This window comes from Seriola aureovittata, chromosome 8 (assembly GCF_021018895.1).
Source record: "Seriola aureovittata isolate HTS-2021-v1 ecotype China chromosome 8, ASM2101889v1, whole genome shotgun sequence".
Taxonomy (NCBI): Eukaryota; Metazoa; Chordata; class Actinopteri; order Carangiformes; family Carangidae; genus Seriola; species Seriola aureovittata.
In genome coordinates, this window is record NC_079371.1 from 17,335,093 (window position 1) to 17,557,635 (window position 222,543).

Consider the following 222,543-nt stretch of genomic DNA (forward strand, 5'->3'; position numbering starts at 1 on the left):
GCCCAGAAACAAAAGAATCACAGGAAGTGTATAAATGTTAATTTATAAAGTACATATCAGGACATATCAGGGTGAGTAATGTCCTATTCCACAATTCCCATATCATTTTACTTTTAGAGACATTGTTTTACACCAGCTACACCCAAATATTGTTGCAAAACTACGATGCTTATTCTTACAGGTAATTGAAAGAGAAATACATCTTAAAAACTTAATCAACTTAAGCCAATTTACCAGTGTTTGTCCGCCATGTAGATTCCTGTATTTATTGTTAGCCAGTTTTCACTGAGTTTAAGAGGCAGGCTGGTATCTTGTTCCAAAACAAGTGCAACTCTCTTTCTGCCAGTACAAACTGAAATAGAATCACTTTATTAGCCAAGTACATTTTATACACATCAAGGGACTGAAACTCTGCATCTCAGTGTAACTATTGCATGTTGGTCAGTCGTTTACTGGCTCCTGAGAACCAGATTAAAGGCCAAGGCCTTGGCCAAGAGTGACGTCCGCTGACTCAACAGTATCTGAAGCAAATTCAAGAGCTTTCAGTGGCGGAAATGACAGAACTAAACTTGCTCACCACCAAATTCAAATAGTTGGTTCTCAATCAAAATTACCCAAAAAACACCCCATCTTTTCTCACCTCTAATGGCATCCAACCACGCAGATATTTCTGTTTCTTAGATGCCTGCTTTCATCCCAGTAAAATAGAGATGAAGTGAATTTTGTTTGTGGTGCTCACAGGACTGAAACATTACATTAACAAAAAAAAAACTCAACATGTTTACCTTCCAGAGTCAGAGTCAGTCCTTGTTATCTTCACTGTGAACAGATGCACTTGAGTTACTTTCTACCAAAGACTTAGTTAAGAGTATCTGGAGGACTGCTGATCATTATTAAAATGATGCACCACAAATTAAATTTCAGTCACCTCCATTGTACTGGGATGAAAGCACGAATATTAGAGACTGGTATCTTAAAAACTGGGAAAATTAAACCAGCTATAGAATCAGCATGGCTAGCACTATTGATAAAATATTCAGCAAGTCAGTCCCAAGGTGGCAAATGATTTATTAGATCCTCAAAAGAAGGTATACCGAGGTTTACTGCATTAGGTTTGAGTGGCTGAGTCATGTTTTAAACATATAGATACATATATAGATCATGCAATGGAAACACACAGTACCAACTCTACCGCACAAATACATCTTTATAAGGATAGTTTTGTTCAATTTGTAAACAAAACCCACTTAGAAAAGCACAGAGACATAGCAGGCTGCCATTATACTTCAAACCAGTGGAATTATGCTGTGGAGAAATTGCTTGTATTCAACTGAGATGTGTTTTGTACAAAGGCTACAGTTATTATAGTATTTTGCTATTTTCTCCCAGCCACCATAAGCTCGATGAGATGGAGGCCTGTATGAACAAGATTTATGCATTGATGTGAAACACTTCTGCTAAGACTCTCAAGAAGTCAGAGATCAAATTCAAGTGGTAGCAGCTTTAAACACAAAGCTGTCAGCCCATGAGTTACTATTTAAGATCCTTAGCTTTATGGGAGAGTAGGGTCTAATATGAATTGCAATTCAGCTTTATAACTCCTCTGGGTAATAAACTGTGAGAAAAACTATTTATATATATAAAGATTTAAAGAACGTATTCAAGTGTTAATATAATGCCCCTAACATTATATTTGTTTTTTAATCAAAGCGATCATCATTAAATAATGTTATATATTTCATGTGGTCTTTTTCTGAGAAGCTCACAAAGCACGTGACTCTCCTCTCCATTAGTTAAACTGTAACATAGTAACCTCGTATACAAGCAGGAGAAATTAGTGATAAGTGGGATAGCGTATGTTATGGTCTTCCAAAACAAATCAGTTGTTCTTTCTGACTGCTGCAGCATGGATCCGACGGGTCAGTGCTGCATTCTCTATAAGCTGGCTGTTTACACAGGCCTGCATGTTTCTGTGGGTTTATGGCCCACATTAATCACTCCTTATGTACTTCCAGGGCCTCTGGTGACCTTACATTGTTGGAGTGAGGAGGAGTAGAGGCCAGAAAACAAAAAGGCCTCCGGCTGTACTTTGTCCTGATTTCACACAGCCAGCGCCGGTGCTTAAAGGGTAATTCCAGTAGGGAGTCAGTGATGGTCACCTTTTAGTGCCCTAGTTCACGTCCAACCACAAAACTACACCGAAGGGGACTCAGTGGAGATTAAAATCCCTGTTGTTCAGCTGCCTTTGTTGTTCAGTCCTGAGTGACCAACAATGAAATGAAGAGTCACAGTTTATCATTCATATTTATCACTTTATAATGAACCATTCCTCATAAAGAGTAAATAGTTGACAATAATGAACTTTATTCATGTGGCTCCATCTAGTTTAGTCCATCTAGGATCTGTGAATAAAACTCCATAGTCCATGTTCTTCATTTCAACTGTTTGCTGAAAACTGTCTTAATCATACAAAATATGAAGTTAAGAATAACTTTTGGTTGCCAGGTTGTTAAAAACCTCTTTCACTGGTGTTTGGCCCCCTCCAGCATGCCTTTGGCTTTGTCCTCTTATAATGGCTGCAGAGGTCTATCTAATGAATTAAAGAGTGAGTAAAAAGACAAAGTGCCATGCTTTCTGTTAAAAAGCTGCAGTCTCGGGGTGCCCTGCTGGCCTTGGGGTTAAGTTGCTACTTCCCCAGTTCACGTCCGGGCAAAGACTACTGTTGTCTGTCATTTCCCATCTCTCTTTCTCCTCATTTCCTGTCATCGCTCCACTGTCTTCTGTCTAGTGAAGGCATAAAATGCCCTGGAAAACATACTTAAAAAAATGTGCGATCAAGCCCAGACTGAGACATGAGACACACACTGATGACATCATCAGGGTTGATCATGACAAATAAACTGAGTGTGTCCCTTTAATGGCATAAAACTGATTTTATAAACCACTAAGAAAGGAATTTCAGACCAAGTCTTTAATCAGATTTTGTAAAGCCTTTATCGTTAGCCTTATTATAAATTCTTACCGACCTACCTCACATGAAGAAACAGGGAACAGGAGCAAAAACGTGGAGCTGAGCCATGGCCTTTTTGGCAAGCCCAGTCAGTTTTCACATGGGAAGTTGGCCACAGCAGCCTCTTGTTGGGACTCATGAAGAAGACAGGGAGAGACAGGAAGCCACAAATGAGAACAGAAGCTGTTTATATGGCCTTGTGCATACCAGACTGTCCATGTACATGTTTGGTTTACCCCCTGGGCAAATGGTCAGATGCCCCAGAGCCATGGACCACTGCTGTGCATGTAAACAAATTCCCACATAATTTAATGTCAGTGCCTCTGTGCACACACACTCTCTGCAGGTGAAATCAAACTAAAGGAGCCCAGGGTACAGTTTTGCCCTGGGGCTTTCTGCAGTTTATGTAGCAGTGAAGAAGACATTGCTCCTGAGTGACTTTCTTGCTTTAAAAAAAGAAATTTGTGGGTTAAGGGTTGAACAGGCTCGTGCAGTAGCTGGCTTATTTTCTTCAAGCATCATGCTGAGGAAACATTATAGTGAAGCATTTGAAGTCACACTGTCATCCACAGGGGTAGAGTGTAATCTTCCCACTCTAAAGCAACATTTTTACATGAAGAGATTGATGCTGGAGAGTTCAGTCAAAGCCAAAGAGCATCTTTTACAGCTTGAAGCGGTGCAGAGAGGAAGTCATAGTGCATGTTATCTGAAGTTTTAAGTACAAGGATGAATTTCCAAACAAACTAGAACTTGGTTAGCCTCGTCAAGTTGTTAAAAACATCAGTTTCATAACATGAACACAAGATGCTTAACGAGCTTAAGAATTTCCGTAGTTTAGGGCCGGATGCTATTCTAGTATCTCTTGCTCCCAAAGGAAACTAAGCTGATATACCCCTAGGGGTTGTGTTTTTTATCATTATAACGACAGCCAGAACGGTTTAAAGGGTATTGTAAAGTATATCAGTAAAATACACCTCTTGATGCAGGGAGTATAAAGTTTAGCCCCAAAACTAAAAGACAATGTTCACAACTGTCTTAAAACTGTCAAAGATGAGGTGACATAAGAGCCTCCTTTGAGGGATCAAGGCCAAAGACATGGCCGAGATAAAGATCAAGCTGGCCAACGACCGAATTTACTAAGACAAGCAGAGGAGGAAAACCTCCAACAACGATCTGCAGTGCAGCAGCTGCCCTGGGTCTGGTGAGTTCAGTCAACCACAGTGTCTGTGGTCTGGAAGCAATTACTGCTGGCTCACAGTGACTCTGAAATTATGTCTATTACCACACTTTGGTCTAGAAGAGGAGATCCTGGTAGATTTTGAAGATTGTAATTAAGTTTGCCCCCTCTCATGAATTTTGAACAGTTAGAGAAAGACAAATCTCAAAGTGACAGAAGAAGTATGAGAATAGACATACACTTATTTTTACTTATAATATTTGTGCTAAAATACGTTTACAAAGCCATGCACATTAGAAATTATTATTATTATTAATGATGTTTGGCATCATGGAAGCCATTGAGGGTTCTACAGTGTGTACAAAACCTATTTTATACACTCTACAGATGGGTGACAATTTACTGCAACAAAATAAATAAATAAATAAATAAATAAAAGTTTCCTGATGAGTTGGTCCAGCTTCAGTGCTTCTCGTCATGGACAGCACGTCTGTGGAAATCTACTGTATGAAAGAACAACATTCAGATGTCCCTTAAACACCTCACATGCAGACTATCAGTCGTCATCACTACAGTTTACAGATGTTCCCTGTGAAGGCCATAGCATGTTTCACATCATCATCACACTCATCAAACTATTCAGTGAGCCCTCATGCCCTGTATGGATGGAAACATCTGCCTTCAGCCCACCTCATCATTTATTCATTTTTTACCTTTAATTTGTCACCTGTCTGTGTGTGTGTGTGTGTGTGTGTGTGTGTGTGTGTGTGTGTGTGTGTGTGAGAGTTAATTATGGTCTTGAACAATAGAATATAAGAGCAAGTTTATCCAGGTTTCCCAGTAAGCCGTGACATTAGTGAGTTTTCCATCTAGATCTGCAAAACAAAATGCAAATTGACGCACTTTTCCATTCACCACTGTTGCAAATATTAGGACTTGGCTCATCATTGGTGGTAGATTGGTCATTGGTCGACTCGTCGAAACGAGATGACATGATTAAACAGAGTCCGTAGTCAAATGGTGAAAAACAATGTAACAAATATGTTTGTTTTACACATTACTTTGAATTTGGAACTCTGTGTGCTTGTTGCTATGCACAGATAATGATTACGTGATATGCTTTTTGTGAACATAATGATTTATTCGGCAAGTTTGTTTGTTGTGATGTTTTGTTTTTATAAATACACCAGTGCAAAAACATATTTATGATTTATTTTTTTCAAATCTTTACTCAAAAAAGTTGGATGGAAACCCCCCAAGTGCGACAGTGAGCAAGAATCTGTGATACTAGGACCCTGAAGCTGAGGCAGCAAAAAGGTCACTTTTAGATTCTGAGCTGTTGCCATGGCACTATCCGTGTGAAATATACTGCCAAACCTTTCAGTGTAGTTTGAGAGTTTATCTGTTCAAGTTGGGATTTTTTTTTTTTAGCTTGCATCCAAAAGGAGTTCAGAGGTCAGAGGTCAGGGTCACCTACAGATCAGTGTTTAGCTTCTCAACACAGGTGTTTCAACCCCGAATCTCCCGTCTGCTCTTTCACTAAGCCAATGATTATCTGCTTCCTTGGTGAATTAAGTATATTTGTCTTTGTCTGGTGAGTCAAATCTAGAAACGGCCAATTTTATTTCAAGTGGTATTAATCAAACGGACAGTCTCGCCAATGAATCTCATTGCAATATTTCAAGACTTTTCCACAAAGTTTAAAACAAGCAATATGTGATTAATTCTTTTTCACTCAAAATTTCATCACTAACATGCTGTTAATGAAAATGAATTTCCAGTTATTCAAGTTCATGCTGCCGGCTCTCCAAAAACCAATGTTGCTTGAAATGAGCTGTTTCTCATCGCTATCATCCAGGGCATTGATCCATTACCCGAGCTCAAATTGAACGGCACCTTTTTCGCTCTAATTAAGAAAATAGCTTCATAAGCGCACATCTGGCAAAAGGTGGAAACAGAAAAGAGAGGAAGGTGTGGTAGGAGCTACAGAGACGGGCCAGAACAAAGAGCCAGGGCAAAAATGAAAATGAATCTGTCTGAAAGCTCTTTTGTCCTTCTCATTATTTGGAAGTGAAGCAAATGATATGAATTGTTTTTCTGCATCAATAACCCTTTTAAAGATATCTTAGACAGGCTGTCAGTCATTGTTTCCAATATGCAAAGCTTATGAGGACTGACCACAGCACTCTCTGAATACATCAGTGTTTTGAAAATTAAATTGATTAAATTGAAGGTAGGACTGATTAAGAAACTCATCAAATCAGATAGATGTTATGCCAAAGTGGTAACAATGGAATAGGCAGTACAGCAGAGAGTTAACTGGTTAAAGTAAATGCTGGAAGACATAACAAACTGTTCCACAAAGCAGAATTCATTAAAGCAACACTTTGACATTTTGGAAAATACCCTTATTCACTTTCTTGCCAAGATGAGAGGATTGATACCACTCACATGGCTGTACAGTAAATATGAAACTACAGCCACCAGCTGGTTAGCTGGGCTTAGCATAAAGACTGGAAACAGGGGGGAATGGCTAGCTTGGCTGTGTCCCAAAAAAAAAAAAACTACCAACAACTCTGAAGCTCACCAATCAACAGTGTAGTGCAAGTTCATACTGGCTAGTTCAGTAAAACCTCCTCCTACCCATCCATCCCCACCCCCCAATCATTGCCACTTCACTAACTACTGTAAATTAATTCCCATATACTAGAGTCACACAGAGTTTACTTTTAATAGCCAAGAAAAAAACCAATGGGAGTATATGTTTTATGTGTTTGCTGTGAGTTTGACTCAGGTAAAGGAACTTTGCAGCTGTTGGCTCATGTCTTAACTTTTCTTGATTTCTTATGATCATCATTCACTTACAAATATTTTAAAAGACTGGTCGGATGCTTCAACTCAATGTGTCATTTCAGATTTGTTGCTTCTGAAATTTGTGGCTGAAGTTCAGACTTTTTCAGACCCGGCAGACACTTTGTCTGTACTGATTTGTTCATAAAGTCCTTCAAACGTTCAGACTGACCTCAGAAGTACCAGTAGCTGCATTGTTTGAATTGCCAGCACTAGACACACGACAGGTGCCGTAAATCCTCTGGCGCCGCCATAAAAAAAAAAAAAAAAAAAAACACGTCAGTTCTTCTTCTTCTGATGTTTTTTGGTGGTTGGAAAACAGCTTTTTTGGTGAATTATCACCACCTTCTGGTGTGTGAGCAACGCTCACGTTCACAGCCTTTAGTTGCAAAAGGATGCATTCAGTTCACCGTTCACCAAAAAATTAGCATGTTCAATGAATTAACAAATTAAATCTTGTTTGTTTAATCTGAAGCTGTGTTACAGGAGGTTACGCTTTGGACTTTTTCTTGGTCTGTAGTTTCAATGTCCAGTTGTACACACGTATACTGTACACATGCACATATCACACACATGCAGGCTTAAATAAATAAAACATGCGTGTGCAAACACATTGTCTGATATCGCCCCCCACATTAACTGCATCCATGTGTTCCCAACATGGAAGAATCTGAGCCCTCCCTAAATATTTGTGCTCAAAGTGGCTAGTCTCACACAGTTTCACAACATCCAAAACCCCAACTAAGATTTGTTTTTATTGGGTTACACAGCTGATAATGTCCTCAAAGGGAAAATACACTGATTTCTATGATCAGATATTAATGCCGGCGCTACTCCTGAACTGGGAACAAAGAATAACTTTATCCTGGCTGTAGCACTTTTCTTCACCCCTCACTCCTGGGATGAGGCATAAATAACCAAAGTGATGAATGACACTAAACAGAAGTGATTCTGATATCTGTGTTTGATCACTGGCAAGGAAAAGCGCCTGAAATTAGTTTCCAGCGGGAGCTGTATTGAGAAACTTTGCTGCATGTCTGACAATTTGGAATTCAGCAAATGCTGGTCATCCATCTCGCTCTCACTGGCTGTGAATGTGTCCGGACCTATTTTTCGATCATATACAGAAATACTCCAAGTCCCTGGTCCTCCACGCTGCCTGAGGATCTCATGGTCCACAACAATTCTCAGGATGAAAATATCTCCCTCCTCACAGAGGTTTGGCCATGCTCAATGTCAAGAGAGCTATCTGTTAGGCCTTATTTTGGGACTTATTTACAAACTTCCACACAAAGTTTATTTTGACTCATGTGCTTTTTCCCTTTTAGCAAATCATGTGAAAAGATTCAGAGATTATCACAATGCCTCCAACAAACTTTTTTTGCCGTTCATGTTGTGTGATCACATGTTCCTTTTTGCATATTATATCAACCTCTCAAACTGGAGCACAGGAGGGATATTTTCCACAGTTTGTTGGAACGGCAACAAATCACTCACGTATCATCTCTGCTCATGATTACTCACATCAGCAAATCCACATTATCTGTTGCCAGTTATCGACTCTGCTGAGCGGATGCACCTGATGTCCACGCACTGTGAAGGATCCTGGGAGCTGAGATTTATGATAGCAGCAAGAACATATGGTCCTATAAATACACCGTCTACCTTTGGGAAGGATAACTCTGCCCAGCGAGGAAAGCATCTCTCTTCTCGGACTCGATATGATGAGACCTTTCAGCTCGTGTTAGGGACCATCACTAAAAGGTGTAGCCTCTTTGCAGCTCTCCCAGCCTCAAAAACACTTTCAAAAGGTGAATCAATAATGAGCTTGTGCGATACATTTCGGTAATAGTAAAGTATATTATCATATATAAGTTATATATAAGTCTAAGGGTTATTAAATCAACATCCAGTCACACTTTACAAACTAGATAATCAGTTAAACACTTATCGTGTTATATTTTACAAATACAAAGATGAATGCACATCTGAGAGTTCAGTGGTGTAAAACCATCAGCACTACAGAGATGTGGAAAATGGTCTGATCATTCATCCTTCACCATATTCTCGAACAGTGGGTGAGTGCATGTGTGGCGACACCAAGAGAACATCACAGGCCTGAATACTTGTCCCCTACAGTGAGGAGATCCAGTAGCTCTGTCATACTGTGGGGGGCATTTTGCTGGCACGGTTTGGGTCCACTTGGCCCCTTTGAGAGAAGGGTCACTTCCAATCAATACAAAGTGTTCTGAGTGATCAGCTTTATCCTATGATGAAACATTTCTATCCTGATGGGAGTGCTCTCCTCCAGGAGGACAGTGCCCCCATCCACAGGGCAGGAGGGGTCACTGAATGGTTTGATGACTGTGGAAATGATCAGTGAATCACATACTATGGCTTTCACAGTCACCAACTCAACCCAGTTGAACACTGATGGGAGATTTTGATTTTCATCAAAACACCAAATGAGGGAATGTCTTTTGGAGGAATGGTGATCATCCCTCCGGTAGAGTTCAGAGACTTGGGGAATCAATGCCAATGATCACTGAAGTTGTTCTGGCAGCACGTGGAGGCCCATGACCTTACTAAGACACTTAATGTTGTTTTTTCCTTTAAACTGTCACACGTCTGTGATATGTGTGTGTAGTATATTTCTACTTTGAGAGGTAATTGGACATTACAGAAGTGTCCAGCATGGGTTATAGCAACAACCACAACAGTCAGAGAATAAGACCCAGGTTGAAAAATGCCAAAAATTTTCCCTTACAGAATACAAGATGTTATTCTGAACAGTCACTAATTTAAGACTGAACTCATACAGTATGTTCATGTTTCTTGGGATGTGACGGAAAACTGCTGAAGGGCAACGACCTTCAACTCAAGCACATACCAGCTTAACCGCAGCTGTGTTCATGAGGAAAAGCCAGTTTTATATACTGACAACTTTCCTTTCTCTACGGGGGGTCTAGTGTGACTTCAGTGAGTCCAGGGCTGTGGTCACATCATCAGAAACCTCTTGCTGCCTTCAAAGACCCTTTCCAATGTCAGATGTCCAACTAAAGGCTAACCAAACAGACCTATACTTTAAGAAAGAGCTATGTTTATTCCCATAGCAAATGTCTCATTACTTTATATAAGTATGTCTTTTTTTCTTGTAGATTCAAAAGATCTTGTTTTTTTTCTTGTTGTTTTTTTGCTTTTAACTATGATGTGTACATTCCTTTTAAAAAAAATATAACATTTTCCAAACACTAGAAAGCCTCTGATGGGTTTAACAGCTCAGAATGAACCGATCCACATGGGAAAATGAGTGCGGGATGAGCACAGTGCACCTGGATCTGAAGGAGAACAACATGTCCCTTCTCTTCAATGAAGTAAATCGATTTGAACAGACAGCTCCAGCAGGTCATTGCTCATCTGTCTTAACCTTCCTGCCTGTTTCCCGAGGAGCAGTTGTAACATTTGTTTGTTATGTTTGTTGGGCTACGTATAACACCCGAGACCCAGGTACGTATTTGCTGGTTTTCACAGGATATTCTGAGAAACAGAGAGACATTGACACAGTCAGACTCACCATCTCTTCACCCAAACTCAATAGGTTTTCATTAACACTTCAGAGCTGAGGTCACGTGACCTATCTGGCTCTGTGTTCTTTCAGATCAATGAGCAGAAATGCTGGTCTGCTCGCTTTACTTTGCTAAAGAAACAAGCAACAAGTCACAGCAACTGACGTGTCCTGACTGTCTGCTACAATTGAGATTTCATGCGTTAATAAAAAAAAACAATGCGAAGGCAAAACTTTCTGGAGGGATTTAGGGGAACTTGGGTCACTCTTACTGGGTAAAACAACTGATTGAAACAGTTCAGTTTGCTAAATATTATTTTGAATAATGCCCATTGTAGTCGATTGAAACAGAATGACAGATTATAGAATAAAATAACTGGGAAAACATGGCAGGGAAGTGTTGTGATTTTGTTTTTTGTTTTTTTACAAAATCAAAAAAACGTCATCATCCAAGTTTTATCAAAAAGCATGGCACACATCAGAGAACAGAGACAGACTGACAATTTTGGCTCTCTCAGTGTACAATACACGCAGTTCACTCCAATCCACAACAAATATTCTAAAACACATGATGAAAACTGAAAGTCAGATGAAAACCTACAAACAAACTCCAGTCCTGTTATTTACAAATATGAAAGTTTTGTGAATGAAACTATATGAATGTCATCAGTAATGAAGGTATTTTGGTCATGTATCAAAGTTTGGGACTTTTTTCTTTCCTGAGGATGGTGGTATATGAAATGTCAGGGGACCAGCAAGGTCATTATGATGAATCATCTTGGGGTCATGACTGTTTTACCGTCCACTAGTTACTGAGATGTTTCCGTCTGTGTTGGGAAGGACCGACCGGCATTGTCATTGTTAAACCCACGCTGCAGGTGTGGCTAAAAATGCTCATGATGAGTGATCCATTATGTGTTTCATGCAGTTTGTGTATAACTTAGCAAGAACGTGTCACTTTCTCTTCGTCTCTTGTCTTCCTTTCTCAACAACAAGCTTATTCATGCTACTTTGCCTAAACGAGACAGGACAACTTAAACATTTCCTTGATATATTGTGAGAGCATAATTTGAATGAGTGGCTTTTTTACTGACAGTAATTCATTTAACTCTGAAGGCACAGTGCCAAGTTTAAATTTAGCTTTGGCACAACATTGATTAACATACAGAGATGTGATTATCATTCACCCATTGATTCACAATGGTCCCCATTTCCTGTTTTTCTCTTTTAATTTCCTTGATGGGCTGAGACACAGGCTGGAACCAGATATAAGCACTAGAAGTGAGTGTAAGTGTGTTAGTCGTAATAAAGTGTGTGACTGTTGTAACTCTGACTTCATTCACATCGGATTTGGTGTCGAAGGAAGATGAACAAAGACAGCTGAAACACTATATTTATCTGATCTGTTCTCATTGTCGTGTCAATATTAGTTTGTCAGCTCCATTTGTTCCACAGAGTACACTACGCACTCTTAGACACATACGCACAGGCTTACATTTACACGCTGCACACTCTTTAATCACAACCTGTGCCAAAGTGACAATCAATCTGAAGTTATAAAGACACAATGATGCACACGCGCGCGCACAAATACACACACATATACACACACATTCCTTTGAATGCGGCCAAAACATCTCCCGGAGTACAAATTGCTAGTTACTTTCAGGTGGACTAAGATGGTATTCAAATAGATTGCTGGTATTCAAATGAAATGATGTTGTGCAGCTCAGAGGCCTGAATGTGGAGCAAAATTACGACATTATTCATTTTTTAGATGACGGAAAGCCTGAGGTTGCAACTAACATGCTATTTGAAGGAGCCAATCATCACATCTTTGCAGGGCTAACAACCTGTCACTGGAGATGAAATGGTAAGCTTTTAGACTGGAAACTCTTTTCTCTGATTTTATAGGGAAATAACGTTGCAATTTCACCTAGAAATCACCTGAAGAGCGCCATATCCGCGAGCATTTCTTCCGCACCGGTGAGAAAACATGCAGGAGGACAGTTTTATGAAGTTCCGAGGATGTTGCAGTGGATCAGAGACCTCATCATCATGATCCTGCAGGGGAAACGCTGAAGACATAACAAGTCTCATTCTCTTCACAAAACCTCAGAGGCAATCTTCTAATGGTTGGGGCTCACCGCACTGCTAAAGTGTCCACTCAGCAGCACTCTGTGTATGTACAGCCTGGGCTCCTGCCAGGCCATTTCCAGCCACAAGCATCATCGGCCAAGAATCCCCTCTGATGAACACACCTTCCTACAACCCCAACTACAGCACGGCCCATCAGTCTCACACACACACACACACACACACACACACACACACACACACACACACACACACACACACACACACACACACACACACACACACACACACACACACACACACACACACACACACACACACACACACACACACACACACACACACACACAAACACACACTCCTGCCCTGGCCCTGTTTTTGTCTTTGTCAAACAACCTGCGCTAACACACTGATTTTGCAGCCATGAGCATTTCTGATGGGGTCAGCCAGGAATCATACCAGAGCTTTATCAAATTTAAGTGGTGTGTCCCGAACTCCACTGCTTCCGATTCCCTTTTGTCAAATATAAATAGTGGTTAGGAAAGTGTTGGTCTTGCAGTTTCTCCACTGAGGGAGGAAATCACCTCTTTGCCAGCTGTTCATTTCCAGCAGGGCAGGTACCATATCGATGAGCGGCAGTAAATGCCCCGTTGCATGGTGTATATAACAGGACGGCCAGGCACTGTGACTGTGTGGGCAGGTATGATAACTTATCCTGGATGGCCAGTAATGTGGAGAGAAAGAAAGAGGGAGGGAGGGAGAAGGACGGGCAGACAAAGTGAAAGCCAGAGAGAGAGCCTGAGCTAGAAGATAGTGTTTCAGGGTATCTTCCAACATATAAGCTCAATCATGCCCCAGGCTCTTTACAAGCAAGAGAAAGGCTATTCATTTGCTCTTTTGTGCAGCCAAAATAGTTTGGTCCCCTCTGGCACTCTGGAGAGCTGAGCGGCATTGATGAAATCCATTTTGTTCTCTTTTCATTACTCTTTACTGACTGATGCCTGCTGCTGAGCCGTCCCCAAGCTGTGATGTAACCACCAGGATCTTGTTGTCTTTGAATTATTGTACCACTCTGGTCCAAGATCCACAAATACAAGAGCAATTTTCAAATAGTTTAAACTCCTCCGATTCAAATTAGACAAAAACAAATGAACCGATCCGATCAGACAGATAACAGTCACTGTGTCAACAACACTGTTGCTGTAGATTTTAAAGTTGAGCAAGGCATTTGGAGAGGAAGACCATATTACAATGTAATCAACACATAAGAAAAACCTACAACTGCCAGCAATAATAGCACAAACATGAACACTTTATTCTAGTAATAACACATCATTATTAAAACTAAAACTGGTAAAATACTGTGAAAAGAAAAGAAAAATAAAACACAGGAAAAAATGAAAACGAGAAAGAGAGGAATCTCCTCCCACTGTGGTTCAGAGCAGTTAATGTAACAAACACTACTCATGTAAGTATGGTTTGTTCACCAAAAGCGAGCGTACACTGTTCAGCTCATTAGTATGATCACAAAACTGTGACTGACGAGAAAGATCTCTCCCTGATATTTAAAATCAAATCCATTCTGATCCTCACCACCACCTCACCCGCTGCCTGTAACTCCGCTGTGATGCAGCCTACGAAAACCAGCAACTAGATAAGGAAGTGTGAAATGTAAGAAAATTGTCTGGTAGCTGTTCACACACAAATTCCAATCTGACACGGGATAAAGGAGCAGAGAAGGTAATGTGTAGTGCACACACTGTAAAGTATATTAAATGATCAGCTGGTCACGGCCGTCCACATGATATCCGCCGCCTCTGCAGGTGTTTCCATTTGCAGCAGAGGGCATTTGCAGAGCAGTATGAGCAGATCGGTATTCATGAAATATTAACAAAACGCTAAAATCAGCGGTTTGAATTATGTGGAGCAAGGGGAAATGGTTTCTATTCGTCTCGTATACATTTCAGCTGAAAGGCTTTGGGCTTCTTCCACAGCAATTTAGCATTGCAATAATCAGTCCAATGCTGTGGACAGCCGGGAAGAATCATATTCATATATTTTACAGCTGCCAGATGAAGACAACTATGTCCATTGGAATATCAACTCTAACATTTAAGGTTGTTTTATTTAATACAAAGACACTAATAAAGCAGACTTGGTAACTGGGCAGTTTTTCTGAATCATTTTCAGAAATGTTGAATTTGCCCGTCACTGCCCGTCAGATTCATTCCCAGCATGGTCCCAAAGGACAGTTTAACTTCACTTCCCATTTTCAGTGGCAATTCTTTGGAGACGTGGACCGATATGTGGATTTCTTGTCCAAAATATTTCATGTTATCCCAAACAAGAAAAATTCAGCAGGAGCCCCAGATGTCTGTTGTCAGGGAAACAAAATTATAAAGTCAGCTTCTGCTGGCCTGGGTCTGGTTCCTGCTTTGTGGTTACTGGGAAATGTGCTACCAGGTGGCCATGTCTCTCACATTCATGAGTTGAAGTATGAATCCTGTGCTCCTTTGAAGAGACCAGATGGGTCCTCCCTTGTTTTTCCAAGGGAGTGTCAGGCATTTAAGGACTCAGGGGAATATTATTCTTTCAGTGACCTGCGCTTTATCAAATTACGAAAACAAAATTATGATGGCAATTAGTTGCAATCATTAAATGATGTTTTGGCCACTTGGAGCCAGAACAAACTGTAAAAATAACACCAAGCTGTTATCACATCATAAAGCTAAAATGTCAATTATTTAACAAACAGTGGTTTATTTACACTTCCACCAGACACAGAGCCACACTAGCCTTAGGTTGGAGTTGTGTGGTCACCTAATGAATGTAAGTCCTATATTCCCTCTCTTTTTAGCTCTTTCTTTGGTCTCTACCATCTCCTGAGGGAAATATCAGGCTCTTTAGCTGCTAATCTCTCAATATGCTCACCAGCTATTCGCTAACATTGTCTGTCTGCCGTTTAGTGCTTGGCAGGTAGCTCACAGTGGGATTATCAGAGAAAAAGCAAGTGCTGGAAAAGCTTATAAAGACACTAAACAGCTGCATAGAGCCGAGGAGAACTGCAGAGTTGACTAATAATTCGCTACAAGCTACCCTTCTCACGTTACATGTCATCTTTCCATCTATTGTCAATATAAACACACTGATTAGTGCAACTTTAAGGGGAATTACTTTTCACAAAATATCTGCTTTAACTTCCAACCGACGGTCCTGTGGCCACAACTAGTTAAAACAAACCACAGCAAAGCTTATCATTAGTTCCAACCCAACTCCCAGCTTGGCACAATCATGAAGTCATGCTTCAAAGATACCACTCCCTCTCCCTCTTTTGGTTCGCCCATTAACCAGGGAGGTGAGCAGGAATACCAGCGGGGCGGGTGAAACCAGAGCTTGAGCCGAGGTCATCCGGGAGGAGGCTGGTCTCTGTCTGACAGATCACCTGGTCCTCGGTCAGTTAAGGAGACAGATGGCGTGTGCGATGCTGACTGAGGGAGAGAGTGTGCTAATGCCTTCATCTAATGGGGATTTCCTGAAATCACTGTCTTTTAGCTCTTCTCTCTCTTGTCTGTTTTTCCCTCTGTTTTTCTCATTTTCTCTGCCTCATGCGTTCTCCACTCAATACTACATATAATATGCAAGTCAAAATCTCCGATACTTAACACACCAGCCCTGAAGATGAGAATCCAGATGACGCTCATGAAGAGCAGTACAGTTTAAACTGTTTAAATGTCAAGATTGCTTTCAGGGCTTTTGTTTTCAGGCCTAAATCAAGAGGAAGCTTACCAAAATGTAAAGCCCAGCTGGTTCCCTACATATGTTTCTCACCATTATACTGGTGTTTTAGAGAATGTTAAAAGGTCCATGGGACTGCTGCAACAAAGGCATTATTCACCTTGCTGGTGACAGATTTGTTCTCTTACATAATTGCAGGTACACGCATAGGGTTATTTTTACAGACATTACTCTGAACTTGCTGAAAATTAAGCTTCCTCTGAGTGATGGATACAAAATGTGCAAGCCTAAAACCTTTTGTGGTACAGCATGATGCAATGTATCCTGTTATTCTCTCCAAGACAAGTGCCTGAACATATCAAGAGTAACAAACCTGGAAGAGCTAATCGTGTTCTCTATCTTTGTATCTTGGCTCTTTGAGTCTATTTATGGTCGTTCCAAAATCATATTACCAATCCCAAAAAACAGTTATACAACAAAAAACTATTTTCTGGGTCTCAGCATATTACACAACATCGTCCATATATGGTGTGGGAGAGACTGCACGACCAGGCAGTAGGAGCCCACTCATCCAGGTGGGCCGCTATAGATTGGGTTTGTGTGGGCTTCACCACCAGCTGGCATCTCTCTGCCTATTGATGGGATAAAAACATCAGAACTACTTTTAGGAGTTTCACCCTAAAATGAGAAGGTTTATGTAATGTAGATACTGACTGTGAACTGCTTATGTGTTTCAGAGGTGCAGGACCTGTTGTCAGAGTCACTGCCAATCAGGTCAAAAGCCAATGGAAGGTGATTGTATGTCTCAGATATTTGATCTGAGTTATCCATTCCAAAAAAAAAAAATGTTACAGTGATTTGAATGAACTAAATACATTTACTCAAGTACTGCACTTAAGTACAGTGTGGAGGTACTCGTACTTTGAGTAATTGTATTTTATGCTACTTAACACATGACCAGCTCATAAAGTAAAACACATTGTAAGGTTAAACCAGTGGTTCTGAACTCACTTCATACTTCAGATGTCTACGAGTTGTAAGCAGTTCAACCATGGAGAGAAACTTCTCAGATGGTTTGATTAAAATAACTGTTCGTTGCTCAAATGGGTGACATTATTTCACCAGGAGGCAAAGATTAGAGAAAAGTCTAAAATATGAATACAAGTTTGTGTAACAGAACTTTATTTTGGCTTCTTTTCTCCCCCATTAATCATTTCACAACCTCTCAGATTTATCTTGTGACCCTTTGGAAAAGGCTGAACGAAACTACAGAACAGTACATAACTTGGTTAAAAGTAACTCCTCTTCAACCATCTACAATAATAAAATGCTACTCATGGATTAATAGAGTACTTTTATTTTGATACATTTTGCTTTTACTTAATCTAAGGATCTGAATACAACACTGATTTTTCCTCATCTGCTAAAGACCTGACAAGCAGCAAACCCATCATATAGCTCGGTTAAAACACTTATTCTGCACAGTTTACCACCGTTTACCACTCTGCTCCTAATTCAGGCCTGTATGTTCAGATAAATGAATTAGTCTCTCTTGTTGAACCGAATGATGCTGAGCATATGATAACAATGGGCAGAGCACTGCCGTGACCAAACCAGTCTGAGACTATGGGCCTTAAACAGGAGCACAAGGTCAAAGGGAGACTCTAACCTCTCACCTCTTAACTCTTCACAGCAGGAAAAACATTTAACCCAGACAGTTTAATGCAGAAGATCTGGAAACCGGCCAAATGAAACAAAATGAACCATAGTTTTAAACCATGTTTTAAATACATGTCTGACAGAAACAAAACCTCCTCCCTCTTTTCCAGTTTGATAAACAAATCTTAAAATACTGTTTAAAACTGAATTGTACAAAGACTGAATAAATCTTTGGCTTTACAAAACAAAATACTCTAAATGTGGAAATGTCTTTATCTACAGTCTAGAAAAAACAACTTCTTTCTTAATCTCAGATTTATGTTAAATGGATTAAAATAATGACAAATGACTCTGCAAAGCTGAGCTATGTCTTTAAAAAGAAATCACTTTGCTCCATGTCTTATGTAATTCAAGATTTATATCGTTTGCCCGGCCGAGAAGAAAAGTTGATCCTCTTGAACTTAAAGCAAATCCCCAGCACTGAAGCACACAGAGAGACGGAGGACGCTCCTGTTCAAGTCGAATTTCCAGTGAAAGATATGAAGCTTTTGTCTCACCGGGAGCACTTGGCAGCACGCTGAGCAGCAGGAGCTTTTATGTTATTTGAATGCCCAGTGTATTCAATCAAGTGAAATGGGCAGTGAAATGTACTTTATCCCAGCACTAAAATCGGGACTTCGATATGAACTTACATAATTCCAGGTGATGCATCATCTAGGAAAGATGTTCATAATACCTGAGTCCTCTGGTGCCTGTTGAAGGACTGAGAGACAGCGTGGGCGTCTAATGCTTAATCCACTCTGAAGGAATGCGGCCCACACTGTAAAATTTTAGGGGGTTATTGATTTACAGCTGGTGGTCTTACCGAGCTCTGAAGAACCTAAAGGTGCATGTATGAATCTTACATTTATTCATTCTGGTTGGTTGAGTTGTTCAATTCACTCTGATGTTTTAAGCTGACCTTCAAAGATCTTTTGGCGACAGTGAAATGGTGATGAGGCGGTTTAAATACGACTGGTTCACTAGTGTTCACACTGCAGGGGGATGAGCTTCATGGCTTTTCTTACAGTTAATAAACAAAATGATGCAAAATGAAACTCATGATTAAAACCATGTTTACCAGGACCTGACTACAGGAGGATCTACTAGAACTTTACTGGCATCCGTTTGGAGGATTTCTGAACATTCAAGTAATAACACAATCTATCTAAACTCTCATGGTTACAACATCAGCACCGAGATAAAACACGCACAAAAAAACAAGTCACGAAGAGGTACTGCGCTGAAAAACATTTAGAAACTTAAGGGAAGGACATAGATGAGAAGAAAGTGAACACGATATGAAGAGAAGTCCATTTAAATTCACTCTCTATTCATGTTTAAGTGAACTTTTTGTTAGATTCACATTGTTTATTTATTTACTTATTTCAGAATTTAAGAATCGACCTCTTAAGATGAGCCAATCATTTTTACAGGAATCCTTAGAATAAGCAAAATAAATCTGTCTGCGACTGTTTTACTTAGAATCCATTTTGTCGATTCAAATCGTCCAAAACCATTAAGTGCTTTTACTTTCCCCTTTGTTCTTGACTTTTCTTTGAGTTTCTGTGCAGATGGATGCTGTTAAGTCTCATGAATATGCAGGAGCGGTCAATTTACAGTTTTGCTGCTGTGCTGTTAAATGTTTATGAAAAATGCTACTTTTATTAGGTACATCAACAACAAACACATCTGAAAGAGCAGCACATTTAGTTACTGCATAATTTTTTAGAAAGTGTTTGTCAACTTCTACACACCATAGATTACAGTAAACATATACTGTATAAGTGATTGTTGTGACCTGAAAGAATAAAAAGGTTAAGGCTTAATAAGAGATACAAAGTAAAGACTGAGGTTTTGGTTTGATAAAAAAAAAATTAAAAAGTGTGAAAAAAGTATCATCTTTTCAACCAATATGATTGTCTTCATAGAGTGGCTATGTATTTATTCATTTATTTATTTATTCATTTATTTATTAACATTCAGAATAAACACACAAGGTATTCTGATGTCAAATACGCTAATTCAAATTTTAACAACATCACAGACCTTCATGATAAGTTGGTTCAAAAGATAACCTGAAGCTAAAAACATTCCAGGGCAAAAGACAATCAGGTGAATGTAGATCAAGAATTCATTATGTTTCCAACAAACATGGAAGGATAACAAATGAAAAAGCCTGGAGGGGAATAAATCTCAAAAGCGCAATCTAGTGGGTGAATAAAATCCACCTTCAAAGAGCTTTGGAGACTGCTTATAAAAAGGAATGTGTTCTTTGTTTCTACATGACTCATAAAAGTTGTAATTCTCTGACAGACTATCACAGGATGTTTTTTACTTGCATTTGTCCTCCATCAATGTTACATCACGAGAAGCCAAAAGGCTCTTAAACAGGAGGAACCACAGTTTTAGGAATGTGGATGTGTCTGAACTCAGCCCAATAAATCAGTCTCTCCTCACTAACTGAGCTCACATCCAAAATGAGATTACTTTGAGGAACTCCTGCGCTTTACCAAAATAGGAATCTATTCCACCAGAAATACCTGAGAGGGGACTGTACGTGATTGTGTTACCTGCTTTTAACCTTAATCAATTTGACCTTTTTGGCTTAACCTTTTAAGCTGCCTGCCTGAACATATTATTTATACTGTTAAATATTTTCAGGGACCACTCAGAGACGAAACGGAGTAGATCTTATTTCAAAGGTTATTTACACTGGAAAATGAAGCATACCTTGAATCAAAGTTTTTGTATTAAATATATATTTTTTCCACTGCCATTAAAGCATGTTGCCCCTTTTAGGAACCTCAAACTAAAAACCAACAACAAAGTTAAGGTGCTTTTGGCACAAAAGTCTCTTATTTAGCACAGAATTGTCCAGTTAAGCACCCTCCCACAGCGAGGACAAGCAAATACAATTCACCAAAGAGGCGCTTCTCCCAAAACGCGCAATTTTCCACCTAATCCCGGAAAGTTGTGTAAAATGACACAAACATATTTTATGGATTTTCTGTGGAGTCTGGGCTCTTCGTGTAATGACGCGTCATGTGCTCTTCACAGACTGGCGTTTAGGTATGTTTGGTCAATGTATGGCAGAGCTGTGTGTGGTGGAGAGGAGGCAGGGGATAACTGCTGCCCCCCTCACTTCTCCACTGAGCCCTCAGGAGAGTGGAGGGAGGACTGCATGGGGACTGTTCGGCTGCTCAGTGAACGCTTTTCTCTGATAAAGCATCTCAGCACCGATTTGGAAACGAAACTGCAAACGCGCGGTTAAACCATGCAGACTTGGGCCATGTAGACGAAGTTTATTTGTGTTTGGTAAAGCTCTTTCGTGAGTTGCAGTCACACGTCATCTGAAGCCTGCTATGGAGGACCTCTTGAGTCAAAATGAGTCTGAGCACTGACAATGTCACGAAATTTTGGAAAAATGGTTCCTCGGAACTCGACGGGACTCCGGGTGCATCTTCCCAGGTCAACTTCACCAACAGCTCCAGGGGAAACCACACGGAGCACAGCGAGGTGGACCTCACCCGAGCCATCCCGCTCGGCTTGGTGCTGGGGGTTTTCATCGTGTTCGCCATCGCGGGCAACATTCTCGTCATCCTGTCCGTTGTGTGCAACAGGCACCTGCGGACCCCGACGAACTACTTCATCATCAACCTGGCCATCGCTGACCTGCTGCTGGGCACCACGGTGCTGCCGGTGTCCGCCACTCTGGAGATCCTAGACTACTGGGTATTCGGAAGGATCTTCTGTGACATCTGGGCAGCGGTGGACGTGCTGTGCTGCACCGCGTCCATCATGAGTCTGTGCGTAATATCCATCGACCGCTACATCGGAGTGAGCCACCCGCTGCAGTACCCGGGCATCGTGACGGAGAAGCGGGCTCTGCTGGCCATGCTCGGGGTGTGGGTGCTGTCGGTGGTCATCTCCATCGGTCCTCTGTTCGGGTGGAAGCAGCCGCCGTCGCCGGACGACACGGAGTGCCCCATCACCGAGGAGCCGTTTTACGCGCTCTTCTCGTCCCTCGGCTCCTTTTACATCCCTCTTGTCGTTATACTGGCCATGTACTGCCGCGTGTACATAGTCGCCAAACGAACCACTAAGAACCTGGAGGCAGGTGTGATGCGCGAGAGGATGAACTCCAGCGAGCTGACCCTCAGGATCCACAAGGGTTCTCAGGTGCAGGAGGAGTCCGCCAGTTCAGGCACGGGCAAGGGCCGCGCGCACCAAGCGAGAAGTTCCCTCACGGTGAAACTTCTGAAATTCTCCCGGGAGAAGAAAGCAGCTAAAACTTTGGGAGTTGTGGTCGGCATGTTTACGCTTTGTTGGCTGCCCTTCTTTCTCGCCTTACCAATAGGTAGGTTCAGTAGGTCAGTTCATTCCGTGCTCTGTTACACTGTTGTCATATACAAAAATACAACCCACACCTCTTTCCTGCACAGCACACTCCAATTAAAAAACCTCATAATATTCAATTAGTTAATGAGACTTGCAGAAAGGATATTACAGTCACCTAAATGTCTGAAGTTAAACGGTGGCTGTTAGAGCCTGCTGCAGGCCTTGTAAATCATATCTAGAGCTGGCAGTGGGAGTCTCCTGGGTGGCATTTTCTACCTTGAATTGCCACCAAACCTATGAGTGGGCTTTGATATACTGGAGTGGTCATTTCATACAGCAGGAATAAAAAATAACATCACTCATATATTATTGCCGCATTTAATCTATATTACGCAGTAGGAGTGGAGCTATATTATTTCTCTGAATTCACAGTCACTGTATGTGAAATTAAGTTAGTTTGCATCATATTTTTATCATAGAGACAGTTCTGCGCCATTTACTGGGTAAACCCAAAGCGATACTAACTTCGAAGTCTTTAAGTTCTGGGCCCATTATAAGGGATAAAAACATGTTTTTAGGAGTCTGAGGAGGAATTCTTCACAAGCTTATCCAAACATTATCAGTGTTATCTTTGCATTATTCCCTGGGACTCAGCTAATCTCTCTTGATATAACAAGTACACTCCTTGTGTGTGTCAAGTGGAGAATATGTGGCCTCCCTCTGCTCTGGTCAGTTAAGTCAGAGGCCCGTGGGGCCTGTCCAGGCTCCCTGATGCCACTGAGGCTGGCAAGCATTCAACACCCAACTGACATGGCCGTTTAAAAAACTGTAGAGGAAATGTAACAATATATTCTGTGGTGAAATGCACATGTCGTGCTGTGTTGTAGTGGGCAGGTTAAGAAAACATTAGATGAAGTTTGGGCAAAAGGGCTCACTGTGCAGAGTCTGAACTACAAGCATGGCTGCCGTGTTTCAGATCATGGTTTGCCTGATTCCCTGATTGCCAGGATCCCATGTGGCACTTTGGGCTGTGACTGTAAATTAATGTGAGCGTGTGTTTGTCCCTGCGTGTGCATGTATTTACGGTGGTCACATGGGAAATGTGTTTATGCCCCTGGCTTTAAGCTAAAGCTCATCACATCCTCACATGGACACACTCACATCAGTACCTGGGGCAGGATCACTATGCAGTGTCACATAGCAGGGATTATTTGCCTTGAGGTATTGTCAGTGAGATACCAAAAGCACGTAACAAATGCAATTTTCCAAAGTCCAGATTTACAGAGACTTCGGAGAGCAGAGTTGGGGGAGGGGGTTCAGAGGGGGTCTGTTTATGTAACACTAATCAACAAACTGCCAAGAAACCTCCCGAGGGTGCGTTTCTCTGCAGAATCTCTGGTGCAGCATACTGATACATTGTGACAAAGCACCAGTGCAACCTTACAACTGGCCTCAGAGGCACATGAAAGAAAAGCATACAAACATGTTTAACGGTCGTCTGACGGGGAATTCCACATAATGCCACCACTATACCTCCACTAAGTCAAAGCAGGACAATGAAACCGCTCTCTTCTCCAACTCTAAAGCCTCTTCTGCTTCCGAATGGGGATTTGTGGGGAAACATTGCTGTTTCTCACTGTGAGTTTGGGGCCCTGCTCACTGGTGTGAATCACGTCTGAACTTAAATACTACAAGTCTGATAGGGCAGTGGCACCCGCCTAATTTTACTCCCTTAGTATTCATTAGCCTCCACCCACAGAGTGGGATTTCCTGTCTCACACTTGTTATTACCCTGCTACTTCCTCTGGATACTGTCACTAATATATAATGTATGTGGGAGTTTCTGCTTGGCGCGGTGTGCGAGCGCTGGTGGCAGCGGATGGCACATATTTATGTCTTTAACTGCGTGAATGTATGTTAGTATGTTCATGTATCGTGTCAGTGTGGCTGCAGCTGCTTCTCTCTCTACTCTGTCACCACTAGATGATCCCAGCAAGGGTCACTCTGACCTCTGACTCCAAGTTATGAAGCTTAAAGAAATATGTGAACTGGCTCCTCCACAATCATCCACCTCACCAAATCTGATTAAGATCCTGTAAATACCTTGTTTTTGTTTTTGTACATAAATGGCAAGCATGTGGCCACCACTCCCACAGTTTGGGTCATTCTTTTCCAGGTTGTGAATTATCGTGTCTCCTTTTACGCCTTTAACTTGGAGCAAAGTAAGGTATACAGACTCCAGCACTATAAACACGACATCAAAGTTTTTAAGTTAGTGTTATTCCAGGCAAGCTTCCTTGGAGAAAAAGCAGCCCAAAATTTCACACACACACTCACTGAGCGCTGTCTAACTTGGCTTGTTTGTCAGTACGAGTGACATATCTAAAGTTTAAGTTATTTCAGAACAAATTCTTGAAAAAAAATGACACTATAAAAACTTAATTACAGTAATAATCAGCGACTAGTACAGACATTGACCAAATAAGGCCTTTTAAGAAGCCAAACCTTCCAGCCAATCAAAGCAACCGAGGACCATGTTCTTTCTTTTCATTGACACTCTTATTAACCTCTCAAACTGCACTGTGTCACAAGTAGGTCTCACTGATTAAAACAGTATGTTGAGCAGTAGTGTGGGATACAAAAAATACACCAAAATACTGTAGATGACAAAAATGTCAAACATGAAATATTTTGAAACACCTTTTATACCTACTGTCTGTTGCTATTTTACTTATTTTTGTGTGTTGTAAGGTTTCCTAGTCTGCCTATAAATAAAATATATTATTATTATTATTATTATTATTATTTTTTTTTTTTATACCAATATAGGTATCCCTGAAACTGTTACCAGGTGTTTCTCAGCCACTGTACACAGTGTTGGATTTTACTCTTCCAAAAACACACACACAATTGGGTGTTAATTGTTTTCTCGATTACACAATGAATCGCTTGGTCTATAAAACGACTATTAAATCAGAAAATAGTGAAAAATACTCACTGCAATTTTCGAAAACTTAAAGTAACATCATCAGATAATTTTTCTTGTCTTTCCTTACAAAGAGTCCTTAACTCAAAATACTTTCGTTGTTAACTATCATGTAAGACAAGGACAGGCGCAGTGGAAGCAGTCAGTGTTTGGCTCTGTATGGAGAAACATGGAGACCACTGCAGATTCAGTGGAAGAATTTGTCTTCATGTAGGTGTTTGAATGAGCTGTTTTCTTTTGTTCTCATCTCCCAACTCAGCCGAAGAGAAATCATTAGTCCTCGGGGGGATACACGTGTTATTTCAATGCACGCATTTTCCTGCAGCTCTTTAACACGCAGCGCAGGCACTAATGTCCTGTGAAGGGCTCCCATTTAGCAACTGGTGCAAGCAGTGTGCTCAAATGTGAGAGAACACAACACTTGGAGGTGTTAAGCAATTGTTTCCATGTACACTATATGTGGTTTTGAAAGACATACTGTGTCTGTGTGCATCTGCGCATCTCACACATGTATGTGTATGGCGCATTTGCTTTCTTTGTTACATTGAGCTTGGCCGGCCCTTGTGCTCTGGGGGTAATTGAAATGGTTTTTGAAGGGGAAGAATAATGAGAGTGCTAAGTGTCAAAGCGATGGAGAAGAAAGGAAGTGGCAGAGCTGAGCTGGAGGGGCCACGGGGCAGCGGGGGTGACCACAAGGGTCCCTGGGATGTCAAACCAATTTTCCAAAAATAGCTTCATGCTATGGTTTCATTGAAAGCAATCTGCGAGGCCAATAACACTTCTGTCCTTTTAGATCAAGACATAGTAATCATATTTATGGGTGTGTTATGAAATGGGATGTGTGAGTTTTTGGAGAGCAAATTGTTTGTGCGTGTGTGTGTGTTCTTCATGGCACAGAATAGGCATCACTTCTTCCGATTAGCGAGAATAACAGGATGCCTTGTTTTGTTAAGATGTTCCTGTGTTCCATAGTGAGATGTGGGTGCATGTGCCTGTCCTGAGGAAGGAGGTGCAAACATTTCTCTGAGCAGAAGCAGTGAGACCACCAACAATAACCCTCCCACGGTTATCTATTGTCTTACAGCTAAGCTTCTTGCATCCTCTGCCGTTTATACTATAGCCTTTCAACATAAACACTCTTCAAAGGACAAAAATGGAACAAGTTCACTCCGAATTTAAACATATAAACATGAACATGTGCGCTGTGTGAGAGACAAAATAACAAAGAAATTCAGTTGCTTCTAACTTCTCTCTTACTGATCATTTTACAAGTACATACAGCCAAAATCACGGCACAGTCTTTGTCTTTAATTTGTGTGTTTAATGATTTTGTCATGGTTATGGTTGATGGTTATAAAATCAGGATTTTAGCAGGGGAGCAGCAGCTTGTAAATGGCTGGAAAGTTAACATGTAGTCTTAATGGGCCGTGTTTCAATCACTATTTAAAACTTGTTCGAATGTCTGACAACAGAAAATAAAAAAAACCTAGAATGAGAATTCACAGAGAGAAGCAAACAGATAAAGGTCTGAAACTGCCCGACACTAAGCTGAATGCAAATAGGACATGATGACGTCAGTTGTTTACAGCAGTTCCACTAAAGTTTTCAACCATCCATATACTAGGTTTTGTTTGTTACTAAGTCTTGTTTCTTAGGCCCCTCATCTCCTGACTAAACAAGGAGACTTCACTGTGAGAGAGCCAGTAAGTTCTGTCCTACACAAGATTTCCTCACTTGGAAAGACTAATAACAACAGTCTGTTATGTGAATAAAAAGATAGATTACTTATAAATTTGTCATGGCACAAAGCAGAGCTGAAATGATTACAGCAAAAATGACAAATATTCTCTAGTTTTGGTACCTTTCTCTGTTTTACATAATTGTAGAAAAAAAAGAAATGTTGGGTTTTTGACTGCTTGTTGGATAATTTAGGGCTAATTTTGATGGGCATTTTTCACTATTTTTTAACATTTTAATTGACAGAATAATCAACAAATGAATCTTACTATTGAAAATAATTGTTATGTTAATGTTAATAGTTAATGTTCCAGCCTTGCAGCACACAGCAAAGAAATATTCATTGATGTTTAAAGAAGCAGAACTTGGGATCTTGGTATCCCAACGTCACACAGCATTATCATTATATATATTTATCAGGTAAAAATACAAAACGCTTGATGGTTAATTCAGCCTCTTTGTTTCAATGGTTTGTTTTTTGTTTGTGATCAGTTTGATCAGAAGAATATATTGGACTTGTAGTGCAGGAAGTTATCATTATTTCCAACCAGTTACTAACAAAGAAAGACAGACAGACAAAAGGTGATGGACAGAGAGACAAAGAGAAATTAAAGAATGACCAAATTTTACCACCCACTACTCTGTATCCCAATCACAGGCATAACTCACACAGTTATGTAATCGCATTAAAGTGGCTGTTCAGAAGTGAAAATAGCATGTGAAAATACCAGCCTCTAAGAAGAGGCCCATTCATCTACAGTACAGGAGGCCAAGACACATTCAGACAGCATTCTCTAGTTTCATCTCACAGGCTCGCAGCCAGAGTGCGCGCACGCACGCACGCACGCACACACACACACACACACACACACACACACACACACACACACACACACAGCTGTATTGCTGTCATTTATGAGACACTGAGTTACATGAAAGTTGGAGGTGATATTTCTTCAAAAAACTTTAATTCAGGTTAACCAAATGACTGGACTACTGTATTCGTGTGTGTGTGCGTGTGTCTGCGTGTGTGTCGTTGCGTGCGAATGTGTTTTCTCCGAATCCTGAATGGTTTTCCATAGAGCCACTGTGATGTCATCTTTCCATAGTTGCAGGTATGCGGACAGTTTGTAGCATCAAACTGAAAAAGTGTGGGATGTTTTTGATTATTTTCAAGGAATAGAATGGAAGTGACTCCCTCTGCCTGCAACATTTCACACCAAGGCTATGTATAATATAAGGTATCATGTACCGCTTAAAATAATTGATAAAGCTGGTGATTTGATATTCGTGAAGAAGCCAGCTGAGGTGTCTTTCTGCCTATAATATCTTAGCAGAGGTAATTTCAAACTTGAAATCCTGAGATTATAGTGCATCCCCAGTCTCTCCAGGAATCTGATATTAATTTAAGAATGCGGGTTGGTGTAAATCATCACATCTGCCGGCTCATGCAAACACACAGTCTTTCTTTCTTTCACACTATTCTCACATTTGCTGTTCTTATTAATTCCCTGTTTTTTCCTCAGGCTTCCCCCCTCACCTCATTAGCTTGTAAGACATTCTTCCTCTATTTAAGCTTGGCCACAGTGGGAGAAGAACCACCGCAAGGGTAGATTAATGCAATTTAGCGAGAGCATGCTAAATACCCCCATTAGCATACGAGACAAACCTGCTTCAAAATCTTGCAATGTTGTTATTTCCATCATTAGGACTGTCACTAATTGTGAAAAAAAAGTCTTGCTGAATCTAACTAATACACACATTTGCACACACAACTTCAGCTATGTACCTATAGGCTAATTGTTTTGCACCAACAACACTACCTGACACTATCTGCAGGTGCAAAAACTGGAAAGCTTGTTTTGGATACGTAGCCTATAACCTTCATAGTCTCTCAGAGAAATGGCTGCCATTTCATTTCATCTGAAATGTCTAAGCTTTTCTCAAAGCAGTGCATCTCTCCCACAGTGTATTTATCTAAAATGGAATTTAGGGTCATCCCACTCTCTTGGTGTTGTTATGAAAGTGCTTTAAAAGAACTGTGAGAGGGCAGCAACAATACTTTTTGAAAAGGAAGCACTTTATTTGCTTATGAAGATCCTCCTAAGTACAAGGTCTTTCTTTAATGATAAACAATGTGTCAAACTATCTGCTCTGGTCTTTTATTCTGTTGCTTTTTTGTCTGCCTGCCCACAGTTGCAGACTGTAGGCTCTATGTTATTCTCAATCAATGCTGCCACCTACTGGGCAAAGTAGACAGCAACACAGCCTAACATTATACTCTCAGTCAATGTATTAGTAGCAGGGATGCACTGATACTGACACTGATTAAGCAGAACAGACATCCGATATGATGAAACCAGTCCATATTAAAAACATCATCTATGTAGTTTCAGTTTCCAGTATCAAATAGTCATCTCCAGGCTTTAGCTCTATGCTAGACACAACAGTGGTATTGATCTTCTCATTGGACTCTTGAGCTTTAACTTGAGATTTAAACAAATGCATGCTAATGACTGAATGAAATATTTCCATTTTCTCTCTCTATTCTGCTGTCTCCAGGGTCTTTTAATGCAAACCTGCGCCCACCTGATCTCCTCTTTAAAGTGATCTTCTGGCTGGGATACTTCAACAGCTGTCTGAACCCCATCATCTACCCCTGCTACAATCGTGAGTTCAAGCTAGCCTTCATTCGCATCCTGAGATGCCAGTGTCACCAGCGTAAACGTCCTGGTTGGAGCGCGTACAATTACCGCTCTTCCAACTTCAGCTCCTCTGGAAACTCACGCAAAGGCTCTGCGGATCACAACTCCAGCTGCTTGAACGGCAGCCAGCGTACCCTGCCGTCATCTGCCAGTCCGAGCCCTAGCTACCTGAGCAAGGGTCTCCCACCTTGCCCTGAGGGGGAAACATTATACATCTGGGGGGCAACCACCCCGACTCCCTCCACACCTAATCTGCTGCCTGGCAGCCCTGCAGACTACCAGCAGAGAGCTCTGAGAGGGGAGGTAAGAGGAGGGAAACCAGCTGAGGAGACTACCAGTGGTATTTTCTCTTTCTCCTTTGGGAAGAACAGAGACAAGGGAGGGGTCAACAAAGACAGCATCATGCCTGAGGACAAGGTGTGACTGTTGAGTCTTACTGAGCTGTGACTTGTTCATTCCTCATGGGGATGAAGTCACCTACAGAGTGTGGATGTAGGATTTCACACAGGTTTACTGCATTCACTGTACATGGTCCCATGATCATTCATCAGTCAGTGGATTGTCATTCTCATTAGTGGTCAATGTAAGGTGAAGTATTGACTATGCTGCTGTATCACAGGTAATTTGTCCTATTTTACTGTATCTGTGGTTGACAAAGACAGGAAGGTTTCTGTCAATGGACAGTATGGCTTTGAAGACAGCTAATCAAAAATCTCTGTTGGGACTGGAAAAGCACCAGTGCATGCATTTTGATTAAACAAAAATGAAATTCAAAGGAAAAAGGACATCATTTCAGTATCCGGCACCACCTGCCTTCAACCCTTTCAGTTGAAAATCTATGTCTGCCCTGTAAAAAGACTAAACATGACAAAAAATCTGACTCCTGTAAAATGTGTGATAAGACAAATGATCACCTTTCTGTTGCAGTCACTTGATATCTTCATGGTATGTTGTGGAAATAAAGTATAACCTGGTTTGTCTGCTGTGCGCACAATCCTCAGATATCTTATTTGTATGTTTGATGCTCAAAAAGTGCTGAATATTGATATCAGAAATGTGATTAATACCCAAATAAACTTAGAATATTGGATGTGAACTCTCTGGATGTGTAAAGAACTCGCATCACTAAAAATTATCATTGGTGTTATTGTCAGTAATGGTAAAAGACCAAGAACTGGAAGTTATTTATTTAAAGGAGACATGGGACATAGTTTTGTGTAACAATTAGAATTAAATATTATTAATTTAACCCCTCCCACCAGTGTTTAGTTTGTCAATGGTTTAGCAGACCAACTGGAAGACCTGAACAGATTCTCTGGTGCAATGGTGCATGAGACTCCAGATCAGAAGCTTGTGTGTTCAAATCATGTCAAGGTTTGCTTGGTCATCAGCAGCCTACCGAGTGTGTTGATGTCTGGGAACTATCCATTTAATGTCCACACTGTCTACTTATTTCATGATATAATATCTTTACTAAATTAGAATAATATATGCCCCCAACTGATCACAAACACAACGCTGCACCCTCAGTTTTCATGAACCTAACACTGGATTTGCAATAGATGTTTCGAAAGTGTTGTTAAGGTCTGAGCAGATTCATGGACCTGTTAAAAGTACTGTGTCAGAGTCTGTGGTGCGATGTATAGGTAACCCTTACCACCAGTGCTTGGTTTGTTGGTGGATTTGTTGACAATTTGGCAACTTTCAAACAGACTCTATGGCTTACGGTTGGGTGTATAACTCCAGCTCAGAAGGTTGGGTGTTCAAATCAAGTCTGGGTCAAATGTTCAGCTTGGTCATAAGCACTTCACACAGGTGTAATACTGTACTTTATATTTGTCCCAGTGACCCGTGGACGGCCCATTAGACGGTCCTGAACATGCTCTGAAGGAGTAAATGCTTCAACTTTTGTCAAAATAGTCAGGGTGTATCTCGTAGGATCGGCCAGAGTCTCTACGATTCTTATATGCGGCAAATTTTGCGCTAACCATAAGCACATGAATATGATTTAATATTTACAAGTATTATGTATCGGCAGAACCAGCTGGACGGTGTTGATCCTTACCTTTTAGGAGTCCTAGAAGTGCAATTGTGTCGATTCCTCCGTTATTTATATTCCTTCAGTCGGTAAGGGTCCACAGATCACAAGCATCCAAAGGGTTTTTTCAGAAAAGTAGTCAGAGTTATGAATATGGTCATGAGAATCCATAGCAGACTAAGGAACAATTCTTTATCCACTGCAGCTCTCTCAGCACTTCACTCGTCTCTTCTTCCTGCAACATGTGCGCCTGTGGCAGCGGGTACGATTGTTTTCGTTAGCTTTCTGGCTACAACGTGGAGGTCCCCCTGCAAATATCCGTTCAGATGTCACTCCAGGAGGCCTGGGTGAGGACATGGAGTGTACCTACGGAGGGCGGGATGACAAGCTGCTGTTTGTCACAGCCTTTGTGAAGACAGGCGTGTGCCGTGACCAATGAGAGCAGACAAGGGGGGTGGGCACTTCTGAACTGAGACAAATAGGATGTGAGAGGCTTCAGATAAGATTCCGCTCTGTTTGGTATAGTTTTAAAAGTTTTTTTAGGCATCAAAATGTTTCAGTATGTTTTCTATTGTTTCACATTAAAGAGTTAAAGCACATTTCGCCAGTTTCCTTTTAGAGAGGATTATGGGCGGCAGTGAGAAAGTTAACTATTAAGTCCCATGGTCCCATAACAATAGGCCTAGAGGCTTGAAACACAGAAGAATTTTTGAAAAGATATAAAAGAAATATGAAGCTTTTCATTGTTCTTGTATAAAGTATATCCTAGTATATCCTACTTTTTTATAGGCAAGGACTGAAAAATACAACAAAAAAAAAACATGTAGGAGCTGATGTATTTTATATTAACCATTTCTGTGAAATGTCATAATTGCTGTGTGAAGTTTCAAGTTCCCCCATCTTAGCCATCAGTCTTTTCATCATGGCTGCAGTGGCATGTTTCCAAAGCTACCAGACGTCCATCAGTGCTTTTGTGTTTTCACTGTCAGTGGTGGACTTCTTGGTTGCAGTGCTGGTGCATTCTGCCTATGGCCATCTCTTCCCTTTGCGTCTTCCTCGGCATGTACTCTGTGTTTAGCAGGAACACACAGCAAAATATTCAGAGCTGTATGGCCACATTTCATGTCCCCTATTCCTTTGCAACCATAACTATCTGCTCCTTTATTCCATTGGGAGATCCACACTATTTGCCTATGAGAAAACTTTCATGGCTGCCCTGAAACAAGCAAGGTGGATCCATACAATTGTGCACCATAATAGGTAGCTACAGGTGAACCTGAGCACCATGAGGACTGGCTCCTCCTGACGAGTCCATGCTCACTCTGCCCATTCTCTGAGGAAGAAGATAAACGCAACTAAAACAGTGGGTCTGATCGTGGGGGTCTTCCTGTTCTGTTGGCTTCCTTTCTTCTGTATGAACGTGGTCCATCTGTGCATTATTTGACAAGAATTATGTCACGTTTATAGCCATGTTAGACTGTGGGATTCAGAGTAGGCAGTTCAGAGCTGATTTGGATTCCTCACACAAATACATACTGTTGTTATCTTGGAGACAAGATGATCATTGTGTATTAGCCTGATAATCTGAGCCAATTTCTTTATTGGAAGGAGGGTTATTTTGTTTTGTCTTACCTTAACCAATCAGTAGCAAGTCATTCGTCAGTCCCGTCGATGAGAAATAGAACCAAAATTGGTGCATTAGAGACTGAGATATAGTGATTAGATAGCATCTTTCATTAGACTCTCCCATCCTGGAAGATACCAAAGTCTTTTAAACTACTACTTTCTGTTATTAATTTGCAGTCTCAGGCCAAAGCCAAGATAACCCTGATGACACACTTGGCAAGCTCATTTCAGAATCACATAATACAGCAGTTTCATATGTATTAGTACTCCTACTGTTGAGATCCTAATATAGGTGAAGTTGCCCTTTGACATTCTTCTTACAACTTCTAAATATATATTTGAGTTGAGGATCAACTCATTTTACGTCTTTTTCTTTCTCTTTCTTTCTTTCTTTCTTTCTTTCTTTGTAATGTCAATGATACCAGAAGAGATTAAAACATACTTTCATGTATGGCAAGAAAAGAAACATCCAGTTGTAATGAAATCTGTTTATAAAATGATGTTACTGCAAAAGAAGTGTAATTCAGGTAAATATCATAAAAAAAACAAATACATTGAACATATATAGTACATACATTAAAACTCCTTCTGTGTCTTACAGAAATATTTCACCAACAACAAAAACAAGTTTTTGTTTTGGAAAATTATTTTCATAACAGTGAAATAATAAAAGTCCAAGAAAATAGTCCACTATGCCCCACTATGTTCACTAGCGAGCTATTTACTTTGTTTGACATCTGATCTGAAGAGAGGAGTCATGGAAACCAAACCAACAAGCTGAAAGACATTAAGATCCTTTACATCGAGCTGAAGAGAACTGCAGTCGGGGGAAAATGCTGTCATCAAAACAAGTGATAATACTGACACATAGTTAGTGAAGAAATACTGAAGTACTGATTACAGCAGCTTTAATTAAATGCTCTGAGTCGAGTAAACATATTAACAATCAAAGTGTTGTTCTTGCTTTAGTCACAAAACTGTCGTGTTGACAAGGAGCGCTTAGCGGACACATTGAGTCACTCAGAAGCTGATAAAGAACATAGATGTAATCCAGGCAGCATTAAGTTTCCTTTAAGACGTATTTGCTAGTTGTACACATGTTGTATATAAACGTTTTTTGTATTACACATTTACAGAAAGCATCAGTATAGAATATGTACACTATATATAATATTACACTGTATACTTGTATATAAAATGTGACTTTAGGACAAGTGATTTTTATGTATGTATTTTGGTGCATTTGTAGTAAAACTGTTTTACGATGTTTGATACCTGATATAGACTCAAAGTAAATTAGCATCTTCATTCTTCATTTCCTCAGCCCACAATCTTCTTTGAACACTGAGGGAACACCAAAATACAGCATCACTATTCAAAATCTGATTTCTCTGAGTGATTGTTCCTCTCACTCACCTGTGTTAATAGTATGGCACTTTAAAACCTGGTGGCTACATTACCCACAATGCAACGTGACCACCAACAGGTCAGTTGGAGATTCGGGTGTGTTATGCTAGTAGCATCTATAAAGTAATGCAGAGATGAGGAGTGAACTACAGAGGGTTTGTAAGCTCACTTCTTTCTTACGCCACTTCCTGATTTTTTGGGGGTTTTTTTTCAGTCTAACAATGAAAGACTTTGTACGCTGTATGTGAAAGATCTATGGTATAAGATCGCATGACACTTCAAACAAGTGTAGTTCTCCTAAACACTAATCGTACAGTACAACAGTGTCTTATCTTGCATCACCTGTACATCACCAGCGTTTAGATAGTCAGCTGAAATAATATGCAGAAAAACAAAATATGAATATTTGGCTGATTTAGTGGTTTCACATCTTGCAACTTAAGACAGTAACAAGGCTTTTGAGCTAAATAAGAGTGATACATATGTAACATAAATAAACAATGTATAATATCCTTTTGTAACCAGTTACCGTTTCGAATCGCACATGTCCACACTGGTCCAGATTGATGAGGGTGAGCTTGAAGTGACTGTCTGGATGGTCAATGAACATTTCGTAGAAATTTGGGTTACTGCTTTCATATTTGAGTTTTAATGGCTGTGAAAAAAATATATTTAGAGAAAAGTAGCAGAATTAGAATTTGTGCCATGTGGGGTCAAACTTTAAAATGAATCCAACTAGGTAAATAAAATAAATACATATTCTAAATGAATCGAAGACATCTTCAGACAGGGAGCCAAAGTGAAATACAGGAGCTGCATTTTGCCAGATAAAATAAATTTACAGGTTGGGAATTATAATGTTAAAGATGAAACTCGACATTTTTGCCACTCTCATTTCTGTCCAGAACTCAGTTAACTTATCTTCACACAAAGACTGGAAGCAAGAGGAAACAGCTGGTCTGGCTCTGGCTCTGTCCAAGGAATAACCCTGGCTAGGCGCAGTGAAAAAAGACATGAGGTATTAATTACTGAGCTTTGGAGGTGCTGGCAGGTGGATGTTGTTACCCTTGGACAGAGCCAGACTAGCTGTTTGCCTAAGCTTAGCTAACCATCTACAGGCTGCAAAATTCATTTCTAAAAGACAGAGCCAGCTTTAGGCATAAGCCAACCAGGTGATCGCCTAAGGTGCTACCAGCTGGAATGGCACCAAAGACTAGGAAGATTTAATATTTTGTAATTGCTCCTAATCCACCTTTCAAAGCCCGTCACTGACGTCCTGTGCATGCCTTACATTGTAAAAAAAAAAACTAAAAAAAAAACCACTGCTCACACTACATTATACACCTTATACCGAGAGGAGACAACAGACAGACCGTTGAAGGACGCGCTGGCTGCCCATTTTTCCACTTTTAAAACCCTTTGGTTCATTCGCTCACTCGGCTATGTTGTTACTTGTGTTCCATGTCAGAGAAAGCCTATAATGGCAAACAATCAGGTTACTCTGAAGTTAACGTAATGTCACTAATATTGCAAGGCAGTGATATAGGTAACCTATCAGCCTTAAATCCAGATGCATGCTCCTGGAATGACAGCTGTCACAATCACCCCACTGTGCTCCATTAAAACACTCAAGACTTTGAAGGCGAGCGATCCGCTGAGCCACAAAATATATAAAAGTAGTTTCAGCTTCAGTTATGTAACAGCAGCAGTGAAGAAGCGAGCAAGCCGTTTTTTCGCATCTGTTTCAATTATATTTAGCAGGTGAACACACCTCTACAGTGCTGCTGTTAGTTTGGCATTTTGTTAACAAGTGTCTGTCTAAATCCTGTTCAGACTGCTACAAAATATTCACACTGACATTCTGTCAAACTACTGCTTTAACTGTAGACTGCTGAATTATAACTGCAGCCATGTTTGTTTGTTTTTATATTAATGTCCTCATGATCTGAAATAACTTAAAAGTGCTTATATCTATTTCTTTTTTTATCCTGAAGAAACCAATTTAGTGAGATAACAAATCTTGAAATAACAGGCTAAAAATAATTAACACCAACAACCTCTCTACGCAATATGGTCTTTGAAAAATAGATATTACAGAATATATTTCAACCACATCTTGAGACCCAAAGCCATTGGCTATATTATAATCATTTATATTTGTGATGGTGATTTTGTTTTTAACATTAATAACCTGAGCCTGTGTAAGTCACATACTTATAGTATTCTCATCCTGCATCAGCTGGACCACAGTTACCTGAGATTTAATAGGTGAAAGAAAGTTCAAACCATACCTGAGAGTAAACTGCTGCATTGTCCGGATCAACTGTCATTCATTTTCAGGGACTTCTCTGGGTATGGCTTTGGGATCATTGTGTATCCACTGGACAATGCCTTGTTTTTTATTTTCTGTAGGGAAAAATACATCGCCCCCAATGTTATAGTAGCCAACTTTATTTTCTGTGTTTTCAAATATGAATAAATATGGTGACAGTAGGACAAACAATAACCTCCTGTAGAGCAGGGTCACGAGGGATCAAATAGACATGTAGAGTGAGGAACTCTTTGTTGGTCTTAAATATTAACACGTTAAATTTCACAGGAAAATCCAATCTCATCAGGACTCCTCTTGGAGAGGAAACTGGCTCGGATAACTTGACATGGGTTGGTGTGACCTCAGACGGTTGTTCCACAACATCTCCACTGGTACCTACAGTATGTGTAGGACTGCAAACTTGCCTAAAATTGCGGGGTTGTCATCTGCACAAAAGATGAGTGCGACTTTCCTACTATTATACATTATTGTGAGGGAAACATGATATTCTAATGGAAATGTTGTGTTTTGTTTGCAAATTAAGAGTGCTATCAATCTGACATTTAAGAAAGAGAGAAGACTTGGTGAGGACTAGATTTCTTTGCTTTGATAAAGTAGATGAGTGAAGAGAGGATTTTCACCTCACTGTGTACATAGTTGTTTCATCTTTTTTTCATTATGATATTACGTCTGCTTACCTGTGTAGATCCAGTGTGGCACATACACTTCATCTACCTTTCCAGAAATAACAGTGATGTCCACTAGGGGACCTCCTGGCATGTATTGCACGGTTTGCACTCTCTCCTTGTGTTCTTCCCAAGAGCCAAACTGGTGCTTGAAGCTGACCTTCCCCTTACAGACCCAGCGCAGACCAGAGAGGCTGCATTCACAGTTACCTGCTTCAGACTGTAGACTGACTAATGGAAAGGAAAAAAAGTGCTGTAAGTTTGGGTCTCCATTGCACTTAAATACTGCAAGACAAACAGAAATGACAAAAAAAAAAATCTGCCTTGTTTTTATCTGCTGTAAAATGAGGCATTACGACAGTAAGTGGAATAATGCAATGTTATTAATGGTAACAGCACTGAAAAAGACCTTAGTTTTCCTTCAGTGAAAATCTTTAAGATCCACAGATTTTTTTCCCCATTATTCCTGATTGCTGTGACATGGTTTTGAGGATATTTTTTACCTGTAAGTTGGAGCTTCCTCAGCATCCACACACTTCATTCCAGGGTCAAGTTTAATCCGGTCACCCTTAACAGGACCACTCCCACTTGCCATTGGTAAATTCGAGGAATCAGGTGACATTTTCTGAAACTGGTTAAAAGTCTAATTTGCTATGGATTCACTATATACTATATTTTTAACAATAGTACAATATTTTTGTAGTGGCAGGATGAAAGAGTATTTAAAGTTCAAAAACAAGGTAAGTATTGCCAAATTATCTGCTGAGGTTTTTAAAGCTTGACTTGTATTTATTTTTAAAGAAAATCTCAAATTATTTCCACGTAAATATTGACTCTTGAATATAATCATCAATTCATAAGTCTCAAAATCAAGATAAGAGGCAATTCTCAATCCACAATTCACTAATAATGTTTCAAACAGCAAAGTATCTACTCACTTTCACGTCCATGCTGGAGATTTCAGAACCTTTCCAGAGAAACAACGCAGTGAGCAATCTGAAACCTTAAAGGACAGCTGTGATTTCTCACTCATGGTCAATGCAGTCTTATGGAAACACACATTTTGAAGTAGATAATTCTGCCTCACATTGAAAGGTATGCACTAAAAAGCAATTTGCACAAAAAGCCAAAAGTGAAACCCTATGTGTTTATGGGTGAGTTTCGATGTACTTGATAAGATGTGCTCATGTCTCTCCAGGATGTTGTAGAACATCACTTTGTCTGTGACCCGCCCAGCTCTCCGCAAATACTTTATGATCTCCCTCATCTTTTCCCGAGAGCTTTTGAAATCTCAGAAGAAGGGAAGATCTTTTGTATGGAATAAGCCTCTGCTCAAGGAGGTCATCCAAAATTGGGTTAATGTTCGTCACTATTTCAATCAGCTGATCTCTATATTCATCCAGAAAGTTCTCTTCTGAGGGAAGAAAGAAAGAAAAATACTCATTGATGATTAACTGCATTTGAAGAAGAGTTGCACAACAAAATACTACACATATTTCCTTCCACATTCAAAGTGTAGCCCATTCATTCATTCATCACACATTACATTAGGTATGTCATTTTGGTTGTTAAATTGGGTGTGTATCACATTAAATGACTGTGAACCCCAGACCAGGAAGACTTGCAGTAGCTGACGGAAATAAAATGAATGAATCAGTACAATAGTGTCAAAAAAATTAAATTGGATTTTGATTTTCTGAATATGATTCAAGAAACCACTGGAATTTTTTCAACTGGTTGACCAAAATTACACCAGAAGTGAGTCAAGATTTTTTTTCTTCCTTTTTTACTGGTATGAAAGGGAGAAAAAAGTATAATTTGCTTGTGTCCCAAAACTACCATAACCAGAGGAGGGAAACAACAACTCTGAGACACGGGGGTGTTACGGGTCAAATAAAGATAGAAGAATTCAAAACAGGTAGTAATAGTTGATAGCCTTTGAATTTCAGCAGAAGTGAATCAAGTCAATGTAACCTACTATTAACCCCCTTGTTTTTTTTTTTTTTACATGGAAATGTGTTTTTATGAGTAAGTATATGAAATTTAGCCAATAAAATTAATGGAGCAGTGAAATAGAGCTGATAATTCATCCATGAAGCCAAACGGTGCGTGCTTCCAAAATAAAACCGATTCTCACTAATTTCCTTATTTCTATTGAGCAAACAGACATTCATTATAATCAGTGAGGCTTGCAGTGACGTCACTGCTCGACAACGAAAGCTAGCAAAGCGACGTTCAAATATTTCTGTTTTTTACTCGAAACTTCAGCCGTGTAGGTCACATGCACTAAGTTTCATTAACTGTTCATCGTCGCCCATCATATGCAAGTAATCTTAAGGATTATGCCTAAATGTTCTGTTTAGGTTTTACAAAAATATGCGTCACATTCTGCATCAAATGGTGCGAAGACGTACCGAGCTCGTTTGCCTGGCCGTGGCGGTTCATCCGCTTCGATTTCACAACCGAGCTCACGGCTCCACGCGCGGTGTGAGCTGACATCAGCCAGTCTGTGGTCTCTCTCCACCAGCCACTAAACAGGCAGGCAATAGCTCTAAACCGTCCCCGTCCCTGACTGCTGCCGCAGGATGGAGCACAACTTCTTGAACGATTTCGGATTGAGGCTCTTCAGTGTCTTTTCTAAAGCAAGTTTTACGATTTCAGAGGCCTTTTCTCATCAATTAAGGTTTTCCAGAGTTTATAGTCCTAGTTGTGCTTGTCAAGAGTCTCTTTTTCAAAAGACCGCGGGAGGTAAGAGGAGGCCCGCCCCCCTTGGTCTACAGGCCGCATACAATTAAATAAATACGTGTTTTTAATAAATAAAAAAAGCTTTAATATTTCATTTTATGTTTTTCTTATGTTTATATTTTTGTTTATTTATGTTACCATTTCATGTATACCTCTTAAATCATCTTCTCACCATGATCCGTCTGATATTTCATTGACACTTGTAGTATGATTAGTCAACTTTGCTTAATTTGAACAGGGCACTTTTTTTTTCAAACTTTTAGTTATACCTCTCCAACATGTGCTACATAAACACTTTCTAAATCCTGAAGCTGGCAGCTGTACTGTCATGACTTACCAAATAATATATTAATCATAAAAATAATCATCAGAATAAGCAATGATAAAAAATAATCATTAGTTGCAGCCCTGCAAGACTGACAGACAGGAGAACTGTGTCAAATCACTCAAACATTAACTGCTCAGCACATGCTGTAATTTAACTCATGGTGGCCTGGTGTACTGGTTGAGGTTTGTTTTCTCCTCAGATAGTTTGGGTCTTTGTTCAGTTAGTTCAGGCAGTTCATTAAATACCATAACTTCAGTACATGGAAGGTTATTTTCTACTTTAAAGTTGGAAATCAGCGCCGAACCTTAGAGATAGAAAGAAAAAAGATTACAAAAAGCCGAAAATACCTAGATGACCTCCACTAAAAGGGTGTTGGTAACATGTACAAAGACAGCCTGTATTTTATCTTCTGAGCATCACTACACCATACATGTTCAAACTTGTGAACCGAACACATGGCAGAAGTGCTGGAAAAACTTGATACTGAAAGGAGCAGGGAAATATTTGTGATTTTAACACTGTAGCTTAAAACTATGTGACAAATTGTCTTGGAAAAACACGTCTGACATTTCTGACACGTGGGGAGGACACTTGGTGAAGTACAGTATGTGAGAGAGGAAAGGTAGAGGCAGGCTTGGCAGCATTTCAAAACTACCAGTAAGAGAGTGGCAGGCCACTCCTCTCTTTTTATTAGACTCCTTTCCTTAACTCTTCTCTTTCACCATCATGGCTTTCACTGGGAAATATGAGCTGGAGAGTCAAGAGAACTATGAAGAGTTCCTGGAAGAAATTGGTATTAGAATTTTTCTTAATGATACATAAGCTTCATCTGGATAAATGTGAGCTGTCATTCATTTGAACTTTGTTGTATGTCTTTATTCGGGAATTTCACCTTCTCTGTCACAGGGCTTCTCAATGCCAAGACAGACCACAAAGTGGTAACAGAGGTTCTTCAGGATGGGGACAGCGTCACCTGGACCCAAACCATCCCCAACTTCACCTGGTCCAATAAGTTCACCGTTGGCCAGGAATGTGAGCTGGCAACAATGATGGGCTCCAAATTCAAGGTAAGTTCATAACAGGCACCGGGAAATCTGCCGCAACTTGTCGTAGAGCTCAAGCTCGCTACACGTTTCCCTATGTGACCTTTTGTCCTTGTGACCCTCAGACCACTGTCACCATGGAGGGCGGCAAGATTTCAATACAATTTCCTCAGTACCACTTCACAGCAGAGATCGTTGAAGATAAGCTGATAATGGTGAGATAAGTAACCACTCAAACTGTGATCCCATAATACTTACTTAATATAACTTCAGTAACATTATATTAGTGGCAGTTTGTTACATTTTCATCTTTGTCTTTTCTCACTTTTCTCTGCAGAATTGCATAACTCCAGGAGAGAAGGGTGTGACCTTCAAAAGAGTTAGCAAACGGATCTAATGCTGCGAGACTCAACATGCTTCACTGGAAAAGAGACTGCGGGAGGTTAAACACATCATGAAAATGCTTCCCCCAGGCACTGAACCAAGGAGAATAACTTGACCATCTACAATGAGGAGCAAGCAGTGTTTTCCTGTTGATACTTTCAATTTTAACTGGAAAAACTAGACTGTGCTATGTACTGTATTTCTACATGGATGAAATAGTTCACCTGTAGCAGTTTTCATGCTTGAACAAATAAAAATGACATTGATTGATGATACATTTGTCTGTCTATCAACATTCACCCAGCCAGTTTCTACTGAACAAATGACAGGATCCTCCTGGTATTTAATGTGCCATCCTTCAGTCAAATGAGCAGAAAATTTCTTCCCATATGTTTTTCAGATTGCAATATAGTGGCAACTAGCAGGGTTTCGAAATGTCTTGGAAACAGTGTCTTTCCTCATTCTGTTGGCTAATAATGAGCCTTAAGGACATCTACAGCTAATAGATGCATCACAGCAGCTGCCTGTTAACACACTGCAGCTGCGTTCACTACAGGGCTAAAAGAAGAATGACGTAAACACATCTCAGAAGAACGACTTTTCAACCTTTATTATATTGTGCTGTTGAAAAAAAACTAATGAATTCACACAGAGATGCATTTTGAATGATTAATATAATTGAATTATTGTTGGAACTTTCATTTTTCAGGTGACCTGAAGTGAAGCAGTTTATTTTATCTTCTTGCTAATCATCTTGTTAGCAATTGCACCCATGGTGTTGACCTAAAAAGAGAGATTAAGTAAATAAGTTTAAAAAAGATGGATTCTTCATCACACCTGACTCACACATATTCACCAATACACCAGTGTAAGGTTGTATGTGCTCACCTCGACAAGCTTGTCTCCGACCACCTCAGCAGTGTAAAGGTATTTGGGGAACTGAATCTTGAGTTTACCTCCATCTGGAGTGACAGTGGTCTAAAAAGAAAACTGATGATCAAACTGCTGTAAGTAAAATAGTAAGTGAAATAAATGTGAAATGACCTTGAATATGTCACCATCCACAGTTTCTAGTTCTGCCTCCTTCCCATTGCAAATTTGTTGTTCCAGGTTTTGTCCATCAAAATTTTAGTCAACCTGAAATCATCATTCTGATAGATTCAGTATCTGTTATAATTTAATCATTGTTGGGGTCTTTGAGGTCTTTAATTCCTAAAGACAAAATAAGATATTGTTTGCACCAATCAACACATTCTAATCCGGTACATCTTATACATTTATTTAAAATAAGTAAGCGTAGGTCTCTTACCAAGAGCCTTCAAGAAGTCCTTGTAGTTCTCCTGGCTCTCCAGCACATATTTCCCTGTAAAAGCCATGATGAAGCAAACACTCTGCTGTCGACGGCTGACAGTGGAACTAAACAAAATCAGCAACTGGGACCATTTTATATGTTTTTTTGATCTGTCCCTTTCATGCTAATTTTTGGGTGGGGCTAATATCTGTTTTCACCACTTTAACCAAATTAACTGAAACATTTAAAGAAATGTGTCTCTTATTGTTGGTCTGCAGTCAATGTTTTCCTGGCACGCAGATGTAGCTACATAAGAAAATTAATAGCAGACTGTTTTCCATTTCCATTTCCATGTATGTTTACCCATTACTAAGCTTTCAGAACATAAACATTTTTTGTTTGGTAGTTTTTTTTTGTCTGAACACTAATATATTCCTCAAGACAGTTTTGTGCCACAACATTACGTCATACTCAGGAGATAGTCCAGGAAATAGTATAACGTTTTGATGAGTGAGCTTTAGAGATGCTGGTAGGTGGAATTTGTCACCTTTGGTCAGGGCCAGGCTAACTGTTTCCCCCTGTTTCCATCTTTGTGCTAAGCTACGCTAACTTCCTGATAGTTTTAGGACTGTGAGTGGTTTCATTCCTCTCATCAAACCGTCTGCAAGAAAGCAAAGCTTAAGCAGAATCATGCAAAAACAATAAGCTTACACATCAAGTGATTATAGAAAGGACCCACAGAAATCCATTCAGTAAGGGATCACCAAAATTAAGATAAGAGACCGTGTCTGTCTGTATCAAGCCTTTGGTTATCATTGCACACTCCCTGGAAGTCAACACAGAGTAAATACATGAGTCTGTCTGAAGTTTCTTGTAAAGTTCTTCCATATAAGAGTCACATGTTTCCTGCAGCCATGACACCAACATTCCCGTCTGTGTTACTGTAATACCAAAGCAGTTTGCCATTCAAAGACCAAATGCTGTAGGGAGAGACCAGGTGTGTCTCCACAGTGTCCAAGCATCCCAAACTTTTAGCGAAACAGAAACTGCGACTGAGAGTGACACTGCAATAAAATCTACTCAAAATCTACAGGAGCGAATGAATTAGTGAGCTCCAAAAATCAGATCCATAACAATCATATCACACTCCTTCTTATTGCAGCTTTGTCTTGTTCTTTAAAAATGCAAATAAACTAAATTAAAGCAAATTTCCGCTGGGGATGTCGGCCTTTTGTCAGAATTACTTAGCAAAAATGAATTTCTGCCGGCACAGGAGCTGTGCAGGGCTGTGCCTCAGCTCGGCCTGGGCGGTGAAATATATTTTAATAGATATTTGATTAATGTGAACTGTGCCTGGAGGTTTTCTGGTGGCACGAACATGATACAAACACCTGTGCAAACTATAAAAGTCCCACAGCCCTGCAAGAAAAATTACCACTGTGAAACATATTGTTTGTTGAGTGTGTCACATAGGTGTTCACTTTTTGATTATTCACTCAATTTCATGATGATGTTGCTCTGAATTGCAAACACTGCAGTATATCGTGAGGAGTCTATAATATTCATAGGCCTACATATTTATGATTTGTCAGCGATTAAATTAGTAATGATGAAATTATGATATGAAGAAAATTATGAAGTGAAATGAAATGGCTGAAGCTAACGTACATGAGCCTTTGAGACACTCAAGATTATTTAAGTGTGACCAAAGCCCTTAAAGGAGAACGTTGTTTTAAGTCTTTATTGGTTAGAAGAGAACACTTTACGAATAATATTCACATTTAGCTTTTTTCAAATATTTTAAATTTTTTAATCCTGATAACCTCTACTGCTGATCCTCTTTCTCTGACAGTTAAGTGAAGGTTTCCCCGGATAGCCAAAGTGGTTGCCATGGTTTCACAAACATACAGCCAGTCAAAACAAACAAACTGGTGTCATCAACTCTCAATGTGAAAACCCTCTGTTGGTACGCACATACAGTATAACCCGACCGATAGTGAAGTGAGCGACAAGAGTCACAATCAGTTAAATTCACAAATGTTACACTGTGCTGTCCACACCACTGTTGTGCAGGTTTTCCATTGTCTCTGCTCCTGGAAAAGAGCTGCAGGGAAAAACCGCACTTCTCCATTGTCACCACTAAGAGGCATCCTCATTCCTCCATAAAAAAAACCCCTCAACACATCCTTTGTTCATCTATTTAAATGCTTAAAGTGAATGGGTCTCTACTTATAGCAAAAGAAAATAAAATATTATCAGGTAAAAAACTGAAGCATCTTCACAAGTGGAAATCTGTTGATGATAATGAGTTGTTCCTCTGTCCTACTAGAATGAGATACAAATCTTCAACTTTATGTTCTAGTGAAAAGTCTTGACTTGCTTCTCCCTCTGTAACAGATCGTCCACTCGTCCTGCATATTTGACATGCTGCATTTCACCATGAAAAAGGGAAAGTGGAGAACTTGGGCTTTTTAAATGTGTCATATCATCACACATCACAAGGAAGGATTTTTGCATTTTCTGTCATGTGTTGTGATGGGGAATAAATCTGAATTTTCATGATACGGACTGGACTTTTTCAAAGGTGATAATCAGTGGCCTGCTTTTACTTTTGAATCACCGAATACAATACAGGGTGGGAAAAAAACCTGTGATGATGAGGAGAAAAACTTGATAATGTATTTAACTGAGAATACAGGAAACACCACTTTAACAGCAAGAAGAAAAAAAAAATCTAATTCCTCAAAGAGTTTGATAATGGCCCTTATTAATCATAGACCTCAACCAATATTAAAGAGACAGAATTGCATTTCTATTATTGATATTCATTGGATGCGATATAATTTCCATTATAATGGTTTATCATGAAAACTGACACAATGCTGTCATTTCATTACAAACAAGTACTATTTTACTTTCACGTGTTCTTCATGGCAACACAAAATACACATTATCAAATACTTAAACATATTTATTTTTATCAATATGATCATTTCAGTTGACAGTGATAATATATTGCCATAATTCTATCTATATAACCTGGTGAGAATAAGGGAGATTTATAAAAAAATACATGTATCATTATTTGAGTGTCAACTGAGCCGTAGTTAGCATAACAACCTTGAAGTATCACAGAAAAACCTTATTTATGTAGCAAGTGAATGTAAGAAAATGATATAAAAACATGGCCTAGTAAACCTGTTATGGGGCCCAAGGGCAAAAATAAGTTGCTGGGCCCTTTTTAACCCCCCCAGTCCTTTAACCCTTTGTGTATATTGTAGTAGTTTTTCTTGGTTGGCTACACCCTGCTGCAATGTTTGCTGTGTAGTCATTTGATTCAATTTAAATTAGTGCCACGTAAGCAAATAACTGAAATAATGAAGGTCTTGAAAATACATTTTGGACACAGATTCCGATAAACACAATCAAAATCATATGGTTATAAAGCAGGACGCACCTTAAGACCCTAATCGTATAATTTGTTGATATGGTGTTTTAATGTACATATTCCCAAACAAAATAAACCATTCTAATAAAAAAAAGCACAAAGCAGTTGACTAAGAGAAAAATCAAGCCATGTGTTAAAGTAATTACTGAGAATAAATGAAACCTTATATCTGTTTATATATTGATTTACGCTCAGCAGTCATGATGAGTGCCCTGACGTTGCAAGTTAAAAGCACATGTACCCCCACCAAAGACATAAATTGAGCAGCCCACTCTGCACTCTGCACCCCCAGTCACTCAACACTTCTCCAAATTCTTCCTTGAGGACACATTTAAAGGAAGCCAACAGCCTGCTTCTTCAGCTCCACATACAAAAGCTTACAGGAGGCTGTGAGAATGATCCATTATCAAACTGACAGCCCTGAGCACTGCCCTTCTCCCACCCCCTCCGCCTCCCTTTACAGATGGGCCATTGAACAGCGGAGATCTTGAAGAATCCCCCTCAAAAAACGCAAATCATGTAAATAGTGTGCATGAAAGCAGTGCCAAAATTCTGATTACTCTTTAATCTGTATGCCAAGTTAATTACGTTTTGATCTGGCTTATGTGGAGGAACATTGTGTTTTATGTCATTTTTTTTTAATTTAACTCATTGGTAATTAAAGATTTGGGAACTGATATGATTGGATTTGCACGTGGTTACACTACATATTCCCGACTCAGGAAAAAACTACCAAACAACTCTTCAATTTCATGATAGAAAAAATATTCTATTGCATTGGAGAGAACAGAACTATGGCTCTGCATTTTCTGAGAGTCGCTGTGCTGCGTCTAACACAAGGAGGGCGGCCTATTTGCAAGAATTATACAAGAGTATAATGTGTTGTGTGTGAGAGAGGGCCCCATCACTGAATATATTTCTATACATCAACATGCAACAAAACATAGAAAGCTTTGATTGAGCTGTGCAGGCGGAGTTAAGAAGCAGAAGAGACACTTGTTTCTCAAATGTTGAATAATAATTGTCTGCAGGCTGACAAATACCACCAATGGTTGTCATATTCCAGCCGTGGTTATGAGAGTGGGAATAAAAGATGAAATAGATATAGTAGTTACCATAGCATGTGGTCATGGCCGGAGGATTGTTTGTAAATATCTGCTGGGTTTATCTCTGGTCTGCTGCATAATCCTCCCTCTGAACAAACTGAAGCCATGCAGTGGGAACTGTCATTTCCCTAAAAGCTGCAGGCACCTCAGTCATGCCTCAGAACAAACGCACCCCGCAGAAACTCAGTTCACTTGTGTGTTTATTTTCCCATGACACATTATGATAAAAGAACCCCTTTTATCATTCAGTGTCACATTAAGCGAGACTACAGGTTGGTACAAAATAATATAAAAATATTAATTGAAAGTTTGTGGTGTCATTTCATTACCATCACATTAGACAAGTGTTGTTTGGTGTGAGTGACATCAGCACCTTTCACGGGACGGAAAAATGCACAGTAAAACTAGCTAAAAGACAAAAGCATTCAGTAATATCTATCAGTCAAAGGAAGTGGCTGCAATATGCAACATATTCATTGTGTTCAGAGCCCACTGTCCTCTAAGGAAACCAAGCTACAGCAAGTCAAATCACACAATTATCAAAAATAAGTTACAAAAAGATGAACCAGTGGTGTACACGAGACAGTGATGGCTGTGGTCAGTTTAAACTGAAAAAAAACAACATATTGCACCTCTGTGAGAAGTTGCTCATGAATTATGAGGAAAAGAGCAAGTTGAACTCTAACCACCAACCACCAACAGCATTCATCAACAGAATCACAAAAAGCTTTAACTAAAAATACAATGAAAACAAAGGGAATGTAAAAAAACCAATATATAACAAAACTGTACATCAACGTTAGCAAAACAAAGGCATAGTATCTTAGCTCATATTACTGAAAAACACATTAGCATGTCCTTTTCAGTGGTGGGAAAACAAACAGATGTCTAGCTGTAAAAGATGTGATGATTCATGATCATATCAGTCTGTCGTCAGTCGCCGAGTGTTGCAGTATTCAGAAAGCTTCATGTAGCATTATCTGAGAGATGCACGTCTAAGAATTCAAGGTTCACAGCTCAAGCATTGCAGCTGCTGAGGACAAGGCAGTGACATAGTAACATTTCATAGTTCCAGCTTCTCAAACGTGAAAATGTCGTGCTTTTCTTTGTCAAATATGATAGTTCATTGAATATCTTTGAGTTTTTGACTGCTGGGTTGGGTAAAGATATTTGAATTGATATATAATAATGGGTATGTTACACTACTTTGAGAAATGTTAAAGATGACAATTAATAAAGTTAATAGTCAACCGATACCGTTAGCTAAACCCCTAATTCACTCACAATCGGGTCAACGACATCTCAGAAGTTGGGGTCCGTGGTCATTTAAGGTATCGCCATAGTAACCAGTGGGCAACTGACACTGGGAATCTGGATGTGTTTATACTTAAACAGGAAGTGGGAGATTGGGGATTGCAGTTTTAGAAATCTTGGAAGCAATCACAGACGACTGGCGACAGATGTTTGTGTGTGAAACCAGTGACCACGAGGCTGTTCCACTGCGATGCAAACAGACTGTGTTGTGCATTCAGTTACTGAGTTGTAAGCAAAGTATGGTCCAGTGATGGAGGGGGGCATTTCAGACCCCACAGATGCTGCATTAGCATCCGATTTAAAGCATAATCGCACAGAATAATGAGAAGGCTTAAAGTTTAGTTTCAGCCTTAAAACCTGAGCCTGAATATACAGTTCCTATAAACGGGTACAAAGAAAACTAACTTCTAAGTTGATATTAAAAAAAAACTACACTACATATTAAAAAAAATAAAAATAAAAATTTAAATCAAGAACAAGAAAAAATGAGTCATCATAAATAAAAGCTATGGCATGTTTCAATGGCATCATATTCAAGTAATCTTGTTCAAGTCCCTGATACTTAGTGGTTCATGTAAACATTGGAGTCATTAACACAGACACAGAACCAACAGTTCATAAGAAGGCAGCAGCAATTCATATGTACAATAGACAACCAACATCCACGTCTCGTTCACCACACTGGTCCAGTCACATCAGTTTGTGTTCAGTTTCTTTGAGTAGTGGACGCTGGAGAAATTAAAACTTTAGTATGACAAAGCCTGCAGGTTCATGAGAGCCACATTTTCACCCGGGTGTTTGACGGCTCCGCCACAAGGCTCGACTTTGGAGGTGGGAGAGACGAGATGACAAGGACAAGAGAGAAGAGGAACGAAAAAAGAATAAAACTGAAACACTGCAGGTGTGTTCGAGCTGCGGACTTCACCTGCTGTGCGCAAAACAATGAATTCTTCGTCTCCTCTGAGGTCTTATGTGGTGAGGAATTCCCAGAGGGGCCCTTCAGCTCTAACAGAGCTTACAGGCGTTGAATCAATGTTCGCTGACATTAAGGACACACAACCAAAAATTTCACCGACATACATAGCCTTTTTAATTCTTGCCAAGCCTCTGTTTCTTCTATCTCTCAAATGGTGGCTAAGAAAAAATACCAGCCAATTTGTTCATTTTTTGGGATAAGAAATTAAAAAGAAAAAAAAGTCAAGCAGCAAGATATCCTTATCACACATACTTTGTGTTCTGTGCACTTCTAAAAATGGCTCAGCTATCACACAACTGAGAACAGGCACTGAATGAGGTGGGTGTTAGATCACACTGCTGCTTTCATCTCATTCACAGTGATGACAGTCTCATAATAGCACAGATTTATAAAACCAGTTCAAAATATGGCAATAACATTTTTGTAATGCCTCAGTATTTCAGCGGAGCACTTGTCACGTCAGTGTGATGACTTCCACCGGGTCTGTCTTGCCTTTGGACCTCTGCTTGCGTTTGAGGCGTCTCTGTGAGAGGGACAGGGGAGTTGGACATGATGAAGGTGTTGCGGTGCCGACGGAGAGAGAGAGGAGGTCTGTAAGTGGATGTTTCAGGGTAGGGAGCTGGGATGGAAGCATAGTAGTGCACTCCCGTGGGGGTTTGTGATCCCTCTCCGTCTCCTGGCGTCACCTGTCAAAGCAGCCGGCTGTGAAGGTGTGATGAGCCCCCAGGTAGCCCCCGCTGTAGGCCATACTCAGACAGTGGCGTGGCTCTCCAGTGAGGGCCATCTGCACAGAAATTGGGCCCTGGAGCGGCAGCGCACGAGCCCCCGGCTGAAGACCAGAGGTCAGGCTTGGGTAGGAGGGAAACCCACCCCCAGGAGTCAAGGAGGGAGCGCCAGTTAGAAGACCCATCCTGTGGCTCTGAAAGAAGTCCTGAGACATGTTCACCACAGGCCCAAGAGCCTGGGAGTCAGCTAGCGCTTGCAGCTGGGACAGGGACGGGGAATGCTGGGAAAGGTGTGGGAAGCCATCGGGCTGAAAGAGCAGCTGTGGTGTGGAGGAGGTGGAGGAGGAAGAGGAGGCCGGTCTCTGGATGGCCGACACTGGAGAGAGGTGAGAGGTCTGGGGCTGAGACTGGAGGGAGGATGGTCGGTGAGGAGGAGTGGATTTGGTTTTGTTGGCCTCCTTAACGTCGTTGTCATGAGCACTGTGGAAGGGCAAGGCACACATACTTCAGTCACTATGACATCAAAAAGAAGTAAATATGTAAAAATGTGTAGAATATTAGTAAAAAAAAAAATGTCAATACTATAGATGGTGTAGATAGATATGTAGAAAACAGTGGTGAATTAGAACTAAACTCATTGCTGTATTGTAGTGAGAAAGCTAAGTGTGTGAATACTTCAAGGAAAGATCCATGCAGAAAAATGACTCCTCAAATAAATCCATTAACCAGAGCACAGATGTGTCTAAAGCAACCATTTTTACTCCCACACAATTAGTCTGAACATGTGCAAACAATTATACTTACACAGATGCAGACAAACAAACACACACTGCCACCCACTGACCAAGAAATGTGCAACTTAATTACAGCTGTTAAATTACACACTATTATTGCACACAACATTAGAAGCCTCTACTGGTTAAAGCAACAGGCATCGTATTATCCAAAACCATGGCAACAAAAGTACAGAGAGACAGGGCCTTAATGTCATCCATCTTCATCTTTCTTCTATCTACAATTTGAGAGGCCCGCCTGCCTTTCGGTTTTGATTTTTTCTATAAATATATGCGTGTGTGTGTGTGCCTTGTGTGTCTCTTACAGCAGCATAAGTTCGATGCACTGGGTGAGGTGGTCCCAGGTGTAGCCTGTTAGCAGATGCAGAGCAGTCGTCCAGCTTGGGGAAATCTGAAGGCAAATGCGAGATGCTGCCACACACGCGGCAGCAACCTGAGATGGTCGGAAACTCAGGAAGGCATGATCTAGAAGGACCCCGAGACAAGAGTTTCATAAATGCTTTGATTGAACTTACATCACATGCTAATCAATGAATATAGAAACACCTATTGAACAAACTAAGCAAAGTCTAGTTCAACTACCTCTAAACCTACCTTGAAGTGAGACCTCCAGAAAGTAGTGAGTATATTTGTCCATGAAAGCCTTGGTTTTGGAGAGGGAGGACAGGGGCCAGCCGTTGTATAGGTCACCCTCCTGCACCGAGGCATGGAGGTAGTAGTCAATGAAGTGGGCGGGTGTGGGCATGCACAGATTCCAGCCAAAGGTCTCCAGCAGCAGAAGCTCCATTTTGATCAGATCCCTCTTGTTGAGAACCAGGTTCAGGCTACACATAAAACCCAGAGAGTTCAGCTGCTCCAGTTTGGGAACCCGGTCTTCTTTCTCCTCAAATTTACCTGGAAAGAAACAAACATATGCAGCAGGTTTTAGTGTTTTGGTTCAGTTCATTCTGCAGATACATATTTGATAAGTACTACATGCATGCTTTCTCTGTATTGGACTTGGCGTGCAAGACGTTAACAAGATGACATACTGTGTTTGGACATACTGTGTTTGGATCCTGGATGTGGTTATATCTTGGGTCAGAAGCCCTCAAGACTATGTAAACATTATTTTTGTTTTGCTCTTTTGGATCAAGATTTTGGAAAATAACCACGTGGTTATCCCATGAAAACACATTGTACTGCCAAAACAATGAATTCATTAGTTGACCACCAAAAAATTAAATCAGCATCAATTATGAGAATTAATTGTTCAGGAAATTGTGACATCTTTCACTATTTCCTGAGATATTAAAGACCAAACAACTAAATAAAAACCATATATATGTACCATGAATAGATGAATTGTTTATAACAATAATAATAGTTTAAATAATCATTAACTGCAGCTAATGTATTGTTATATGTTTTCTGTAAATCACAGCATCTCACTTATTAACAATTAAGTTAATGAGCATATTAGACAATTACCTGTACAGTTCAATTAGTTTGAAAGCTCACAATATCTGCATCCAACATTAAATGCCAAGTTAAAATTCTTAACCCAAAGATAAACCCAGTAATCTTCATATGGGTTGACGATGACGGACTGTGGTTATTAATTACTTTATTAATTTTTTTATGTAAGCCACATACAGCAGGTTTATGGTCAGCTCTATAGACCCTTACTGCAGCTCCACAGAACCTAACAAGTGCCTGCTAAGCACTGGCAGTTAAGTTAACTATTACTGAACATCTGGCTACAAAGCTAAGCCATTACACTAACAAGCCTGAGGAAGCATTACTATAGGCTTACAGTGTGGGGCACTTAGTATGGATTATACAAGCTTAACACTTTCTACGAAAAAAGTTCAGTTCGATTCCTGATATTTTCCTCTCACTTGCTCCAGATCCTTGCAGACATTACAGCAGTGCCATAATGGTGAGCCCCCCTCCCCATCCCAAGACATACTCCTTTCCATAGCAACAGCCCCGAGGCCTCAAGGGTCCATGTGGCCAATGAAGAGGGGTGATTCTGCTTTTAATCCACGGGTATAGCAGGCCTCTACTCAAACTTTAAGAATGAGGGCGAGGAGGTGGGTGTCAGGTTACACTGATACAGGCTTTGCTCTAAAGCATGTGCTTTGACTACACACAGCTTTCAGTAGGAAGGGGGCACATTGTAGACTTGCAATGGAACTAATTCACTCCCAAAAACTACAGTTTAACAGTTACTGAATTTTTAAGGGCAATTAAAATATTTGAGAAAGCTCAATAAATACACAAACAATAAATAAACATGCGTTGATAAAACACATCAGTTTAATAAGGTAAAACTTTACCTTAAGTGTCCCTATACAGCATCCATCGGCAGTATTTAAACATTTATAAATTGTTTATTCAAAAACTACAATATAGTTATAAGCAGATTTTGCATTTATAAATAATATATATCTCCAAGCGTAACGCCTCCTATGGACACCCATAAGTGGAGGCTTGTGTATAAACAGATAACGTATGACGATATAGTTCTATATATCTCTGCAAAAAATATATATATTTCTGCAAAAAGCTGATTTAATTAGCTATTGCTCTGTGATTTGTCTACCTCTACCCAGAACTACTCTTGATTCACCACCTTTATGGAAAGTGTGGTTATATAATAATAATGACAGGGAAAATAAACCTTATATAAACAAACCAACATATAAAGATGAAAATAAGCACCTACACACTGCTGCCTGCTGACAAAGTGCCACTCAGTGGCTGCTGTAGAATTACTTGGTATTATATCCACAGGCTAGGATTAAAAAGTTATGTATCGCCTTTGTGAACATAAATCCAGCTGGGAATAACAGCAACCCTCTGTTGGGGTAAATCTTGGCCTCTAATCTAAAACCATGGCAACCAAACATTAGAAATAGGGGCTTTATTGATGTTTCCAAGCTGCAGTTAGAAGTGCAAGCAACGATTGTCTGACATTGCACAGCTATTGTGGGTGTCTTTGCTGGACCCCTTTTACCTCTTCATGCTCACGTTTCAGTGAGCAGGGGCATCTTCCTACTGAGTGTGAGTTTTACCACTAATGTTGCGACCTGCCATTACGCATGGCAGGAGAGAGGAAGAAAGAGGGGATGGTTGAGAGAGCATGAGGGGAGGGCAGTGGGGGATCCGCAGCCCAACAGGCCAGAGGGGTAATTAGCAGACAGGCAGTAATGGCGTCTCTCCAGCAGAACAGGAAGCACAGTGAAACAGGGCTGTTTACACCCACAAGGGCTCGTTCCACGGCCCAGTCCACACTTGCCCCATTCTCTCACCCTCATATCCTCTGGATCAGGGCTCTGTCTGCTGCTAGACTGCTATGTCCACACAGACGCTGCCATAAAAAGTCATCAATGCCCCCAATCTCCACACAACCCCAGCCTCTTTGATCTTAAGAGGGACACAGCACAAGTCAATCTCCTCATTGTGCTCTGTGATTACTCTTTTGGTTTTATACGGTGGGTGACAGGACACATGAGAGCGAGGGAAGCCCAACAGCTTTGAAAATGAAAAACAAAGCAACTTCATAGGAACCTAAAGAAGTGCGGTATGAGTCTGAGCCGCAAACCAGTTTGACTTACTGCAAAAAGAACTGACTCCTGTGCACATCACAGCCTGTATAACAATACAGTGGTCTCATTCATTTCAATGAGTTGGCACAGTAGGAGAGGAGCCATAGGAGGGCTAAAGCGAAAAAAAAGGGACAAAGAAGTTTATCCTGCTTCTACCTTTTCTGCAGCACAATGCAACATCATCCAGTGTCAGGGCCAGGTATCATTTGAAATCTTACAGGGGGATGTCAACAAAGCATTATTTATATGTTGTATTTATCTGCTGATTATTTTCTTATTTAATCAATTAATTGTTTGATGAAAAAAATCCAGGGCACCTTCAAAAGGCTTGTTTTGTCTAAACCTCTAACATATTCAATTAACTATAATGGGGGGACTTATATTATTTAATTACTTTTAATTTCATTTATTACCAGAATTTTTTTCAGTCCACTAATTGTTTGATCTCTTGTGCTGATTTAAGTTACAATAACATTAAATGGATTAGGGTTAAACAACACTCTTTAGCAGACTATACCTGATACCCTGTAGCAACATGCAAACACTATCCCAGCCCTTTTTACTCTTTTGCTGTTGTCAGTCTGAATGTGGCCTGAGAGAGACGGTGCATTCCTCCCCTGTGAGTTCAGCCTACCTGGAATGCAGGCAGCTCAATGATCATATCTGAAGTCAGTGAGCAGGGAAGAGACACAGTGATGAAGGGAAAAAAACTGCCTTCCCCTTTATCTACAACAATTACCTTTCCATACACTGCAACTACAGGACACCTACTCTTTCTCACAGCACCCACAGGTGATGGTGATGATGAAAAAAGGTTGAGTAAACAGTGAGAGGTTACAGGTCAGGGGTTAGGAAGAGGTAAGGCTGGGATGCAGCTTCCTCCCAGGTGTGCTGTTTGGGGGAAAGGTGGGGTTGGGGAGGGGTTTACAGCGATAGGGTCTGTTAGGAAACCTGAGAACTGTTTTCTCACACAGAAAGAAAGGCCTTTGTTTCTGTTGCTCCCCATTTTACAAACATCATGTAATTATAGTTAATTTCACCCAGTACCTCAAAGAAATGAAAATCACTTCTGTGTTTTCAGACAGTTTTGATTGTCTTACAAAAAAGTATATCTGCCCAAAACACCCATAAACCATGAAAAGTAAACAGTCACATAGACATCAGATCTGTTGGAGAGAGTAGATAACTCACATGTTTTAGAAATATCAGAAAAGAGCTGTGTGTTATTAATAATTATTAGTTTCCTACAAATTGTGTAGTAAATTTTGTCTGTAATTTCTCTAAAAATGTAACGAAAAGTCAGATATTTGGTTCAATTCTATAAGAAAAATTAGGAAAATTAACATTATACAAACTCAAAACTGGGAGATTAGAGCTACTAATGAATCCCTCAAAAGGACAGCATGAACATATGTGAATTTGTTTTTCAAACTGTTTATATTTACTTTATCATTTAATGTTGATAAAAGATGCCAATAAAGATTTGAGAGGAAAAAAAAAACTATTAAGGCAATCTTCCCTTTCTTCCTCGTTCTCTCCTGCTTTTTCTTTTTGACTTGACAGCCGTGGAGGAATTTCCTCTGCTCTTTAAACTCCTTTTATTTGCTGGTTCATCTTTCATTGGTAGTGTGAAATTGATCGCAGCTCCATCACTGAATCTCCGTGTTGCCACCCCTGGCCCTGGCGGCTCACACATTGTAGACCTAGGCTGACCCTTGACCCCTGATACTAATGCCTGGGTGACCAGGGAGAATCCTAGAAACCCGGGCCTCTGTGTCTAGCTCTATGTATATGTATGTATGTGTGTGTGTGTGTTCTTGGGGGGATCCGTCAACAGAGTATTAAGCGCCTTGCCGTATGGGTGATGATGGCTGACACAGGGAATGTGTGGGCAAACAGAGCCTAAAGCATTACACAACAAAACACAAAATACGACGTAAAGTGTACTAGAGTTTATGTATTACAACTACACAACAGCTCTCAAACAAAAATATGAACTAGTGCATCTGATAATAATGAATAATAGTGACATTTTCACAACCATAGATACATCTCTACATAATTTCATTAATTATGAGGGCCCCACATTACAACAGCTCCATCAGAATTATTGTCAAACCTCTGAGAGGGGGATGAAGGGGGAAGTGGGTTCCCTATTAATCTACATTTCAGGGCACCCTGCTGGGTGGTTCAGTTCTAATATGTTCCATTTTGCAGGCCACCTCTTCTCCCTCCCTTTCCACCCTGTTTAACATCAACAGCCGACCTGCCTTTGAAGTACTGCTCCACTCATTTCCCAACCCCCCAGGGATGTGGAGCTGCTTTTACTGGCTGCCCAGTCCCAGGACTGGCTCACTCTGCCTGTCCCTGACAAGGTGAGAGAACGAAGAGGAAACAGAGCCGGCAGCTGAAGGTAAAAGGACACCACCAGAACCCAGTCAGTTAAGTGGCTGTGTAGCAGTAAAGCAACGCCCTTTGAATAGGAAAAGGATTCGACTTGAATGTGGATCTTAATTAGAGTGATCAGGAGAAAAAAAATCCATAGGTTTATCGCAAGGTTGCCACAGCAACCATCTCTTCATTTAGCAATGTTAGCTTACAGCAAGTCTCGACCATGAACACACAAACACACGCCTCCACTCCTCAGTATCCGCTCCCCTCCCCCTCTCTGGGAAGCGTCTGGCTGGCTGTCCTGCCTGCATTGACGGGCTTTTGTTTGAGGCCTGACTCGGAGAGCATATGGCAGGTGCCCCTCAGCACACAGTACCTCCCCACCCCCGGGCTCCATGGGCCTTGTAAGTGTACTGTGCAATACCAGAGCTTCTTGTGCATTTCACAGGATGCTCTTTTTTTGTTTTATAGTCCCTCCAGTGAATCAAGTTCACTGAACAAAATAAGTGAAATATAGCATGAACAATAAGAATAAAAATGCAGTGGCATCACAAAAAATAAATCACAAGAGCATCTAAAGATCATAATCAAGAGCCAGTTAACAAACTTCACAAAATACATAAAGCATGACAACAACAAAAAAACCCATAGGATTCTTGTGCTGGCAGCAGAGACATATCCGCAATATCATTTAAAATAACAAATAGCTGCAGTATGAAGATCTCTGACTTCAGGGAGCAAGATCTGTCAGGAAGACTGATGGGATCACTGCAGGACTTCATCGACTGAACACAATAGAAACTTAAGTTTGCAGACTTATTTTCAAATGGAAATATGCAGTGTATACATGAACAGGCTTAACTGAAGCTGACATAAAACTTTCCAGGATTTTGGTTTCTTTGAGTAATTGACTTCTCTGGAATAAAGAGAGGTCTCTAAATAAATGCCCAACAGTCAATAACACTCAGTCCCTGTGGGCTTAAAAAACTGGCCACAATCTTACTCCTGCAAATGAAAAGGAGCTCATCCATGAACAAACACATGCACACACAAGCATCCACAAAAACACACACACAATGGAATAACAGGATTAAGCAGTGTCTGCTGAGAGGCACAAAAGAGGTAGCGATTAATTAACCGAGTGCGGAAGCCAGAAAATATTTGAAGAAAGACAATGTATGTGCCTGTCAAAGGCAGGCAGAGGGACCTGGGGAGGCCGTTCAATAACTAGGCCAGATTCCAAAGCACCTCAGGACAGATAAAAACCAAAGACAACTTTGAATCAAACACCCTTTCAAGCCTTCATCAATCATGGCGGAGATTCCCTAGAGTCCTGGAGGAGTCAGAGGCAGGAAAGCAAAGAGGAGAGAGCCTGACTAACTGAGCGCCACAAATCAAAAGATTCAATAAAAAAAAAAAAATTAATCTAATACAAAATAGAAGAAAAACCTCTGTCCAGATTGGACTGAAAATATTTATATCACTCAATGAGCAAACTCTCAAAACTATTCTTGGATTCTCATGAGATGGCTTTTAAATAAAAACCTCTTTCAAGTCTCATATTCAAATTTATCCCACCACAGAGACTACTCTGATTGCAAAGATGGCCTGTATGCAACTACACATGCGCACACACATGCGCTGAGCCCTCCCAAGTGAGCGGGCCCTGTTCCAGACTCCCACTTTGACGTTATCATTAGTCTAATTACCCATGATGCCAAGGGCTGCATTAATGTACAGAAAACCTCTGTCTGTTAATCATGAAACAGACACAGAGACACTAATAACTACCACACAACCTGCGCCATGCATCAGCAGGAGGAGAATGATTAACGCACACGCTTTACACAAAACACACACACAAAGAAACACCTTTATATTTCACGTTGGTTACTGGTTTCTGGACTAAATAATTTCTTCACTCACTTCTACAGAAACACTGACAGCTTGAGAAAAACAGCAACTACAAGCAAAGAATAATATCAACAAATCATTGGTCTAGAGAAGTGGAGATATTCAGGACTTAAAATACAAAGTTTTAACTTGATTGTTTTATATCTGTAAAGTGCTTTTAGATTAGACTGATGTTTTTCTATATTTCTAGACAAATGAAAAGACCAAAAGGAATAATCCCTTTTTCCATCTCAATACTTTCTGACTTCACTGTCCTGTTCATGGCAATCAGCCCCAAGCCCATTCACTAGTGAAAATGTAAATCTTGAAAATGTCCCAAATTCAGATTCATTAGTTTTAAAAAGACTCAGTTACTTCCTAAACAGGCTGGCAGCTGTAGTTTTTAGCAAATATTACTACAGCTACAGTGACCATGTTAGTTGTAATGAAGGAGCCTGTCATTCAGGGCAGTGGTGTGGCACACTGATGTGTTTTTGAACAGTGGAGGTCTAAAAACATGATGATGTGATCACAGAGAAAAGTGCCATTAAAGAATTAACCCGAGGACAAAATGGATTTGTATGGGGTTTGTAGGCCGGCTGGGCTCTGTAACGAACCTAGTTTTCAATGACAGAGTAGAAAAAGTAGATGAAAAAAAAAAAACACACCTTGGAGTAGAGGACATTTTGGCCTTGGTAGGAAATCTAGTTCAACTCAAATAGACTGCATAGGACTAGAGTAACAGCAGCAGCCCGAGACATGTTATTACAGCTAGGATCAAAGACACAGATAAAGTTCTGCAGACACAAGCATAATCCCCAACAGTTTCTCCTAAAACAATGGTACAGTCATCCTACCACAATGGTAACCTTGTGTTTTTTTTAAACCAACATCGCAGCTGACAGTAAACTGTCATTACAGGCTATCAGATCAGTCTAAAAAGTGTAGCTAGAAAAGCAAAACGTTATGGTCTCTGAAGCATAACTCGAATTAGCCTTGTTACAGGCCTTGTGCCACCGGTGCATGAACCGGTCACAGTATGTTTTTTACCTCAGAATATTTACATTGCAGGCATCTACAGGTTAAGTCAAAATGCTCTTCAAAATGAAAACAAGTTACCTCAGTACCATATTTAAGTTTAGATTTAAGAAATCAAGAACGCAAAGCATCGATGTTAGCACATGCCTGATCCTAATAGGGAAAAATGAGCAATTAGTCTTTTAATAAATGTCCTGGTCAGGCAAAAACTACAGAAAACATAAAATAAACATGTTGGTGGATTTAGGGAAGAAGCTGTAAGGCTGTTCATAGACTTACTAGCTAGGAGCAGACAAGAGAGGGCAATCACATAGAGCTGCTTGACGGCCACATCATAGTGGTCCATGAACAAGTCCAGCAGGTAGACGGCCAGGTGACGTGCTGTAGGACATAGCTGGTAGCGATTACTGAGGATGGCCAACAAGTCTGCAAAGTACCGTCGCATGCCGATCTGCGGAGAGTGGGCCCGATAGACGGGTAACTTCAGCTCCTAGAGAGGGAGAAGAGAAGAGGGATGAGAGGGGACGTAACTCATGGGATTGGGGAGGGGGTGAGAAGAACTGGGTGGGCAGGAAGCAGCGGTGAAGAAACACAGGGGTTGTAAAGAATATGCATAATAATAGTGAGCCATGCATGTCTCCTGCTGACTGGGTTTAACTGCTGTCAGGAGAGCTGCTATGGGTCTGAAGTACTCATATTGAGAATAAAACATAATTTACCACAGAAAAATCTAGATTATGCTTCAGCCTCATTTCAATTTCCTTTAATTCTCCATCGCTGCAGAGAACAGGAGCTAATTTGGGTCATTGCAGGGGTCTTGGTGCAATGGGCTGAGGGTGGTGGTGGTGTGTGTAGGGGGGGCGCATGGAGGTTGGGTAGTAGATAGGATTAGGTTTCACCCCTTCCACATCTCCTATTCATGTTCAATTAGCTGCATGTGTTTCAAAGTGGAAGGAAGATACTTGGGGGCATTAGCATTGAATCGGCCCCGGGTATCTTCCCAATCAGCTCCAGAAAACAGGAGAGCACAAGGCTCCAATTTCAAAATCTGCCTCAGAGTAAGAAACAAACAACAACAAAAAAAATTCAGCGATGGATGTACAAACTTACTCTGCAGTTACTTTGTCAGTATTTAAGCTGCTTATCCTAGAAAACGTTTTTGTTTTCAAAAATGTTTTTTGGTCTCTGAGAATCTGAGTAAAAACAAGGGCTTTTCATTTGGATTTAATAAGAGATTGAGGATTGCTGGATTAATCTCCTTAAGATCAAACAGTCAGGGGTCCTTACATTAAAGGAGAAACACAGAAAATATCCACATCATGTTAGGACTGTTGTTTAGGAACATGCTTGCCTTCAGGCTGGCTCTAAAACTATTAGTTTAAAGCTCAGCGTTTCATAACATAGAAATACATGCTACAGTTAATACTTTGGGTAACATAAAATTCTGTGAGGGCAAAACTACAAACACTGTTGGGTTTACACAAACTGTCAACTATTTATTTTGAGCACAACTAAGACAACAATGATGTTCAGACTGACATTTGAATTAAAACCAAAAATAAACAGTAACCCCCCTCCTCCCAAATCCACATATAGCAGCTCCACCCCCGGTGCCACAACCAACCACACCACCCAATCCTCCCCAAACTCTCCTCTCCTCCCACTGCTTCAGATTCTGCCTCTGGTCCATCTGTCTGTCTGGGGGTACAAGGGCAGCAGGAGGAGGGGGCTGCTGGAGTCTGGAGGGGCTCCAGGGGGTGGGTGGGTGGAGAGGTGCCTTTGTGGGGGACCCGCACCATAATTAAGGATTCCACAGCTGCCTCCGCCTGATTTGCATGTCTGATAATTTGCCACATGCTACACACCACCGCTATCTCCCACATCAGGGCATTATCACGGCAGCAAACGTCATTAAGGCTGGATGAGACTGTGGGGGAGCAAACGCCACGCAGGAAATCTAAGCAAAGTGTGAAGGCCTCTCCACAAACAGCTTTGACATCTGATATCACCTTAAATTTTACTGCGCTTTCAGCTTATCCATTTGTGAAAACATTCACCTCTACTCATCATAAGTTTCTGAACAGCATACATTTGAACGGTTTTGGTAAAATATCATTAAAATTAGAAAACATTAGGCCTATCTGTTGATATTTCTTTTTTATATTAATTGTTTAGTCCAAAAAATGTCAGAAAAGGTGTGAAAATACCCATCACAGTTTCACAAAGCCCAAGGTGACCCTTCATATTTCTGTTTTTGTCTGACCAATAGACCAAATGTATTCAATGCATAATGGTGAAAAGAAAAGCAGCAAATTTTCACATTTGATAAGATAAATAAAAAGTAAATGTTTGGTATCTTTATAGACAATTGATTTGATTATTAAATTTAATTTTGGACTATTGATTCATATCAAGCAGTGCACTGTAGCTCTGCTGAAATCTATCATATTCCATTATATTTTATTTTTCCTCATTGTCCCGATTATTATCCTAATTATCAATCAACTAAACGATTAATTGATTAAGGGCATATAAAAATCCATGACCTTGACTTTTTCATTAAGTCCATAAATACAAATATTTCAGTCTTTAGTGTAACAATCATACACCCTGCTGTCACCACAAGGACATAAAAGTAAGCTTATGGCAGAAGAAAATCAAGCTGATATTTCTCTGCCATATGAAAAAAAATGTCTTCTTGGAAAAAAGCCAAAAACTCTTTTGGTATATTTTCACTTGATGTCTCACACTATCAAAAGATATCCATCAAGAAACTGGAAAAACTCAAAAAAGGCCTGGAAGAGTGACTGTAATTTAAAACACAGGCAGTTTTATTGTAGTCAACTTTAAGACAAATAGCATGTTGTTGTTTACTTCAGGTGCCTAAATAAAGTGATCCTATTTCTATAAAAAATTAGTCTCAAGCATTTTTCAATTCACCATATGTAGCATTTACGATGAGGACATTACATTATATAGTCTATACTGTGGTGAGCCTGTTACTTGGGATTTAACCAAAAATGCTGTTATAAGGAGATCAAAACCTAAAATTTAGACTGACAGTATCTCTCTCTTTCATTATAGTACACAAGGAAAGAGTGGGTGTGTTGTTTAGTTTCCAGCTCTGCGTACAGATTTTCTGTCTAATTGACAGCTCACTCTGAGTCAGACACTGTCCAGCACGAACAAACTGAATCAAACTGTGTGTAAGTGAATGACTCATTGTAAGGCTCACAAACATCTGATTCACTGCAGTCCTCATTTCCACCAATACAGATATAACCTCTCGCACATCCAGGCACCTGATGTCTCAAACCTGATCTGTATTCATCTCCCTCACTGTGAAGCTGGCAGAAGAGCCTTAGCTCAAAGATGCCAGTCAAGTGACAGATGTCTCCATTAAAGTGACACGTGGGATGAAATATGATCGCGCTTCGAGGTTAATTAAGACATTCTTAATTAATGAGCCTGAACTCCTCCATGTAATCTAATTTAGATCATGTTTAAATAGACAACAGGACTGTGTAATTATATTTTCCTCCCAACTTTCAATACATTGTGCAGTATATGTGGAATAATCAACACAGGCCTGCTGGTTCAGACTGTTTTGACTGTCTTATTTATTTTTTCTTGATTAATCATAAACAGCTAAAATGCCATTCACAATTTCTCTTAATTTTCTATTGCTCCATTAATTGTAAGGCCGCAATTAATGATTATTTTCAGTATCAACTAATTATGAGGCGATTATTTTCTCATCAGTTAAAATGACCATCATGATTTGAGTGATGGTCTTACAAATGTCTCATTTTGTCCAACCAACAGTCCAAAACCCAAAGATATTCATTTTACTTCAATAAAGAACAAGAAAACCAGAAAATATTCTCATTTGAGGGGATGGCAACAACCAATTTTAGCCATTTTTGCTTTAAAATTTACTTAAACGAATAACCAATAATTAAAATTGTTACCAATTAACTTTGTGTAGGTTGCCTAATTGATTAATAAATCTACAGTTGACTAACTGTAGTCAAGTGTAATTAATAAGAGCTGCATCATTGCAGCTCTTATTAATTGAATAATCAGCTAGCCATTTAGCTTTACTCATTTGTCTTTTGTTTTAGGTATACAGTAACATACAGTACAACACTGCGATTTTCAAGTTGCTGTTTGGTGATAGTAAAGCTGTACAGACATTTACTAATTCTTAATGTAAATCTTCAACACACACACTGAAAACATGTTTAGCTCATACTGTCAGCAAAACAATGAGTTTCCCATCAAAATAAAGCAGAGCTTAATGATGTCAGGCTCACCTTGATGCGGAGGGATTGATGGATATCTGCAGCTAGCTGTCCTTTCCACCATTGCAACTCCCTCTCCATCTTTCCCATCCAGAGGGGACTTCAAGAATCAAGTTTTACCTGCTGAGAGAGATGTGTCCAAAACAAGACAAAGTTCAAACTCTTCAACAGAGTGGCATGCTGGGCAAAGAAAGGTGAGCATAACTAGAAAATGTAGTATAGTTTTCAAACAGGCTGTTGACTGGCAGATATAGCAGTAGTATCAAGCTGAACTAAAGTTATCCTGTAAATTTGTTCATTAAAACCGATTTTAAGATTTGATCAACTAGAGGCTGGTGTTTGTATCGTCAATAAGAGCAAGGCGGTTATTTGGGAGAAATCTAGTCGTTTTGATAAAGTTTTTGAACATCTTGCTAATCACACAGCACAGGTCTCTCCCCCTGCATAGGCCATTTTCTCTGCTCGGGAATTTAAATGGCTCAGTTAAATGCCCGCTCGACCACGCTATAGGTCAAATGAATCAAAGCAGCCTTTCATTAATGCCACTTTTGGTCTGGTTGTTCACTGTAACGATAAATTACTAACAAATCCTACACTTTGGTTATCATCTAAAACGCGTCCGCACCACGAGACAGCGGCCAAACAGTGAGGCTACACAAGTTAACTGTCCACCGAGCCCAGAAACAGTCGCCTCGTTTAAAAACAAAAACAGCACACAGTGAATAAGCTAGACATCTCCGCACAAACACAACCCCTTCGTCCTACAGGACAGTAACCTTGTGAACTTTTCATCTCGGTGGTTATTACATGTGCCACTCACCGCTCCGACGGGAATGCCCCCCAGACCCCTTTGTCTCAGTCCGACATCCTGAATGAGAGAAGAACTCTTCGGCTCAACTTTGAGAAAGACCTCTTTTTTTCGGCCAAAAGACAAAGTTCAAATCCTCTGACAAGTTCGTAAAACAGCTGCCACCGCCAAATCCGGGCAACGGACGTTTGGTCGAGCCGTTTCCCCCAAACTGTTGACACTTTTTCCGAGAGATTTCGTTCAGCCGTTTCCTCTCCGGTGGCTCCGCGGTAACAAAGTCGCCTCCTCGGCTGCACCAGCTGCTGCTGCTGCTGCTGCGGTGCGAGGCTCGTGCGGCCGACGTGAAGGGCCCTCCTCCAGCCTGGGAGTTGTAGTCCTTCAGAGGTCAGCGACAGAACTACAAACGCTTGAGCAAAATATTAGCATTTTATTTATATACATGTGAATTATGTGCTATTTTCTTTACACCATTATCTTATTGTCCCGGTTTTTATCTTATTATTAGCGTTTAACACTTGCTAATTAGCATATTTATAAATTAGCCTAGTTTTAAAACCAAGCCTCTGCACCAAAAGCTTGATTGACTGAATGATTAATGCCAAGGGCCACCATTTACATTGACAAAGAAGTTATTTTTCTAGACAGGCTTTGAAATGATGCTAAAGAAAGACATACCATCAAAAGCTGCAGATAGGAAGGTAACAGCAATGAGCAGAATAAAACACAAAATTATCCAGCTGTTACAAATATTCAAAGAAAATAGTATTCCTTTTCTTATTTCATGCAATGCTTCCATATCCATCATAAATAACCACTATAAAAAAAATTTCAATATTTGATCTGGCTAATGAAAAAGCTAAGAGCTAATTTAAACATGTTTTCTTTATTCTTACTTGACTTTGATTTTTGAGTTTCGCTGTGTAAAATGATGGATGTGCAGAGTTTGACACAAGAAGGCTGTTTTCACATTCACAGTTTAAGTTTGTATGAGAATGATTTGGTGACATATCACAATTAGTTTGCAAACCAGTCTTGGTGCCAGAGCTTCACATCATAAGTGTGACGGATAAAGCATATAAATGATTAAATAAATCAGGTTACACAAACAGAACAACAACACAAGAGATGTAGTACATACAGTAGCTATTTCTATGTCTTCTCTCTCCATCCAGGCCTGTTATTGTTTTAAATGCATCAAATTAAAAATGGAGACATTAAACTATTTCTGGTCATGCAGGATATCTTCTCACAATCACCCAGTGGTAGTATTGTATTAATAATGCATGCTATGAATATGTTAGTTGCTATTAGTTAAAACAAAATTTTAATTCACCACTGTATGTCAAAAAGGAAGGGTAAAAATATTAATTGCTTAATTAATTCTAAAGTCCCCCCACCCCCCAAAATAATCAACCTGTCAAGCAATAAGTACTAAACTAAATAATTATTCTAATCTTATAGAGGCAGTTTCTTGGTTTCGTCAAGTTTAGAGAATCAGATAGTGTACACAAACCCATTAACTTGTATACTCAGGTGTCCATAATTCTGTAAATGTAATATACAATATTGTATTGATTTCAGTTGTGTTTTGTGAATAGAAATTTGATTGCATCACAGAAGATGGCTCTGTGCCACTAGTAAAACTCTCAAGCAATCTTAAGGCTCCTGTGAGCTGAATTAAAGAAGGGAAACAAAGGGAATTGAAAAGAATTCACTTATGTCTTGGACAATTTTTAAAAAGATTTCTATCAGAAAGTAAGTGATATAGCATTGTTGTTTCCCAAATGTAGTTGAATTACTTGTCTACTTGTGTGCCCCCTGGTGTCAGAACCTGTTCAACAACTGAACTTCAGTGAAGCCCTCAACTGTGGAGCTGGAGCAATCTTTTCATAACATTTTGATATTAATTAAAGTCAATGACAAAATCAAAACAAGGATATTTCAGGATTACAGTATTAACTGTCATCCTGGGAATTTGCTTTTCTATCAGCTTCATTGAGAAATTCCTGGTCAGCATAGATGAGGAAGCCAGTGAATGTGCTGTCTGTCCAGAAAGGGTCAAAGAAGAGACCATTCTGTTCTGAGTAGAAGATCTGCAGCCAGACCTGGTCTGCCCGCTGCAAGTGGAGAACAGTAGAGCCGGACGCCACATCATTGTTCCCTGTGTTTGCATCAAATGTCTTGATCTTGTACTGTCCATTTTGCACCAGCCCAATGGCCAGGTGCTTATTTGCAAGAGTGATATCATAGGTGAAATAATAGACTCCAGGTATAGCGCAGACAAACTTCCCACTGCTGGCATTGTAGTGATTCCCCTCATTCAGCAGGATCCGGCTGAAGCGGATGGGCATTCGCTCTTTAGGGTAGCTCTTTGTCACTGCCACAGAGAACGCTGAGCGGGCTGCACTGCCACAATTGCAGCGTCCAGGAGCTCCTTCCTGGCCCGTGTCACCCAGCTCCCCCTTTGGTCCCCGTTTTCCAGCCACCCCTGGTGTTCCACGTTGCCCCTTCAGTCCCCGAGGTCCAGCCTTCCCGATAACTCCTTCACGGCCTTTCACACCTGGCTTGCCAGGGTTCCCAGTCCTCCCTGGGTCACCTGACAACAGTGGTAAAATTATGACAATTCTTATAGCTTGACGCAGTAAATTCAGACATGCCTTACTGCTCACAAATGTTGAAAAAAAGTACAAAGAACAGCTCCTGAATCAGTTTATCATACCCTGATAGGACGCTGTTACCTATCATTAAACTTCATTTGTTCCCGAAGAACAATAGGTTGTCAGCAAAGGGTACGGAGCAGAGGCTATGAAAGAGTTTCTATATCTGTTAGTCTTGGCCAATGGGACTCTCACGTATAAGGGAACCAGAAGTTAAGATCTGACCCTGAGGATGTTGGAGATTGGAGCTCTGCTGGAGAAACAGACCAACAGATAAAGGGAAATGGAAGGACTGATTCAAATATGATGATAGATAAGAGTGAGTAGATAACCACCTTGATCTCCCTTTTCTCCCTTCTCCCCATCCTTCCCATCCGGGCCATCCTTCCCTGGGGGCCCCATGGGTCCCACAGCCCCCGGTGATCCAGGGACTCCTGGGTTCCCTGCAGGCCCTTCTGGACCTGGCACACTGCAGACCAGCTGGGAGGAGTGGATGGTGATGTTGCGACCTTTCTTGGATGAGGAATTTGTCGACTGGGAGACGACAACTGACAGCAAACAGAGCATCACACAGATCTGGACCATGTTGTTCACTGCAGAGTCACAAGAGGAACAGGGAAAATAATTGTTTACAATATATTTGATTTGGGTTTTGTGTGCCAGTCTCAGTCACATGATGCAAATATCTGTAAACATAAAACACGAAACTGTACATGCATACTATCTACAGCTGTAATCCAGTGTAAAAACTGTAGTTATCTTCATAGTGTAGTCTGTTTTGGGCTATGACTGCATGCACAAAGAAATATGATGCTACAATCATACGCAGGTTAAACACGAGCAAAGATTTCAGCTTACAGCGTGTTTTTGCAAAGGGAGTGTATCAGCCGTTTGGAAAACGTAGATAAACAACTCACCAGATGAGAAATTATGACCCATGGGCATTTTCACCTCTATCCAAGTCCTTTTTCTGCCTGTGAGCGCACACTTTCCTACACGATTTTCCAATAATCGGGTGAGATGGCATTCTCCAAGAGACGCACAGCAGAGAAATGTGCAGCCCAGTGAATCATGGTCCATAACATCCGCCCTGTATACCAAGTACACTGCCAAAAAATACTTTCACCATGATGTCATATTCAAGTCAGTGCAACAGTATTGCACAGCTGAAGTGGTGACGCTTAGCTTGTTCACGAACTCATGCTAAGGGGAAAACAGGATATTACATAACAGACTTCATGAAAAGTATAATCATGATAAAGTTCCAGCTTTGTGTGTTCTAAATAATAATAGTCCCAGGCAGGTTTTAAAGTTACAAGTGCAAAATTAATAGAACACGGTGGTCTGCAGCAGGGTATGAATGTGAATATTACCAGATGTGTTTGTGTTTATTGCTGTGCTGAGCAGAGCCAAGACCTGAGAGACCAATAAAAATGTTCCAGCTATTGGGTGAGACGGTGCTTTGTGTTTAGCAATCTACTGTATTCACCTTTAACTGGAAACATGTGAAGAGAAATTACATAACTTGTTTTTGTGCTGCAGGTTTCTAGGAGACAACATTACTAAATAAAGACAAATGATCACACAAAAGTCTTACCATCAGTTCCTATCTGACCTGCACATACAGTATGATTAGCTTTAACAATCAAAGAAGGCAGATTTGGAATGATAACATATCAAGCCGGTGAAAAAACTGAATGAGACCCTGAGCCCATCACTGTTCAATATGCAACTTATACACTAACATTTGAAATTACACATATTAGTATATTCACAGACACTGGATTTTTCAACAAGGGATAGGAAGTAGATATCATTTTAAGAACTTTTAACCAGGTAATTAAACTTTTTTGGGGGAAACTACATAAAGACACAAATTAAAACTCAAAGCAGAGTATTTTTAATGTCGTAAAACATTGCTGGAAGGACATCTTTAACTGTCAAAGGAAACCAGTCTAAAATGAACTGCATGCTAACACTAGCACATTTATAGTGGAGTTGTTGGTGTTATCTTGATGCATCTGATGAGTGTAAACATTGTTCCTGTAAAGCAAAACAATTTTAAACAAAAGTATATTCAGACAAATGTTTTATTTATAAAAATGCATTAATCCCAGTAAAAGTAGACTGACGGCGGCTCCATTTTGTATTTGACAAATAAATTTTAAAAATCTACAGAAATTTTCATTTTTACATTTTTCTTTCAGTGAAAATGGGTAAATACAAACTAAAGCACACATCATTATTGTCCTGTGGTAAGTTAACTGGTAGTGTGCAATCATTTGCAAAATGAAATTAACACTGCACACAGTTTCTGTAGCATTTGCAACTGAACAACAGGCTCCTGTTCCAAGTTTATAAGAGAAAGTCGAGTTTTCTTAGACATTTTTTTCACCGAACAACTGCTCTGGTAAAGTCCATGGGGAGAGTTTAAGGGAGTCAGCAGAGATAGGAGGAGGTCACTGTCCCAGGAAGGAAGCCATGGGATCATCTGGCCGGCAGCGCTTCATGCGGAAGGCCTCCATCTCCTCCTCGGTGGGTGCCTTCACTTCCTGCAGGCTGCTGTATGGCCTCTTCCTCTCATCCAACTGCATTATTGCTTCTATGTGCTTCACCCGTTTATCCTCTGCATCAAGGGCCTGGGAGGAACAAAAAGGTTGGAGGTCAGTCACAGAAATGAGCCAAACCAAAGATACACACAAGTGAACACAGTCTGCAATTTAAAAACAAAAGCATTTTTACCTTCTTCAGCTTCTCCTTCTTCTTCTCCTCATCCTCTGAGTCACTGCTGTCGGAGCCGCGCTTCTTATTCTTTTTGCTCTTCTTTTTCTTCTTCTTGTCTTTCATCATCTTATCTCGATGCATCTGATGATTGTAAACATTGGTATAACATACAATGAGAGCTCTCTTGACCACTGGCAATAAAAAAAAAAAAAAAAACCCAAAACATCTGTTTATAATCAGTAACGTCTTCGGTGTCACTTACCTCCAGCAGAGATTTTGGCTCTTCTTCTTCCTGTGGCTCAGTGAGTCCCTCTTCAAATGGAACACACTCTGAGTTGTTCTGCACGTTATTAAAAAGAACAAAAACAGTATAGAAGTTACAAAAATAAAATTATGGAAAAAAGATATATACTGTGTGTATCAAACCGAGCCTTTAAACACTGTTATTACATGTACTCACTATTCCAATTCCAGCCTCTCCTGTGCAGTAACTCTGTTTGACCATGGAGTGACAACACTTGTATCCCCAGCAGCCATCTTTCCAGTAAGAGCCCCAAACACACTAAAAACACACAAAATTTTTTTTAAAGAATGCACAGTGAATGAAATTAGCAAAATTAGCAACAGGTATAGTCTGTTCTGCCATCCTTACAGTGTGGTTGTTGATGAGGACGTCCTCCTCATACTTGGAGCGGGCGACGGCTTTCTCAAGTCCTTTCAGTACAGCACCATGACGAGAGTACTCCACGTAGTCCTCCGTCTGGGCCAACAGCAGCTCCCGCGGCGGAGCATCCAAGTGCTTTTGACCTCCATACTGAGTGTCACAAACAAAAGCACAAACATAGTCAGTAATGTCATCAGCCAGTATGAATACTTATTAAGCTCCTATACACCATTTACACTATCACCATCTTTGGCCGTTATGAAAAAATGAAAAGTGTAATTTTCTATTGGACGCTTGTCATGCAGCACAACATGCAATGAGCCTGCGAGATAGATATCTCATAGTGTGTATGAACCTTTAGTTAGCACCCTCCTGTTTTAAAACAAAAGATGTCACCTTCTCCAAGATGCTCTCCCGCTGTTCCTCTTTAAAGTCCTCTTTCTTGACCTTGAAGGACTTGTGGAGCAGCTCAAGCTTGGTGGGGTCAGCCTGCAGATGCACCTCTGAGCCTCTCTCATAGGCCTCCCAGGCAAACACTGTCATAACATGAAGCATTGACAATCATAACAGGACACTACGAATACATGCTGCATTCCTGCTTGTATTGTGAGTAAATGTTATTTTTGAGTATCCAGTGTGTGAAAACAAAGAAATTATCATTTCTGGCAAAACTGAATTAATCCTGCTTTTGGTGCCTGTCATATCTACCATTTTATATTAGATAGGTAGACATGTTTTATTGGGAAAATAATTGTCCTATAATTTAATGACCTTATATCATCAATATCATTTGATATCTCGAATTAATATGTGTACTTTGATAGCGAAATTTTCAATTTTAGCTTTGTCTGCTAGCTAAGCTAAGGTGACTTCAGGTAGCTTAAACTCACACTATTAAAGGTAATTACAGAAAATAAACATCAACAGTGAAAAACTACTAACCACTGATGTCAGCAGGCTTTACCTTCTGTAAAATATGGTTATGACCTTTAAATGCTACTTCTGTTCGCTCAGTTAATGTATGTCAATGATAACACTGAATTTGTTTACCCACTTGTGCTTAAATGTAATGAACACGTGACTAAAGCACACGCCAACAGACCAACTTCTTTTCCTCCCTTCCAAATTTTTGATGTGCTCTTTTAAAGACAACTTGTTTAATGTTGACGTCACATACACACTTGCAGTTGTTGTGTAAATGCCACATTGTTCAAGAACCTATTAAAATATAAGCACGATGGGTTTGGTGCCACCTGCAGTATTTTGATAGCACCAACATAACAATAATCCCAGGAAACATGACACAATTTTATCATTGAAGTAACAATAATATACTTGTAATATCAGGAAAATGCTCTTTCCACAACTGGGAGTGGAGGTGGAGAGTTGACATCCCGTGACTTACACTGTGTTTGAGCCATGGTGATTGTGTCCCCACTGTAACGAGCAAAGTTGTCTCCAGCATACCCCACTCTGTCAACAAACAAACAAAACAGTTCAAAAATGTTTACAACGTATGCCAGTGAGAATGGAGTTATCAGGAAATATAGTAGCGGTAACTTACTCGTCAGGGTTCATGCCAGTGTTGGAGTATGGGTTCTCTCTCATAGCTCGAGTCTTTGGATCGTAGTAGGCAGAGTTTGGATCGAGATTCCTCAAGTACTGTGAGAGACAGACATGAAAAGTTCAGATTATTGATTGTAATGACACTCCCTCCACTCTCACTTAAATCAGCTTTAACAGTGGACATTAGATGCAACCAAATGTCTCCTCCGTATTCATTTAATTCAGCAAACATTGTCCAGCACAGAATAATAATTAGCATCACAGATAGAAAAGCTAGGAGTAAATGATTGTTAAACGTAGGCAATAGGCCTGAACAGTCATGTGTCTCTTACTTTAGCTGTGTCTTCTCTGATACGCAGATTCCTGACAGTAATTCGTCTCTTGGAGTCGAAATTCTGACCGGGCATGTCGATGTCATCTGCATATTTATCTTCATCTTCATCCTCACTGTCATGTTCCCACTCCTGCAGACAAAGGATTCAGAGAATTCAATGTTAGTCTCCAGGACAAGAGACCGTCTTTCATCACAATATCTCAATACGATCCATTACTTATACAATCTTGACATTCCTGAATACTTACAGTTTGGTCCAGTTTTCCAGAGGCCAACTCATCCTGAAGTTTCTGAGCCTTCAGAGTCCTTTTGGCCTGAGAGACAGAAACAAATAGAAGGTCAGTTTCATGTAGTAGACTACAAATAGATCACACAGTTAAAATGCAATGTTTTGAATGTGATTGTACCATCACACCTGATTTGTGTCCCAGTACCTGCAATTGATTGGTTCTGACTTTCGCTTGCCCTCAGTACAGTTTGTTAAGCTTTGTAAGAATAAAGGATTTTTGGTTGTCAGATATCAATCTGTTTAATCAATATACCGATAAAAATGTTCAGTTTAAAGTTGTTTGTGTAGCTTGTTAAAATTTGGTCCTGATTCTTACAGGACCACAGGACTGTGCTTGGAAGAGAGCAGAGCTCTGTGGCCTTAACACAGTTATAAGGTACCATGGAAGTTCCTTTTTCTTCATTTTAACAAAAACAAACAAATGCCCCAAAGTTTAACCACACTGAATTTACCACTGGACTCACCAAGTCTACTTTGGCGTACTCTTCCACGATGCGCTCGTGTTCCTCAGGATCGTATCCATTCCAGCGATCCCGCTTCCCATCGTAGTCCAAGTCAAGCTGGACCTGAGAATGTTCATCTGGAGCTATGCCTGTGCCTGTGAACTTCGCCCCAACTTTTCTGGGTCGCTGATGGGACCACAGTAAAGGTCAGAGGTTATCATTTAAGTACAAGGATATAACATTCTATCAATGTACTGAAATACAAATTAGTAAAAGTTAATCTCTGCTGGAAGATGAAAGATTGCTTTATTAATTTTTACCTCCAAGCAGTCTTTCTTCTTGTGTGTCATGGCACCACAGTTTTCACAAGCTCCCTTACGATATTTAGTAGTAACAGTATTCTGTGTGGAGAAACAAAATGAAGCTATGAACTTTAAAGCTAATTTCTTACAGCCATATGAAAGTAACTCAATGATTCAGTCTCACCTCTTGCACTCCTCTCTTATACCACTCTCCGATTGCTGAGTATTGCGCTTCATTTTCAGACTGTGGTCTCTGATGCTTTAGTGTGGGCCGTTTGGATGGGTCGATATACCACGGCACTGATGAAATATACTGTGGGATGTGAGGATTTATGTCCCTGGAGATGAGAAGAAGCAGCACAAGTGGTCCGAATTACTGTCACAACACTAACTTGTAACATTGTAAATATTTTGGGGGAGTTTTGTCAAGTCTTAGAAAATGACATGAGTGATCAGGGTTTAAAGTTTGTGGGACTTGCACCACATTCATGTAATAAAAGAAGGACAGCAGAGATGTGATAGATTCCCTTGTTCACAGCGTGCCAGTGTTCACGTCACCAGACAGTTAGTTAGACGTGTTAAAAATACTGTGCATGGGTAATAAACCACTATGTCAATTAATTTTTGCATTTAGATACCTTGAAGAATTAACTGTGGCTGATGAGAGACCTCCATGCTTGTTTGGTTTTCAGGCACCACATTATCAAGTGCCAGTTCAGAACTATTAAAAATGTATTTACAATTTGGATGCTGACGTGAATGCCTTTTTACATTTATCACTGTTGCATCATAACAACATTTAACAGTCAGGGAGGGTCTGCTTGACCCATACTTGGTTATAAATAATGTACCCCTTTAATCAGTGGCATATCTACTTCAAATTTCCAGATGTGAACATGTAGCAAAGTAAGTTGGAGAATCTCTTCAGACACTTAACAGGCTCTGCTTTCTGTCCATACAAACTTACTTCCCCTCCTCGTCAACTTCAGCTGGAGCGTTTCCCAGCTTCCTCTGCTCCTCCAGCTCCTTCTTCTTCCTCCAGTCCTCCCTGGTCATCTTCTTGGGCTCATCCAGCCCAACGATGCCTTCCGTGCTGACACTGGTCTGCTCGGTCATGTCTGAACCTGCCACCACAAATACACCTTATTAAATGAACAACAGTCATCTAACACATCGAACTTCTTAGCAGAAACATTATCAGTGCGAGAAGTAGTTATTCTCCAGTCGTCTTCCACATATTCACCCAGCACCGAGTGCATGAAGTTCATGATTATAAATGTTAAACAGAAGCTCACCATCAGCGTTAGCTAACCTAGCTGTTGACTTCAACGTGTAAGAAATGTTTTTATCTTACTTTATTTTATAAACTGACTTAATCAACAGTTTGGTTACCTTGGTAAGATCCAACAAATAATACTTGGGTTGATCTTTCCTTTGAGAAAACGGTAATTCTCTATGTCTCTGTTACTGGACTCGTTACTTTTGTTTTGACTAACGCACTATAGTCGCCATTTTACATCAACCACAGCTACGTCACGTCCTGTCTTTCTCTGTGGTGTTGACGTCATGACGTTGGGAAACAGCGATATCTAGAGGACGGAGCTGTTTACACTATTCACCTCGATGTAGACAGAGCCTTAACCACAGCCACGGTTGTTTACATAATTGTGTTACTTAATCAGAACATTTTTCTTTTTGTGTGGAACATGACAGATGTGGTTATACTTTTTAACAACATATCTCAAATGTGAATGATGCTCATTTCATTCACACCAGTAAGTGTAATTGACTAAATACTTTTACATAAGTACTGGTAGTAACTATATGGATATGTTTATATCCATATAAACAAAAAATATAATATATTATTAATGATTAAGCAACCTAGCAATTAATAAAGTAGTTAATATTAGCTGCATTTTTAACAGCTGCCAAATTAAAGTGATGCTTGCACATTGATGCATAAACAATTATAATCCAGTAATATATAGCCTACATATATGTACCATTTTCAATAATGAGTGCTTTCATTTTTTGTCATTTTAAGTATATTTTTATGCCAATGCTTTTGCACTTGTACCCAAGTCAAGTTTTGAAGAGGCCTCATGGCTGAGAGGGGAAATGTCTATAAGCACCCACAACTAAGTCCAGTTGCCCTTGGATCAACTTTTCCTGGATAATCATGGACCTGGATGACTGGGAATCTTCACAGACATCAAATTTAAAATGTAGAACTTTTACTTGTAACAAAATATTTCTGCACAGTGGTACTTTTACTTTTACTTTAGTAAAATATCAGAGTACTTCTTCCACCACTGGGGGGCACAAGTACACCACTGGATTACCAAGCCCCGGAACTCCAAGGGCCACAAAAGCTTCAGGGTGTGTTTGTGTGTTTTTACCTGATCTTGAAGAGCGTAACTGCATCAAAATAAAGTCTTAACCTTTTTATTGAAATTTAGTGCAACAGACTACAGTTTGATTGAATCTTGTTTTATAGGCTGAACCATCATTAAAGTGTAATGCATAATGTGAAAGACAATAGGACTGATAAATAGAAAATATGGTTCACATGAAGCACCAGTCTATAAAAAACGGTTCATTTTTATTTCCTGCATTCAGACCTGGTAAATCTGTCTTGATGAACTGAGTATGAGATGCAAGAACTATGAGAAACGGTGTCTGAGATAAGCAGAAAACAGACTGCAGTTCAAAACCTTCAAGTCACATATGGTTACCAGCCATACTTAACGGACAAAAGTCAAGACTTCTAACACAATCTGTGGTGGAAACCTCAAGTAGAAAAATAATCAAACATGTTACAGGATACACAATGAGATAACCAAAGTACTATTTTTTACTCCCCATCTCCTGAATGCTGATACAGCTTGCTTACTTATCAAATATACTTACAAACTCACATGGCAGTTACAGCATTAGCTTAAAAGTATCCTTGTGATATATTGCTGACAAAAAAAGATTTCTTCTGCCATGTGTGACTGAGAAGAGAAAGAAATACTGGATACCATGAGAATAAGTAATTTGACTTTATTCTAATTTTGTTAATGGGACAGCAGTGATGGGTGTAAAACCAATGTTAAAGATATATGTGATGCATATTTTGGTTGTGCAATGTCACGGCATTCTTTTATTTCTGTGTGTGTCCGATCCTGAGCTCTGACCTACCTGTTTGGAGAGAAAACAGGATGCATTAACAGAAATAGTAAAATCAATGAAAAAAAACTACTGGCTGTTTTTTTTTTTTTTTTTTTTTATCTTGACAAGAATCATTTCAGTCTTGATGACTCCAGTGGGTTTATTTTGCATTCCTCAGAAGCATCAAGCAGGTATTGTTGTGCCTAACTGTAACATGGACCAGTGAGAACACTATTTTTTATCACTCTTGTAATTAGAAAGACAAGGTTAAGACAGTAACAACAACATAAGATGCCCTTATCGTGACAGTTTGGTCAGGTGAAACTTCTCAACTTTTTCTTATATTCCAAACATTTAAAAAAGGCCAAAAAATGTAAACAATAATGAGAGAAAGAACAAAAGAACATAACAGCACCAGACACAAATAAACATATTGACAGAAGTATAAAGAGATGGACTGAATCAGTCCTCGAGCCTTAGCACCAGTACACATCCGCACCGCCAGTCCAGCAGTGGATGAGAAGGCAACGTAGTACCAAAGTGAAGGCAGTGTTGCGTTCAAGTAGGTACCAAAATATCAAACTCTTTTTGTCCTTTGAATGTCTATTGAGAGTTTTTGTTGAGTATGTATAAAGGAATGGATGGGCCGAGTCATTTACCATCATCCTCCACTCTCCCCCATTCCTCCAAGTCCTCCACCTCTCCATCATCAGCATCTTCATCCACATAATCATCCCAAGTGTCATACACATCCCCCCCTTCGTCGTCGTTGTCGTCCTCATCCTCATCCTCGTCATCTTCCTCCAGCATGTCCCCTCCATACAGTGGCTCCTCCTCCTCTTCATCTTCCACTATCTCCATCTCCTCCATTTCATCCTCTTCCTCTTCTGCTTCCTCGTCGTCATCGTCGTCGTCGTCGTCTTCCACCTCCTCCACCTCTTCCACCTCTAACCCGCACACCTCCCCGTCCTCCACCTCACCATCCTCTCTCTCATCCTTGGAGGAGGTAGGAGTGGAGAACGCTTTCCCCTCAGTCCTGTCTCTGAGGTGAGACCTGCTGGAAGGGATGAAGCTCGAGGTAGCAGTCTTTGTGTTGATGTAGAGACGAGGAGGAGGCTCCTGCCTGCCCAGTGGAGCCTGACCAGCAGGGGAAGAGATGGGAGCAGCAGAGGAACTGGCTCTTCTGGAGTCTGGGACCAGCGAGGGAGTGATGGGCACAGACATTGCCCCAGGCCTCACAGAGGTCGTGTTGGGCACGTATTCACGAATCTCTCCTGGCTCCAGCGGGTCGGGCCCACAGGGGTCATGTTCACTGCAGGACAATTTGCCATCCAGCTTGGAAATGAAGAGCATGCCTTCACGATGCTCCTTACAGTAAGAGCTGGGACACATCTCGCAGAATGAAGCTGCCTCTTTTCCGCAGATGTCACACTGGTGCCACGGACACTCCCACCGCCCTGGGGACAAGACTAGTGTCAGTACTCAGTATAGCTTGTGTTTTTTTAGACTAAAAAGGCACAAACAGTGACATTTTTTGACCAAACTGAGGTTGATAAATGTAATAAGCCACTTAATATTATAAAAGTCATAGAAGTCTGATTAAAATCTGCTTAAAAAACTGAAATAATGAGACTATGAAAATGCCATTCGGCTGGGTGGGAGTTTGAAAACACTCAATACAATACCAACAATATCCAGAAATGGCATGTTAGCAGCAGATGATCAAGGGCAATGTTTTGTTAGATATATCTGGTCGTTCTGTCATCATTAGCACAAAACGAAGTTTAGTCCACTTTTACCCAAATTCAATTCACTGCCCAGTGATCATTCCTTAAAGCCATGAATGCTTGAGGATATTTGAAAGTTGAGTCAATTTTGAGAAACAATTTTGATTTAATTGAGCCCCTTTAAAAATATGATACGGGCTAAAAGTGATCCTTACATAAACAGTGACAGCCCTCAGTCCCTACTTGCCTGCGGGCCTCTTGGCCAGGTTGAGACAGTCAGCGTGATAGACCTTCGGGCAGCCTGGCTTCTTACAGGACACAATCTGTCCCCCATCACCGCAGCTGAAACACTCGTCTTCTCTTTCCTTGGTCACTTCTTGCTTGGTTTTCTTCTTCATGGGAACCTTTCTTTTTCCCTCCTTCAGTTTCAGTTTCTCTGCTGACGGTTGGTTCTGAACAAGAAGAAGGAAAAGGCAGCTTTTTGTTGTAAATTGTAAATTTAGGCAAGAACGGTCGGAGGATCATCTAAAGGGTGCCAAGTGTGCTCACGAAGCAATAAAACTGTTCAAATGTGTACTTTTACCTTTGGCCTGACACCAAGGAAACCGCTGCAGTTGGGTGCTCCACATTTACAGGCAGTTTTCCCATTCCCAAGACATTCCAGGTTGTAGTTGAAAGTCAGCTCCACACCTAAAGGACATGCTGGATTAGCTCTAATACTGCGCTCAGATTGTAGATGGTAAATTAATGAAATAATCTGCATTCTTAATCCTATACAATGCAAAACAACAAAAGTGAGTTGCAGGCTGTCACTCAAACCTTTTGGGATGTCTTGTAGAGCAAACAGCCCCACCCTGGTGTCCCCATTCACAGTCCACTTCTGGGTCTCACAGTTTGGCTGGCAACTGTGGTTCATGAAGCGAGCCTGGTTCCCTTTGGGCCCAGCATCAATGATCCGGTCCTGGAATTAAAAAGTAGAAGTAGGTTTGCACCAGGCATCTGATCTACATTATGAATCAAGTGGGTTGCTAAGCAGTACCATAAACAAATGATCGTGTTAGCAGGTATTTAGCCCAGATTCACCTTGTCCAGTGTAAGCATGTAGAAGTTACAGATGTCGTTCTCCTGGGCATGTCTGATCCTGGCTCGACATTCTTCTTCATCTATCACCTCTCCCACATATTCACTAACAAAGGCTCCCTGAGAAGCAACAGAGAAAAAAAAATAAGATAGAGGAATAAGTATAATGTGTTTACTACTTACAACTCAACAACCTTGTGTCAGATTTTTTTCCAACCTACCTTCTTGATGTCTGACACACCACGTAAACCCCAGCCGCAACCTAGTGTCCTGAAAATCTCCACAGTTGTGTACTGGCGCTTTGTGAAGGCCTGGTTCTGACATCGCTCCCCTGCCGCACACACCTGGGGGTGGCACTCATACATCAGCATGCGGTTAATGCACTCTGAATCGATGCCGCAGGGGTTCTCGTCAGAGGCTTTACAGTTGCAACGTGGGATCTCTGATAGGTCAGCTGTTATGATCTGGACTTTCCCAATTGGCCGGTTTACCTAAGAGACAGAGACGGCGGCGTGATTTTTACTGTACATCTAGGTGAACTGGTCTTAGGTCAGTCTAGATGAGCACAGATGCATATTTGGTGTCACACTATACCTTAATGTGCCTGTATGGAGGAGGTTTCTTGTCATTCTTTCTGTCCTCCTGAAGCTGCCTCATTTCCTTTTCTGCCTGGAGCTCTCTGAACCTCTCTGCTGCTTCAGTCAGGGCTATAAAGACAGACATGATCTTTACTCAGACTATTAACGCATAAACTTAAGCTAAGATTCAGTTGAGCACTTGCAAAAATACAGTCGCTGAATTAAAGCACATACCCTTTTTGTACACTGCATCTGCACCCTTCCCCATTTTCTCAATGTTGTGAGTGTCACCCTCCATGTAAGGGAAGACTCTGGCCTGGTATGTCCACACAAAATCTTTGGAGCCAAAGAATTGGACTGGGAACTCTCCCACCTCGTGTTTCATTCTCAAGATGTTATTTGGAACATCTTTGGCCAGACAGACTTCTGCAGGCCACCACCTAAAGAGTTAGGTCAGGTTTCATAAGAAGAAATATGGGTACTTTAGCTGTTGCTTAAAACCAGTGTGTGTATGTGAAGACAATGTTGTTGTGCACTTACCTGTAACGTCCCCATTTGACCCACAGTATGTCCTTAATACGAGGCTTCTTCCCAGCTTTACAGTCATTGCAGAACCAGCTGCCCTGAGGCATCTCCATATTCAAACATTCCCTATGGAAAGCAGCAGGACAGGCCTCACAGCACAGCAGACTGCCCCCTACAAAACCACAGCACAACACATTGATAAGGGCAATGAAAATATATTGAGTTTATTAACTAAATGAACAAGGCTATTTTATTATTTTGTCTACAAAATATAAAAAACAATGACAAATGGCCATTGCCAGTTACCAGAGCCCAAAGAATGTCTTAAAAGTGTATATTTGATCTCTTCAACAATCAATAAGCCCAAAGGATTTTGATTTACAACCATCTGCACGTTCTTAGGGATAAACAGTAACTAAATACCAAATGATCTGTTACGACTGCTGTCAGTCGTCTTCTAGTGTTTTGATCTCGTTGACTAATTATTTAAGCAGGGGACACATCGGTGGCTATACCAATTCATACCATCAGTGTTACTAATGATTGTGCTAAGCTCAAGCAGGTGTGGAAGTAAAGTCTTGACATATTCCTTTTGGGCACTATGGCCTTTTGAGATCCTGGTTTGAAGAGGCGGATGTGTGTGTAGGTACAGCATACAAATGGAAACAAAGACAGTTTTTACATCAATGATACATTCGCTAAGTGGGGGAAATTTAAGTGGTTATGCTCTCCTGAAGAATAAAGGACAGTGCATTTCCAAAGCAGGCACTTTTATGGATGTTATTAATATCTGAAACAAGATGACAGTTTGGAAAAATGTGCAAGAGAGTGATCAGGTCTGAGTCATTCAGCAGTTTCACATCTGAGCTCATATCAGGAAATGTATATGTGATCATAGTAGTAAAACTGTTTTGTTGGCAGATTAAAAATCACCATAGAACAAAACCAAACTCGCCTTCAGAGCAGACGAAGCACCAGCTAACATTGATGTGTTCGTGGTTCTTGCAGCCTTTGCGGGGAGTGAAGTGGTTCGGACAGAGGAAACTGTTGTTTGCCAGCACCAAACTGCCTGCTGCCATGCAGTTGTCATTGGCATGGTAAGCCACAGGGCAGCGCACACATCGAGCCAGCCGACCTAAAATTAAAATACAGAGGAACAAAGACATCTTAATCCACACACATCTGGACATTTCATTGAGGTTTTGTAACAATAACTCAACAACACACAGTGCTCTCAGTCAACTGAATGTCTTATGAAGCACTTTAAATGCCCTCCAAATGTCACGTCCCCTTACACCTTGATTGACACAAATTGATTAGATTTTACAGGATTATCTGGAGAGCTGGTACATCAAAGTCCAAGAAAGAAAAAAATTTTAATGTAAGTGTTCTGTGCCAAAAATATGTGCAGCAACTGTTTCAGATAGAGCAAGGTCAAATTGCCAAAACCCGAGATAACACACACTGTGTGTATTGTCAGCACCAGGAGCTGTTTCGAGGATATTGTATTAAGACATCAGACATCTCTCGCTACTGGCACGGTTTGTAGTGACACATGAGCAAAGACGCTAAAGGGGCTACTACTTACAGCCACTTTATTATGTATAATTCCTTTCTGTTTACATGTAAACAGTGAGTCGTTTATAGAGGAGATGGTCAATTTTGCAAATAACCAAATATAGTGTAGAGAATCTCTGAACAAAAAATTTCGCGCTAACTACCTCGTGTTTACCAGCAACGGACACACTGAGAGCAGGTTCAGAGTTTGGCACAACATGGATCAACAACAAGGTCCATTTTTCACTAAACATTCCAGGATGGTGCCGATGGTGAACCTCTAAGTGCATACACATTGCTGCTACGCAGGCAGAAAATGTGTAGTGATGGTTACAGTTTAATCTTTGCCAAAGGGACTCCAAAGCACCACTTTCAGTGTTGTAAGAAATATGACAGTGCCTTTACTCTGATGGGGTGCACAGTCCCGAGATCTTTGCTCATGAAATCAGGAAATGTATGAGGTCATGAAGTCAGCATGATTCAAGTCTGTGGGGACCTTTCTAACATGTAACAGTCATCACATTATATCCACAGGCAGACTGGAGCTTACCCTTAGAGCTACAGACGTTGAGAGGGTTGGTGATGTGGCAGGACAGACAAACATGCAGAGGGCAGCGGAAGCCTTTGTTATGTGGCTGGGTTGCAGAGTAGCCCAATATACAGTCTGTATGGTAGAATTTCCCACACAGTGGTATCATACAGCGCTTTACCCCATCACCAGACTTCTTACATACAAAGCATGTGTGGACACCTGGAAGGAACCAAAAGAAAGAAGTATTTCAAAACTCAAGTTTGTAAGACCACACATTTTATGATTATTGACAGATCAGCGCTGCCCCTGTCAGACACCGGCGTACTCACCAGTGTTGCATTCACGACAGAGGAATTTTCCCCTGGGAGCCACTGACAGGCCTATACACTGCGGGTGAAATGCTCCATAACAGTGGCCGTCGCACACCAGCAGGTCTCCTGTCCTCTCACATACCTGCACAAACATACACACAAATACACAGTAAAAGATGCTAGTGATCTACCTGCTGCAAATGAAGGATGTGTCCGAAACTGAGCCATACAAAGCAAAAAATATATACTTTCTAATAGATTGTCCCACCTGACAAACATTCTCCTTTAAGGATGTTGCTCCTATTTTCCCTTTTATATCCACATGGGAAGAGAGGCTGTCATTCAACCCCACAGACTGTACCTACGGATATTAAGAAAGAGCTATTGTTACCCATGGTCATGGATGCAAGACTACAGATCCCTCTTTGATGGATGACTAGTGATTTTTTCAGCTGAACAATACAACATGCACACCTCAGGTTTGGGAGTTAGTGTTCCAGTGTGTACATTTGTTTTTTCCTCAGTGCTGGAGGGCTCCATCTCTGTCTCCTGCTTGGGGGTCTTAGACTCCCGGGGGCTGGGAGGACTGTTTGGACTGGGTCCACCGAGAACGTCTTTGCTCTCCGAGTGCTGGGAGGCGACAGCAGGGGCTGAGGATGTGGTGGGTGTAGGCTTCTCTTTCTTCACAGATGCAACCTATCCAATATGAGATTGTTGAGGATGATTAAATAAGGTAGATTGATTTCAACATCAAATTGCTTGTTTGGATATAAGGAGAGCGATAGAATTTGCTTTTGAAGAACCTGAGTTTTCTTGACCAACACCTTCACCTCAGAGGTAACGGCACTGTGTCGCTTTAGCTCCTACAAAACAAAGATGACAAATTGTGAAAATATGTACATTTTCAGTACTAGTCCAAAATACTAACTGGAATAGTATACACACACTAGTACACTTGCCCACTGCCATCTCAGTCGTAACATACCTTCTTTTTTATAGGAGCTACAGACACTTCTTCTATGGGACATTCCAGCACCTTGTGTGACAGCTTCCTTGGCCTCTTTCTCTCTTGGATTAATAACCCTGTGTCTACGGCGAAAAAAATGATTAAATAATGCATTATTTATTCTAATGTAAAAATATCATCTCAGGGACATAATGGTTCATTCATAATAAGAGATTTTAAATATTCCACAGAGAAACACCAGTCTATTTTGTATCATACGGCCTGACAGTTGCCACCAGCTTAAACATGATATTCAGTGAGAAGACACTCTTAAAGTTATTTACCAGATTCAGGAGGTAGATCAGTTTCTTCTGCTGTCTCTGTGTCAAGGGGGGGTTGGGTCGCGGCTGGGGATACTGAGGATGCTACAGGAGAAAGCTCGTCCTGAGATGGACTCTGTTCAGGCTCAGTCAGAGCCTCTGTGGGCTCTAGAGAAGATGAGCATGAGGTAACAGATCCTGGTGTGGTACTGAGATCATGGAGTGCTGTCATCCCTGATGTCTGCTGTGTACACACATGCAAACAAAACACGATTGGGGTACATCAAATATATAGTTTCAAATTAAGAGCAGCATGTTCTAGTGATATTTTAAGATATTACAGAAATTAAAAGTCTATCAAATTTGTTTCTTCAATGATATCTTGATAACTCATCAATAAGGCGATAAATGATGGAATGATACACGTAACTGTACAGACACACGATCATACGAATGGAATGATTACTAAAGTATGTAATTATTCCATTATTCACAAAAAATCTATTTTGGAGCAATTTACATCCCATATACAGTATATACAGTATACAGTGTCTGTCTTTTGGAAACAGGTTGTGAAACAGGGAGTCTATATTACTGTAATTTATACAGTACATACACAATATAGAATATTCTCAAAGCCTCCACAGAAACACGTTATATGCTGTAGGTTGCAGAGTTAACCATTAAGGTGACATACAGGTGCCACAAGATGTTGAAAAATACTGTTAGAATATACACACCTGAATATGTAAAGTTTTTCTTAAACACAAAACAGTAAAACATTAAAGTAAACGATATTTCATATTTACATCAAGTGTAGTAATTTCAATTTGTAATTAACGGAAATTAAAAGAAAGATGAATTTCTTACCATTTTGGAAGATTCTGAGGTGTGTTTCTTTGATTTCTTTTTTGGGGCAAATATTTGTTCATACTCCTCAGTTGACTCCAGGAGCCTTTTAGTTGGTTTCCGCAAACGTTTGTTCTCTGAATGCCCTGTGTAAACATACATGACATACGTATCGCTTTGTTACTTATTTTACCATCTCAGTGGAAAAACTAAACAGCAGCAGTTTGTGTCTTACCGGCTGTGCTGCTTGTCTCTAGGAAGTGCGAGTCATTCTCTGCCTGCTTCTCAATTCCCAGATCAAGATCTGGTGACGGCCTTGTGGTGTAAGGCCCATTCATCTCAGCAGACGCCTCACTCATACCCCCTCCCTTACTCTCTGCAGCCCCCTCAACCACCTGCCAGCGCTTCTTTGGAGCCACTGTGGATTCTGAGTTCTTGTTGAGGTAGCTGGCCGAGGGATCAGCAGCGACGGGAGGACCAGATCCAGGATCAGCTAAGTCAGCGTGGCCACTAACAAACTCCCTGCCATAAGCCAAGTCAGCCAGGTCTGAGGAAAGGCCAGGTATGCTGAGTTTCAGTTTGGCCGGTAGTCTTTGTTTTCTGCGCTGCTTGTCTGAGCTCCCAGTCTGAGAGTGAACAGGAAAGTCTTCACAGTGGTAGGTGTCTGCTGTCATGATAGCTTTAGTCCTGTTCTTGGTTTTCGCTGCTGTGTTGTTGGGTATTGTGGATTTTCTCAAGTGGCCATTTTCTGTTTTAATCCCTTGAGTAAAACCTTCATTAGAACCCTTAAGTGGGTCACCCCCAGTAGCAGTAGGGATGACCAAGGGTTCCTCCTTGATCAGGACTGGTGATGGCGGGAGAGTCAGGGGTTTACCTTCTTTTTCTCTGATATCATGCATGTCTTTCAGCAGCATCAAAAAAGTACTGAATTTATAATTGGAATCAGGCCGAAATGCAGTGAGCTCAGAGTCACTGCTGTCCTCCTTCACAAGCGATTTAAACATTAGTTCCTTGACATCCTGAAAGGCTTCCATGGGAGACAGAGACAAGGACGGGGAAGAAGAAGTTGAAAGATCTGGGGCAACATTTTCCGTTTTGATCTTAACAGGTTGCACAGTGGTTACACTGGAGCCTGAACACTTAGACTTTATCAATGAGCCATTACGAATTAGTTTCTTATCAGGCTTCCTTGCACGCCTTTTTGGAGAGCTGTGATCGGTAGAGGAAGATGCATTGCTGGGGGATCCCCAGTTAGGAGACATTTCAGTTTTGATTGGTGCATTAGTAGATGTATTATTAGTACAATCATCATTATGAGTATCTGTTGAGATTTGGCTTGTGGCCAGTGCGTCTTTGAGATCTGTCTTTTCCTCTGCTTTCAGAGCCCTCGTCATCAGACGACTGCTGGCAGGAAGGTTCATAGAGTGCTTTTCAGTTGAACTGTACAACAGTTCATTACAGCTGCCCAAATTCTGTTCAGAATTTGTATCTTTAGATGTCAATTTATTTGTTAAAATGCTATCACAGGAATCTGTACATTGGTTCATCTTTTCAGTTAACTTTGTTTTAGCTTTTGATGAACCCTGTTTTCTGACCAGTCTGTCTACATCCTGTATTGGAGACATTGCTGTACGTTTAGGACGATGCAGCATTGGAACTGAGTCCAGGTCAGCATAGGGGGAGTCCTTTGGCTCTTCTTTCAGTGCACAAGTTGTTGTATGAAACTTGTCCGTTATGTTTGTGACGGTAGATGATTCCTTTGATCCACCAACTATATGGCCAAATATATCTGACAAACATTTCTTTTTCTTCTTGCAAGCTTTGCTCTTGTTGGATTGAACTGTAGAGTTTTTTATGAGATGGTGTTCATTTTCATTGGGGGGCATATTTGGAGATGGGGTTCGGCCAGAGTCCACAGTGGGAGAGGGGGCCTCCTCTGGCTTTTCAGTGGGGAGTGGGCTGGGTACACGCTCCTCTCCATTGATGGATACTGAAAGCACACTTTCAGTGTTCCTTTGTCGACCAGGAAGTAGATACTCAGCTTCTGTCACACTGACTTTCCACGCAGTCAGTAAACTTTTGGGTATCTGCCAAGAACACAATTAACATTCAAAATAATGTTCGCCGTAAATATGTAGATGAGATTTTAGTTAGTTATTTCATAAGTTACCGTATACTTGTAGTCTTTCTCCTTCTGCTTCCCTCTCCGTCTAAGCACAGGTAAGTCTTCAAACTGATGGCCTCCTTCAAAAGGAAGAATGACATTCCCTTGGACCCAGGCACATTCTATAATCTCTCCGATCGTCTCCAGGAAATACATCCGACAAGGACGGGGACTGGGAACTGAAGCAAAGTAGAATAATTGTCAATTTATCAACTAACTTACACACAAAAGAATTCCTGTGGTTGGTGTTAACCTCTCGGGTAAAGGTCAAGTTGTGGGAAACAATTTAATCATAAAATGCATATGCAAATCAAACCTCACCTTTCATCTTAGTGTGGCTCCCCTGGTCTGGATCGCAGGTGATTTGGCAGGGCCACCAGGGTCGTCTGTTGAACTTTGCCCACACCAAGTCCCCTTCCAAGTATTTTACTGCAGGAAGAGGCTTTTTCTTTGGGCTGTTGGACTAACCAGGACAATAAAAATACTTTAACATCTAATTTAGAAAACTGTGGCACTGTATATGAGATAATTAGAATCAAATCAAAATTTCTGTCATGATTTAAATGACATTCTGAGTAATAGAGTTAGAGACTTTAAAAAGATTTTGTATTATTTAACTTTTGCATCAAAATATTATGTTATCATTGCTAGGAACCTGTGTGATCTCTAAATACATGGTGTAATACCTTTCTAAAAGGTCGATAAAATTATAATTTGAGTGACACTGTAAAACGTCTACAGCTGGAAGCTGTACAGGTACAGTTATGTTTATCTATCATTTTGATGCATACGCAGTCCTACCTACTTTGTCCATGGAAATATATAACCAAGATAAACTTCATAAAGTAAGTATCCCAGGTATTTCAGACTCACATTAGAGTTGGTGCCAGTTGGTGAAATAAGTCCAGGGTCAACAGGAGAGCCAAGTTCACCATCACTGTCTGATTCCTCACCCAAACTCCACCCATCTCTCATAGTGATTTCTGGCAGTGCACTGGGGCTTAGTGTAGGGTTGAGTTCAGATATAGTTTTGGACATCAGATTAAAGACAGTAGGTTTGTATGTTCTTCTGTCCCCCCCTGAATCACATGTGGTCTTACTGTCAGTAACAGTTCGTTCCTGACTCAACTTTTGGGAGTTGTGAAAAGGCGCCAGGTCGTCGCTACTGTTGTGCTCCCCCTCCTCGTCCTCTTCCTTAACGTCATTGCTGTCAAACAGCGTAGACTCAAAATGCAGGTAGTCATTTGGGATGGGAGAGCAGCGCTCCAAGCTGTCAGAACTTTGGGGTGAGAAGCCATTTCTGTTTACGTCCTGCATAGTCTCAAAAGGCTCCATGTCATCATTGCCTGGAGAAGGAGGCAACTGGACTGACGGTGCCTCAAACTCATCATCATCACTAATTGGGCTTGCACACTGCAAGTGGTTCCTAGGATGGAGGTCCCTCTCTAGGTCAGGCCTGTTGACCACAGTGTTATGGTCCTGCAGCCTCCTCAGCGGGCTGTAGCAGTGAGTTCGGTCTGGCTGATTGTAGCCCAGTACAGCTGGCTGTTTGAGACTGGAGGATGGCAGTTGCACAGCTGACGGTTGGTCTGACACACGCTTCACAATGCCACATTGGTTTCCATAGGAAGTGCTCACAAGGCCATTGCGGGGCCTCAGCTCTGGCTGGCCAGTACCAAATGCTGAACCCTTAACAGCCTGTCTGTATGACTGATTCATGTTGTCATGGCTATATCCTGTCAAATAAAAAAAGAGGCAGGTTACACATGGCAAATGTGCCATTGAAGTTTCTCACTAACTATGATTTGAGGAGCTAGTAAGCCTTGTACACTGTACAATAAAATAAAGCATCCTGACAATCACATAAAAAAAACATTGCGGAAATAGAGCTGAAATCATATCCAGTCCGATAGAAATCTATGAGGGAGCATACCAGCAATGGACTGTGCGTACACATACACAAACACACACATACACACACACACTAATAAGCCGACATTGCATGGCCTCCATAGTAGAGGCCGGTCGGACAGCACAAGACAAAACACAGAACACAACCGCTGTCCCGCTCCGTTCATAATTCATTCACAAACTATCAGAAAATAGAACTGCTTTGTCTGGTGGTTGTGGGTCATGGCGATCGCTGACTACTACAGTCAATGGAGGAGCGCTGAGGCTGTAACAGAGGTAGTGACACTGAGCCATCACAGAAACACTGAGTGGCTCACACAAACAAGCTACAACCACACACCGACATAGGAAGCTACTATTAACTCACAAAAAGGTCTGATCGGCACTAAGTTCACAACACTATCAACACGTGGAAAAACGCGATAAACTCACCATTTAGAGGTCGGTCAGCGTGAAACCAACAATGGATGTTTGATAATGTGGCACAAAGCGAGTGTTTTTCTCGGTTTGTGAAAGCGGATCTGCACAATCCCAGCTGCAGCAGCACTAGCAGGCCAAGGCACCGCTCTCATTCTCTGCACTTCATCGCCTCATCAGCGGCGGCCCTCTAAAAACTGTCACCTTAAATACAAAATAACAAGTAAATCTCCATTACGCTGCAACATAATACAGCGGCGAAATTCAGTGTGCCATAACCGGTCCCCTAACAGCCACAGCAGCTTATTTACTACATGATTTTTGCCTGCTGTCGAAGTGCCCCCGGTTAATGTTAAAACAAGCCCAGACTGACTGTGTTGGTGAGCAGCAACCAATCGGCACTGCTACCCAACCCCCCGTCTGCAGAGGGCCGTGACACTCACCCTCCTAACACACGCGCACACTTACAAGCACGCACGTGCACGCACATCTACATCCAGGTGAAGTTTCTAATAGTCACTGGTATTTAATAACTGATATTTAACGTAATAATCACAATTTAATGAATTACCTGTTTTTAGAAAATTGCCACATTTCTGCGCGTCTGACCGGCTGTTTCTGACTTTAACTCTACTGAGTGGTATAGGCCTGTTTATCTCTTTGTGGCGACAGGGAGATCATGGAAACAAAATGATTGCAATGCGCAGACAGCTACACGGCCTCTCCGGTCAAACCAAACTCCGTGCGCCATATTGCCTTTCCACAGAGTCCTCTGACATGAGGAAACAGGCCGCTAGGCGCTGAGGAAAAGAACAGAAAGAAAGAAGGAGTCAGTGTGGCTGTAAGCGTGCATTACGACCGGGCTCTGCTCTGCTCCGATTAAAACACCAGTGATTGTCTTGTAGCTTGCTCTCACATAACATTAATAAGGATTTGGTGCGCGTGCTGTATAATCTTATTGATAAATATCCATAAACGCGCAAACGCAGAGTGCACAATAGGCTCGCTACAGTGGGCCAGTCCTTCAAGATCAAACAAAGACCATCCAGTTACACGCCGACTTGACAGCAGAGGATCTTACCTCTGCAATTTTTTTTAGCGCACTATCAGGGTTGTTGGGCTCACATCTTTACGTGCTTCATATCCATAACCTTTTAGGTGAATGGTACAGTAGAAAGACCAGACAGCTTCGAGGAGCAACTTATTCACCCACACCAACAGATAATATGCCTGGCGTTTATATAAAACAAGACCCTTACATAGTATCTTTAACCAGTTCTACTATCACACCGTGTAAGAATACGTCCTTAAAATAAGATCATGTATGACAGTGTCCCGCAATTTAATTTAGTTTAGAGGTTAATTTAAAGGTAATATTACAAGGTGATTACTATTATCTTGGGACATGAGCCCTCTTGTGTCTACAGGGAGGATTACATGCTTTCGATTTGGAAGAAGAGAAGTAATTTTGAAAAGACCATGTCGTTCTTTTATTTTGGTTTCACATACATCACATTAGCATTTATTACATATTCCACACAGCACTTTTCTGTTTTATGAAGTAATCTTTTTTCTAATGAACAGCATAACACCATACATGTAAATCTGGAAGTGCTTATCAAGTGAGTTTAGGGACGAAAACAGGCAATACAATACATAATCAAAACTAGATTCACAAAGTGAAGAATTAACAAATACTGTGTTCAAATGTTTATAATGCATTGAGTTTTACCAGTTCAAGCTAATTAAAATGTATTGCAGTGTCCCCTTGTTAGGTATGATGCAGGATAATATCACAAAATAAAATACATATTGAACTGGACAACACAGAAAGGACAATTACACATCCACATATTTATGGTAAGGAAAAAGCTGATTTCATAGGCTGTTTCAACTAAAATGCAATTTTTATAAATGTAGAAAATATCACAAGAAGCTGGCCATAGAAATGTTAAAGCAGAGTAAGAAAACGTGTTACAACTCAGAGGAACACAACGCTTGAGGGGAAAAAAGATCCACTCTCCAGTGAGGTTCGAACCACAAACTGATACATACATTTTTTGCCTATACTGATTGGTGTGATTAATTCATATGCATGCATCTCTTCCAAACTGGAGTAACATACTTCTGATTCAGTCATTTATTATGAGAGGATGAAGATAATGTCAACCACTGTACAGTGAAAACTCAGTCAGAGCCATTTCAAATGACACAGTTATTTTTGAAAACATTTGAAGGCAATGTTTTCCTCAGTGTCCTCTTACTGGATGCACTCAAATATTTTTCAAGCTAGCTGCAGAACTATTCTCTGGTTTCATCCACTTTGCTACTTGGCTCACAGAGGTCTCTTTTCTCCATCATGGTGTATGGAAAAGGTGGAACATCACAGGCAGTGAAGTCCAGTTTCTTGGGAACACTGCAGTTGCTAAAGTCAAGTTTCTTGCCGCTGTCACAACCAAACTCCAGCTTCTTGAGCCGGGCTAGACTCTTGATGCTGCCAGGGGGCCTGCCGGGGCTGACCTTATATCCTGCTGCTTTGGTGGTACCAAGGGGCCTCCCCGGGCTGGTTTTGAACCCAGCTGCTTTAGTTGTTCCAAGTGGACGTCCAGTACTTGTTCGGTAACCAGCAGACTTTGTGGTCCCTGATGGTCTCCCTCTCCGCCCTGACTTAACAATGCCCTTCTTCTTCTTAGAGCTATCGGGCCCTGCAGCTTCATTGCCCCTGATTCTTACTGTCTGAGTCTGGAAGTCGTTCTGGGTGTCTTGCATTTGGCATGCCATGGCTTTGTGCATGCCCTGTGGCAGAGGGGCTAGGCCAGCAAGAGACAGCTGCAAACCAGGGTTGGTTGGAGAGGGGTAGAATTTGTTGGACTGGGTGCTACATAAATCAAAGTGGCTGGCTGGATGACAGTCCTCTGCCAGTCCACTCATACAATAGTCATTGCTGCTACTGGTCACTTGATGCATCATTTTCTGTTGGGAGTGCAGAGAAATAAACATTAGGCAGAAAGGCACTACAAATGCACGTTTACCCTGACAAACACAAACCCAAAGAAGCATTTTTAATAGCTTGCTTTTGGTGGAGAAAACAGGCCTTGTAGCGTTGCAACACTAAACGTAAGTATTGTCACATGCAAACAGTAAAATGAATTGTTCGTACCTCATTTGTTGGTGGACGTTGGGCTGGAAAGGGTTAATTTCGAATCGCATACATTTTCTTTCTCTGACAGCCACATCTTCGTGAAGACGCTGCACAAACTACGCCCTGGCATCCATGGCTATTGTCTTGCAGCGTCCCTGTTTTTTCTGTTGCCTATTTTCTGTTCATTTAATCCTTTAGGCAGAGGTTTAGATGAGAGAGGCAGCCATTTTCGCCTGGAAAAAAAATTAATAAAACAGGATGCGCTGACCACGCATGCGCACTAAGGCTTTCAGGAAACGCAAGGCAGATTAGTGTCACCCAATGTGGCTCTACCAAAAAACTATATTAAATATAATCTTAATAGCAGAACGTGGGTTTCTACCAACAAAAAGTCACAAAAGATTATTATTTGATGCTATTGTAGCAACTACCAAGTGCTACATTATCTACCACTTATACAAATGCAAAAAACAAAAAAACAAAACAAAAAAAAAACATGTCTACATTATCACTGGTCATTGATAAAAATTTGAGCTCAAGTGTCATAACAACAACAATGACAACAAAGACCATTCTTCATTTTTTTGTAGTTTTTATTAACATCCATATGAACTTAAGCACAGACACTGGATTTATTTTCAGTGCTGGAACAGGTAGCAATATACATTTATCAGCGTTTCCTCCGATGGTCGTCTCTGATCTTTTGCAAAATTAAGTCCATGGGACTTAAGTTTCTCTGATGAGCTTGGTCAGCTTCTGAATCTTTGTTTTGGTGGACATGTCCACATACTTGTCGCCGATGCTGACAATCATGCCCCCAAGAATTGCAGGATCCGACTGTGAAGAAATGACAACAGTTGAAATTACAGATGATTTAAATTTACACTACGACTGATTCACTAAATTGGCATCAAAATGATTTGCTTCACCTTTACTTTTATCGTGATGAAGTAACACCAACTGCAATATGGTAATATGTATGTTTCTGATGTATTTACACAGTACCTTTGTCTCCAGCTTGATGGTTTCACCCTTCTGGAGAAAGCCCTTGAGAGCGACTTTCAGATCAGCAAGATTAACTTCATCCAAAGGCTGAAATGGATAAATACGCATTGCATGACTGTACAATATATATATAGCAAGCAAAAATCTAAATATTAAAGTTAGAGTGACTGATACATAATAGGGGCTGTTTTTATGAGGTGATTTGTTTTGCGGTGTAGATTTAACAAAGGTATGCAGGAACATATCCTACATGTCCACCCATGTCATACCTGAGCAGTAGTGACTGAGCAGATGACCTCTCCACGGTGAGCACTCATCATCTTGCCGAAAGCACTGATCACATCACCAGTTAGAGTAAGACGACCATTGTCAGCCAAAACATCTGCAAAACAAAAAGCAGAATACGTTTGGGTTTTTCTGCATTACCAATTGTCAGCCATCAGTTGAACCTTTACACAGTGAGCAAACATTACAGAGTACAGCTCATGTTTTGTATTACATTACTTCAAAATAAATATCGTCCTTCATTTTATCAAACTTGTCCTGCCATATACAATTTTTGCTAAAATGTGAAATTTTGGAAAATAAGCTCCAAACTTAATTTACAGCATGATCAATATCAACATAGTACTCCTATGCTGACTGAAACATGGGATTTGTGTAATGCAGCTGCGGAGAATGCATTGTGCAGTTTACAGTTGGCCTGTTTAAAAAGGCATTTTTATCTACAACATTTGCATTTGAGAATGTTTTTATTCGTTTACGATTTTCCCACTTAATTAAAACCTTGCACAACAAGTTTCATATCTGTGTTGCCTATTGTAGTTATTTGGTCTGACATCGCTTTAGGTCTCCATAGAGGTCACAGGAACAAGACATAAAAAAATATGTCCGTGGTGAGAGAATCAAACTTATTGCATTAAAAAATAAAATTGCATTTTTAAGTGTATTAGTTGTGATACAAATATTACATTACTTCTGAAAATAAACAAATATGTAAAATGTGAATGGTTTACATGTAGGATCCTGTGAGACCTCTTGATGATGATCTCTTTTGGGTACAAAAAGCAAATGTTCATGTTGTCTCATGTTGCTGGTTGACCATAACTCTTTTATTACTCACCATGTTCATCAATGTAAGTGAGAAACACTTCTGTTATTTCACATTTCTGTAATCCATATTGACCTGAATCCTCTTAAACTCATTTCGTTATAACTATTTGTATGACCCCTACGCTGCACTCACACACAGACTATACACCAACAAAACCTGCAATGGTCTTTTTGAACTATGATTAATATTATGCAATGCTAAGACAGAGGCCAGCACATAACAATAGGACCACTTAACCCCTGCTAGGGAACACTCACTAATGAGGTTGATGGTGATGGGTGAAACCTTTGCCTTTGCCAGAGCATCAGTGAAAGCCTTCTGCTTGATGTTGCGCTTTACATGAGGATTCATAACAATACCAGAAATCTTGGGATCCTTGATCATGGTCTGAAAAACAAGATGGCACAAAGCAAAAGGTGACTGAGTTAATGTAGTAGAGGAAAGGCAGATTGGGCTGAAGCTGCTTTTATTACCAAAGTTTGACACACAACAGACCATTATACAAATGGTTTATTATTCAATTATAAAGTACACTAATTTCATCAGTCATTGACCTACAATTCAGGGTTGACTTACAGACACTTTCCCCAGCTCCTGCTCCACTTGGTCCAGTTTGTTCTGCTTGCTGGCAGCTGAGAACAGAGCAGTGGCATAGCGGCCCTCCACTCCATACACCTGGATGGGAGGCTAGAAGGACATAAACACAGATAAAATAAACTGCCACCGTTTTATTAATCCTGGTACTGTCTGTAGACAAGTGGTTATGCTCGGTTTGACATTATTTACCTTGACCAGCTTTGCTGCAGGTCTGATCACAGACGTGCTGAACTGGCGGACCTAGAGGTGCAAAATTACATGGTCTCAACACAGAGAAACCAGAACTTCAACCGATGAACTTTTGGTGCGCTTCGTGTCATTTACGTTAAAGACAGCTAGCTGGTAGGCTAACACGTTAGCAGTCATTCAAGTGCAATGCCTCGCGTGAATTTGTTGGACATTTAGCCTTACTCCCTGGTTATCAGAAGGAATATAATACTTAAGACATGTTTTTAAGCTATAAAATTTTCCATCAGAAGTAACATAATAAGAAATAAAACCCCAAAATCATTGAATGTCTTACCTGCTGCCCTAGCATGTGTGCTGCCATTTTCTCCTACAGCTGTCTAGAGTAGAACAAATGACTGCGCATGTGCATTTGAGAGGAAGGCGTGTAGTTATGGGTAATGTAGTTTTCCAGCACAGCGCAGTCTGAGATGTTTTTAAATGATCAAAAATATCTCACTATAAACATTATGTTAAGTGTCGAAATGCTATGAAAGACTTGACAAAATGCTTTTGATAAACTTGATAAAATGTTTTATTAGTATAAAGCCCACTGGTTGTGTATTGTAACAGATAGTCCTAATTTTATATAAAGTGAATTTATGTAACCGGCAGTTCAGTAGCTATTTCCTACCTTACAGAAAGAGCAACATCTCTTTGAAGCAATTTTATGTCACTGTTTTACACAATGAGCTCACTCATTTGACATTGACCAAACTGCCTATTTGATAACCAGACTGGATAAGATACCTCACTTTTTGCCCCAAAAGAGTAAATCAAATTGACAATACTGGCATGTGTTTGTTTTGTTTTTGTTTTTTTCTTCTCTAAACGATGCCTATCTGCAACAGGCACCCATGTGTGTCTTCAGAAATTGTTTGTTTTTAACAAAATTACTTTTCAGTTTATTCATCTTTTGCACATTGCCATCATTTTGAGGTATGATACATAATGGAATACAAGATAATGACCCTTTTTTACAGTGTCCATGTTATTTAGTAAGCATGCAAATAAAACTTTTACAAAGTGCTTCTCAGACACAAAACATGATAAAACAATTGCATAACACAAGCAAAAAAAAATGTATAGGAACAAATCATGACAAAGAAGCAACAATAAAATTACTTTGAGAATAAATAGGTTTTGAAGCACTTTACAAATAAATCTTAAATGATACCAGTTCAAACGTCATCCAAGTCCTAAAAGATAATTGTGTCCAGACTGGCACAAAATTTGTTTTGGTAGCTGGTTAGAAGGACAAATAAGGCAGATCCTGGCTGCAAAAAACAGGCAATCTAACCATGTTTAAGCAACTAAATTAAGATAACTAGCTGGCAGCAAAGTTAATTTAAAATATCTATTTAAAGCTGCATTAGCTGATTTTTTACTGGCCACCTGGGGGAAGAAGAATTCACAACAAGCTGACAGACATACAACTTTGAAATATTATCACCTAATAAAATTATTATAGCTAATGGTTTTAGGTTTAAATAGACATGTTTACATTTTAGCTCTGATTTGGTCTCTACCAACTCCTGTTTAGCTTGCTTTCTTCATAAGCTAGTTATTGTTTGCTGTGTGGGGCAGGGCAGGTGTACAGTCAGTTTACCTGAACTTTTTTGCTGAATACATTTGCTTGCTGCTGCTGAAAACAGTCCACAACTGTGTTAACACTAAATCATAGAGTAAATCTGTGGTGTGTAAAAACCAAGACAATCATCTGTGGCTTAAACGCTCGGCAGGTCTGCCAGGTTGTTTGATAATTCTTTGTGGGTTTGTCACACTCAGTGACACCATACTTATATTTTAGCTGGCTTTTCCTGTTATCTTAACTTTTAAGATACAAACCTACTACATCTGATTTAACATCAGTGGAAGCTTGTTAGTCATCATTGAAACTACCATTAGCGCCTGGAAACGATAATAGCTTTCGCTTTTCCATGAGCACCGAGCTAATCTGCCCAAATTGTCAAATGTTTTTCTGTAAATCATTCAGTAGACTGAACAAATTTACCATCTCAGTCATATGTTATCTGAGTACTAACTGTTCAAATTTACTCACCTTCTAGGTTGGTTAATCTGTAATTTGTTGATTTATTTTTTGGCAACATTACTCTCCAAAGGTTGGTGCTGACAGTTTTTCCGCCAGCAGGGGGCAGCTCAACCAGACATTTTACTTTTAAACCAGCATTCAGGAAACACAACAACAGCAGGCAAAAACAAGATACAATAAAATAATAAATTCGGTTTAAATCCACTCGCTCCTACTAATAAACTCGACTTTTTTAAATCCACCTTGAGGGGTTTACCAGGGGTACGATGACGTACATATGATTTGTGGCTCAGCCTCGATTTGGACAACAGTACGCAGGACTGGGTCTTCAATTTCTGAGCTGTTTTTATAGTCTTTATGACATTGGTCTTTTAACAAGGAGAGGTGGATCATTTCCGTATCATGTAAACTTAAATACTTTGGTCCCCACAAGACAGCAGGGACGCAGGGCAGGTGACGCATTCGTTTTCGCGGAGCACACACCCGCACATACACATACGCACACAAGCTGCGAATGACCACAGAGCTTACTGGGACGTAACCGGGCCATTAAAACCAAATAACCAGAGGTTTTTCCCGTGGAATTTTAAAGCTGGTCGGCTCGCTAGCTGACAGCAAAACAGGCATGGACGACAAGTCATTCACCAAGGAGTTGGACGGATGGATTGAGCAACTGAATGAGTGCAACCAGCTCACAGAGAATCAGGTCAAAGTCCTATGCGAAAAGGTAAGGTTTGCGCAGGAAGGCGGACGAGCAATTAGTACCCGTCTTTAGCTTTCAACCGTTAGCCGTCACGTCTCCTGGCTTAGTAGAAGTGTGGTCTGGACTAACGACAGCTAATGCATGTGGCCTTGCCCTGGAGAGCACCATTTGGCTGCAGCTCCATGCAGTACGTTGCTAAAGGGGCCGACGCGGCAAGAAGATGGAGGGGGATGCCTGCAAACATGTTTTCCCTAACTACGCCCACTCTTGGTACCTCTTCACCACTGGAGTGCACTGGCACTAAACACAGCAAACTGTATTATATTCTGCTGTAGCCCCGATGAATATTCATTGTTTGGCTTTAATACGTCTTGTTTACAACACATACCCACTGTACCCACCTACACTGCACCATACTCTGTGTTACATGTTAATCAGCATCATCCTATGTGTTCTTGGTCCATCTTTTAAGGCCAAGGAGATCCTGACGAAGGAGTCCAATGTGCAGGAGGTGAGATGTCCAGTGACAGTCTGCGGAGATGTCCATGGTCAGTTTCATGACCTAATGGAGCTGTTTAAGATCGGAGGGAAGTCTCCAGACACCAACTACCTCTTTATGGGAGACTATGTTGACAGAGGCTACTACTCTGTGGAGACAGTTACACTCCTGGTTTCACTGAAGGTAAAAATGTTTCAAAAACTTGTAAAGTGGCAAATTATTGTTGTGTTTTATTTAAAAATACGTTTTTTTTTTTATAGGTAAGGTTTCGTGAAAGAATCACAATTCTCAGAGGGAACCATGAGAGCAGACAGATCACACAAGTGTATGGCTTCTACGATGAGTGCTTGAGGAAATATGGAAATGCCAATGTTTGGAAGTACTTCACAGATCTGTTTGACTATCTGCCCCTCACTGCATTAGTAGATAACCAGGTGAGACTGTTGTATCCACATATGCCTCCTGTGATGTTTCCTTTATAGCACTGACACCGGGTCTGTGTCATTTGTGTATTAACATATATCCATTATTCTTTAAGATTTTCTGTCTCCATGGAGGATTGTCCCCTTCAATAGACACGTTGGAACACATCAGAGCGCTGGATCGCTTGCAGGAGGTTCCTCATGAGGTAAATTCAGTCCATGTAAAGTCCAGAGTGATTTCACTAGACGTACTTGCTGTGATGACATTTGGATATTTAAAACATTTATATTAAAAAGGTACGCTGGTGAGTGTAGCAGCAATCTTACAATTTCACACTATTTATGAGCATAATCTGCTAAACATTCAAACTGAGTAGATTCCATCATAAAGTCTGAGCTGAAACAATTAATTGGTGTTTTGAGAGGCATTTATGCTTGAGATAATAGATAGAAGCTACTAAGGTCCCTTGCCATATTCGAACCAGAGATGTCGTGGTGCATGGTCAACAACTTTAATTAAACAAAACATGCAATCTAAATATTTCAACTTGGTCTGTGGAAAATTGTGACAATTTTATGCATCTTTCAATATACTAAATAGCACCTATGTTTCCCTTCCTGTTTCAGGGTCCCATGTGTGACTTGTTATGGTCAGACCCAGATGACCGTGGCGGTTGGGGCATCTCACCTCGTGGTGCTGGTTACACCTTCGGGCAGGACATTTCCGAGACTTTCAACCATGCAAACGGCCTAACTTTGGTCTCAAGAGCCCACCAGCTGGTGATGGAGGTACTTTAACTTTGTGTACTCTAACAGTCTTAGCATCCCTCAATTTTTCCAGATGTTACTGAAATTTACATAGTGTAGCGTCTCGCCTTTTCTGATATTAAAGCATAAAACAAATAAATTATAAAGATTTTACAAAATAGATCATGGAATAAAAATGTTCTGGTTCATTCAGCAGCCGAACAAACTCACGACATTCTTTCTACAATGGAAATGAAATGTTGTTTGGAAACATCTGTTCCCACAGATGTGTTGCACTTGCAGTTTGCTTTGCTGTGACCTTCTGTCCAGTTCATCCAGCTCCATGGGGTTTAAGTCTGGAGACTGTGCTGCTCTTCCATCATGTGAAGCCACCGTCTACTTCTTTTCTTCTAATGTTTTGGGTCATTGTCTTGCTGTAGGATGAACCCCTGACCAACCAGTCTGCCTTCCTTTGTTATTTGACTTGCCTCACCATTCTGACAGCAATATACAGTAATACTTCCTGCAGTATAATATTCTCTTTATTTTTTATAGGGTTTACAGGAATTGTTTGCACTTTTAAGGCTTCGTTTGCTTCCATTGCTGCAAGAAAAAGTTACTAATATATTTATGTGTTTTTTTCAGTTTTTAACTACCTTGGGCAATTTTCCACTTGCCTGTGCCGTTTTAGGTTATTCACTGGACTTGAACTGTTTAAACAAATTTCAATAAAAACTGGAAAAATGGGGTTTCTAAAACTTTTGACTAGTAGTATATTTGCTTAAAGTAATCTTTTTTTTCCTTGGAGACACTGCAGATGCAGTCATGACATTACATGTTGTGAATTGAAAATAGGTCACATGCATCTAATCTCTTAATCTAGGGTTATAATTGGTGCCATGACCGCAATGTAGTGACGATCTTCAGTGCACCAAACTATTGTTATCGGTGTGGAAACCAGGCAGCAATCATGGAACTTGATGACACATTGAAATACTCCTTGTAAGTAAAGTTTTTTTATTATTATATTAATATAACTGTGTTTGTTCGTATGGACGTTTGGCACTTCCTTTAAACATAATTACTACCACCAAAAAATTTCAAAAATGAGTTGAGGAGTCATGCCCCTCTTTTTTAGCCTACAGTTCGACCCTGCACCACGCAGAGGAGAACCCCATGTGACACGGCGTACTCCGGACTACTTCCTGTAAAGATCTCTGGTGAGGATGGCAACAGGCTACACAGAGGCTTGACAAAAGAAGCATTCATTATACCATGGACCAAAAAAATGTGTGCCATAATCACAATGAGAATGGAAACTATCACATCTAGTTAAAGACCACCATCCTTTCAATTTTTTCCTCTCTGTGCATGATGTTTTTATTGCTAGAAATTGATTGCTACTTTGAACATTACCGTCACAATACCTGCTGGTTTGTCAGGAAAATGAATGAACTAATGCTGAGAATAACAACTAAATGTAAGTAATCTTTGTGTTAGGGTGTTAATGATGACCAGAGTGTGTTGACATATACGGTATATAAGCTGCATCTTTCACTTGGCATGGCCTCAATTCAAAGGTTGCAGTAAATATAATGTGAACTTGTTTCTTTTTGTAATTGAAGCGCAACAGTTTATTTTGTGAAGTGAGCTGATAGGGTTAGATGTCAGAAATGAATATGTTCTCTTTGCACTTTTGTATTTGATTTTTATCACATGGCACTGACAGACTACGTTCCTTTTTATACCCTGTTAAAGTGTAAGTAGCTCTCTTTCTGCTCTGCTGTCTCTGATGAGAGTTAATGTAATTCATTTAAGCAGGCAATATTGGTACGAATGGCATCAGTTGTAAAAAAAAATATATATATATATATTATATATATATATATATATATATATATATATATAATAACTAAATGTTTTGCAGCCACAGCTACATGAAATAAAGACTGAAGTTGCTTCGTCATTTATTTCGTCATGGTACAGTTTGTGGCATTATTTGTAACAGCTCTCATCAGTCACCACTAGATGGAAACAGACGCCCAAAATCAGCCCATGATCAACTCAGACAAGATAATCAGCATCGTGATAAGCAGGATTAGTGTGAGAGTACAGGAAACTGGGTAATTTTATTTATTTGTGTTTTTATTGTAATCGTAATTATTTACTATATCGTGATTTTAAAACCATAAAGGGACAAGACTGCTACTTTGCATCATATCACTCCAAGCCATATTGGCAACTAATTTTGCTTTTAATTTTGTTTTATGTGTGTTCTTACGTCTTTATTTTTATTTATTTTATATATGAAGGAATGCTTTCACTGACATTGATGTTGGCTATTCATGTCAATGTCTAGTGTGCGTGTGCGTGTGCGTGTGTGTGTGTGTGTGGAAATCCTGCAAAAGTTTTACTAGTTATTAATGATTTACTGCCCGTGAATCAATGTAGCGAAAATGTCAGAGCATTAACGGATGTGGTGCTCACCTCGCTGCTGAAAATAAAAGCCTCATTTAAAGGACAAAGTGAAATGAAAGTTCATGTGTCACCTCAGATGCTAACCCAAGATTTTACAGTTTTATTGAACAGCAGGAAATCTTGCATTTTCAGAAGTGTTTTTCTGTATGCACTTAAAATGACCACTGCAGTGTTTTCCTGTGTGTATTTCCACACGGAGACAGGACTTTTACTTCCTCAGTGAGGTTCGTGACACTGGGGGATGTGCCTCTGTGTGCTGTGCTGACGCTGCTGCATGTAAAATTAGCTGGCTGCAGCCTTTCAGGGACACCTCTTGCGGACCGCCGGAGCCCACAGTGCAGTAAGTAACCTCTTTGTATTTTTTTTTTTCAAACGAATCCGTCGAGACATCGACATTAGAAGGAAAAATGACCATCGTGCACTTGTGTGTCAAATGAAGGAAACTGTGATTAGACCTGTCTGGCTCCTTGGGAAAAGCCTTCTTAGACGTGTGGATGTGGCAGGCTGATACTAGTTGAATCTGGGGCTCACAGCTGGACAGATGCCGTGTCTAATTAGCCGTTTCCCAACATTAATACTGGTATTTTTATTGTTTGGTGAAAGGTTCCGGCGCTTTGCTCAGATGCAGAGACACCTCCAGTTACAGTCCAGATTTGACTGGTCTACGTCGGGTCGAACAATTAACCGTATCCAGTCACTGAGCATGTTTACCCTGCGACCACCGCCAGAAAGCAGCATTTATACTAGATGTCAGATGCACAAAAAATGAAGGTTATAATGCCTGTCATCAGATGCTACCTATAGTATTTAGGTGATATCTTTGATTGTACAGGTTAATGTGTAGCCGCGCAGGCCGCCTTTGATTGGATGAGAGTGAGGGCAGATGCAGTTGAGGGTTTATAGATCAAAGGCCGTGTCAGTCCAAAGTTCAGTCCTCTGGTATAACCTTCATTAGTCATTTAGGGTTATATTAATATGATCGTTTTTAACATTTGGGGGTTTGACAGCAGCCAGTGTCCTGCAGCCTCCGTGCAGACCAACTCAGTGATTTCGTGTTTTATTGGATAAGCTCAGAGAAGGGGGTGTTTTGTTGCCATCTCGTGAGAACCCCATGGAGTTTAATTTAATTTAAAGAGACAGCACGCCTTCTGCACTACACAGTCGCCAGCAAACAGGAGAGTTGTCTGTTTTCTTGTCAATCCAGCAGCCATCTTTGGTGCAATTTCAGGTGGAGTTTCGTCGTCCTGCTGCAGATCCTTGCATAGACTTGCTGTGCTATCTGTGTCTCCCTGGTCTTCCAGTGGAGCTTGGAACAAATGGTTAAAAAACCAGATCAGACTGGGTTACAGTGACCCCCACACACTGGGAGGAATGAGCATGCTGCAGGCACATCCACAAAGCTGATGTTTTTGATAGTGCACTGTCTATTCATTGCAGGCCAGTCTTATCTGGTTCCAGATTGTGAAATCATAAATGCATAAAGCTTTAATGAAATACCCACTGGTAGTGGACATATTAAAATCCTAATGTTGCATAACCTACTGTACGTAACTCACAGTATCCTAATACAATTTATAGTTTAATGATTAAAAATAAGAAATGCTTTGCTCACTTGCTCACAACATACATGCAAAGGGCTTTGTCACTTTCCAAGAGCTGCTTTTCAGCCACAGTCTGGGGGGTTGGTGTGTGCCCGTAATGGGGCTTTGCAGTTTAGCACTTCACAACCCTTGTGTCAGGTCAGCCATCACCATAGCAACATTATGCTGAATTAGCAGCATGGCAATCCAGAAAAGAAACATTTTTTTCAGTCCTCCTTCACTGACTTGTATCTGCAAAAGAAAAAAAGGTCCGAAGGGCTGTAAGCTCCTGGGGTGAGTGCTGGAGCAGGGCCCGGATTCCACGAAAAATATCACTAACTATCAGCTTAAGACCATGCAGCTATGAAACACAGTCTTTCCAAATAACTAATCAGTTTTCAGTTTTCAGTTTTCAGTTTTCAGTTTTCGATGATCCAGTATGGAGATCTTTGTGCTTTAATTCAGCATGTTTGTCTCAGATTGCTATCACTGCTTCCATGTATTTACCCCAGAAGAAGGTTACTGGAAAATCTTTGAACCATAAAGCATTATCCATACATTTACTGCTCACTGACAGAAACCTGATATGATTATTGCAACATTTTCCTTTCCCCAGATAAATATGGCAGCAGAGCTATCCACTTCCATAAACATCAAGGAGCCCCGGTGGGACCAGAGCACATTTGTAGGTCGGGCTAAACATTTCTTCACTGTCACAGACCCCAGGAACATCCTCCTCACCAACGAACAACTAGCCCATGCACACAAAATTATCACTGATTACAGGTAAACGGTGCTGCAGCTACAAAGTCAGTCGCAATTTACCAATAACCAGATATAATTCATTGCTGTTATTAGATGAAGTTTGCTTCTTTGTCATCTTGCAGGCAAGGTATAGTCTCTCCAGGGTTGACAGAGGATGAACTGTGGAGAGCCAAATATGTTTTTGACTCGGCTTTCCATCCCGATACTGGGGAGAAGATGATCCTGATTGGCCGCATGTCAGCGCAGGTTCCAATGAACATGACCATCACTGGATGCATGATGACATTTTACAAGTGAGAACGTGGTTTTGGAGTATTTGACTGTAACACCAAGCTTATACATTTATGATTATTACTGCCACTATTCCTACTTCTACTACTTAAACTATTACCATTACTAATAGGCCTTTTTCATAGAAAACCTTTTCACATGTTGCAATATGAAAATCATAGGTGTAAAAAATTTGATTTAATCTATTATTACTTGTTTCTTAGCCAACAGTATTCCTATAGCTTAAATGATTAATTATCAGTGAATTATTATGTGTTACTGAAGAACATCTGGCAAGGAAAATATTTCTACAACTCTCCATTGTCCTTGATTTCTACTGTTTTAAATCTTGCAGATCAACTCCAGCTGTGTTGTTCTGGCAGTGGATCAATCAGTCTTTCAACGCAATAGTCAATTATACCAACAGGAGTGGCGATGCTCCGATCACAGTCAGGTAAGGGACAGACATGTTGGTGCTGACACTGGCCCCAGTTAACCCTTTAGTTCAACAGTTTTTGTGTGGACAGTTTTTGTGTGATGTGACCGGTGACTCTTTTGTTTGCAGTCAGCTTGGCACAGCTTATGTGTCTGCCACCACAGGGGCAGTTGCCACCGCTCTAGGACTAAATGCACTAACAAAGGTATCAGTTCATCTAACCCCATTCCACATCTCATTTTAATGCATTGACCTCAGCCGCATGGGTGTGCTGACGTGAAGTTAGCCACGCACAAATAGTCTCTTTGTCATAGAGGAGCCATATTATTTACAGGGTCATGCTCTGTATTCAGCATGTTGTCATGCCAGCTTTTATAGTGACTTTGTGTTGGTACATCTTACTGGTAGAAAAGCCTTCACGTACAGTATCTGAAATATAACCTGTAATAACCTTAGGCCTCTACTGGTCTGAAAGGTGAAATTGGTTGTGCTGTCAGGATACAGCATAACCAAGTGTTTCATTTCTTCCCTCCTGTTTTTTATGCCTCCTCTCTTCTGCTGTAGCATGTTTCACCTCTGATTGGACGGTTTGTTCCATTTGCTGCTGTAGCTGCTGCTAACTGCATCAACATCCCACTGATGAGACAAAGGTAAGGAGCAATTTCAACACCTAGTGGCCTTGACCTTCAGAAGACACAACACTAATGATTAAAATGCGTCATCGTAGTAGACACTGTATAATAAATGACCGTTTTGCGTTGCTCCTTGTCTTCAGAGAACTTCAACACGGCATTCCTATAACAGATGAGAACGACAACAGGTTAGGAGAGTCGACGAAAGCTGCACAGCAGGCTATCTCTCAGGTTGTGGTCTCCAGAATCCTCATGGCTTCTCCAGGAATGGGTACGAACATCTTTGTGTCACCAGCTCATTTAGACGCCTGCTGTGAGGTTCATTAACCCCACTCTGCCAGCTGATGGCATCTTTTAACTAAAAACAAAAACACAAGTGTAAAAACACCAACTTTGCAATTGTAAAATTTTACTTGACAATGCATTAGTAATAAGAAATATTTTGTGTCTTTTCAGCTATCCCTCCATTTCTAATGAACCATTTGGAAAAGAAGGCCTTTCTGAAGGTAGGCATATTTCTGAATTAGTTGCGTCCTTTAAGACACAAACCACAGAGGAATGCACCTGCTGCAGTAATCTTCTCAACTTCATCAATCAATCATTTAAAATACCATGACGCTTTAAACTAAATGGTGGGAACCTGATGTTCCACACTGTCTCTGCCACTTGGCTCCTTTTAGTAATCACACATCAGAGGAATGAAAAGCACTGACGACATGAGGCCACTCTAGTATGGGAATTCACCACTGCTTTTGTGCCCCTCATTCGTTTTTCTGCCTGGTCTTTTCAGAAGTTCCCATGGATGAGTGCACCTATTCAAGTCAGCCTGGTGGGATTCTGGTGAGTCGTCAGAGATGGTCCACCTGATAAGCCGCCATGTCAAATTCCTTTGAAATTTCATGCTAAAATTCTACAACAAGGACATGAAATCTCAGTGATACTAAGATTAATGTCATTAAATGTTTCTGTTCACGTTATTGTGAGGTATCTCCAGGGGAATGTGCTCATAAGACTTGTTAGTTCCCTAAGATAATATCATGATTTGATGCCTGGTTTTTGTGTGAGTTCAGAGCTCTTATCTGTGACTCAGTAATTCAGTCGTGTTAATAGTAAACTAGTAGTGGTTGTCAACATGCAGATTCTTACAACCTCTCTGGATTTTCAGTCATTTAAACAAACATTAAACCCCATATCTCGTCCTTATGTCTTCTGAAAAATTATACATTATGTAACATCCCTCGTGTCTCACTGATGTTTCCAAGAGTGTGTCCTGTTGTGCACTTGAACACACACAACACAGTAGAGCTGCAACTACAAGCTATATGCATGTGTGTTTCATAGAGTTGAGTTTCTCTTTCAGCCTGGTGTTTGCCACTCCACTGTGCTGCGCATTGTTCCCTCAAAGGAGGTGAGTGATATGTAATCTTCTGAGGTAACAGTAACCAGTCAGACTGTTGCCTTTTCTTTGGTTAATATATGCAGAGTTTGCATGATTCTTTTCTGCCTGAACTGTTGCATAATACACCTACAGTGTATGTTTTTGACCCATCAACCCCTGCAATTTCTCCCATCCCTCGCCCCGATCCAGCTCTATGTCAGTCGGCCGCTTGGAGCCCGAGCTGCAGGAGAAAATCCGGGCCAACCACCCAGGAGTGGAGAGGGTCTACTTCAACAAAGGGCTATGAGTGTGCAGCCCCCTCATCCAAACACTGCCATAACACAGCTGCAGGCTCAGTCCTCGCCTCTCTGCCAGCCCTCCTCATTCAGTGTGCCAAAGTTAAGTTTGTGTCTCCTCATTTCCACAATTCAGATGGGTATCGGAGGACTCCCTCTCTCAGTCAGTCTCTTTGTAACGAGATGTTTGCTTTTGTTAATGTGACTTTCTTGTAACTGCTAGAGAAGATTTTTCTCCGACAGGGCCGGATGAAAAGTATGATGTGTATCACGACAGATACAGCGGCCCATGTAAGATTATTTTAAAGTGGACTTTTTTTTTTTTTCCTGTGCAGTATATTTTTTTAAGTTGGTCACTTGTTGATCGTATGTTGCTGCCAAATCATTTTCATAGTCTCCTATTGAAGGTTGGCAGGCAGTTAAATTCATACCTGCATTACAACTGATCACAATCAGATCTTAACACTCATCAGTCCTCTGAGAGACCTCTGCAGTTTATGCATTTGCCAAATCTGTACTCACATTTTTTTTAGACCTCTTATCAACGATTACGACCTCGGTCTCTTAACATTGTTTGAAAGAATGACATTCACTTTAATTCCTTTTAATTCAGATCATTTTGCCAAATGAGTGACATTCAACAAGCCTTGACATTCATGACATCTAATCATGAATCTGAAAGCAATTCTCCAGGGATCCACCCTATAAAATGTGACACTATGATGGTGGTAACCATCGATGGGCCAACACGGTGCTATTTGATGTCTTAATAATCAGTGTTTATCGTACTATTTATTCTGCTTGTCAAACATGCATGAACAAACCACTCCTCATAAGAGTATCGTGGGATTTAAACATGGCTTCTCTGAAAACTAACTTTTCTGTATATTTAGTCACACCGAGGCTACGTTCAGGAGAGCCGAACGGTGGCAACAAATGTTATTAATGATCATTTCTGCAAAACACACTGGCTCTGTAGTTAATCAGGATTTTCTGATCGCAGCATTTGATCACACTGAAATTCAACAAATCATTCATGCCTTACACAGACTTGTATGGTATCTGTCTTCTGTACCTTAATGCAGCATCCTAGGAGGTTTGACTATTACCGCACAAAGTGACACATTTTAGATTGATGTGGCAGTTTTATCATATTGTTTTTAAGGTGTTATAGTACATTTATATGTGCATTTGGTGTCTACATTAGATATGGATATCAGTATTGCGGGGGCGGGGGGGGCAATATTCTAACTACAGTATTTTTCAAGAAAGAATGGTATACAGACAGATCCATACTATTTGTTTGAACTGCTCTGTTGACTGTAACATTTCAATCCAGTGGAACATCATGCAGAATTGCTTTGGTCTCATCCTGGTGAGGTTGAGAGATGTGGGAACTCCCAGCTAAAACCTCGCATCAGCAACAACCTCCTGTTTTGTGTTTCACTATACTTTGTTCTTAAAGTGAGAAATATGTACACCGTGATTGTGACATGCAGTTACATGAGCACCCACTATCACAGAGCTGTGGCCAGGTGAGCAGATAAAGTAGGTGCAGTCTGTTGTAACTTTTGTTGTAGTCAGTATTCAGATGATAATGTCAGTCTGGTATGTTCGGACACAGTTGGTGTAAACTCTGTTATATCAGCCTGAGCACCAGATTGCATTCATCCAAAAGGCTGCCATCCTTTTCCCAGCTGGCGTATGAAGCCATGATGGCCTTCATGCTCCTTGTTAACAGCTACTGTATTTTAGTGCACAAAATTAAATTGTAGGACAATTTCATATCAGAGAGACTGTACAACAACACACCAGATTTATCATTAGATATTTTGAAATCAGGGATGAGAGTGAAAACGATCGACTGAAGCCACATAACTCGCAAGAATTATTTAAATCTTTGACCAACCTATCCTCATTTTGAATCTTTAAATGATTTTAAATGTATTTTTAGGACCCAGTGTATGTTGAAATCATTTGGTTCAATTAATGCAAATGTTTACATTTTAAATTTGAAGACATCAAATGCTTGTGAAATGAATTGATTTGCTTTCATTGCATCTTCTGCTCATCATGGTGTGTGATTTCTGTAAGGTGTTTAATGTTTAATATACTGTAAATCTACTGATATATATATATATATATATATTGCTGTAAAAGTAACTTCATTTTAGGTGGTCAGTGTTTCCAGAGAGAGATGTTGGAGTCGGAGCTGTTCCCTAGCTGGTTTGAAGTGAAGTTTGTTATTCTAGTGTTCAAGGTAACTGAATGTAGCATTTTCCAATTACAGCTGTTTTATGGTGCGTTAGTCAAGAAAAGCACAATGTTGTAAGAGATTTCAAATGCTGCACATTTTTAAAACTTGTTCAGTTTCCTGACCACAATGCTTTTCAGTAAATCATTGATCAGATGGATTAAGAAAAGATGATAAATACTAAAGTGGTAGACATTATTTCTGAACATTAACCCCTGACTGTGTCTAATGAAAACTAATTCCCTCTTAATGTATTAAAAAATATAAAATTAACATGTTCACAAAGTTCAAACTACCAAATCAAATCAAATGTAACTACAGCCAAAGCGATACAAATCGACTCAAGAGAAAAAAGTCATTTACAGTTTGCATTAATTGAAATGAATATTTTTAAGTAGATGACAATGAAGGGTATTTGACTGTTTTGCAGTACACTGGGGTGATGTAATGTTTAGACTAACTGGATGAAATAAAGTTGATGAAATCTTGTATCCGGTGTTTATTTATGAACACGTGGCTCTACAGCACCATCTTCTGGTTTAAACTGAGCACGGCAGAGTGACGTTACAAAAGCGTTTTATTCCAAGGCACATGATGTTCAGAAGAAGTATGCATGATAGCAAGCGTGGACTCAATTAATTTAACTGCACACAGATCTGAAGTCCTATGGACGTCTTTACAAAGCAATACACAGAAAGGTCAGATTGGCATATAACATTCAGAAGGTGTGACAGCTACAGAACATACTGCATCGCTGTAAAGTGGCAGGACAATCTGATGGTTCTTTTCTCCACCAGAAAGAAACACTACAGACGTTTGGACACAAAAATTCAAGGAATAGCTGGAAAGTGATTATTATCTCCTGATTATACAGAGAAGATATTAATGCAAAAAATATTTGTAATCACTTCACCGGAGAAAAACTAAAGCATAGTCAACTGAACAGTCACTGTTTACAAGTGTAAGATGTAATTGGTGTGATTTCAATTTTACAACTTTTACAATTTGATTTTATGAAATTATTTTTTGTTTGTCAGTAACTTGTTTGGTGGAACTGCTGAGACACAGCTTGTGTCTCGTCTGCGGACCCTGCTGTGTTTCCTGCTCCCCTGGGTTCAAAAGGTGTTTCTTTGATCGAGCGCATCAGCGTGAATTATAATCATCAGACGAAAAACAGAAATGAACAAAGTTACATCATTGAACGAAACTCTTAGAAACAGTAACACCATCCTAACAACTGTGACGTTAAAAAGAACACAAACCTTCTTTTTGCAGCAAGCAAATAAAGTACTTCAAACACAAACAATGTCATTCATGTAACAACTTCTGTTTTTAACAGCTTTAACAATGAATAATGTTCACATTCACTGACAGACATCTTATATAATTTACTTCAGATGGCTGACACAACTACAGAAGTTTATGACCAGAGTCTTCTGTAGTTGACGTCACTATTCACAGTCGGCCTTCCTCTTCTCTGCTTTGAGTCACTGACCTTATCTTTGTTCACACTTTGTGCACATTATGTCCAAGGTAACCTCTACAGTGCTATCTTTGGAATGTGTTGGATTTTGCCAAGGTGGCATTTCAATTGGCACTTGGGTCAAACTTACATTTACATTTCACTGAACTGGTGTTTTGCACAACAATGAGTTTCCATCAGGTAACAAGACTTCTTAGATTGAGTGTTTGTCTTACCTGGTTTAGTAATTACACATTTTGGGAGACTGAAAATGAAAATTGGCATTTGGATTCAACAATTTCATTGTTCACATAGGATATCAAGGAAAAAAAGATAAATAAGGGTAATATAAATACTCTGGAATATAATAATACAACAGTGTTATCATAATTTTCCATTCAAGGAAAATTAGGTAAAATATAACTCTGTAGTGTCCACTCGTACAAGGGGCACCACTGTTAAAATGTCTTTGGATAGATGTTAAAGATTGTACTGGCAAATGACCACAGTGGCACAGCTGATCATCACTCTGTTCCCTGGATGTGGACATCTGCTTAAAGGCTCTGAAGATGCATCATGCCCCTGCACAGTGTGTCAGAGGATCAAAGTGTCAAAGGGTTGTTCAAAGAGCGTGCCCGAGGGCAGTTACCTCAACAAAAGATAGTCTGCTACTGAAGGAGAGGAAATCACCTCAGCAAGCTCTGAAGAGCATGCGATCCGGTGGTTGAGCTAAAAGAAAACAAGGGGAATATAAGCTCTCTTCAAGTCCTTAGTGCTGCCCCGAGGCACCTACAGCAGATGGATGGGCCATTATTCAATGTAACCCTTTCAGCTTACCATGGCCTAGCCTTCAATAAATGTAGTTACTGTCTACTTCAGCATACAAAAGTCATGGCTGGCCCAAGTGAGCCTTACATATTCAGCAAAACTCCTCCTCACACATCGCCTCCCCCACCAGCAGGGAGTGTTTGTCGGGCTCGCTGAGCACCAAGCTGTTGAGCGAGTGCTTGTCGGAGCGCAGGGAGTTGATCGAGGCACGGCTGTAGTTGACAATGCGGTCCAGCAGGCTGAGTTTGGGGGAGGGACGACGCATCTCACCCATGCCAATGTGGATGCTGACATCAGAGAGGCTGCCCTGACGCCTGCTGTTACCCAGTCGAGCCTCCAACTTCTCTGCACTGGGCTTAGTGTAACTAGACAAAGACACAGAGAAAGACAAATATAGAAAGTGATTGGGAAAACGGTTTAGATGATTGAACTCAAAGGGTGAAAAACAAAGTAGACAGATAAAAGGCCTCAACATAGCATTAAACATCTCATTACCATTTGAGTAGAAGAGAGGACAAAACCACAGAGACAGATGACAGTGCCATTGCGGCAGAGCCCATCCATGGCTGTAACACCAGACCTATGGGAAGGAAAACGCCTGTGCACAGACAAAGTTCAGATTACTGCTGTGGTCAAAATTTTTTGAATGATTATCGTCAGTGTGATGATATAATTTAAATAAATCTTGTAATCTTTGGCAGTCACTTACCGGCAGCAATAGGAATGCCAACCAGGTTGTAGATAAGAGCAAATACAAAGTTGATCCTGATCCTCTTGACAGTCTTCTTAGAGAGGTCGATACTACCAACCACATCCAAGAGGTCGTTCTAGTGACAAGGAGAAAAAAAAAAAGGTTAAATAAAAACCAGATAATTTGTTTTTAGAAATAAATATAAAAAGGCATTCAAGTTATATCCTCTCTGCAGAATGGTTAACACATTTGAGATAATAAAGTTTAAAGGTTTATAGGTATAAAAGGTTTTATTCAGGTTTTGATAGGTCAAAACAATGGTAATAAAATGTTGATCAAAATATGGCATATTACAAAATGACCTGTATTATACTTTTGTCAGTGATGACATATGATACTGTGTTGTATACTGTACTATAGTGTGATACTACAAATTCACACTGCCTCTGTGCTGCAGGGCAGTAATATCACATTTGATACCCATTTATGAAACAGCTGATGCGTACAGCGGACAAATTAATTCATGGCAGACCTTTCAAAAAATCCTCCAAGCTCAAACTCTTACCCTGATCAACACCACATCTGCTGCTTCTATGGCCACATCTGTCCCGGTTCCTATGGCGATGCCCACATCAGCCATGGCCAGAGCAGGTGAGTCGTTAATACCGTCACCCACCATGGCTACTCTCTTGCCTGCCTGCTGTAGCTGCTCCACTTTGGCCACCTTGTGGGAGGGAAGCACCTCAGCAAACACTTTCCTGATACCCACCTGGAGCACGGGCAGAGAACAGGCTCAGAAACACATAGAACCTTTCCAGCTTAATGCACTTAAATGGTAAAACTGGGCAATATGTTTAAGAAATTACATGTTGGTATTTTTCAGCGTTAATACATTTACTTTACAAAACATATGAGAATATATATATATTTGGAGTTATAAAATTGTGATCAAAGGCAACATTGTACTTTTATATCAACATCATCCACCTCTATTTATCATATGTGTTTGTATAGGTTAAATAAAATGACAGATTATCACTCTCAGAATACTGTCACATTGTCAATGTCCAGCAACTAAAACATACAAATAACTGATTGTCAGTGTCACCCAGGTCTATACACACACACACACACACACACACTCTTCATACCTGAGCAGCAATGGCCCGTGCTGTCTTGCTGTTGTCTCCGGTCATCAGCACAACTTCCAGACCCATGTTGGTCAGAGTGTGCACTGCAAGTTCAGCCTCTGGTTTCACTGTGTCAGCTATTGCTATCATTGCACACAGCAGGTCTACACACAAATAGAAATGTTTAACAATAAGACTTCAACAATTTCCTTTACATATGCTTTAGAGAAGATAATAACTCTAAGCAGCTGGTCAGGAAATTATGGAGAAAAAGATATTAGTTAGATTCATGTTAAACAGCACTACTTACTGTCTACAGCTACTAGAACAGCAGTGCGTCCTCTGCGCTCATGCTCCATCATAGCCTCATCTATATCAGGCCTGATCTGCAGGCAATTTCTTCTCATCCACTCTCTGTTGCCAATCAGGACGACGTAGGTGGCTGTCTGGATGAGGCCTAAACACAGAGAACACATGGGTTAGACAACAGCAAAGAAACATAAAGGTGGAAGAAGCACAAGTTTACTAATTCCATTATTACTTAAATGCACAATTGAAAGACATCACAATATTTCAGCACTTGTGTGAATACGTGACTACAACAATGTGTTTGGATTGCATTTCCCAACTTACTCAATGGTTGTGGGTCCATGATGAGTGGATGGGAGCTGGTGGTTATCCGGGTGTCACTGATCTGGACAAGGACACTGTTACGCTGGTTGTTGTCCTCACTGTCGCTGTCCGCCTGTTTCAGCAGGGTCTCTGTGTTGCTGACCTGACATCGGATGCCACAGCCTGGCACCGCCTGAAAGTCTGTGCATGTGCCAAGAGACTCTGTGCTGAGCTCCTGCACACAGATAGAAATGGATGTTTAATACACCATTTTACAAATCTAAATCATGTAGAGGACAAGTCATCTGAGATTTCCAGAAAGTGGAGTGTAGGTGTTAAATGTGAGGTAGAGACCAACCTGTTTGCAGTATTTGGTGATAGCTGCTCCCAGAGGGTGTTCGCTGTTGTTCTCAGCTGTACCCACGATGGCCAGGAGTCGGGAGCGAGGCATCTTGTTCCCCTCCACAACTATCTTGACTTGGATAACCTTTGGAGCACCATATGTGATGGTCCCAGTCTTATCAAACACCACTGACTGGACCTGTATATAATAAGTAATATGATAAAAGTCAAGAAGAAATACTGTCAGACTGAATCTTAAATGTTTTAGGATATTTTATCAGTGTAATATCTGGACTAATGTGGTTTTGTAACCTAGTAAAACAGAACCATTTCATAATCTGACAGTTGGTCTGTTACATCAATGGCTGACTACATACAGTATCGGGGTGTCAGAGTATCATCATTAACACACCTTATGCGCCATCTCGAGTGGCTCTCCTCCTTTTATCAGAATACCGTTTTGGGCTCCAACCCCTGTGCCCACCATGACAGCTGTCGGGGTTGCCAAGCCAAGGGAACAGGGACAGGCGATGCATAACACTGTTATGGAGGCCTGGAAGGCAAAGCGAATCACTACCTCGGATCTGGAAATGCTCTTGTCATAACCCTGCAGGGAGGAAATGTGACTGGTTAACTTTTGTTTCAAATTAATTACAATGGCTTTTACATTAATGGAGAGTTAAATAGTTATAAGGAACATTATCAGATACAGTAACTATACTGAAACGATTGGTACAGTCAGACATTCAGTCTGAAAAAGAAGACTCACAGGAAAGTACTTCTCCACTAGTGAGAAATCCAAAAACCCAATGATGATCCAGGCGAGCAGCGTAAGAACAGATATGCCAACAATGAAGGGTACAAAGTAGCCACTGATCTTATCTGCATACTGCTGGATGGGAGCCTAAAAAATAAAATGTCAGAAATTACAAACCTGCTCAATGTTACCCTCAAAACAGGTAGACAGTGCAGAACTCAAATCACCTAAGTCACCTTTGAGGTTTGAGCCTCCTCCACTAGTTTGACAATCTGAGACAGCGTTGTGTCCATGCCAACATGTGTAGCACTGACAAGCAGAGAGCCATTCTGGTTAATGGAGCCAGCAATCACAGAGCTCCCCGGCTTCTTGGTCACAGGCATGGCCTCACCTGGAGTCACAAAGCAACAGCTGGTCAGAAAACATAACAGTACAAGGCAGCAGACAACAGGCGCTGGTCATCTGGAGAAAATGCTGGTGCTTTGGCAGAAGCCACGGCTCAAATAATAACCAAATATGTTTGATAGTGCTGGCAATATTCATATTCTTAAGTTATTTCTTGATCGAATAATGAAAATTAACGGTGTGATAAATTATCGTTTTGGTCTGTGTCAGTATTGCAACAGTAGGTCTCACCAATGAAAAATCTTATGAGGATGCAACAGTGTTTGAAATTATATTACAAAGAGTTTATTTGAGTATTTATTGATGTGGGTTGTTGGTGTTTACATTTTTCAGACCCACTCCAGATCCTGTTTGGACTAGTACTGCAAATCTTTCAGGTTACTTTTATTGAGTTCATTGCAAATTGCTCACATTGTTTCAAATGGTAGAAGAGCTAAAAGACACTTTCCAGGGACAAGCTGCAGCATGAAGGTGAGCACAAATTGGATCCCTTGCATTGGCTCACTTTACCTGAATAGTTACATTTTAGCATATTATTTCAACCATACTCGTAGAAAAGCTATTAATTATCACTTTATAGACACTTGATTTCTCATTTAATGTGACCAACCTGTGATGAGAGATTCGTCGGCCATGGAATGTCCCTCAATGACCCTCCCATCTACTGGAAACTTCCCTCCGGGGACGACTTTCACCACATCACCCCTTTGCACCAGTTCCACATCCACCTGCTCCTCACTGAACAACACATATGGATGTCAAACAATGTAGATGTTGGTCACTACTAATGTCATTCTATTTTTCAAAACAGAAAATAACGATGCACAATTTTCCTAATGCAGATTTCTGTCTGCAGAATTGTCAGAATTGTCAGATCAAAATTACATTTCCAGTTTTATTTCCCATTTTTTAAGTAAAGTGCAATTTTCCACATCAGATATTAACACTGGACAAAATGAAAAATCTAATTATGATAACATGATATTTTAGGGGTGGCTAGTGTGTTTTTCCTCAAGGCAGGTAAGATTAAAATTGGAGATTAAATCTGAATGCCGGTTGGAACTGACAATAATATTTGTGTTACTGTTACTGTGGAAAATCACGTACAGCTTGTTTATGCAGCCTTTGTTATGCCATGCAAACATTTATATATGCGGTTATCTAAAACCAATTAAAGATATGAAAGGTTGTAGTAAACAAAGTGAATGTAGAGAACAAGTACCTGAGAATAGACTTGTCACTGCTGAGAGTGACCACTGTGGCGTCGGTAGCTTGTAGAGACATAAGTTTGGACAAAGCCTCTGACGTCTTGCTCTGGGTGAAAGAAACAGGCACAGAAAACAATTTCCAACTAACTGTTAATTTAACATTTTAAAAAGGTAAATTAAAGGTCAGATATCAATAATAATGATCTAAACCTTGGCTATCTGTTCCAGCCAGCGTCCCAGAGAGATGAAGACAAAGAGCATAGGTGGCGTGTCGAAGAAGGTGATGGGGTTGACTTTAGCCTTCTCCGCCATGGCCACTATTAGGACGACCAGTGAGTAGGTGAAGGCTATGGAGGTAGCCAGAACAATTAGCACATCCATGTTGGCAGATCGGTGTTTGACTGCTTTGTAGGCTTGAATGTAGAAATAGCGACCTCCAATGAACTGAGGAGAGGAAAAATAGAAAAGCTTAAATTCACAGAACCACAAACATTTCATTCAGACTCCCTCCCTTCTCTTGAATAAGTGCCTGTGTCACAATCTAAAAAAAAAAAAAATCTAGAAATCCATATGATTTTTCATGGGTCTGGAGTTGATTCCACTGATTTACCTGCACAGGCACGCAAAAGAGGAAGGAGAGGAGGTTCATGATGGAGAGGCCTGGGAGTAGCTGTCTCTCGAGGAACATGTTGGAGTGGTAATGGTTGCGGTCCTCCACTGTAGCATTGTGTTGATGTGAAACATTCATCTGGTGGTCCATGATAATCATGTAAAGCATCATGCCCATCACAGGCACACAGAAAATCAAGCTCACCAGGAAAGATTTCCTCCACCTTAGAAAGTCAAAACATTTGCGTTAAAAATTGATTTTATTTTGTGATCTAGTTTTAATTGCAGGACAAACTAATCACCATATTAAGCATCAGCCCACAGATGTTGCATACATACAATGCTGAAGAAACCTGTGTTCATACATAAACACATTTGTACCAGTATGCCTATATACTGTATATAGATGTATAACAGATGATTGTTATGTTGTTCACCCCATGACATGATATTCTGCATAGCCATTCTACATACACAAGGCTTAATTTATCTTCCTCGGCACTAATGGTCCAAGCTATATAGAAAACTGTCAAACTGTCACATTAAAAGTGATTTGTACTTACTTGTGAGAGCGGACATATTTTTTTTGACAGTTTTGTGACTTTTTGGTTAACAGCCAATACACTTTTTAGATAATGGATTGAACACACCAGATCTTTTGTGATACCAAGCTATATGGAGAAACTGGATATTGTAAGTAATAACAGGATCCACTGAGTAATGTCAAGTGGGGGTGATTTCTCTGTACAAGCATTTTTAGCAGCTGAAAGCAGCAGAAAAGTAAGATGAATTATTGAGTCATCATTTAAAAAAAAGAAAAAAAGAAAAGTATTTGCTATAATAGGAATTCAAGCTCCAGTTAAACAAACACACCTGTCACATGAAAAAAGTTTGAGTTGATGAGATGGATTAAAAAAGACAAACAACATAAACAACATGCAAAAAAAGTTACTTACTGTCGTATCTCTTTGCTGTGGTCCAGGTGACTGGCAGTGCGGTCTCTCTTTACCAAAGATGCTTCAAACCCGAGATTCTACAAATAATAGTCAAAGCACTGATCAAATCACAAATTCACTGGTGTGTTTGAATATAAGCTGGTGTCGACAAGCAACAAGGAACATTGATAAAAGTAACTGAACAAATGCATAAATAACAGTCAGAGGCAGGAGCAATACCTCGATCAGCTTGATGATGTCTCGTGGCCCTATAATTTCTGAGTCGTACTTAACGTGTGCTTTGTTGGTTGCCAAGGCAACAGAGGCATATATAATCCCCTTTTCTCTCATAAGGCTGGATTCGATTTTGTGAACACAAGAGGCACACGTCATTCCCCTGACCTGAATGAAGGTGAAGACGAGCACAAGTAGATAAAGGGACAAAAATATATTAAAGAGGGTATGAAGTGAGGAACTGGTATGATTCATTACATCTATTCAAAAGGAGGTCGCATGTATTCAACATTCTTCTCAGATACTGGTGGAAATGTTTATTTATGGATTTCATATTGTGGAAATATATTACTGCATTGAATGTATCTTGTCTTCTTAATGCAACTCATAATGTTAATACAAGCTTACAGTCACTCACCACTAGTTCTAGGTTTCCGTCTGAACCTTCATAGTTCTCCATCACAGAGGCGGTGAAACCCAGCTCTTTAACACACTCAGCTATCTTCACAGGGTCAATGACTTCAGGGTTATAGCGCACCTCTGCTTTACTGGCCATTAGCGCCACCAGAACAGAGTAGATACCTGCAGAACATTAAAGATTTTTTCTTTAGCTCCTAGTGCAAGCAATGAGATGGTTAATTATTAGTGAAATAAGTAAATATATTTTGTCTTTACAGACCAGTTTCATTCTTAAGGTTTCGTTCAATGTTTGCCACACAGGAAGCACAGGTCATCCCTCCAATCTGGATATAGCATTTAGTAGAGTGCTTGTCTCTGTTGCGTGCCTGGGAGATTTCTTTGTGGAGGTCATTGTCAAACTCCTTATCTTTCACAGGTGCTAGACTCGAAGACTTTGAGAGACTTGGATCTAGTGCAGGCAGCAGGGAATTGGTCTCTGTGGAGAAAAGATAGTTATTAAGAAAATATTATTAGTTAGCCTGCCATGATATCTCAACCATGCAGTTCAAGTACTCCCACTGGCAGAGTCACATTAACAGAAGCCACTTGTAGGAGGAGATATTTAAACAGTTTGGAGGTATCCAGAGGCAACAATATTAAGCTTTGGACTATCTACTGGTGATTCTCTAGTTAAAACACACAAATAAAAATAGCCATTTCACTATGTAACAAAACTGGCTGATTCAACAACCTCACCATCTGTCCTCTTACCAGGTAGGAAGGCGTCAAAGCCCATGTCCTCTATGGCCTCCCTGAGCTCCTCTGGTGAGGTCAGGAGGGGATCGTACTCAAAGACCCCCTGGTGATCAGACAGGGAGACCTTGGCGGACACCACCCCCTTCCTTTGGGAGATCATGCCTTCAATGGACTGGACACAGGAGTTGCATGTCATGCCCTCAATGCAAATATTAACTACAGATGCAAGAGGCTGGGTAAAACAAGGCTGTGAGGCAGCATATTTGGCCTGGGTTGCTCCTGCAGACCAAGGTGCTGAAAAGGCAGGTGTGGGCGAGATGGATACCGGACTGAGAGGGCCAGAGGAGTCCCAGGGTTGAGATTTGAAGTTTCCTGGAGGCAGCGCCTCAATTGCCTGCTGCAGCTCAGGCACTGTGACCTTTAGAGGATCATAGCAGATGGAGGCCTTCTCCTTCTCCAGAGAGACCTCCACAGTGGACACACCAGGCAGCATAGAGATATTGTCCTGAATATTAACGACACAGGAATGGCAGTGCATGCCTTTCACCCTGAGCGTTATAAGTGTTGTGTCTATGAAGATTTCTGTCTCCTCTGAAGTCTCTGATGGCGAAGAAACTGTTGGTTTTTGAGAATCAACAAAACGTCCGATTTCACTGGGGGACAGCTGTAGAGGGCGGGGCTTGGACTTGGCAAAAGCCTTGAAGCCGGCAACAGCAATCTGGTCGATGATCGTTTGGACAGTGATGAGGTGAGGCAGGTACACGATTGTAGCTTCCTGAGACTCTAAAACAACTGTGGATCATTAAGACATGACAAAGATAAAATACCATCACAGCATAAAGGAAAAGAAATTAAATTATTTCACAAGAATAGGAAGTGACTGCACATGCAGATTTTCACAAGCAATGATATACACATATATAATTTAAGATCCATGCACATGATGCACATTCCATCATTGTAAAACTGTGTCATGAGGTTAATATTTAATACTAAGCTCAATTTGGATCAATGAAACTAGAATATACAGCTGACCGTATATAAAGCCAGTTTACACAATGACAATTCTGTACTCAGTGAATTTAATCCTATGACATCCTACAATCCAATCCTACAATACCAATGAAAGGATTTCATGAGTCATGGTCAAATCCTACTGAGCAATCTGTCAGTGGTGAACCTACAGAGACTGAGATACACAATGACATGACACCTGTGACCTGAAAGACGTACTTTCCTACATAGTGCAGCAACTGTGTTACAGCATCACTACTTGCTCAGACTGTGATGTAATAGATGTCTACAAGCTTATGAACAGGTCAAGTACATTACCTTTGATCTTTTCAATCCCTTTCAGTTTTCCAATCTTCCCTTCAATAGTGGTAGTGCAGGAGTGGCATGTCATTCCTTCAATGCACAACTTCAGGAGTGCCACCCCTCCTCCCCTGCTGTGGGATGGGGACAAGGTTGGGCCTTTTTGCACAGGGCTGCTGGGTGTGGGGATCTCCAGAGGCGTTACGCTGGCCACCAACTGGCTCAGCTGCAGCACTGAAGTCAGGGAAGGAACAAAGCTGACACTGAGACCCATCTGGCTCTCTCTGACATCCAGCACTCCCTGAATCTGGGATAGCTTCTCCAAAGCCTCCTCTTGGGCTGCAGGTGTCAGGCCTGAGGTGGATATCAGCTGTGTATCTGTTGAGACTGGTGTGGCTGTGACGGACTCTGATAGACTTGATTCAAAGCCCATGTCCTCAATGGCCTCTGACAGAGACTCTGGACTCTGTTGGTTGTGGTCAAATATGATGGTGGCATTCTTCTGCTCTAAAGACACCTACAAAATAAAAGTCAGGTTATGGGTTCAATTAAGTCACTATGTGAAAACAAAGCATATAAAAAGCCTATGTAGAATTTTCTTATAAAACAGTACAGTAAGACAATAATACTATTAAACATGCAATGCTGGAATAAGTATGTTGTTAATGTCAGAATGCTTATTTGAATAATCAATTTTATTGATTTCATTTAGATACTGTACAAAGACAATTCTTGCCTAATGTGACTGTACACACTTCCTTTAACTGCATTGAAATTACTCTCACGATGCAAATCTGTCTTGTTGAAACAATGTAGCTTTACAATATAAAAAAATTAGTACATGGCCTTGTTAAGCTTAGAGCATGTTAAGCCAGCATGATGACTTAAGGGAGAGTCAACCCTCTTCAGCAAGAGGGAAACATGTGACACACTGAAGGGATCACCTGACTGAGCCATAACTTTCAAACCACAGCATGGGTTTAGTAGGAAGTGACTGTTCCTGCCTGTTTGATTAATTATTTTTTTTCTGGAAAGGAGAGATGGGAGGAAGTTGGGAATGAGGATGACTGTTATACCAAGAAAAATCTATTCACTCCTCCCAGAATGTCTTTATAGATTATCATAAAATGACCCAGGCACTTGATTCTCTTCAGACACAAATGACATTTCCTGTGGGTACAGATTACATTTTGACCTGCTGTCACAGTCCTGCAAAGGGCAGAGCTCTATCTGGAACATTCTTATTACATTATCTTCTCATTTAACCTAAGCCTGAGGGGTAAACACACAATAAACAAAACAGCAGGCCACACCTAGTGTAATTTAACTATCTCTAATGGCTCCATTGATATATTGTAAATCAGACCAGCTAGTCCTAAGGGAGTAAGACTGTCAGATTAATAAAACTTTATTAAGTTGGGCAGGAAACTAGATAATAATGTATGCGTATCTGCCCTGTCTACGGTTCTAATACTATATTTTAAAATACAGACTGCAACAGTATAAAGATCCTCTTTTTTAAACAGAAGTGCCATACAAGAAATTCTTAAGTCAGCAAAGTTTAAGAATTGCATCGTCATAGGAAAACAATTGCTAAATGCAACTAAAGGTGAAATTGTTGCTATATCTCTGCAAAGACTGAATTTACCTTTATATTTATCACTCCTGGGAGAGACCCGACGCGCTGCTCTATGGACTGGACACAGGAGCTACAAGTCATACCCTCCACTCCAAGGGAGACTGAACACGGACTGACTTTCTGTGTCATGATTGGTTAGTCTGCAAGGACACAAGAAGTACAAAATTTATTGTCCATCTTGAATGAAAAACAGGCTACTAAAAACAAATTGTGACAGTCATGTTAGGATCTTGAAAAAAAACTATGCAAGATGAGTTATCACATTTGTAATATGGTTAAATGGTACTATGCATTAGTAAAATGTTGCACTAAAAATTAAAGGCTGTTTTGGACCTTCAACTCTAAGCCTTGAAGCCAAAACAGGAAAAAGAAAGAACCCTTAAGGATACTATTTATGTTAAAGAAAATTAGATATCTTAACATTTTTTAAATTATGAATTGAATCTTAATTGTCAATTTCTAGGAAATGAAGGTTCAAAACTAGCAATGAAAATAACAACAAATAACACACAGGAAACAAAGGACAGTTCCTGGAGATCTACCAATACTGTCAAATTAGACCAATTCACATTCACACCCTGTAACCACTACTCCCACTTCTGGCATCTTCACTTGACTAAAATCAGAAGCAATGTACAAGAATGTAAACAATGTAAAACCACTAGGGGGAGGATATTATTTTCATGTTTCTTAGTTGAATGAAATGTTTTGATCTTCAAACCATTGATATTAAACAAAAACAGATTACACCTTGAAACATTGCATCACTTCCATCAAAACTACAATTGCCTCCATTTCCGCCATGCACTGACCGATAAGAGACAAGTTCGGGGGGATTAAATGCAGATAACATCCTTGTCTTTAACGAATTATGGCAGCGAGCAAACTCTGCTGTCACTTACCAACTCAGTGTTTACCTGAAATATGACAACTGTCAGCTTCTCTTGAGCGCTGACAGACACTTGGCACACCAATACAGTTTCACCTTATTACACAAGCTTGGTAATATGGACTCTTTTGGCAGTTTTGGTTGTAATGACTGCCATCTGATCACACCGTCGAGTATTATAATTTAACACTTCTCAGATTTGAGGCTGGTTTTCATCGCAGACACCAATGAATGCTTTTATCGGACAAACAGGACAGAAAACCAGCAGGGCACTGGGGCACTGGGTCTCCATGACTAAGGAAAATGATTTTAAAAAACAAATACAATTCATTCACTATCAATACAAAAGTAAATGAAATGAAAACTGCAAAAGTAAATCAACATAAACCTGTTTGAGTTCATTGGACTAACCCATCAAATATAATAGGCAAACTTGGGTAAAATAGGTAAACTTAAAAGTCTAATCTACAAAAATCTGAAACGTTTTGGGACGTTTGGTGAATAAGAAAGTTGCTCCGTCTCATGCATTTCATTTAGCCAGGGTCAAGGAAGCTAACAGCTAGCTTGATTAAGCTAAACAGTAAGTGAAACTTCACCCGAGTTGTCGCCTGCTTGTTCAGCTAAACTCTCAAAACAGTGTATATTAACAAGAAAATGTATCTTTCCTTACCCTACTAGACAAAATGTACCACCTGTTAAAACACACCGTGTGTTATAGTTAGGATGAAAAGAAAATGCACAGCTCTTACCTTATTCAGGGGGAAGTAACCAGTTAGCTAGCTACAGGCTATGGCCGTCGCCTGTCAGACTGAGTTGCTAAATTCAGCTAGCAAGCTAGCTAGCTTCTCTTTACACTACGTTACTAGCATGTACGCAGACACTTTGTGGCATCTTTCTGCCTGTGAGGAACAACAGAGACTGCTGATATAAGAGTTTTCCTCCCTGTTATCATAAATCTCAACTCAGGGAGCTTGATTTGTTTCTGCTTGGCATGTCGACGTGACTGACAGCTAAACAGTGGGTCGTCAGAGCCAAGAGGCGGAGCCCCATGGCAACTAATAGGAGTATGTTTTGCCCTGAGTCTGATCTCTCAGGCTGTGTTCACTCCGTGTAGCCTGCCCTGCAAGCCAAACTACTAACTATAAACAGTATGTGAGAAAAAGTGAGCCAAGAGTAGACTGTCATTTTGAAACCTTACCTTAGCAAAGAAGTTAACATGACATAAAATGTTTAATTTTTAGAGGAAAAAAACAGAATGGAAAATTCACAGGAACTAGCTGGTGAGATAGCCTTAGCTAAAGCTAATTTACCCACGTTTTCCTGTTACCTGGAATTAAAAAATCTATTTAATGCTTCAAAATCTTAGTGATTGAGTTTTTTATACCACATGAATAAGACAATAGGTAAATCTTACATCACCATGCAGAGAAAAAAGAAACTCCAGATGAACAAGTCCTTCTACATGCTTGCTTATCTAACTAGCAGAATAGTATTAATAGCTTTCTCTGCAGACTCTGACTTTGGAGGACCTCACATGATTTCATGTGGTTAAGTTCAAATCACATATTCAAAATGCATTTAAATGTGCATGATCTGAAGCAAAAACAAGGACATATTTTACTTGTTGTAAATTGTGTTTTCCCTTATGATTCTCTAAACCTCTGCTACCATTAATATCTATGTGTTTTTTTTTAGGTTTCACATAAGGTCTGCAACAATTGTTAGTAAAAGGCCCAAAACGAAGGTTTTAATTGTAGCAGTAAAAGTATGGCACATTTTAATGTTTGTTTGACACAGGGTTTGTATTTATTTCTTTTCACAAAAAAACGATAAAATATAAATTTTCCCCAGTGGTGGCCAAGGTTTTGCATTCAACAACAGTAGGCCTATTCTTTGAAATGATTTCAAACATCTACCATGAGCCTCTCCTTGTTCTTCTTCGGCCTCTGAGGGAAGTTGTCACTATTCATATAACAGGCACATCACTGCTTCACAAGACAACACAAACTTCAGCATCCTACAGTCCTGATTACCAACAGATTTTCTGTCACCAATTATTTATTTAATTAATCTTTACAGGGAAAAATGCACATTTATCAATATCACTGTAAATAACCACTTCCACTGATGAACACAAACAATACAACTTAGGCTTGACAATCATGGCCAAAGTAGTTAGAAAAGTTTTACACAATACAGGGTAAAATGAGATCGTCACATAATAAATCCATGTGAGTGTGCAGCATCCACGGGACACAAAGATATCGATCAACAAAACAATAGGCATCAATAGAAGCTCAAATCATAATGGTCTCTTAGAGCTGTCCATCGGATCACCCAAGACAGATGTTAATACCAGATCTGGCCTCTTTGTTGTCTTTAACAAGCAGGTGCAAAAGGAAATGCAAACATGAAGATGCAACTGCAACCAATTCTGTCTGTCAGAGCAGAATTATACAAACTGATACTGAGGTTTTGTTTTTGCATATATACTAGGGTAGGTTCTTTTGAGTCAACTTTACTTTTATCTGTTACTGTTACTGTTATAACTGTCTATGATAATACTTGATGTGGGTGGGTGATGTGGTGGTGTACAAGAGATCATGTGGAAAAATGTATAATATTAATAGATGTTTTTCACCTTGTGGTGGCCAAAGCTGTCTAATTTCCTTTTTCAAATCATTATTTGAAATAAACGAACATTGCAACAATAAGATCTTTTCTTTTCTTTTCTTTTCTACTTATCAAAGTATTCTGTAACCGAACAATAAATGTATTACAACTGGGGTGTAATACGTTTATTTAACATTGTGGTATTTTATCTGTAAAAATGTAATATTCCATGGAAGAATAAATAAAACAAGATTTCTGTGTGTGTCTCTCTCTCTTACACACACACACACATACATGCACGCACACACACGCACGCACGCACGCACACACACGCACACACACACACACACACACACACACTTTGACACACTGACCTACTTTCTCTATGAGTGCACAGGGTATCTTGTGCTCTCTGCTCTTGGGTCACGACATGACAATAACACATTCGCATAAACACACACACACACACACACACACACACACACACACACACACACAGTCGAATGTCTTATTTTAATTAGGGACTTTGAATGGGGTCTACCACCTAACTCTCCTGCATGTATGATGGTGGTTGGAGATGCAGATCCATGTTTTCCTGCACTCACGTGTACCACGTGCTCGGCAGCGCCCGTCAAGCTGTCGTTAAAGCCGACAGGAGAGCTTATTATGGGAGCTGCTCCTGCTGTCCTCTATCAGCAACAGCCAGCACTTCTCCAGTCATCTCCAGCCATGGCTCCAAGTGAATGCTGTTTACTGCACCGGCAGACAACAAAACCTAGCGGGAAGTGTTTTTAAGCCATTGCAATGTAAGTAACGTAACTTCACTGACGTTTGTTCTGTGTTTGAAATGATATGTGTTTAATTTACTTGTCATGTATCGGTGAAGATCAGCTGAAGACAGCTGTAAAAGCATGTTAGATGGCAGGATTGTGTTGTAGTATTGGGATGTGGCCAGTTGTGAGTTTATCATAAAACATCCAGCTTTCTGTAAACGTGTTTTCCTGGCGCCACAGGTGGTGTTTTTCTAGCTCAGTTCAACGTTTGGCGTGAAGGGAGTTTCCTTTGTCTTATTTTATATATTAACAATGCAGAGTTAGAGAATTAACAGAATATCAAGCTTCGTCGTAAATTATTATAATTTATTAATAATTTTTTCATGCTGGACCAACATGTGTGTAAGCAGGCTTTATAAGTTCGGTAGGCTATTTAGCTGTTGGAGCCTGTAGCTGAAGCTTGGTTAGTGAGAAATGAAGAAAGATGAAATTACACCCCGTTTAAAATACCGATAGAAATAAGCAGGATCCAGTGATGCATCTAAATTAATTTGCTCACAGTCAGTCAGTTGTAGTAGTTCAGTAGTGGATGTCAGAGTAGATGAGGTAGAGGTTTTAGATTGGTGAATCATGCATACAAATAGATTTCATCAGTGTGTACTGGGACTGGGTGAAAGATTGCTTGACACAAGACTGGGAAAAAAAATCTGAGTGAAAAGGTTTCTGCATCACATTTAGAAAAGTGTTTTATGAGATTTTTGAGGGGAGTTTTCCATCATTTATTCGATTACTCATAGACACTTCAGTACAGGTTCTATCAGCAGTGGTGACTTTCAAGGTGAGATGATCAGTTGTTACCTAAATTTACTATAGTTTTAAAGTTCTTCAGTAGTCAGGTTATAGACTGAGTGTACTGTTACAGCGCAGGACTATTTCATCAACGTATAGAGATGGGCGCTGAAATTCCTAAATTTAAGTGTAACACATTGGTTACAGAAAAGAACTCATGGGATCTACTGGAGGATGAAACTACCTGTTTCATAATGAAAGCCTTTTCAAAAGAATGCATCCCAAACAATAGCAATAGTTCCCAAATTCAGCAAGTGAATAACAAACAGCTTATTATGCATTTAGGATTTCCACAGAAATAATTTTTAGTTTTATAAAGTACACGCAGAGTGATAAAAGAAGCACAAGAGCTCTTAGTTTAATAAAAGAGGGATTCCAACAAGTCAGTACAAACCTGTGTTTTCCACACCTGAAAAGGTTCAAAACAAAAATTTTAGTAAGCTCCTCATGGAAATTTATACGATTTTATACATGGGGCATGGGGTCAAAAGCTCAAATTCACTGTTGAAGAGATGACAAGCAGTGTTAATATAGAGAGGGAGAAATTAAGGTAAAATGAACAGTCCACCAGATATTTTTACCATTTCTGACACAACCTGAACGTGAGTTTACATAGTGCTCTCAGTACTTTTATGTTATGCTACTGAAAACAGAAAATGGATACTGCAGATGTTTTAAAGCACATATACTATTGTTGTTGCAGTAAATTTTGAACAATTCCCATTCTCTCTTGATCCGACCGTGTGCTCATTTGTTTCAGAATGAAACAAGGAAGGACAGGCCTCAAATCGAAGGGCCAGGCCTTCCCCTCCCATGAGGAGAGGGCTAAGAGACAGAAGCGGGGGCCATCCAGCTTCGCCCTGTCTCCAGCACAGGACTGGGGTAACCTGCCCCACCATGTGGTCCTGCAGATCTTCCAGCATCTGTCCCTCATAGACCGGGCCAGGGCCTCATCTGTGTGCTGGCGCTGGAATGAGGTTTTTCACACCCCTGACCTGTGGAGGAAGTTTGAGTTTGAGCTCAATCAGCCGGCCACATCTTACCTGCGCTCCACTCACCCTGACCTCATTCAACAGATCATCAAGAAGCACGCCCAGCACCTGCAGTACGTTAGCTTCAAGGTAAAAGCCTTCCCTGCTGTCACCCATTTCTTCTCCTCTTTCACCTCCTCTGGCCTCCTCTCTTCCTCAATTTTCACAACGCAGCTGTCTTAAAAACTATATGTGCCCTCCCTAATCCAAACCATCTGGTGCAGAATCAATCATGACGCATCAGCTGTCTTCGCATTAGTAGGCTTAACACATCCAGGCTGAAATGATTCTTACACCTCCATCTTTCCATTCCTCATTTTATGTGTTTTTATTTTTTCTACCTACACGGTGAATCACTGCTGGTGAATCAGGTGGACAGCTGCATAGAATCTGCAGAGGCGGCCTGTGACATTCTCTCCCAGCTGGTGAACTGTACCATTAAGACCCTGGGGCTGATTTCCACAGCCCGGCCGAGCTTCATGGATGTGTCTCAGGTAAGAGGCAGCTTCTGTTTTACATGCTCATCTGAGCATTTTTATTTCTGCCCTATTTGTTACACACAAAGAGCTGCGTTAGTCACATCAGGTATGCCAGTTGCATGAAGATTGTATTCGCCTTTTGTCATTGTTGATAATGACCTTTTATACCATGAATTTATTTTGGTAAAAACATCCCTACTTTTTTGTGCTTTTTGCAAAAAGATTCTGCTGAACTGTCTGGTGATAATGGAAAAGTGTTTAAGATAAGAAGTCCTGGTTTACCATTGTTTGTTCCTCCTCAGGCCCACTTTGTGTCTGCACTGACAGTGGTGTTTGTCAACTCCAAGTCCTTGTCCTCTATCAAGATTGATGACACCCCAGTGGATGACCCGTCCCTGAAGGTGCTCGTTGCCAACAACAGTGACACCCTTAAGTTGCTGAAGATGAGCAGCTGCCCTCATGTCTCCCCAGCAGGTCAAGATACTTTTTTAAAAGTATTTTTTTGTTTTGCTTTTAGTTGGCTCATAAGAATGTACAGGAAATAAGAAGAAAGAGAAAGGACAATGATGTAAATGTCCCTGGCTGGGCTTCAACCAGGACACTGCGAGCCAAGTACTCAGTCAGTGTCTTAAATTCCTGGTCTACAAAAATGCCCCTTTCTTTACTTTGTGACTATATGGATGCCAAACACGTTTGACAAAAGACTAAGGCTGCAGCCACGCCAGCAGCTCTGTAAAACTGTACTTAGGTTTAGCAGTGCTTTGAGCTAAATGCTAATGTTAGCATGCTAAAATGCTCCCAGTGACAACGCTAACATGCTGATATTCAGCAGGTATAATGTTTACAATGTTCACCATCTTAGTGTAGCATGCTAACATTTGCTATTCAGCACTGAACACAAAATACATCTGAGTTAATGTCAAAAACCAAATTTGAACTTTGATGTGATGAATGTGATATGTGGAAAGTGAAAGGATTATATTTTTTCCTGAGGGGAACATGAATGTCTGCACCATAAAACCGTTGTCAAGAAATTTCATTTACTTTTACTAAAATATTAAGAGTGTGACAGTGGTAGAGGAGAAGTCAGTAGGATTCACCCTCCAGTGGCCATGACGGCCTTTTCAAAATTAATGGCAATCCATCCAACAGCTGTTGAGATATTTCAGTCTTGATCAAGGTGATGGACTAACCAAAATCACTGTCCTTACAGCAATGATAATTATTTTATGATAATTAGTTTTTTTAAGGGATCTGTTTGATCTGTTTCCATTCCTCTAGCCTATCTTTGTGTGCACAGGTATCCTGTGTGTGGCAGACCAGTGCCATGGTCTGAGGGAGCTGGCGTTGAACTACCATCTCCTGAGTGATGAACTCCTGCTTTCCCTCTCCTCTGAAAAACATGTCCACTTGGAGCACCTGCGCATTGACGTGGCGAGTGAAAACCCTGGCCAGACACACTTTCACACCATCAAGAGGAGCAGCTGGGAGGCTTTGGTCCGACACTCACCCAAGGTCAACATTGTCATGTACTTCTTCCTCTATGAGGACGAGTTTGAGCCCTTCTTCCGTGAGGAAACTCCCGTCACCCACCTGTACTTTGGCCGTGCGGTTAGCAAAGAGATGCTGGGCCGCATCGGACTGAACTGCCCTCGACTGGTAGAGCTGGTGGTTTGCGCCAACGGCCTCGAGCCCCTGGATGAGGAGCTCATCCGTATTGCTGAACGCTGCAAAAGCTTAACGGCCATCGGGCTAGGCGAGTGTGAAGTGACCTGCAGTGGCTTTGTGGAGTTTGTGAAGATGTGTGGGGGCAGGCTGACTCAGCTGTCAATCATGGAGGAGGTGCTAATCCCAGACAGCAGCTACAACATGGAGCAGATCCACAGCGAAGTGTCCAAGCACCTGGGCCGCATGTGGTTCCCTGATATGATGCCCACCTGGTAGGCTGAGGCCAAAGTGGAGGGCTGTTAATGAAGCACATGAGCGCTGTCAGTGTGAGGATTCATTTTAACAGAGTGTGTGTCCACAGTTACAAATTTTACTGTGAAACTGGTTTCAGCTTCAGTATCAGACCGTAGTGTCGTGCTCTTTTGGCACAATAAGAAGGTGAGAGACAGATTCTCTCATCAGTGTTCTTGGCTGGCTCACTAGAAGGCGGGTCATTTCTAAAGCTGTCACTTGTGTTTTTACCTGCAGTGAATTTGATGTAGGACTAATGACGTCCACTGACGCCCTTTTATCACATAAAAACATTGTCAATTCTGGATTTCTGGCTGTCTTGTGAGCACTCAGCTTTCTTCATATACATAGATGTTGTGATGTGAAGATTTGGATGTAGTAGCTTTTTTCACTAATGATACAGTTTGTGATTTCCTACATTTCCAGGCATCCAGTTTGAGAGGCAGAGACCCCGCCCAGACTTAGTGCACCCAGGCTTTGGTAGAGAGAGCATTAACAATAATGTAGGACAGAGAAAACAAGAGTTTCCAGTTGAGTGAGGACAAGTTTTCTAAACACAATGTGTGTTTTGTTTTCTTGTCTAGGTATGTTTGTGTCAGTAGAGACTTCATCCTAATCTATAACATTTTTATTCAGTTTTCAATTGCTGAGTGTCAATTAAAATAAATAAAACTTTGTTATTTAATTTAAAGGTTTTGACATAATGAACTCAGCTTTAGACATTAAACCGGTCATACTGATTATCCCCTGTCAGGTCAAGACAGAGGACAATCAGTTTCATTTTCATTTTCCTTTTATTCACTACTGAAATTGATTTTTATTTCCATTCAAATTGGCATTTAAAGCTAATGTCCTATGCTCAAATTCTGAAGTTAATGAGACTATAGTCATTTAACTCAAACTCCATTGTCATCCTTTAAATGTGTCAGGTAATTCTCCAGAATGAGATAAATCACAATTAAACAACAGAATTAAACCTGTAATACAGTGATCATCAGCTGTAGTTAGTGAAAACAGTGGTAAAAGTGACAGGTTGTCATCAGAAATATGCCGGACAGTTTGATATTTATTGAAGTTATTTTAAAACTTATTTCAGGTGTACTGTTATAGAAACCTGGTGGTCAAGGAACACTGGCTAAAACAGATGAAGGTTTTGAGACTGGGTGTCTTTACTGTGTTTAAAATAGAGGCCAAATATCTGGTAGCGTTTCATATTTTACTGTGATTTGTTTTGTTTTTTACCACATTGTACAAATTTATGTTAAGGAAAAAACAAAACAGGTCCATAGTATCCAGTGCCACTCTGTGTCACATGATACATTAAAACAGGTGTTAAGTGTTGCCTTGTATTTGATAATGTGTTATTTAAATGTAAAATATTTATCACACACAGGTTTTCATGTATGTGCAGCAGTGCTTGCGCAGGTCTGCTTCAGTGTAACTGTCAATTCTTTTACTTTCTGCACTTAATTCTCAGTAAAAAAATCAAAGATGTGTTGAACTAACTGAAATGTTGCATGTTTTGTGGCCCTAATACAATGAAGCCTGATTTGATCTGTTTTTCTCACTTTGTCCCATTTGACCTTTCTGCAGCTCTTTGTTCTCAACACGAGAGGGCAGCAGTGATCTAACTGGAGGCACAGCAACATTATATAAGCAGAGCTGCTACTGTATAATGAAGTATGCCAATGATAACTCAGCCCTTTTTACAAGTGGATTCGGCTTGTGCACACTCCATTCCCATGAAAAAAACCATCAGACTTTGTAGCTTAGAAACCTTTTCTTCAGATTCTTCTGAATTTACCTTTTTGCTTGTTTGATGTTGCATCTCAAATAAGAGAAAGATAGACACACACAAATACACTTAGAGGAAACAACATTTGATTGTATTTACATGTATTTCCACAGCAAATTTTAAAGTTATACAAAAATACACAAAACTAGTCACAGGCCCAGCCTATTAAAAAACATTATTTTTTCTTTACAGGCAAATTCAATGGAAAGTCTGTGAACCACACGTGTTTGCCTCGGTGACAGGATGCATTGTGGCTGTTTAGGGTATCTAGGTGAGAGGAATATATTAAACCAGCTAAGCATTTTGTTCTGGAAAAGTGCCACTTTTTGGAGGGGTGGGTGGCATGACTAATTGGGTTACCACCGTGCTCTGAAAACCCATCAGGAAAGTAACAGGCTTATGTGTTCGCTATGGCAGCTTGTTATGATGAGCGTAAGGAGGAGAGGGCCTACATGCTTTTTGTCAAGCAGTTTATTACAAAATGAACTCATCACCTTAATCGATGATTTGTCACAAGACAGAGACGAGGAGTATTTCTCCCTGATTGCATTTATGTAAGACCACCTCCCCCACCCCCAGAAAAGGAGACATTACGTTGGGATGTATCCACTTATGAGCCAGTTCAGAGGACTTACAATTTTCTAAATAAATAATCATCTTAGTTCTGTTTTTGCCCGTCAGGTTGCCAACAAATCTATGTTTCACGTGTGTACAGGCATCTGATCGTTTTCAGTGATGACATTCAGTGTTAATTCATCCCCCATGATATCAGAGACTGGTGAGAGACTGGGGATAAATGTCCGCAGGGGTCTCCAGGGTGGGAGATGGTGGGGTAGACAGCCTGGAGCGTTTGACATGCCCTCCGCCCCTGAAGCTCCTCCACTCCTTGATCCACTGGTCCCTCGAGGAGGGGTCCAGCCGGTCCAGATGCCTGGCTTGCATGAGCGGGGAGGGGGCGATAGAGTTCCTCAGCACGTGAAACATGTACCTGGGGGAGTGAGTGTGGTGGTGAGAAAGTAGGCCAGTGAAAAATATGCGGCCCTTTGATGTAAATCAGAGCATTCCCTCTAAATATCAGCACTTTCAGACGCATCAGCAAGCGAGAGGAAGACGGAGCTGTGGTGCAGTCGTTCTTGACCTTCACAATTAACATTATTTAATTACAAATCAGCCTCGACTGTCTATGCACTATAACAACCACACAATTTCATAGCAGTTAATTATCTGCACGAGTCAAATGCATACTCCAAAATAATACACAAATAACATAATTACGATTATGTGGAATGTGCCTCTGAACCTTTTTCACTTGTGTCCTATAAAAATCCTTCTATTTGTGATCCCTCATCATTATCACCTGGATGTAAAGATATATTTTCAGTTGTTATAGTTGAAGGATGATTAGAGGCCTAAATGGTTAAAATCTTTTGGACTATTGAAGAGACAAATTAAGACTTATGAAGTGAGCACCTTGGGCTTTAGGAAACCATGTGGTGGCCATTTTTCATTATTTTCTGACATTTTACGACCTGGACAAAAAAAATGATTATGAAAAATAATTGTTAGTTTCAGTCCTAATTACATACGGTCAACTTAAAAGGGCCATTGCAGCATCTGGTGATGACCGTGTTCTTTCTATCAGAGAGTTTTCTCATAAACTTCTTTCTCTGAACAAAAACAAGGTCGGAGCCCATTTCAGTTAAATACTGTGTCTTGACTGTGAATTAAAAACCCAGCTGTATGTGGTCCCCTGGCAGCCTAATGGTTACAATTTAAACAATACATACACATAGCAACCACGTTTATTGTATTTCACCTAACTCTCCCCCTGTGTTAACTGTCCGTATCTTAACTGTTGCTATCTATTACAAAAAGACAAAATGTCCTCCACCATGTTATATGTTAGTGTCAGAATTATTCACAGGTTTTTCCAGTTTTATCCTTTAAAAAAAAAAAAATTGTTTGTATATGTAACAGGAGATAAAGGTGAAGAGAAAATAAGAAAAATAGGAGGTACTGTAAGGCCATATTTTGCTGCTCATATGTGCGTCAGAGATGTCTGGGAATGTTTGTTTAAAAAATTGAAAGTAAAAAGAGTCATCCAGGAAAAAGTCGTCAAGTAGAATTACTAATATTAGAAAGTACTCGAAAAACTACATAAAGGTACATTTGAATAAAAGCTACTCTGTAACAGTGACAAGAGCATGTCTGAGTCACACCTGCGGGACTCCAGAGCGACAGACACAGGGAGGATAACACTGATCGTACCTGGGCAGCAGAGCCACCACAGTGGTGATGATGCAGATAAGGTAGAACATGGGGTCGGCCATCTGGCTCTGGAGGATCCAGTACGGGTTGGATGGGGGGTTGCAGGTGATGCAAGTGGCGCTGTAGGCCAACGTCACGATGAAGTACAACGCCACACTGCCCAGCATGACTACCCAATGAACCACCGTCTATGAGACAAATGCATAAAGCAGCAATAAGACAGATACATCAGTAACAATCCCATCAGTCAAAGAAATCTGTCATTTCTCTGTGTTTGTTGAATATATTTAAAAAACGGGTGAATAATTTAATGCAGTGCCAGTTTCCAGATGCTATACAAGGACTTTGCAATATATTAGCCTTCAAATGCATACTGACTGAAACTATTTAATGAAAGAGTTTTGGCTCACTGGAGGTGTAGTGTGATTATATCTGGAAATAGATATCCATCAGTTCAGCACTCACCCAGGCTTTGATCTCTATTGACAGATGCAGCAGGATGGTAAATAGAGAAATTGTGTTTAAAGGAGTTCCAAAGGTAAAAACATCAATGTCTGAATCCTGGTAAGCCTGAGGGAGAAAAACACATGTTGTCAAATTTTAGGCAGAAAGCAGATAACTCAGAGTAAAATAACGCAGAGGATGCACCATGACAGATGCATCATTCAACCATGTGTAATCAAAGACAGAGAGTTTAAATGTTTCTCTTACCAAGTAAGGAATAAAGAAGCACACCAGACTCTGGTAGAAGGCATCGAGCATGGAAACCCAGAAAGTTGAAATCTTGTATTCCTAAAATAACACACACTTAAGTACAAAACATCAAGACCGTAATGCCGGGGACATGCAACAGCTATAATTTGGGAATGTCACTGACCCCTGCACCCTGTCCAGTTCTGTACAGTTCAGGAACACCCAGCAGAACCTCTGCAGAAACGTCTTTGTCCATTATCCCAAACATGATGGGCGGTGCAGAGGTGAAGAACAGGTTGAAGAAAATCATCAGCCAGTAGTCGATCATGGCGGTGCCGGAGAAGCCGCAGAGGAACTGATACCAGAACAGCAGGTTCACATAGGCCTGAGAAACACATTAAAACTGTACGTGGTTAGATGATGAACAAGGCAATATGTTCAATCAGATGGATGACGCTCTAACGTAGCTACAAGACTCACCACATTCTTATAGAAGAAGTAAATGATCATGTTGGCTAGTCGCGTGTGGCACCAGTGTCCATGAACCAGCAGAAGTTTTTTCAGGTGTTTGAAGCGAGATATGGCGAAATCACTCGCCATGACCGCCTGCAGAAGACAGAGACGAGTCATCATACGTCTTAGACGGTAAGAGTAGTAGAAGAACATTTTCTAAAGCTAAAGACCTCAGACCTGCATGCCCTCCTGCCCGGATATCCCAATGCCGATATCAGCTGCTTGGATCATGTTGACATCATTTGCACCATCACCTGAAAACCACAGAGTGAATATCAGTTTAACAACAATTAAAAAAAAAAGGAAATTAATTAAAACCCACTGATTTTGTGAGATCAATACATTCATTATTTCAAAACGCACTTATAACATATTCTACATAAAATAACCTGTACTTTTTTCGGTTTCTAAAGATATAGAAACATGACTCAGAACTGGCAGAAAAAGTACATCGTATCCAAGAAATTACAATATCTCACCCAGCAGTACACAAGAGGCCTTAGACTGACATGATGCAAAAAAAGTAATGTAAAAAAAAAAAAGACCCACCACAGCCTCTCGGGGCCCTCTATAATCTTAAACTGATACGTGAGTAACATTTACTGTAAAACCTTGTAAAAACACCTTTGTGTATTTATGAAGCTTCTTTCTTTTCACTGTGTTTTGTACAGGAGACAGATTGAATTATGTGAATAGCCCAACATTAATTTCTTACCAACAGCGAGGGTCATGACCTTGAGTTTCTCCCGGACCACCTTCACCACTCTGCTCTTCTGTAGGGGTGTGACTCTACAGCAGAGCACAGAGCGGCAGCACTTCGCCAGGTCCATGAAGCGGTTCTGCAGGTCTGACGACAGAGCCATGGTCAGGGTGCGTCCGTCGATCACCAGAGAGATGTCTGGGGTTGTATCCACATTACGAGGGTCTTTGCTGTACCTCCTCACCTCCTCCAGAGTGCAGTCCAGGATGGATGTACAAACGATCTGGAAAACAACATCTGCTTGTAGAAAATTATTTGGCAAGAATTTTGGTAAACAATTGATCGGGTTATTTCTCAAGCAAAAATGCAAAACATCTACAGCTGGTGGCAGCTTCTTAAATATGAAGATTTACTGCTTTTCTTGGTCTTATGTGACAGGGAACTGAGTAACCTTTGGACTGTTGGTCATTAATCAATTAATCATTGATAAATTCATCATGAAAATGACTGTTCACTGTAGGCCAAGTTTGATTGAATTGCACACAAGGTAGTCAGTGGTTACCAAAGTAAAACACAAAGTGAAAGAGGACATACAGTATTTAGGTCATGACTTGGATGTTACACCTCGTGATCAAAAAAAGGCAAATGCTCAGTAAATAAATAGAAATAAATTTAAAGACTATTCCTCTGCAGATTATAGTGGTAAAAGATATTACTCTGCTGTTGAGTCATGTTCATGATGTCTGATATTTCTATAAGCAGTTGCCAGGCTCTGGTCCCATCAGTCTCATCACTGTTGTCTGTAAATAACTCCTACCTCTTAGCCAATGCTGGCTAAATTTCATTAGGTGTGGTAGGGTGATGATCGTGGGAGTGCATCCCTCAGGTGGTCGTCGAGTTACAGTGGTAAAAACAGTTCATTACCAACATGCTTACACTCTGGATCATGAGAGAAGGGGTATTTCCTCCGAGGGTTGAATATTAGACTGGTAATTAGATATGAAAGCATTAGATATTGTGTTGAGGGTAGCTCACTCCATTCATCATCAATGACTAGTCCCGTCTGAGAAGAGCGCAGCAGCCCCTTTGTTCCAGAAATCTCCCCATGTATCCGTTAGAGCCGACGGGTAATTTCCAATTTGAGGCCTGGGATGATTAGACATGGTCAGGTTGTTATGAAGGCCGTGTTCCTGTGCGACCACATCCTTAATGACCTCAGAGAAGCAGGGCCCACACCTGACACCTTATCTTTCTCAGATTGAAATGTGAGGGTCTGACCTTTAGTTAAAATGTAAAAGTGGTCAAAAAGATCTGGCCACTTGAACTGAAGGGAGACAAAGCTCCGAATTAAACCCTTTTGAACTTACTGCTTGGAAAACACATGACTTGTCCTGAATAACCACTCAAAATGCTGCCCTCTAAACAAGCAGTATGGAATATGTGACATACAAATTACATCTTACCTTAATGTGTTGCCCAATGTTCAGTTGGAGTTTGTGTTGGGTTAGGGTTAGGGTTAATTTATCAAGTTAAGGGAATTTATGACTACTTTGAGTCTCTTTTCATTTTTCACTATTTTCTGATGTTTTACAGACCAAACAACGAATTGATTAATGACTTAATAATGAAAATAATCATTAGTAGCAGCCACACTGAATACTACTGAAAACTGCATTTACTCTTTGTTGTAAAGCTGAAAGTGACAAAATCTCCAATAAATACAAGTTTAGCATTACAATTCTTATTTCATGTTTGATTCATTTAAATCATTTCTAACTGTAGTCTAATTGTGAGACATGTATCATGCAGAGTCGCACTAACATTTATCACTTCACATCAAGCAGTTGGGATAAGCAGCTCTGAATCAACCAGGCAACCTTCAGTGAGGCCGACAGCGGCCTCCTCACCTTGTTTTTGCAGCTCATGTTAATCACCAGGTCTTCTTCTTCCAGTAGCCTGCAGGCATAGCCGATGTTGACAGCTGTCTCCGGCTTGTCACCAGTCAGCACCCACACCTGGATCCCTGCCTCCCGCAGTGCTAGGATGGTGTCTGGGACGCTCTCCTGGAGACGGTCCTCGATGCCCGTCGCCCCTGCAGGAGGACATATATCCAAAGTCACACACCAAGCTTATCACACAGATATACGATGTTGTATGTGTGTGTTGGGCTGATGTATAGTACCTAGCAGGGAGAGATTTGTCTCCAGCTGCACAGCAGTGTCCATGATGAGCTCCTCTCTGTTGTCTATAGTAGCCAGAGCTCTCTGTCTGTTCACTGACCAGCTTTCATACGCTTTGTCACTCACAACCTGCAGCACATGCAGAGAAAGGACTAAACAGAGCGCTTGTTGTTTAAGAAAATGATGCTGATAAATAATTATATATATGATTATGCACCTTCTTTGTAAAGCAAAGTGTACGTAGCCCCTCTTTAGCATAGCAGTCAAGGTGATGCTGAGTATCTGCTGCTATATTCTTCTGACTCCCACTGCGGTGCTCTGGAGATAATATGACACAGATAGTTTCACTGTGAATTATGAAGTGACCCAGGGTGTCTCTGTATTGACTTGTAAATAATTTTGATAAATGTGTGTGAATTTACTTTCACCTGCACATACCTGCGTATGGTGTACCAAGTAGCTCCATGATGGCATAGTCTGCACCTTTAGTGTACAGCACATACTCTCTGGTGATTGGGTGTCGCACCAAAACAGACATTCTCTTCCTATTGGAGTCAAAGGCTAAGGTGTCCAGCACCTCAAACACCAGGTCATTCCCAGATGGGAGCCTCACCGTCACACTGTCAGGGGTGCGGGCCAGCAGAGTGAAGCCATATGCCTTCGCTGCGTATACCAAGGCAGCCTCGTCTGGACTCTCTGCCTCATAGCTCAGATTATCTGAGGTCGCTGCAGGCTTGTTGCACTGGGATGAAGCATGGTGTGTTTGGTGTGTTTGGAGCCCATCGGTGTCTCCAGTCCCCCCCACTTTAACAGGAGGATTAAAGTGGTCCTCCTCTATAACTGAGTCCTCTGAGATGGTGCGATTTCGGTTTGGTTTGTGCTGCCAGGAGGTGAAAAGATGGCGAAAAGAGCCGGCCTTTTTCACCAGGTTGGACATAGCATCCAGTGGGCTATTTGTCTGGCGGGAGCGTGAAAACCAGCTCACCTGAAACAGGAATTTGTATGTCATATATGAATTTATATAGACATTTTGCCTATACACACACATGGTCACACACACAAAACCTCTCAAAAACAACTTTGTCATACATTTCCACTCTATTTCTTTTTGTGCTTTTACCTTTAATTACAAACTCAAGGGAAAAACACACAGATTTCTCCCATCTGCCAGAGCTCCGAACAGCACAGTCAGGAGCAGCCAGTGCTCAAATTAATAAAGGCTACCCTGATCGCCCCTGCAAATCTCCCTTTACTATGGGGCTAATTTAGTGAAGTCTCAGAACCTTTACAACTGGGGCTTTAAAGATGAAAGAAAATTAGTACAGACCACTGGTGAAAGAGGAGGAAACTTTAAGCTACATGATTTAAGAAAACTGTCAAAATTAAACTAAATCTTTGAGGTTAATAAAAAGAATTTAAACTTTATTGTTGTGTGTGCTACTGATTAAATTATACGGAGATTTCACTGCGGTACTGCAGCCACATTGCTGGACAGTGGGTTTCTAGATCTAAAGACATCATAAAATAATGAGTAAAACAGTTAATAGATTCTCCACAATGATTTTTTTAAATGCAAAGTTTTCCATTGTTTTATAAGTTTGCATACTGGGAGTTTCACAAGAACAAATTCTTCGTCCATCTTTTCTCTCCTGACTGTGCCCTTCATCTCTACATCCCATCCACAGTTGCAGTAAACGGAGCGCTCACCCTCTGTCTCTGAGCTGTTGCCATGGAAACCATCACAGTGTTGCAAATGGCGAGGGCTAGAAAAAAGTCCAGGTAGGGATCTATCTGCCGGCTGCCGCCACTGCTGCTCTCTGCTCTGCTAATCTGCTGAAGCAGCTTCCTGTCTGGAATCACCTCAGTTTCCTGTTGGAGTAGAAGTTAATCAGTTTGGTAATTAAAAGCTCGTGTTGATAAACTGATTCTTGCTTACGCTCAGCTTTCACTGATTTGATGAGGCAGGGCAGGAAATAGTTTTTTACCTTTTAACCTTTTCCTCCAGTTTTGTTTGTGCATGTACAAGGAAAGATTACAGGAAGTTTTCATTCATACAAACACTCTGCTCTGTTAGAGACGCAGCGTGAGGAAAGCTAAAGATGGGCACTGTGCTGCCTCGCAGCCTTTTTCTGTCTCAGCCTGTTTCTCCAGGACTCTGCTCTTTGCCCTGAGGACAAAAATAGACCCAGAGCTACTGTACTGTATACCAAGACGACAATGACTAATCTATAGTGCACGTTTACAGTTTATTTGAAATCAGTGGTCTGTGCCAAATGGTGCCCAGCATGACCATATGTCCCGTCACAGACACAGGGGCAACTTTGAGCCAAAATGGATGTGCTCATCACTGACACCTAGCAGCTCAGCCATCTGCAGCGGGGACTGGGACCATGAGGCCTTTTGACACAAGGAAGGATGAGACTCAGGTAAACAAATGGCAGCTTAAAGTCCTCTAAGTGTGGACTCAGACATGGAATATGTTTAAGGAAGGGCCTCTTATTTTGAATCCAGTCAAGGGTTAATAGTTTGATTGGTTAATTTCAGAGTTAATGCATATATGATTGCTGCTAGTTACTCAAGAACTGAGAGACAGTTTGAAAGAAAGAATCAGAGCCAATACTAAGTGTGGCTGATGCTCAGCTTGGAGCAGCTACAGCCAAGATAACTGATAACTGGGTTTAGTCCACTCATACAACAATGATACAAACTTCCAACTAATTAGTGTTTTTTTTTATTATTATTAAAATAATGTCATCTTTGTGATTCTCTAGCAACTTGTCTTGTTTCCACCCTCATGAGCTATCAAGTGAGATGGTGTTAACCATTTTGCCCGTGGTTGCTTCCAGTGTCCCTTCATTGACTGCCGTTTAATATTAAGACAATAAAAGCCATAACCACACCCCACTCTGAATAAAATATCTGCCTTTTCCTTCTGACTGAGCGATCATCTTACCAGTGGACTACTGAAGGCCACATCGCTCTGGGCATTTCCTGGGACCTTGCTCTTGCGCCGGCTGCCATGGTGATGTTGCATGTCTTCAGGGATGGTGTCCTCAGAATCCAAGGACCATCCAGTCTGTGGGGGTCGTGGCCGCTGGTTGAAGATAACCTCCTCCTCTGAGTCTGGTTCATGAAGGACAGCTAGGCGGATGGCTGCAAAAATCCCCAAAAACATGTTGATACATACAATGGGCAATATATACAGTATGTCCTATATATCACGTCATGATGAATCGTAGGGCCCTTAACCAAAACTACAGTGTCAAAGGACTTTAAAGACCCAGATTAGGAAGCCTTACCCAGGTGTAAGGAAAGAATCCTGAAAAACCCTTAGTGAGACAAAATAAATGAACCTTGGGAAGAGTCATATAAAAGGGAGTTCAACTCGTGGGTAAATAGATCAGTAACACAATTAGACAGTATACCAAATCAGATTGTAGCTAGGCAACACAAAATTGATGCCTCTGATCAGGGCACAACACAAGATACAGCCAAAAGTAAGTAATTCACTCTCTGGTGACTTCTGGGATTGTGTTACGAGGGACCATGAATGCTCAATCACTGTGATAGGTTCACATAATTACTACTAGTACCTACTGCTACTGGAGCTGGCTGAAAACCAATTGTCCTACTTTCATGAGTATATATATATATATATATGGATTTATATATATATATATATATATATATAAATCCATAGAGGCCCATATAAAAAGCAGTGAAATGTGCATCAGCTGCTCATTTTGGGTAAATAAAACATCTCAGTGTGAAGGTTTACCGTTTTCTTTGTGTGGGTACTCGGTGCCCATGATGGAGCATCGCCGAAACACCATCTTATTCTCTGTGAGGGTGCCAGTCTTGTCTGAGAAGATGTATTCAATCTGCCCCAGGTCCTCTGTGATGTTCAGGGCCTTACACTGCATGCGGCTGTCTGTCTCCTCATTGTACAGATCGATGTCATTAGTGATGAAGAAGATCTGAGCGATCTTCACCAACTCAATAGACACGTACAGGGAGATAGGAATCAGGACCTGGAGAGGAGAGGAGAGGAGAGGAGATGAGAGGAGAGGAGAGGATACAACACATGTAAAAGAAAAAAATGGAAAGATGAAAGGAAGAAAGACAGGAGGAAAGAGGAAGGAGAGGAGATTGAAAGATATGATTAATAAAGAAGAGAATGAGGACGGTGGAGAGAGTGGAAGAAGAGAAAAGTAAAAAGTAAAAGAGAGAGGAGTAATTTAATGATTGTCAAATGAATAAAAACACACTCCCAAGAGTCCTGATGTCTCTCTCTCTCTCTCTCACACACACACACACACACACACACACACACACACACACACACACACACAGACACACACACACACACACACAGCCAGACTCCTCTACCTGCAGCAGGATGATCATGGTGAAGAACATGTAGACACCAGACAGACCAGGACTGTCCAGGTGACCGGTGCTGTCGGGGACCAGGTAAGGGGGCACACTGGGCAGCGCCTGCAGCCGTAAAAAGTGACCTGCATGTGCGAGGACAGGGGGATTAATCACACCGACCGACGTGCAGGGATGGAAGCTATTTTTGGCACCACACCTTACTCTGTCTCCTCCCTCCTCTCCTGGTATGTGTTTGGGCCTGTGGCCAAGGTGACTGAGTTTTTGTTTTTTTTATTGAAGATTAAACATCTCCTCATAAATGTAAAGGTATTAATTATGAACCATTCTGTGTAGTGTGGTTAAGTTATGCAATTCATCACTGACCTACTGCTCCGATGAGACACATGACAATGAGGAGGATGACGCAGAAGAAGACGTCAGTGTTCAGCTTCCGCTCTAGTTTGCTGCGCTTGTACCTCGGCCCGTTGTTGTTGAGCATGGACTTGGTTTCGTGGCCTTAAAGGAGGGATCAGAAGTTCGGTGATGATTTTGATTCAGTTACCAGCAGGCATTTCATACAGACAGTGAACACCCAGGGAAATTGATTCTTGTATCTTAAAACATGCTCATTATGGGTCAGTTAATGTAAGGTCAATAAACGGGGAACTGAAGACATGTCTTCTGTAGTATTTCAGCAAAGTTGGGGGTTTATGACGATGACACATGTTTAAGATTGATGCTGTTATTTTTAGCCATGCTAGCAACATACACACACATATACACATCTGCATGTCGGTTTGTTGATTGTTTGGTTGGTCCTCTACTTTGTCTAAACTGAAACATCTCAGGTGAAATTCAGTTCATTCACAGATAAATGTTTGTGACTTTAGTGATCCTATGACTTTGTCCTCTAGTAACTCCAGCAGGTCAAAGTTTTCACTTATCTCATGAAACTTCTCAGCATGTGACATGATTTCCAGATGGTGCATCACTGTACCCAGATAGCAAAATAAATCCAGCCCATATTTGGGCCACATGTTTGTTTTCTTCTGGCCCAGTATATACCCAGTGGCATGGCCTGAATCTGGCCCATATAAAGCATGATTGTAAGATGCTACTTCCACATCTGGGCCAATTTAAATGACTAAATGTGCAAAAATACTTCATAAATTATTGTTTGTTTTTTTTTTTTTTTTACATATTTTGGTTGTGGTGAGTCAAAGATTTCTTCGGTGGGTGGCTGTAATTGTGGTGGGAAAATTTGGATTCGTGACCTCAGTATTTCTAAAGTCTAGGCTATGGCCCTGAACAAAAACACTATGAGCACAAGGTTATAGCAGCAAAGCAGCTGAGACATACGGAGAATATACCTGCATACACCACAAAGCCAACTGCATGGTCCGTGTTTCTCACAGTGCAGCCTCGAAGCAGCAGACTCTCAATTCCAGCGCCCACCTTCTCCTTATCAGGTTTCTCTCTGCAGCAGGAGAAAGTGAGAAACCCCCTTTGTACTGTCAGATCTTGTTAGATATTCATTACTTCTTATATACACCCCATTAGCAATTCTCCTGCTTTACAGCCATACCTGGACAGCACGGGTAGACCATCTGTAAGACCTGTGGTGCCTGAGGAAATCGATTATAGTCTATTACAGCCCCAATAATGCCTCTGGTAGCATCAGAAAGTGCAGCGAGTGGGTCGGAATTAGTTTTGCTCGGCTGCTCTGAAAGGCTCAAAGAAACTGTTTGGGGAATCCATGTGATCTGTGTATTTGGTACTCACACATAACACTTGAAATGATTCAGATTGTTGTTGGGCTTTTCACACACTACGATGCCTTTGAAGCTTTCCGGTTCAAATTCAGGATCCTGCGAAAATTAGAGGATGCATAAAGTCACTACAGGATGAATGGAAACTTTTCAAATGTGACTGAACCTGAACTTTGAGACTGACATAATGGTTATTTAATGCAGCAAAGAACTGTGGTCCAAAAATATTCATTTAAGGTATGTAAACCAACAGGTCTGTCAATGCTGACTTTGACATATTGTGATGATCTGCAGTTACCATAAGTATAGTTAGTGCACATCACAGCTGTTCTGGTGAAGTATGTTAAATGTCAGTCACAAGAAGGTGAGGCAGTTCAGAGAGAATGAGGATAGAGGACTGTGAAGGAAAAAGATGAAGTAAATCTTCCTCACCGAGATGCAGAGGCCAGGCACCACCCTCCTTTGCTTCAGGTTGGTCTCTCCGTCCAGGTTGGCCGTCTCTATGTGACAAACGCAGTTGGGGTCCGACGTGTGCAGGAGCAGGAGGTCTGCAGGGACGATCTCATTGCAAACCACCTTCACAAAATCCCCCACTCGCACATCCTTCCAACGCCGCTCCATGAACTGTTTCTCTTTCCTGAAATCACAGATGATGCAACAGTCATTACAGACAACATACAAAAGACACAAGTCCCTGTGTGGCTGGTCTTTGTCACATTTATAATCTGCAATATTCATCATATCATGGGCGTATTTTGTCAAATAAAAAAGACAAAAGAAAAACGACAGCACCAGCTCAAGTTGTGGAATAAACAAAACAAGCAAATGAAAAAAATCAGTGCTGTTGTTTTTGGACGGCAGCCCAGATATGCGTACAAACTAACATTTAGAGGAAGACGCACTACAATCAACATCGTGAACTAAGGTTGTTCCCAGAAAGCCACAGGCTCTTTGCTTTGAACCTGTATGTCAAGCTGGCCAGCCACCAGTGACAGAGAGCTGCAGGTATGCTGCCCTGCATGTAGGACCTGATTGGAAGGTGGCCGCAGAACACCACACCTCACCCAAACAAAGCCACGGAGGGAGAAATGTATTGTTAGTGTGTTGTGTTTAGATTATGCTTACCACGTTGCACAAGTACTCAAGTATTCTCTCTCATGTCAGGGAAGTTTTACAGCATGTGCATTTTCTGTTTTTTCAGTCAGCCATATGAATTGATGTCATCCTAAACTGCCTTAAAAGAATAATTTGACACCACTAGGAAACACACTTGTTTGTTTTCTTGACACCGCTTACATATCACTACAGTATGGCCAAGAGCTAGTTAGCTTAGCTTAGCACAAAGACTGAAAACAGAGAGAAACAGCTAGCCTGGCTGTCCAGTGGTGACAAAATCCACCTGCCAGCTCCTCTAAAGCTCACTCTAACACGTAGTATTAATTAATATTAATCAATATTAATCTGTTCAAAAACTGAAGTGTAAAAATGACAATTCAACATTTAAAAGAGCTTAATGAGCCAGACTATGTCTTGGCTGTGGTTACTTGGTTCTGCTCAAAGCCAAGAAATAGTCAATATCAGTAAAATTGTGAATTGTCTTTTTCACACTGGTTTTTGTGCAAGTTTGCACAGAAACAGGACATTAGTGTTAGTTAATGGGCTTTGGCTTACCATTTGGCAGAGCCAGGCTCCCTGTTTCCCCTGTGTCTAGCCTTTTTGCTAAGCTAACTGGCTGCTGGATAGGTATGAGAGAGGTGTCAAGCTTGTACTAATCATGAAAGTGAATCATGTAAAGGCTCACATGGAATGCAATCAGATGAGAGGGATTTCAGAAAAAAACCCAATGCCTCTCATCATCAAATTCTGCCATTGAATCATTATTTCCTCTAAGTTGAACACAGCTGATCTTTAAAGTGATAAAAAGACATTTGTATCGCACTTGGCTTCCTGATGTGCCTTTGTGATAAAAGCTAAGAATGTGTAGTATTTTGCAGAGAAAACAATTCTTCAAAGATAAAGTGACACATTACATTAATAAAGTGGTTTGATAATATGTGTGATGTGAGTCACATTCATACATGGTGTAGATAAAATAACAGACAGGGGCAGCGTGCGACATGTGGTGACTGGATTTAACGCTGTGAAGGGGGCAGACGATAAAACTCAACATGTTCAACAACACAATAACACGACTTGGTGTTCACACCGAATGATTAACAGCTGGTGTGTTTTGTGTTCGGTGCGTTTGAGCTCAGGTGGATTGACAAGAGTTTGAGATTGAGAGGAGATAGATAGGATGACCCTGAAGATAAGGCATGCTCAAACACACACTTCACACCTCTGTGAAAACAAGGTGATGGGAATTACAGGCGTGCATCTGCGAAGGTCTGATGAATTAAAGTTAAATCCCTCTCATCTGACTGCCTTCCATGTGAGCTTTTACATGAACTGCAAGTGGCAGATTGAACGGCACTCTGTCTTCATTTGTGTTTAAATTGGTTTCCTTGTGCTGTCAGATGGATAAACTTCACCTAGATAGAGAGAAAGAGGTGCGAAAGAGTGTGTGGAGGCCTAAAATTTATTCTTGAGTTTCTTCCGAAAACATTTGTATACTTCAAAGGAATCCCACCCAATCGATTTTGTTCTAATCTTTACACAAGCCGAAAACGAAGCTTTAGCACCCCCACCCAGCGATACCACGAGAGCCCGCTCACCATGACTCAACTGCTGTTTATCTGATTGCGTGAGGCAGAGACGACTAGTGTCCGCTAACAGGCCCAGAGGGACTGGCGTGTTCTCTGAAGTGTCCGAATTGCTGCGTCTGGAGTCTGCACTTCAGGCCACCTGGACCCTATCACCACACACACACACACACACACACACGCACACACACGCACAGACACACACAAACACAGACACACACATACTCACACATAAACACACACACACACACACATGATGCAGGCTTTTCCCCAAGCTGAGGCTGCATTTCCCAACATCCCAGCTGACCCTTGTTGGGAACTTTGAAAGCAAGCAGCTGCTGGTTAATGATAAGGCTTCATCATCAGAGGTGTCTCCAGTCTTACATCCCCTCCTCCCACTCTACTCCAAAATCCCAGCAGTGAAAGGGTTGAAAATGACAGTGTTTATCCTCCTTTGTGAATTATTCATTTTTCACCAGTAATTCAAAAATAGATAACCGCTAACCTTACTGTCTTTGCTGATGCAACACCCAGATGAGGATTTCATCACATGTGCACAGTGTGATGGTGAGAGATATTGTTGTGCAGCTCTTCAAAAGAGGAATAATCTCCCACACATTTTCTATTTCTAAGTCAAAAATTCCCACGGGGTGCTGAAACGCAGAGGAGGTAAAACACACACAATCGCAGAGATCTACACACTCTACACAGACATCAACACGCCGGATGATAAGAATCACAAACACAGATGTGGAGGTGCCGCTAATGCACCACGAGTGCTTCCGCCTGCCACATCATGCATGTGGAAACACACTGTATTCTGGGCATGATTGTCTTTGTCGTTTACCTGCTGTAGATGAAGCACGGGGTGTTGTTAAGCTTCCTGTCCGACTGGTACCTCCTGAAGTCCTCCCAGGCGTCCTTCATGGCCGTCAGAGACATGATGACACAGATGGGGATCAGAGCTACCTCAGGCTGGAAGGCATTCACCATGGGGACAAAGTTCAGAATAGCCAGGCCTACAAAATAGATGTTGGCCAGGCGGTGAAACTGCTCAAAGAGGTTCATGGGAATGAAGAGGAGGAGGGTGTATTTGGTGGTCTTGATGGCATTGTCGGGAAGGTAGCGGTTGGGTTGCTTCGCCTTCTCCAGCCCCTCATAAGGCAGATTGGACACCAAGTTGCGAAGGTCCTTCTCTCTCGCCCTCTGACCTCTCAGAGCATCCCTGACCACGGCCAGTGGGCTCCTCCATGTCATGGCTGCTCTGAATGTTTTCCTTTTTCCTCTTCTCACCAACTTTTCCTTCCCATTCTCTCAATACTCACAGCTCCTTTCAGTTAAAGAGACTCTCCTCAGGCCCATCCTCTCCCTCAGTGATTCTCTGTGAGTGTGTGAGGCCTAATGCCAGGTAAAAACCACTGACAGCACACCTAGCCCTCCTCTGAGTCCGCCCCTTGCATTGACAGGTGTGTTTGCATTCCTTGCATTGGTGCTGATCAACTCCTCATTGATGTGGGAAATAAGTGAGTGACTTCAGTGACATTTAAATTTTACTGTCAATAATCTCATTTCAGCAGAATAACTTCACATTTTCAACCTTTGAAATAGTCCCTCACATTGCAGAATAGTGAGTCACTGACACCTTTGTGGTTTAGCAGTCTTTGCTGTCATAAATTCTTTACACATTGATGACGTCCTTTAAAATTAAATACTAAAAAAAACACACAAATACAGTACAAACAAAAACAGTGCTCAAATGAGCTGACAATCCAATATTTGCAGAGCAGAAAATTGGTGCAGTGGGTCATAAAGAGATGTGAACTGACAACACAACACCGAACAGAGCGCCACGACAGCTCGGGGCAAAAACATGTATGAAGAGTCTGCAGAGTGTGAGTGAACACAGCAGAGGGAACTTACACACCCCATACAGGAGCATACAGACGGAGAACACACTCCACAATGTTAACACACAAGGAAGAAGAATTAGAATGATTCTTTATTGATGCATGAAGGAACATCCTCTGCCCCCCCCCCAACCTTATCCACAGAGAGGTCAAAGGTCAGCTACAGAAGCATAAAAGGTGGGCTGGGAAGATTTCTCACCAATAGACACTGTAAGATTTGCAGATTTTCCACATCTATCTCTAAAGATTTGACTGAGTTGATTGTTCAGGAGTGGGTGGGGAACTCTGTTTACATGTATGTGTGTGAGATTCTTCTGTATGATGGACTGCAACAAAGCAGCTTCTTGCGCAGATGGCATGCATGTAGGATGCCTTCCACTTCCTCATGTTGACATATGTTGTCTTTTCCAGAGCAGGCTGCCGAACCTGTTTAAACAGGCCAGATTTCCACTGGGTCAGTCATTAATTGTGCTTAAATTGAATTTTCCAACATATTTATAGCCATAGTAATGGAACTACATGTATGTTGTTGGTATTTCAAGCACAGCATATAGATATTATTGTTTTGAAATGGAGATGGATGGATGTCTATTTTTTTTTTTTTTGTAAGGATGCCGAAAACTTGCATGGGGTTTATTAACAGTCCAAAATGTAAATGATTTCCTGTTTTGTCCTTGAACAGCTGACACAGGCAGGTTCATCTCTCCTGGCAGCTCAGCGTGTTTTTCCATCAGATACGCATATAGCAGGGGAGTGGCGTGACGCGAGTGTGCCAGACTCACCCTCTCACCCGTCCCAGTCAGCTCTGGCTGGCCTTGGCTTGGCTGGCACGCCGACTACACAGTGGCGCAGCTGTGAGTCCACACAGCACACACACACACACACACACACACACACACAGAAACAAAACACTCTCTTGGAAACAAAACACACACACATGATTCCACAGAGCAGAGATCTGTGCATTCCTAATTACTTCAGTGACATGGAAACACTACAAAGTAGAAAGCATCTGCCTTTTCCCCCCTCTCTTACATGTCAACACTAATGCCCTTTTTGAAAAGAGGAAAAGAGAGAGAACCAATTTAGCACAAACCATCTGTCTACTATAGTGATATAATACATGTGTTATACCGAGGGGGAACAGTAATGTAGATTTGATTTTTACTGATGCATGGAGGAACCTGGAACAAACTTACATGTCGCATTACATCAGTTTTTACACCACTTTGCCTTTTTTAGGTAGTTTTTCCACTTTGAGTTTTTACTCCCAGAAGCATCACACACACGCGCGCACACGCACGCATACACACATGCAAACACACATACACACACACACGCACACACAGTCTTATTCAGAGCAAGGTTTGGTCCGTTCTTTTCGTTAAAAAACAAGCTTCTGCTGTAACACCCTCTCTCTGTGTCACGTGTTATTTTGCCCTCCGTTTTCCTGTACTCAATGAGTAAAGTCCACTACTGCATATTTAGGGTTCTCTCTGTGTCTGAAGCTGAACTGAACTATTACAACAAAGTCAAAATCCGTATTTCCTGCTTACATCCTTATTTCTAATTCATAATGTTCATCAAGATATTTCCTCAGTTAAAACATCTTCCATGCATTGGTATCTCACTGTGTTCTTTTGCTCCTCTTCGTTCAAAATCAAACATTAGCTGCACATTAGTCCCTGTTAGAACAAAATCCCTCTTTAAATATTAAATATTCAGTGTTTTGCACCATCAAATATTCAATAGCATCCATTTAAGGGCTGTAACAGTGGTCAGGTCAGGAAGCGAGTGCAGTGCAGAGTGCCGTCAGTTTGCTGAGTGAGGGGAGAACACAGTTAGAGGTTGATGGCATGGATGGATGGATGGATCGCTCTCTTTCTTGCCCTTTATTTTCCTTTCTCTTCCTATCTTTTTTTTGTAGCTGGCGCTCTGGCCCCTGCAGCCAGCGGGCCACAGTTGAGTCCACAGAGTGCCTCCATATCTATGGCTCTCTGCGTTAATGTCCCCTGAGGCTGGGGCCGGCGCTCAGCCCTTGCTCAGACCCCAGCAGAGCCCATCTCAGCCCAGACCACCGCTGCGGCCTCTGGCTCTGACTCCTCTGCTTCTCCATCCATTATGCAGCCAATAGTCCCCAGCTGCAGCCCTCACATCTCTCTATTCACCCCTACATTTGCTTCTCTCGCTTGCATACTCACTCCCTGTGTCGGGTTCAGTTGTTCACTCACTCATTCAGACACTCAATCAGCCATGAGCTCGACAGTCAGTGATCAGCCTCGCACTCACACAGGACACATAAAACCGCCACCCGTGTACTCTGTTATTGAAGTGATAGACTGAATTGAGTTTTAATTGAATTTAGATACATCTTCATAATTGCTGACAATCATTACACAAGATATTTACAGTCATTATGAAATATTACAATTGGAATTTACAGAAACTTTGTACAAAATATGCCTGACTTCAATGCCTGGATAGTGGGGTCCTTGTTAAGTCGTTTCTGGAGAACAAAACATTGACCCAAAAGTCACTGGTGTCTGGAAGTGCTTTAGTTTCAGCAAGTTGATGTTTTTAGAGTCCATTAAAAAGAAAGAAAAGAGAGAAAAGTCCAAAAAGTACAGAGTCAGCAAAGTTGTGAATCGTGTTTTCTTTTTTCCTCAGTTAAATTGCTGTTTTCTTTTTTTGACTGAATGGAACATTTGATCTGTAATTCAACTGCAAAAACAACAACAGAGACCCATTTAAATAGAATAAATTCGTAATATTTACACAATAATGTGAGTATTGATTTATAAAAATGAATCATCTCTTTTTCTTTAAACATGATTTATGTTTATCTACAGTTTTTCAAAACAGAAACCTAATCACAATGGAACGCATCATACTTCTATCATTCAATTCTACTGATAATGATGATTGTGGATTGCCATATTTATGCAGCAACTCTGGTTGCAATGAAACTCAGCTCATCTATCAGCAAAGTTCTTACACCAGCTTAAGTCGTGTTAAAGCCATTCTCCGCCTCTGAAGCTTCTCACACGATGGCAGAAAGTACGGAGGAGTCAAATGTTCTCTTAAAAAAAAAAAAAAAAATAAATAACCACGTGGTGAAATGGAATCGATTCTGTCAGCACAGCAAAAAGCAAAACATAAACTTGGCCAAAGCGTCAGTGTCCAACAGTCCCGCTCTTTTTCACCGGATAATTTGGGACCTTCAACAACCGAGGAAGCTTTTTCTGTTCAGCATTGGCACCATTAAAGCCCCACACGGATGTCCAGAGAAAAGAGCGCCCCCTGCTGTCCACCTGTTGTCATCCAGCGATGCTCAAACCATCCACCCAGGTGGGCTGCGCTAAGCCAACGCTGCAGAATGGTAACTGACAGACTCAACTAGTAAAACTAAAATGCTTTGCGCTCCATCATCATTATGACTGAGATGCAAATGAAATCAAACATAAGCATGCTTTTAAAGGATGTTTTTGATATACAGTAATTATAGGAAAATAGACTATCAAGGATGACTCCTTTAAAATCATTTATAAAGCTTTCCTGGATGCAGACAGCTCGGCTACGAAGTAAATAGATACTAAACAAAACAAATCCTTAAAGTATATGCAAACACAAGCATAAATATTTGATCCACAGAGAGTAAGCTACGAATGACAAATATTAGTGATATATTGAAATTCTGGAACAGGCACCATTTCTGTCTTTTTAAAACTTGCTCTTCTTTTTCGAGTGTTTGTCAGTCGTTTTAAGGTGTTTCCCAAATCCTAAGAGTCACTGCTGACTGAAGTGTCGGGTGCTGCTGCAGTCCATCCAAAAGTCTTTGCATTCTCCTCAATTTTTCTAAAATGAACCAGCTGAAAAAGTTGGTGCACTGTTCATCTCTCATTCTTTCACTCACATCATCTCTCACCTCTCTTTCTTCATTTCTCTCATGTCCCCTAAAACCCCGTCTCCCTTTCCCCCCCCTTCTTTGCATGGCCGCCATGAGCTTGCCACTGGACGCCACTGGGTTTAATGGACGTAGTAGAGCCAGTAGACCACGTTGAAGAAGGAGAAGACGGTAGGGAAGATCATCCTGGACCACTTATCGATAGAGTTCACGTCGGACAGGTCTGGGATGTTCACCTTGAGCTGGGAGGCCCGTCTCCGTAGGCGCGATTTCTTCTGGGCGTGGCGCTCCAAGGCGCTGTGGCCATAGTTCTGGCGGGCCATGGCTGCCCTGCGGTACTGCAGTGTCGAGCTATCGTAGGCCAGCATGGTGTTGCGGGGGTCTCCTGGTGCTCCCAGGCCCCGGGACAGATCCCCGGCACCACCCATCTCATTCTTCATTTCCAAGGTGGTGAACAGGATGTTGTCGTCGGGAGTCATCTGTGTGAGGGTGTAAAAACAGGTGGAGCCATGACAAGTTACTACCTAAGGAAAAGAGTGTATTTAAATTCAAACTAAGCCTAGTAAAAATTATTATTCAAAACAAATATAACTATAATGATCATTAAGCAATTCACTGTGTAAAAAATACTGATGAGGTGCTAGAATGGGTAATGTAAATGAGTCAAAAACTGTGTTACTTACAGTGAAGGAAATCTTAAGCACTTTGAAAGCACTAAGTAAGTTATTGATCATCTGTCAATAAAAATCTGAGTGATAATACAACCACAAGACTATGAGATAACATTCCTGGAAGAGCACAACGCACTCCACAAACTAATTCTCATGGAGAAATCTTCATTGTCATCTCAGAATTTCAACCAGAGTTTGGTTAAAATTCTGTCGATTCACAAGACAAACTGAATAAAAAAAGAGAAAGCAAAGGAAAAAAATGTGACAGGAGAAGGTTGAGAGAAATAGTAAGGACTTTGCAAAGATGGAGGAGAAGCTAAAAAGGTTCGGGGCAGGTCAGGAAAGACGTTGTGGGAAGTGAATTCGGATCAACATTTCTTCATCCATAGCCTGACTTCTGAGGAAAAACGTCCCTTTAATCCAATCCTGTCCCGCTGTAAATGGAGCCCATTTGTATTTTGTTGTTTTTGTGTAACTCACTTTGAAGCGAAGCCACTTAGTTGGCACTATTCATCAAACTGCAAATGATCTCTTTCTCTTATCTGACAATCCTTTTTTTATTATTATTATCAATTACTTCATTTAGTCTTAAGAGATTCATCAATTGCCTTTGAGATTGTACAGTATTTGTATCTAAATTATATTATCTCAAGAGAAGCTACTAATGTTTTTTTTTCTTTTTTTCTTGCCATATTTGTCTTTTCCCATTAATTTAGATTTACAGCCCAAGTTAAGATTAAATTAATGCCTGCAGAAATCAAACTGCTAAGCCATGTTTGTCAGGAAAATGCATGAAGAGCAAACCAAGAGAGGGAAAAACACAATGGTGGGAGTGATGATCAAAGTTGCCTTAAAAATCTATAGAAATCAAAGAAATGCACAAAAACTACAGCATTTTCCTCTGATCTGGATTGATTCAGATTGATGACATTGTTAGTTTTGACTTTCAAAACCTCCAGTACCTTATTTCTTTGCTCGCCTAGTCCTAATGCGGCATCGTCCACAAAGATGGGATCCCACATCGAGTCATATGCGTCAATTTCCCTCTGTTTCATTCTGGCATACAGAGCATCATCTCTCTGAACTACATTTCCCACCAGCCACTGCAAGCATACAAAATCAGCACTGTTACTTAGGGGAAATCGTAGCTTGCCACACTCAGAAGGAAAGGGTGTTTTATTTTTTATGTTGCTGTTGTTCCTGCAACTTTAGCAGCTGAGTCAGATTTAAAGGGAAGGCTTTGGCACCACAGCCAGTGATTTTTCCAAGGCGCCTTGCCCTTTGAGAGAGACAGAAATATGGAGATAAAGTAAAAGCCAGTCATTGCTTCTGCATTCACTCTTTCAGATCCTAGTCTGAGTAATAAAGTTGATACACAAGGCTAAACCAGTGAGAAACGGAGAGCTAGAGCAGGAGTAAAGAGTGCTGGTAAAGGACATCAAGCATTGATCACAGCATCACATTGACCTTGAGAGGAGAAGAAGTCATTTGCTGCCACAGAAACAAACAGAGACATTAACCGACAGCACAGATACCTCTAGAGGAAGTTTCCCTGCACACGTACCTTGTTGGGGTCGGGTCTCAGCTTCTCGTTATTTGCTGTGGCCGCTTTCTCAGCCGCCTTCTTCTGCCGCTGGGGGCCCTGGCCGAAGAAGATGTAGTTGACGAAGGCGTACTCCAGCAGGGCCAGGAAGACAAACACAAAGCAGCCCATCAGGTACATGTCAATAGCCTTCACGTAGGGGATCTTAGGGAGCGTCTCTCGCAAGTGGGTGTTGATGGTGGTCATGGTCAGCACCGTAGTGATCCCTGGAGATCAGCGGAGTCACACGTTTAGAGAGAGAGTGAAGTCTTTAGACGCTGTAAGACATTTTTACCATCATCTGTACATTTTTAAAAAATAATCCTGTCAATTTGACTAATGCTAATATTGCATTTTTAGTTATGCTATAGCAGTATGGCTCTAGGGATGGTAATGTTGGTCCACTACTTTTGTCCACACTGAAATATCTCAACAACTACTGAATGAATTAAGATGAAATTCTGTACAGACATTTATAGTGCCCAAAGGATGGATCAAATGGATTTTGATGATTGCCAGATTTTTCCACTAGTGCCACATTAGCTTGACATTTGTGTTTTTGAGTGAAATCATATTCATTTTGGTAATTCAATATTGTTAAACACACTGGTGTATGACCAAACAGCTACAAAAACAGCTGCCTACTGTTGACAGCATACTAAGCACATGTTAACATGCTAACATGCTAAACTAAGATGATGCGAGTTAGGATATAATGCACTACATTTTAATGAGTTTGTAACTTTACACACTACAGTATAGTACATACATTGCTTTCTGTTAACAATCCCACAATTCAATGCAGCAGAAGACAAGAAAATCACAGTTGGATTACTTTACCTATCAGTGATGATGTAAAATACTGACGATTAGTGAGTGTTTGAAATTTAAATGTAGTGCTCAATATTCAGCAAACTTATGAGTCTCTATTATAAAAGTGAATGACTGAACGTCTCGTTCAATCTAACAGAGATCAGGTGCATATCTTCAAAGGATATGGGCATGTGCTTGTGAACATAAGCATTAATGATTATCATGTGCATTATATGTGTTTATTTATAGTAAACAGACAGGCCAGAAAGAATGTGAACCCATATGGACAAAAAGATCCTTCAAAGCCTCCGGAGACTGAAACTGTCTGTGTGTGTGTGTTTTGTGTGAGTAAGTTTTGCATCCCATCATGTTTCCAAATGGACACAGAACAAACTGTAGGCTATATAAAAAGCACAGCGTCACTGGAAACATCTGCTATTAGTCACAGCACAATTCACCTGTTTTTTTGACATACACGCATTTTGTTTGATACATTAGTCATTTGCATGCACAATCTGCATTTGGTCAGATTCACACGTATTATAAATAACCCAGCAGCCAGCAGTGTCGCTGTAGCATGGAGCCTCATCTCTCATTGGCTGCACTGGCTCGCTGCTCGTTCTCAGGACGCTGAGAGCAGGCACATCTTTAAATCACGTTACCCTCCGAATGCACCGTCTGGGGCTCCAACCCGCATGTGTCCCACTTCAGAAAACAAATGGTGTGTGACAAGAGCGACACACATAAAGCTCAAAGCCATTTCCTTTGCTGCTCTGCCCTGTCATACCCAACTTTAACACTAAAGGGAGCTTTGTGGCATCAGTGGTAGTTTGACATTGGCGTAAAAACATTAACTATAATGTGTAAGGTGCATTTAAGCAAATGTTGCCACTTTTCATTTGGCTGTAATTTAGTTGGATCCTGCTCTGATAAGATGGGAACCCCGGCCAATGAGAGGCTCCGATAGACAGACAGGCATAGAGGAAGACAGCACGCTTCAAGGTCGAGCTGCAGCGCTTCTCGCTCTGCATGAGTCATGCATATAGTCATTTCTGAACAACAGACATTTAGCCGGGCAGCCTATCACACACTGCTATCACTCACGTGCTCAGAGCTAATGAGAAAAAAAAAAGTAAATGCTGGGAAAATAAAGAGTCAAAACAGAGAGCAGGCTCATGACAGACACAATAGTGTGTAGATGTAAAGCCAGGCTAAATGTAAACGGCTCAGTGTTTGTTAAATGGCTCTTTTTATGGTCTGTTATCATTTAGCTTTCGGTTATTTCCCAGGGTCACTGTTCAGCAGCGGCGAGGCAATCCTACCCAGGGCCACTCTGGCAGCTGAGGCATCGTAGTTGATCCAGAAGGAGACCCAGGAGAGGATGGTAATCAGGATGGAAGGCATGTATGTCTGCAGGATGAAGTAACCAATGTTCCTCTTCAGTTTGAAGCTGAGGGACAGGCGGGGGTAGGAACCTGAAGGAGGCACACGGAGATAAAGGAGTGGGATAGAAATAGATTTTCCTCAATGACGCCCACTAAAAGCTATATTTTCCTTGACACTAGGGAACTTGCCATATCCGTCTCTCAATACTGACATCTTTTTGTGTGTATGTATTTTAATGTTAAAAATAAAAGTAGGTTATATGGAATATTTTTCATTTACAGTAAATGTCCCTTTTCCTAATAAAACTGTTTGTAGCTCAACATAGCAAGCCGGTGTACACGAACACCTGATACTACAAAGTCAGAGGACCAACAACAAGGTTGACTGTGACGTTGTTTACCCGTAGAGAAGACCACGTTCTTGGAGATGAGTTTGTAGTCGACAATAGAGAACTGTGGCAGCTCTATTCTGTCAACCCCGGACACAGCGCCGTCTCCTCCTCGCCAGTAAAACTCGATATCATCTGTGGTGTAGCCATCTGCAGTGGAGAAATCAAAAGCAGGGACACTTAGAGAAACATTATCATCATCCATTAACTGTCTGTAACACATCATAAGGTCGTGCAGCACTGTTAAATGTCAATGTCAGTGGTTTTGTGCATTTTGGCACATTCACTTAAAATACTGCACCATTTTTAAAGAATTCTCCAGCCCAAAACATTACTGCTATGTTGAATTATATTATTTATATATATAAGATTATGATATATATATATACATATTTTTGAAAGGTTTGTCGTTTGATTTGTCTTGTTAAATAGCATTTCAGGCCTCTGAACATTACTCAAATAAAGCAATATGAGAAGAATATCACATTTGTCTTGTGGTGATTGAAGAGAAAAATAATTATCGAACCGTTGAATAAGTTTTGCTGTTGCTACATAGCAACATGCTCACATCAACAGCTGTTTACTGACCAGTTTTCTCATTGCATTTATAAGAGGTTGTAGTAGGTCCTCTGAGCAGCTCTACTTCCTCAGGGCAGACTGGGCGCTACAGTAACATGCTATCAGACAGTGACGAGACAGTCCGGCCAGACCTGAGGCTAGCTGGTTAGCATGCTAACTTAAGTAGAAAAGAAGTGATAGAAATAGAAGCAAAACAAGAATCAACACTGGTGTTGCTTTCTGCCGCGGGAGACAGCTCTTCACGAGTAAAAAAAAAAAAAAATGAAGTTTGATGCTGAACTCACAACGTTTCCTCTGGACAGGTAAGTGCACAGCTGTTTATGCTAATGTTAGCTATGCAGCAATTGCAGAATTTACAAATAGCTAATTAAAAGGTCACAAGCCGGAAAGGTTGGCAGTCACTGTTGAAAAGCATAGGTCTACACACATTTTAAGATTGATTTTCCGTCTTCCGGGTAGCCTTTGTTTTCCATTTACTTCACTATAAGCTGTATTGGTAATAACACTAAACATTTATTTTTGTCAGTGTTAAATTATAAAGTGCTGGTAACGCAGCAGCAAGTAGGTCATTTCAAAACGCTTTCTTGTTGGTGTGTTCAAGTGTTTGCTGGAAGCTCTGGAAATATCAGTTTCTTCGCTGTCAGCCATAAAGCAGCGGGTTTTAACGCAAGAAACTAATCTCTCAAAGTGATCTTCCAACAACATAGCTCGTAAATACAAAGTTGTTCAAGGATCTTTCAAATGTTTAAAAGATATTTGTCTCTCTACTGCATCACCAATGTAAACATTCAATGTAAACAAGTGAAAAAAAAAAAAAAAAAGCTACATGTTCATTATGACGGATTACCATGTCAAGCAAGATCATAACCATCAGCCTGTAACCATGGCTTTAAGGTGAGATATTGAGTTAAAATATTTGTATTTTTGTGTTTGTGAACTAGGATCCCTTAAAGCAGCATTAAAATTTCAAATTGAGAATGGTATGTCACTTCAAAGTTAAAAGCTTCTCTGTGGCTTTTCATGGCGAGGCAGAATATCAATTTCTATAGTGCACGAGAAAAAAAGAAAGAACTATAATGAATGGAAAAGACTCATAGATGATGTTAATGATAAATAAATGATGCAGCTGCAACTCTCTATCTTCAAAACCAGGGCATTTTTCCATTCTGAAGCATGTTTATATTGAAACAAACACGTGCTACTTTAAAGCCACATAACTGTGAGCAACTGAGATTTGGAGCATGATGCATTTGGTGCACATGGATGGAAACTATTGCAGTTGCAGTCAGGGGACTCCAGTGTTGCAGACTGTCTGTCTCTGACATGAACAGTGTCGCAAGCAAACAGGGAGCAGCCATCTCCCTGCGCTGAGCTCTACTTTGTCTGCCTCACACTCAAAATAGAGGCAGTGACCTATTCAGATGCGATGAATAATTAAACTCCAAGGCTTTGATTTTTTAAAAATTAACACATAATTCTTTGTTGCTGTGGCGCTGACATTCAAGGTGAAGTTAGTCACGGTGCTCATGTTGGGTTGTTACTGGTTGGACAGGCAGCTAACTTCACCCACAGGCCTTTTTCACAGCAGACATTTTGACTTAGCACAGTGGGAAAAGCACAGATGTTACTAATAATATAAACACTGGCTTCATTCTTCATGAACCTGCATGGACAATACCAGGACCCTGAAACCGAGGACTGAACAGCCATCGTTCATTTTACTATTAACACCTGTGCTTTTCCTCCTCTGACATGTCACTGTGTCTGCTGTCTCATCAGTGACATTTAAGGTTGGAGTTATTATTTATTCACAACAAATCCCATGGAAAGAACAATGTCTTAAACTGTCTCTGAATGATCGCCAACTTATCTTGTCTGTGGCACTCAGCTCCATGCCCATATGTTCCTACTTAAGATGCAAATCTTTAAAAGCAGGTCACATATAAAGTTTTTATTATAAAAAAAAAGGCTAAATACTGTCGACAACAATGGAGCTCTATCACACAGACAATTAAGGTAGACATCCTCCCCAGGCTATACTTAACTAACTAAACTAATTCATTGCTGGTGCAGCTCTTTTCATGGAATTTGTTAGACATAAGAAAAGCATAGATTGTCGCCAGCCTTATTCTTTAATTGTTGCATTTCTGAATGCATCACACCCCTGGTGCAGCTGTGGGGCATAAGGTGGTTGATGCTGAATTTGTACACCCATAGATGCAGTTAGCTCTCCCTCCAGGTCTGCATTTTCATCATCCTCGCCTTGTGCAACCCTACATCACCCCAATTAAGGCAGAGTCCACCATGCTGCTGTTCTGATGTGCAGCTCAGTTCAGTTCTGATCAACCATGAGGGGCTGGGATCAGGAAGGTGGTTAGGAGTTTGGGAAAGGGAGATTTTAACATAAAGAGCATCATAAGGGTCTTTACATAACTGGTCAGTCACTTTTGGCTCCATTAGTTCTGAACCATTGTTTCTATATGTTATATGTATATGTAATATATCAGAACGATGTCAATGTATTACATCACTGCACCTTGCATCTTGGGCTGTCATGTGAGTCCCACAAGAATGATGATAAGAGACAGACAATGCACCATAAGCTCTACGATAAGCACACATACGTGGGTGTGTATTTGCATGTGTATGTGTGCAATAGATCTTTAGTATTGGAGGGTTAGAAATCAATTATTGCTCAGTGCAGCCCGGCATATGAGGCCAGTGGCCCGAGCCACAGTAGTGAGCTGCTGATGTATCAGGGGATCTGGGGTTTTAAGACTTGTGTCTGTTAAAAATGCATCAAGTTTATCAAGGGAAGTGAGAGTTCTCTGGGCTCATTAGTCTGAATAAAATAGCATGCTCTGGCATGAAGCGATTCCAACGTTAAAACCGTTGCCAGTTAATCCATATGAGAGCAGATACTGCCTGGTGATCAAAACTGGAGCTGTGCGTGTATGTGTGTGAGACTGTGTGTATGTGTGTGAGACTGTGTGTATGTGTGTGTGCGTTTTGTGTTGGGCTGCCTGAGTGAGGAGGAGAAAAAAAGGATAGTATGAGTGATGGTGAGAGAGATAAAAAGGCTGGGAGAAAAAAAGAAGAGGATGAGACTGTGCAAAGAAAGGAGATGAGAAACGAAAAGAGAGGAGCAGCGAGAGGCAGTTCTGACCCGCACTGTTTTTGTGCTGCTTAACGCTGCTGGCAATAGTGTGATCAAACCCGGAAAGACTGAGCCCTACACCACATCCCAGCCCCATAATCCTTTTCTCTGGGGACCCAGATAAAACACGCAGAGGACCTCGTCTTTCTCTCTCATGTTGCCTCACGCTCCCTCCCTCCCTTGACTCGAGAACGCCAGATCATGTACAATTACAAACTCCATGTGAAATGAGCTCTTTGTACCGTACAAACATGGAGGCACTTTCGGGAGAAAGCGGCACATAACATCCACAATCAGCACACCCCTGAAACACTGGACCTAATCAGGCTCCTCCACGCCTTGGGAAGCCACTGCAGTTGGAGTTGAATTAATTAGGCTGGATGTTATCAGTCAGTGAGCCATTAGTGATGTTCCTCTTCTTGATGCGTATCTCTTGATGTCTCATCAGCCTTTCTCAGCATTTAACATGCAGCCTTATCAACCTTCCTTCTACCTTGCCGCCACTGGACCAGCAGACTGTTTTCAAACCAGACTTCACAGCTGCATGTGTACGTAGGATCTGTTTAATTCTATGTCTATGTGTGGGCGTGAGAGCTGGTTGTCAGGGACAACGGTACTTACAGCTTTCGATCTCCAGGGTGCAGTTTTGCTCATCTAGAGGGTAGCGACGCAGGTCCATCATGCAGGCTGCAGTGGTGGTGATCCTAGACACAGAGTGGGATGGAAAATATAGGATTCATCATCAAAGAGGCAGCCGAGGCCGCCACGAACAGCACAGTTCATTTCATTTGACCTTCACAACAGAGTAGGAAATACACGTCAAAGCAGGATGATGGCAAGCCTTTATAAAGCACCTGACATGATACCAAACCTCTGAAAACAACAGGTTTCAACAGAAAAACCTAATCAATTAAAAAAGATTGGCATTATTTTTCTGAGTAGATGTTTGCTCTAATTTTGACAAACCTAAGTTGAAAAAAGAAAGTAAATAAAATGATCGGCCAGTAGCTTTGCTCAGTCTGCCCTTTCAATGTTTTAAGGATCTCAAAAGAAACCTCCTGCTGATCCCTGCTTTTCCTTAACATTTCCCCTCTCATGTTATAACCCCTGTCTACTGTACCCTCCACTGGGTCCCAGCTCCTGGCACTGGCCTACAAAAGTGCAAAAAATCTTCCCTCTTCACTTAAGGCTACAATTCAGCCTTGGAGCCCAGTTTATTGTAGGTTCAATGCACTTTTTTTTTTTTACCCATTCACCATTTTATCTTCATCTTTTATTTGGAGCTTTTGTAAGTTTTAATGTTTGTCTAAATGTTGCTTTTATTGTGCGCACAGGATGCCAGTAAAAAAGACTGAACTGCTCTCATTGGACCAAGCCGTATAAATAATGGTTGAATTAATTAATTAATTTACATAGCAGCTGGTTTACCAAGTGAAACATTTTTTTCTCCATCAGATCAAGGGATTCTCTAAGACCCGAACTGTTACATGACATTTTCATTAGCTTTTGAGCTTGTAGCATTTTATACGTCTTTAACACTTCAGCCAAGTTTCCGGTCCATACTACAGACTGATTCTGAGCAGGTTTTGAATATGTAGTAACTTCAAATGCAAATAGAAAATGCATTTGCTAATTAGAGAAATCAAAAATAAAGAGCTCCCATGAGATTTCAGAAAACAAAAAATAAATATTTGAAAAAATATTTTGCCTTTTATTGTGAAGTTGTGCTGCATCATTTCCTGTTAGTGAGAAATGGTAAAGTATATTTATTACTTGTAAACTAATTTCCAAAACGGCATACTATTCAAATGAGTAAACAACTATTATTATATGGAACTGGGACAATGTATTGTTTTTAATTTTCATCCATAAGTAGATAAAACAAGAACAGAGTTCAACTTCTGGTCAAACCTGTAATAAAGAGTGGCTGAGTTTGAGCCAGTCGCGTCCGACAGGTTCACTCAGAGCAACGCACTTCCTGTTACACACACGACAAGTTGGCCAGAGCTGAGACGGGCTGGCACCCGGCCGTGCCAAACCCCTGAGGCTGTCTGAGAGAGACTGGACACACAATTTAACCACAGGGACTAAATTTAGCCTCCTCGACTTGTAAGACAAACCCACACACACTCACACACACACTGATTGATATAAAACATGAAAGCATCATGCGACCATTAACAATAATAGCAGCCTGTGGGAAAATTTCTAGTATAGGTTGAAGTACTTGTCGTGACCTTGGGTTTCCCTTGTCATCGCTGGTTACTATCAAGTCATCAGTTTATTGCTTTAGTGGTCCGTCCATTCATACACAACAATGAAAATGGTCCGTGAGCACTCGAACCTCAAACAACCACTAAAAGCCATTAGTAGTGAGAAGTTTAAAGAATTGTTTCTTATTACGGTAGTCTGTGTTATTCTGTCTTAAAATGACATATACTGCAATTGTGTATTCATCTCATCCATATGATCCTTGAAGTCATTAATGTCTATTCCTTCTAGCCCGAAAGCCAAACTGTTCCCTTCACAATCCAACTTCTTTTCTAGAATTGAGTATCTTCTTACTTGCAGCATTGATAAATAAAGTAAATACTTAACAAGCACTGATATTTTCATAAATTAGTCCTGTTAATTGAAATTCAACATAACGCACAATGACCTAATACAACCAGAAATATTGAAGGGATAGTTGCCACGATATTTAAAAAATATGAAAAAAAAAATTAAAAGATCAAGATATTTTTACATTTTACATGGGAGGTGCTGTGCTTGTGTCAGTCCAAAGATTAATTTTGCACTGTAGACTACACATTGAAGAAACGATTCAAAACGCTTCTACACTTAGCAAATAAGACTAAACTGTTCATTGAGCAGTAAAAACTAAATCACAATATCGTTCCTCTCTTCACTTGAACTACAAACTTATCTTGAAGAGTGCTTTGTCTTTAATAATTAAGAGCAAAAGTTTATTTGAAATCCTTCTACATAAGACTTGCAGCTCCCCTGGGCCCAGCCTAGCAAGTTTGGGATTTCATTTTTCGAGATGTAGAGACGCACAGTCTTTCTCTCACACTCTCAGGCTCTCTACCTCTCTCTCTGCCTCCTTTTTCTTGCTCTCTGGGCTCTTATGTAAGAGCCAGTTAGCAGGGCCATGGTGCACTGGGGATTAACACAGGAGTCTTATTTCTGTCCTAGTTTACCCCTTTTATGGCCCCAACTTACTGGGATGTTGTGCTCGCCAGCAAGTCACTCATCACTCACCATCATCACCACCACTAAATCATCACGGTGGCGGAGGAAGCACAGGGGAAAAGCGGAAATGAGGCCAAAATGGCAGGGGTAAAAATAACAGCCTATTTATAGCCCACCTACATCGTCAGCAGAAGTCTCGAAGCTTTTTTGTCTGAGACTCTACATCACTGATCAAGAGCTCCTTCTGCATCCGCTGGCCTATAGCTAGCATGTCCGATACCCACGCTAACAATTAATAAACAGCTTATAACGAGCAAGGAGGAGAGACGGTTGAGGATTTCTCTGCAGGATTCCCTCCCTGTCTTCGCCTTTCCTCCTCCTCCTCCTCCTCCTCCTCCTCATCGTCATTCTCGCTGCAGCGAGAGTCTGCTGTGGACCTCTGCAGCAGCGGCAGCAGCAGCAGCAGCAGCAGCAGCAGCAGTAGCAGCAGTAGTGATCATGTAGCACAAGCTTGTTTGCTCTTCATCAACATCAGGGCCAGTCCCTCTCTCATCCCAACCTGCCGGAGGAGAGGCCACGCTCTAGCAGATCACGCAGATTCAAACACGCTACATTTGCTCTGCGTCGGAGCTAATAGGACATGGAGTTCTAAAAAAGGCTGTTTTGTTTTGTTTTTTTTTCTCTCCTGTGCATGTTCTCTCACAGTTCAGCCTGGGCTCTGTGTGTGTGTGTGTGTGTGTGTGTGTGTGTGTGTGTGTGTGGACCCCCCCTAAGGCAGCCTGTGCACCTTTATTCCAAATGACCTTGTTTACGGACATAACACAACCACCACGAATTCCCAGACAGAATCTCATTTCGAGGGAGCGTCACAGCAGAGACCGAATGCAGAGAGAGATTTTTGAAAGCAGGTTACAAACCTGTGCAGCCTTTAATTAAACTGACAAATTATTACATCGACATCGTAATGAAGTTAGAAGTTAAATTAAGATGGAGAAGCTCCCTCCATTTTGGATAGGGAGCCCATGTTGAGCTGAGGAAACATGGCATGCAGGATTGTCTCTCCCTGTTCAGGCACTGTTGCCAAATTTGAAAATAAAATGTCTGCAGTGGCTCAACAAGGAGGCTCCTATGTGTGCCAAAGCGTGCCAAATCAAAGGGGATGCTTCTTAATTTCAAAATCACAGGCACATCTAAACACATGTAACATACAAAGCATTCTGCCTGATCAGTAGTTTGAGAGAGAAATGTATAAGTTTGGAGGCGATGCTAAGCCCGTATTGATGGTATTGACAGAAAAAAGGGCTTATTTAAATCCCTCTCTTCCTCCACTCAGCAGCTTTCTCCTCCTGGCCATGCGATGTCATCTATTGAGCTGCAGAGTGGAACACTCCTCGCCCTGACAAAAGAGGACGTCAGTCTCCATAGCACAAGGATATGTCCTCTCACAAAAGGAGTTACAATATTCAAAGAGAGAGAGAGAGAGAGGGGAGGGGAGGGGAGAGGGAAGTAGAGTGAGGGGAGGGAGGAGGGAGAATCCTAATAATTTCTCCATTTTGAATGAAGTCTGACCTTCATGTCTCTTTCTTTCTTTCTGGCTCTTCCTCTTTTCTCAATCCCACTCTGTGAATTTTGAGCGACACGCATCAGGAGTCATGCACTGAATGTCTTTGGTTTTTCCTCTCTTCCTGCATAAAATGAAAAGCTAAGTGGAGTTTTTTCCATGTGTGTGTGTGTGTGTGTGTGTGTGTGTGTCTTTTCTCACAGCCTGGGCGGTATCTGTGTTATTGGCTGAGCCTTTTCAGGGGCTGGGTAATTAGATCAGACTGCCTCTCCCCGAGAGTCAAACCGAGCTCTAAAGTGACAGTTGGGAGCACTGTTGTAATTTTCTGCTCCTCCTGATAATTGAAGACCAGGATTTGGCAGGATCGGGATGCACTAAATATCCAGGGAATAAGGAGTAAACAACACCCTCACCCTTCCTCCTCCGCATGCACCCCAAAAATAACGCTCACCCACTTGCAAACACCCACCCACAGACACAGATCCTACACACACACACACACACACACACACATAGAGAGAGAAAGAGACACAAACATCTAATGCCTCCTGCAAACTAAACAACGCTCTAATCTATCAGTGTTCCCCTGGTATGGTGTTAGCTAATTTCAGTTAGTTCAGCACAAATCCACGTTCACCTTTGAGGCCAATAATATGTTTACTTTTACCGCTTATTATGCAAGGATTTAGCGGGACAACAACATATCTTATAGCGTGACATATTTACTAGTATTTGAGGTTTAGAAGAAGGCAAACAAACAATGGAGAATTAATTTTGAACTTGTGTTATCATGTAATTTAAAAAAATCGAACACAAACTGATTGTACGTTGTTAAAAAACTGTTTGATTGGGGCGTCGCATGGCACAGTGGGTTACGCAGGCGCCCCATATATAGAGGCCACAGTCCTCGCTGCAGCTGGCTGACTCCCTCTTCGGACGGCCCTTTCCTGCGTGTCATTCCCCCTCTCTATGCCTCCCCATTTCCTGTCTCTCTACTGTCCTGTCCATTAAAGGCACAAAAAGCCCAAAAAATAACTTAAAAAACTGTTTGATTGATGGGTTTTGGGGTGCACGGGGTGTTCATATTGTGTCATGTTGGAACAAGAATATAGGAATAATTGTACTCCGCGTTTGGTTTGGGATTAAAAGTGTACTCCAGATTTAGTTCTGCACTGGCATAAAATTAAAGGGACTCAAAACAGAGACATTTAAAACAGAATGATCATAATTTACGCAGCACAGATTGATATATCCTGATTTTTAGTCTCTATGGATCAAGCTTTAAAAATGGTGGATCCTACATTTCCCATGATGCAACTGGATAGCATCTTTTCACTACACCCACCCTCCCTGTAAAATCCCAGATTTTCAAAGCGCAGGCTCCCAGTTGGTAACAGAGTTTCTAATTTAAAAAAAATTGGAGTCTCTAAGGTAAAGCCGAAATAACCCTGATGATGTCACTATGATGTCAGAATGACATCATCAGGGTTGTTTTGGAGATGAAGACATTATACAGCTGAAAACTGCTGTATAATGAGGAATAAACTGACGCTGACATAAAACCAGTGTAGTGCCCCTTTAATGATTTTTGCACTCGGCCCCTGACAAACTAATTTAATAAGATAAATAAAATATCAATGTTTGAAACTGATAAATTTGAATGCTAAAGCTCTAAAGAGAGCACATAATTTTTTAACCTTAATTAGGAGCATACACAAGTGTGTATGGTGACAATTGTAACATACAATTCTAACGAAATGCTTTTAATTTTAAAATGAGTACTGTACTTAACTTTGATGTATTTCCTCTTCACTTGAATTCTTCCATTCTATGCCACTTTATACATCACTACATTTCAGAGGGACCTTACTTTACAGCTTAAATTACACAACAATATGCAAAGTATTTAAATTCAGCTCCACGTCAAGCAACATTAACATTCTGTTTACATATAGATACATCAGTAATAACCGTTGAATAATATATAATAATATAACTTTGATAGAGGTGATTCTGCATCATAATGAGTTCTTTTGTAGTTTTACTTATTTTGATTCCAGTACAATTTCTTGTAACAGTATTTTTGCTTGACTAAAAGATCTAAATACAACTTCCACCATTGCTGATCTTTACACTGATGATAATGACTAATATGAACTCATAGCCCAGCAGATGATGACACAGTCATGCACTCAGGATGGGACGCTGACAGGACATGTGTGTGTTCACATACATCCTGTTTTCCCATTGAGGACTCTGTGTCTCCTCTCAGTTAGCCATCTCCTTCACATCCACTAAAGCCCTGCTGCTGCAACCAGCCGGCCCGTCTCTACAGGTATGTGTCAGTGTGCTCAGAGCGCACAGGCATCTGGCCGGGCTGACTCTGACAGCAGCTTGTGTCTGGACTTGCTAGCATCAAATAAAACCTGGACCAAACCCACGGACCAAATAATGGAGAAGCCGGGAGGCAGCGGCACTGACAAGGACAACGTATGTGAGGTAACAACCACATCTCTCTGCTGCACGCACACCCGCCAATTTTTACAACAACCCTCTCCTAGCCTCCATTGCTTTTTGGCTGTAACACAAAAATATGTGTTGGGCTTATATAATTGAGTCAGAGCGTTATAAATTACATTTCTCGAGTGTTGAAACAAAATGTAGCGATGAATAATCTGGTGCAGTGCAGATACTTAAATTTTTTAAGCACTCTTTGCGCAAGAAGGGCATCTCAGTGTCGAGAGAGAATGACTGAATGCTGCAACATCTTGAATTAGCAACAATAATCTCATCTTTTAAATGCAGACACTAATCTGAGATCATTAGCGCACACACACACACAGACACACACATGCAGAGGAGGCGACAGATCAGAGGAGGCAGCAGCACAGTGATGGACGGGCTGTGTTAGCCTGTGCAGTCAAATACGCCGCATCAGTACAAATACAGATTCAGTGTTTGTATTGAACTGCTACATTATTGATTATGAGTTATCAATTATGGATGACAGCCTCCTCAGAGGCATCACAGTCCAACACCACAAAGAGATGTCTTGTAGATGGGCTGAACCATCCTGCAGAATCAGACTCAGTTCGGCTGTTTGTACCAACCTGCTTCATTATTGATCACAGCCAATCAATTATTGACACTGATGATCATCAGGGGATTTGAAAGGCTTAAATATGAAGGCATATACCTCCTATACACAGCTGTTCAAGGATAATTGCACTTTGTGACAGCTAAGGTCTTATTTTTGTGATCTTCTATTCACCATAGTAACTTCTGAGCTCTGGGAACATGGCGGAAAAGAAGAAACCATCCTGGATTGTGACTATTTACACTCAGAGGTTTCATGTTTTTAAGAGCTGTGACCAAACACTGATGGTATCTTCACAGATTATTTCATTTCAGTAGTTTGTATAATTCTAATAGTCTTGTAGACATAGGCTCTGAATGGAGAGCTTGTTAACCAGTGAGTCAGCCACACCGACGTCTTCCAGCATCCAATACTAGCTTGACGCCTTGGTGCAAGAGGAGTAGTGGACAACAAGCAGCCCCGACCCCCGACGTCAGCCTTCTCTGATTGGTTAGAGAGGTGAGACTTGCTCATAATCTCTAGAAGGGAATATCTCTTCTCTGCTGCCAAGCTGCTTTGACACCACCTCGCCACATTAAGATATGTTTCACAGCATATTTCCACTCAAATATTAGAAAAGGTCACATTAAGACTTTATTTATATCTTGCATTGCACTGTAACTGCATTGTAATTATATTATCTGGTTTAATCTGTTTAGCACTTCCCTTTCATCTCTTATTTGGTTTTCATCTTTTTAAATCCTGTTTTTATGTGCTCCTCTATATTGCCTTGTGTTTCTCTTACATCTTGTCTTAATGCCTTTCTTTCTAAAAAGCTCAGATATATCTTGCAAACCTTTTGGTGTTGAACACCATGCTGGAAAGCCCTGATCTAAACTACTTTATTTTTAGATGCACCCCCTGTCTCTAATTGCCCCCTATTGCTCAGGAAAGACCACAGTCTCTTAACTGTGGTCAGTGTTTCCAAGCAACACTTAGCTTAATAATTTTACTTCTCACCTTCATTTTTTTTCTTGGCTAACCTGGAGATGTGTTTCATGCTCATCTGACTGCACTTGTTTCTTGCCCCATTGGGATTTTTTCACCAATGTTTCTTTGTTCACAGATCTCAGCTGCTGCTTGGTGAACCAAGGTAGCAGCTAAGATGTCAAAAAAACATAATTGTCCCTTAGTTGAAGGACATTGTGTCATGAGCAGAAAAGCAACAATAGTTTTAATTCAAAATTCAATAAAAATAAAAAAAAGCCTAAGTCAGATACAATGCAGCAGATCCAATCACATTACTCCATTATGCATCATGATCAATTAATTAATTATGACACGATAGCAAGGGCACATGTAAAAGGCTTACCTGAGTCCATAAAGCACCGTGCCGTCAGGGTGGAGACGGATCATCCTGTTCTTGACCGTGACACCGTGAACGAAGGACTTCTTGTCGTTGAGGAAGTAGGTGTCGGGGACCCACAGCTGGTCTGCCACTCTGTTATCCAGAGTCAGGTTGTAGGCGATCTCAGAGTAGGACAGACGCTTGTCCCGCCATGCTTGCTGGAAGTACATAGTCAAGGTGTAGTCCTGGAGGAAAGAGAGGGAGAGTCCGTTTAGTCAAGCTAGCACAGGACTTCAAGCTCTCACTAAGAATCAATAATGCTGGTGCTAATTATGCTTTAAAATCATAAATCAGACACTTTCTAACAAAAATCTACTGACTAAATCTTTCAGGTGGAACGGTAAGTATAGGAATATGTTGAATTTCCCCTATCATCTGAGCTGGGAAATGTATCAAGCTCCAACAGCATGTCATTCCACACTAACATCTGAACATGACTCCAAAGATGTGTCACAGCACGCTGTATGGACTCTGCATAGTGAGAAGGTCAGCCAAAAGGTCGCCGGTGGTCTGAAAGGCCATGGCCTGGACTAGGGGCCATGATGGCCAGGGTTGGGGGGTTAATATTCAACTATCCTCACTTAATTTTAAGACCATAACCAGGGGGGGAACTTTCTCAGCTGGCTGACTATTGTCTCAAGCTAAAAATATCTGTCTCCACTCGAACGAGTGAAGCCACTTTCTGCTTCACAGAGACAATACTGCCTCTAATGCAAAGAGCCAGTGGATCTCTGCAGCTGTGTCTCCTTGTGTTTTGCTTGGTTTTGCTTCTAATTCTGCCTAATAAACAAGCACAAGTAAAGAGATGTAGGAGAGTTTTCCACATTTAACCTCAGTGAAAATAAAATGCATTTATACTGTACAGTTTGTTTTTACACACAAGCTGTAAACTCTACCACCTCCCCTCTCTCTCTCTCTCTCTCTCTCTCTCCCTCTCTCTCTCTCTCTCTCTCTCTCGCTGTCTTTTCTCTGCTTCTCACTCTTAAAAAAAGACTTACACCCACACAGCCACAGCACTGCAGTTAGATCTGCTCTGTTACAGTGTATTGCAGTGCAATCGATGAGTGGGAAAACAAATTAAAAAATACAGTCCGTGAAACGAGGCCCTTGAGTTTTTACTCCAAGCAGCCATCATCATTACTTATCACAGTGCTTTTACGTTTCCAAGCCTTTTTTTTTTTTTTCTTTGCTATCATCACACATTGGTGTGACACTGCTTAGCAATTGCCACTCTCACTCTTTAACTCTTATCATTCATTGCATGCAGTGTGCACGACCAAAACACTGTAAAAAGGGCATCTAAAAATACATGAGCTGCTGCCATGTTGATTTTTTCAGGAGTGAAAAGTCAAGCGAGGACGGCCGCATCCTTATCCTGTTTTACAAGAGTTCCCACTGAACCCTCCTCTCACACTCGCTCCCTCTCTGTCTCATTATCAGCCTGTCGATCGGATATCTCTATCACCTTTGGGATCGTTAGCTGCTGCCTGCAGGCTCGGTGTACATCACCCACTGAGGCAGCATCTCCTGCAATACGTCCCTGTCTTTAGCACCATCCTTCGCCATATTGATGAAGGAACACAGAGGCACAAGGAGCTAGAACAGACAGAGAGGAAGATACTGAAACGCTCTCTCTGGCTAACTGAGAGAACTGAAGGAAATGATATTAACTAGAGCCCTGTGGTAACAATCTGAGCAACATTAACGTTTTGAAGCTGAATTTATTCATCAATCTGGTGTAACAGACTTTCAGCAACAGTCTTTCTGTATTTTCCTTTTTGCTCAACACTGTTTTTGATACAACTGGAGTGAAACACCCTTTGACATTTTGGCGGATTCGGTAACAAGGGAGCGTGGGTGTGTCTGGTGTGTCACACACACACACATCTTGGATTTTTGATGTTTGCATTCACAGCTCTTAATGTGTGTATTACATTAACAGGGTAGAATAGAATTTAGGGCTGCAAGTGATGATTATATTATATTATCGAATAACATATTGATTATTTTTAGATTATAACATCTCAGAAAACTGGGAAATGCTCATTATAGTTACCAAGACTCATCAACATTGTTTGTTTTGTCCAACCAAGAATTGAAAACACAAATTCAGATTTTTTTTCTGTTTGAGAAATGACCTATATAAATGATTCATTATCAGAATAATGTGGTGATTAATTACCTTTCTATTGATAAATCAATTTACTGACTAATGATTTCAGGCTGTGTCCAATATCACCTCACTCAGTACTCCAAATATTATAAAGTCTCAACACTCAATAATTTAGACTGCAGTGAAATGAGATTTTAGATCATTATGAATCATTGTCTTTGGTGTCGTGTCACACAACTGCAGCAAATCATTTTTGCATCTATAAAATTCAGCGCATCGTATTCTAGGATTATTGGCAGAACGTTGTGTTCAGGCCATGGACACTACTTTTTTTTGGACACTATATCATGATGATATTTCACTCGAAGAATTTGGATGCTAATACAATAAAGTGGAGATTCATAGCAGACATTTTGACTTGTCAAAGAGGAAACGCGTAGGTGTCAGTAATAACTTTAATGCACCTGTAAGTCCTGACAGTGTGACACTGAGGCAGCATGAACAAAACCAGGACCCTGAAACTGAAGCAGCCGAATGGAATTGTACCATCATTCATTTTAATATTTACACCTGTGGTTTCTGCACTGTGACATGTAAAAATGTCTTCTGTGAAAAAAGGCCTGCTGAACACTAAACATTTTAAAATGTGTCTTTTTTTTTTTTTAACGTGAACTCTGCTTGAACATCAAGGCGCCTGCTCTCGTTCCTGTGTGTGCATGTTCGTGTGTGCGGTGGCTCGCTGCGTACGTTTGGGGGTTTAAAAGTATAGAGATGCATAGGGAACACCTGGGCCTGCACGCTGCCTCCTGGCTGTGCTGTAAAATGGCAGCGTAATTACGGCCTCACAGATGGTGCTGTTTACCTTTGCTCGGACATCACTTGAGCTTAGAGAGGGACGCCAAATACGGCCGCCTCCTCCCATATCCCTCAGTACAGTCAAAGTTATTGCTCAAAGAAAACCAAATCTGCAACGTAGATGACTGTACTGCAAGGGAGCACATTTTATGGTGTGACAGGGAAAAGCTGTTCTGCAAAAAATATTAGGCGGGAGAATGTTGTTTTCATACAAGCGAAGCAAATCCTTCACCTGCACTTTTTAAATATGTTTTCAATTATAAATAAAAATCTGCAAGTATAATATGCATGTAACAAATTAAGCAAATTTTTTTCAATATGGTGCAGCTCCGATACTAAACATCCAGCCAAAGTGTCTTTTAACACAGAATATTAAATCCTTATTAAAGGCACAATCCTGAAGTTAAGTGAGTTTTCTTAATTTAACTTTTTCTCTTCTGGACTAAAAATAATTTCTGAGTAATAATCAAGACATTTAATGTGTTATGTGCTAAGAGCTTAATCTCTTCCTCTACACACAAAAGATGGAGCAGGTAACGAGGATTTTGCAGCATGCAGTTTCCAAAAAAATAAATTAATTAAAAAATTAAAAAAGCTTCAGAAAACTGAGACACAGACCGTCCCGTGCCGGAGTGTCGGTCTCCAACACGACCTTCACTCTCCTTGTCAGCACCCTTCAGAAACTCCATTAACATCACACAGAGCAGTGAGCATCAGTGAGGGAGACATCTTGTGGAGAGCACCAACATTTAATAAAAGAAAAAAAAAAGAAAAAGAAGCATGACAGCACTGAATATATAAACGCGATGAAGCTACAAACAAGGCCCGGCTAACTTATAAAACATCAAGGCTGGTTGCACAGTGACAGTGTCTCACTACAGATCTGTTTCTGGGCTAACAAACCCCCATTAAGAATCTGACAGAGTGACAAGGAGTACATTTGTGTTTCCCTGAAAAATCTGACAGGCTACGGTTGTTACAAGACCTCCATTACAACTACATCAGCTGTCACAAGCGACATGGGAGGGAGCTGCCAATAGATGAGCTTAACACAATACATACTGCTCTGTTTGCAGATTCAGATTTGAAGAAACAGCTGACATTAATGCATTCACTCTTTTCTCCATAAAGAAACCATCTCGCCAGATGTATTTATGCGTGGTAGACTTTCATGATTGTGAAAAGCATGATGTTCCACCAAAAGAGTCATCTTCATTTTCATTTTCTGTACCTGATTAAAAAAAAAAAAAAAAAAGCAGAACGTACACGCTGTATCTTCTTCTTTTTAACCCTAATGTTGTGTTGGGGTCTTAGAGACCTGGACCCTGTTTAACAGCTCAAAAAACATACTTCATGAATTGTAAACATGATTTTGAACTGAAGACATGCACAGACTGAATTTACCTTTTACGCATCACTATTATTCATACGAGGTCTAATAGGGGTTTCAGGATCTCTGGGATTTAACTGACCCCAAACATGATTTAAGTCAGGATGTTGTACTGCACTTTGTTTGTGAACGACTGTTTGGCAATCAAAATTTATTTATAGTTTAAATCTTTTCATGCAAACAAGGCAAATCATATAAGACAATATGTTAATCTAATAACATTTTTCAACAGATCGTCAACAAATTCTATCAAAACATCTGCATATATGATCTTCATACTAATAAATAGATCTGAAAATGAAATATTTCCTTCTTCAGCATCATAACATTGCTTTTTTTTTATCATCAAATGTTGCAAAGGGAAGGGTTACTACTTCTATACTCTTCCTGATTTTGGGTTTTAATGAGGTCAAATGAGAATGAGAAAGTAACACCAATTTCAACCAAACATTTGAGTTAAAATAACATATTCTACCCGTGAACTGCTGCTATGTGTGCTTTTCTCTCCTCTCTGCAGCTTCACAGGAGCCGGCAGACGTCCACCATATTGCTAACACTTTGATCTGCTGTGTCCTGCTGCAGAGCGCTCCAGCAGAAGCAGGGAAGAAGCTGCTGATAATAATAACAACGTCTATGGTGCCACGAGGAGACAATTCGACATTTGGGCAATAACAAGCTCGTCTGCAGACATCGCAGCCTCTTGTCCCCTTGTTTCCCGTCTACAAGCTAGAGGAGACGCCACAGCACATCACAACTGGTCAAGCTGAATTTATTCATTTGTTGCGCTCTCTGTGTCCGTTTAAGTAAAGGCTTCAAATTAAATATTAGGGGGTCAAGGGGGAGGTTAGTGCATTCTGAATGAGTTGCTGTCCTTACACATCCTGAGGGAAGTGACAATATGGACGCTTTTATGACTCTCTTTCCAATGGGTCATTTTTCAGCTACTTGGCTTCAGTGGAGAAAGTGCCTGACAGAGTCATTAAGGGAGCCATCATCACATTAAAGGCCTTTAATGGATCTGGCTAACTTACTCCCTGTTTTAAGACACGCAGCTTTTTTGTTCCCCTTCCGGCGATAATGAAAGACTATCACTAACAATTTAAACTTGGCGTAACTCCACTCTTGCAGTTGGGACTCTGCAAGGGTAAGTGTTGGTAATTAAAGCAAATGACAAACCAGCCAAGTAAAAATAGGAACACTGTTTTAAATCTGATTGATTAATTTTGATTAGGTGCATTAGGAGAAATGCATTTCAGAACGCCACCGTTTATAAATGTATCAAGTAATCAGTTCATTTAACGAAATTATACATAAACCATTTAAACATATGACACTAACTGCCAAATGTTTAAGATATGAATACTTTTGGCACATTTTACCATTTACCATGATTAAAAACTTTTCTCTACCAGGTTTTACTTTCAGATGTAGTGTAATTATATTTCTAAAGCTCATATTGTGTCACTGACAGTGTTTTATCTACAAATGAGCCCAGTCTCCACTGACTAAACGTTAAGCAGAGAACGCAGTGTGCATGAAAGAAAGCTGCAGGATTAAGTGTTGTTCTTGTGCTGTAATTATGCTGCTGACCATATTAATCTGTTACTCTGTGTGTCCACTCAGCATAACTAATGACATTGTTCTGGACAACCTGCATTCTTGTCTTAAGCTTTTCGGAAAGCTCAGCGGAGCAAACAGAGCAGGCAGAATCAAAGCAGCAGCACTGGATGAACAAAGAGACAAAATATTTCTTGTATTTAAATGTTTTTTTTTAAAAAGTGTGAATATATCTGGGTATGAAAATGTGCATGCTGGTAGTTTTGCAGCAACTTCAGAAAAGCCACAGAAAAGAAGATCCTATGAGAGTTTAGATTAGAACTGAAACAGTTACTCCATTTATTGATCATTTGATCAACGGGATTGATCAGAAGCCAATTTTATGAGTGTTAAAGTAATTTATCATGAAAAAATGCCTGGATCCAGCTTCTCAAATGTGACGATTTGCTCTTTTTTCTGTTTTATGTCTTTGTAAAGAGAATATATTTATGTTTTATGTGGTTGTTAGGTGTCTCTGGTAAATTGTTCTGGGCATTTTTCAGTATAAATAATCAATAATTCAGATTACTGCTAGTTTTAGCCCTATTTAAGATACTATAATCATTAACATCTCCATGAACTCCCCAGTACCATCAGGGTTTGTTAAAAAGGCAAAATATCAACAAAATGCTAAAACAGAAGAAAATCTGAGATCTTCAAAGACAGAACAACCTTCACCTGGATGATAAATGTTAAAAACCTTGAAAAAGTCCCTGGAAAAAAGAGGCCTTATTTGCTTTTCCTTGACTTCCCTAGATCCACCAAAAAAAGGCTGCGTTGTCATGGCAACACTGAGTAAAAATAACACAAGCTTATTTTCCACAAGCTGAAAATAAAATGGAACAGGATCAGTTTGGACAAACAAGATCAAAATGGTTGCTAATTCACAGACACAAGAAGCTGGATCTCTCTCACATGGATGTACTGTAACGCTGAGGCCTGCGTCGCGTCCCCTCCGGTCATCGGCTCCCGTTATCTGACGGCCAGATCCCCTTACTCATGTGAAGAAACCAGTGCTTGTCAGGATAATGATTGTAATAAAGGGAACGCTCACGCCCCACTAATTCCTCCATCCCAGAAGCCACCACAGCTGGTTTGTTTAAATCTTTTAATTCACAGCCAGCTAATTAACATTCAGAGAACAGTATTATAGCACAGGCAGTGCCTCTTAACAACCACCAACCTCAGGTATTTTACATGTAATTAACGAGCAGGATGAAGAAAAGACGAGGAGCGAAAATACTCATTTACCTCCCTCCTCATTTCAGCCTCAGAGTGCATACTGTAGCCTCACTCAACGTATGGATGGCATGCAGAAGACGTTATTATGCAGCGCTGATGCTTTGCTGAGACAACAGACTCCACTTGTATTTAATCAGCTGCACTGGCTGTGTTTTTTATGCACCGTAACTGGGGTTCGGTTCCTGGATCTGTGATTTCAGCAAAAACAAACAGCATTATGCAAATGAAATTTCAGCTGCTAAGTGAGGAAGATGAGTGATGGAGCGGGTTGCCGGCACTGAACAGACAGATAGACAGGGATGAACACGGGAGGAAGGGGGAGGGAGCGGGCGGCACGGGGGGGTGGGGGGTGGGGGGGTCTCTCGTCCATGATATCATATCTGTGCCATATTTTCCACTAACCCCAGTGAGTCAGCAGAGCCCACCCAGCGAGGATGTGTGGTCACACCTCGGACTCGGAGGACACTTCCCTCTCAAAATAGCACATTTGTAATGTCATGCAGGCGAGGCTGCAACCACGGTGCTGACTGACCTGCACATTTTTATTGCCCAACAACATGGCTGACCTTTGAGCCTCTACAGGCCATCGTTGTGGATCACACAAGAATGCACAAAAAAAAAAAGAAAAAAGACTCCGCTGTGGCTCGTGCACATGTGAACCGACCTCTTACATGTGCATGTTACATAGAGAGAGAGAGAGAGCAACGTAACTACAAATGCCGTTACACACTCAAACACCATCATGCCCTTCATGTCAGCATAGAGGAAAAATGCCACAATGGCTTCAATCAGCCCCGACCAAAATGCAGAGTTCATTCTCCACCAGAGGCATTTTTATCTTTAATTAGAGGAGCGAGCAGCTGTCTACAACCCAAACCTGCTCACTGCTGTGATGGCAGGCCTGCACACAAACACTGATTTCAAATCCAGTCATACTCCTTCACTTCTAACAGCAAATTCCTCCATTTTCCTTCAGGTTTGTATTGTGTCGATGCCATAGTCAGTCGTTATTTGGAATCACGTTGGTGTCATCACAGAGAAAAAGGTTTAGATTTCTTTAGAATTAGTTCAGATGAAATAGAATTCACCTTAAATTTACAGTTTTTACCATTTTCATCTCCATTAAAACTCTGTAAGGTCAAAACTAGTCAACGTTTACCAATATACCCAATTGTATTAAAACAAACCCTGTTCAGTTTTGCCATCTTTAAAAGCACCTTTAGGTTTCCTGGATTCACTAAGTCTCACTGCTGAAACTGGCAAAAAATCATCAGTCACAGATTCTGAGTATTTTCTGATTTTCTTCTTCGTCTTCTAGATAGTAAATTGAATATCAAATGAGTAACACATCTTCGGGTTTTCTACTGTTAGTTGGACAAAACAGAAATGTCATTATGGGTTTTTCTCTCCTTTATGACAAGGCTCAAACCAAATGATTAATAGATCAATTGAGAAAATAATCTGCAGTTGCAGCCCTAGACTGGGGAGTAATAAAATTCGCTGCAGAGTCTTGTTTTTAACCCCTGAGACCTCAGTGAAGCACCAGTGGGCCAGCCATTAGAGGCTCATGCTATGCAGCCAGATATTGTTCAAACCAACTGATAGATTTAATGCGTCCTGGTTTAAGTTTTTCAAAGACAACAAATATTTCAGGCTGAGTTTTTAGGAAACTGTGTATAACATGATAGAGAATATCCATTGCAGTTGTGCAGATGCAGGAAAATTGAGCTTTTTGTCTGAAGATTTCACCCTCAAGATCTGGTGGTAACTCAGGTCTGCAGTAACTTTCCCTCAGCTTCCACTAGGATGTAGATATCATTAGAGGAGACGGTGAAACCGATCACAGTAACCTTCACCTCTCCCCCACCCTGTTCCTCACCAGTTTCATCCTCGCCTCTCGCCGTGTTGTTTTCCCTCTCAGCACTTTAATCTTAAAAGTGGCTGCCCCTGATGAGGAAGATCAAAGCAGCCCCGCACCGAGCACAGGTCACCAGCTCCATCCTCGTGTTCATGGAGCACGGTGATATTATTGATTTCTCTGAGATCAATCTCGTCAGCTGCTGTTATCCTCTATTGTACCAAAGAGAGCTGGACATGAAGAAGAAAGGAAGAGGAGGAGATTCCGACCTGTTATGTAAGTAGCAGGGAGGATTTTTCACAAGGTAACAACAATGTGTGGAACACAAGTCCACTGAGATCTTGGATGTTTCTCTTCTCTCTTTTTTTTTTTTTTTTTTCAACTTTTCGTCTAAATTTGTCCGTCGTGTCAGAGGGATGCCTGTGCAGATCTGGCAGGGGGAGCTTTTCCGAGAAATGAGCAAGATGAATGCTCTCTCATAGCCACGGGGAGTTGCATGACGTCAGTCGCCATTCACTGTTTGTGCACAGTTTTGTGTTTTGTTACACACACACACGGATGTATGAAGCAGTGTTTTTTTCCAGATGAATGCTTGCATAGATGCCTAGTTCTTAAGTAAGATAACCCTTTGGAGCAAGGCAGAGGTGGATTACATGGCTGCTGAGCCCAGAGTCACAGCCAGGGATCCAGTCAAAGTGGTGGGAGGGAAGGATGGAGGAGGGAGAGAGAGGAAGAAAGAGAGAAAAAAGAGGGGGGGGGGTGAAAGCAAGTGAGGGGTTTCTATTTCAAATCTCCCTGGACCCCCCAAGGCACTTCCGCTCTGTCTGCATCCTCCACCAAAATAAATCATTTCCATCAAAGGAGAAGCTCTGACCATTCAGTGCTTCTCCTCCTCATCCAAAAAAAACTCACATAAGCTGCTGTATTTATCTGATAAAAACTTATTCAGTGCTGTTTCAAATGACCACACACACTGATTTGACAGGCTGCCAAATCAAAATCGCACATGCAAAATTAACCAGACATCAACTTAAAAATGGCTCAATTAATAATAAAAAACACCTCTCCTTCCATTCCTACTGGCAAACTTGTTTTTCATGCTCTTATATAACATCTCTATTATGTTGCTCCTTGGAGAGGCTGCTTTGTAAATGATCTTTTCTCACACTCTGAATTCTCTGCAAAGAGTGTCCTTAATGTTGTTTTTTCCTGAATGCATCCCATGAGCAAAACACACGAGAAATAGAGAGTATTTAATGCAGTGTAGCTACAGCGAATGCACCACTGGGGTAGTTAAAACCGCCGTCAGTTACATGTCTGTCTGTCACACGGATCAATAGGTGGTGCTCTTGCATGGGCTGCTGAACTTTTCCCCCGTCCTCTCCAAGTCGCACATGACGTTCATCTTTGTGCACTAGAGATCGAGCCGTCTTTTTCTGTTGCAATGCTGTGTGACCAGACATTTATTATTAACAAATTGCTTACGTCATCTGACAAGTAGGGGGAAGATCATTTACGTAGACCGTGATGATGTGATTGGTCGCCGAATTAAAAGCCTTTAAATAAAGGGCGAAAAACACCAAACGATGCCAGTTCTGGAGGAGAAGATCGCATTGTTTTTATTATTTTGTAGGTAACTGCATGGAGAGGAGAGGAGGAGGGGGGTGCGTGTCAACAAAATTACACCACCGAGGCTTGACAACGTGAAGCAGTCACACACAAAGCACATACATACACACACGCTCGCGCGCGCGCGCGCCCGCAGCTCTCCGAGCGCACAGCCGGGGCTGTGCGTCCGAGTGCGCCAGTGAGTGTGTGTTTTGAATTCAAATGCAGCAACACACCAGAGCTGCAAATGCGGAGACTGAGAAGAGGATGGCGACTTGGGAACGGAAGCCCTCAATTATTGTCTTTTTCTCTTCCTTAGCCGAGTCCAATGTATTCACAAGATGCCTCAAACCTGGCTCAGGTTATCCCGGCTCTCTCTCACACACACTGCCCCCGTGATAAGTAGCCCACTTCTGCTGTATTCCTGCCGTGCCAGGCACAATTGGCAACATTAAGCGAGGTAATAATCATGAAGATGCACCTACCATATTGACTTCAGAGACCATGTCTATGCTGGCTATGTCTATATTCATCCCCACAGCCACCGGGGCACCTGTGAAGGAAAGGAGGCATTAATACAACACATATGAATTATTCTCTCATCATGTAAATTTAACAAATTCGTGACGCGCACACAGGTTCCTCTCTGCTCCCCTCCACCTACAGGAGACTTGTGCACCATCAGTCTGAGCAAAAAAAATCTTCATGTTTAACACGCAGATGAGCTTAAATGCTGCTAATTTCATATTTTTAGTGGAATGATCAAACATTGATGAACGGGATCGATCACGTTAAAAGCCTGTCTTATATCTCCTCATCAAATGAAATATGCTCATCATTCCTTAGCCTAATTGGAAAGGCCTATTTGGCTGTGAAGGGATGATTATGTAAATTAAAGCAGATTTTGCGATTCATTAAACATGTATTGCACGTCAGGAGGGCGTGAAAACATGACATTCCGTTTTCAATTTGCTCGTTACCTCCGAAATCTGGCCTCAACCGAATGTCGTATCCTTTCATCAGTCTGTCCACTGTCTCTTTTACCAAAGGCATATTGCTCGGATCTTTGATATCCTTGACGCTGGGGAGAAAAAGGTGGTGTAATGCAAAATAGCTTATTAATATCACACGCTAGGCACGCTTTAACATAGGCTACGTGACATGCAGGATACAATACAAAAAAATAATAATGCAAACGTTTACCTTTGAGCCCAGACAAAAGTCACTAGTAAGGAAAAAGTAAAAATCCAAAAGTGGTTTTTCCTGATCCTCCCCATCGCAACAGCTTTTGAGGTGGTTTCGGGATGCGAGTGAGGAGAGCGCACATCCAACTTACTCCACACAGTGCAGAGGAGCCAATGAGGGGCGCATGCGTGCAGCCAGCCCAAGATCAAAGAGTGGAGACTGATGATGGTGGATGAGCAGTTTCCATTGCAGAGAAAAATATTAAAGGGACAAGTGGATGTGCGTAATGAAGAAACAAGCGTTTATGCCAGAAGTGAAAAGAACAACAACTGTGTTAATTTTAGGCTCATTTTATTGTTATATGTTTGTTATATGGCAGATAAGTTTGTCTAAATGCTGACAAGGTCAAATAGCTGGATGCACTGTGGGGTTAAAATGCTCAGATTGCCAAGTTAAGAGCAAGTTTATATCTTGTGTTTTCACATTATCAGTCATGTTCAGTGGCTAAAAAGAGAACAACACTCCATCCATTTCAGGTAGACACTTTCTATGCAAACACCTGAGCCCAACAATCATGCACCGTCAATACAAAAATAGAAAATTAATGTCAGCAACACCCAGGGGTATTACATCCCACTATTCCCTGAAATGTTTCCAGAGGACCTGCAGTAGATCTGAAAATGCAAAAGGTAGCATCAGAGCGCCACAGCAGAAAGGTGGGATGGAAAACACAATCCCACAATTCATTTTCTCAGGTTTGAGTACATTTTTGAAGCCGCAAGGAGGGATGCAAGCCTCCTCTAAATTGCCTTTGATCTTGTTGTAGTGGGAGCTGTGCTTCTGTAGAGGGCAGGCTTCTGAAAGCATTGGTTCACTGTTGCATCACCACCAGTTACAGCCATCATAGATTATATCATCCACTTCTATTTGATGTGTTTCTTGGTGTGTGTGTGTGTGTGTGTGTGTGTGTGTGTGTGTGTGTGTGCATGTGCATGTGTGTGCGTGCATGCGTGAATGTGCGCGTGCGCGTGTGTGTGTGTGTGTGTGTGTATGGGTGTGTGTGTGTGTGTGTGCGTGTGTGTGTGTGTGTGCATGTGCGTGTGTGTGCGTGCATGCGTGAATGTGCGCGCGCGTGTGTGTGTGTGTGTGTGTGTGTGTCATGCATACTGTATGTGTGTGGTGTCTGTCTTGGTCCGGGGCCCGAGAAGTTGTTGTTGTGTGTGTGTGTGTGTATGGCGGGTTTAAAGTGATTGAGGCCTGTGAAGGGCAGCTCTTCAGCCACTGATCAGAACACAAGTGGGCAGTGGTCACAGCCTGTGAAATGAATAGATGTGCGGCAGGAGTATAAATGAGTTTCTGATTAATTTCTGTCAGATGAGAGCAGAGTGAATGCTGAGAGCTTGTTCAGAGAGGGAGAGAGGAGGGCGAGGTGAGGCTGGCTGGATGCTGAAGGTCTCTCTGGTTGCACGTGCCCTTTTCCAGGTCCTCTTAGTTTTCAAGATCCACGTCCCTGCAAGAGCAGAAGCAGAGCGCAAAATGTGAGAGGAGCATACCGAAACCTCTGTTTCCACAGTCAGAGTCGCTCTATCGCAGTATACTGCACAGCCCAAACTGTTACTGTGCTCCCTGTCCTCTCAGTGCCTTCTTCAAAAGTACCAAGCGAGGGACGTGGTGAAAATATGTAAAGGGAATAGATGTGATGCAGCTGTTCTCGTGCTCTCCATCTTGTCTCTCTCATTATTCTGCACAATGTTATAAACAAAACAACCATAAAAATTCTCTGACAGGAACATGAGATGCATGATGAGCAGATTTGCACTCCCCAATGTTACATAACAGATCTCCCTCTCTCCCGTCTCGCTCCCTCTCTCTCTCACGCTCTCTCTCCCTCTTTTTGCACTATTTCTCTCTCTTTCTTTCTTGGACATGGAGCTTTGTGTTCTATAAGTGGCTCACTTATAAGCGGGAAAGTGAATAGTCGTTTTTTCATGTGGTTAATGTACAAAATAAGCTCTGGTTGATTTCGCCTATGAGACCAACTCCCCATGGAGAAACAGTGTTGTCATTAAAACAACTGGGGTTTTGCCAGCCCTCAGGTAAACCTTATATAAAAGAAGAGAGAGCTTGATGCATATTTTTCTTCTCAAATTAACGTGAGTGCTCAGCCCCTTTTGTATTGTAAATCTATGATGATGATAAAAGCCACAGTGCTGGCATCAATGCAGCAACAACGCCACCTAACATCATTCTCTTCTTTTTTTTTCTCGCCTACAACTCCTGGGGCTTTTTCAGCATTAGAAATTATTGATGTTTTTACTACCTAGATAAAAGTCTTTGACAAAATTTGTGGGTAGTTATTGTTCCACTGAATCTATCATAATTAGAGTAGAGGTTTGTGGCGTTGAGATACAAAGTAAGTGTGCATAAACATCCTTTGTCCATTGTGAGATTTTTTTTCTCCTGTTTGCTCATTCGTACAAGAATTCTGGAAACTCTCCAAGTAGGTCCCTGCTATTTTTGCCATTTTGTGTGAAAGGCTTTTTGGATCTGCTGCCTTGTGACACACAACTCAAAAGGTTAAAGGTTAAACTCAAAAGCGAAGCTTACTTTTAAGACATAAACATGTGTATAAATACTAGTAGAATGTATCTTTATGTCAGTGGCTCCAAATATAAGAATTTTGGTCCCACAAAGACTATAAGATAAATGTAAAAGTCTGCAAGAATAAAAATACAATATTTTTGCTTTAAAAGATTATATTTACTTTTTCAGATTTTCTTAAAATCGTAAAATATCTAAATCTAAATATTGTTTAAGTGAAACAGTCTGAGACGAAAAAGAAGAAAAAGAAAAGCTAGTAGTATTCTGTATAGTCTGTATGTCTCTCAATACTTCCTTTGCTGACTGCGGCACTCACCTGCAAGCCCATTTGTTTCAAGTTAAATTCATAAATCTTCAAAAACGCATCACAAACATAAAGGTAATATATAGCGGAGTCTACGTATTTTCCAGAAAGACCTGGGCACTGCAGCCTCGCACTAGCAAACACCACTCAAACAGGAGTAAATAATACATTTGTTGGGGACTATTTTCAGCCGTGGATTATAACACATTTGGTGATCTAGTATTTATGGTGGTGGGATGGCGCATGTGGGAACCACTCAAAATAAACTACAGTGCCCATGTTCACCATAATGAAAAAACATTTCACCCAGTGCAGCTGTGTGGCTCATCGATGTGTTTTTAATACTTTTTGTCACAATGGACTATTATGGCACAGAGGAAAATCCTATCACGCTTTGGAAACTGAGACAACACTCGTGAGTAGGATCAATTCATTGCTGGTTTTGGTCTTTCCATGGAATTTCTTGTCAATAAGAGAAATCTGAATATCACCAGCCCTATCCTTTAAATGTCTGGACTTCTGAATGGTGCCTTTGCCCTTGTAGATATACCAGGCAATACCCAGATAGATGTACAAAGATAACTGAATGTGGCTAGTGTACCTGGCCCTCTCCATGGTGTCCTTGGCCAGGTAGATGTACCAGTAGATGAGGTTGAAGAGGGCGAAGGCCAGGGGGAAGAGGACACGGGCATACATGTCGATGGGGCTGGTGCCGGCCAGCTGTGGGATTTGAGGAAAAGCTGAGCCCTGCTGGAGGAAGATCGGCAGTGGCGGAGCATCTCCTGGCTCACTGCGGCACACTGAGTGGTTTCTCCTCTTCAGGCCTTCCCGAGGGCTGCTGTCCGACTGGTGGGAGGGGGGCGGGGGTGATTTGGAAGGAAAGCAGGAGGGGGTGAGATGGGGTTAGTGTGGGTTTTATGGTGCACAATGTGAGAGAAAAAAAGGGGTTTCTGCGCTGCAAGTACATACAGTATACTGTATGCCAATCTCAACATGCTGCAGTCATGTATACAATGTAAGTCATGTTTGTTCCCACTGGAGCTTTCTCTCAATGGCATGCCAACATCCCTATAGAACGCAGCAGGTAGTTTGCTGGATGTCCATAGGATTGTTAGGAGATTATGCAGGAAGGAGTGCTGGAGTTGCTCTCTGTTCTCACACTGAGGCTATTTTTAAAGCATCTAACCATGAGCCCTACACGTGAGACAGATCCCAGGAGGATGCTGTGGTGGCTTACTGTATTAGCATAAAGCATATAGCTGGAGATGAGAGCACTACAACAGCACATATTACTATTTAATGTGTGGTGTGCCCTGAATGGCGAGAATGGAAAAGGCAGGGTGACTACTTGGAAATGCATAGAAAAAGACTTCCTATCTGTGGCAGGATTTCTTGTTCTCTGCATCTGAGTGTGAAGCTGCTGGCTTAGTGTTCATTATCAGCATCACTGCATCAAACTCTCTGCAACACTGAGGAGACTGTATCTCACCATTATTAGCTATGTAAATGCATTTGAGACACCATCTATATAAATGCATGGCTTCTCAAATGTAAATCACACACTTTGTTCAAGTGATAGCAGAAGCTGATGTTGCTGAGCAGATTACGTTCATACCAAGTTTCAGAAAACACTAGACTACAGTAAAGAATAATACAGTATAGATTTGCTACAGTCCACATGTTTGCAAATCTGACGGTAAAGATGTGTATGCATCCCTGGAACACGGTGCATTATTGTTTTTTTCGGATCCCTGACTTGCGTGACATCTTATTACTGCAGACAAACAGCGTCTTATAGAAAAAAATGTGTGGAATATTCAAGAGGCCAATCTCTAACATTTTTTTAATTTAAAGAATCAGTTCAGAAATTGAAGATTGATACGAGAAGATTGACAACACTATCATGTTTGTATGCTAAATTAGTTTAGCTTGACAATAAGATTGGAAAGGTGGGAGACAGCTTGCCTTGCCCGGGTGCTGGACATCTTGTGTAGCTCTTGGCAAGAAGATGAAAAAGCCCAATATTTTCCAAAATGTTGAATTATTCGTTTGACTTTTTTGTGCCTTTCATACCTCTGTTTTGGTCAAATATCACAATCCTTCCTGAAAAACAGAGCTATTCCCTGAATTATTACTGTTTCTACTTAATGTTCACACCCATTCAGAAATGTAATATATGACATACAGTATATGTCCCTATATCTATGTTGCCATAGATGTCACTTATATTACTATCACATATATACATCCTCTGGATATATGAAGTTATACATTTATAACATATATGAAATAAAATTTGTATAGATACATATATTCAAAAAAATGTCAGAATTTTTATTTGGTGTAAGATGTTGTTACCATGTATGTTAATGATATTTATTTAATTTATATGCAAGGTTATTAAAACAGCATATATTATATATATATATATTAAACAAATGTATATGTTAATATATGTTTTCTTATTCAGTTCTTATTAATTTCTTGGGGAACATTGTCTCAGACTTTTGGACCATGATATATAATATCAATGTATATATGTCAATATATGAAATGGTTCCAACTTCTAATAGGTTTCATATATAATTGTTACATATATGTTTTTATTCCATATGTACATATATGTCATATATAGGAATTCAATATATGTACATTTGCGTATGGGAAGACTACTTCACAATTTCTTGTTGTTTTATGTGTAATATATGAACTGAAATGGCAATCAAAAGGTGCAACCTTAACCATTAAAGCTCTTTTACTTGTGGTTCTGATTCTACAAAACAATTATATAAAATTGGCACGGAAATGTTTTAAAGATGACAGTGGATTTTAAGCTGGAATTCATCGTTCTTTGTAAACATAAAAGTAGTTCCTCACCGAAACTGTGTCGTCATCGTCGCTGCCGGTAGCCAACACCTCAAGCTTGTCTTGTCTGGCTCTTTGTTTCTTCAGACGGTTGGCCTGGAGGGTGGCAAAGTAGTTTACTGCTGCAAACTCAATGAGAGCCGACGCCACGAAGGCAAAGCACACAGCAATGAACCAATCCATGGCAGTGGCATAGGCCACTTTGGGAAGTGACTGACGGGCGCTGATGCTCAAAGTGGTCATTGTCAGCACTGTGGTGATGCCTAGAGGAAGACAAGAATATACATGCACTCTGACAAACACATTCCATGGACATATTTTGATATCAAGTGTGATTAGTAAACATTAATTGTGAATATATACTGGTTGGAAGAGGAGCGTACCAGCAACTGTACGAGCAGGAACAGACTCTTTGTTAATCCAAAAAGAGACTTGTGACAACACAACAACCATTATGAGGGGGATGTAGGTCTGTATGAGGTAGTAGCCGAGCTTCCTCTGGAGGAGGAAATGGACCACCTGCACAGAGTAGTGACCTGCAAGATAACCAGCATGTGTGAAGAGAGCAACCCTGAGGGACATAGCAGGGTAGCACAGAACGGATGCCCTTGCCTGCCCTTGAAACAGAATAGCTGCTGAGAGAAGCATATAGATATATTGCTGCTGTTAGGACTGGAATAGCCAGCTAATTGTAAGGCAGCGTGCGAGAGACAAGAGGAAGGAAGAGAAGAAGGAAGAGAACAGGACAGAATTGAGGAGGCAAGGAGGAGGGAGCACAGCAGACATTTGGAAATGGGATAAAGTCAAGAGGAGGAAGAAGAAGCGAGTGAGGAGGGGGCAGAAGGAGAGCATGCAGTGTCACTATGCGTAACACTGCCCTGCTCCGCCTAACACATGCATGCAGACATTCACAGACCAAAAACACGCTGCATCATGCACACACATATACAGAGGTTGTCTCTCTTGCTCTCAGTGTTTTCTAAATGGGTATCATCTCTACGTTTTGGAGGCTGCCTCATCCTTTTCCTCTCTATTCCAAGAATATGTTGGGTTCACAGCAGGAGAGCACTTCTTCTTCTTCTGGTGAAAAGAGAAAATGCACACATACACATCACACACATACACACTCCTCCATCCTTCCTCCTCTCTGTCAGTGCATTCACTGGGCTTTAAACCCTGTAGTTCTTTTTTAAGGCACACCATACGCATTAGGCCTTGACCACTTAAGCATCTTAGATGGCTGCTCAAGGAAGTCTTTGCTTTTATATCGGTTCTGCTGCAGGAGAGTAGTGGACACTAGTGCAGAGATTGAAGAGACTCATTTGACCTCGTTCTACTCACAGATTCATCAGCTCCTGAGTATTTTTTAATTACACTTTTAAGTGCGGGTACAACTGTAACAGTGTCCTGATATCAAGAGCAATGTGACAGCTGACAGTGAGCATTACCTGTATTTGATTTGAATATCTCACTGGACAAAGTCTGTCCCACCAGATCATACTGCAGAAGACTCATGGACTCCTTGGGACAATCAACAGATGCTATCGGCCCCTTCCTCCAGGTGAACATAATTTCACTGCTTGTGTAGGCATCTAAAAATGCAAAGACAATTTGACACTCGAAACGTTCAAATGTTGGACACATTTATGAATCTGGACATTACTGGACATTATTATCATTATTATTATTATACTTGTGTTTATGAAGACTAACAGCTACATACAGAATACTTACAGCTTCCAAACCTGAGAGGACAGGCATGGCCATCCATGGGGAAGTCTATCAACCTCATGGGACATTCTGCACTGATTGTCAGTCTAACATGAAGAAGACACTGAAATCAGTCTCAGTTATTCATTTCAGTGAATCTCATATCTTATGAGCAAAACAACAACGTTACTATCTAAGATTACCTCATAGTGTAGAGGACAGTCCCATTCTGCATGATGCGGAAGAGCTTGTTGGGTGTGGTCATATTATGGGAAATGGACTTCTTGGAGTTTCTGAAGAAAGTATCTGGTGTCCAGATCTTGTCCACCATAAGGTTGTTCAGCCGCAGGATTTCAGTGGGTCCCTCGAACTTAAGACGCTCATCAACCCACATTTGACGGAAGAACATGTCCATAGTGTACTCCTGATGCATGAACATCAGACATTAGTAGATATCTTATGAACCATATGTTCTACAAACCATGCCACCTTAAATTCCAGCTTTAAATTTAGATCTTTGCGGACTACAAAGATAGTAGTCCTGTCAGCATCTATAATATTGAAGATACATTTCAACTTGCAGTGGAAGGTGAGGAGAAATGACGAGGCAATGATGGATGCCACTCATCCCAGATAATCATTAATCACTCCATTCAGCCATTTCCTCTGTCTGACATGTTGTCATATTGATTTAGAGGCCATCAATAATGGAGTTATAGGGCTGGTCAAACAGATTAAAGCTCATTAGATGGTCTCATGGCAGATTGCCCATAAGGCAGGCATTCAGTGGTCACTGAAGCGCCGATATCTCCCATAGTCAGCACATATACATCTCCTTACAGAAGTAGTATCTTACCATCTCAACATCTGAAACTGGTCCAAAGCTGGTGACAAAGATGTCTGTTTTCACCTCTGTAACACCACCTGCAACAGTCATTAGCAACTGTACAGTGAACACAGTAACACAAAAATTTTATGTCACAATGTACTTAATTTATCTTAAGGCGAAGCTTTAGAAACAAGGATTTAGGATTTGAAGTTTGAATTACCTCCAGATCCAGGTCGCAGTCTGTTGTCATAACCATCCAAAAGCCGATCCAAAATGCGAGTGATGTTGTCTGAGTAAATCTTCTCATTTCCACTTACATTACCAAGTCTGAAAGCAGAAAAAAAAATTCCCAGGTTGAGTGTACTCTGACCCATGTTAACTTAAAGAAAGAAAACTTACCTTGTCCAGCAGATAAAAATAAGTAAATTTAATAACAGGACAGCCATCCTGGGCAGCATTTATCACCAACTTTTTAGTCAACTCTCTAATCAACTCATACTTTAAAAAATTCTATGTGAGAGGTCTTTATTGGTGTCGTTAAAGTGACTGGTATGTATCTATAAGCACAAAGGAGGCACTAAAGCAGGAGCAGTAATCTAATTAACAGATTAGCAAATCCACTCCATTTTTAGACAAACAGGGGATTCTGTTGGTTTGTGATGCAGCTAAATTAAGATAATTAGAGTTGAATAAAAATGTGAAGTCAATGAAACATATCAATTGAAAAAAAAATAGTACTAATGATAGTTATGATACTGCTAGAACCTTATTATCTGTCTCAGTTGAACAGTTTTTCATGCTGTATTTCAGATTTTCACACAGCCGGTGGCGCTGCAGCCACAATGTCGTTTACAACCGGAAATGAAATTCACACTGAGAGAAGAAGAAGAAGTTTCGAGCGAGTGAGGGGCAAAACAAGACGGGGAGATTTAACATTGCCAACAAACATTGAAACCAGTTTTAACTGAAATATTCTTAATGACAGTCGTGCGCACATAAACAGCGGCAAAGATTAACTGTGTAGCAAACTGTTCACGTAACTTGTCTGCTGGCTAGATAGAGTTAGCTGACGTTAGCCGACCTGTTCGCCGGTGTGAAGCCTCAGCATGTCGGTGCACTTCGAGGAGAGGAGCGGTGTCGTCCCCTGTAAGACACCCTGGGGCTCCTGGTACCAGACCATGGAGGAGGTGTTCATCGAAGTCGATGTGCCTCATGGGACCTCTGCGAAAGAGGTCAGGTGCCATTTGGGATCTAGAGACATCGAGCTGCGCGTCAAAGGGCAGGAAATATTCAAGGTGAACGTCACTTTTAACTCCGTAGTGAAAGAAGAGAAAGTTTAAATGTGGAATCCAATCTAAGCCGATACTATTTCCTTTTTCTAAAATTTTTGTCTGCCTTTTGGTAGGCGTAAAAGTAAAATCTGTGATTAAATGGCAAACAAGCAAAGTCTGGCAGAGAAAAACACCTCGAACCACTGTACACTGTAAGTGGGAATCAAAGCAGGAAAAGCACAGGTGTAATTAATAACCTTAATTATGGTTGTATGCCATTTAGGTGAGCCAGTTCCAGGATTTGGTATTGTAAATGCTGACTCACTAGAAAAGCTTCCTGGGACATTTAATGGATCAGAGCCATTGCTGATGTTGGTAGGTCCATCTGTGCCTTTCCTCTATGATAAATCAGAATCCCGTCTATGAAAAAGGTTTTTGGACAATGTCCAGATTTAAAATGAGTCTCTTCTCCATTCATTACAAAATCAACAATTTCTTTTCAGCTTCAACAATTGGAGAAAATCAGGAATATCATCGGCCTTCCTTGTTCTAGTCCTATTCAACCCTGATGAGATTAATCTGAAGAACAACTCCCTGTTACTTTAAATTCATTATTCATGAAAGAGGAAAAAAGGAAGGGAATGCTCAAAGTTGGACTTGAGTTCTGCCCAATTCATAATAGCCCCTCTTATTCTGAACTATACTGAAATCCAGAGATGGATCCATTGGATCCATGGATCCATCGTCGGTGACCAGTTTAATGCTCATGCAAAACAGTGTAGCAACAGAAAGATATAAATGCTTAAACCTTTGTTAATATTGACACATAATATTGTTAGCTCAGACAGATTCTCAAAAATTCAACTGTTAGCTTGATGGCAACTCCTGAATTATTTATATTCCTTTTTATCTATAAGGGTCCACCGATGAAAAGAATCAAAGATTGTTCATGAAAGTATTCCAAGTTGTGAATATTGTCAAGTGAAATCCATTGCATACTGTCAGGCAACTTCTTCACTTCTTTCGATATGATAACTATTGCTATTAAGCAAACTATTAAGTTCTGGTTGGGGGGCCTTTGGGTATCCTTGTTTTTGTCCTATCACTTTGCCATCTGTGCTGTGACTGTTGTTTGACTGACCGAAGTCATTGATCTCCTAGCTTAAAACCCTGGACAGAAAAAGCTAAACTTGTTGACATCCATGGGTAAACCCCATGAGATAGCTCGGGCCTTGAGCCTTCGGAAAGGCCTAGGCTAGTATAATAACCTTTGGTCCCACCCACTATAAATCAAAATGTGATTGGGTAATTCGCCTGCCACTTTCTAAACAAACACATGTGGCTATGAGGGCTTCAGGCCTTCTGCCCGACTTGAAATCCTAGCTAGCTAACCTTTTCAAAAAAAAAATCGGATTGGATAACTTTATTTTCATGATTTTACGGCATTAACCCTTAATTTCCTTAATGCAGAATTAGCAGAGAATAATCATTAAATGAAAGAGATTAAATATAACATTTAAATGCTAATGTTAGGCCTTCTCTGAAGGCCTAGAAAGCCCTCAGGGTTTCCCACTGCTGAATTCATTAGCTCATAACAAGTTGCTACAACTGCTATGTGAACACATACATTAATTTTACAATCTTTTCTTTTTATATTCTGTCAGGGAAAGTTGTTTGGCACAACCGTGTCTGATGAGGCCACATGGACACTAGGTAGGTTGCATAACTCAAAGTTACATGATTAGACTTCAGTAGACAAAACACACCTTCATCTCTTTCCTGTTTTCTCTGGTCTCCATCCTCAGAGGATAAGTGTCTCATCCGGATCATTCTGATGAAGGCCAACAGAGAGGCGGGGAACTGCTGGTCCTCGCTGCTGGAGGGGGAGTACTGTGCAAATGCCTGGGTTCAGGACCAGATGCAGAGAAAGCTCACACTGGAGAGGTTCCAGCGAGAGGTTAGTTTGATGTAGTGCCATTTGAAGTGTCATGGTGTATCGTGCCAAGTCAGTTTTATAAGTAATCAAATGTACACCTGTCTCCCTCTACATATGTCCACATCACTGTCACTTTGTTAGCTAGGTAGGTACCACTTTCTTGTAAGACACCCATTGTTAAAGTTGCAACAAATAGCTTTAGTACTGGTTTCAAATTTTGGGTTGGCAGGTTGTGAAATGTCCCTGTGGCTGGTGTTTGTCATTTCTGTTTGGTAATAATGCAGTTATAAATGGTGCATTAATAAATGCTAGGGGTGTAACGATTCTGCGTCCATGATCTTGTGTCACAATACCATAAGACGTTATCCCCCTTACCCCCAACTCCCCGTCTCCCCAACCCACTGCAGCTTGTTGAGCTCTCATTATGTTACTTATATAAAAAAAACTAAGTTTTTCATTTCACAATTAAACTTCCACACACAAAATAATATCCCCTAATAAATACTCACAGGTTTCTCTCTTTCTAATAAGCTATCAAATCTGTAGTTATAAATGTTAATGAGTCATTAAAGAAGGGCTTCAATCATCACGTCTGCAATCCTAGGTGTTAATAAGATGCTAATAAATGGATTTAAATCCAGATTGTCTACAGCCCATTTGAAAAAATAAGTGATCCAATGATCTAATCAGTCACAACCTTGCAGCCCTGAAGTTGTTCATATTAATGGCTTATAATTCATCTTTAAAGCCTGGTTAATGATTTATTAACAATTTATAAAGCCATTATGCACAGTGTATAAACCCATTACAAAGTATGCCCTAAGTGGAAAGTGCTACCATCAACTTTAATCCTTCCTGAGTTATCAGTTTCACTGTTGTGGTTTGGGAATGTTTTGAGAGGAGCAGAGCCATGCTACATGTGTTTTTTTTCCATTTACACTTAAGATGTTTTTCAACTACTTCTTGGGGTGGATTTGAATTGATATGAATTCACCCTGAGTATCACAGATTTTTATCAATTTTACAGTGTGGATTTGTAAAAGGAATGGAAAATGTATGTTAATCTGGGTAAGTGGAAACAGGCTTACTTGTTATTCATTAATCGTCCTCCTCTTTACCAGAATCCTGGATTTGACTTCAGCGGTGCCGAGATCTCCGGGAATTTTGCTGGCGGTGGTCCTGACTTTTCCAGTTTACAGAAGTGACTGTTGCTATGATGAGGAAAAGAAAAGCTCTCGAGATGTCACTTCTGTCTAACAATGTTGAGAACGTCTATGGCACGGCAGCAGAACAGTGGATCGGTCAGACTGTCAGCAAGGAGAAGCCAAAAGATTTGCCTTCAGAACTCTTGAACTTGACTCTTGGGTGGTCTACAAGACATTATTGTTCAAGAGACATAATTTGTTAAACACAGCCAGCCCTTTCTTTCATCTGCCATTCCTTGGCTGTGTAGAACTTTAAGCCAGATTTGGCAAGTTACATGGCCCGTTATACAGGCTGAACAATAGTTGATTGGGAATGTTTAATTTGTTTTTAAAAAGCCTTTGAGAGTGATGTCTTTTAGTAATGAAACAAATGCATACAGCAATAGCTTTTCAATAAAGTTTTATTGAAAGGTACAAGTGGTAGGTTAGGTTAACCAGATGGTTGTATTCAATTAGCCATTTTGAATTTGAGAACACATTTTATTTTTCTCATTAAAAGAAACTTCTACTAGACAGGGAAACTGGCAAAGAAAATGCAATACAAATTCCAATCCACATTTCCACTACAACGACTTTTTTTTTAGTGTTCTCTGCATAATTGACAACTGAAATCAATTCATACATGTGGTACTGTGTCCACAAATTAAGAATCGGTGAAAACAACTCATCTGGAACCAACATTTCAGCTCTAATAGTATGGTAAGCCATACATGACGGGATCGTCACTAGCCTCACTTCACTGGAGAAAACCAGAGCTCCCTCGCTGTATCAACTTAAAAAAAACAAACAAAAAATCATCACCTTGGGTAGGAGTGTGCATTCAGGACAGTTTAGCAACCTAGGGTGGGAGTTAAGGATTTTGGGCCCGATTTCTTGGTTCCATTTTTGCTGTTCACAAAATCCTTCTCCCTCCTCTTCCACATGGTGGACTGAGGACCTAGGTGGTTCTATACTTGTTAGCTTAAAACCAGCAACCCGTTCCAGGAAAAACCAAACACCTTGGTACGGATTTAAACAAGAACATACTGTACACTTGTGCAAGCAACTCAACCAGGAAAGTAAAACTTAGCAGGATGGCAGTAGATGAACCGTTCTCACGAAGCATTACTCCTTGGGAAGCTGAAATACAGTGTTCTTCACCTATGTATGATGACAAACAAACTTGAGGAAAAACTGCAATATGTTTAGCTTTTCCTTAAAGAAATCCATCATCACAGATGAAGATCTGTAAGGAAAATAACTGGAGCTGTACATGGGTGAGCTTACTGCAAGCCAGTCGCCCAAAAGTTATAATCAATCAGGAAACAAAGATAATTTGGGGACAGTTGAAATTTTTCTCTGCATGCAAGGTCACCCATTTGTACCCCCAGATTTTAACAAGCTGACTCAGGTATGGTGGGAAGATGAGTGATCTTGTAGTAGCTGTGCTTCAGCTGACGTGCAGTTCTTCCTGAAATAGTCCAGCGAAGTCTTTGGCGGATAGGCTTGGAGCACTTGGTGGTGGCATATTCAGCCAGGCATTTTCCAACTAACTCCCGCACACAAACCAGGTCCCCATCTTTGATCTGCACAGAAGAAACACACACACATTAACAATAGGCAATCTTTGGGCTCTAATCAAACAAAGCTTATACCAAAACCAAACCAACAGAAAAATATTACTTTGAAGTTGTTTTTGTGCATCACACAGATTTAAGATTGTAAAAATAGATGGTGCCTACATTCAGCTGCTGCTGCAGACTTTTCAGGGCCTCTGAGACTGTGTCAGTGTGCTCAGGATCATGTTGTTCCTGGGCCTCAAAACACAGCAGAGCCATGGCAAGCAGAGATGGCTGCAGAGAAACAGAGTATACATTCCTAATCACAAAAGCTGCCAACACAGTAATCAGGTTTGTCTAAGAAACCTGGCATAGAAAACATGACAATATTTGATGATGATATGAGATGGCCTACTTTATACCTGAACTACCACTAAAGGACATTACCATGCAACATGAAAGCTGTTATGATTATCATGTGAAATGGTTAACAAACCTTGTAAATTTTTTATGAATTCTTCTAATACAGTATCATTCAAACTAGAAATAGGCCATCTTTTAAAATGCTGGGAGACCAGTTATTTTGACCTACCTTTATTTTAGAGAAGACAAATGAGCAGTGACAGGCTTTCAGCTGAGCCTCCAGTCTCTCAAGACTCAGTATCTTCTTGCTGAAAAAACAAAATTCTTTTAGTGTCAAGACTGTAACTTATATATGAAATGGATGTGCGGCAGAGCTCACTAGATTAGACATCAGTCTGCTTCAGGCAATTCAAAAATGACAATGAAAACTAATTTAGATTTTTTAACTTAAGTACAACACCATAGTAACACTAACAATGTTTTGAACATAGGATTTTCAAATTTGTTTTCTAACATGTCAAGTGACATGACAAGTGTCTAAAAATCTTCACCATTTCCAATAGGACTGTGCCTTTTCGCTTTGAAAATATTTTTGGCTAGTGTTCTCTTTAAAGCCAAATATGAGAAGACACATTTTAGTAGAGTAAATATAATCTTGTTGAGTCATGGTTCAGCCCTGCAGGTTGATGTTACCGTCCGTCCTTACCTCTCAGCATCGAGCTGCTCCTGGATGTGGCTGTGGAAGAGGCGGAGAAAGCGGAGGGCTGTGGGGGCCTTCACCTTCCAGTAGAGCTTCTCCATGATGATCTTCTCCATCCTCATCATATCAGACACCGTGAAGCGATTCTGACTAATGCGGATCAGGTCATTGGCTAGAGGCACGTTCTTCTCTTCTTCTGACGACTTCACAGCAATGTAGAAGCAGCACAGGCCCACGCAGGACAGGTGCTTAGGTTGAATCTAAAGAGGACAGCATGAGAGATAAGATTTAAAAAAAAAAAAAAAAACTTTTTAACAAATTTAGCATCGTCATCAAGGTGAAAATTATGTTACTGGCATTAATGTGTACAAACCTTCATTACTGAGAGGAAGCGATCCAGCAAGCTAATGGCCAGTGAGAAGGTCTCTGAGCTGAAACCAAAGAACCTGGTCAGAGAGAGCAGGTCCTTCACCTCCAGCTCCCTCAGTCTGGCAGTCATCCTGAGGCCATTGTCCTGGGCGCTTTCGATGAGCCTCAAACCGCTCAGCTTTGGTTGGTATCGGCCCTCCAGATCTGTTAAGGCCTTCAGCTGAACTGCAAAGGGCTGTGCTCCAGGTCCTGTGACTGTATCAATCATCTGTGCCAATAAGAAAATATAGCTGAATGATACTGACTAAATCAAATTAAAACCAGTATTTTTGATCAGATGTCTCAGCACTGATAATGTGACAACATTATGTGTGTGAGTATAAATTACTTTGCTTATAGGTGCCAGGTGATATGATCTCTTAAGAGAAAAATGTTTTAAAAAACTAAACATATTAGGGATATGACAACCAAAACGTCCAAGGTAGGGAATGTAATCACAGTCAAATAAGTTATAAATTTGCATCTGTGAACTAAGACCAGAAAAGGACTATTCAGATAATCATATAGCAGACTTATTTAATTAAATATATCAACAAATCTCCTTCTAAACAAAATGTCGAGTCTACCAATACAATTTACACCACTGTCCAATAGGAGAAAATGTATAAAATAAACCTGAATCTCACAGATGTTAATATTTTATACCATATAGACCCAAGATACAGTATCTTGCTAACAGCTAACAAGTTTGTTTTAAATTTTCCAAATGGTTGATTCATTTTATAACAGCTGTACCTCGACAACAAATTGTTTAACACAGTTCAGAAGATCACATTAATAAAGGCTCTAGTAAGAACAGATCTGGACAGGTGGTATGTGTTGCTCAGGAGTAGCTGAGACATGGGACTGCTTCCAAATTTGTATGTTATCCAATAACAAGCCTCTCCCCAGCAGCTGTCATTGACCTGGACTAGACAGACGATCCTACCACAAGAGTACGTAACATGGATAAGTCAAACAAAGTTCTTCACACTTTGCAATACAATTTTATCACATTTAGGTTATTTCAAGTTTATTAGAATATATTTCCCTTAGTTGTAAGACGGATTTGGACAGTCTGGTCACAGCATTAGGCTTCATATCAAATGACCAGGCCGTGTGTGTGGCAGGGCAGGACCGGCGTAATGTCGGGACATGTCCCTGCCGCACACACTAATGGAGAGCTATCACACCACTGGATAACAACAAACCCAAGTGAGGTAACAAAATTGAAACTGTAAGACTATGGCTTGAACTATAAGACACAACACTGTTGGCATTGTGTTTGTTTAACGTTATACTTGATAAAGGGGAAGGCACGGAAAATGACAAACTAATTTGATGTTAACGACGTAGCCGTTAGCTGCAACCGCTAACGCTAGCTAATATCAATTTTCATTGCTCAAAGCGTGAAGTTAGTTTCTTATAAGCTTCTGACTGAAAAATAATAACACGATTTGAGGATATCAATCCCCAAATACCACTGTAAATCAAACATATGGTTAGTTAATGCGACACATAAGGAAGATTGGTTTACTTACCTTGAATCAAGTTACGCTGCCTTTATGAAAAATCGGCAGTGGGGAAAAGCCTCCACGCGCTTTAAATAAGCGAGTGAAAAGAGGTTTAAAACACAAAAAAGTGTAAGTATGAACTTTCGCTAAAGAAAGTTTTAAGCATAGGTTAATTTCTGCCTATGCACACCCCCCTACCCTTGGCGTAAGGCGATGGGGAAAAGGGCAGTTTACGTATTAATGCAGGCATAAAACCAAGCCCATGTCCAAACACGGTGAACTTTCATTGGTTAATGATGGATGACGTTACTGATTCTACATTTCAATTGGATATATTTCCAGCCATGCACGATTAAGTCCCGCCTTTTAAAGTCTGGAGGACCAATCGCAGGTGGGTAGACGGGACATGACGGAAAATGTTACGTTGGTAACGAGAAGTATGTTAAATTGATAAATCAAAATTAGGCTACTTTTATTTTGAACTGTCAAGTGGCACAATAGATACAATATCAAATGTCACTATTAAGTTTCTTAATTATTCTAGCGTTCAATTAAAGAGGCAAAGAAAACACGTACCTCACAGCAGAGGGGGTAATAACATAGAAAACAGCAAAACCATTGAATTTTCTCTATAACTGTGCCGTGTTTCATAAAATTGTTAAATACCAATTGTTTTCATAGGCATAGGCATTATCAAAGGCATTATACTGTCCCTGCTTCTTTTTAAATGGACGCTAGCAGCTACTAGCAGGTTTCTGGAACAATCTGGAAGGAACCTGAACCTGCTGAGACCACAGTTTACCACAACAGGTTTTCTGCTGACTTCTTTGGACTTCTCTGTCTACAAGTGCAGGAGAGAACAAGACACAGTTTCAATAAAGAAATTCTTTATTACACAAGGATATACAAATCTGCAAGTGGGCCCACTCAGACTCCCAATACAGATCTACTGACATTAAGAGATTTAATCCTGAATTTATATACATCCAGGCTTTTTTCATGTAACAGTAGTATATATGGATTAAATTTAAAACTAAGAAATACTTTCAACTAGATCTGTTAGACACAACATAGGGGCTGACATGTAAGCATGACAGGGCACCTTTTATAATGACTAAATATGTACTATGATTGATTTAAAGTGCTTGTAAATCATAATATATATTTCACTCTATAATATATATTTCACAGTGTAAACTGTCATCAGACAAAAACTACAGGCATAACATGGCAGATGAGAGAAAGTAGCACATTTAGTACAAAAACTGAAATTTTGGTGATGCAGATCTTTTAATACTTGTAGGAATGAAGGTTAAGATCCATGCGGAGACCATGCTACAAAGCACTGCTTAAAATTTTAAAGGAGAGTTTAGTAGACATGGAAGACTGCAGTCCGACTCACTTCCAGGGATGTTAAGTGCATTTCTATAAAACTGTTATTTCATATTGTAAAAATAATAACCTTGACTGTTAGTCTGTGATCTTTTGATGTGGTAGAAAGTCTTCTAATTCAAATTCCTTCCTGAGGTTAAGGAGCACGCAGACGGAAGACTAAAGAAGCTATGAAAAGGAAAGAAAAACCATGTCATTTATCTGGACAAGCAACTCTACATATTCATATTAACATCACAGGACAAACCTCAACAAGATATGTACAACTGGATTTTAGTGCAAATGATAACAAAGTTTAATAAGCATTTTGTTATTTATCCCGTTTGTTGCCACTGGCTGAAAGCAAAAGCAGAACTGAATTCAATGGATAACGCTGTTACAGAAACACTGTTCAAGTATCAGAAAACCATGTTTGGGTATGTAATGATGACAAAAGGTGAAATATGAAATGCTTTGAATCATACAACTGATTGAGGTGAAGGGATGTCTCAGAGAACTGAGACAATTAAGGGGTATGGGTTTAGCTAACCAACAGATGAACTGATGCTCTACTTGGTTTATCATTGTCATTCTTTATTTGAATGTAAATGAAGGCAAAAATATTTGCTCATTTCCAGACTCACCGTAAATAAATTCAATTATTTTATTTAGAAATTTGCATAGAATGAGGGTTAGACAGTTAAATTATCTTACCCCAGACTACCAACAATTAAAAAAACTATTGCCAACATTTTTATATACATTATTAGACATTCTATATTTAAAAAAAATATTGCAGACCATTCCACTTCAGTCAGTAACTGACTGTCTCTCATAAGTCCCGTCAGTGTCTCGCTGAGAAACAGACTTCAATTTATAACAGGAGATGAACACACATTCATGGAGAGAACACGAAAAAACACAAGCTACATCTTATGAAAACAGTCCATGGATTTGTTATTATGTGTCTAGCAGAGTCAGCAATAGGAACAAATTAAATACACTGAGCAAAGCTACCTTTTTGATCCATAAGTACACAGCGGCTTATAGCCATCCCATTATTCAGGCTCACATACGTGCATAGTCACTGTGTCACTGAGTCCACACATACAGTGTCAGTAAGTTATGCCAGATATGACAGTCTCTTTTTCCCATGCTGATGGCAGACACATTCCTGGTTCCCTGGATGTTTGATCCAAAAATCAACTGAAAGGGGAAAAGAAATAAGACAAAATATGGAAAAAAAGAAAAAAAGTGCAGGATTTGAGGTATGGTAGAAATCAAAGGAATAAAGGAATGAAAGAGGAATGCAACAGTGTTTGGGTTGTAACTTCTTTAAGCATCCATTTCCAATACATTTCAGGCTACGTTCAGTCTGGCAGGCCAACTTCTGGTTTTGGCAGTTTAACATTTACGTCAGTTCGTGTAAAAAAAACCTCATGGGAACCAAAATCTTCAAATTAGATGTAGGCCACATTCATAGGTGGAGTGAAATCATATTAAAACTGAATTCGTAGAGATGTTTCTCAATCTGAGTTTAAACTGTCTTTAAGGTCATATCCAGCAAGACACATAACACTGACACCATGTCTGGAGCATGGTTAACCAACCATGACTGTACTGCCAAAAATGGTTGCAATATATTGACCCTTTCTGTCACTGATGCAGTCTGGAGAGGTGGAGAAGTCCTGCACCTCAACTAAATATTTGTATTGTGTCGAGAATGAGAATATTTCTACATTCACAGGGACTTTAGGTCCTGTTTAAGTTGCATGCTGGAAAAACACACTACTATTTTGTCTACTACAACCAGAAAAATCAATCCAGTGGCAGCCCATCACTTGCAATATACAGTGTGAACAGTCAGTCCTAAAAGATATGAGGATTTGAAATGAATGCCTGTAGTCTGAGTGTAAACTTCTCTCAAACTTAAAAGTTAAACAAATGTGTAGGCTAGTATTTAATTACAATGGACGCAGTTCCAGATTAGAGAGTGTTAGAGAGAACTGCCATAAATTTATGACAAAAAAAATGCATCATCCTATACATATCAGTTACCTTGTTACCTTACTAATCATCAAGTCAGCTTTGTGTTTGTGTATTTTCAGGTCTAATCTTGAGCTTCAAACTGTGTAGGGAAATTTATGAACATACAAAATTGATCCTGACACAATGTCTCCACCTGCAGAAATGATTATGTTTCTATGTGGGACGTCTGAGTATCATCTGCAGTGGGACCAGCCAAATGTAAACAGAAGTGCCCCTGCCTGAGATACAGTCTGGCAGGTCAGCCCGCAGAGACATAAGCATCAGGTTGTGTCATGCAAGCTGTGACCCGTCCTACTGTGTCTGGGCACACAGTGTCAGTCTGAATCTGTCCCTGTATCAGTTTCTGAGCCAGCATGGCTTCTGGGAAGATAACGCTATCTCATTAATCACATCGTACACCTCCCCGCTCTGTCCAAGCAACTCCACATAGACTGTCTTTGAGAATACGTGTCTTGTGAATAAAATGTTTGTGTGACATTTGACAATTTAACCTTGATGAGCTTGAGAGATCATCATGTTTTTACTTTTTAGTGGCATTCATGCTTGCTCTTAAACTCATGGTGTCCTAAAGAAATCACTTGAGCAGGCAAATCAAATACATGCAGAAAAGCAGCAGACTTACTTCTTCTTGTCCTTGTCCTTCTTGAACGGCTGTTGTGAGCAGCCTTGCAGTGCCTGTCCCATCAGTGTCTCAGCTGCAACCTTTCTTCTATTGAAGGCATTCGTCTCCTCTTCCAGTTCTCGTCTTTTCTCCTCCAGATTCTTCTTTTCATCCTGGTGCATCCGCTTGAGCTGCTCAAACCTCTCATGAAGCTACAGAAGATGATGATGGGACATGATACAATGTGAGACAAATCTAATATGGCATATTTTCCTTGAGTGTTTATTTCATGACGATGTCAATCGTCACCTCTTTTTCCTTTTCTTTCAGCTCTGCTTCTGTCTCCTTCACTTTGTTGACAAACATCTGCCTCATTTCTTCCTCTTTGCGCTGCAGCTCCACAAGGAACTCCTTCCTCTTGGCTTCATATGTCTCCTGAAGGCTAAAGATCAAGATAAAAGCAACGTTAAGTTCAGTCTGATGCTCTATATGGACAGGATTAGTATCCAGGAGCTGACTGATTCAGCTGTTCTTGAATTCAAACTTATCTTAATTGTAATATTTGTTTACAAGATGGGGGATTAATGCATCACACACATTTGACCCATTTAGATCAAAGATCAAAGGATGCTACATGCAATATGGTCAACATCTGACCTGACACTTGATCAAAATACTGATAAATAATGTTTGTTACATGTTTACAAAAATAAAACAATATACCTCAATTTACCAATAATAGTTCCCATAAAATTAGACTAAATGACCAAATAAGGTCATCAGGCTGTATAATCGATATTCTCCACTCACTCTAAATTACATGAATAATAGTAACTCTAAAACAAATATGTATGCATCTTATATCTTTTAGGACTGACTGTCCACAAATTTATTCATTTCCGCATATGTAAATAAAATAAACACAGAACACAAAGAGAGATTAGCATCACTGGATATGCCTGTGATAAAGATAGTTGCCTAATTTACCCTAGAAGAATTAATCTAATCTGACTAGTGTTCAGAGGGGATTGTTTTATTTACATCTCACCAAATTATATAAACAGGAATGAATTTTAATGTGCTGTTTATCAATAAAGTCATTTATCAGCACAGTTTTAACATCATAACACAGCAGGGGTTTTGGTATTTCCACTGAAGTAAATTACCCAGATGCATTGCAACACAACTATGTGTAATTTCACCTGAACGACTGGCTGTCTGGGTCTGTGTCCTTGAAGCCCATCTCTTCCAGCTTGCAGCGACGGTAGAGTTCATAGTGTCGAGCATGTGTTTGCTCCCGGAGATCCTCCATGTTCACACGCAGTAGCATCTCCCTCAGCTTCACAAAATCACAATGGTTTTCATTCTCCACTGGAAAAAAACAGCATGGCCATTTAATCTTTTGAATTTACTGAATATCTGAAATAACAACTCTGAGTTTATTGTGCTCACGTCAACAGACAATCGTGATATTATGTTTATATTGCAAATGAAAAACTATAATAGCTCAGCAGCAGGCATCTGACTAACCAGCTCTGCTGTCTGAGAGACTTTTATGATGCTTGTCAAATCAATTCAGAGGACTCACCCTGTACTGATCCCCACGGGTACAATCTTGCTTTCACCATCTTATTTCCTACTTTAACGTCTTCTACACTTCCAACCACAGCAAAGGGAAGATGCGTCTGGAATGTATAGTACTGATATTGTTACAATATGGTTAAAACATAAATACTACTGTTCTCATATCCAGGATCTTTTTTTGCTATTACAGCATACTTCTAAATATGTATGTCAATTATACATTCAAATTGTGGCTCACATTGTGCTACTTCAGTTCTTTCTACTGAATCTCCTACACTTTCTGTAATAGCAATCATAGAATGATTGCATGATAATTTGACTGAATTTAATGATAATATAATAATCACCTTTATTTCTATTGCACCTTTCATACACAAAATGCAGCTCAAAGTGCTTTACAACAAAGAAACTACATGCACCAAGTGCAACACATTAAAAAAAGATAAAAATTAACACAAAAACATGTTAAAGCATTAATATGAAATGACAATTAATAATAATAAAATAATAACATAGAAAAAATAAATAAATACTTAAAATATGCTAAAAATAGAAGACTTACAATGCGTTAAATCAAGTAAGAAACTTTTTTTAAGATGAAAAACTTTTCTTTTTACACCGGCGTCAACCTCTTTCAGATGCTCCAGAACATTTTCCCTACGGGTGCAATCTCACTGTGGGTTTTATCTGCGCAGGGCACAACCCAAAGTTGCCCCAGAAATAACCACCCTCTTCAGTGGTGCTGTATGTGGTAACACAAACACATACACCACAGTCTTTTTTTTAATTTATTTTTGTCAACCAACCGGTGACATCAATCAAAGTGCAAAATTTCAGACCTTTATAAGAAAGGTCATAGCTAGTGAAAGGCTAAAGTGAAGAGATAAGCTTTTAGCTTTCTTTTAAATATACTTTAGCTTCACTTCATTAGTCTACTAGTATTACCACTCCTGTGTTACTGTTATCATAAAAAGGCCCAATCCTAAAGATAAGTACTGAAATACCAAAAGATAAGAGGAGGCTTAGTGAGAGTACAGTGGCGGAGAAAGTCAGAATGCATATTAACTTGTAATCTGTCTCCCGAGCTGATTGAAACAGCCAAAAACAGTATTCCTGCATATTATTACAACAATCAGGAACAAAACACATAGTGTAAATGTATTGTATTATGTATGTGTGTCTTGTATGTTTCTCTGACTTACATTCATGGAGGAGTTGATCTCTGCAACAGCCTCATCCTCTGTGGGGAACTGATAAATCTGCACTCCATTGCTGACCAGCTCACTCATAATCTTGATCTTTAATTTGTCCAGTTCACTCTTGGATACTGTGTCTGCCTTTGCAATGACAGGGATGATGTTAACCTGCATGAAAAAAAAAACATAATGTGAGTGACAGACTTAAGTAACCTTAACTGTTAAAATACACGGTGCTCGATTCTGTGGTCACCTTGCTGTCCAGTTTCTTCATTGTGACAAGATCCAGGGATTTGAGGGAGTGTCCAGTGGGAGCGATGAAGTACAGGCAGATGTGGATTCTTGTGTCGTGGTAGTTAAACAGGGAACGTTTTATTTTTAGTTCTTCCTCAAGGTACCTTTCAAACTGGGCATCAATATACTCGAGAATGGGTTTATAGCTGCACAGAAAAAAAGTTGTTCCAGTTGTTAAAAAATAAGCATCCTTATTATTTTATCCGTATATGTATGAACATTAAACTTTACACAGGTTTTCTTGTTGTTTGAAAGACATATTAAGTATCCTGGTTACAAAATCTGAAACTGCAGTCTTGCAGCCAAGAATCCCAGCCTTTTATACTCCCTGCTGTTGCAGCACTCAAATGTCTATTGAGATTGCATTCGTTCTACCAGTCATTCCCTTATTCCCTTTCTTCCCTCCCAATTCACATGCCACCAACAGGCCAGACCTCTTTCTCAATTCCATGTTGTATAAGTGAGTTGGCTGAAGTACCAGAGCAAGAGGGAGAAATGATTAATGGCTGGTGCTGAGAAAAGAAGTTTCTACAGTTAGCTCTGAGAATTTGTAAAGATCAATGTCAAAACAGTAGTGATGGTTTCTGTATCAAATTTTCTATGATATTTTAATAACATTCTATATTTTTCCATTTGGGATCTATACTCTTTTAATCTCTTTTAAACTCTTTAATTTTCAGCATGGATAGCACTCAGTCTAACCAAAAGAAAAAGAAATATCTACATGAACTAGTACCTTTCTTCTTTGTTGATCTGGTCTCCAAACCCTACAGTGTGCACAATGGTCAGCTTCAGGTTGACATTGCTCTCCTGCAGATCATACGTTTGGGGGCGAAGATGTACCTCACTCTCATAGTGGCTGGCTTCCTCGTTTTCAAATGTTGTATTGAAAAGAGTGTTCATCAATGTTGACTTGCCTATCCCTGTCTCACCTAAGACAAAGAACATAATGACACACAGAGGTACTGACATGAAGATGCGATGCATTCATGCTTCAATGAAAATTAAAGGATGTTATGTTCATAGCACCAGCTCTGGATTATGAACTTCTCCTGGGTTTAGACATACCTACACATAGGATGTTAAAGCAGAATCCCTGAGCAACTGATTTGCTGACCAGCTGATCTGGAAGACTGTCAAACCCCACGTGGCCTCCGAGCTCCAGGTTTCGCTTTGCTTCATTCTGAGGTATTTGGAAACAGGCAGGACAAAGAATATATTACAGTAAATGTATTCAGTAATATTTTTTAAAAAATCCTTCAGGCAGATTTCATCCCCACATTCTACTTTCAAGCTTAAAAGCATTCTTTGCAAATGAGGCCATGTCTCTCTTTTACTTAACACACTGAACAGTCCGACCTATAAAAAGGTTTTGTCTGAATATCACAAACCACATTTGTCTGGTAAAGACACTCAAATCTGGCAAAAAAAAAAAAGCGAAGAGAATCACTTGAATTGTCCATTACTGATGTCACACTTTACACAGAGAGTCTATAATATGAAGCTTCAGTGTAGGGGCTTAACCTAAATATGATGTGCTAGTAACTCTTAACACTGCAGTCAGTAATGGTTTTGTTGTTAGTGGGTTTTTACTTAGGGCTGCAACTAACAAATATTTTAATCAATGATTAGTCTGTTGATTTTTTCATTAATCTATTAATCACTTAACCTATTAAAAGAAAAAGTCTTTCACAATTTCCCTGAGCCCAAAGTTACCCCATCAAATTGCTTGTATTTATATGTTTTATATTATGTATATTTTATGTAAAATGATTAAGACAGAAAAGAAGATCAAATTTGAGAAGCTCGGACCACAAAAATGTACCTTTTTAATAACTGAATTCAACATTTAAATGGAGATCAACAGTTGTGGATGATTTTCATAGTTGATTGACTAATTTCAGCCCCACTTTCACTCAGAGACTGAAACCTAATTCAAGCTAATAATAATAATAATAATAATAATAATAATAATAATCAAACTGCACACTGCACAGAGGTCTCTACTTTCCATGTTCATGTTCCGAGTCCCCCGCCCCCCACTCCAACTCCCACTCACTCAAAAATGTGTTTTGCTTATTGTTAGTTCACTTTGGTGTTTGACCGTCACTGTGCAGAGTGATGACCGTCCAGAGTTTGATACTTCGAGGCTGTATTCACATTCATCTGCTGAATTTGGATAGTTTCTCTGTGCTCAACTTAAATCTGAGTTTAACACCTATAAATATGAGATGATTTTGGGACATCACTACAGTTTTAAAGCCAATTGTGGTCCAAATTGCCACTTACACAAGTGAGATATGTGAAAACTTCCCAGTGTACAGACACTGAGAATGGACTTTTCAGTGAAGTCGGAGACATTTTGCGTCTAGCGGTTAAACGTAAATGAAAAATATTTTAGATTCTTTCAAACAGGGGGAAGGATTAGATGTTATGGATGTCTGGAGGGGCTCTTTCATATTATGCTTTGAATAATTTAAAGCACTTTAATTTGTAATGCTAACTATGTAGAATGAGGTTTGCCCTGACTGAAAGGGGGATTCATCCGTCCTATACCAAATACACCCTGGGATACTGGCATCTTGAGCAAAAGGCTCAACATGAGGACCAGGATGCGTTCAATACAACAATCATCCGTTTCTGTCCTTCTCTCTTCTCACACACTATCACTCTCACACACACACACACACACACACACACACACACACACACACACACACACACACACACACACACACACACAAAGAGCTCTTTATCTAGATGTTATTTCACAGGGTGGGAAGATATCCAAGCTGCTGGCTGCCCTGGTACCCATAACCCCCCTTCACAGCTAGACAAACACACACACTACTTTAACTTCACAAAGTCTTCCATCCTTTACAATGCAACCTGTAAACAGCAGACTAAATGTCATTGCCATTCATTGCCACGAATTACACGTTTGGCTGATACATACTTAAGAGTAGTGCGATGCTGACTCTTAAGCTAGTAGCTACCACTTGAAGAGACTGGTATTTATGTTTATCCTCTTAACCCAGTCTCTTACTGCCTGCTGTTGTTTCATTCACATGCGTAGCCCTTCCGTGCTGTTAAATCAGCACCGGAGCACACCTGTCAGAGGTGTTGTTGACATGGTAAACAGCAAAGTGATGATGCACAGCTTGGCTTTGTGCTGCTTCATGCTGGGCAGTGTGCGCGGATGCTGAAGTGAGCTTTATCTGCATGTCTCCACAAATTGTTCATCAACTTATGGCGACGATGCGTCGTCTCTACTGAATCGACCACAATAGAAAATCCGCCTTTATCTCGAGTCATTACACACAACAGGCTTTCTCATTACCGCAGCGATCCTGCTGCATTCTCGACACATATATCTCATTACCATCACCTTGCTCTTACATACACCTGAACGTTATAGGGCAGCTAGTTTAATTTCCGTTTCTAGCCTAATGACATCAAATCATGAGTCACTGGAGGCCCGCAGACAGTAAATCATCATACTTACTGCGAAAACATCTACCTCAGTGGCCGCCATCGTCAGAAGTGGCTGTGTGCAGAAATTATGAGTCTTCAGCCAGACCTGCTCTCCACATCACACAGGCACAGACTCGCACTCCTTTCAATATGGCCACTTGGAGGCAACACCCCCTCGGTGCTGGAGGGCGACATTACAGCAGCTCTACTTAGCCTTATTCTAACTCTGATGGCGTTTGGTGAAAGCTTTTATTAACTCGGGATTTATTCAGATAACTGCTTCGACAGACATCAGCTCTCGTGGGAAACGAGACAGAAACCACGTCACAGAAGTATTTTTATGATTCTTCATGATCGTTTCTATTTGCGTTTTCTTCTTTTTTAAAACTTTAATATCGTGTAAAGAGCCACTGGCTGTATCCCAGGGTTTTCCCCACAGACTGTATATAATGTTTTCACATGTCTGGATTCCGACAACAGCAGCATTAAAAAATAAACATAATTTCACATTTCAAGAGGGTCAAATTCACTCAACACTGAAAAACGTGGCGACCAACTGTCTCCTAGCAACGCAATTCAAGAAACTAACTTAGGCTACTACTTTATACTTCTACTCTACTACATTACAGAGAGAAATATTGCAGTTTTTACCGTGGAGTTACTATTTACTTTGAAAATCACAATTTTACATAAAAGGTATATTATCAACTTTAAAAAAAAACATGATAAAACCCATGAAGTCAGACATAAACTATCCAACATTCAACCAGCTACAACATGTAGACAGTAATGCATTTCTAATAATTGTCAAATAATATAGGCCTAATGCAACCCTTTCACTGGGGACACTGCTGCATGAGCACTTATTGTTTTTTGATATTCAAGTATATTTTGCTGCAAATATGTCTGTACTAATACTTAAGTAAGATTATGAATGCAGGGACAAATTGAGTGTTGTAGTATTGAGGTATTGCTTCTTGTACTTAAGTAAAATATATCAATACTTATTTCATGATAACAGTGTGGACAGGCCACAAAAGCAGAAGTGTTAATTATAGCTGCACCAATTAGTTGATCAACAGAAAATGTAAGTTTAGCTTCTCCAGTGGGAGAATTTTCTCCTTTTCTTTGTCTTAAATTTGATTAAATTGAATATACATTTGGACTGTAGACTTCTGGTCTGACAAAACAAGATATCTGAAGGCATCGCATTAGGACATTGTGTATTGGACATTGTGTATTTTTTATAGACCAAATGATTGATCGGTTAATAATATGCAACAGAGTAATCAATAATGAAAATAGTAATGAGCTGCAGCTATAGTGTTCTGAATTACATGGTTTTTACAGCATTGTAAAGATCTTGTTGTGGTTCATTTTTTATCACATATACACCCTGAGTACTTTGTTAGGAACACCTGTACAGCTGCTTATTTGTGTAATTATCCAATCAGCCAGTCATGTGGCAGCAGTGCATATGCAATGCATAAAATCATGCAGATACAGGTCAGGAAATTCAGTTAATGTTCAGATCAAACACATGAGGAAAATGTGATCTCAGTGACTTTGACTGTGGCATGATTGTTGGTGCCAGATGGGCTGATTTGTGTATTTCTGAAACTGCTGATCTCCTGGGATTTTCACTCACAGCAGTTTACTCAGTGTTCATTCAACATTTAGAGTGAGCATCAGTTCTGCAGAGTGAGAGGTCAGAGGAAAATGGCCAGACTTGTTGCAGTGGACAGAAAGGGTACAGTAGGGGGGCGTCGTGTGGCGTAGTGGTCTAAGCAGGCGCTCCATGTGTAGAGGCTACAGTCCTCGCTGCAGCTGGCCCCGGTTCGAGTCCCGCATCGGACGGCCTTTACTGCATGTCATTCCCCCTCTCTGCCTCCCCATTTCCTGTCTCTCTACTATCCTGTCCAATAAAGGCATAAAAAGCCCAAAAAAATATACTTTAAAAAAAAAAAGAAAGGGTACAGTAACCCAGACAACCTCTTTACAACTGTGGTGAGCAGAAAAGCATCTCTGAATGTACAATATGTCGAACCTCGAGGCCGATGGGCTACAACAGACCACACTGGCTTCCACGCCTGTCAGCCAAGAACAGAAATCTGAGGCTGCAGTTGGTACAGGTTCACCAAAAACTGGACAGTTGAAGACTGGAAAAACCTAGCCTGGTCTGATGAATCTGGATTTCTGCTGAGGCATGCAGATGGTTGGGGCAGAATTTGTCATGAACAGCATGAATCCATGGACCCAACCTGCTTTGTGTCAACAGTCCAGGCTTCTGGTGGTGGTGTGAGGGGGCGGAGAATGTTTCCTTGGCACACTTTGGGCAGTCAATCTTCATTTGAATGCCACAGTAGATCTGAATATTGTTACTGACCATCCTTTATAGCCACAATTTACCATCTTCTAATGGCTCCGGCATGATAATGCAGTATGTCACTATGTAAAAATCATATCAAACTGGTCTCATAAACCTAACAATGAGTTCAGTGTACTTCAGTGGCCTCCCTAGTCACCACATATGGATCCAATAGAAGTGGTAAAATAGGAAATTGTGAGCCTGAATGCGCATCTGACAAATCTGCAGTAATGAGGTAATGCAGTCACATCAACATGGACCAGAGTCTTAAAAGACATGTTTCTAACATCTTGTGGAGTCCATGCCATGAAGAATGCAAGCTGTTCTGAGAGCAAAAGGAGGCCCTGCTCAGTGTTGGTATGGTGTTCAGGTGTTCAAGTGCTCAGTGAGTGTAAGGTTATTGGTTATCTCTGCCTGATGTGATTTCTCATATGTTTATTCATAAGTCTAAGGCTTGGAAACTATATTCTTTAGCTTAGTAACCTGATCTAATGCCATAACTAGTTTGGTTACTGTTGGTAAAGACATGGTAGTGACACTACAATGATTACACTAGGTATGCCCTACTAAACCACTTATAACATTAAAATAACATAATAATAAGATATACAATTAGATTTAAAGCAGTGTTATTATATTTCTTATATAAACTCAAGTTGTATTTAAGTGAACTCAAGATATTTCATATACGATATAAATATACAAATACAAAGGCCATTTTTAATCTCTACCTGTACACACACACACACACACATATATATGTGTGTATATATATATATGAACAAATAAAAAAATGCAGTTGCTATTAAACCTTTTTTAGTAGATCTGATATCCACTATCAGGAGACCTTATCCTGCACTGCCCCCAGCCAGCCTTTTAACGGGGAGTGTCATAAGAAGAAACGGGTGAATTTATTTGGAGAGGCGCCGGAAGCAGCAGGTTGGTGGAGGACAGCAGAGAGGGGAGCACGGAGAGAGAGAGGAGATTACCCTCGGGCTTTATTTAAGCTATCTGCTGTAGCGTGTCATATTTTTGCCCAGGAAAAAGACAAAATGGCTTTAACCCAAGAATCCATATTGTCCTTTTTACTGGAACACGGAGGCAAAGTGAAGAACGCGGAGCTGCTGAACAGTTTCAGGAGTCAAATCAACTGCAGTGATCCCGCGGAAAAGCTGCACAATAGGGATCTATTCAAGAAGTTGGTGAACAGCGTCGCCGTGGTCAAACAGATCGACGAGGCAAAGTTTGTAGTCGTGAAGAAAAGGTACCAGGACTTCGTTAAAGAGGGGGTCCATGATGCACCGCAGGAAACACAGATGGATGACAGTTTCTCAAGCCCAAATACGAGCTTTTCATACACCTCTCCCCATCGAGCGGAGGCAGCCAGTGTGATTCATTCAGACATTGAAAACAATAACATGAGCTACCCACTGAACATTAATTGCAATTATTACGGTGATGCTAAACATATGCCGGGGGGCAGTGTGCAGAAAAGAAGGCCGTTATCCAGAAACATTAGTAGTGCGGACACAACCACTGTCAAAGTCCTGAATATCTCCGGAGATCATACGAGCAGAGCGGGGAAATCTGGGGCTGTGTTCGCTGTCATATCAGTAAAATCCCCACCGAGAAACTCTGCACCAGCACCACAGGATGGATTACATTCCCAAGTGCATCAGCATAAAACTTCAGACACGCCAATCACGTTGGGAACTAAAGTTTTTACGCCATCAGTGCAAACTCTGAATTCTAACTTTCCAGCTTGTCAGAAGGATGAATTAAGTGAACACCAATGTCGGGAAAGCAGACAGACAGAGAACATGCAGCCCCCAGGCTTTCCCCAGGTGAGGCCCCAAAACAAGACCACAAAACAAGCAGATGATGCCAAGTACTCTGAGTCTGTGCCTTTGGAGCCATTAGCTCATGAGTGGTTGGTAAAGTGTGCTGCTGGACTGTGGAGCCAAATCTATGCTTTGCTGCTGCAGGACACCCGGTTAGCACAGAGGAAAGACTTCATGTCAGGTTTCACAGCACTACACTGGGCCGCCAAGGATGGCAACTGCGAGATGATACATAAGCTCATGGATATCTCCAGGCAAAGAGGCACTTACATTAACATCAACAGCAAAGCACACGGAGGATACACACCTTTACACATTGCAGCCATACATGGCCACACTGAGGTAATGCTTTTGCTTGTGCAAAGGTATGGAGCCAATGTAAATGAAAGAGATAATGCTGGCAAAAAGGCCTTCCACTATTTGGGCAAAGGTTTGTCAGCTGAAATGAGAGCACTTTTGGGAGGACTGCAGCAGATCAAGTACAGGGAGAAGACAGATGAGGAAGACTACAGAGAGCACCCGAAAGGCTTCAACACTATTAGCAAACTGTTCCAGCCTCACATAGGGAAGAAACAAAGGACAACAACAAAGTTTACTCATGACTGGTGAGAATGACATGGCTCATATGAAGCTATGAGATAGACAATAGACGAAATTGTAAGAGATAATACTGTCTTTATTTCTACATTATGTTAATATAAAACAACTTAAGTCATTGTTAAATATGCTTTAGATCTGAATTACAAATGTGTAGTCCCTCAGTACATATTGTAAGCTCTAGCTGTCCTGCACAGTGTATCACTGCTGGATGTAGTATTTATAAATGGTATTTTATAATCTTTTCTTTTTCTTTAGTAGACTTAAATGTATTAACGATGAATACGTTATTTTGCACCCATTTAACTTATTTTAATAACAACAAAACAATCTGTGGTAGTGATACTGTACATTTTTTTCAGTACCCAATGTGTAATAAATATTTTCAAATTCTCGATTCATGACTTCAGAGTATGACGAAATTTGAAAACAGACCACACCTGGGAAACAGTTGCTATCAACATTGGTGTGAATCATGTCATTGTGTTGTTGTGTGTAGAAAGCTTATCATATGTTCATATCATACGTTTATGATATAGTGATCATCAAAATTAAATCAGCTCTTTAAAGAAAACTGAGTGCAAAGAAAAAAACTGGTTGAAGATTAGGTTTAAGATGTTAAAAGATACCCCTCTCCCTCAGTAAGAGCAAAGGGGCCCTATGTGAGGCCAGTTATGCAAAGCAGGCATCTCGGCAGGGTGCTGGAATGTCTCCTTTATCAGTTTCTTTGTGAACTTGAGGTTGTAATGGATGACCTTCCTTTTCTGGGTCAACGTGGGGCCCCATTTCTGGATTGCTGTGATAAAAAAGACACAGGTAATTGACATTATCAGTCAAGGCCCCAAAACCCCATAGTAATAATTTTTCACTATGGAACTATGGATTATGTCTCCATTGTTGTTGTTGTTGTTCAGAAAACTTGAAAAAGTTATTAAGGTAAAAACACAAATGGTTATATATTCGGCAGTATTCAGTGACATTAACACTTAACACAGTGCTTTTATAACAATCAAAATGGCACAGAACTACACTTAAGTTAACAACTTACTCAAAAACATTCAGTGCTGTCATGGATGAATGACTGACTGAACCTCTTTTTATAAATCAGACATGCATGAAAACAGTATTCTGCCATTTTGTCCAGTACAGAAACATTGTTTTTATCCTCATCTGACCCAGAGAAAAACAATCCCTGATGACATCAAAAGAGTAAGAGCTCAGACAATAAAGCCATAAGCAAAATAGTGCCAGAACAATGTCCTTTGTCTTGTTATCTGGGAAAGAAGCTGCTTGCATAATGATCCCAACAAAGGACAGCTGCACTCACAGGAACTATTCACTATGTTTTTTATTCCACCACAAAACTTTTCTTTAATACTAAAGATAATAAAAAGGAAATCTACCAGAGAAAGGCTTCCTAATCTTAAATGGTTCAGACAAAATTTCCCCACATTAAAGTCAATCCAACAATAGTGTGATGTAGTCCAGGCCTTGTATCATTTCCTGTTAGTACAAAATGCCAAAATGCGTGGACCTCTGGTTTACGAACAGTTGTGGTTAAATAGAATAATAAAAAGATTAGTGGATCTTTTGTATACTATGGGGTGGAACTGGGACACAGATACAACTTACATCTGAAGGCCAGCTAGTGGTCCCCAGAGTTTACAATTACACTCCTCAATATAAAAGTGCTGCTTGGCACTAACAAACACTCTACACTCTAACACACACTAATAAAACCAAAACTAAAATTCAAAACTTGTACTGTGGATGGTATTAAAGGATAACCAAAAGATAGACAAAATGGTAATCCCCTAAAATAAGTCAACAACCAATCACTATCAAATCAATGGTAATGTTATCCAACTCTGTCCTGTCAACCACTGAGTAAAAAGCTGTATGCTGATGGTTCGATAATGGAGATGCTCTTTACTGGTGCTGTGTTTTAGCGTACACTGAGGCAGTAAACCTCTACAATAAACAGAAATACTGTGTCTCTGTAAGGACACTGTCTAATCAGTGGACACAACATGCCTGTCAATTTTCTACACACAATGAAGGCTCCACCGCACAACATGAGCAAGGCTTCTATTGACAAAATTAAATTGTAGAGTGCTGCTGAATTCGATGATTAACTAGTGCAGAACAGACCAACTCTATCAGTTTATTCTACAGTGTACTTCTACATAAATCACTTCATTTTGGGTTTATTTTAGATGACGTTAACCAATGGACAAATCAATATTATGTCCTTTTAGTTACATTTTAGGCCAGTAGAGGGCAGGATATACTAACATTTTCATCAGTTTAAAATGTTGACTTATATAGTTATGCAGTCATTTCTATTTGGTGAGGGGAACTATGATGGTAACTTTTACCAGTCCATGTTAATATTTGTTAATAGACTGCAATGTTCAAAAAGCACAGTTTAAGAAAGATGATGTACAACATTGCAAAACAAGTTAATACCAACTAACTAGAATAAAAATGTAAATACTATCAGTTTTAAAGTACAATTTTCTCTAAATAATTTATTTGGAAAACAAAATTGTGTAAAATTATAAGATGGTGTATATAAATGATAAACAACAGTATTTAATTAATATTTGCCCTACCAAACACCCAAATTGAAAACTGCTGCAGTGTGTGTCAATACATACGGTGCAGACTGACAAAGAAAAAAGAAAAATCCAAAATACGGTAAAAAAAAGTACAAGGCACTGTCCAGTATCCTATGGCAAGTCCAGAGGTGAAAACCACATAAACATAAAACCAAAATGTTGTTGAGTGATGTAATAAAATTACTTGATTTAATCTGAGTCATAAAAATACACAATTTAACAAATTGATTGATATAGCCATTAGCAGGGAATGGAGCTAAATTATCACCTCCTTTACCATGAAAAATCATCTGTCAAAAACACAACAAAACAGAAATCAACCCTTTGCTTGTCTGCGGTAGGGCCCAAATTGTTCATTTAACATACTTCATGAATACAATATCCATGTAAAACTGTGGGCAGCCACTCCCACCTCACAAAGTCACAGTCAGTCTGCTCTTAAAAGCAGAAATACCAGAAACCCTAAAGAAATGGCTGCTGAGAAGGGCATACTGTAACCCAAGGAAGTTGTTTTTTGTTGTATATGTAACCATCTTTAGTCACAAAAATATAACATAGTAGCCTACTGTTCTGTACCTACGACTTTCCCTTTTTTTCCCCCAGAGTGAACAGGATATATTACTGAGTCTTCCATGTTGATACATTTACTGCCTGTTTTAAATTAATAGTTAGGGGTGAGAACAAATTAAGTCCCATTTGCAATACACATACATTTTTGTGTATCACAGTTAACACTGTAAATTGAATTATAAAGTAATGAAAATATTACACACAAAGCTACACTTATTTAATGTTAGCAGCTTTAGCTGGCTAGTTAGACCCTGTTAATTTAATTTTCAAATCAGCTAACTTAGTTAACATTATCTAACTTCTAGCAGGGTTGGATTTCTTAAACTACATCATCCATATTTCATGTCACTGCTGTTTATATAAATATGCCTTTAACGCTGTGTTAACTAACTTTAAGAATAGCAATACTTACTTACCAATGTAGCTTTCCCTTTACACCTTTAGATTATGTTGATACTTCTTAAAGTTGTCTCCAAAATTGCCACAATAATTCCTTTGCAAAGTGGTGGATATATTATTTTGTAAAATACAATAGGCCACCTGAAAAATAAAGTTA

General features: G+C 40.6%; 19 protein-coding genes, 1 long non-coding RNA gene and 1 pseudogene across 29 annotated transcripts; 7 read left to right on the plus strand and 14 right to left on the minus strand.

Annotated features, from left to right (window-relative positions):
• Positions 1-528: 528 nt before the first annotated feature.
• Positions 529-40,499, minus strand: LOC130173450 (uncharacterized). 3 transcript variants are annotated; one of them, XR_008828419.1, is made up of 8 exons: positions 40,384-40,499; positions 38,908-39,383; positions 38,473-38,600; positions 37,264-38,200; positions 35,502-35,627; positions 31,967-34,909; positions 3,031-3,144; positions 529-2,258 (listed from the first exon to the last, which is right to left on the minus strand). It is a non-coding gene; the product is annotated as an uncharacterized LOC130173450 (long non-coding RNA). The 3 variants fall into 3 exon arrangements; XR_008828420.1 differs by lacking the exon at positions 40,384-40,499 and having other exon boundaries at positions 37,264-37,378; positions 37,982-38,200; positions 38,908-39,738; XR_008828421.1 differs by lacking the exon at positions 40,384-40,499 and having other exon boundaries at positions 37,264-37,378; positions 37,480-38,200; positions 38,908-39,738.
• LOC130173447 (alpha-1A adrenergic receptor-like) lies at positions 20,086-30,997 on the plus strand. Its single transcript, XM_056382727.1, has 2 exons — positions 20,086-22,492; positions 29,759-30,997. The coding sequence occupies exons 1-2, from the start codon at positions 21,520-21,522 to the stop codon at positions 30,322-30,324; spliced, it is 1,539 nt and encodes a 512-aa protein (XP_056238702.1). The 5' UTR covers positions 20,086-21,519; the 3' UTR covers positions 30,325-30,997.
• Positions 40,500-40,533: 34 nt separating the features above from the next.
• On the plus strand, positions 40,534-42,744 carry LOC130173449 (gastrotropin-like). 2 transcript variants are annotated; one of them, XM_056382730.1, is made up of 4 exons: positions 40,534-40,717; positions 41,949-42,109; positions 42,211-42,300; positions 42,423-42,744. In XM_056382730.1, exons 1-4 carry the CDS (start codon positions 40,555-40,557, stop codon positions 42,480-42,482), a joined length of 474 nt encoding a protein of 157 aa, XP_056238705.1. In that variant the 5' UTR covers positions 40,534-40,554; the 3' UTR covers positions 42,483-42,744. The 2 variants fall into 2 exon arrangements, with proteins under 2 accessions (XP_056238705.1, XP_056238706.1); XM_056382731.1 differs by lacking the exon at positions 40,534-40,717 and adding an exon at positions 40,777-41,835.
• A 325-nt stretch (positions 42,745-43,069) lies between these two features.
• Positions 43,070-43,919, minus strand: LOC130173194 (gastrotropin-like; annotated as a pseudogene).
• A 4,582-nt stretch (positions 43,920-48,501) lies between these two features.
• Positions 48,502-66,531, minus strand: ccnjl (cyclin J-like). 2 transcript variants are annotated; one of them, XM_056382717.1, is made up of 6 exons: positions 66,163-66,531; positions 65,355-65,462; positions 61,318-61,528; positions 52,718-53,017; positions 52,429-52,588; positions 48,502-51,809 (listed from the first exon to the last, which is right to left on the minus strand). In XM_056382717.1, exons 2-6 carry the CDS (start codon positions 65,430-65,432, stop codon positions 51,287-51,289), a joined length of 1,272 nt encoding a protein of 423 aa, XP_056238692.1. In that variant the 5' UTR covers positions 65,433-65,462; positions 66,163-66,531; the 3' UTR covers positions 48,502-51,286. The 2 variants fall into 2 exon arrangements, with proteins under 2 accessions (XP_056238692.1, XP_056238691.1); XM_056382716.1 differs by having other exon boundaries at positions 65,355-65,465; positions 66,163-66,529.
• A 31-nt stretch (positions 66,532-66,562) lies between these two features.
• c1qtnf2 (C1q and TNF related 2) lies at positions 66,563-70,733 on the minus strand. The gene is made up of 3 exons (XM_056382718.1): positions 69,725-70,733; positions 69,143-69,400; positions 66,563-68,746 (listed from the first exon to the last, which is right to left on the minus strand). The coding sequence occupies exons 1-3, from the start codon at positions 69,885-69,887 to the stop codon at positions 68,106-68,108; spliced, it is 1,062 nt and encodes a 353-aa protein (XP_056238693.1). The 5' UTR covers positions 69,888-70,733; the 3' UTR covers positions 66,563-68,105.
• Positions 70,734-70,879: 146 nt separating this feature from the next.
• Positions 70,880-76,668, minus strand: slu7 (SLU7 homolog, splicing factor). Its single transcript, XM_056382715.1, has 15 exons — positions 76,522-76,668; positions 76,097-76,253; positions 75,314-75,467; positions 75,148-75,228; positions 74,849-75,013; positions 74,344-74,409; positions 74,094-74,225; positions 73,760-73,857; positions 73,601-73,668; positions 72,592-72,731; positions 72,184-72,345; positions 71,992-72,093; positions 71,794-71,871; positions 71,550-71,672; positions 70,880-71,446 (listed from the first exon to the last, which is right to left on the minus strand). Exons 2-15 carry the CDS (start codon positions 76,243-76,245, stop codon positions 71,267-71,269), a joined length of 1,698 nt encoding a protein of 565 aa, XP_056238690.1. The 5' UTR covers positions 76,246-76,253; positions 76,522-76,668; the 3' UTR covers positions 70,880-71,266.
• A 1,492-nt stretch (positions 76,669-78,160) lies between these two features.
• On the minus strand, positions 78,161-91,553 carry nsd1a (nuclear receptor binding SET domain protein 1a). 2 transcript variants are annotated; one of them, XM_056383022.1, is made up of 23 exons: positions 91,218-91,553; positions 89,748-90,610; positions 89,196-89,337; positions 88,881-89,053; positions 86,946-88,797; positions 86,732-86,856; positions 85,886-86,102; positions 85,581-85,684; positions 85,399-85,458; positions 85,070-85,291; positions 84,864-84,956; positions 84,614-84,737; positions 84,303-84,503; positions 83,151-83,330; positions 82,211-82,367; positions 81,905-82,110; positions 81,687-81,799; positions 81,314-81,583; positions 81,096-81,212; positions 80,832-80,973; positions 80,596-80,702; positions 80,260-80,464; positions 78,161-79,742 (listed from the first exon to the last, which is right to left on the minus strand). In XM_056383022.1, the coding sequence occupies exons 2-23, from the start codon at positions 90,591-90,593 to the stop codon at positions 78,937-78,939; spliced, it is 6,462 nt and encodes a 2,153-aa protein (XP_056238997.1). In that variant the 5' UTR covers positions 90,594-90,610; positions 91,218-91,553; the 3' UTR covers positions 78,161-78,936. The 2 variants fall into 2 exon arrangements, with proteins under 2 accessions (XP_056238997.1, XP_056238996.1); XM_056383021.1 differs by having other exon boundaries at positions 85,886-86,105.
• A 1,115-nt stretch (positions 91,554-92,668) lies between these two features.
• Positions 92,669-94,593, minus strand: si:ch1073-44g3.1 (uncharacterized protein LOC797133 homolog). The gene is made up of 2 exons (XM_056382934.1): positions 94,363-94,593; positions 92,669-94,175 (listed from the first exon to the last, which is right to left on the minus strand). Exon 2 carries the CDS (start codon positions 94,170-94,172, stop codon positions 93,504-93,506), a length of 669 nt encoding a protein of 222 aa, XP_056238909.1. The 5' UTR covers positions 94,173-94,175; positions 94,363-94,593; the 3' UTR covers positions 92,669-93,503.
• A 323-nt stretch (positions 94,594-94,916) lies between these two features.
• atp5po (ATP synthase peripheral stalk subunit OSCP) lies at positions 94,917-97,690 on the minus strand. The gene is made up of 7 exons (XM_056383443.1): positions 97,584-97,690; positions 97,250-97,300; positions 97,040-97,150; positions 96,721-96,850; positions 95,619-95,731; positions 95,350-95,436; positions 94,917-95,181 (listed from the first exon to the last, which is right to left on the minus strand). The coding sequence occupies exons 1-7, from the start codon at positions 97,608-97,610 to the stop codon at positions 95,071-95,073; spliced, it is 630 nt and encodes a 209-aa protein (XP_056239418.1). The 5' UTR covers positions 97,611-97,690; the 3' UTR covers positions 94,917-95,070.
• Positions 97,691-99,443: 1,753 nt separating this feature from the next.
• Positions 99,444-103,578, plus strand: LOC130173899 (serine/threonine-protein phosphatase 2A catalytic subunit alpha isoform-like). Its single transcript, XM_056383441.1, has 7 exons — positions 99,444-100,065; positions 100,514-100,723; positions 100,801-100,974; positions 101,079-101,168; positions 101,590-101,751; positions 102,593-102,711; positions 102,848-103,578. Exons 1-7 carry the CDS (start codon positions 99,964-99,966, stop codon positions 102,918-102,920), a joined length of 930 nt encoding a protein of 309 aa, XP_056239416.1. The 5' UTR covers positions 99,444-99,963; the 3' UTR covers positions 102,921-103,578.
• A 792-nt stretch (positions 103,579-104,370) lies between these two features.
• Positions 104,371-109,701, plus strand: sfxn1 (sideroflexin 1). The gene is made up of 11 exons (XM_056383440.1): positions 104,371-104,527; positions 106,384-106,553; positions 106,655-106,825; positions 107,158-107,256; positions 107,368-107,443; positions 107,803-107,888; positions 108,014-108,141; positions 108,327-108,376; positions 108,661-108,710; positions 109,231-109,278; positions 109,459-109,701. The coding sequence occupies exons 2-11, from the start codon at positions 106,390-106,392 to the stop codon at positions 109,553-109,555; spliced, it is 969 nt and encodes a 322-aa protein (XP_056239415.1). The 5' UTR covers positions 104,371-104,527; positions 106,384-106,389; the 3' UTR covers positions 109,556-109,701.
• A 2,581-nt stretch (positions 109,702-112,282) lies between these two features.
• Positions 112,283-127,019, minus strand: atp7a (ATPase copper transporting alpha). Its single transcript, XM_056383439.1, has 23 exons — positions 126,758-127,019; positions 125,129-125,259; positions 123,499-123,997; positions 122,182-122,958; positions 121,691-121,906; positions 121,430-121,593; positions 121,018-121,179; positions 120,799-120,875; positions 119,844-120,066; positions 119,444-119,677; positions 119,248-119,339; positions 118,636-118,763; positions 117,857-118,011; positions 117,633-117,767; positions 117,276-117,470; positions 116,880-117,062; positions 116,543-116,756; positions 116,220-116,366; positions 115,931-116,073; positions 115,345-115,548; positions 114,798-114,915; positions 114,584-114,686; positions 112,283-114,453 (listed from the first exon to the last, which is right to left on the minus strand). The coding sequence occupies exons 2-23, from the start codon at positions 125,246-125,248 to the stop codon at positions 114,180-114,182; spliced, it is 4,563 nt and encodes a 1,520-aa protein (XP_056239414.1). The 5' UTR covers positions 125,249-125,259; positions 126,758-127,019; the 3' UTR covers positions 112,283-114,179.
• Positions 127,020-129,126: 2,107 nt separating this feature from the next.
• Positions 129,127-134,811, plus strand: fbxl3l (F-box and leucine-rich repeat protein 3, like). The gene is made up of 5 exons (XM_056383631.1): positions 129,127-129,427; positions 131,004-131,364; positions 131,646-131,768; positions 132,056-132,227; positions 133,054-134,811. The coding sequence occupies exons 2-5, from the start codon at positions 131,005-131,007 to the stop codon at positions 133,695-133,697; spliced, it is 1,299 nt and encodes a 432-aa protein (XP_056239606.1). The 5' UTR covers positions 129,127-129,427; position 131,004; the 3' UTR covers positions 133,698-134,811.
• Positions 134,812-135,591: 780 nt separating this feature from the next.
• On the minus strand, positions 135,592-152,092 carry atp10b (ATPase phospholipid transporting 10B). The gene is made up of 21 exons (XM_056383630.1): positions 151,554-152,092; positions 148,437-148,641; positions 148,018-148,103; positions 147,606-147,712; positions 146,620-146,751; positions 146,251-146,378; positions 145,640-145,892; positions 144,815-145,014; positions 143,569-143,730; positions 142,300-142,846; positions 142,079-142,179; positions 141,864-141,990; positions 141,589-141,773; positions 139,697-139,964; positions 139,159-139,235; positions 138,949-139,074; positions 138,653-138,853; positions 138,487-138,567; positions 138,241-138,345; positions 137,776-137,963; positions 135,592-136,495 (listed from the first exon to the last, which is right to left on the minus strand). The coding sequence occupies exons 1-21, from the start codon at positions 151,961-151,963 to the stop codon at positions 136,276-136,278; spliced, it is 3,909 nt and encodes a 1,302-aa protein (XP_056239605.1). The 5' UTR covers positions 151,964-152,092; the 3' UTR covers positions 135,592-136,275.
• A 2,840-nt stretch (positions 152,093-154,932) lies between these two features.
• On the minus strand, positions 154,933-186,356 carry gabrb2a (gamma-aminobutyric acid type A receptor subunit beta2a). 2 transcript variants are annotated; one of them, XM_056382962.1, is made up of 10 exons: positions 186,196-186,356; positions 185,973-186,073; positions 185,478-185,545; positions 174,295-174,515; positions 165,715-165,797; positions 161,370-161,507; positions 160,906-161,058; positions 158,753-158,997; positions 158,151-158,291; positions 154,933-156,996 (listed from the first exon to the last, which is right to left on the minus strand). In XM_056382962.1, exons 1-10 carry the CDS (start codon positions 186,267-186,269, stop codon positions 156,640-156,642), a joined length of 1,581 nt encoding a protein of 526 aa, XP_056238937.1. In that variant the 5' UTR covers positions 186,270-186,356; the 3' UTR covers positions 154,933-156,639. The 2 variants fall into 2 exon arrangements, with proteins under 2 accessions (XP_056238937.1, XP_056238938.1); XM_056382963.1 differs by lacking the exon at positions 158,151-158,291.
• A 3,053-nt stretch (positions 186,357-189,409) lies between these two features.
• On the minus strand, positions 189,410-194,860 carry gabra6a (gamma-aminobutyric acid type A receptor subunit alpha6a). The gene is made up of 8 exons (XM_056383577.1): positions 194,707-194,860; positions 194,514-194,581; positions 193,861-194,081; positions 193,682-193,764; positions 193,396-193,539; positions 192,331-192,483; positions 191,960-192,210; positions 189,410-189,928 (listed from the first exon to the last, which is right to left on the minus strand). Exons 1-8 carry the CDS (start codon positions 194,858-194,860, stop codon positions 189,470-189,472), a joined length of 1,533 nt encoding a protein of 510 aa, XP_056239552.1. The 3' UTR covers positions 189,410-189,469.
• Positions 194,861-195,337: 477 nt separating this feature from the next.
• nudcd2 (NudC domain containing 2) lies at positions 195,338-199,332 on the plus strand. The gene is made up of 4 exons (XM_056382578.1): positions 195,338-195,781; positions 197,422-197,470; positions 197,563-197,714; positions 198,815-199,332. Exons 1-4 carry the CDS (start codon positions 195,593-195,595, stop codon positions 198,896-198,898), a joined length of 474 nt encoding a protein of 157 aa, XP_056238553.1. The 5' UTR covers positions 195,338-195,592; the 3' UTR covers positions 198,899-199,332.
• ccng1 (cyclin G1) lies at positions 199,282-203,649 on the minus strand. Its single transcript, XM_056382577.1, has 6 exons — positions 203,449-203,649; positions 201,873-202,136; positions 201,506-201,759; positions 201,029-201,107; positions 200,620-200,730; positions 199,282-200,463 (listed from the first exon to the last, which is right to left on the minus strand). Exons 2-6 carry the CDS (start codon positions 202,134-202,136, stop codon positions 200,272-200,274), a joined length of 900 nt encoding a protein of 299 aa, XP_056238552.1. The 5' UTR covers positions 203,449-203,649; the 3' UTR covers positions 199,282-200,271.
• Positions 203,650-204,291: 642 nt separating this feature from the next.
• Positions 204,292-214,181, minus strand: LOC130173367 (septin-8-A-like). Of its 4 annotated transcripts, XR_008828407.1 has the most exons (11): positions 214,022-214,177; positions 211,585-211,699; positions 211,253-211,448; positions 210,476-210,662; positions 210,229-210,390; positions 209,031-209,127; positions 208,645-208,813; positions 207,752-207,884; positions 207,464-207,654; positions 205,810-205,998; positions 204,292-204,981 (listed from the first exon to the last, which is right to left on the minus strand). XR_008828407.1 is itself a non-coding variant. In XM_056382574.1 (10 exons), exons 1-10 carry the CDS (start codon positions 214,049-214,051, stop codon positions 204,927-204,929), a joined length of 1,320 nt encoding a protein of 439 aa, XP_056238549.1. In that variant the 5' UTR covers positions 214,052-214,181; the 3' UTR covers positions 204,292-204,926. The 4 variants fall into 4 exon arrangements, 3 of the variants coding, with proteins under 3 accessions (XP_056238549.1, XP_056238548.1, XP_056238550.1); XM_056382574.1 differs by lacking the exon at positions 205,810-205,998 and having other exon boundaries at positions 214,037-214,181; XM_056382573.1 differs by lacking the exon at positions 205,810-205,998.
• Positions 214,182-217,289: 3,108 nt separating this feature from the next.
• sowahab (sosondowah ankyrin repeat domain family member Ab) lies at positions 217,290-219,193 on the plus strand. The gene has a single exon (XM_056382125.1). The coding sequence runs from the start codon at positions 217,411-217,413 to the stop codon at positions 218,806-218,808; it is 1,398 nt and encodes a 465-aa protein (XP_056238100.1). The 5' UTR covers positions 217,290-217,410; the 3' UTR covers positions 218,809-219,193.
• The last annotated feature ends 3,350 nt before the right edge of the window (positions 219,194-222,543 follow it).

What these genes read in the sequence shown, in the direction of transcription:
- LOC130173447 (XM_056382727.1), top strand. Translation starts at nt 21,520, where the DNA reads ATGAGTCTGAGCACTGACAATGTCACGAAATTTTGGAAAAATGGTTCC. An exon ending in CTTTCTCGCCTTACCAATAG is followed by an intron (nt 22,493 to 29,758) that starts GTAGGTTCAGTA and finishes TGCTGTCTCCAG; the next exon opens with GGTCTTTTAATGCAAACCTG.
- LOC130173449 (XM_056382730.1), top strand. Translation starts at nt 40,555, where the DNA reads ATGGAGCACAACTTCTTGAACGATTTCGGATTGAGGCTCTTCAGTGTC. An exon ending in TGATGGGCTCCAAATTCAAG is followed by an intron (nt 42,110 to 42,210) that starts GTAAGTTCATAA and finishes TGTGACCCTCAG; the next exon opens with ACCACTGTCACCATGGAGGG. An exon ending in TTGAAGATAAGCTGATAATG is followed by an intron (nt 42,301 to 42,422) that starts GTGAGATAAGTA and finishes TTTTCTCTGCAG; the next exon opens with AATTGCATAACTCCAGGAGA.
- ccnjl (XM_056382717.1), bottom strand. Translation starts at nt 65,432, where the DNA reads ATGGGAAAGATGGAGAGGGAGTTGCAATGGTGGAAAGGACAGCTAGCT. An exon ending in ATCAATCCCTCCGCATCAAG is followed by an intron (nt 61,529 to 65,354) that starts GTGAGCCTGACA and finishes CTCCCTCTCTAG; the next exon opens with GAGCTGAAGTTACCCGTCTA. An exon ending in TGCATCGAACTTATGCTGCT is followed by an intron (nt 51,810 to 52,428) that starts GTAAGAGACACA and finishes GCCCTTCCACAG; the next exon opens with TGCTCATGACAACGACGTTA.
- c1qtnf2 (XM_056382718.1), bottom strand. Translation starts at nt 69,887, where the DNA reads ATGGACCATGATTCACTGGGCTGCACATTTCTCTGCTGTGCGTCTCTT. An exon ending in GGGTCATAATTTCTCATCTG is followed by an intron (nt 69,401 to 69,724) that starts GTGAGTTGTTTA and finishes GTGACTCTGCAG; the next exon opens with TGAACAACATGGTCCAGATC. An exon ending in GGGAGAAAAGGGAGATCAAG is followed by an intron (nt 68,747 to 69,142) that starts GTGGTTATCTAC and finishes CACTGTTGTCAG; the next exon opens with GTGACCCAGGGAGGACTGGG.
- slu7 (XM_056382715.1), bottom strand. Translation starts at nt 76,245, where the DNA reads ATGACCGAGCAGACCAGTGTCAGCACGGAAGGCATCGTTGGGCTGGAT. An exon ending in GAAGTTGACGAGGAGGGGAA is followed by an intron (nt 75,468 to 76,096) that starts GTAAGTTTGTAT and finishes TCTCATCTCCAG; the next exon opens with GGACATAAATCCTCACATCC. An exon ending in GGGAGAGCATCTTGGAGAAG is followed by an intron (nt 72,346 to 72,591) that starts GTGACATCTTTT and finishes TGTGACACTCAG; the next exon opens with TATGGAGGTCAAAAGCACTT.
- nsd1a (XM_056383021.1), bottom strand. Translation starts at nt 90,593, where the DNA reads ATGAATCAGTCATACAGACAGGCTGTTAAGGGTTCAGCATTTGGTACT. An exon ending in AGAAAGACTACAAGTATACG is followed by an intron (nt 88,798 to 88,880) that starts GTAACTTATGAA and finishes TGTTCTTGGCAG; the next exon opens with ATACCCAAAAGTTTACTGAC. An exon ending in CCTGGCCAAGAGGCCCGCAG is followed by an intron (nt 79,743 to 80,259) that starts GCAAGTAGGGAC and finishes TCTTGTCCCCAG; the next exon opens with GGCGGTGGGAGTGTCCGTGG.
- si:ch1073-44g3.1 (XM_056382934.1), bottom strand. Translation starts at nt 94,172, where the DNA reads ATGATGCATCAAGTGACCAGTAGCAGCAATGACTATTGTATGAGTGGA.
- atp5po (XM_056383443.1), bottom strand. Translation starts at nt 97,610, where the DNA reads ATGGCAGCACACATGCTAGGGCAGCAG. An exon ending in CTGCAGCAAAGCTGGTCAAG is followed by an intron (nt 97,151 to 97,249) that starts GTAAATAATGTC and finishes ATGTCCTTCTAG; the next exon opens with CCTCCCATCCAGGTGTATGG. An exon ending in GCTCAGTCACTACTGCTCAG is followed by an intron (nt 95,437 to 95,618) that starts GTATGACATGGG and finishes TATCCATTTCAG; the next exon opens with CCTTTGGATGAAGTTAATCT.
- LOC130173899 (XM_056383441.1), top strand. Translation starts at nt 99,964, where the DNA reads ATGGACGACAAGTCATTCACCAAGGAGTTGGACGGATGGATTGAGCAA. An exon ending in TCAAAGTCCTATGCGAAAAG is followed by an intron (nt 100,066 to 100,513) that starts GTAAGGTTTGCG and finishes CCATCTTTTAAG; the next exon opens with GCCAAGGAGATCCTGACGAA. An exon ending in GACACATTGAAATACTCCTT is followed by an intron (nt 102,712 to 102,847) that starts GTAAGTAAAGTT and finishes CCTCTTTTTTAG; the next exon opens with CCTACAGTTCGACCCTGCAC.
- sfxn1 (XM_056383440.1), top strand. Translation starts at nt 106,390, where the DNA reads ATGGCAGCAGAGCTATCCACTTCCATAAACATCAAGGAGCCCCGGTGG. An exon ending in ATCCCACTGATGAGACAAAG is followed by an intron (nt 107,889 to 108,013) that starts GTAAGGAGCAAT and finishes CCTTGTCTTCAG; the next exon opens with AGAACTTCAACACGGCATTC. An exon ending in GCATTGTTCCCTCAAAGGAG is followed by an intron (nt 109,279 to 109,458) that starts GTGAGTGATATG and finishes GCCCCGATCCAG; the next exon opens with CTCTATGTCAGTCGGCCGCT.
- atp7a (XM_056383439.1), bottom strand. Translation starts at nt 125,248, where the DNA reads ATGACACAGAAAGTCAGTCCGTGTTCAGTCTCCCTTGGAGTGGAGGGT. An exon ending in AAACCTTAAGAATGAAACTG is followed by an intron (nt 121,594 to 121,690) that starts GTCTGTAAAGAC and finishes AATGTTCTGCAG; the next exon opens with GTATCTACTCTGTTCTGGTG. An exon ending in CACGGGCCATTGCTGCTCAG is followed by an intron (nt 115,549 to 115,930) that starts GTATGAAGAGTG and finishes CCCGTGCTCCAG; the next exon opens with GTGGGTATCAGGAAAGTGTT.
- fbxl3l (XM_056383631.1), top strand. Translation starts at nt 131,005, where the DNA reads ATGAAACAAGGAAGGACAGGCCTCAAATCGAAGGGCCAGGCCTTCCCC. An exon ending in TGCAGTACGTTAGCTTCAAG is followed by an intron (nt 131,365 to 131,645) that starts GTAAAAGCCTTC and finishes CTGGTGAATCAG; the next exon opens with GTGGACAGCTGCATAGAATC. An exon ending in CCCTCATGTCTCCCCAGCAG is followed by an intron (nt 132,228 to 133,053) that starts GTCAAGATACTT and finishes TTGTGTGCACAG; the next exon opens with GTATCCTGTGTGTGGCAGAC.
- atp10b (XM_056383630.1), bottom strand. Translation starts at nt 151,963, where the DNA reads ATGACATGGAGGAGCCCACTGGCCGTGGTCAGGGATGCTCTGAGAGGT. An exon ending in TGGCCTTCAGTAGTCCACTG is followed by an intron (nt 143,731 to 144,814) that starts GTAAGATGATCG and finishes CTACTCCAACAG; the next exon opens with GAAACTGAGGTGATTCCAGA. An exon ending in ACTTCTTCTATAAGAATGTG is followed by an intron (nt 138,854 to 138,948) that starts GTGAGTCTTGTA and finishes TGTGTTTCTCAG; the next exon opens with GCCTATGTGAACCTGCTGTT.
- gabrb2a (XM_056382962.1), bottom strand. Translation starts at nt 186,269, where the DNA reads ATGGGGAGGATCAGGAAAAACCACTTTTGGATTTTTACTTTTTCCTTA. An exon ending in ACTTTTGTCTGGGCTCAAAG is followed by an intron (nt 186,074 to 186,195) that starts GTAAACGTTTGC and finishes TTTTCTCCCCAG; the next exon opens with CGTCAAGGATATCAAAGATC. An exon ending in AGCTGCCAGAGTGGCCCTGG is followed by an intron (nt 158,998 to 160,905) that starts GTAGGATTGCCT and finishes GCTGATCTCCAG; the next exon opens with GGATCACTACGGTGCTGACC.
- gabra6a (XM_056383577.1), bottom strand. Translation starts at nt 194,860, where the DNA reads ATGGGTCAGAGTACACTCAACCTGGGAATTTTTTTTTCTGCTTTCAGA. An exon ending in TCCTGCTCGTACAGTTGCTG is followed by an intron (nt 192,211 to 192,330) that starts GTACGCTCCTCT and finishes GTCTTCCTCTAG; the next exon opens with GCATCACCACAGTGCTGACA. An exon ending in ACGATGACGACACAGTTTCG is followed by an intron (nt 189,929 to 191,959) that starts GTGAGGAACTAC and finishes CCCTCCCACCAG; the next exon opens with TCGGACAGCAGCCCTCGGGA.
- nudcd2 (XM_056382578.1), top strand. Translation starts at nt 195,593, where the DNA reads ATGTCGGTGCACTTCGAGGAGAGGAGCGGTGTCGTCCCCTGTAAGACA. An exon ending in TGAGGCCACATGGACACTAG is followed by an intron (nt 197,471 to 197,562) that starts GTAGGTTGCATA and finishes CTCCATCCTCAG; the next exon opens with AGGATAAGTGTCTCATCCGG. An exon ending in TGGAGAGGTTCCAGCGAGAG is followed by an intron (nt 197,715 to 198,814) that starts GTTAGTTTGATG and finishes CCTCTTTACCAG; the next exon opens with AATCCTGGATTTGACTTCAG.
- ccng1 (XM_056382577.1), bottom strand. Translation starts at nt 202,136, where the DNA reads ATGATTGATACAGTCACAGGACCTGGAGCACAGCCCTTTGCAGTTCAG. An exon ending in GCTTCCTCTCAGTAATGAAG is followed by an intron (nt 201,760 to 201,872) that starts GTTTGTACACAT and finishes TGTCCTCTTTAG; the next exon opens with ATTCAACCTAAGCACCTGTC. An exon ending in GTCTGCAGCAGCAGCTGAAT is followed by an intron (nt 200,464 to 200,619) that starts GTAGGCACCATC and finishes TCTTCTGTGCAG; the next exon opens with ATCAAAGATGGGGACCTGGT.
- LOC130173367 (XM_056382573.1), bottom strand. Translation starts at nt 214,051, where the DNA reads ATGGCGGCCACTGAGGTAGATGTTTTCGCA. An exon ending in TGAAGAAACTGGACAGCAAG is followed by an intron (nt 210,391 to 210,475) that starts GTGACCACAGAA and finishes TTTTTCATGCAG; the next exon opens with GTTAACATCATCCCTGTCAT. An exon ending in TGAAAGAAAAGGAAAAAGAG is followed by an intron (nt 207,655 to 207,751) that starts GTGACGATTGAC and finishes CATCTTCTGTAG; the next exon opens with CTTCATGAGAGGTTTGAGCA.
- sowahab (XM_056382125.1), top strand. Translation starts at nt 217,411, where the DNA reads ATGGCTTTAACCCAAGAATCCATATTGTCCTTTTTACTGGAACACGGA.